At 38.6% G+C, this 284,638-nt stretch overlaps 20 protein-coding genes across 38 annotated transcripts in view; 13 read left to right on the top strand and 7 right to left on the bottom strand.

Annotated features, from left to right (window-relative positions):
• The window catches only part of gchfr (GTP cyclohydrolase I feedback regulator), a 3,544-nt gene extending 2,245 nt beyond the window's left edge, over window positions 1-1,299 (top strand). Inside the window, exons 2-3 of the mRNA XM_044143563.1 lie at window positions 73-167; window positions 725-1,299. Coding sequence (XP_043999498.1) covers window positions 73-167; window positions 725-854 — 225 coding nt within the window. The 3' untranslated portion in view covers window positions 855-1,299. The remainder of the gene's footprint in view (window positions 1-72; window positions 168-724) is intronic.
• Window positions 1,300-5,876: 4,577 nt separating this feature from the next.
• dnajc17 (DnaJ (Hsp40) homolog, subfamily C, member 17) lies at window positions 5,877-40,934 on the bottom strand. The gene is made up of 11 exons (XM_044143290.1): window positions 40,708-40,934; window positions 33,193-33,262; window positions 31,193-31,251; window positions 31,010-31,097; window positions 30,802-30,878; window positions 29,335-29,446; window positions 28,633-28,676; window positions 25,809-25,886; window positions 24,151-24,231; window positions 22,795-22,914; window positions 5,877-6,861 (listed from the first exon to the last, which is right to left on the bottom strand). The coding sequence occupies exons 1-11, from the start codon at window positions 40,786-40,788 to the stop codon at window positions 6,736-6,738; spliced, it is 936 nt and encodes a 311-aa protein (XP_043999225.1). The 5' UTR covers window positions 40,789-40,934; the 3' UTR covers window positions 5,877-6,735.
• LOC122846369 (cdc42 effector protein 3) lies at window positions 6,876-20,265 on the top strand. The gene is made up of 2 exons (XM_044143291.1): window positions 6,876-14,218; window positions 16,362-20,265. The coding sequence occupies exon 2, from the start codon at window positions 16,440-16,442 to the stop codon at window positions 17,037-17,039; it is 600 nt and encodes a 199-aa protein (XP_043999226.1). The 5' UTR covers window positions 6,876-14,218; window positions 16,362-16,439; the 3' UTR covers window positions 17,040-20,265.
• Window positions 40,935-44,499: 3,565 nt separating the features above from the next.
• On the top strand, window positions 44,500-53,529 carry inf2 (inverted formin 2). Its single transcript, XM_044142616.1, has 5 exons — window positions 44,500-44,700; window positions 50,719-51,129; window positions 52,539-52,654; window positions 52,751-52,910; window positions 53,492-53,529. Exons 2-5 carry the CDS (start codon window positions 50,733-50,735, stop codon window positions 53,527-53,529), a joined length of 711 nt encoding a protein of 236 aa, XP_043998551.1. The 5' UTR covers window positions 44,500-44,700; window positions 50,719-50,732.
• Window positions 53,335-64,407, top strand: LOC122845984 (inverted formin-2-like). The gene is made up of 17 exons (XM_044142615.1): window positions 53,335-53,525; window positions 54,198-54,339; window positions 55,268-55,400; window positions 55,599-56,147; window positions 57,734-57,879; window positions 57,977-58,038; window positions 58,133-58,235; window positions 58,332-58,417; window positions 59,265-59,365; window positions 59,453-59,523; window positions 59,608-59,715; window positions 59,810-59,880; window positions 60,913-61,033; window positions 61,134-61,298; window positions 61,552-61,654; window positions 62,454-62,606; window positions 63,378-64,407. The coding sequence occupies exons 2-17, from the start codon at window positions 54,250-54,252 to the stop codon at window positions 64,388-64,390; spliced, it is 3,075 nt and encodes a 1,024-aa protein (XP_043998550.1). The 5' UTR covers window positions 53,335-53,525; window positions 54,198-54,249; the 3' UTR covers window positions 64,391-64,407.
• Window positions 64,408-67,905: 3,498 nt separating this feature from the next.
• adss1 (adenylosuccinate synthase 1) lies at window positions 67,906-74,239 on the top strand. The gene is made up of 13 exons (XM_044142345.1): window positions 67,906-68,218; window positions 70,486-70,588; window positions 70,668-70,730; window positions 70,820-70,870; window positions 70,950-71,016; window positions 71,103-71,210; window positions 71,291-71,372; window positions 72,355-72,481; window positions 72,563-72,717; window positions 73,377-73,501; window positions 73,606-73,703; window positions 73,788-73,937; window positions 74,109-74,239. Exons 1-13 carry the CDS (start codon window positions 68,030-68,032, stop codon window positions 74,159-74,161), a joined length of 1,371 nt encoding a protein of 456 aa, XP_043998280.1. The 5' UTR covers window positions 67,906-68,029; the 3' UTR covers window positions 74,162-74,239.
• A 1,052-nt stretch (window positions 74,240-75,291) lies between these two features.
• Window positions 75,292-78,119, top strand: siva1 (SIVA1, apoptosis-inducing factor). The gene is made up of 4 exons (XM_044142346.1): window positions 75,292-75,494; window positions 75,683-75,865; window positions 76,916-77,069; window positions 77,903-78,119. Exons 1-4 carry the CDS (start codon window positions 75,374-75,376, stop codon window positions 77,949-77,951), a joined length of 507 nt encoding a protein of 168 aa, XP_043998281.1. The 5' UTR covers window positions 75,292-75,373; the 3' UTR covers window positions 77,952-78,119.
• Window positions 78,120-84,170: 6,051 nt separating this feature from the next.
• On the bottom strand, window positions 84,171-95,624 carry zbtb42 (zinc finger and BTB domain containing 42). Of its 3 annotated transcripts, none has more exons than XM_044143255.1 (3): window positions 95,558-95,624; window positions 92,084-92,203; window positions 84,171-90,116 (listed from the first exon to the last, which is right to left on the bottom strand). In XM_044143255.1, exon 3 carries the CDS (start codon window positions 90,100-90,102, stop codon window positions 88,522-88,524), a length of 1,581 nt encoding a protein of 526 aa, XP_043999190.1. In that variant the 5' UTR covers window positions 90,103-90,116; window positions 92,084-92,203; window positions 95,558-95,624; the 3' UTR covers window positions 84,171-88,521. The 3 variants fall into 3 exon arrangements, with proteins under 3 accessions (XP_043999190.1, XP_043999191.1, XP_043999189.1); XM_044143256.1 differs by lacking the exon at window positions 95,558-95,624 and adding an exon at window positions 93,189-93,206; XM_044143254.1 differs by lacking the exon at window positions 95,558-95,624 and adding an exon at window positions 91,421-91,499 and having other exon boundaries at window positions 92,084-92,273.
• A 1,955-nt stretch (window positions 95,625-97,579) lies between these two features.
• On the top strand, window positions 97,580-139,957 carry akt1 (v-akt murine thymoma viral oncogene homolog 1). Its single transcript, XM_044142982.1, has 14 exons — window positions 97,580-97,787; window positions 105,937-106,113; window positions 123,249-123,377; window positions 126,607-126,718; window positions 127,036-127,162; window positions 128,107-128,238; window positions 128,376-128,441; window positions 128,853-128,921; window positions 129,069-129,194; window positions 132,504-132,632; window positions 136,488-136,702; window positions 136,806-136,893; window positions 137,027-137,129; window positions 138,213-139,957. Exons 2-14 carry the CDS (start codon window positions 106,068-106,070, stop codon window positions 138,290-138,292), a joined length of 1,422 nt encoding a protein of 473 aa, XP_043998917.1. The 5' UTR covers window positions 97,580-97,787; window positions 105,937-106,067; the 3' UTR covers window positions 138,293-139,957.
• A 5,070-nt stretch (window positions 139,958-145,027) lies between these two features.
• Window positions 145,028-166,652, top strand: cep170ba (centrosomal protein 170Ba). 8 transcript variants are annotated; one of them, XM_044143261.1, is made up of 19 exons: window positions 145,028-145,272; window positions 146,853-146,990; window positions 148,503-148,592; window positions 150,359-150,437; window positions 151,086-151,144; window positions 151,345-151,501; window positions 154,294-154,422; window positions 156,276-156,758; window positions 156,837-157,690; window positions 157,868-158,026; window positions 159,088-159,226; window positions 159,318-160,928; window positions 161,655-161,901; window positions 162,485-162,590; window positions 163,242-163,358; window positions 163,444-163,532; window positions 164,533-164,626; window positions 164,747-164,798; window positions 164,880-166,652. In XM_044143261.1, exons 2-19 carry the CDS (start codon window positions 146,886-146,888, stop codon window positions 165,101-165,103), a joined length of 4,794 nt encoding a protein of 1,597 aa, XP_043999196.1. In that variant the 5' UTR covers window positions 145,028-145,272; window positions 146,853-146,885; the 3' UTR covers window positions 165,104-166,652. The 8 variants fall into 8 exon arrangements, with proteins under 8 accessions (XP_043999196.1, XP_043999195.1, XP_043999194.1 ...); XM_044143260.1 differs by having other exon boundaries at window positions 156,273-156,758; XM_044143259.1 differs by having other exon boundaries at window positions 145,029-145,272; window positions 163,239-163,358.
• Window positions 166,653-166,738: 86 nt separating this feature from the next.
• On the top strand, window positions 166,739-171,173 carry LOC122846224 (5'-3' exonuclease PLD4). Of its 3 annotated transcripts, XM_044143032.1 has the most exons (11): window positions 166,739-166,845; window positions 166,961-167,021; window positions 167,103-167,257; window positions 167,862-168,045; window positions 168,122-168,242; window positions 168,329-168,456; window positions 168,542-168,742; window positions 168,930-169,069; window positions 169,145-169,310; window positions 170,090-170,186; window positions 170,311-171,173. In XM_044143032.1, the coding sequence occupies exons 2-11, from the start codon at window positions 166,971-166,973 to the stop codon at window positions 170,514-170,516; spliced, it is 1,449 nt and encodes a 482-aa protein (XP_043998967.1). In that variant the 5' UTR covers window positions 166,739-166,845; window positions 166,961-166,970; the 3' UTR covers window positions 170,517-171,173. The 3 variants fall into 3 exon arrangements, with proteins under 3 accessions (XP_043998967.1, XP_043998968.1, XP_043998966.1); XM_044143033.1 differs by having other exon boundaries at window positions 166,789-167,021; window positions 167,106-167,257; XM_044143031.1 differs by having other exon boundaries at window positions 166,789-167,021.
• A 498-nt stretch (window positions 171,174-171,671) lies between these two features.
• Window positions 171,672-174,202, top strand: srp14 (signal recognition particle 14). The gene is made up of 5 exons (XM_044143037.1): window positions 171,672-171,811; window positions 172,976-173,048; window positions 173,144-173,256; window positions 173,338-173,370; window positions 173,476-174,202. The coding sequence occupies exons 1-5, from the start codon at window positions 171,788-171,790 to the stop codon at window positions 173,563-173,565; spliced, it is 333 nt and encodes a 110-aa protein (XP_043998972.1). The 5' UTR covers window positions 171,672-171,787; the 3' UTR covers window positions 173,566-174,202.
• An 80-nt stretch (window positions 174,203-174,282) lies between these two features.
• On the bottom strand, window positions 174,283-183,435 carry xgb (x globin). 2 transcript variants are annotated; one of them, XM_044143036.1, is made up of 6 exons: window positions 183,365-183,435; window positions 183,091-183,309; window positions 178,044-178,151; window positions 175,203-175,323; window positions 174,996-175,076; window positions 174,283-174,473 (listed from the first exon to the last, which is right to left on the bottom strand). In XM_044143036.1, the coding sequence occupies exons 2-6, from the start codon at window positions 183,267-183,269 to the stop codon at window positions 174,354-174,356; spliced, it is 609 nt and encodes a 202-aa protein (XP_043998971.1). In that variant the 5' UTR covers window positions 183,270-183,309; window positions 183,365-183,435; the 3' UTR covers window positions 174,283-174,353. The 2 variants fall into 2 exon arrangements, with proteins under 2 accessions (XP_043998971.1, XP_043998970.1); XM_044143035.1 differs by having other exon boundaries at window positions 183,091-183,427.
• An 870-nt stretch (window positions 183,436-184,305) lies between these two features.
• On the bottom strand, window positions 184,306-221,145 carry LOC122846328 (pleckstrin homology domain-containing family G member 3). 5 transcript variants are annotated; one of them, XM_044143216.1, is made up of 19 exons: window positions 220,951-221,145; window positions 215,111-215,172; window positions 202,147-202,685; window positions 197,307-197,407; window positions 195,929-195,998; window positions 195,800-195,846; window positions 195,571-195,721; window positions 195,244-195,375; window positions 194,762-194,944; window positions 194,590-194,682; window positions 193,927-194,013; window positions 193,814-193,844; window positions 193,480-193,581; window positions 193,341-193,373; window positions 192,555-192,565; window positions 190,807-191,160; window positions 189,477-189,587; window positions 186,845-188,222; window positions 184,306-185,564 (listed from the first exon to the last, which is right to left on the bottom strand). In XM_044143216.1, exons 1-19 carry the CDS (start codon window positions 220,965-220,967, stop codon window positions 184,978-184,980), a joined length of 4,089 nt encoding a protein of 1,362 aa, XP_043999151.1. In that variant the 5' UTR covers window positions 220,968-221,145; the 3' UTR covers window positions 184,306-184,977. The 5 variants fall into 5 exon arrangements, with proteins under 5 accessions (XP_043999151.1, XP_043999152.1, XP_043999149.1 ...); XM_044143217.1 differs by having other exon boundaries at window positions 220,997-221,144; XM_044143214.1 differs by lacking the exon at window positions 220,951-221,145 and adding an exon at window positions 218,690-218,833.
• Window positions 221,146-223,542: 2,397 nt separating this feature from the next.
• spint1a (serine peptidase inhibitor, Kunitz type 1 a) lies at window positions 223,543-233,033 on the bottom strand. 2 transcript variants are annotated; one of them, XM_044141860.1, is made up of 11 exons: window positions 232,942-233,033; window positions 232,237-232,853; window positions 230,583-230,746; window positions 230,301-230,442; window positions 227,374-227,541; window positions 226,207-226,239; window positions 225,866-225,997; window positions 225,683-225,733; window positions 225,349-225,519; window positions 225,077-225,136; window positions 223,543-224,583 (listed from the first exon to the last, which is right to left on the bottom strand). In XM_044141860.1, exons 2-11 carry the CDS (start codon window positions 232,634-232,636, stop codon window positions 224,456-224,458), a joined length of 1,449 nt encoding a protein of 482 aa, XP_043997795.1. In that variant the 5' UTR covers window positions 232,637-232,853; window positions 232,942-233,033; the 3' UTR covers window positions 223,543-224,455. The 2 variants fall into 2 exon arrangements, with proteins under 2 accessions (XP_043997795.1, XP_043997794.1); XM_044141859.1 differs by having other exon boundaries at window positions 232,237-233,004.
• Window positions 233,034-237,742: 4,709 nt separating this feature from the next.
• ppp1r14d (protein phosphatase 1 regulatory inhibitor subunit 14D) lies at window positions 237,743-246,941 on the top strand. Its single transcript, XM_044141864.1, has 4 exons — window positions 237,743-238,178; window positions 243,407-243,487; window positions 244,662-244,694; window positions 244,825-246,941. The coding sequence occupies exons 1-4, from the start codon at window positions 237,999-238,001 to the stop codon at window positions 244,891-244,893; spliced, it is 363 nt and encodes a 120-aa protein (XP_043997799.1). The 5' UTR covers window positions 237,743-237,998; the 3' UTR covers window positions 244,894-246,941.
• zfyve19 (zinc finger, FYVE domain containing 19) lies at window positions 245,649-252,291 on the bottom strand. Of its 2 annotated transcripts, none has more exons than XM_044141863.1 (11): window positions 252,075-252,268; window positions 251,411-251,532; window positions 251,277-251,330; window positions 251,023-251,189; window positions 250,075-250,217; window positions 249,872-249,980; window positions 248,944-249,156; window positions 248,717-248,793; window positions 248,420-248,521; window positions 248,171-248,328; window positions 245,649-247,519 (listed from the first exon to the last, which is right to left on the bottom strand). In XM_044141863.1, the coding sequence occupies exons 1-11, from the start codon at window positions 252,126-252,128 to the stop codon at window positions 247,480-247,482; spliced, it is 1,239 nt and encodes a 412-aa protein (XP_043997798.1). In that variant the 5' UTR covers window positions 252,129-252,268; the 3' UTR covers window positions 245,649-247,479. The 2 variants fall into 2 exon arrangements, with proteins under 2 accessions (XP_043997798.1, XP_043997797.1); XM_044141862.1 differs by lacking the exon at window positions 245,649-247,519 and adding an exon at window positions 247,819-247,943 and having other exon boundaries at window positions 252,075-252,291.
• Window positions 252,292-252,315: 24 nt separating this feature from the next.
• Window positions 252,316-255,654, top strand: bub1bb (BUB1 mitotic checkpoint serine/threonine kinase Bb). The gene is made up of 9 exons (XM_044141861.1): window positions 252,316-252,437; window positions 252,864-253,025; window positions 253,104-253,163; window positions 253,256-253,400; window positions 253,497-253,693; window positions 253,791-253,954; window positions 254,028-254,221; window positions 254,317-254,417; window positions 255,241-255,654. Exons 2-9 carry the CDS (start codon window positions 252,883-252,885, stop codon window positions 255,527-255,529), a joined length of 1,293 nt encoding a protein of 430 aa, XP_043997796.1. The 5' UTR covers window positions 252,316-252,437; window positions 252,864-252,882; the 3' UTR covers window positions 255,530-255,654.
• Window positions 255,655-258,316: 2,662 nt separating this feature from the next.
• LOC122846527 (serine/threonine-protein kinase PAK 6) lies at window positions 258,317-277,910 on the top strand. Its single transcript, XM_044143547.1, has 9 exons — window positions 258,317-258,787; window positions 267,726-267,973; window positions 270,673-271,335; window positions 272,036-272,569; window positions 273,371-273,504; window positions 275,363-275,489; window positions 275,582-275,707; window positions 275,780-275,914; window positions 276,428-277,910. Exons 2-9 carry the CDS (start codon window positions 267,770-267,772, stop codon window positions 276,593-276,595), a joined length of 2,091 nt encoding a protein of 696 aa, XP_043999482.1. The 5' UTR covers window positions 258,317-258,787; window positions 267,726-267,769; the 3' UTR covers window positions 276,596-277,910.
• A 50-nt stretch (window positions 277,911-277,960) lies between these two features.
• On the bottom strand, window positions 277,961-280,026 carry LOC122846528. The gene has a single exon (XM_044143548.1). It carries the CDS (start codon window positions 279,948-279,950, stop codon window positions 278,343-278,345), a length of 1,608 nt encoding a protein of 535 aa, XP_043999483.1. The 5' UTR covers window positions 279,951-280,026; the 3' UTR covers window positions 277,961-278,342.
• Window positions 280,027-284,638: the final 4,612 nt, after the last annotated feature.

Genomic DNA, 284,638 nt, shown 5'->3' with positions numbered 1-284,638 from the left:
TATAAATAATAGCCAGAGACATTCATTTAGAAAATCAGACTGTTGATGGATATCAAATTCATTGTTTTTCAGGAGTCTGGTCCAACGAATGTAGGAGACGAATTTTCTGATCCATCTGTCATGAGTTACCTGGGCGCGAGAAAAACAACCATGCTGGGAAACAATTTGTGAGTGACTGAAAATGGAAACACTTGTGGTGCTTTGTGATATGCTGCAGATAAATTCGGGGTTAAAACTATCCTGTGAAACTTTGTATATCTCCGCCATCATCTGACAAACTGAAAAGACCAATCTCTAAAGGCACTGTTCTAATGCTGACTTCCAAGACATGCAGAGCTGAGCTGGATTGGTGAAAATCTGTTCTCGCAGGGCCATATTTCTCAATTTTGACAGTTAAAAGTGGGTGTTTCTTTCTTTTTGGCTGTTAAAGTGCACATATTGACAGCAGAGCTGAGATCAAATCAACTGGCTGGAATAAAAAAAGTGTGGTTGAGGAAAGCTTCTGCTCCGAGAGTAAACCATTCAAGGTGATGGGTTACAGAACAGGGAAGTGTTGTCATTGGCAATCTGATTCAGATGCTTCTGGGAAATGAACCAAGGTGTGGAAGGAAGTGAAAGAGCACCAGAACACTTAGCAGCCATGTACTTTCCAAGCAGAGTTTACTGAAAGAGAGAAATCCCACATCTGTGGAAGGCAGAATTACTTTGTTTATGCTTATTTTAGTTCTGAGTACCATGTGGACGACCCACCTCGCCTGGTGCTGGACAAGCTGGAGAAGATTGGCTTCCGCCTGCTGTCGATGACGGGAGTGGGACAGACGCTGGTGTGGTGTCTCCACAAAGAGTCGGAGTGATTTATCACCTTATAACCTTTTTTACTTTATGTTATGACGCCTCTACTACCACACATTGGTAGTAGAGGCGATGAGAGAAAGCAACTTCAGAGATGAGGAAATCTTTTCTCTAAGGTTTCTGATTGAACAGGTTGCCGGGTTGACGCTATGGTGGAACCATATTCCAGAGATTTTATTGGACCATTTGTTAGTAATGTTGTGTACTGCAGGTGTGTTGAAGTTATTGGTCCATATGAGGTCAGAGAACCTTTCTGTCATGCAGGGAAAAAACTTAGGTTTGTTGTACGTGTGCTGAAAGATGTTTGTGCACTAAATTAGAATTTTGTTTATGAATAAATAATGTGGAGATCTGAAATGCTTTTAACAATAAATAAATAATAAATATATGCATTTTAACAATAAGCAATCCATTGTTATCTAACAATAAAAACATTTGTTGCTTCACCTTGTGTAGCAAAAGCATTTACTTTGTCACATCTTGGTACATCACAATCCCAAATTTCAATGTCATTCATTAGGATTTCATGTTATCTACTCATACAATGAAAAATGTCAACATAAAAACTATGGTTTGCTTATGTATTCAACCCCCTTTATCCTGATGCTTCTATATAAGGTCAGTAAGAAGTAGCATGGAGTCCACCCATGTAATTTAATCTCATAAATGCATAAATGTAGAGAGTAAACACACCTATTCTTCTTAAGTAACAGATTATAAGGAAGAACATTAATAAGAGAAGCAGCAAAACATCACCCAGATCAACATCTGGTGGTGGCAGTGTCATGCTGTAAGGAAACAACTAATCAGACCCAAAAGCTGTGTGTAGTGATGAACTTTGATGTGAATCTGCAAACATAAAGACAATTACAAAGTCAGTCTTCTATCATCTCAAGAGCATTTTCAGGGTTTAAAGACTAATGTATCAACAAGACCTTGAATAATTTATCCATACCTTTATCTTCACGTCTGCCTAAAAAGTCAACCATACACTGCGGTTGATCCAGAACGCTGCTGCACATGCTCTCACTGAAGCCAGGAAGACAGAGGCCTTATTCTGACCTCATGCAGCTCAGAGAATAGACTTTAAAATACTTTTGCTGATTTATAAATCAATAAATGGCTCAGCACAATAATACATTAAAGAGCGGCTGTCGTTGAATCAACTTTCCACATCACTCCGTTCTTCTGGTTCAAGTCTGTTCTGCACCATCAGAATCATATCCAAACATGGAGAAGCAGCATTTAGTTTTTGTGCTACTAATTTGGAGCAAACATCCAGAAAACTGCGTTGACGACTTGATTTGAGAAAGCTTTTCTCCAGCTGGGACAGAAACGCAGGCAGAGGTTCACCTTCAAGCAGGACGACAACAACGTCCAGATCAACGCAGATTGATTAGAATGACCCAATAAAAATCCAGACATAAACCCTCTTGTGGCAAAATCTGAAAATTATTCACTTAATCTTCTGCTGTATTTGAGCTTGAACTGCTTAGTAAATAATAGTAAAAAGTAAAATAATAACTGTCAAAAGTTTCAGATTTATCTTTTTAATTTGGAAAACCATGTGTATGATTTAATTTTCACATATATTATAAACCACCTTATCACATGGCCCTGTCACTCTGAATCATAATAAATAGATCACAGCTTGTGATTTTAACATGACAAAACTTAAACTTTAAAGGATATGGACATGCAGCATCTTGCAAGCCACCCATCATGCATTTGAAAAGCCAGCCAAAAAACATTGGGTGGTTTCATTTGAGCCCCGGGTCTGCCAGCGTGTGTTTGGGGCCAGCCCAGATCATTAATCTGCAGCCCAGATTTGTTGCCAGGCAAACTCTAACAAGACCTGCTGCCTAATAGCTTCCTTCTCCAAGTTGAAGATGAAGCAGAGAACTATCCTCCTCAGCTAGGATGCTATGAAGACATTAAATCTTTCCTGAGAAGAATGCTGGATCAAGGTCATTCTTCCCTGCTGGTTTGCATGCAGCAGCAGAAACCACTGTCGGCTTTGGGCAGTTTTGGTGGTGAATGTGTTTCCTGTGACGATATTTCTTCTGTTGTCATTCAGACAGAGGTGATGTGTTTCTGTTTTTTTTTTTTTATCACATTGCTGGGGCAGAGGAGAAGGATACACATAAACAAAATCATGTTGTGAGGGGATTTTGCGGGAGGAGAGGAGCAGATGTCTCCCACCCTTAACAGCTGGACGTTGTGTAACAGAGCTGTGGAGAAGCAGCGCAGGAGTGGCAGGGGGATGCATGACTGGATTGGTTGTTGCGAAGCTTCCATGTGGCTCCTAAATAACACAATGACAGGAGAAAGAGGAGTAGACACACCATTATGCCAGAGAGACGAGGAAAACAGACTGTTCTAGATGTATGTTCCCAAGCAAGAAGATTCTGTTACAAAACGCATGCTGACCACAACAAGGACTGACCGAATGTGTGTCGAAGAATGGTAGCGTGTCACTTAACAGAGCATAAATAAGCAAAACCTCTGCAGGATTTTGTATGTTGCATAAGATTATTGTGAAATATCTAGGAACAACAAATCAAAATTTGTCAGGGTCGATATCAAGGGGCAGAACACATATTTCAAAATGTGTTCTTTAATTTAACACGCTCTGCGAGCCGTTTCATGATCCAGCAAAAGCGGAGTTGGAGTGAAAGTGTGCGAATGGAAACCCAGAAGTGCAAAAACACAAATGTTATTGCAGAATTTTGGCTTTACATCCTGTAAAAACAGGAAATATGAAAAAGTAGGGGGTTGTCCTGTGTAGTACAAGGAGTACTGAGCCCGAGGTGAACATCAATCAACAATGCAAGTTTCCCAACAAAAACAGCTTTTAAATAATCCTAAAACAACAATTCAATGGTTATAGAAAGGACGTGCAGTCCTCTTGTTATGAGTCTAGTGAATGCACAAGAAAAGTGTTTTTGTAAAAGTCTAAACTGCAGTGATGGTCAGCAATTTACACATACTTGTCATAGGCATGAAAATGCCATCCCTAAATATAGATTTTTTTTATTTTTATACAGGCTTCTGTCATACCCCCAATGCAATCCCTCAAAAATACATGGACTTGACACCAATGGAAATCATAACTGCACATCTGGTTACCATTTCAGATGATAATGGTAACCAGATGTGCTGCCAGAATTATGACAGAAGCTAGTTGATGGGTGTAAAAAGCGTACAGCGTCTTTGCGTCTTACTAGGAAAAAAATATCCAAATATTAGTAGAGGTGTCTGTATATATTTGGACCTGTATGTACAGATTAGTTTAGAGAAAATCTATGACATATTCAAACTTAAAATTCATGAAGCTGAAGAATTAAACTATGATACATCCATTCATGTATCATCTATATGCCTCACTGAGTGACAGGCACTCACTACTTTTAAGGACAATTTAAAGAGACCTATTTAACAACTACGCATATCTTGGACAGTGGGAGGAAGCTGGAGCACCCAAAAGGAGCCCACACATGGCCAAGGATAACCTGCAAACAGTGCAGAAAGACTTCAGGCCAGGATTTGAACCTAGAACTTTAGTACAGTGTGATAATAAAAGAAGATGCAGGGTTCCTGGGCACACAGACATACCAAAATTAAAGCAAAAAAAGTAACATTTAACTATGATTGAAGGCACACAACTGTTTTGTAATGTTTTACAGAGATTAGCAGCCAATTGCCTAATAACGTAAGATTAATATGACACAAAATTGGAAAACTGAAACTTAACAATCCATCGAGTCTTACCTGTAAAGATATTTTTAATTCTGTATTTCATAATTTGTTTTTATTTCTGGAAGGTTGTCTCATATGTCTATTGGTCACCAACAGTAGTTGTTTTGTAACCTGTGAAAAATTGTTTTGATAATGAAAATGTCTAAAGTGAATCAGTAAAACATACTGAACCATGTTCAGCATGAACCATCCATTTGTGTGCAACTAAATAAATAAATAAAAGCAGCATACAAAATGTCTAAAGTATCAACCGCCAAAAGATTTTAATTAATGGCTTTGTTGATCACAAGGGCTCATTCAGAGAATATTTTCAAGAAACATTAAAAAATAAATGTTTTGCAGAGATCATGTGCAAATATTAAAGCAATTAAAGTAGAGCAAGTACTGGAGCTCAATAAACAGCATCATAAATAAATAAAAGCTAAGGCCTCCTCAGTGAGGCGAGGATATTTGGAAATGGAAAACCAAGAGGAACTACCATCCCAACCATCAGATGTAAAATGGAGAGCCTCCAGAGTGAGCTTGCTTTTCATCACAAAGAACCCACAAGAATTCCATAAAAGCGTACCTAGTGTTCCAATCACAGCCTGATTACTGGCTTTACATGGGGAAGAAATGATTTCCACACAGTCACATCACCCGGTCTGTGGTTTGGACTGCCCCCGACTTACCCTAAAGTAGCTGATAAAGTATGCAAGCTACAGGGAAGACAGATTTGTACGTCAAAACTTGTTTGGTACAAGTAAAAAAGTAATAACTTGTCACATTTGGCCACATAATGGTTGACTGATGAACATTACATCATGGAGCTATTTTCACAGCTTGTTTTGCTGCAGCTAGGCAAACCTGGCATTTTTAAAACCCAACAAGAACAGACTAAGCACGCACCATGATGTGCCATGAATTAATGCTTGTTAGTGTTGCACAGAAAAATAACCAAAACCAAAAGATTTCTCTCTGTATGATATGGATGGGATTTGAACAAAAACCAACATTTACTATAGTAATATTAGTAAATTTACATATTGTCAAATATTGTACGTATCTGCTAAAGTTGCAAAGGAAAAAATCTGAATGTTCAGATATAAAAGTGAAAGATTTTACTTCTTTCTATTCATTCTTAGGGCTATGATTTTTGCCACATAATCATTTGCAGAAAAACTTGATCTGTCAGTCTTCATGTTTTGAACTGAATTACAAGAATGAAAATAACTAAAATACACAAGAGCACTGGAAAATAATTTTTTAATTCATAAATTGTCATCATGGGAAAAGATGCCGACTTGACATTTGTCCAGTGGAAAGTCATAGAATCTCTCCACCAGGAAAGGAAGACCAATGGAATGTAATAACTAAAGAAGCTAGGTGATCACAGTTTTGTTTACAAGCATATTACTGGAAAATTGAGTGGAAGGAAAAAGTGGTGCTCAAGCTGCCAGCAGAACATTGCCACAGAGTTGTTGTGTCCTTACAGTAATGATGCAGTAATTCACCCAACATTTCTGGATTAAATATCCCTTCTTAATATAGAAATGAACAATAATGTAATGTTCCAAGCTTATGAGAAACAATTTATTTTTGTTTCCTTTAGGGGTTAACAGTCAGTTATAATCACCAACATTGATTTCAAGCACCATCTCATTGATGCTTGAAATGTATCATTGTTTTTAATGAATCACCCTCATATGAGTTTCCCTTTTTGAATTCTTGAAATAAACTTTTTAATTACATTTTACTTGAGATTCACCTATATGATGATAAAATTAATCCACAGGTCAAAGACCACCGACAGATCATGCATAAAACATATTAAAAATAAAGTATGATTACTGGCTAATCTCAGTTTTAAAGCAAGACGGAAAACTGAATTAATAGAAGTTTTATAATTTCAAACTAACAATTACAAAGTTCCTTTCCGATAAGCTTTGTGTTGGTAGCTGTGCAGAGTGTCACTACATACAGCAGGTCTAACTTCTCTACAATGCACCTAGTCATACGATATCATTACACAGGCGAAAACAAGACAAATGAAAATACTGCTTTATTTTATCAAAAGGGTTTATTTTCCACACTATTACAATAAAACAATAAAAGAAAAACACAAGAGGCTTTATGAAACTAAAGCTACGACTTTGCAGCCTCCTCATCATCTTCTCTCTGCATCTGCTCGATGAGCCTCTGACGTTCGGCGGCCTGCCTCATCCTCATCATCACTACCGTCTCATAGTCGCGCTCATTTGAAAGGGAACTCTACAGAAAACACAGATGACGTATTAGGAAAGCAGAGTTTATTCTAGATTAGTGGACAGAGTTAAAGAGACAGTTTGTGGTTTGGATCTCAAAGATTCAAATGTTTATTTTAAATATAAAAAGACACAAAGAAAGAAGCATTGTTAGGATTCAATGGCTGATTTTACAAATGGATGAACAATGGGTGAAGAGGAAAGAGACACTCATCGTAGTTACCATCATCATGACACTGAGATCAAGTATGAGAAAGTTGCCTAGAAATGGCAATTCTGCAGCTTGAAATCATCTTACCTAAACATCTGGGTTGGAAATAGCTGCCCTAACTTTTGTGAATGAATAAAACAATGGATCCACAGGCATTAAATGGATATGAATGGATAGGAACACAAAAATCATCAAATCCGTGCACTGGCAACAAATGCAAAACAGAAGTGTTTGGATTTTCACAAAGAAAAGAACAACTTTAATTCAGGGAGGAAGCCATGTATTAAGGCATTTATTTGATCCTGATGTGACACAGATTAAAATCACATTTTAAAAGGAAAGAGTGGCTATTTCTCTGCAGCATGAGCCATCCTTTAGAAGGATTATATAAAAAATATTTTTTGTGCCAAGAAAATGTCTCCTTACCAAGACAGTGAAATACAGGACAGAGTAGGCGTGTGGGTGCGTGCGTTCTTTTAAGGACATTTATGAGAACATGTCCTTAAAATAAAGAGAAGATGTAGGGTTTTGTCAATCTGGTCGCTGAGCTGAGACATCTGGAAAGCATCACGGGGACTCCACTATCCATGTGCAGAGAAAGGCATAGGGTAAAAGTGAGGAGGAAGAGAGCGGAGGGTCCGTGAAGGGAAGCTGCCCTCCACTCCACCCCTGGGCTGAGGAAAGCTGCTATTATCATTCCAATAATGTGAACTCAAGCCCTTGTCTGGCACGCAACTATGAAATATCACGCGAACACCATTAGGTAAATAAACAACTCCTGCATCTTCAAGCTAAATAAAACATAAACAAGTATAAAAGAGCCAACTTGTCAACATAATGCATTCCTCCTCTATCATGCTCTCTGCTGGAGACAGCACCAAACTGCGCCCTGAAAGACTGAAGGTCTATAACATTTTACCAACATACAGTCCAGTAGCGGTAAAGGAATTCTGATCACTAACAGGTGCTATATGGGAAATGTGATGCATCCTTTTCTCGAGATGACCGATGTTTCCTTGCCTGGGGAGTTAACTTGCTATTTAGATGCTCAGCCAGTGCATCACCCTGTAACTAAACACTGATACAGCATCCATGCGTGTGTGAATGAGTGTCTGGTGCCGTAATCCCGGAACCCAGCGTGACTTGGAAACCATTAAACACCACCCACAACCAGCATTTCTAACTCAGAGATGCATGTTATGACAAACACAATCACAGAGAGGACTGCAGACTTGACGGCAGAAATTTCTTAACAGTCTTAGAAAATCATGCCTAAACGGGCAATACTAGCGGAAGATTTTGTGGAAGGAAAAGTGTGGTAGAAAACAAGTGTGCAAGGAAGAGACTGTGGCTGGAGTCAGTGTTTTCACACAGACATATCAAGATTATGGCCTCCATGAACAACAATCTATCGGGACGTTTTAGACCACTAATTGTTCCCCTTTCCTCATAACCGTGGCACCTGTCCTCGTCAGTGGTACAACGAGGACAGAAGGTTCTACTGAACCATTATGTTACTTTGCTTGATTGGGCTGCAGACCAGACTGAAGTTATGGAGTGAGGTCCAAAGGAAGATGATAGACACCAGGGCTAATGAACCAGACAAGCTGAAGGATGCAACCTGAACTTGCAAAAAGTAAGTAGATTATATATATGCATCTTCAAACATTTGTATTTCATTAAAAAATTATATATATAGATATATATATAATACAGTGGCCCTTTTTATAAGTCTTATGTAATATTCAAATTTTCTGAGACACTATATTTTGTAGGTTTTCAACAGCAGTAAGCCATAAACATCAAAATGAACAAATGTAAACACTTGAAATATATCACTCTGTGTAAAAGAAAAAAAAACCTACACAATTATCACTTATCTATAAAATCATCTATTCATTCAAATTCTAAACTTGTGATATGTTCTTATACAAAGAAACAACCTGAAGATTAGTTATATGACACCAGCACAGCTGATTTTCCCTAATAACTCAACTCCTGCCTGACCCCAGAACAGTTATGGCATCCTGAACAGCATCAGCTCCATGAGTCAGCCAGTTTAACACACAGCAGGAAGTCGCTCACACAGCAGGTGGCCACCCCGTTCCCCTAGCATAACTTGTCAGATCCACTTACCATTACACCACTTCTTTTGGTACGTGTGAAGTACAGGCGACTGCGTGTGTATGTGATAAAAACAACAAGCTACAGCAGGAGTACGATGAGCGCTTCTTGTTAAAATACTTGTCATTCCATGCTGTGAGCACTGCAGCCTGACAGATTACAGGATAATGGATTACTCATCCATACCAGCAGTCATTGGAGAGCTTTATGTATGCATTCACTGAGCCAAGAAGCAACTGGACAGATATCCAGCCTTTATATTCTTGTCTGGGACAAAAATATAAAGTATCCATGCTTTATCTCTGTTTAATTGTCTTGGACAAGAATATAAAGACTCCAAAGCCTTTTCTGCGTTTCAGGCTAACATTTCAGTCTGTAATGCAGTGTGGTCAGGTTAATCACGGTACTATTTTTCTGGAGTGTGTGTGCGGTGGCATAGCGTGTGTTTCTGTGTGTCAAAACCTCTGGGTTATGTGATTTATGGGAGTCGAATTCTTGCACACTTAAATTTAGAAATCTTTTCAATGTTTGTGTGCCAAATGCTGGAGCAACACAAAAAGAGCCAAAGTGGCATGACTGCACAGACGAAACGTAAGCGTCGCACTCAGTAGTGAATTAATCATCACTCATTTTGAAACACAGAAGGTGTACATTATCCTGTCGGGGGGAAAACAACAGAAACACTTGCTCATATTTGTCTCTTGATTTTTGGGTCTTGCAAGCATTTGACTGTGACAGTCCAACATCTTTTATAGTTTTTTTGTTTTTTTTTTTACTCTGCAAGTAAAAACAGCGTAAAACAGGCTGGATTGTAGACCTTTGTTTATAGATTTCAGAAGGCATAAACAGATTACAAATTCAAAAGGTAAATCGTTCAGAGCTTCTAAACTTTGAGCAACGGTGCTTGTGCTCAGCATGTGGTTGTCAGTGGTCTATGTTTTAATCTGAACAGACTTTTGCTATATGGAGTCAGAGATTGCCTTTGGAATCTGTAGAAGTAGAAGAAATAAACAGTGAAATGAAAAATGGCTACACAGACCTTACCTCCTGGCATATCTCTATTTGATGGATGGGCTTTAAAAGAAATTATAAAAAAATGAAAAGAGGGGCCTCTGCGTCCCTTGATTTCAAACAATCTATTTGTGCAAAATTACGTCTCACATACTTTGGTTCCTGGAAAAGCTCTCTGATTGCAAGATATTCTTTAGTAAAACAAATGAGTTTGTGCAACTGTTAGACTTCAAATCTTTAACCTGAAGGCTGTCAAAAAGGCTGAAATTACAAAAATTCAAAATGTTTCATTGGATTGAAGATTTCTGCTTTTTGTTAACTTGATTCCGTCTTTTAAGAATTTGAATGAGTTGAAGCCAACATGCCATAATTTAAATGTGGTTTTGTATCCAGTAATGACTGCTGAAACATAATATATTATTACACCTGCTTTCCTGATTCTTCTTAAGTAGGAAAAAAAGTTGCAGCATATATGCAATTGACATTTTTATTTAGTCCCAAAGGAATAAAGGTTCTCAGAAAAAACTGCTACGGCGTCGCAAAAATCATAAGTCTCATTTCTGTTGCCAACCTCTGAGAAGTTCAATCTGATTCATCAGCGTACGTGTAAATAAAGCCAGGAAGTGGAATGGTTTTTGTGATCTAATTCTTATTAAAAGAAAACAGAATTCAAACTTTGGTCCTATCATAAAAAACATGACTTTAATGTTGTGGCTGTAGAAGTATTGTTTCAACTTGCCTTTTCATCTGAACCAGGATGACTAAGGCGTGCATCATTCAAGTGAATTCAAAAGTAAAACATCTCAAGATTACGATCTAAACAGAAACTGGGTCAAGCAGCAATGCATTAAATCAGTATAAATAAAATGTTTTGAATTACATGATTACTAAATGTAACTACTGCTACAAAATTTTTGGTAACTGTTTTCAGAAATTCTAGGGTGTTTTTCTGTATTCTCTATTTGTATTCTTTATTTTTGTCTCCCACTTTCATCTTTCTGCCCCACCCTTCTCATCTAACTGGATATTCATGCCTTTAGCCGGAGGATGACGGAGGATTTGTTGCCTTATTTCTTCTCCATGAAGAACTCAAAGGCTTGTCAGAAGTGATCCACTGAATCTGACTGCATTTTATTAGACATCATTCTGATTAAATGTCCGCACTGCAAAAAAACTGAATTTGATTGATTTTAATCAAATTGTGTCAAAATTCCAATCTATTTTGGAATAGATTTGTGTATCAGGTGTGTCTTGTATAGTACCATAAGTAGACGTTCATTGTGAGATAATTCTATTTAAACAAGGAGAACTGAACTGAAGGTGAAGGTGAAGATGTAGGTTCAGTGCTGGACTGTATCCCTCATTAAATGGTTAAATTAATTGCACATTGATTGACGCAAACAAAATAAGCAGAAAACCTGCTTTTACCATTTAGGATTTTTGCAATGATCAAAACACTGTGACACTGCAACATTTCTCTATAAACACCTTGAAAAGTCAGGCTTAAGCTGTTCCAAGAAGTGAAAAAAGACTAACTTTATATTCAGTTTAAAACTTAATCCCAATCTGAGCATTATATATTCTAGAAGAACCATCAGTGAAATATAGGCCGACTGATTTCAGTTAAGCTATGTGTGCCATCTTTGACATGATTTAACAATGTCTTAGTTAAAGGAAATCAGACAAAGCAAGCAGTAAATCCTGTTTAAGAGCAGCCCTTCTAGGAGCCTTAGCACAGAGGGAGCTGAAGAACACACAACAAAGGGCTCTGGGAGGATCCACCAAAGCCTCAGTTTGGGCTTCTAGCACCAGTCAAAGCAATATCTGGAAACACTTTTTCTTTTGCAGAAGGAAGAAAAAGCATGATTTCAGGCCCAGCATAGCTGCATCAAACCACACTGCCCACCATGGTCAGGCCTTAGAAAAGACGTTTATACTGAAATGAAGTTCAGGCTAAACCTAGCAGTCTGGAGGCTACATAGCATGAGAACACCATCAGCGGAATAAGCCCAGCCTCTGTCAGCCTGCAGGTCTTCTGAACTCACTTCCAAATACTGCGGATAATACAGACTCTTCAACCTGAGTGTCTGCTAGCATAAAAGCAGCTTTGTGGCTGTAGGTGGAGGACGGAAGTTTTTCTCATAAGGGAGATGCTGTAAAATGTTCTTTCAGACTTGGCTAGAGGTTCTAGTTTCACTTGCGTGAGTAATTGTGTCTGGTCTTGGAGACTGTCCTGGCACTGGAGCATGGAGCGGGAGAAGAGGAGAGGAAAAGCCGGCATGCCTATTGTTTATTGGATGAATTTAAAAGGAATGCTGAAAAAAAAAAAAAAGGATTTCTCCTTCATAACATGCATATTTAAAATCAAAGAACAAGACAAAAATATGTACAAAGCTCTCCTCCTTTATGTCTGAACGCAATATAAATATTTTGACAAAATTACAGTTGAAACCAGATGCTTACATAGACTGTATAAAAAGTCACCTATCCTTTTTATTCTCATTGTTTGCTATTGAATTCGACTAAAATTTTCCTGTTCAGGTCAGTTAGGATTACCAAAATGATTTATATCCATGAAATTCAAGAATAAAGAAAGATAATTTGAACTTGAATTACTTTCTACAGAAGTCTACAACGTAGAATTTACCTCCTACATTGTATGACTTGGGTCAAACAAACGTTTTGAGTTTTCTTCAAGCTTCTCACAATAGCTTGGTGGAATTTTGGCCCATGTTGCCTGACATGTTTGTCGGATTTGTAATTCGCCCTTTCAGCTGTTTTCACAGAGTTTTTATGCAACCAAGATTGGAAAGTTGTCATGGTCACTCCAAAACATAATTTTCTTTTTGTCCTTAAGTCGCTTTGTTACTATGTTGGTGATTATCCAAAAAACAAAACCATTTGTGCAGAAAATTGAGTTTCCTGGCTCATGTTTTGAGATGTTTCAATATTTCCAGATTATATTCTTTCGTACCATCATTGATTTTGTGCTATGAATCAGTCCCTCATGTATCAAAATACGCCAGAAGATGACCCTGCAACCCACATACTTCACAGTTTCATGCATCTCACATGAAAACTTCATGTTTTATTCCAGCTGAGATTTTTTTAACCACAAGTTTAACCACAACTACATTTACTATTAGCAATCAGTACAGCAGAGCAGAAAACGTTGTTTTGAGACGGTTTACAGTTCGTTACAGCCTCCCCATACGAGGGCAAAGGGAACATGTTGGAAGCGTGAGAATTGGAAACAGCCGGTTATTTCTGTTGTGAAACCCAGGGTGTCTGTTCAGACATGTCTGTTGTTTGATTATACAGAAAAGCCAAAAGCCTCCATTCAGGCAGAAGAGCCTGTGGAGTGGGGTTGACTGTGGGGCTTTACACAAGCCAACAGCAGACGGGAAATCAGGAAATCAGCAGAGAAAAGGGACAATAGCTTGGAGATTAGAGATCTGTTAACCCCCTCCTCTTTGTGGTCAATCTGTTTGCTCACCAATTACAACTTCCTTTAATAAGCATGCAATCAATGGAGGCTAAAACAATTTTTTTTTCTCACCCCTCTCTTTCAAGCATATTCTCTGGAACTAAACCATCCAGCATAGTTTCAATCTTTACTAATAACATGGAACATGGAAAAAATGAGCAGCTCCAATTTACCACCTACTTCCCCCACAGGTGAAGGGTGCAGCCAATCAAACAGCAAAACTCAACTGTAACACCTATGCCTGCTGGGCAGACTTGCTCTGCAGTTACAATGGTGTTCTGATGACTTGCAGACTTTCTGAAACAGGCTGACTTCACAAAAACCGACATAAAAAAATTTAAAAAAAAAACAAGCAAAGCCTCCACCTGGATGCCCTTGTACTCTGACCTCCTCTGGTTTATCATTTACGCAAGGAGGCCTTTCACAAGCAACACACCTGGAGGTTATTCTGCAGCACAATCCAAATTTTATGCTGACTGACAAAAAGATTCATTGCCCAACAACTAACAGCGCTCTCTCCAGCTGAAAACGGTAAGAACTGTTTCTTTGCAGTTAAAGTAATTAAATCCTAAATGAAATTTTCTTTAACCTTCTCCGGGAATAGGCTACAGCTTTGTGTCAGTGTTTCAAAGCTGGGAAATAAGCATTGCTCTCTGATGAATGACAAGTCTTATCTTGTCGACGAACAGCTTGTCAGAGGTGCAGTTAGAAGCAGCATAGATTCCTGGCTGAGGCGGGTGTGCATGTGTGGGCTCATGATATCCCGGATTTTATTTTTAAACCAATGAGACTGGTAAGTTTATATAGTCATCCATTTTTATATGTTTTATTGTTTTTAGCCATTCCACACCAGGTGGTTGGAGAGAAAATAATTATTTATGATAATCCTGGAGCTGAGGAAAGGACTTAGAAAGAGAAGCGATAGCTAAAAGGTCTCTCTTGTAAAAGATCTTGGATTTAAATGAGACAACCTGTATAAATAAAGGTCAAATAAATAAAACAACTGTGTTCTTTTGGTCAATCTGTTTTATTGAGCTGAACTTCTACTTAGCCATGAGGTGTTTCCTCGTAGCTGAATCATAACACTCCTCTTTGGTTGACCTGACATGTTTGGAAAGGAATGCTGTTGTGTCCGCACTCTTCAACCTCCTGCTGCTGCTAAAGTGCCGATAAAACGTTTTACAGCCCGACAAAGCATGTTTGTTGAAGTGGCTTACAAATTTACAGAGTTAGTGTTTCAAGTCACGAATGTAGAGCTAATGTGGGCAAAGCTGTAAAAATCCTTTATGGCGAGGAGATTATCTAATCGACATGCCAGAGTTGATGAACTGGGTTCTGGTTTTGGAAATAAAATGCTTAGAAGTCACGAAATGCAAAGGTTCTTCCTCTGTGAGATGCTATATAATTACCGTTTATACAAGATGTTGCCTAATACGAAGAATTTAAAACAGAGTCTTGGATTTGAAAGATGTCACGGTTGCTACAGATTTTGTTATACAAAGCAATTCTTTTCCAGACTCAGCATTTTAGATTTTCCCAGAAAATTATGGACATTTGAGAAAAAGGTATTAATTTAAAACTTGCTTAAATGGTCTAGTGGTACCATCTGCCCAAAACACTTTTCGTTTTTTTGCATAACGTGCGCAATAGCTCCACAGCCTGGGATGTATCTGAACTTAAATCACATCCATTTTTAAAATCTATAATTAAAAAAGCCTCCTGGACTAAATGCAGACTCTTTAAAATCTGATTTATCACTTCCAGTAATTTTATCCTTTTTTAAAAAATTTTCAAAAACAGAGGTTGTAGTGCTTTGTTTGGCACTTTACAGTCAGGTTCGAATCAGAGTCCACTCGGTACATGAGTGAAAAAGCAAAATGGTGATACCAATCAAGATAAAGCATGTGCACCAACATTCAATGTAAAAATCAATCTACCAATTGAAAAAATAGACTTTCATCATTTAGGATAATTAAAGAAAGAAAAACCAAATGTTCATTTCCCACACTGAATTTAATTTTATTTTTTCTATACTTTCTAGAATACATTATAAAAGCTAATTACTGACTTTTCCAGTCTGCACAGCAAACCTGAGATTTTGACAAAATAGTGACATTAAGGAATAACTGCATCTAATTTAACTTTACTTCACCATCTGAGGCAATTACAAAAAGTGTCTTCATTCATTCCACCACTTTGTTTTCCCACATCAAATTTATTTTGATTTCTGACAGTTAAAGAGAGGAAAAATACATCCTTCTTTAAAAACTGTTTGAAGGGATCCAAAACACTAAGTAATTACTCTTCTGGTGTTTGTAGTGTTTTGCTTTTCTTACTGGAATTCTTAAGTAGATTAATAGACTTCCTCTGGAGGCTATGTAGAAGACCACACCTGCACTTATGGGAAGAACATAGGATTTGGAAATAAATATTTATAAACAAAGGCTTCAAAGCATTGCTGGGTCATCCTTCTGCTGCCAAATAATGCTAAATCTCACTGCGCTACGATCGAGTCCAACAGGTGCAGTCTCTAAACAATGGCTGTCAATTCTCATTAAATCTGAGAACAGACCTCTGCACTTACATCTGGTGCTGAATATCAGAACAATCACAAGCTCAGACTTGCTTTAGACTATCATTTGCTAAATCCTAATTGTCTTTTTTGTTGTTGCAGATGGCACTATGTATTTAGGCTGCATCATTTCCTGAGGATTCACAGAGATCAAAGTCCAACTCCAGTAAATCCATCAGGATGCCACTTAAAACGTCGCTGTACAGAAATCCATCTTCCAGTCGCTGGTCCAGCAGGAACTCAAGGAGGAGAGAAGTGCTATCTGTCGAAATGATCAGTCTACCCCTTGGTGATTTCCGGCATGTCTCTCACATTGGGAGTGACGGCCAAGATGACAGTTTTGGAGATTTATCCTTCCTCAAAATGGGTCATGGCCTGCTCCGACAAAGTTCCAAGAGTGAACAGAACCTCTTCCTGAGCTGCAAGCCACCACCAAAGCCCCCACGTCTGAACCTGGATGGAACGGAGAGAATGCAGAGCCCCGAGTGGTCTGTGGACAAGAAGAGAAAGAAGTGCAACTCTTTGCCTCTTCTGGACAGTGAAGAAGATGATAAGTGCGAAAATGAGGAAGTGGATGAAATGAGGAATGACTTTGCTTCTAATCAGACTTGCCGGCCCGGAGGTGGCAGCATGGGTTCTGATAGAGATCGAGAGTTCACAGGGAGTAGTGAACACATTGATAAATTTAAGGATGAGGACAGTGGCTTTTCATTCAGTCTGGACCTGGGCCCTTCAATCCTGGAGGATGTTCTCCGGGTGATGGACAAACTGCACAACTGAAGAACCTTGAACAACTTGGCAAGACACTGGCTGTTGAAGAAATTTAACTTAATACTCTTCTTGGGACACAACTTTGCATAACCATGACGACATGATAAATTATCCAGTCTAGCAAAGACTGGATAATTTTGCTTATAATTCAATTTGCCGTCCTGGTCTTCACAAAGAGTCTGCAGAGAGCTGTGACCAAACAGGAGATCAATTTACGAGGACAGTAGCTCTTTATTCAGCCTGGATCTGGACAAACTCATTTGTGAACAATGTTCTCCAGATCATAGACAAACTGTGCAACTATGCAAAATACTGATGTCATTACTTCTTTGGAAGACTTGACACCGTTTTATTAACAAGGATACTTAATAAAGTAAAAACGTATATTTGCTGCTTCCTAAGATCTTTACATTCTCAAACAAACAAATGAACATCTTGTTACTCTAAGGAAGACATGATGTTGTACGTAGAACATTATGGTAACCAGCATTTGCCAACAATAGAATGGTAAAGATAAGGTATGAACTTTTTTTTTTTATGTCTGGGCATTTCTAACTTCATCTACATTTCCTCTTTACTATTATAACCTCCCAGCCCACACTCAAAGCAGCTGTTAGGATTTAAGGGTGTTGTGTTTAAGAAAAGAAAAGCTGAGGCTGAAATCCAAGGTCCTTGAGCTGTGATGTCTTGAGTCTTGGCGTGCTTGCCCGTCTATTGTGTGCATAGGGCAATTTTTCCTCCGCACGCATCCTGGCGGCCCCACTCGAAGGTAGAGCAAGGTACCCCCCATTTCTCATTCCCAGCAGTACAGTGAAAACAAACATTTCACTCTGCTTCCAATAAAAGCCAGCCAGTGGTGGCAGGTTGGGCAGCATACCAAGCTGGGCCACAGGTCCAAGACCTTATAAGAAGAAAGAAATGGCAGAGTCTGCTGTTTTGTTAGCTGCAAATGAGAGTGCGATGATCTGGCAGATGGCGCTCAAGAAAGAAAGTGGCGGTGAGTAACACTATACATCTACACATGCAGGGAGGTTGGAGAGGAAGGGGGAGACAAACTCTTCTTAAGCAGAAGTTCTGATGAGGACTTAAACACAACCTTCTGAGCAAATACATGCTGCGTCTCATGTATATGCATTGCATTTGTTCTCACGTCATCCAAGTAGGAATTTGTGCAGACAATTGAGGTCTACTAATGGGGGATTGGGAGGATGATATGCGGGACAAGCCCTGAAAATGTTAAATTCCTCTGCACCCTGAAAGGTCAAACTGGGAAATACAAAAACCACAAATGTCCGGCTTCAAGCAAAAGACTCAATGTTCTACGCATGTCCAAACAGAAACAGCGTTATTTCTGGATACATCTGCATTGTATGTCTGTTTTGGTGTCTGATGTTTTAAACTCGATACCTCTGTTTCTTGTATGTTATGACAAAAGTTCTTGTGAAAGCATTTTTTGCATTGTAAAATCTACCGGTTTGTACAAAAAAATGTACGACGTTCAAATCCCATCATTGGTGGTTTTGTGGATAAACTGAATGGGACCGTTTACACAACAATGGACCGACATGTACTTGGCTTCTCAGCAAAAGAAGCCAAAATGGACGGATTATGTTTTGCATCTCACTGATGTCCAACCTTTTTTTTTTTTCAGCAATCATTGTCTTGGGTACAAATAATTCAATGTGGAAATGGACAGCAATATATATTAAAACATGTCTCTGGCATTGCATTACAATTAATTTAAGAAAACCACTGCCTTGAATGATTTCCATTGCTCTGAAGAATGCCTAAATCAACACAATAAAGGTGGATTTTGCCAGGTGTTGCACCACTCAGTTAAAGCTGGAGCCTTGTTCGCAACAATGACTCATAATGATTATAGCTCAATTTCTTCACAAAGGGAAAAAAAAAAGTACTAGGTAGGGCAGCCGCAATGAGCCGAAATCGTAGACCAAATAAGAAGAGTTAAATCTTCGAATGTACATTTGTTTTCTGTTTATATAAAAAAGGTAAGCTCCATTTAATGATGATTAGTAGTCTGGGGGCACCTGGATGTACTGGAGGATTTTAGGGGCCTCAGATTAAAATAAACAGATGCTACAAACAATACCTGATTATGCTACATTTTGTGTTGGTCTATCACATAAAATTTCATTTAAATTAATTGAGGTTTGTGGTGTAAAGTGACAAAATGTGACTAAAGTTCACAAACATTACTAAATGTAGAAATGTCAAAGTGAAACTTATGAACTCATCTCACAGCTTTAATGATAACTGAATTTCATATAGTCTTGAAAAAAACAACCTAAAATTACGGTAAGACGTTTTGACTTAATTTTCCTGGCTACGAGAACTAAACAATAATACAATTATTAACCTTTTTATAATTCAAAACACTTTTTTGTTAAAGTTTTGTTCAGGATAAGATATGAAGCGTATCTTTTTCTTACACAATCATGGAAAGAGTTCAAGCTAAATCAGCATACCGATGGCTGGGCCACACGCTACGCATCTATTTCAGACAGAAGGGAAATTTTCTCAGAACACACTTTTCAGGTACTAGGAAACCAGCACACTGGGGAAAAAGTCCAGGAATAGCTCATCTGATGCATCTGGTTCTGTCGTGACAAACCTGAATTGACTCTGGGTCTAGATGGAAGAGGCAGGCATATAAAACTCTGATTTAAATGTGGTGTGATGTATTAACCTTAAATAATACGATATTCTAAATTGAACCATGAACACAGTGATTAATGATGAGATCATCTCTCAGGAGACTCAAGCATATGCCTTGGCAGACATCAGTGGAAGTAATGCAGTTACAGTCCATCAGTTATTAGACTGTAAGTTATATGGTTGGCCACATGTGTGAATCCTCTTTCTGAAGCTCCAAGCATGAGCCTGTCTTAGAAGAGATTTAATTTATAGGTACAGTGGTGTTTGGCTTGAATTTGTTTGATCTGATCACCAATATGTTGGAGACAATTTTGTAAAACATATTTTGGGGATTCTTACTGGCAAGCAGAGCCACGAAACTGCTCAAATTACACATTTCCACCACGTGCTTGTTGACTCTGGCAGTTCATATGATATTTTACCCTTTTATTCCAACTTACAAGGCAGAAAAATACAGAAAAAAAGTGAACCATAAACACGATTTTCTGACAGGAATTAATGGGATGAATCATGCCATGGCATCTCTTCTCTTTGGTGAATTTAAACAAGTTTTAACACTGTTATTAAAATAAAGGAAAGCTGTCTAGAGATTTACAAAATGTGTTGCCTGGTGAACTCAAAAAAATTAATTAATGAAAAACCAGCTTTTTTGGGGAGGAGTTGGACCTTTTTATGAGTTCAGGAAAAACAGAGCCAGTATTGGTGAGATTAATCTGTAAACCTCTTCTGTATCCAGGAGTTTATGGAAATCCATTGTAGAGTTATGACATTTCCTTCTTCAAGCCACTGATTAATATGTCTACATTTATATCCTTGTATAAGTATGATATATTGCATGAATTTCACTTCCTTTGTGCTTCACTTAGAAATTTCAGCAGGTCTAGCATATTATTTAAATTGATGCTTTGCAAATTAATTTATCCAAAGTGAAGCCAAAAAGATTGAACCTAAAATACATTCTTTTTTCCAAGTAATGCAGTGGGAATTAGGTTTTTTTTTTATTGTTAGACAAATATTAAGATTTTATTTAGTTTGTACGTGTTAAACATTATTAGAAAGGGATCATGATGGAGAGTATGACACAGCTCCCTTTTTTATTAGAAAAGCCCTTTTGACTCCAGATGCATTTATTGAGCCAAGAAGCAAAGAAACAAGAACTGGGGTGAAGTCATCTGTGTGTTTAAGCTCTCTTTAGTCCCACCGTGACCTGTCGAGCACTGTGTTTGGACTGATGAGGTTAAAGAAGAAAGACCTCACCCATTTTGACCCTATGTAGTTACAGATGGCCAAAGCTGGGGAACCAGGGACAGATCAGATGTTTACATCACAAATATTTCTTTTTTTTTTTCCCCAGAATCCACTCAATGTCCACTATCTCCAGACAAAATCTACAATAGCTACAGTGTATACTGTAACTGTCGGGCATCTCTTAACAGACAAGTATTGCATTGAGAGCCAAATGAAAAATTACCCAATCAAAATAACATTTTCATACTTGATTGCAGAGGAAAAAAATGTTTAAAAAAAAAAAGAACGAATAAAAGAATCAGCTTTGGATGTCAGTAAAGCAAACTGAGTTAGTATAATAGCATTTAAAAAGATTAGAATGACAAGTCCCAGTGTGCAGGCTGAGTCTCGGATTCTAAACCCCATGTAGGAGGTCTGACACCCCTCACTGGGCCGAGGGTTGAAATACAGTTCACCAGAAACCAGAGACACAGATAAGTGCACAAGTGCAGAGAAATAGTCCACAGAGAAGCTGAAGAACTTAGGAAATAAATTATGCAGACTGAGTCAATCTTAAAATGCTTTTAAAAAAATCTCAGTTGAATTAGGAAATGTCATTTCTGGAAGCTGTAATGCACACCCACACATAAGATGTGAACTCCTTTTCTCAAGAGCTTTTTGAGACAACCTTGCCAAACCAAAGGTGCAGTTAACAAAACATATCTGCGAGTGACATTCTGTGTTTTTTCTTTTTTTTGGTCTCAGTGGGTGATGTCTCCATCACTACCTCAACTCTTCTGATTGGTTTATCATCTCACCCCCTGGAAGATTAGGCATCTTTCATCGTACGCTTTGCTACATTTGGAAATATAAATAAATAAAACAAAGTTCCTTAAAAAGTTTCAAGTCCTGGACACGTGCCATATGTCACTTTGTAGCTTACTTTAAGCTCTTATTGAAAAACTTTTGAGATATCCAAAAGCTTAGCAGCAGGAAACACCAGTACCATCTGCCCATTTTTATAGTAATGGGTGACAGACTGAACCAATCTTGGAGTTAAAGTCAACTGTCCGTCCAGCTGAAACAGGGAGAGGCAAAGGAGGCAAAATGACCAGAGCAGAGAAGAGTTATCTTTGTTCCTTATATTTGTTTCTATTTGTTACTTAATAATAACTAACTACTGCTTTGAAATCATTATTATAGTTTATTATATCCCTTTCATGCTACAACAAGAAATTATTTAATAGATATTTGCCAGACTATTTTACAGTGATTTGAAAAAATATTCCAAAATATTACAAAAGGTCAATGTAAGAAGTTGCACATCTTTAAAGGACCCAAGTAAAAAGATTTAAAAAAGAACTAAACTTGAGGATAAAAACTAAGGATTAAAGTTCACAAACGCCAGTATGAATACACAAAAGCTTTTCTTAAAATAATCTCGACAGTCGGCTGACATGTTTGGCTGTCATTATTGCACAGTGCCTCCCCTTGGCTGTCGTGTGAAGTGAAACATTCCTGGACTCTCCCAGGTCAGTTGCATTAATGAGCACCCAACCAGTTTCTCTGAACCAGTGAGAGGCCACCGCCTCACCACTCCAAAACAAATAAACTGAGATCCACTTACCCGACCACACCGATTGTGGCCAAAAAGAACAAAAGTGCAAACTCTGGGGCAACATTTGAACCGTTGATACGGAGGGGGAAAAAAAATCTGAACATTTACATAACTCTTCCTAAAGAGAGGTTAATATTTTTGTTGGAGAAACAGCAACCGGCAATACTTTGTAACACAGGGGAGGCATGTCCTATGAGAGCAGAAGGAAATTTCAAAGAATACATTTCTGTGTTATAAGAGTACCTGTGAAGACACGAAATGGCCGGTTTGAGATGCTGCAGCAACAAACTCAGGTTGTCCTTCCAGCCATGTAATCTTCAAGGGGTTACCACTCAGCCCACTTTCATTTTTAACAGCCAGTTCCTAAAATTAGATATATAAATATCATTAGCATTAATTAAACTACTTGATCGCTACATTTTGCGTAAAGTTGTAATAATCTTTGTTAAATGTTGGTTAGAACTAAAGTTCCTAAACAGAAGAGATGCACAAATAAAAATATACTGCTGTAGTTAAAATTTCCTCTATAATGTGCCCCTTTCTTCAGATTTTCTCATGTTATAAACCATAAGCTTCAATGTCTTTCATAAGGTTTTTGGGATAAGATTACCACTAAGTAGGGTACAAGTGGAAGGAGAAGGAAAAGAATCCAGGATTTAAAAAAGATAAATAAATAAAAAAATCTAAAACGTTTGATGTGATTCAGCGGCAGATTTTTGGTATGGGCCGGACAGGGTGTTACCAAAAACACCATAAGAAAGGGGGAGGAGAATGAGCTCACATCCACCTATTGGTGGTAGCATCATGCTGTGGAGATGATTTACTGTATCAGGGGCAATACTGTACTTAGCTTCCCTACAGTTAATGAGTCAAGCTAAGTACAGGGCAATCTTGGAGGCATCTCAATGCTTTTGAATACCTGCAAAAGCATTGAGATTGGATTGAAATGAGGCTTCACTTCCCAACACAACAATCCTAAACATACAGCAAGAGCAAAAGTTCTACAGTTTAAATAAAGTGATTTTAATTTGCTAGAATTGCCCAGTTAAAGACCTAAAACCAATTAAGAATCTGAGTTAAGTCCAATTAAGTTTATTTGCTTAAAAAAAAAAAAAAAAAAAAAAAAAAAAAAGCAGGATCATGCAATTGTGCAGTTCTGTTTGCACAAAATCCCAATAAAAACACATTGAAGTTTGTGGTTCAAGGGGTATAAATACTTTCGCAAGGTTCTGTGGCCACGGAAATGCCACGATCACTGCCTAAATCTAGTAGACTGACAGAAATGCTGTGTTGAGAGGAAACAACAAACAAAGGAACACGAAAACTAAAAAGAGCCTGCGGAGCCAGTACAATGACTCAAGTGCTTCAGTTCGATGGTTCCAATCAGTGCAACAATTTCGAAAGCACAGGATCATTTTAGGTCAAAGACAACTTCTTGGGGTCCGGACGTCTGTCAAATGTTATTCCTAGTAATAATCTAATTCAAAACCCGTTCTAAGACTGTTCTAAGGCAAGTGATGAACTAAAGTGGATCAATTCAAAAGGTCTCCTAAGGAGATTCTAACCAGAACAGTAAATGTGAAGGCCTTGGATACTTACAGCTGCTCTCACAGACGAAAACTCCACAACAGCACTTCCTTTCTTCTTACTCGATATGATCACATTTAAAACATCCCCATACTAGATGATACAGCAAGAGGATGAAAGCATGAGGTGGAAGGGAAAGAAAGACGCAGAATATTTGAATTAGTATTTCCTTTCACAGTATAATCCGTAACCATGAAAACAAAAACATATGTAGAGTCAAGATTCAAAACAGTGCTGAATATCACACATTTGAGAAATACAAGTTAGAAATTTACTGAATTCAAGAATTTTTTTTGTTTTTTGGGGTCACCTGTATTCACAAGAAAAAAAGTATAAAACACAAAGTTTACACACCTAAGACAACGGCAAGTTTAGGTGATATAAAAAATAAATCCACCATACAGACTCCAGTACCACATGAAGAAAACTGTATCTTTTGGAACAACAGCTGGGAAAACAGTTCACTTTTGTTTCATCACACCATTACATATTTAGTCACCATTTTTCTTGAAGACGAAAAGGGGTAATACTGTACGTTGCTTGCCTGCAGTTAATGAGTGAAGTTATGTCTAAAGCTTTGGAAATTGAACTACACCAAAATTAAAGTGTAAGAAGTACTGAACAAATTTTGTTCCAATTAAAGACAATAAACCTGTCTTTATTTCTTTGATGGAAATAAAAACATGTTTTGAAACAATTGCTTTTTAAGACAGTATTAGAGAATAGAAAAGATTTCTTCTTGGTTAGTTTAGCTCTATCAACTTTTCGGAGGCCATTTGGCATTAACCTGTTCCCCGTTTAGCCTTTCATGGGAGCAAAGAGAAAGAGGGAAAATTCAGCTTTCTGGGAACTTGAAACTCTCGGAATGCAAATGCTCACTGAGGACACTCTAAATCCAGCCAACAGTGACAAAGGAGAGTCTCAAAAGGCTTCCATTTCACGAAATCTAAATATCTTAACATATTTTTTTGCCCCTTTAAACAAAGTTTTATTATTGGAGGCAGCCAAAGTACACAAGTCCACGCACGCCTGCATACATGCACACTCATAACCGTCCGCATTTTCCCACAGAGTGTTGGCTATTTCTGCTTATCCAAACCACTAACTGTCACTCACTCATGGTTGCCATTAAAAACATTACACATTTTCTTTGACTAAAAATGCGAACAGGACAACACTTTTTTAAGACCATACTGGATGCATTCATGAACAGAACAAATTCAGCTGTATTACTTTGGGCAACTTGACGTCACCCACACTAGCCCCATCCTAGTTTGAGGCCAACCTGCACCCCACCAAAAACCCTCATGACAAATTGTGGCAGAAGGTGGTGGTGGGTTGCATGAGAACAGCACATTTCCTAAAGCCTCCCTTGGTACAGTTTAATCACCTGGTACGAGGGGCACAAACAATGCCGTGCGTGGCTTTTAAAGGGCACTACAACATTGCCCTCAGCACTTTCACTGCTACAAAACTTAATAGGCCTTGTTTAAGGGGAAGTGTAAACAATCTAGAGCACTGATGTCATGCAGGCCTCAAATAAGGGTGGACTTTTGCGTGCAGGTTTGTTCAAAGTCAGCTCTTAAAACCCTAAGAGCATGAAAAAAAGAATTTCAATAAATTATTGCATTTATAGCTGATCAGCACAAGTGAAATTTCAGGACACCCACCTTATGAAGTAGCTTAAGCAGAATGTCTTGAGAATAACCTCCATTCAGCTCATCATCTTTCTTGCATTTCCATTTTAACTGCAAAAAAAAAAAAAAAAGAGGCCAATATTAGTCATAATCACTTTCAAGAAATAAAGAAGTGCATGATAATGGATAATCCTTAAAGTACAATTGATTAAACTCAGCTGCAGAGGAGGCGAACCGTGCCAGACAAGTTTGGCTCTGATGAGAAACAGAGAGCTGAAAAACATCAGGACAGGCTGAAGCTACGAGGAGAAAGAACTCGTTACGCTCTTGGAACATCAGCACTGAATCACCTGCAGGACCTGCAGTCAATTTCCATTCGGAACAGTTGGTGCTGCAGAAATGGAGAGAAACTTCTATCATGGGCATCAGAGACTGCATGGGGACTCACCTTCAAAACTGTAACTTAACAATCCTCTACAGGTTGATGCCTTAGCTTGTCGATCATTACTTTAATCTTTTGATACAGGTAGTCAAAGATAATCCACCAGCCCCCTTTGCTTTCATACCTCTAAATAAAATCCCAAACACTGAACTGCCTTCAGAAGTCGGAAAATCAAAAAAAGAGAGTCCAGCTTTGAGTAAAATAGTATTTGTATAAAACTTGGAATAATTTAGGTGGCACAAGAGATGCTCGTAGCAGCTCCGGAGGAGCAGCAGAGCTCTGGTGGAAGAATCTGTTGCCATGATAACTATTAGACATCGCCTTCATAGATTGGGGGCAGAGAGAGATGAAGAAGGCTATTGTTAAAAGACAGTCAAAAAAGTCAAATTTGCAGTGTGCCACAAGCACACATGTGGAAGAAGGTGCTCTAGACAGAATTTAACTTTTCTGGCCTTTGCAAAACTCTATGTGGCAGATCACTAACACATCACATCTCCTTGAATACATCATCTCCATATTGAGGGATGGTGCCAGAAGTATCATGCTGTGGGACCCTTTTCTTCAACAAGACATTGTGTCAGCCAGGTTTACTCTATAAAAAAAACATCTAGGAAAGCATTCGCTACAGGAGGGAAAAATTTTTAAACTCTGAAAAACCTGTAGCCAATTTCCATTTATACCTGCCGGTACACAAATGAGGGATCTCCTAAAGATATGTGCATCAAAAACTAGTGAGTCACCAGCTAGACCAAGTCTCACCAGAACACTGATTATTCACCATTCACTCCTACACAGTCTGATCCCCATGCGTGTCTTTTTACATATGGGAAATTTCTACTGCAAGAGAATCTTCTTGAAAATTCAATTCGGCATGAAAGAGACCACAGAAGGCAACATAATCTATTGGGATACTTTTTCCTCTTTTATTCTGCTCTCAGGTCCTGTCGCTAAATACCGAAATGAGTTCCCGTACTCCTAAAAAAAAAAAAAAAGTGATATTGTTCAATGTCTCATATTCACAGACAAACCACAGCAGAAAACTGGCCAGTTTTATGGCAACTGCTGAGAGCAGCATAATGAATGGCAAGCACAGGGGGTTGATTCAGTTCCAGCAATCTGCTCACTGTCAAAGAAACACATTTTCTGGGAATTTTCAATTCCATGTAGCATTTTTACAATAATTATCGCTGAAAATGTGCATTCCCTTTTCCAGCAGAACTTTCTCCTTACTTAATAATAACTGTCCTAACCATTAAAATTTAAATTAGATGGTCAGATATTTGAGTGATGTGATGTTTCCACCCCATAAAACTGCCGTTTTTGATCACAACTTAAATAAATTTACAAACAGTAAAGATATTAGTGGAAAAGATCCAAATAGCAAGTTAATGGAAAGGCCTGGTAAATAATAATGTTTTAAAGCCAATGATGAATGTCCTGGCCAAAAGTGAAGGTGAAGGTGAAGCTCCTTCAAGGGCAGCTGGATTAATAGAGTCTGACTGTATATACTGATTGACATTTGAAGACACCAGATTTTTGGGGTATCAGAAGAAGAGAACTGAATGTTAAGGCTGAACTACATAATAAATATTATAATATTGGTGACTGCCGTGATCAAGAGCTGATTGGTATGAAATAAAATGATTATTTATGATGAATAACTTGCACACCTTACCAACACTTTAGTTTTTTTTTTACTTTTTTATTCTGCATGAATAAAAATATTATAGACATATTTATTGCAGTCCATGAAGTCATATAGAAATATATTTCAAATATAGCTTTACAATATATTAGCAATACATTCTGCACACTACAGTTTTTATTGGTAAAAGTAAAAAAAAAAAAACTTTACTTTCCTTCCACTTCCTGTTATATGCTGAAAATCCCCAAATCCATGGAGTAAATGGGAAAAAGGTCCCAAAATGTGTAAAAGCTCAAGAACACTTTTGCAAGCAGTTTAAACTGAGAAAAGAACATTTTACATTTGCTGTGACTTTCTCTTGTTTGTGACTGTGGTTTGGGATCCTGTCAAAATAGCTTTTGTTTGTTTTTCTAGACGAATATACAAACATCTGGGGATATTGCCGCTGCTTTAGATGGCCTTCAATTACTAGAACCAGATTTAGGGTGTAAACACATTAGCTAACGTTCCTTGCATCCGTTAATGCACACAGAACCAGGCCATTTCCAGGAGGAAATATAATAAGCCTTCTTTTGGCATAAATATTGGTCCCCGGACAGAATCATGCCTAATCGGGAGGAAGTGGTGTGAGAGCAACATATGTGCTAAGTGATGAAGCAGCATTTGTGGTCTCTGAATAATAAATTACAAACAGCTAAAGGTTTGTATAAAATGTATACCAAGCCCCCCATTCTGATTTCCACAAACTGCCCTTAGATGTTGAGTGTTACCTTCAGTTTTGGGGTTACGTTGCTCTGGGAATATATCTCCCCTCCTGAGTGTGAGAAAAACCATTAGTGACAGTTGAGACAGTGAAGTAAAAAGACAAAGGAGCAACTGTTTAATTGAAATATGGTACTTAAGAGAGCAGTCAAGAGGTTTGTGCCAAAAGACAGCAACTTAGAAATGGCTCCCATGTGGTAAATTTTTTTGACTCTTGGAGACATGGCTCTGATCAGGGGAGGGCTGAGTGCGTGCAAACAGAGGGGACTCGAAATATGTACAGACGATGAAGGAGTAATTGCACACCCACAAAAGAGGGTCGGATTTATATCTCCAGAAGACTCTGCAGCTTTAAACAACGAAGGAAAAGGAACAAGGTCTGACAGACAGTTCTGTGTGTGTGTGCGCGCATTTGGCACTTTGCATTCCTATGATACTTTGCCAAGACGTGTGACTGCCAAATGAACTAAAATAGACCTCTTCTCAAATAAGTTCGGCTATTGTTATTGTTCGTTGCTTAAATAATATTTGGTGAACCACAGGCAGAACGGTGGCTGGTGTGGTCAGGCTAGATGATTGCTTGGAAACAAAAAACATCAACTAACTGATCAAACTGAATTTGGAACATCAGAACGTGAAAACACAGATACATTTATGATAACCTGGACAAGCACAGACGTTTGATGGTTAAATCTAAGAAGATATCAAACCTCTCTGAATGTAGCTTCCTGACTGTGCTTCTCTTTCTCTCTGGATCTGCTCCCTGATGAGCCTCTGCTCTTCTTCAAGTTGTCTGGATCCCTCCTCCCTCAAGCGGGCGATCTTTTAGGTTCAGACACAAATAATACGGTGTTAATCACAAAGCTGCATGGACATTTTGTAGACAGAATTTCTTTAAATTATGATCTTTTGCAATTTTAATGCTGAGTTAGTTTTCTGTCCTGGCTTGTGTTTTCATGAACTTAAAGAAAAATAGATTTTACACTTTAATGCCAATCCTCGTCATGAGAAAAACACCCCTTTCTCATTTATATCTTTCAGTTAGAATAAAGTTATGCAAAATTTTCTAGTGGTCTTAGTGATAAATATAACCAAAGATTATAAAAACTATTGTTTCAGATTGAACCTTTGATCTTTCCCCAAGGGGTTGGAAGAATCAACTAGAAACTGAATCAGGAACACGTATTTGACAAAAAACAAAATAAAGCACCTGCTTGTGTTTCAGACTTTCCTGGACACATTAGAATAAGTAATTTCCAGTAAGCATCTGTGGTCAATCCCATTTCTAAATTACAAAGTTTTCTTCTTCTGCAACCTCTCCCGAATGTCGAGCAGTTAACTCTCTCAAGGTTTCTATACAAACTTATTCAGAATTTGTGACAATCGAACCAGAGACTTCAGCATACCTGGTTTGTTAATCCGTACAAATCTAGATCCTACTAGTGTGTTTTGCATTTACATTCAGGCAATATACTTCACAGAACCAAATTTCACCTCATTCACAGCTGACAGTATTATGTCAAATAACTTGCCCAATACTACTCATTAACAAAAAACATTAAAACACTGCTTACAGTTTTAACAATGTAAAAGATATTATAAAAATTATGTATCATTTGTGTGTGTGCTTGTATTAATGAATATGGATATTGTACTTTATGTGATTTACATAGAAGTATCATAGTATACATAACAAAGTAGATGGTATTTTAATTTAATGAGTATGTTTTTGTATGCATGAGAAATCAAACATTTTCGTATCTGAAACTAAAGACTGTGGATCTTTAAAAGAAAAGGAAAATGGAATGTTGTTTAATACACCATGTACCTATATCTGCTTTAAACTTTCTCCCTGATCTGTCTGTTGTGTTTTTGCCTCCATCATGTCTTCACAGAACAGCAGGATTCATATTAACAATAAATTACACACAGATGTACTATATATACTAAATTAGGAGACTTCTGACTGCAGCTACTGATGTTGGATGTTGTCAAAATAAAGGGTGCTAAATAAAAATGGATGTCACAATGTTTTGATTTATATGAGAAACAATTTGAACCCCATGTATAACTTTTCTTCCATTTTCCAATTATGAACTTGATCGTGTTAGTCTTGATTGTGTGGTTTTAATGTGACAAAATATTCTTACTGTTCAACACACTTTAGATATTCTTACCTCTTCTTCAAGTGTTCTTGTGATTTGCACTTCCTCCTGGCTCTGAGCCTCTGCTCGCCGTTCTCTGGCCTCCAAGTCTAAAACAAATAGACTCATGTCCTTTATATATTCAAAATGAAGTTTCTGCCAGTTGTTTTAAAATTGTTTTACTTTGTTTCAATAACCCAGCAATACCTTTAATATAAACAGGTAAACAGCAGCTACGCACCAAGTTTAATTTTCTTCCTTTTATCATCTAATTTCTTGTTTCGCTCTTCAGCTTGTTTCTTGGCAGCACAAATCTTGTCGTAGGCAGCCTGAGAAGAGCATCAGTCACAGGTACAAACTGTCCGATGATGTGGGAGTGAATCAGGAGGAGTTTTACAGGTTAAAAATACATTGTTGGTCTCACCTTCGCTGCAGCGTCAGTGAGAACTTCAAGAGCCTGGGACAACTGATGGAAGAGCTCCGCTGTAAGAAAGGGACGATGGCAAATATGTGAGTTTTACAGTAAAAATAAAAATAAAATATTAGGCTAATAAGTGATAAAAATTTTGACATACAAGTCAATGTTTTACAACTAAGGAGAGAAAAGAAAACAGAATAAATCTACACACAATGCAAACTTAATTTATGGACAAAGCATTGAACATTTACATAAAGAAACCAGTGGTTTCCTCTTATAAAACCTGCTACCTCCAATGAGAAATGGCGAATTGTCTTCACCTCTCTCCATCCATCCTCAGTTTCCCTCCACTCCAGCTGTCACTTAACACAAACCCACATTTATAAATGTACACACTAGGAGACCACATTCCCTGGACTCATCCTACACCACTGACCATCCTGGCCAACCTTAATCATTTACTTATGGAAGGCCTAACAGGCTGATATTGTTACTCCCTGTGGGGAATGGCAATACACATAAACAGATGATAGTGTTAGCAAAGGCGGTCAGATTACCTCCATGGATATAACTGGCTCAAATGAAATCCAACCAGGGGCTGAGGGGATAGGAGGAATCTGCCATGCCTAAAAAGCAACTCAAGTGTCCCAACAAGGTTGGTTAAGAAAAATGAGAGATTTCTTGAGGGGTATCTTCAGTCAGTGAATACAGCTGCCCCCATAGGGGTGACAAGTTCCAAGTCAAGCTCTGCTTTTGTGCGTTAGAGGCCAAGTCTGTCTATTTGTGAGTTCAAATGTTGAGGCCCTCCAAACCACTTCTTTTCCATTTCTGGGAAACCGACCCCCTGCTTTTGTACTATTCCTCTCAACCTCCTAACCATACCAATTTCCAGTTTTTTTTTTCCTGTCACAATCAGAAATCATCTAAACCATCCAGGAACCACAGTAACCTCCCCTGAAAACATACCTCATTACCAGCGTTTTGTGCAAGTTGCTTCAACCCCCCCACTGACAAAAAGCTGCAGTGAAATTCTTTGCTTCTTGCTGCAGAGAGCAGACTGACTCATCAACTAGGAAAAGGACAGAAACAGAGGCAACTGTGATGCTGATGAGGTTTTTCCAAGGAGTTTAAATACATACCTGATAAATCATCTACCTTTCTTTTTAACCATAAAAAAAAAAAAAAATCACCTTTTAATATTCTGATTTATTAGAACTGTTCCTTTTTTGACGATAGAAAAATCACAGAACATACATTTTTAATTGACTTTCAAATATAATTTAATTACAACATATTGTAATTTTTTGTAGCCATTTCTAGGGTCCTGGTATAATGCTGACTTGATTTTTGACCATCTTTTGTGACACCGTTCTTCTAGCATCTCTTCTAGAGTTTGGGATCATCACCCTGTTGAAGGCCCAAGTTGCATCTAATGCTGCATTCCAGTTGTATTGGAAACTGAAAAGAATCAACTGCAACACCCTCCGAAGTCAGATTTCCCACTGGGAAACGGGAAGAAACTGTGTCTACCCACAGTTACAGGCTTGCATTTCAGAACCACCATGATTGAAACTTGGTACATTATTCTTTGGTCTAAAAGTTATTTTTGACTGCTCAGAACATTCTCAGGATTGGGGACAAAGATCTCGATATTGGCCTACTATGACCATAGCATTTTTCTTCAGATGATATTTAGCTTGTAAGGTGCTCACTAGTCAGGGAAACAATGATGATGCTGTTTCAGTATATCTTCCAGTTTATGTTAGGCTTCAGCCATGATGATTTATGAGATGTTCACAAATACAATAATCAATTTTCTTCCATCTAGGGTTAAAGATCAAAGCTATTGAACACAAAACAAGTTTTGTGGTAGCTACAATGTGTATTTGCAACACTTATATTCATTAAAAGTCAGATAATTCAGAATAATGATAGAAGTTTGTGCATGAAAATGCAGCAAAGGCAAAAACAGACTAAATGAAGCTATAAAAAAAGTTTTCCCTCACCTGCTTTGGGGTTGTCTGGGTTCTTGTCTGGATGACAGGTCAGTGCCTTCTGTCTGTAGGCTTTTTTGATCTGGTTAAAAGGAGAATACATTAATTTCTTATTAATTTCTTCATCCTTGTTGCTTTCAAAAAATGATTGCCACATTAGAAAGTTAGTTGATCTTACATTTACCTGCAACATTGGTATTTATAAAATTTTTGCTCCATTTGTTTTTGCTCATATACATAAAAAAAATCAATCATTCATAATTTATTAAAATCTGTGAAGGACAATGGTTTCCTTTCCTGTGATTAAAAGAAGCACAGTAAATTCCTCAGGATTTAGAAATTATTTAAAATCTATGCAAATATTAACATGTCAAACATGTAAATTTAACGAGAGATGATCACCAATACAACCAAGAAAATGCAATCAATACAGATTAACTAGACAAACTAACCAAGAAAACAAGAAAAAGAATATTACAAATAAACTAATACACAAAGTAAACACAAAAGAAAAGCACACAAAAATATGATAATTAAAACAGATCAAAAGGACTAGAATTACCAGACGTTTATCGAGTTCTCAGAAGAAGCAGCGAATGGGATTTTATGGGCTAATTCTGAATAATGCTAAATTATGGGTGGGAAAGAGGAGAATTCAAGGTTCTCAGGATGAACCAACTTCAAGCAAAAGTTGAAAGACAATGGAAAGTATGGAGCATTATAGCTTTAAGTTTGAATTTTACAACTTTCTTTCTAAATGAGTCATGGCTCTTCTTAGATGATGATGATGGTAAACTGGGTGACTGCTTATGTTTTCCCTTCACTTGTCCTGTTTGGAGAGTTTTCCATTAGACGTCTCCTCCATTGGTGAAACAAAAGAAAGCAGGAAAAGCTTCTGTGAATACCATAGGGGCTCCGACTTTCTGCACGCTACTCCAAAAACACAGGCTCAGATGTACACTGTGCATTGCATGCTAAAGATCTGCCTCATGCATTCCTTCTTACATGTGAGCACTGCCTAAATACACAAATCCTAATCAGACGTTCTGATGTCCCGCATGTTTTCACGTATTCCGACTCCCCGGCCCGCTCCGTCCCGACTTTCACATAAATCAATCTCGTGCCATTATGCTGCAGGCCATGAAAAAAAGTGGAAGCACCTTTCTTCATGTCTGGGAAACATTTACATTTGTCTTCTTGCATATGCAGTGTTTATGTAGGTTATTTAGCACAATTTGACCTTTACAGTGCAAACCGAGCTCCAATGTTGACCAAACAAAGCAGAATGTGGTAAGATGCGGCATTTTTAGCAACAACCTAAATGAGTCCCTGTGTTATACACATTAAGACAGATATGGATTGTAAAAAGCACAAGACCTTAAGTTTCAATGATATAAACGGGTCTCTCTTCTTTCTTTTCTTTACTTCAAAGCGTCCAGGGTGTTCAGGTACTAGGCATCGTAAAAGAATACTAAGTATTTTCTGTTTGGTACAAATAATCATCCTCAAGCTAAAACTGGCAGACCAGTGCTGCAGTTCTGGCTCCAGTCTTTGGCTTCAGCCCCTCTCCATCTGTCTCTCCTTGCTCTTTGCTTAATAATTCCAATTATAGCTCTTTCTAAAATTTTCCAAACATTTTAGGGAAGATATGAGCAAGTTAAACACTAAAGTCTGTGTTCTTACTGCATTCGCCGCACCCTACAAAAAATAAACAGTTTTTTCCATCAACAAAAGTAATGATTGAAGGCAATCTGTGGTCCTAAAATTTGTAAAGACTTTGAAATAAAGAATTAAAATGTATTCATAACTTGCTCTATTTTCCTTTAATCATTGTCAGAAGTCTGTCTTGCAAACACATTTATTGTCTTTTGAGGTTTTTCACATTTTGTAACGTGACAAAATCTCGTTTGGGATGTTTTGTGACAGACCAACATAAAGTAGGGCAGAACTCTAAAGTGGATGAAACACCACACAGTGGACCCCCACGTATTTGTGGTTCAGTATTTGCAGATTAACCCAGTTGTGGATTTTTCTGCGTAATGTAACTCAAAATTATTCATAGAAAACTTCCAGAATTTACAGATTTTCCTGTAAATCAAACTAAATTATTCAAGGCAAAAAGCAGTTTGAGAAGCTGAAATATCTGCAGGCCTTTGGCAGGCATTTGCAATGCGGCCCATCAAGAAGTGCCATTATTTTTTCTTATTGCTTATTTACTGGTGTGCAGGTTCACTGTCCAGCAGGGCTGTAACCCAAAAGATAAAGCTGGAGATACAATGGAATGGATAACTTGAAGCATACTCATTTGTTGGAAGGGTCCAAGCAAAGTACACACCTAAATTCAACTGGGAAGCATCTCACGCTTTGAGATGCTCTCCATCCAGTCTGACTGTTATTGAGGAATTATGCAGAGAGATTGGCAAAAATGCTCCATCTTATTAGAATACCATGCATTATTTTCCTTCCACTTTATAATTTTTGCTGTACATAGTGTTTGCATCTGCTTCACATTTTTTACACTGCAGTAACATTTAAGAAATATGTCCCTTGGTTTTGTTATCATGACACAATTGATGCTTAAATAAAAAAAAAAAATGTTTAATCCTTCATTTTTCCTGAGCTTATTTTCCCTAGTTCAGTTCAGCTGTTGTTTTATGAGCAAAGGAAAACTGCCCAGGAGAACCTCCTGTGTTCAAACAATAAATGTCTTTCTGAAATTTCTAGCTCATTTTATGGGCAGTTGACAACAAAGATCAAAGTCAGAAGTCAGCCCAATAATTAAATATGCCTTAATCAGGGTCACAATTGTTTGCTACATTCAGGACTTAGAAAGCCAAGTTGTTCAATTATAGTTCTGATAATTTTGCAATTTCAACATATTTCCAAATTATTGTCTGATTTTATTCATTTGCATTCTAAATACTTATCATATTTTGCCATTTTCTCCCCCCTCTCATTTCTTTTTCTCTAAAATATCATTTCATATTTCATCAACCCTCTGTAGCTCCCATTAGTGCCATAACCAGCAGGATTGAACTCAAGACTGAACCCCATTGGCTCAAAAACTTAGAACATAATCAGCTCAGACAGGATTTCATCTTTATGGACATCTTTTGGCAGACTTTGCTGATTGTAAAGGACAAAAAGAAATCCTGATAGCATGCAAACAAAACAAGAAAAATAAAAATAAGAAGAAACTCCATATTGATCATAAGTTTACATTCTACTACTTCTACCGCTCCTTGTAACATCCCAATGTTCTAGGTTTCAAATGTGAGAAACTAAAAGAAGGAAATGGCTGAATTATTTCTCACGCTTAAGTTTGTGGAAGGACAAGTCACAAGTTCAAGAGAACACAACAATCCTGCAGCAGCAAGCCAACAGTAGCCAAATGGTTTGAGTCCCCACCGCACTGATTCTTCCGTACATCTTGTCCTCATTACCCGTCTCCAAGGCCAAATGATTGCTGACAAACTGCTGCTGAGTGTCCTAGCCGCATCACAACCACAGCAGAACCTCTGAGGCTGATAAGCTGCCTCACTACCATGGGACTCTCCCTCTTAATTGCTATACTCCACTATTTAGAGGCAATTATTTGCTGGAGGAAGATAGCAGCCAGAAGAAGAACATAGCAGAGAAGAAAGAGTAAATGTGAAAGGAGTATTGCCAAACAGAGAGAGGATGAATGCAAACAGGTTTCTTGTATAAATGTTGATCATTTCACTTTCATGACATGAAGTAAATGTCCTAAACAGAACCAAAATTACCTTGTGTTAAGAAAAGTAATTCTGCATATTCGTGTGAAACATTTTAGAGAAAATTATGTGCTGCACATTCTTCAATATTGGTACTAGTTTTGAATCCAACATAAATAAAAATTCTCAGGTTTATTTGCTTTATTAAACTCGAAATGTGCATGAAAGTACATCTTTTACATTTCTGCAATACTTTTAGCTATGTAAAAGCCTCAGTTAGGCAGGACAAGTTCAATAAACCATTTGGAGGAAGTATGTGGAAGGACAAATATGTTGGAGTTTCCAAAAGATAATTACATGAAGTTCTGCAGCAGTCAAGAATATCAATCTTCTTTTTTGAGCATGAGAAAATTAAAAGCATTATCCTCAGTGATACTATTCTTCTCTTGTTTTTCCACCAGCTCATTGAGCTAGATGCTAATTTGTGCAGGGCTACAATTTATTCAACGTTGGCACCACAGTCCATAATTGTTTCAGTCTGTAATATTTAAGGTGTCAGGATAGTCGCAAAACAAAATTCTTGACAAGTTTTAGCCATTTTTTCAACACTGAATTCTTTATTAGTTTTAGAAACCCTGTAGAAAAGGAAAAGTAAATATGTTGAGAACTACTGCAGCAAGTGCAAGCAAAATAGTAAAACTTCAAGTAAAACTCTGATACTATGACTCCTTTTAGGATTCATATTTCAGAAAAACAGAGAGTTTTTCTGAAATATGTCCAAAAAAATAGTGAAAGCATTTCATACCGTTTTGCTAAATTAAATTATGGTAGCGATAGGGAGGATAACTCTTCTTTAGTTTCACTTGAGCATTTTAGGAGGATAGGCACATTTAAAAGTGTCCTTTTGAAATTGAGTATTAGTCGCAGATTATATTTCATAGCAATCATTATCCATTTACAAAACACAGATAATCTATAAAAGATCTACAGTCCGTTCCACATATTCATAAGCCTTGAAGATTCTGGCACATTAAAGCCACAAAATTCAATGTATTCTATTGGTATTTTATGTAGTAGAACACAAAATATTGGATAATTTTGTAATAAAAGGAAAGAATACAAACAGAGGCTGAAACATTGGAAGCAGCTTTGGATTTCTGTTCACAGTACTGTTCCACTTGGATATTTGATTCAATGCATAATCAGACTTTGCTTTTATTGATATGTACATTTTTCCTTAATCAAGCAGTAGATGTACACCCATGCCACCAGAACATAGCTGACGAAACATTTATAAAGAAAAAGAACGCTTAATTCTTTTTGCAAATGTCACCACTTCAGTGCAAAAGTACAAAAAAATAACTAATCACAGTCTGCACAATTCCAGTAAAATGTATTCTTCTAGATGTCTCAAACAGGTTTATTTTATTGCTATGAACACAGAATCTAATTGTTTTTTTTCACACAAATTTCTTCAAAACCTTCTAAAATATCTGAAAGTGTAGTGAGCATTAATATTCAGCCCTAGCAGTAAATACTTTGTAGAAGCATCTTTCTCTGCAAAGAAAGCTGAAAGTATGTCTTCACTAGCTTTATGCATTCAGAAACTATAAATTGATGCTCATTTTATTCCAGATTGTTAGAGAACATCCGAGGACATCAATTTTCTAGTTTTACCACACGTTCTCAATTGAATTTTAGTCTGGACTTTTACTGGGCCATTCTAATATATAAATGCGCTCTAATTGATCTGTTCCATTGTTTCAAATCTATTGCAGCTTCGTACCAGTTTGACCAGCTTTCTTGTCTCTCCCCACAGCATAATGCCATCATCACCATGTTTAACTGTGGGGAATGTGTGCTCATGGTGATGCACACCTTGCGTTTTCTACAACAGCACACTTTGCTGCCTTTTATACATACAAACACTAAAGGAAGATGTCCAATAATTGCAATCCAATGATTTAGTAAGATGCAAACTGTAAGAAAAACCTTGTACCTTATCTTTCATTGTGTCTGTCACCATAAAAATACAGCAATAAAGGAAAGTTGGCGACATCCAATTTTCATGATCAGAATTTCCAGTTCAGGCACGATTATTGTTTTATTTTCTACAACCTTCCAAAGGACAAAGAAAACACAAAATAATTTTTTATATCCTGGCTAAAAAGGTTTGGTCCAACACATAAAATCCTAATTAAATTCACTGAAATGTATGGCTACATCTTAGCATTGTGGAAAAGTTTTAAGGTTGGGATTACTTTTGCAACTTACTGTATCAGGAACAGCTTTGTACGAGAACAGCCTTGCTATAAGCTAGAATTGTGCACCTCAAAGGTCTATCAAAGAGTAAGTTATATGAGCATGTTTTTGCTTCATACTGCAATTCATTAGGTAAAAGGTTAATTAAAATTATAGAAGCGGAATAAACCACAAAAGCATCTGTGTGGTCCCACTTATTGACATGTCTTTACCTTGTAATCTGCGGTAGGTACAACTCTGGTGGTTTTTCCTCACCACTACCCAAAACCCCAAGCCTAGTTATTTACAGCTGTTAAATCAGATTTTTATAAGTTTCACTAGCTTTTTTAAATATCAAAGAACATCATAAATTTAGCTACAGTGATATAAGAAATGGATTAAAAAGTTTGGCTTTGTAGACATACACTCAATGCAATACTCCTGCATCAAAGCAATATTTTACAGTCTGTAAAACACAGCTTTTACGTAATGCCTGTTTATGTGACAACCCACATTGGGATGAGCTTCTTCCCTTTCTCCCTGATTAATGGCCTGCCTAAAGAGAGATGAAGCCACAGGCCAAACAACTGGGATAAATGTCTGATGACATCCGTCGTCACACATTTGATTAATTTTTGTACGAGTCCTCTGATTTTATTCAGTGCACGTACTCACAATCCCACTATCTCTCTGAACCATCAACAGACCGCAGAGTCACCGCTCTCAATTTTCAGCTCTGCCCAAGCCACAACCACGGACTTCCTCAAGGATAATCCTCTGGGAATGAGAACACTTTGAAATCCAATTAAGAAATTAAGTATTTCCCTTCTTTTGGCAGTAGTTTTAATTCCTCCTTGTTTAGGCCAGTGGATTTTGGAGAGATGTGGCAGTGGATGGAAAAAGTAGTATTAAGAACATTGTGGTCAACATCTCTGAGACTGTGATTAAAGTTTAAGTAAATCATGGAAAGAGGGAATCTTAATGACCTCAAATATATTCTTGAACTAATAATTTATATTATGAAGAAAAATGCAAGTTTATGATATGCAAGAGTGAGACTTTAAAAAAAATTATACTCTAATAAGCAAAACGATGTCTGTCAAATATCTGAGTCACCTTAATTGCATTAGATTATCTTATTATTTGTTTTGTTTTACTATTTTATTTTCTCATATTCTAAATTTGCGAACAATTTCAACACGTTGCATGCAGAAATTACCTGCCGCGACGTCTCCATCTAGTGGCCATTCTAGATTAGTACAGCTGCGACGTTAGGCATTTAGCTGGTTTGTATGTTTACTGGCTGTTTGTTTAATTTTTATTTTGTCGGGTCATTCTTGAGTTAAATCCCTCATGCTGTTTGCATGACATTTATCTTAATTGGTAAGATGCACTGCAACTGTGCTATTTTTACAGCGATAAACCAAATTAATACATTCAGTTAGGCACATAAACAGTCTTCCTGCCTGCTTCATAGGAATACGCTTTTATAGTTTGCCTTTAAGTTAAAAATAGCAAAACCACCTTTCACACATTTTTCATTATCTGCTAGTAGAATTGGTTTGTTTTTAAAGCTTTATCCTTTACGTACCTCTTTCGTTGTAGCTGAGCTCTCAATGCCGAGTAACCCATACAGGTCCATTTGTAAGATTTCCTTCGCCTTCCCAGACATTTTTAATTTGAAACAAACTAGAGCAACTATACAGAGCAAACAACACGATTTTAATAGCGTTTGAGCTGGTTTCGAAGTGGTAACGTTTGGCTAATTTAGCAGTTGTTTTAGTTTATCAGGCAGCATGAGTTTGACGTCGACGACCTTTTAACCTGGATGTACTTTGCATGCTGGGAAATGTAGTTTGTCCCTAAGCGAATTCGGGCTTGCTGGATTTTTTTTGGGGGGGGGGGGTTGAGTTGGGTTTTGTTTTAGTTTTTTAGAGTTTAACTCTTGACAGAAATGTTCGGGTTTTACTTTATCTTGTTTTATATTAAATTTCACTAAAATAAGCACAACAAATGACAATTTTCATGCTGCTTTGTATAAAACGGTGTAAAAGGAGAAATTCACTTGGTTACCACTGCATATAACTTTAATTTTTTTCTCATATTAACATTTTTTATTCATCTTTTAAACTTCCTTGAAATTATTGCTACTGAATTAAATAAGCTAATGGTATAATGTAAAAACAACTTGATTCTAAATTTCTCTGAGTATGAGGATGTACTTGTATGAGTGGTGTCTCAGAGAGTCCTTCTTTCTGTGTATTGTAACTTTTCTGTAACTTTAGTTATTTTCCTCTTCGTGATAGTGTTCTGGGTATATAAGTACCCAGAACACAATTTTCTAGAAACTGTTTTGACACTCACATGTGTAGCACTAATTAGCTACTTATGAATCCACATGTATCCTTCAATCTCATTTTTTATTTATCAAACTCACTTTGAGGGATGGATTTTAGTCTTCATATTGAACAAATTCTAAAACAAATTTAAAGAAGCAAAGAGAATCCTAGATTTTTCTGAGGTTTAAAATGAATTTTACTGCAGTCAAGATATTTATTACTATTTAATTGAAATTCACAAGAATATGAGAACAAAACATTAATAATTTTTAAATGATCAAGAATTTTGTTGTTAATCACCCCAAGGTCTATTTACTGATAATTTAATTGAGTAAAGCTAATACACAAACAAGCAGAGATAACCCAAAGTTGCCAATACAAATTTTATTTTACAAACTATTATCAAAAGTTTGTAGAAAAAACTTTTCTGCATAAGAAATTAAACATCATCATATTGTCTAAAAGAAAGTAAAACCAAACCTTTATCTAAAGCTTGGTGGTCTTTCAGGTGAAGTGCCTTTGTTGTGGGTCAGGTGTTTCCCCTCTTGGAACTAATTTCTCTCTTTGATCCAGCTTTATGAAATCTTCTACAGCTTCTCAGCACAGCAGTTATATCTGTTTGGAGGCAATGCAGAGAAAAGGTAGACTGCCAGTTCTGACTCTTCTTGAGTCTTCTTGAGTATTAGAACCCCAGTACCTCACTGAAAGTCAGTGAGGTTTTTTTTTTTTTTTGATAGGTTGATGAGTACCTCACTGACTTTCAGTGCTTTATATTATATAGCTTTTAAAGTTAGCTGAAAGATTTCTTTGTCCCCAAGTCCCTTGGTGGACTTTAAATTTTACAAAATTACTGCTTGAGACCAAACTTTTGTGCATATCAAGGTGAAATACTCAGTTCGGGCAAATTTTTTTTTTAAAAGTGGTAAAATTACTGCCAATTTGGACATTTATAACAACAAGGAGAAACACAACAAAGATATTGACTTTGAAGATTGCATATTGGATCACAGCGTGTCTCACAATCCAGTTCCACAAGCTGAATTAGCAGTCTATTCACAATGACTTCATAATATTTACTTTCTAGTCTTTGGTTAAACATAGGAATGTGCAGCGACTATTTTGCTGAGGCTGGAAACACAGCTGTACACCAATAATCTTGTTAGAAGTTCAGAACTTATTCTCCTTTTAATGTCTTGCTAATAGTCCCCAGGATAGAAGCTTCATTCTTCAATGTAACAAAGCAGCTTATTGTGATGATGCCTTTGTTTTGGATCTACAAAGCAGGGCGACAGCTCAGATCATTTCTGTCTTTTGTCTGGTGAAGTGAAATTCTTTCAAGTCACAAAGACAAGCACAATCTGATCCGCTAAAACGCAGAAACACACATTTCTTAACACTTTTGATTCCCACGGAATCGAAAGTGCAGGCATTGTTGACTTTTTGAATTGCAGGAAGGACTTCCCCCTCCTCTTGAGTTTTATAAAATCTGCATCAGCATCTACTTTCAAGAGTCTGATTTAATGAATCTGGGAACTCTTTTTTTCTGTTTCTCTTTTTCTGCTTTCATCCCGAGGTCAGGTTCAGCTCATGGGATGGTGCGTTTGTGCGGCGGAGAGAAAGGGGGCGAGAGAGGGGGTCCAACAACTGGCTCTATTCAGCATCACATGGAGAGCTTAAAGTTACACAATTATGCACACATAGGGAGAGGAAACTCTGCAAATCTGTTTTCAAAATAAAAGCACAAGCATCAGAGTTTCTGTGAAAGTAAAAACTTTCACCTGGTGAAACCAAAACCCAGATTATGTACAATTTTGATGATTTCAAAAGGATTGTAGCTCTTGCACAAAACACTATACTAAGAGGAAAAATCTGTCCCAGATAAGTAATCATCTTAATTACTGACCCTTGCTATTTTTCATTGCCATTCTTATTACATTTATGATTTTTTCTAAATTGCACTGTACACACAAGGTAAAAATCTGTTTTATATATTTAAATCATTATTCCATTATACTTTGGCGCAGATACCTTTGTTACGTTAGACCTAGGGTGTTTCTAAATACATGGTATTCTTTCTCAAACTTCCTCCACAATCCAAACCCATGCATGTTAAGTTAAACAAATTTTTTCCAGATTGTTTTTTGATCTAATTCTGAACAGCCATTCAGTCAAATAGCTTTGCACCAAGGAAAGGACTCAATGGGAAGTAATGATTCTTTTTTTCTCTCTCTTGAAGTAATGTCCTATTTCCCCGTGAGATATTTTATCACTAACTGAATAGAGTGATGGCACAGTCAACCTTAGAAAAAAATTTTAAAAGCATCTGTTAGCTGAATTTTAGAAAGTAGCATTTCTCAAACATTTTGGCTATGAAGATTTTCATTTTCAGAATGAATACAGCGATGACATGCCTCGACAAATCATTAAGGTCTGAAAACCTGGACTTTATGTAATTTGTATTCTTCATCTCTCCACTCTTGTTTCAGACACTGGAACCATTACTTCCAAATTAAATGCTAAATTTACTTTATCTAGAAAGTGGAGTTTGTAACTCTGACCTAAAGTGCAGTCCATTTTTGCTTTGCCCAGACGAGATTCTTCTGACACTATCTCTGGTTCATGAGTAGTTTAATACCAGGAGTGTGATAGTTCTAGTCAAATTCAATTTTTTACCACACCTTTTCCTTTCACTTAACTTTTCATTATTATGCTTAACTTGTATGGTGGCATATCCTCCTTTTGGAGACTGTTAGGACAACTGGACAGTTGTGATCAAAATGTAACATTTATTTATTTATTTATTTATTTATTTATTTATTTATTTATTTATTTATTTATTTATTTATTTATTTATTTATTTATTTATTTGTAATATTCTAATTTTAACTATGTTCTGACTCATTGAGATAATCCCGGAAATGCCTACTTTTTTCACATCGTACTTGCTTGAATGAAACCAGATTATTCTGAAAAGTCTAACCGGATGTTGTACTGCGGTATCACTGGTACTTTGACTTCTTTACAAGTGAGTAAAGGGGCCGTGGTGACTGGAGAGCGGCAGGCTGCGGTCTGCATTCCACGGGAAGGGGTCTGTCCTGCCAAGCAGAGCCCAAACCTTCAGGGGTCATCATCTCGTCTATTGTCTGGAAGAGGAAGAGAAACGCCTGCAACGCGCGCCGCTATGTAAAAGTCTAAGGAAGAAGCGATTTTTCCAAACTGAGAGAGGATTTATGGAATAAAACCAGGTATGGCATTGCATTCAATCTGTTATCCGTAATGTGATAACATTTAATTTTTCTTATCTTTCTCGTTTCCGTATTGCCATGTTATGTCTCGTGTTATGTGTAAATGTCTCAAACTGAAAATAAAGATGTGCTAATTCTAACAATGTGCCAGCGCTGAATGCAGACTGAGTCTGTGTGACAGGATGCAACAGTCCTGTCGATCCATCTTAGATGTAATAAGCGACCAAACTGTAGCGAGCTATGTTTACCTATAGGCAGGAGGAAGGGAGGAAGGTGATCAAATAAACAAGAATCCACGCAGAGGAATGTTGTTTTGAGGGTGTTTCTGAATCAAATGTGTAGTAACACATGGTTTAGGATGTCCCATCAGTTGCCAAAATATGCACTCTGAACAGGAAAAATATGTGGGGGGAAAAAAAAGAAAAAAAAAAGAAAAAAAAACACTACATGGTGTTTTATCTCAACATAGAATATGTGCCTGCAGACTAAAACTGGTCACTCCCTTTAAAAACACAGAGGGGAGGAGATGACTTAGAGAAGCCCCAGATGTTTTCTCTGGCATTTTTGAGCTCCACTTATTGTTCATATTCACTCCAAGGACTCCCTAGAAGTTTAGAGGACAGTTTTGATGTCAAATCTTCCTTCCTTAGTGCTGCATGTCCATGTAGATGAAACAAAATGGCTTGGTGAAAATACTGCAAACACCCCCTCTTATTTAGTTCAATCTAAATCTTTGACTTTTCTGAATTAGTTTAGCAGACAAACGAGGCAGAAATAACATGCAAGTGTAAAAAATATTCCCTCAGCATATGCTTTAGAGGAAATAAAGCCGTGGAGATGTTTCTGCACATTCACAAGTGTTGATGCCGCCACAGTGGCAGTGGGCTGCTGTGTGGGCGCTGGAAGCAGAGGATCTGTGAGGAGGCATGTCTTGTGTGCAGTGAATCAGCCTGCTATTAGCAGTACACGTGGGAGCTCTGGCAGACAAGGTCAACAAATTAAAGGTGCCAATATCTACCTGAAGAGAAAATGCAAATGCAGGGTTTGATTGCTGACAGTTTGGTGCATTACAGTTTCAGTCCAGTAAATTAGAATATCGTCAAAATGAACATTTGTTTCAGTAGTTCAGTTCAAATAAATTTATTATATACAGAGTGATATATTTTATGTGTCTATTTTGGTTTATTTAGATGTTTAAAATTCACAATTTAGTTTCTCAGAAAATGTAACATAAACCAGTTTAACATCTTATTTTATGACTTAGACAGTGATGTTGTAGAGGATTATTTGGCATCAATGCCCTTTCCTTGGTGCTTAGCCTCACAGGGAGGCTAAGCCACAAAAGATAATTGCTAATGAGATATCCATGTATAGTAAGTGAAAGTTGAGAGGAAGGATAATGCATGGTAAAAATTAAAAAGTGGACAAGTGAAAGGGGTAATATGCTGATGACTTGACATTTGTCCAACAGATGGTCGTTGCCACCTTACACCAGGTTAAGCAATAAAAGCTTATTGCTGAAGAAGCTGGGTTTTGATAGAATGTGGGGTCCATTTACATTAATGGAAAGTTAAGTGGAAGGAAAACGTTGCACAGGCAACTACCTTGATTTCCTTGTGAAGCAAAGTTAATTTAACCTTCCGGTGTGACTCACAAGGGATGGACTTTGGCTCCAATCAGTGCATTAAGAGCAACCACTCACAGATGTATGCCGAACATGTGCTACAACTATCACGTTTCTTGTTTTAAACCACCTCTAAATAAGAGACACCAGAAATCTTTTACCTCAACTATATCCACTCCTAAGGAGAGTAATATTAGGGACTAATAGAGCAGATAAAATTTAAATAACAACCACCATACTATAAGGATAACCAAAGACTTTGCTTTACTAAATACTGTCAACCGAAGTGACCAAAATGCCGGCAGCCAAGAAAGACAACATCTGACCTAATCCCCCCAGAGAAAATATGTAGCATTGCCAAGAGGAAGATTAGAGATTGGAAACATCTCAACAATGAAGACAAGCTGAAGGCTGCCATTAAAACAACCTCTGCCTCCTTAACACACCAGCTTTTAATTTATTGACCTACATTGGTCCACATCTCTGCTTCTAAAAATCCTTTTATTTCTCCTTTTTTTGTCTTTTCTTAAAAACAGAATTTTGAGTTTTTACAAGCTATGAGTTGTAACTATGTAAATTATCTGATGTTGACTTATGCAAACAATATAACACAAAGTGTTTTTTTTTTTTTTTTATTAAATCCCTGAAATAAAGGAAGTGTCAATGATCCTCAAATTCACTGACCTTCGTGTACAAATCTGAATCCTTGTGAAGAAAAGGCATGTCATACAAAAAGGGAATTTTTACTGTTAGGTTAACAGGTTTCTCAAGTGCCAAGTTTCCTGTCCTGGGAAAGTCCTTTCACTTCCCTTTGAAAAGTGTTGTGGAAAAAAAATAACTTTAACAAGAGTCTGGATGAGAAGAAAATAGGAAATTTATTAAAGCCTTGCAACGTAAGAACAAAAGTACAGAGTCAAAGGAGTCTATCAAGTCCGCTCTGACGTACAGTGAATTCTGGTTTCCTTTTATAGGTTCTGGTCAGTCAATCATATAACAGCAGGTTCTCACCTTCTCTGGGTATTACCCAATAAAGATAAGAGAGGCTTGATTGGATTGTAGGTGTGAATCCTTAATTGTTATGCACCAAAGATTCTGGGGAGCCCAACAGACATGGTCTTGCCATTTGTCTATTGTTAATGAAAGGGAGTTGTTATTTGATTCATAAAAGGCAGCCTCAGTTCTGGGTTGGGGAAGTAAAACTTAGATGGTCTCCAGGATCAAAGAAATGCCCTCCTGTTATATGACACTGTAGAAGTCTATAGGAGAGCAGCTTGACCAATCTCATGATAACATCATGCAGAGATCTAAAGCACAAGAGGGGTGAGGAGCACATTATACAATTTTCCATTACAAAAGTTCCCAAGCCAACCTTGAAAGTTCTGCTCAAAGTTCACACTCCAGCCTGCCTGACGTGTCTTAGTCATAACAGGACCAGAATCCATTTAGCACAACTCCCCAAACTGTTAAAATTCCCCTAAATTTCAGGCGACAACTTGGGACTTTTGCTCCTCAGCTCCTAATCATTAGGAAGGCGTGATGAACTGAAAGTGAAAGAAGAAACAAGATCACAGAGCATAACTGCTTTTAGCCTGAACAGTGCAGGGAGCATTCCATCCTTTTTTTGTGTGTGTCAGAGATGAACACAGCTCTTTGAAGGGTATTCAGAAGGCCCTTTGTGAACAGCCATTGTCTGCCTGCTTGCTGCCACGGTAACACTCTTCACAGTGGCAGCAGGACTAAAATGCTGCAGTCAGAATTGACAAATGTCTCACCAGAAAATGTGAGAAAATAATTCCGATTTTTACCTTAACACCATGCAGCGATTTAAAATCTGATGTCGCAATTTTTTTTTTTTTTCACAATTTCTTGCTTTTTTTCTTTCTGCCAAACACTTTCAGAAAAGCGACTCATCCAAAAAATTTGCAAGCTGCTTGTTTCTGTAGTTAAATAGCAGTAACGGCTCTCAGGGAAGACATTATTACTGCAGGGTAAAACAGAGAACTTCAGGATTGTTTTTGCATAACCTTTCATAGAGCGCTGTGTTTTGTTTTTTTGTTTGTTTTTTTTCTTGTTTATAACTTAGTGCCACATCTGTATATGTGATGCATGCCAAGTATGAAATCAGCAGCAGAGCACATTCAACAACCCAATATTAAAACAGACGCTCCTCCAAAGTCTGTGGTTTAAACATTTACATTGATATTTTTAGGGAAAGAGATTTCCTTTTTTAGCTTGAATTTTTCTGTGGGAATGCGCTTTTTCAGGAGCTCAGGCCGAAGTTTATGGCAGTTATTAAGAAGAAGGGGACTTTTGCTCTGTGGTTTTTGCCAGAAAAGGCCAGTTGTGCAGTACATGTGTCCATTTGTGCCTACACTAAATATGTTTTTTTTTTTGTAAACACATTCATTTTCAACGGGTGTGCCATATTCACATAAATTCACATTGCCTTGTTTGAGCTGAATGCCTTTGCAGAGTTTATTACTTTTTCATCTTGTGAATCTCTATGCCACTAAAAGGTCACCGAATTTCCAGCAGCCAATGCTAAAGATGAAACACAAATCCCAGTAAATAAAAATATAACTGAAAGTTAATTTTTTTTAGTTGTTTATAACAACTAAAATCATGCAGAAGATTTTTGCTTTGACAGTTGTCCAACAGATATTTCGTCACAAGGAAGGTAAACCACAAAAGACCATTGCTAAAGAAGCCGGCAGTTTAAATCATGCTGTATACGAGCATACTAATGGAAAGTTCAGTGGAAGAAAAAGGTGTGGTAAAAAAATGAGACAAGTGACGCCACATCTAACAATGTCAAAATTTACAAATGTTATGTCCGTGTACTCTACAATATGTGGGATCAATGCTTGGCATCATGGTACATAAATAATCAGCACATGGCACTACTGGGTGATAAAGGAAGCCCACATTGTTTTAATGGTAGGCCTCAACTTCTCTGAATTCATGGGTCTGTAGTATCACATCTTCATCTTTATTACCACACTCCTTTCACTTAACTTCCTGTTAATGTTTGGATAAAGAGCTCTGAACATTTACATTTTTTAGCAGAAACTGTTTGTAGCTAACCCTCCCGCAGTGAGGTATCTCAGTTAATGGTTAGTCAAGTTGTTTTTCTGCCACATGTTTTCTTTCTGCTCAACTTTTCATATATCATATGACCTTTTGTGGACTTTTATGTCTCTGGAAGGGCAATGACTGTCTGCAGGCCAACTGTCAAGTCTTCTCTTCTGCATTATCTTGGCAAAACATAACATAACAGGAATGTGTTTAAAAAAAATTAAGCAAAAATGAAATGTGGATGCTTAAAATTTAACACTCTGTGTGAATAAATATAGATATTATACGCGTTTTGAATTGCATAATAAAACAAAGCATTTTTATAATGTCAAAATTTATTGTGGACCAATTGTAAATTTACATTTTTAGAAATCTTCCTCATGCGCTCTTAGCATGGTCAGCAGTAACATCTTCAAAAAGCAGAGTTTATAAGCACTTCATTTAAGGCTGGCTTGTTTGTGGGGATTTCCTGCCTTTCCATAAAGCAGAAGTTTAGTTTACAGCAACGTTTTTCCTTCAGATGACTCATCCTTGAAGATGATGTTTGTGCTGTTGGGAATAACAAAGCAACCCTAGTTCACAGCTCTTCTCAACAATCCTGAAGGTGTTCTACAGGCAGTCATGGGTTTCAGGATGCTTTGGGTCTCCATTCATCATGACCTTCCTGTTCCTGTACGCTGCCATTTCCTTCTTACGTAACAGATAATAAAACTTTAGGAAAAACTTCAGTTTAATTTCACCCTTTGTTTGCTTTGCCTGGTGTTCCGTAGAATTTTTTTTTTTTTTAATCATACAAAAGAAGAATAACATGTACTCATCTCTTTTAAAATGAGGAAAGGTTTGATTTCTCTCTTTCTTTCTCCTTGAGTTTATAAACTATCCCTGTTTTCTCATAGATTATTTAAAGTGACAGACGTCTTGTTCCAACGGGACCAAATTGTTGCATGCCGCTGTCTTTTATGCATTAAAACACAAACTGTCTGAGTTGAGCTTACTGTGAGATTAAGCTGGAATGTTTGGCAGAGCTTCTGATGACTGCTGACATATCTGTTGCTCATCCACAAAGTGCAGACTTGCCGTTTCCCATTCTCTATTCCCTCCGATAAGGCTGTCTGTCAGTCTGCTTCCTCTAGTTTAGATAGATGTGACTGCACTGTATATATAGCAGGGATAGTTCTTGAATATCAGTCACTGGCAGGCCCTTTTAGCCATTTAAAATAATCTGTTATCACTTCTAAAGAATAGTTGAAAGGAAATGTGGATCTTCATCCTCTTTTACTGACAAAACCTTTAATGCTTTTCATTGCTCTGCCCTGCAGGTCTGTCAAGCACCATGTCAGGGATATCTGATGGGAAAAAGAAGTGGGCAGCGGTCAGGGATCGCCTGGGCTCCTCTCAGGACTCCGACACGCAGCAGGAGGCCAACTTGGAGAGCGCCGACCCCGAGCTGTGCATCAGACTGCTGCAGGTTCCCACCGTGGTAAACTACTCGGGCCTGAAGCGTCGCCTGGAAGGCAGCGACCAGACATGGATGGTGCAGTTTCTGGAGCTGAGCGGGCTGGATCTGCTCCTGGAGGCCCTGGACCGGCTATCGGGCCGCGGGTGCTCCCGCATCGCCGACGCCTTGCTGCAGCTCACGTGCGTCAGCTGCGTCCGAGCCGTGATGAACTCATCAGCAGGGATCCACTTCATCATAGAAAATGAGGGCTACATTAGGAAGCTCTCGCAAGGTGGGTTCAACAAGCTTTCTCGTTAACAAGTGCTCATATTTCAGATGCCTCCTTCAGTACATGCTCCACTTCATTGTTTTGAGTTCATTTAAGAAAAGAAAGCGAGGCACAGTTAATCACCCCTTTCCGATGTTATGTAATATTTGTTGTGTTGGTCATAACCCACAAGATGTAGGGATTCTCTGTGACTCATCATGCTGAGCTGAAGTTTCCTGTCATGCACTCACTTCCTTGCAAAAATGTTCAGACCCCTTGGAACTCTTCCTCTTTTTGTCACACTAAAACCATAAATTCAATGTGTTTTACAGAGATTTTCCATGGTGCACAGAAATATTTATTTAGGATTTCTGAATCTGTATTGACAAAATAGCTTAAAAGATTTGTGTGCATTTTTACTGAGCAACTTTAGACATCCTACTCTAGACATTCTATGAAATAGCTAAAGGTCAAAGAATGTCCTGTTTATCTCCATCCATCTTCCCTTTGACTTTAAGTTTGCTATCCTGGCTGATGAAAAGCATCTGCACAGCATCGTGCTGCCATCACCATGTTTCACCATGGTAACCGGCTGTTCAGAGTTCATATTATTTTGCATTTATTCTACAAAATTTTGTTTTTTTATGTGATCAGAGAAGATTCTTTCACACATCTGCCTCGGCCATCCACCTACACATGGCTTGAGCCAAACTCCACAAAGTACTTCTTCTGATTTTCTTTCAACAGTGGCAGATTTTGTCAGATTTTGGAGTAAATTATGAATAATTATTTTGTCTCCTGAGCGATGGATCTCCCCAGTTAGTTACCATCTTGGCTTGCAGTTGTTCCAGTCTCTTTACATTTTCAGATGATAAATTAAGCCGTTCATGATATGTTCAAAGCTTGTGGTATTGCTTTCTATTTTGTTCCTGCTTTAAATCCATGTTTAAGCTATCTTCAATGTTCCTTGGTCCCCAAGAGGCTGTAATATTCTCTACCAACCCTTTAAGGTCTTCACACAACAGCTGATTTTTTTTTTCCATTAAGAAATATTACACAAGTGGACCCACTTCTAATGAAATTACTTCTGGACGCACTTATAAAAAAGTGCATCAGATCAAAAATGGGTTAGTATTGATTTTTTATTTTGCAAAGGAACAACTGTTCCCTTCCAGTATACTGAAGTTGGAAGACACTATACAGAGCAATGTTTTAGGATATTCTCAGAGCACTGTACATATTGGATTTCTTTGTTTTTATCTAAAGTAAAATGCCACATGGGTTGCAAAGTTCAGTTTGAGTAATCTCAAAGACAGCAAGACAAAGCGTCCTGCTTGGACTTCAGACAATAATTAAAGTGAAGAGGCTGAAAAAAATGTATTTACCAAACCAAAAGTGTGAGAACTTAATGCGACAATACAAATATTATGCAGCCTTGGACACCTCGAACATCATGGTGAAAAAGCAGGTGTTTGAGCTCCTCGCCGCCCTCAGCATCTTCTCCGCAGAAGGTCACCGCCTGGCTCTGGATGCTCTGGATCATTACAAGGCAAGCAAAACAAATGCATCTGCCACATGCTCACCTGCGTTGGAGCTTGTCCAAATTAACAGGTTTCTCACTCATCTCTGATTCTCCCTCCCTCAGGGCTTGAAGACACAGCAGTATCGCTTCAGCGTCATCATGAACGAGCTGCAGGGCACAGATAACGTCCCATACATGGTCACACTCCTCAGTGTCATCAATGCGCTCATCTTCAGCACAGATGACCTGAGACAGAGAGATAAAATCAGAAAGGAGTTCATCGGTAAGTCATTCAGTTTACAAACAAGGTGATTGCAATATTTGTCCATGGATGCAGAAGGTCAGCAGCGTTAGCTTTGTAACACATTTCTTTGTCACTGGGTCTCCGCTAAGAATAGGTCCAATGGCCTAATTCTCACACAAAGCGTCTGGGAACTAAGTGTGTGCAACATTCTGTTTTCACAAGTTTAGCAGCACAGCTCGTGCCTGAGAAACTGCCATCAGTCTTGGATGGATCAAACTAATTTAAGAGTTTCATCATTTCTTTAAGACAAGGTGCCATCTGGAAATCTGAACCTTAAGAAACACACAGTTCTCCCCATAGAAGCAGCACCCAGAAATCAGTGTGGCAGACAAGGGTGCTGCAGCTAAACAAACATGTCAGCTCCCACTACATCAAAGCAATTAGCCACCTGATTGACCCCTCCTACTATTTGATTGCTCACCTGGGCTCTCCAGACAACATTGCCGAACTAGCAGCACCTAAGTGCTGAAGGATTGTTGAGATGATGTTAGAAAAAATCTAAGACGTGAATATTGTGATAGTTTGAGCTTTTTTTTTTATTATTGTTTCTGTTTTTGCAGGCCTCCAGTTACTTGACATTCTGCCTAAATTAAGGTAAGCCTGCTGTGGCTGAGGCTTGTCCTCTTCCTCTCTATCTCTCCATTAATAAAATTTATGCAGTTTCTTTTATCAGTGATTAACAGGCTGCATGTACTGCTTGGTCTGCCTTTAATGGTACTCAGAGAAATACTGGCATAATAATTTCCAGGATAAATATGGAGGTAAAAAAGGTTAGCTGCAGAGGCTTTTGCAGTCAAGAAGGCTGTTTAAACACTTTCACCTCTGCCTCATTAAAATGTTTTTAACTGATTCCCTGCAGAGGTATAGAAGATATGAAATTTTACTTTATTTTTTTTACAGGATAAGTCTTGAAAATAATTGTATGAAATTGTATGTGTTATCAGAATGTATTTACTGTCCTATTTTGTAAAAATTAGTCATCTGTCTGAAATATTTTTTTTATTTTTAAGTGAAAATCATAAATGTAAACCTTTTAGCTAATCACATAGGCTCATAATCCAACAAGACCCTTTTTATACAGTTCTCTGTTTGTGTTCATTTCTTTTAACATACCTGTCCATACTGTAGCATTTGGTAAAACGAAGAACATTAAAGTTGAACCATGGTTTTATTGAGATATTTAAAATTTTAGCTTTGAATTGGAGACAGAAATTTAGAGCTTGAATTAAACCGATTTCACTCTATAATCTAATACTTGGTTTTCAGAGATCAAGAGGACGAAGACTTGATTATTCAATGTGAAGCTTTCGAGGAGGCAATGGCTGAAGATGAGGAGGAGCTGCTGCGAGTGTACGGAGGCATTGATATGAGTAATCACCAAGAGGTGTTCACCGCACTCTTCAACAAGGTGAGTCCAACAAACAGTTGGCATTATCCAATTAAGTAGAAAGTGAATAAATGCAGGCTTCGGTTTCAGGGCAATGTAGACAAGGGGGCGATAAACCTCCGGCCACCTTTTTTCTTTTTTTTTTTAAACACCCACACATCAAAACAAATTTTTAACTGGACAGTACCAGGTATGAAGTTTGTATGGTTCAAAAATTCTTCTGTACCTCCATGTTTTGAACCAGTGGGTCCTTGTTTGTGTTTTTACCAGACAACTGTTGGTCTTTGACACATACAAGTAGCTGAGATGATGTATTAAAGTACCTCTTGTAAACACAATTATTAATCAAATATTGAACTCTTATTCTTGGAAACATTGCAGCTCGAAGGACAAACTTCATTGAGGTTTCTAATTAGTGCAGAACGGCAGACAGAAAACATGAAGATGTGAAAAGAAAAAACTGATTTGGGAACAAAATATCTATATTTTTTCCTTTTTTTTAAAAAAAACTTAAAGAAAAAAATTCTTTTCCTAGGAAATAATCTGTCATGATTACATCAAAATATTCATTATGGAGATGTCATATTTTCAAACAAAATATAACCTTTTGCAATGGGAACAAAAACACTTGGATTAATGGAACAAGAGCAATTGTGTCCTTTCCATATTTAGAGTAATAAAATGAAGGCATAGTTCACTTGAAAAAGAATAAAGCACATAATTTGACTGTAAATAACATAACGAGGCAGTTGCTGTTGCCTTGTTTTTAGAATGCTAATGCAAATATGGGGTGGGGGCACATACAAAAGAACTTAAACCAGCAAAAAAAAAACAACTTTCTGCATTCCTTTATCATTAAGAACCACAATGAAGTGGCTGCAAAGTCACAGGTTTCAGATTTTATCTGTGAGGATTTTTTTTTTCATGCCTAACTCGTATATGTGTGCAGGTGAGCAGCTCTCCAGCCTCCCTCCAGCTGCTCTCCATCCTACAGTCCGCTCTTTTGCTCGGGCCGAGCCGAACCGATATCTGGCTGGCTCTGGAGTCCATCACCAACAGAGCCATACTCCTCGCTCAGGACTGTGAGTCAGCACTCCAACAGCAACGCATTCACTAAAGACAACACTCAAGAGAGGCTAATAGCATGATTAACGTGCGAAGGCGAGCGTTTACCCAGGAAGACTGATTTAATCGCATCATTAAAGAGAGGCTGAAAGCTTTGATATTACGTGAGAAATGCTTTTAAGTGGTGTTCATTGCTGTGTGCGTTTGTGCTCCAGCCCAGATGGAGTCCTGTGAGAAGATCATGCAGCGGCTGATGTTCTTCAAGGGGAGGAGCTGCGAAGGCCATCATGAAGTTGACGGGCTTGTGCTGAAGGTGGACAAGGCTGTGCAGACCGGTCTGGATCAGGAGGATGGAGACAAACAGGACACCAACACAGCATCCACTCAGAAGCCTCTGTGTGCCTCTGCTCCCCCGCCCCCACCTCCTCCACCACCACCTCCACCTCCTCCACCACCGCTACCTGGAGGGCTGGGGGGACCTCCTCCACCGCCACCCCCTCCACTGCCTGGAATGCCTCCACCACCCCCACCACTACCATGTGGTCCGGGGATGCCTCCCCCTCCACCACCATTACCAGGAATGGGTGGTGCACCTCCTCCTCCTCCTCCTTTACCTGGGATGCCTCCTCCTCCACCACCTCCGCCGGGGATGATTGTACCTCAGAGTAGCCAGATCCTGGGCTCCAGTACCTCATCAAAGCCAGGCAGATGTCCCACTCTGAAGATGAAGAAGCTCAACTGGCAGAAACTTCGCTCTGTCGCAGGCAAGTCGTCATTGCATTCTCGTATATCTTAAGATCAACTTGGACTCTGGTGTTTAATGTCAGTGTGAACATTTTCAAAAATAAACTCCTTCTAAATGCAATGGAACTGCAAGACTTGTTTATTTTAGCCTGCTGTTTATATGGCATTTGCAAGCTTAGGGGCTTCCTTCAAAGGGCTTTCCTTTGATACTATCCAACAACCTAAGGGTTGCTGCTGACACCCCTGTTCGGCTAAAAGTATTTGCTAATTATTCGCTAAGTATTTGCTAAGTATTCGCTGTCTCTTTTACTTTAATGCCACTGCCGAAAGGCAAAAAAATGTTGCCTGGGTGGTTTGAGAAGCAGCACAACTTTAATTTTTGATGAGGCCTCTAAATTCCCCACATTTCAATCCTTTAAAGCAGGGGTCCCCGAAGTGGGTCCTCGAGGGCCGGCATCCTGCATGTTTTAGTTCTCTCCCTGGTTTAACGCACCCGGATCAAATGATGGCTCATTAGAAGGCCTAAGAAGAACATTGACATGCTGAAAAGGTTGTTGGTGCCACCAGGGAGAGAACTGAAACATGCAGGATGCCGGCCCTCGAGGACCCACTTTGGGGACCCCTGCTTTAAAGGATCTATGGAATGTGGTGGACGAACGGGTTGGATTCAACGAGACCCCACTTCCCAGTGCAATGGACTTCAGACCTCTGCTGCCACAGGACATCATCAGAGGTCTAACGGAGTCTCTGCCTCAACTGGTCAGGACTGTATTGACATCAGTAAAAGAGATTATACTCTACTATGCAGGGGGCATAAGGTGAGGGCTAATCAGTGTATCTTTGACTTGTTCCATCATGCCCAGAACTTCAGGGAAATCACCAAAACAATTTGAATTCCTTATTTTGTAAACTTCCAAACTCTTTGGTTCGGGAGTTTCTTCCCTCTGGCTTTTCCTCCCCAGGGAAAATGCATTTCACATGCATTTGTCTTTGTACTTTTATGATTGTTTTGCAGTGCAACATAATGGAAACACAAACTTTATTCCAGACTTCAATGTTTTCACAGATGAAAATTCTGATAGTTTCCAAAAAGGCGTCATAAGAAGTTTGTGTGACTAAAGTTATTGGAAATTCTATTGAAGATACAGACTTTTGTATCTGTTCTTTAGTCAAGTGTATTTGTATAGCACATTTCAGCAACAAGGTTGTTCAAAATGCTTTGTACCATTAAAAACATAATACTGTAACAAATTATGAAACAAGCAGTAAATATTACATTTTGTAAAAGAAACAGGTGGGTTATTAGACTTGATTTAAAGGCATTTCAGCATCTTTGTAGTTTTCTGAAAGTTTGTTCCAGATTTGTGGTACATAGAAACTGAATGCCACCCCACACTGATATCAGTGAAAGATTCGTCAAAATAATTTCTTCTTTAATCATTGTTTAATTTACAGAAGGCCTGCATTTCACCTTACAAATGCTGTAAAAATTGGTATTTTTGCTTACCAATTGGTATAATGTTGTATACCAATGTTTAAATACATCATTAATCCTAATGATCCTGAATCAGGCTCCCTTTCTTTTTTTTCCCCTCCATGAGTGCAGATGGTCAGTCCATGTGGGCGTCAGTTCAGAAAGAACCGCCTCCTCATGAGCCAGACTACGGCAGCATCGAGGAGCTCTTCTGTCTGCCAGTCATCGAGCCCAAAGACAAGGGAGCAGCTGCTCCTGTGAAGAAGGAGCCCAAAGAGGTGAACACTTCAGAAACATTATTTCAGACAAAACACGTGTGTTTGTCAGCATTGATTAAAAACACATTGATCTTTGTTTCTTCTATGCGTCCTATAGATAACATTCATTGATCCAAAGAAAAACTTGAATATGAACATATTCCTGAAGCAGTTTAAATGGTGAGATTTTACTCTCCATCGTCTTAAAAACCTATTATGCATCATGCTATATTTCTATAAGTGTCTTACTTGTTTGTTTGTTTTTTATGCTCAGCACAAATGAGGAATTTGTAGCCATGATCCAGAACGGAGACCGAAGCAGGTTTGATGTAGAGGTGCTAAAACAGCTTATGAAGCTCCTACCAGAGAAGCATGAGGTTTGCTGCAATCTTTACTCAAATAGTCTTGGCACACCTGTCTGCTAACTCATTACCTATTTTTGAAGTTTTATTGCTTATGTATTTTTGGCGTAGATTGAGAATTTGAAGTCCTTCCAAGGAGAAAAAGACAAGCTGGCGAATGTTGATCGCTTTTACACCTCTCTACTTAATATACCATGGTAAATTTCAGCTTTATTTCTAGCTTTATTGCATATTCTTAGTTTGCCTCAGCCCTATTTCAAACGTTCTATAAGATGCTATATGTGCACATCTTAATGTCGTTGAAAGGTTTTAATTCAGCAATTGTTTAAAAAAGTGAATCTGGCAGTATATCTTGCATGTACAAATATTTCAAGTGGTTTTTTTTTTTTTTTTTTTTATGCTTGTGGCTCAAAGCTAATGGAAACTCAAACCCAAAAAATAAATAAACAATAATTTTTGTAATATTTTTTTCCTTCTTTGTCGCCAATATGGAACTACTTTTTACACTGCTCTTTAAGTGTTTTTTTTTTTTTTTTTTTTTTTTTTTTTTTTGTAGGAGATTATCATATAAATAGCAATAAGACTTGCTGCATAGCTGTGGCCTTGCTTCCTTTGAAATTATGGGAAAGGCAAAAATACTTTCTCTTTTATAATATTTTAATTTATCTACAATTTTGCCCTAGTCAAAAATAAAATCTCCTTCTGTGTTGGTGGGTGAAATTTTAATCATTCTTGAATTGCAGTACAGGGCTGCAAAACAATAAGTTCAGAGATGGCAAATGGCCCCCAGAAAACTCTTTGCACACCCCGGCTGTACACCATATCTCATAATTTTTTTTTTTTTTTTTTTTTTTTATTGTACTTATGTCATCAAATTGTCAGAGACAAAATTTATTGTTTTCATCAACTGCAAGATAGAATTAATATACTGCTGTACAGGAGTTTCACTGTTTAAATTCAGCTTCTGAAATAGATGAATGTTTTGGTCATTTCAATGATTGTGATTCACCTCTACTTTAAAAATGTTTCTATCCATGTCCTCAGTTATCAGCTCAGAATTGAATGCATGTTGCTGTGTGAGGAGACGGCATCACTGCTGGAGATGCTCAGGCCTAAAGTGAAGCTTGTGGAGGAGGCCTGCCAGTGTAGGTACACTGGCGGTGCACGTCAGTTGAAATGGACCTTAAATGCTTCAACTGTATCACTTTTTTTTTCCTTTTTTTTTTTCTCAGCTCTCCAGATGAGCACATTGCTACCCAGTTTCTGCAGGCTCATCCTCGATGTTGGAAATTTTCTCAACTATGTAACAACCCACTACACTCTTATGCATTTACTTGAGGTGATATTTAGTCATGTAGTGCATTTTTAATTGCCAATCTACTTTCAGGGAAGTCACACGGGAAATGCTGAGGGGTTTAAGATCAGCTCTCTGCTCAAGTTAACGGAGACGAAGGCCAATAAGAGCCGTATCACGCTGCTTCATCACATCCTGGAGGTATACAGACAGGCTAACAGCTGTCCAGACTTATTTCCCTCTCAATCAGTCATGAACATGTTTAATTACTCACTTTGTGTCTTGTTTTCCAAAGGAAGCAGAGGCGAACCACCAGGAGCTACTGGCTCTGCCAGATGACATAGAGATATGTCAGAAAGCAGCAGGGTACAGAGATATTTGCTCATTATCATGACGTTTTCTTTTGGTACTTGTAGTTATATTCATTTTGATTATGAATAAAAATTGGGAACAAAATAGTTGAGACCACAGCTGAGGACTGCAGATGACTGATCCTGGGCAGCAGTGTATAATACAGTGGTTACAGAAGACACATTGTGACACAGTTGAAGTCCTCAGCTTGACTTTTAATTCTTGAAATTAAATTTTGAGGCCATTTATCTTGTGTGGAGGAAGAAGATGAGATCAGGGGCTTAAACATCATAAAGCTCAGTGGAGAAATGTAAGCCTTTTTTACATACATAAAACTGCTGTCTGGAAACTCAGTACCTTTGGATGTTGATTGGGGAAAGGTTCCATGTTTGTTATGCACTGTTTCTGCTGTAGTTGCCAATCCAGGGCACTATATGGTGCTGTGACTTTATTTTTTGTTTGCCATTGAAATTCTTCTTACCCTTACAAGTCAATCCAGTATTTAAGATGCAAAGTGGCTCAGACAATGAGCAGAATTTGTTTAAGCTAAAGCTAACTATTGTGGCTTAACATGTAGAGGGATAATTTGGTGAGAGTGATTACTGATTATCACCATTTGTAGATTTAAAGATGTTTAATAGTGACAGCGCCCACAGAATAAGTGCTCACTCAATCTTTTTTTTCTGTCTTGAAATTGATTGGTCACACATCAATTTGATAAATGTTTTTTTGAAATTCCTAATTGTTTAACTATGACAGTGATCTGTCATAATTAAGAAGTAGTCTATCAGACATTGCAAACCTAAATGGCTCATCTATATATAGTACTTACTTCCTGTTTTAGAAGTGTGTGTTTTTTTTGTTTGTTTAAAAACTGGTTTATCTGCCTTGGGATAAAAATTGGAAACACAACGTAGAATGTATTTTTTAACTTCAATATTTATAGCTTTTTGTGGCTCTATTGTACAGACGTTTTTATGTCGATTTACTCTTGATTCTCAGGTCTGTTAGAGATATGTAACAAAGGGATTTCTGGCTTCTTCCTAGGGCCAATTTGGAGTCCATGCAGTCAGAAACTGGTGCTTTGCTCAAACAGCTCAATGACTCTGCCAAGAAAGTGTCAAACTCTGTGGATGAGGTGAAAGAGCAATACGCAAAAATCCTTGAGGTAAGAGGTCACTCTGAAGGAAAAACTGGTTGCGTCTCTTATGTTTTCTTTCCCTGCAGTTGGATCACATCCTAAGAGGTGGCCTTGCTTTTTGCTGCAGGAAAACCTAAAGGCGTGCCAAAGTTTAAATGAAAGATTCACAGAGCTCGAGAAGAAGAAGAATGACCTGGCTATCTACCTGTGTGAAGATGCGAGTCAGCTGTCGCTCGAGGAGCTCTTCGGAACCATCAGAACTTTCAGAGAACTTTTTATCAAGGCACTAAAGGTGAGGGGAAAATAATTCAATGCTAATTATCTCAAATAATATCAGATTTACTTTAAAACTGCTTTTTTTGTGTGTGGAGTCTGTATGGCACTCCACAGCTGAGGCTGACTTGCATGTGTGGGAGTTCAGTTAGGAATATATGTATCAGTTGAATGAAGGCTTTATTGATTCCGTCTAAATGATTCAAAGACAAATTACGGTGTTTATTTGGTGCTCGTCAGTGATGGTGACACTCTTTGTTTCATGGTGAAAGGAGAACAAAATGAGGAAAGAACAAGCTGCCAAGGCTGAGAAGAGAAAGAAGCAGCTGGCAGAAGAAGAATCCAAGAGACGGAAGGGAGAGAATGGAAAAATAAGTAAGTTTTGCTCTGCAAATCTTAAGTTCTGACTTCAAAAATATTGATTTTTTTTTTTTTTTTTTTTTTTTTTTTTTTTTTTTATCAAGTTGGAGAACATTTCCAAGGCAAAATAATAGTTTTCAGCCACCTACTTCAGCTTTTATGATTTTGTTACTTTTAGTTTGACGAACAAACACAAATGAAAATCACTGTTTCTCATCAGTTTACACATCCCTGTGTAGTAACTGACAGGTCAGCTTTGCAGCATTGGGCCTTTTAATTCACCATTTAGTTGCTGCACATCATAACTTTTTGGCTAAATTGAGCTCCTGGCCATTTTATGACATTAATTTAGTTTTCCTGACAAGAAGGTTGACTGCTCTTTATTCAAAGGCAAGCTGAGTTCTCAACAAAAAGAATTTCTTCAACAAACTTGCTTTTGATTGATTGGAATGAGAAAATTGCCTAAACCTTTCCCATTTTCCCCTTTGCATTTATCAAAGAGGTAATGAGCACCATGAGCCCACTTACTGTGCAACCCAAATCCTTGGTGAATGTAGTTTTGAGTTTCTGCCATGGTGCTTTGAAATCTTCCCAGAAATTCAACATAAAGGGCATACAGTAAATATTTCCTCAGCGAGTGGTTCCTTATACATCTGATGTCCAAATAACTACAAGAATGCATGTTTATGTTCTATGCAACACCAGTGCTACAAAGTAAATCTGTCCTACGGGCAGTAATCCTATATTTCTCTCCAGAAGTTGTACCCAATTGTTTCTAATATTTTCATTGTTTTAATGACTTTATTTGTTGCAGTAAAGAAAGGCATTATGCCACAAAACGATGGCTGCATCATCGACCACCTCTTGGCAGACATCAGGAAAGGTTTCAGCCTGAGAAAGACCCGGCCAAGGTGCGATTCGGAAAGCCTCTCCTCTAGTGAAATGCGTAGAGATACCTGCCCACCTGGTAAGGACAAGAGATGGTGGTCTCCATCCTCAGCTCCTTGCTCCATCCCTGAATGCATTAACCGCAAACCACCAACCTGTCTTCTAAAATTATATGCGCTTCTCTGCCCTGCTCTCTCCTGCATTTAGCTAAGCTAGTGTTGTTGCAACTGCTTTGCGAAGCTACTATAGAGTTTCTTTGCTTGATGAGCTCTTTGTCATGCCTGCTGTGTTTTTTCTTATTGTGATTCACCAGTGAAGGACAGTAATTCAGCTAATATGTTCTGCTCAGGAGTTTACATGCTCTCGTTGACATAGCTGTCTTTTCTTTCTGGCTTTTGAGGAAATTTTTGAACCAATCTTTATTTGAAATGGTTATACAGCAAACCGCTTCAAAAAATTTACAAGAAAAGGTATGCTGTGTCTAAAAGTAACATTCATGTTAAAAAACCAAATAAGCTCTGTCAATTCTGATGATTGATCATTAATATGCTTAAAGGTGATTAGGAATGGTTATGAAAATATTAGTAAAGCCCCAAACATAGATTTTATCTGTCTTTATAATTTTGCCTCTGTTATTATATTTTGGCTTTTCTCTAATCCTGACATTATACGGTCTTCCTTTAAAAATTATCGGTGGGGTAGTTTTTAGTAATTCCTTCCCTGAAAGATTTTTTTTTTTTTCAAATCTGTCATCAAAAGTTAAAAACCTATTGAAACTCGCGCTTCATGGATGCAAACTTCTGACCAGCACTGTGTATCTCCATCAGTACAACCTGCATCTCTCCTTCAGGTTCAAGTGTGAAGTCTGCAGACGAAGGAGCCGCCCCCTCCACTCCCTCCAAACCTCACTCAGAGGATCACCAGCGCCTCGAAGGCGAAGTGAACGGCTTAATCAGCCCGTCAGAAGACGCTGCACAAGCTCCACCGCTGAGTGCAGCCCAAGATGGGACAGCAGTGCCTCCCAATCCAACCCCTGGACAGCCATCCACGATGATGCATACTCCTCTGGAAAGGCCGGCATCGCTACAGGACGATAAAGGCCAAGAGAAACCCACTGCCTCTGTGCTGGACACAGCACCACCACCTGAGGCTGAGGTTCAACCAGGTCTGCATACAAACAGCTTTTCTTTAGATTCAACAGAGACTAGCGTCCTCAGTCCATCATCCCTGTCGGATTCAGACCTGCTTGAGGTCGTGCTGGACAGCGCATTGAGCCTGGTGCATGAAGTCTCAGATGAGTCGGGCATTAGCAAAAGCCTCGATAACCAAGAAGGTTCATCTGTCACAGACACTAATGGGAAATGTGGTGAACTTCCCAAAGGAGATCACAAAACAAGCCATTTACCAAAAGCTAGGGGACAAGATGAAGGTGAAGACAAGGATTATGTAACTGTGAGGACATGCGGGGAGGATGAAGTTTGGAGTAAGAAACTCTCGGAACCTGAAACGAGTGTAGTTGCACTCGATGAGGGCATCAGCGGGTGCGACATCCCAGATGGGCAGGAACCAGAAGATGTGCCGTCGGTCTCTGAGGAAGTGTCCACCTCTGTTGCACCTGAACCAAAGAAACAGCTGAAGCTCTTTAAGCGAAGCAAAAAAAGAAGTAGTCAAGGTAACCTATTCATTCATTACAATAAAGATCACACTTTGAAAGCTAGCTTCTCAATGTTTCTTAAAAGGGAGGGCATCCTTTCTGTTGCTTTTTACAGTTTACTTTTTATGTTGTATCTCTTGGTGAATTTATATGAGCAGTTTTGCATGAACTCATCCGTTTTTGCGGAACAGTACAAATGCAAATATTAAATACTGAATGAATTTAACTCTCTGGTCAGTTTGTTTTGAATCTTCTGTTTTCCGTTTGACTCTCTGAAACACAAGGTAACAGTGGGAAAAGTGGGAAACGACACACTAAACATAAATCAGGCTGTGTGTTGCAGTGAGGTAGGTCAACTCGACCCGGTCCCAGACTGTAATCAGGATTATTCTAACGAACTCAATCATCGTCAGAGCTCTGTGCCAGTAACGCGTCATCTGTCGGTCTAACTGGAATCAGGATATTTTTCATCTGTCTGTCGTCTGACCCTTCTTAATGCTTGCTCTCTCTTAACACTCTTCAGACTCAGTGTTTGGTCATGCTGAAATCTTTCCTTGAGCTGATTCTAATGCCAATCAAAGCTGGTGGAAGTAAAAACCTGCCGCCGCACTACCATGCGCAGCAATTAATCCAGTTCTGATCTCGGTCGGTCTTGCAGTGTGAAAGTCGCTGTGGTGTCATTGTTGACTTTCCCCATGAAATCTCACTTGTGTCCTTATGTCCATATTTACCTGTCCATTCTCTGGAACTACAAGTGGGACTGTCTACCAACAGTCTCCATACGCTCTCTGTAAACTTGGCTCTGTCCTTTTAACTCAATGAAAACTAATGTAAATGCATTCAAATGTTTCATCACTTAAACATTTAAATGTGTATTTTTTATTTAGATGCATTTTAATCTGTACATTTATATATTAAAGTATTTCTGGAAAAATGTATCTCCCCTGTATTCATTTCAATATTTGTTTCCCTACAGGTGATTCCAGAAAAAGGAAATCGAGAGGAAAAAGAAAATATTAATTTCATGCTGGAAAAGATTTTTAATGATCTAAAATGAGAATATTTACTGCAAGAACTCTGAAGATGTTGAAGTTGTCATCAGTCGTCTACAGAATCTCCCCTTGACCAAGAAGTAAAACATCCAGGTCTGATTTTTCACAGCATGGGTGTTAAAGTGTCACTTTATGTAAATTAGAGTTTGTTGTTTATATGAATGCAGAGCAGTTCTAAGATATATAAATATGAATGTGCTTTATATGTTTGTATATTTTGTAATCATTAGTGAAATTTGTTTTGCTATGAATTGTGGTTACCCTGCAGCACCCATTGAGAAGATATTGTTGGTGCAAGATGTCTAATTTATCAAAACAAAAAAAAAATCAGCCTTTGTCTCAATTTCTTTATATATTCTAGCAATCTCTAAAATAAATAAATGTAACTTTTAATGTTGAGTATATTTTAATAAAATTTACTGTATTGTTTTTTTTCTCGAAGTGTTTTCCCCCAGCCCTTTCTGTTTTGTTTTTTGCTGGGTGCTTCATAACAATAAAAATTTGCCATGATCTACATTGCTGGCCACATTTATTGACAGTTGATGAAAACGGGTAAAACTTCTCCAAAAAAGTTCATCTTATAACATGATCTCACGTCAAACAACTTTACAGTTTTGTACGTTCTTTCTTTTTGAACATCTATCTGTTGACATGCACTCTTCAATGCAAAGAGCACCAGCAATGGAAATAGTGCTGGTGCCTATTTCCATTGCTCACAGGGCCACAGCAATGCATTAGCACACTTAGTCCAAAGAGCAATATGCATACCAATTAACATGACAGTTATGTTTTAGGAGCAAGCGGGATTCCCTGGAGAGAATTCCTACATGAAGAGAAAACCTCAAAATTCCAATCAGAAAGACACCATCCTGGGATTCACTCCCAGGAATCAATATTTCATTGTGCAGTCCCAAAACAAAACAAAGAATTCAAAGTTATTAAACACAATATAATCATGGAAAATGAAAGATATATGTTGCACAGACTGTCCAATATACAGCTCGAGTGTCTCAATGAGTGAATCAGGAGGTCACAAAAAAACTATAAGACCATCTAAAGCACTGCAGGGCTTATTGCTTCAGTTAAGGCCATTGTTCTGGGCAATATTATATCCATAGCAAATTTTCAAGGTCAGAACTGGTTCTGAATTAAGAACACAAAGGCTTGTCTAACATATTACAAAAAAATATATATATATCCCCCAAAACTTTTGAAAAACTTATCAGTTGAAAAGATGAAAGGTTGACTTTTTGGAAGGTGTCCTGTGAAATCTGGTGGAAAAACTGACAGCATTACAGAAAAAAAGAACATCATGCAGAGGATCAAGTATGATAGTGGTGGTGGGCTGATATGATACTGTTGTGATCCATGACCATGCCTTGATTTATGGAACCACTAATTCTCCATGGAAAAATATCTGCGCATCACTTCATAACCTTTATCATAACTTTGATAATTAATCAATGTCACTCTTTTTTGCTACATATCTTGTTTATACAGAACAAACATGACAACAGGTCAAGATTAAATAGAAAATTTTACAGCCGAGTATAATGTACAGATGACTTGTACCAATGATTTAGGCTTAATTAATTTTAACCATGGCTGATTTCCTGTTTGAGTTGTGATGTTTTTATTTTGAAGCCACCGCTTCCCGTTTAGCTGTTAGCGCAAATGCAGCTTATCGGCAATCAAAAGACAGGATAGATTGTAAGGGAGCTTATTAAATATATTTTTATTATGAGCAGCTTCCTTGATAGAGGCACAAGGTATTTTTGTTATAACCTAAATAAGTATATGCTTCAAATTTTGTGGTACTCAAACTTTGCATTTTAATTACAAAAGTAAAGTTATTTTACTTTTTATTTTATTTTATTTTATTTTATTTTTACTTTTTTAAGTTGAGATTTAATGCTATTAAGTTTACAAATCATCAGTAAAGTATCATTCTTCATTCAGGGAGGAATTATTAGGCCTGACTTGATTACAAAACCTTTGCTTCTCTGTCAGCAATTTAATACTTGACAATGAGTCAGTGGTATTTTAATACTGGATGATAAAAAGACTAAAACAGACAGATAAAATTACATCACTGACGAAACCCATTGGTTTCTGATCGGCGTGCGTGACCACTGACTGAGCAGATGACACCAGGCTTAACTAAACCTGACTGTTAACCTGGTATGGCGCAGGCTAGCTGCGATAAATCGCCGTGGTAACTTATGTGTTGCTGCTTTTGTAAAACCGAGTCCAGACACAGCCAGGATATTCTTATCCGCTATCCTGAAACAGCACTCGGGTTTCCACTTTTGCCACACTTTGAATGTTTCAGCTCATAAACAAGGTATAAGAGGAATCAATTTGCGAATTAAAAATAGTAGGCTACTTTTATGAATATTTAGTTTTCAAAATGTAAAACCAACATAAAAATGTCTGATATTAAGTTTATTTTAGCAAAATACCACTGATGTAATTATTCAAATTTATAGCGACTAAAAACATATATATTTTTTGTCCTTATCAATACACTCAAATATATATTTTTTCTGCATTTTCAGTGTGAAAATATATTACAGCGTAAGCATATTTGCCTGTCATGCTGGTAAATGTATGAATATTCCATCATGCTTCCCTCTGTGTCAAAGCTTTTGAGCAGAGGTGGAAACCACTTGGAGAGCAACGTATCTCTGTGCGTCTGCTTCTGACATCACCCCTTCTGAAGTTACAGATATGGCAATGCCTCTCCTGGAGACAGCTTAGTCTTCTTGAGACTGAAAGACTAAAGCAGCCGTCGTTATGTCGCTCAACTGGTCGTCAAAGGAGCAGAAAACCCAGAACCAGCCGTCAGCGGCTGGACAGAAGCGAGCCCGCAACGACGCGGGGAACCAGGTGACGGTGGTTCTCGGTGCGCAGTGGGGGGACGAAGGAAAAGGGAAAGTTGTCGACCTTTTGGCCACCGAAGCTGACATTATATGCCGATGCCAGGTAAATATCAGAATTTGGGATTTCTTATAGGCTGTAGTTGTTTCAGTGACGTGCCATTTTTTGAAAGAGGGTTTGCAGATCTTAGAATAAAAGCGGGCACTGACTTTCAGACTGAAAAACACTTGAAAATCAGTTGTGCTTTCTGCACACACAATTGTGTTTCAGCAAGTTTTTATTATTGGTCATTAACTGATTTAACAATAATTTGTGGCAAGTGTGCCAAATGTCATTAAATGCAACAAAAAGTCTCATGTCAAATAGTTAGGAAAAGTAACCTCGGACAGGTTTGTTGTCCAAGTACATTGACACACAACACTCTAGAGGTCAACCTTACACTCAGCCCTTTCAGCACTTGGGGTGTTGTGCTTTCTCCACTGTCAGGAACTGGTACCCTGTGTTCTGAAGGCTTTAGAGCCCCACCCTCTGGGCTGGAGAGGTCACATTCTCTGGCTGGTTTGATATGTGAGAAGGCCAGTCTAGTGGGGGGAAAGAGCAGAGCACCAAGCCTGTTAAATTGGGTTATGGAAAAGCTTGGTCGTTACAAAATGTCACCATGTTTCCCAAATATGAGACTTGTCATTGCTACTAAGTATTCTGATGTAACAATTTAGTATTATGTATTGACGCCCAATGAATCTTTTCACATTTCTTCATGTCACAAACACCAACATCAATGAGGATATTTTATGAGTATTTACCTGATAGACCAACAAAAGATGGTTTATAATTACTTACTATTCTATTACATTCATAATTCCATAATTACTGTGGACAACATCCATCCATCCATTTTCTGTTCACCCTTGTCCCCAATGGGATCGGGAGGGTTGCTGGTGCCTATCTCCAGCTACGTTCTGGGCGAGAGGCGGGGTTCACCCTGGACAGGTCGTCAGTCTGTCGTAGGGCAACACAGAGACATACAAGACGCACAACCATTCACACACACACACTCACACCTAGGCAGAATTTAGAGAGACCAATTAACCTGACAGTCATATTTTTGGACTGTGGGAGGAAGCCGCAGAACCCGGAGAGAACCCACGCATGTACAGGGAAAACATGCAAACTCCATGCAGAAAGACCCCGGGCCAGGAATCGAACCCAGGACCATCCTGCTGCAAGGCAAAAGCTCTACCAACTGCGCCACTGTGTAGCCCTACTGTGGACAACAATTATCTAAATTTCTTCACAGATTCTCAGATGAATTTAGGTCTGGACTTTGATTGAGCCATTCCAATATAAGTGTTTTGATCTAAGCCATTTCGTGGAAGCTTTGCTTGTATCTCTGATGTCCTTATTCAGTTTAAAGCCAAAATGCTGCCCCAGTCTCAAATATTTTGTAACATTTTCTAGGAATGCCCTGTATAAAGCTTCATCCATTCTAACTATGATTAGCGTCCCTGTCCCTTGATCCTGTCACCATCATGTTTCACAGTAGAGATTTTGTGCTGAGAATAATGTCCAGTTTTAGTTTGTTTTGCATGTATTTCTTAAGTTCAATTTCCACACAATCTAACCAGAGGACTTTCTTCCCCATGTTTGTCTTCAGTAGGGACAATGGAAAACTGCAGAGATGACTTCTTATGGCTATAATTAGATATCCCAAAAGGAGTGTACAATTATGATGGAAGAAAATGGTTAAATATATTCCTCCACCAGAGCAATTAATCTTGGCAGCTAATCCAGAGATAGCATGGCTCTCTTGGCTGCTCATTGGATTAATTTTCTCTTTTCCCAGCAAATAGTTAAGGTGAATATTCTTGGTAGATTTTCAGTTGTGCCACACTCGTACATAGATACCAACAGCTTTCATGTGAACAGTACTCTGAGAAATTTCCAAACTTTCATACATTGCATTATATTCCAATTAAGTTTTAAACTTTCCCACAACTTTACCTCTGACCTGTCTGGTAGGTTCCTTCATCTTCATGATGCTTCTTCGCTTCTCTCTGTTCTCATAGAACAGCTGGATTCATACTGAGATTAAATCACACACTGATGTGCTTATTAGTAATTAGGTGCAAGGGAATTGTTTGGACTAGATTTAATTTTAGGGACAGCACAGGCTGATTACAAACATTTACATTTTTGTCTGTAAAGACTTCCACTGTACACTTTACAGTCATTCACTACATTGTGTTGACCTATCAGATAACACCCCAACAAAATAGAGTGAAGTTTTTGGTTATAGCATGACAAAATGTGGAAGAATTCATGAAGTTTGAATATATTTGCAAGGTGCAATACATTTACCACTACTGTTACAGGGAGGCAACAATGCAGGACACACGGTGGTAGTGGACGGCAAAGAGTATGATTTCCACCTTCTCCCCAGTGGAATCATAAATACCAAAGGCATTTCACTCATCGGTAACAAGGCTTTACTCATGTCTTTTCAGGAACCGCACCCTTCTCAGCTTTACTGAGTCATTTCCTTTGATTCCTTTAGGTAATGGAGTGGTCATACATCTACCTGGACTGTTTGAAGAGGGAGATAAAAATGAGAAGAAAGGTATTTTGTTGAAAAATACTTAAAAAAAAAAAAAGTCTGAAGTATGGTTTTGTGTTCTCATGTAGATGTGATTTTTAATCCATGACCAGGTCTGAAAGGCTGGGAGAAGAGACTGATAGTTTCAGATAGAGCTCACCTTGGTAGGCACATTTCCTTCTGATAACTATCTGTAGCAATAATTGTGTGTTTAACAGAATTAAATCTTATCTTTCCCCTCAGTCTTTGACTTCCACCAAGTTGTTGATGGCTTACAGGAGACAGAACGACAAGCACAGGAAGGAAAGAAGTAAGGAATACAAGGAAGATCAGAATTGGATATGTTACTAATCTGTTCTAATCTTCATTAATTCTGTGTCTTATTTTTTATGACAGCATTGGAACAACAAAGAAGGGCATTGGTCCAGCATATTCCAGCAAAGCTTCTCGTATTGGGCTGCGTGTATGTGACCTGTTGGGCGACTTCAATGACTTCTCCACCAGGTAACAACAAAGGAAAAATAGTCCAACATGTCAAAGTCTTTTATGTACATGGATTATAATACTTTGAAAATTCTTTTCAGATTTAAGAATCTTGTGCATCATTATCAGTCCATGTATCCCTCCTTGACAGTTGATGCTGATGACCAACTAAAAAAACTAAAGGTTGGTTTGGGATTTTGTTAGCCGTGCAAAAGTATTCATAATCTTTCATAGCCTTTGAGCTTTTTCACAGTTTACTATGTTTTATGTGGCAACGGGGATATGCAAATTCATCCCTTTTACCAGTTATTCAATGTATTTCACTAGGTCTTTATGAGACAGACAAATACAAAACAATACATCATTGCATACTCAGTTCCTTTATTCTGTTCCTCCAAATAAAAATGCAGCACAAACATAGATCCTTTTCCCTTCATTTGAGGATTATGGCTCACTTTGTATTGGTTAATTACATTAGACTCCTCACAAATACATTGATTTATATAGTTTTAATATGAAAAAAATGGAAATAATTCCAAGAGGTCATGACATGAAATAAGGATAGCCACTAATGAGTTTATGCATTTACACAATAATATGCACAGGGGTTTTTTTTGCCTAAAATATATGTCTCTCATTCCCTACCCCACCCTCCATCATAGGATCAGATATTTAGATCAGAAATTAGGACAATATTTCACAAACATGGTAAAAGTAGCTTTTTCTAACATTGAATAAGTTAATATTTTATATGTGGGCACTTGGAAAACATTAATCCAAAAGGTGTTTGGTTGTGCGAGTTTAAAACATCTTCAGGAGGAGCATGATTTTTTTGTTCGTTTTGTTTTGTTTATTGGATCTAAATTTTTATCTTCCACTGTACCAACATGCCTAAATACAATTACTTGTTTCTGGTTTTTGGTGTTTTTCCCAAGATTACTATTGGACTCCATCTGGCCACCTAATCAGATGGAATTAGGTGGCCTAAAGGATTAATTAGTACTAATACTGCAAAACACCAAGATTATCTCAGTCGATATCTGGAATTTACAGTTTTTTTAAAGGAAGCAAATGAACAGTACTGTGCAACTTTCAAACCTTCCAGCTTTGAAAATTGCTATAAAAGTCTTTTGTTTCAACTATGAAAGTGTTTTGCTTCACAAAGGATTTTGCAGAGCGATTGCGCCCAATGGTCAGAGACGGAGTCTATTACATGTATGAAGCTCTTCATGGAGCTCCAAAGAAGATTCTAGTTGAAGGGGCCAATGCTGCTCTTCTTGATATTGACTTCGGTAAAATTTCATTCCAAAGTAATCTTGAACACATAAAATAGCATGTTTTTAGTGAAGACCAGTGATGCTGCATTTTTTTAGGCACATATCCTTTTGTGACTTCATCAAACTGCACCGTGGGAGGGGTGTGCACTGGACTCGGCATCCCGCCACTCAATATTGGCGATGTGTTTGGTGTATCCAAGGCCTACACCACCAGAGTGGGAATTGGAGCCTTTCCCACAGAACAACTAAATGTAAGACCTTGATGTTTCATCAATAATTTGCTGTCTGGGAAAATTTAGTTGCATGAAAGATTATGATGTTTGGAATCCTTTAAAAAAAAAGCGGGAAATACTTCTTTTGCTTAGGACCAAATTGCTTTCTTCAAATGCAACATCATCTTCGTGTTATCACCAAAAGGGAGAATTACCTTCAGTTTTCTAACTGCTACCTAATTCCAATGTAACTGGACATACAAATAAGCAAAACAAATTATAATCTTGTTTCAAAGCAGCTGATAGATTGTTTCCTTTTGCATCATTTCCATTCTTAATCTGAAGAGCATTTTGGTTGGTAAATGGTGGTTAAAGCTGCTTTACTCTTAGCTCCATACAGTAAGACAAAATAATTGCACCATCAGTCTTTCATTTAAATTTCTTACAGAAATGGTGTGATAGAAAATGTAAGAGTATGAAACTATCTTTTGAAAACCTTCGTATATGGCCCAGCATTGGGATTTTCAGTCTGACATACAGTCTGTAATTGTGTAAACAGTTTATTTTGGCTGGTGCAGCTGTCAGATTTCTCACACCACATATTCTTATGGATAAATATAGGACCAGATTCTTGGTTAAAGATATGCTTACTGTAAGAGTCAGAATTATGTTAGTCTATTATTTTTTGTTCTCTGCAGGCAGTTGGAGAGTTACTCCAGACAAGAGGTCATGAAGTTGGCGTGACCACAGGAAGGAAGCGGCGCTGCGGCTGGTTGGATCTTGTCATTCTCAGATATGCTCATATGATTAATGGCTTTACTGCGTGAGTCCCACAAAAATACATTTGCACTCTTACACCATCCTAGTCACTGTTTCAAGAGCTAAAGCTGCCTCGAATTAAGCTTGTTGTGTCCTTGTATCCAACAGCATTGCTTTGACAAAACTTGATATTCTGGATGTGCTTGATGAAATTAAAGTTGGAGTTGCCTATAAACTTAGTGGGAAGAGAATCCCTCATTTCCCAGGTAATAAATAGAAAAGACTTATTACATTGCCTTTTCCAGTACTTCATCTAAAGATTGAGAATGCCTGCTCTGTTTTAATTACAGCCAACATGGACATTTTGCACAAAGTGGAGGTAGAATATGAGACCTTCCCAGGTTGGAAGACAGACACATCTGCAGCCAGAAAGTGGAATGATCTCCCAACCAAGGCACAGAACTACATTCGTTTCATTGAGAACCACATTGGAGTCCCTAGTATGTCTGACACGAAAATCATAAATCTTCAAACTTCAGTTTCCACTGAAAGTTCAAAGATTAACATTAATTAATGTTGTCTAGTAGGAGACATAATTAACAAATTCATTCAGCTTTTGGTGATGACTTTCATTGCTCCTTTTGATCATCTCTTTCTCTATCTCATTCCAGTCAAGTGGGTTGGTGTTGGAAAGTCCAGAGAGTGCATGATCCAGATGTTCTAAACCAAAATACAACTCATGGAAGAAAGGACTGGCACAAAGGGGCATGTTTTAGCCACAAAGAAATGTTCTCTTTGAAAACAATAAAAAAAAACATGTGTATACAACAAATGAGATGTGTCGATCAGATGTTTTCTGAGGCAATCAAACATACCCGGTTTTGAAGGTGCTACAATGAGCAGCAATATAAAACTTACAAGAATATTCTCAAAGCTATCAACAAAGTTTCTATCTGAACTAATGTATATGTATATAAGATTTCCAAAGCTTGATAGACTAAATTATAATCTAATTAAATTATAATCTTACCCTACGTTGAACTTCCCTTCAACTTTTTTTTCTGATGTGCCTGATGATAAAAGTGTTTGGTCACTAACAAAACTTTGACATCTTTGTAGATTTGTATTAATATTGAAAGTAAATTACAAACAGGTGGACAATATTTACTAATAATATGATTTCTGACTGCTTGATTGGCTGCATTAGATTTTAGGGGTATCTGAGTATAGCTGGATTAATACAAATGCTGCATTTTTCATAACTCTATTGGTAAAATATTTTCAAAACTACAAATGATTTTCCTCTTACTTAAGCCACAACTTAAGCCTACTTTTGTTGGTCTTCTACATACAATTAAAAGAAAATGTTCAAGTTTAAGTGCCTTAAATATATTTCAGTTACTATTTGGTAGAATTAAAATACAAATGCCAAATTTGTATTTGACACCAATTATTTATTTCAGAAATGTTTAAGCTAATTGTGGGTTGTTGGCTTTACTTTAGTAAAGTTCCTCATCTCGACTTTGACCCCCTAATGTTAAAACAATATTATGTTCAAAATTTAAGTTGTGCTCTTGTTTCCAAATATGTCCAGTGTTAAGCTCCTTTAATAGAATAAAATAATCTTTTGTAGGCTGTTTTGATTCGTTTTCTCAAAAGAACTGAAAGCTAATTCTGAAAGCTAAAAAATCCCAGTGTAATCACTTACTACATTTTCGACGGTCCCGGAATGCAACATCATGTCCTTTTTTGGTTTTAAACGTTGATCACGTGGTACAAGAGCAGCAATCTGAGATTGGAGTTTTGTTGTCACGTGACGATAACGTGCTGTTTGTGATTGGCTGCTTTCTGACCCCTGCCATTTTTCCCGCAATAAACAAGTGTGGGGGTGTTAGCGTAGCTATACACAGGGAACTTTGCACATTTAGCAGCTAAAATGCCCAAACGAACTTGTCCTTTTCCTGAATCCTTCTCTTCCCAGTACAAAATACACATCGGGCAGCGGGAGATAAACAGTTACGGAGTGTTTGGAAATAAATATAGGCAAGAAATATACGGTAAGTAATGGTTGTGGACGACTTATTGCTGTTGCTCCCTGTTAGCCACGGTGTAAGCTTCGTTGCGCACATTTGCTTGTGGTTCTCTGCATTTGCAGCTGCTGTTTTCACGCTTGTTTTTGTTAAACAGCTGATTGAGTCTCTTGTGTGATTATTTTACTCTCCCCCTCCCTTTCGGCCTCTTTTAGAAAAGACAAAGAACCTGCTTTTCAATGGTGCAAAAGCTGTAGTGGGGAAAATATGGACTGGAGAGGAGAAGTGCCCAGATTCACAGTTTAAAGAACAACACGCTGCATGCAGTCAGACACTCCTGAGAGGACAGACACTTATTGGCCAGGATGGGAAACTCACAAGAACAAATGCTGTACAAGGTAAGTAGTCTCACGGTCAAAATTATGCACAGCAAAGAGATTTTAAATATTAACTTTAAACAAGCATTGTGAAGAACAACATCTCATCTGCAATACACGTGATGCATGACTAGATCATAGGCCAGAGAAACTTTCCTGATAACCGTTATAATGCTGTCTGCACAATAGTTAGGTTTCCTGTTATACCAAAACAAGCCGGAAACAGAGAGGATGCAACCGGAAGAATGGTTTAGGTTTTGTAACTTTTTGAAGCGGAGTATAATACATGACTCCCACCATCGTTTTATATATGCACTTTTTACATGCATAAAGATTCTGCATTTACACTTTTGTTTGTTGTCTGTATTTTGTTGTATAATTTGTTTTTATTAACTACTGTCGACAGAGAGCTGTTTTGGTTCGTAACTGTGCCCAAGCATTCAATTTTTGACTCCAAGCTTGAAGTACTTCCTCATATTAGACATTAGCCTACAACAATTTGGACAAAGCAGATTCTACAGTCTCCATACTTATTTTAAATCAGTAACTCAAAGCCAGTAAAAGTTTTGATCCAAACACTACTGACTTTTAAAGGAACTTTGTGTTCCGATCCATAAATGCTTCACGGTTGCAGGAAGGTGAACTCTTCTTACATGCAGTGGTTTGAAGGAACATGCTAATGGTAAATGTAATTAATGCCATACCTGTTGTTGTTTCTACATTCCTCTGCGCTGGTGTGACTGGTAGGTACCAGATCCTTCATAAAGCCAGGATCTACAACTGCTTTTAGATTTAGGGTTTAACTTTGATTCAAACCACTATTTCACCTGAAGTCCAAGATGGAATTATTTTTTTCTTGATTTCTGTTGGTTTTAAGTAATTGCATAGTTGTTTAAATATATATTACACCAATAATATATCTACAAAACACGGATTGGGTGAGCTTACCTGTTTTCTTTTTCTGGCAGAAACATTGTTAAACAGTTAATGCTTTGTGCCAGCAGATGTCAGGCTTGGCCTGTGCTTGCAAGTCTTTAATGTCTGAGCCTAAATGGGTGTATTTCTATGTAGGTGTGCCGGCGGCTCCCACAGGCTGCTGTGTTTGTCATAAAAATCAGGGTCCCAGGACGCTGTGTTCCCAGTGTGACAAACTGGCTTGTGCTTCTTGTGCCAGACAGTGTTCCAGCTGCTGCAGCCTGTGCTGCTCCGTCTGCACCATCATAGAGTAAGTTTAACGTCTCCCCTGTCTGAACTTACACGTTGTCTTGCAAAAGTTTTAATGCTCCTATAATTATCCGGACATTACAACTACAGACTTTTCTGGTCTTTAATGGGATTGTAACAGTGACCTTTCCTGTAGAGCTCCAACAGTCCAGCTGTTTTTATCTTTGTATAAAACTATTAATCAGCAATAGTTTTTTTTATATATATATATTTGTTTGTTAATGGTAGAAACTAGCACAGTGAGCTTTAATCTTTGTAAGTATACCAGAAACATTTTACACTGAGTTTCAAAAAAGGTTTAATAAAACTCTTACTAGATGGCATTTCTGTAAGTAGGCACTGAGTGACGCAGATAAATGTTACATATTATACATCATTAAATTTCCTGCCAGAAGGGGTAGACAAATCCCTTCTAGCCCAAGGCAGTTTTTAAATGTTTTCATTTTACTTTGGTCCTTGAATTAAAATTTTTCTATCTTTGCTATTTAACTTAATTGATTCCCTCAATTATTTTAGCTTTAATTTGAGATCTGAAATAAGCAATGTTGCATTAATAAATATATTTTGAGCTTCATGCTTGATTTGCATTAAAGGGATAAAACACCAGAAGCTAACTGTATTTTCTTAAACTGTTGCTGATAAATCTTCACAAATCATAAAGTCTTCAGATAATTTCAATAAATTGTACTTTAAATGATTTCCATTTCTCCAGTTTTTTTACCCTTGTGTTAGTGAACCAAACTAACTGAAGTGAGAAAGTTAGATGTTTAATTCTGTTGGACTAATTAAGAACTATCATCTGATATTTAACATTTTAAACTCTCTTCATTCCAGTTACAGTGGACCATACGATGAAGTGCTATGCTGCAGCTGTTCGACATAAGCAGAACCAACAGGAAGGATTGGATTGTGTACTTGATCATGTAAAGTTGCCCCCATGAGATATTACAAAGATTTCAGTGTAAACTTGTTTTTATAATTGAAATGTATTCTTGTATATATGTGTTTCATTCTGTAATTAACTGAAATTAAACTTGAATGTTTTAATTAAGTCTATTTTACTTTGACCTTTGTAAAGTTTATGTTTTGACTTGGTATTGCATTAAATAGCATATGTTCTAATTTTTCAATATGGAAATTGATGTCTCAAAGTTTTTGTCTACAAATAGGAGATATGTTTAAAAAAAACAAAAATGTCACTAGTTGAAGAAGAATGATCTGTTTCATTTTTAAAATTCCAAATTTATGCATAACAAAGTCTACCCGCAACAAAAGTATTGATATATTGAAATCTGTTGTTCAAATTTGAGTTTGAGTGAAGACTTATTTATTTGGTAGTTTACATAGAAACGTAATCTGAAAGCAGCAACTTGGACCCCTAGCAAACAACACCCTGCAGAGGATTTTAAAACGACCCGGCCTGTTATTTACCACACAGGGTAAAAGCCATCTGTAACCCATCAATGTAATTTGAAACGCTAAGACTCTACCAGCCTTTACGTTACATTTAGCAGTTTCTGCTCCAGTTCTGACCAGCATTACTCTGATGCTAACAGTGCTCTGTCCTTCTGGTTCTCAGAGAAACAGAAGGACAGAGAAATGATCAACCCACGCGACCCACATTTGGAGGCCTTGAATCGGGTTCAATTCCCGGACCCAACCGACGTTTGCCGCATGTCTTCCCACCTCTCCTTCCCCCTTTCCTGTCAGCCTACTGTCATAAAAGGGACACTAGAGCCCACAAAAGATCCCCTGGAGGGGGGAAAAGTAGTCATAATGCATTCATCTTCATAATCGGATCAATGAGTGTGCCAACACAATGTTTTCACGTACAGGGGGGCTTTTTGTTTTAGAATATTCCATCTCATCGCATTAAACACAATAAATAAACTGTTTATAAGGGGGTTATTTATTTCCTGCTATTTGGAACTAAAATATGTTGGGGGGGAATATAGACATTTGAGTCTGAAGGTTACTCATCAGCAGGTGGCAGCACACTTCATGAAATACTTGTTTGAGAGCTGAGTTGTTAAAGAGACTTGGCATCTTCGCATTTTCTCTTTGTGTGCGAACACTTTAGTCTCCACAGTCTGAAGACAAACTCCTTCAACCTTTCAACCAAAGTGTTTTATTTTGGCTCGACGACGATAATGAAATTCCTGCCCAGCTTTTCTGGAATGACCTTGAGATTTATTTGCTGAAACAAGACAAACGAGAGACAGAAACAGAACCAGAGCTTTGAAGCGGTTTGGCTTCGGTTATCCCTACCGGACCCGACCTTGGGTTGGTGTAGTCATCACTTTGTGTTGGCTGCTGTTCATCACTGGCGACGGCTGCCTTTCAGGGTCAAATATTGTACGCTGTAAATAATTGTTCTCAGCAGCACTTTACAGCAATCAGTCACACGCCGTCGTGATGCCGGTGTTCTGTTTATCTGTGCTACGGCTTGGTTCGAGTGAGCTTCGCGGAGCTTATTGCAAATGTGTTTGTGAGCCGTCGAGTCACATCGCTTGCTCAGCGGCCCAGTTGTGGCCCGGGTCTTTGGGGAGCTGTTGCAGTTGGTGTCCGAGGGCACTGCTTGACTTCTGGCTGAGTGAGCAGACAGCTGCTGGGGAGCCAGGCGTCAACTTGTCTGCACATTTCTTGATAAGACTTTAAGAAATTCAGTTGGATATGAAAGACTTGATGTAGATATGTGGCTTTTAAAGCTGCAGTGTTTCTGCTGTATATTGGACATAAAGAAGCTCAATGCATAAAAACTAGACTTGTTTTTAGGCAACGGAAGTGGCTGAAATTGGTTTTATGATTATTAAACTTTTTTTGTTTTTGTTTTTTTGGAGTAACCCTGAATGTATTTATATACATTCACACATTATAAAAGTTGATAATCTATGTTCTGTTGAAAAATTGCCTGTCTTTATTTGAGCACATTTAGTTTTTGGAGGGAGCAGTCAGGGTTTCATAGCCTTGCGTGCCCCAAATATTTGCCTCGCTTACAGCTACTATGAAATTAAGGCTTTTCTTTTTGTAATTCATAATGTATAAAGTAGATCAAAGTGCCTAGGAACTGAATAATCCACCTGAGAAACGTGACACATCCCAAAGACACATTTATCTTAGGCACTGTAAAAAAAGGGAAAGAGAACAATCAAATAAGGCAGATCAAAGTTGATTTTTACAACTCTTGGGTGGTTTCAATAAAATAGCATATTTCATAAGCATTTATTGAGAATTAATCGAAGATATAAAACCGTTGAAACTGTGATGAACAAGAGTGGAAAAAGGATGCTGTAGAAGTTCAAAATGGAGTTATGTACAGAGATTTTATCAAATGCAGAGGGCACGGCATCTTCTCTCTATCACTGTACTTTTCATACCTTTGGAGCTCTATCTTTAAACATGTGATTATGATTATTCATGTTTTGCATTCTTTTCAATTATTTTCTTTGACTTGACTGCTTTGCATATGATGCTTAGCCTCCCTCAATCCATCTCGCTGTTTTCAACTCTGTAATGATGACTTTATGTACCTGCATAAACCGGAGTACAGCTGTTAGGGTTTCAAGCACATCCTCATCCTTGACACCAAAAGGTTGCGTTGAGCAGGCTTGCTGAGAAAGAACCCCTCATCTGTATGGTGCATGTATGGTGGCAAGAAGCAAGGGGGGCCCCACATAATCCCCCATTGAGGACCAGACAGCACCAACTGGACCGGGCCACGTGGCTTTGTCTTTCACCCTTTCTTTTGGAGGACCAGCTGTGGTCTGAGCGTGGCGAGTGTCAAACCCAGTGATGCTGCTGCTATAAATATGAGTCATTGAATGGATGGAGCGTGAGTTAGTGACAGCTGTATGCTGGACCAAGGACACGCTATCTTGGCACCATTGAAGGGAGACGGTCCAAATAAGGTCAACACAGTACGAGAGATTGCTACATACTTTTATTACGATTTTAGTATATTTAATATGATCTTATTGTATTTACAACCAGATGTAAGCAAAGAAGTGGAAAGTTTTGTCAAACTTCTGTGGTTTATTTGAAGTTAAAGGGCAGATATTACATTTTAGAATCATAAAACCTAAAAATGTTTAAAGTGTGAAAAATCCATTTCAATCTACTTTTCTACAGTTAAGTTGTACCCTATATCAATAGTTCTATTTTGTATGTACCATCTGTCAATGCAAAACATTTAATGATTTCTGTTGATCATGTGAAATAAATAATCAGTCTTGTGAAACATGTTTGAGCCAAATGGAGAAGTGTTCTGACTGCAGTTGCAGTTAGCTTATATATTCGTATTTTCACTTCCATTTCATCCATAGCATGTAGCATTAGCTCGAAGGGACTTTTTTGGTCAAAACAAGTGATTGTTGTGGGGAAATTAAACGTGCTCTGTTGTAAAGTGCCTGTAATTCATCACAGTGGCAAATGACCACAAACAAAAGCAAAATTGTTATTCATAACCCTAAAATTCCTTCATATAGATGCAATTTCTGGTCTGGTTCTGACCAGCATTGTTGCTCTGATGTGTACAGCCATAAGTCTCCACTGAAGATTCCTCACTGAATAAAAATCTATATAAATATAATTTAAAAAAAATTCTATTTCAAGCCATCCTTTATTATTGTTACTTTGGTCTTCAGTGGACATTACATTATGCATTGATTTGGTGGCTGAAATGTAACACCACTACTAATGGATGACTGCCCTTTTTTTCTCATACTGAAATTAATATAACTATCGTGATCTATAGCTATGAATACCACTGAAACAGAAAAGTTGCAAAAATCATGATTATATGTCCTTTGAAATATTGTCTCAGATTTCCTGAAAGTCAAAAGAATGGCTCCTCCAAACATTAAGTGGATGATAACAATATGCATGTGTAAGCCAGGGGGGCAAACTAACAATGCGTATGTGTGTGTGTGTGTACTGTCTGTACACAAGTGTGCGTGCGGACATGTTTGTGTGCCCTTTTCAAAGTGTGACCACCTGTCCTTTGTTAAGAAATAAATAAATAAACACTGGCCCCACCAGCTGTCCCTGGCAGTCCGTCCCTGCAGAGGTCAAGGGCTCCCACCGCTGGCCTTGTTGAGGTGGTGGACACTTACAACTTTCCTCTCAACTTCTCTCAAGTACCTCTAAACACAAACACACACACCCACACATTGGAGCACACAAAAAGAATCAGGCTTTGAGCCTTGGAGAGGAATGTTTTATTACTCCGTCGAGTTGCACTGCACATATCCCAGCTCGTCACCCTGCAGCTAAGCCCCATCACGTGGCCCCTGCTTTCCATGTGAATGTGTTGGTTCATAAGAAATGCACACAGGCAGGAAGTTTAAGCCCCGGATCCCTGAAGGCAGATGTGAGATGTTTGGTGCCGGTGAGCGCTCTGAGGCCTGTTGCTACTGTGGCTGCTTACAGTAACACTGAGAAGGGCCCTTATTTACAGTGCCATAAGCTGGCTAAGGCTGTTGGGGTGGCTATGAATGATCTTGGGAGGACATTGTTTTCTTTATGTTGGAGCTGGCTGGCTAGCGCCGCCGTGTCGTCTGTTTGTGTATAAAGTACGTGCTGGGGAGCTGGGCCAGACAATAGCCCGGCTGAGCTACTACCCACGCACACAATAGAGCAGTGGGATGAGGCCGTGGTTTTTTGGGGGCTGTGGGGGTGGGCAGTTCTGGGCGAGCTGGATGCGGCCCTTGTCTATATGGCGTTCCCAGAGTGTGGGTGAGATGGGATTTGGGGGAGGGTGGTGGGAACCCGAGCACATCCCGATTGGGATCACGTCGCAAAGCAGCTGGATTTCTTTCATGGTGCAGCAGGGAAATAATTAAAAGTCCTTCGTATTGAAAATGTTCAGTGAATTGGCATGAATCTCCTTAATTAGACACCCATTTGGTACGAGTGTGTTTACACACAAATAATGTGTGTAATCAAGTCGAGTTTTGGTAAAAACTAAATAGCAGTCAAGTGGGTTTGTTATGGAGGTTTTATCTCTTCTTCAGTATATTGGAAACAGGTCAGAAACAATAGGAGCTCATCTTGAAACTACTCTGTCCTTGAGGTCAGTTTACGCTTTCAGACAGATAGGGCCTGTAAGACCTGAAGTATTGTCACACTGTTTTCTCTGTACACACTGCAGTGCTCCATACACACAGAAACCACTAGTGTGTCAGACAAGGACTTCTCATTGACATGCAGTGACACCCACCTTTATTCGCACCCATAGTGAAAATGTGTAAAAAGCCTTAAAATAAATCAATCTTTTACTGCAGTGGTATAATCTTGAATTGTTATTTCTTTTAATCCAGTGTAGTACATTTATTCAGTGGGCAAAAGGTTCAGTGTCAAGATTTTCTTTTTTTTATGAAACCTTCACTGGGATAGAAATATGACAGCAGAAAGTCACATCTGTTTTAGAAAAAAAAAAAGTCTTTCATGCTTCCTAGAGAACTGCAGCCAAGTGTTGAGTTTTTAAGTGATACTAGAAAGAAGACTCTTCACTCCTACCATCACAAACATAATCTCCTCTGGTAATTTACCTGGAATTGTTCGCTAGAGGAGACTAAGAGATTTTTAGCAAAAAACAACAACAACAAAAAAACGGTTCAGGTGTGAAAAAAAATATGAACGTGTGAAAAAACTCCTAATTCACATGGTTAAATATGGAGGATATGTGAAGCTGTGGGCCTGTTTCTCTTCCAAAGTCTATGTGAACTTTGTAAAATAAACTGCATTATGAATCATTGAAATAGTAAGACATTTTAAATTAATATCAGGTGAACTGCCAGAAAATTAAAAATGAGTTGTCTTTAGGTCTTTCAATGGAATATCTATCTAAAAGTCTCCAGATTAATATAACAACTAAGAAACAATCTAAAAAGATCATAAGAGAGGAGTCTGAATTGTGATAAGAGAAACAAAAATTCCCTATCTGCGTAAGCTCTGACACACATATTTCTTGTGAAATATTATGGTAGAAAATCTGCTTTGTTGTTGTTTTTTTAATCAAAGTTAGCTGATAATCAGCTGGTGTGAAACTGCTTAAAAAGGGAACGAGGAGGTGGGGAAACAAAATGATTGCCACACAGACAGATAAAGTTGTTCCATTTAATTCTATGTAGAATCTCAATAAAAGACCTAAATCAAGATTGTCACATTTTCACAGCACACTCACACAGTCACACTCCAAAAACAAAAGCCCAAACAGAGAAAAATGCACAATTAAAGATCAAAGTAAAATTGTCTCAGTATCTAAGCAATGCCAATTCTGCACAAAGATTGTCCTCTAAATCTCTACACCGCTAACACTGAAGCAACTGCTCGCTAGAAAATATACTTTCATTTTAAAAATTATATTAGATTCTAATGGCACTTCTAAAAAGTCTATTGAAAATGTATGTGTTTGACATGTAGAAGTGTTTTGTTTGTTTTTTTTTTGCTCAAATGAGCCAAATCAAAACCAAGAATAAAATGTCATACAGGAAGCATATGAAATAAATATTTTTCATGATTATTCACAGTTGTAACCTGCAGAGGACACAATTCCAGTGATTTGCTTTCGACTTGAAAGACATACAGCATGAGGGGCAAACATATCCCTGTTTCAAGAAGAAGAAGAAAAAAAATCTGCGTTTCACATTCAACAGTGACATAAAAATAAAAATACAAATGAAACAGATTCATTTCCAGTAGTATTGGCTTAAAAAATTAAACACAAATGTGACTTCAATTTAACACAACCACAACTACTTTATTCACAAAATTTCAACCCCCTTGGTTTAATCTCTCACAATAAATCACTAATGAATGCTTTTTAGTTTTGCCCAAACATTTTATCTAAAAAAAAAAAAAAAGAAACAAAAATACTTAAATATCTTAATATCAGCAGGGCATTGTTTCTGTAAGGCAAAAACAAAAGATAGAAATTAAAAGATTTTCTCCAGATGCAGCACCGATTTGTGTGTCTACAAGGCACATTTGGCGATCATCCTGGAGGTATAAATAAAAACAGCAAACAAAATCAAGAATTTTTTTCTCATTTTTTACATGTTAGTTATTCTACCGCTGTATATTAGAGGATCAGAAAGGTTCCTTTAAAAAAGGAAAGAAAATCTACATTCCTTTGTGCTCCATTTCAAATGAACTTTACCAGCACTTATCAGAAGTGATGTGTGTGAAAAGGAGTGTTTTTATTTCATTCAAGCATCACTGCTGGGTTTGAATCGGGGGGAAAAAAACAACAGACTCTTGCAATTCCAAGCAAAATCCTCCTCCTTACTCATTGTAAGAAAAAAATGCCAATAGCTGTTTCTGAATTCATTTGATTTTCTCTAAAGACCAGAAAAAAAAATTAATCAGGGAACAATGGACATTTTTCCACCACATGCTTTGAAGCCTTCAAACAATGCACCTGTTTACTGTCTGCCTTTGCTAAATACATTTCTCACATTCCACCGGTTCCATTCAACCCAGAAAAAGTGCAAAAAGAGGCCTGAAGTGCCTTTTCTCCCCATAGCTTTGGAGAGCACAGAGATACACAATGATCCCTTGAGAACTACCTGGAATTGGAAAAGAGGTGAAGGGGGCGGATGGAGGGGGGACAATGCCTGTATTGTCTGGTTTCTATAGGTAGCCAGTAGCGTATCGGTGCGGCAGTGCTTGTGAACAACTGTTTCACCTGTCAGAGCAGAAGTCGGAGCACTACTAAATGATTTGTAGCTAGAAGGTGGAGCTCAATAGACCCCTGGACGTAGGGAACGAAACAAACTCTGAAAAAGATGTGTCAACTCACACACTTTCTGATATGGGGGGAAAAACAAACCCATTTGATAAATATAATATATATTTACATTAAATACACAAATAGTAAGAAATAGCAGCCTAGGCAATAGTGTTGAAATTATATGCATGCTAAAAAGAAGTGCTTCTCTGTGTTCCATGTGAGACATATGGAAAACTCTGGAGAGATTTTCCAAAACATTATATATTAAAATACGATTACAGTAAGTTGATTTGCACAGAGAAAAAAGAAAAACAAAACAAACCGACAGACCCAACACCAGTTAATGTGTACCAAAATCGCTAGGCAAAAAAACAAAAACAAACACCTAAAAGTAAACCCTGAACCAAGTCCAACTAATAAATAAGTTCTGATCAAGTCTTTTCAGGACAGATTAGATGAATATTTTGAACTTTTAGTGCTACTTCCAAGTTAAGAATCCATAACAGCACCTATGCATAAACAAACAGAACCATTTCCTGCCCATAAAGAGATGAAGGCTTCATCAGTAGTAACTTAGATACATACAGAGGTGCAAAACAAGGAGAAAATTCAGTAGGAGCAGCTAAATGGCAAATGTTTAATGCTTTCTAATTTTGATTCCGCACCATCAGTGTACCTTTTGTATCATACCAAAAAAATAACAAGGTCTTTTACCAGCCAAATAACTGACCCAATAGAGTCAATAAAACAAACCAGATTTATTTTAGAACATATTGCCTTCTTTCAGTGACTGGCAATGCTTTTGGATAAGTTTTTTAAGACACTTGCTATTACTTGGCATTTGAAGATAATCCACGTTTTTTGAAGGCTTCAACAGTTTAAAAAATAAAAGCATAGCAACATGTGCTAATTTAGGAAGTACACTAGATTAAACATTAGGAATTTCATTAGGAATTTCATTAGGCAACAGTGTTACAGTCGTTAGTTTAATACCTTTCTAGAGATGCACTGAGCTGAAAATCAGGCAATTTCCCTTGATCAGATCTGATCAGATCGGATAGTTGCATACTGTAGAAAATCAGTTTTCCCCCATATTTATTAAATGGATATAAACATTTTTGGTCTGTCCCATTTTTGCATACAAAAACAAGACAGACTAACTGATTTGTGATTATTTTTGTGCAGATGATTTAACTCGTAGAATTAATTAAAAAAAGCGAAATTCTTCCATAAAATATCTTAGATGGATACATTATATTTAGTCTCTGATTATGACAATTTAAAGGACTACAGATGCACCGATCCATTTGGGCCAGACCCAGATATCACAAATGATATCTGGCCTGGATCTGCTCAAATTTGTAATAAACATGTCAAACATTGAAAACAAATCTTTTTTTTTTTTTTTTTTTTTTTTTGCAATTCATCAAATGCATTAAAACTAAAAAACATTACAGGCAGTTTGTGGTTTGTGATATCCTTGTATAAGAAAAACAGACTAGACGAGCCGTTTTTGGGTAGGTTATACAAATAATCCTGCTGTTGTCTGCTGCCTATAGAGAAACTTCTCCAATTAAATATTTTTGTTGAATGGATTATATTTAGTGTCTAAATATAATTTAAATTTCTAGCGACAAACCAATCAGTCGCTAGCTGAAAGAGGCCAGTTTCCCCAGTCTTTTCTTACTGGTGGTCAGTAGGTCAAATAATGAGCTTTTTTTTCCCCCCTGCTTAATAAATGCAACTAAAAGTGTTCTATGTTTGTAAATGCTTAGACAGCATTTGCTTTGGTGCACTTTGTTCAGTTTAATTCAGAGAAAAATACAGATGTTAAGACTATATGCTTTGATCAAAAAAATTTGGATATTTGTATAATCCTCTATGTTTTTGTTAGACTACTTGTACTTCAGCGTATTATAGTTCTGAATGATACAAAATAGCTGACAAGAATCAGTATTGACAGACCTTGTGGGAAAACTGAAAACAGTATTGATCAAGAGACACGTGATCGGTGCATCTCTGCTACTTTTCATCTCTGTTCCGTCAATAAAGAAGCAAATTTAAGGCCAATCCACCAAGATGTGCTCAAAACTAAAGGAGCTGGAAATTTAAGCCATCAAAAAGGCAAAAGAATACATATGATGGCCTGCATGCTTCGTTTCATACAACAAAAAAAACTTCATTTCCAAAACTAAACAGTAAAAAGTCAAACTTCCAGTAGTTAAACGTCATTCATTTGTGTTTCTGCTTCATGATAGCATAAGGGCTACAAAAAGCCCCAAAATAAATAAGAAAATAATGTAGGCGCTTAAAAGAAAATCATATATTGCTACTCACGGACGGTTCTGATCTCCCATGTGCACAAACAAAACCCATTCTCTTTCTCTCTTGACGATTGTGTGTAAGCATTACGCATTGCCTAAAGGATTTGAACCTTTCAGCAAATATACTCAACAGATTGACAATAAACAACACAGAAAATATCAAGTGCATCATCTGATTTGTTGAACTCTCTCTGACACAGATCCAGTAATCTCAGCAGCCTCTGACATAGTCCAGCACAAGAAACAGCTCCAGTTTGAAAGTTGCTACATCTTTATAAACTCAAGATATGTCTTTATAAAACTGTCAACTTGTGTATAAGAACAGCAAAAATGGTTCAGTAGTAGTAGTCAGTGTATGAAAGGACATTCTGTCTGACATGGCACTGGTGAGAGGTGTTTTATCCAATGGCAAGAGTTTTGACAAGGCCACAGTGAAACTTCCTGATGTGGCGGTAAAGGTCCCCAGACTGGGTGAAGCGCCGCTCACACCATTTACAGGCGTGAGGCTTCTCACGCGTATGAACCACTGCGTGCCGACTCAGGTTGTGGGAGTACTGGAAGCTCTTGCCACACTGGCCGCAGGTGAAAGGCTTCTCTCCAGAGTGGGTGCGCTCATGGCGTTTCAGGGTGTACATGCACGAGAAGGTCTTGTTGCACTGCATGCACGTGGGGACGGAACCGTCCGGGGACAGCTTGGAGCGGGCGCCGTCCTTCTCACGGAAGTGCGAACTGAGGTGCAGCTGCAGCACGTGGGGGCTGAGGAAGACTTTGCTGCAGAGGGGACACACACACACCTGTTGCCCCGGAGGTAGAAGCACCCCGCTGGAGGTGGAGATGTCGGAGGAGGCCAGGTCGTCCTCTTCCTCTTCTTCGCTGTTCCCCAGGAGCCCGCCCCTCCTGTCCGGCTCGCTGCCTGGGGCGCCCTCCCGCCTCCCGCATGCCTCCCCCTCCTCGTCCATCAGGTCCTCCTCCTTTGAGAGCAGGGCGGCTGTAGCACCGTTGTTGCCTGGGAAGAGGGCAGCGAACCCTGTCACCACTGAGCTCCTGGCACTATTCCCAAAGCGCTGGCTCTCAGGGCTCATCGGCTCACTGTCCTCCTGCTCTGACAGCAAGTCGTGTTCGTCTTTAACAAGTGGCTCAGTGCCCTGCTGCTGGCTGTCGAGGGCCAGCTGTCCCGAGACGTAGGAGGGGTGTAAGAGATCTCTGCTAGACAGAGGCTTGAAAGACAAATCCAGCGCACAGTCCATGTCATCTGAAGCGCAGGACCTCTGGGACAGCAATATGGTGGAGCTACTGACATCAGCTTTTGTTTTTCCAGCTGTTTGGACGCAGGTCTCGGCCTCCGCTGACATATAATTGACACCTACAAGGTCCGGGGACCTGCCAGAGTGACCGTTCGCCTTCTGCCTGCTCTGCATGGACCTATCAGAATCAGTGACAGCCAGCCTGACTTCACAGTTGTCTGTGTCAAAGTCTTCTGCTGGGGGGGCCCTATGGAGCCCCTGAATATGTCGCTGAATGAGTTGCTTACAGTGCAGCTCACCATCTGAGGAGTTCTCCCTGTCTACGCAGCCAAGTCCCAGGCCCTCCCCTAACTTCTCATCCAGGGAGGAAAGTTCCTTATCTTTAAGTTTGCCTTTGCAGACTTTCACTATATCATACATGTGGAGGTAGCTGGCTGCGGCCAGAACATCCTCCACGGGGAGCGCACTAAACTCCAGCTTCCCCTCATACATAAATTCAAGGAGGAGACTGAAAGCCGGAGCCGTCACAATGTCACTGTTGAGATACACAACGTCCCTTTTGTACAGCTGGTCCCTGTAGAAGAGGTGGAAGTACATGCTGCAGGAGGCCAGCACAGCTCTGTGCGCTTTGAACCGAGCCTCCCCGACGAGAACAGTGCAGTCACAGAGGAAGCCTTGGTGACGCTGCTGACTCAGGCATTGCAGCAACTGGCGGCTATGGTCTGGGAACTCCATTCTTCCTTCATAACCTGATAGAAAAACAGGAAAAACAGGATAGTGGATAAACCAAGCAAGGAGCACATAGAGGGCACAACGCAGAGCTTTAGAGGTAAACACGTAGTGATCTAAAGCACAGAGAATATGAGCAGCGATATGAACTAAATAGCACAATAACAGTGATTTTATAATACAACTAAAGTCACACATCCAATGGTAGATTCTCATATGGGTGATATGGCTCGTCACTAAACTAGTGATGGCACAAGACCTTGAAAAACTTTTAAAAATTTTTTTTAATTTGGTGAAGTTAGGGCAATCTTTACTCAAGACAGATGTAATAACTGCTATATAAAAATTTGTCAAACCTGGACACAAACATTCTACATTTATAATATTCTTTGAAATTAAACATTGAAAAATATATTCATTTGTTTGTCGATTGGAGAAAAACAAAATTAAAAAGAGGCACTTGCCCAGGGCATCATTAAAGCATGAATGGCCACTGCTTACAGCTTAAGATCTGAACACAGTTGGACAAAGATGCAAACGATTCTGGAGCAGAATCAAACTCAATACATGTAATAAAGAGATACATAAAACTAAATTCTAATGAGACATGAATAAGATGTAAGTGAAAGTGCTGTAGTAATTAGGATTTTGCTCTTGATATGTAGGGCATGGATTTATGCAGCACTAACCCAAACCCTACCAAGCCCAGGCAACGCAGAAAAAGACAGAGTTCTGGTGTTGAAAAGGCCATACTATTAAGGTAACATTGTTCTGTGTAGAAATAACTGTGGCTGTTATTTAAAATAAATTAAATGGTAAAACAAATCAGATTATGTAAAATATAAAGTTGTTGCATTTTTTTTGTGAATATCTAAACTGTCTTTTGAGGAATCTGTTCTCACAGTGTAGGTCACACACCCCATATTATATCTGTCCTTGTTTTTTAATTTTCATAATGGTTATGACGCCCTCTGACACAGCTACATCCTGGGCGAAGGGCCATACTGTCTATATCTAATCCTACAAATGCATATAAATCTAAAAATCTATTTACTTTTCTAAGATTTTAAATTGTCTTTATAGAACAAAAATTTTACATTTTGAGGCATATTTTGTGTGCTCTCAGGGGGGCCCAAACAGCTGCTTGGTCCGCTCATAACTTGGACCGGTTTTGAATTTAAAATTCAACATCATTAACTTAGTACAACTTTAAAGTTAATTATATATTTTTTCAAGTTTTGCTCTCACCCTCCCTTGATTCACGAAGTGAACGGACCCCCTCTAAATGATTCCCAAGTGAGTATCCCTGCGCTTCCACTCTTACCGGGGCTTCTTCGTAAGTGAAAAAAGCTGTTTACGGGACAACCAAGTGGGAATGCGAGTGGAAGAGCTCGTCCGGGAGGCTGAGGTGAAAAAATAAGAGCGGTGCAGAGTGAGTAAACTGCTGCTCTGCCTGCTAATTACACTGCAAGCTGTGGAGTCAGCTGCTCTGACATCACCGCAAAGGAAACGCTACCTCCAGCTGTGCTCCTCTTTATGCCATATGTTAACGCTGGGTAACGCAGTAAAAAAAAAAGCCTAAGAACTTAGGTTAAAAAATATATATGAATGTATTTAAAGCTGCTGCTACATTACACAGTATTTTAAACTTTTTACTATCGCAAAACAGCGTTTTAATGAACACTCAAACACGCGCTGAACTGGACGCACTTGTTTAAAGAGAATAAAAAGTATTTATAGAAAAACAGCCCGACGATAAGGTCTTATGATGCAAAATTCTTATTTATACGCGACTTTGTTTTACGAAGAAGAAAAAGGAGGAGAAAACTGAGCTCCGTGTCCGTACTGGGAGCCTTTTAAACAGCGGAGGAACTCACAAGCAGAAAGCCTACTGCGCTGAACGAAGCGGAGAGGGGGACACTCTTTTTTTTTAACTTTCGTTTTCTCCGTTTTAAAAAGCACGAAAACAACACACCCTCTTACTTACATGTATTACTGCTCCTATCGTCGTCTTTTTCCTCCCCTTCTACAAGCTCCGGGGTGCTCTCATGATGTACGGCCAGATGTTGGCTTCTTCTTGTCGTTTCTTGAGGCTCCAGTCCCGACCCTGGAAAGGCAGGCAGGCTGCGCTCAGCGCTGCTGTGTGTGTGTCAAAGCAGGTTGATAATGGCATAAGTCTCGCGATAGCACTCCGCCACAATAAGTTCTGTACTACTCCGCGAATTCACACAGCGGCAGCAAGTAGCAGAGTACTACACTGGAAGAGGGGAGGGGGCAGAGTACATTTGCTGTCTGCTTTAAACACCTGTCCCACGAACAGGGCTGGCTTTCAGCGTCATAAATCTCTTCTGTGTGGCGAACCTGGAGCAACTGCAGATAATTGTTTAAAACTAACATATCCTACAAAATTATTATGCGTTGCCAAATAACCATAACTCTAGAGATTTTTCACAGAAAATTGTACGTTTTTCAAATGTTTCACTCTTATTTTGCTTTCAGCCCCTTTTACTCTGATATTTTTGGGGCTTTGACACCCCAAAGGTCTTCTACAAGGCTGCCTTGTTGGACCCTTCTCCTGAATTAATTTGCCAAATGTCTGCACTAGCTTTCATGTATTTATTCAGTAAAAAGATTTTTTAGATGTGCAATAAAATGTTCATAAAACATCCTTAAAGTCCGAATTGTGTTCAGGATTCAAAAATTATATTAACTAAATTGCTAAAATTGTTAACATTTTAAACAAAGTCAATTTTAACATTTAGGGCTGCTGGGATGTATCTTAATTAATTTTTCAAACATTTTCAGGTTCCACACATTGTTATTCATCTACATTGTCTCTTAGTTTATAAACCTCTAAAATTGATTGAGGCTTCAGTTTTGTATTTGCTCAGGGAATTCCATCTTGCTAGCTCTTTCATTTTCTCAGAAATATCCAGTACCTTCAAAATGCATAGTTTAAATTTGATTAGTTTAGCAAGCTTCTCAAAAAGGTTGCATGTGGTTTTACATCTGCTTTTGGATGAAAGAAGCTATTTTCTGCCTCAGAGAAGTGATCTCTGTGGTATCTGAACCGATCAAAGAAGCATAAATACCTTATTGTATCATAGTAGGTCAGTGGCCTGTTGTGAACTCCTGGAAGTTGAATCCACTGATGCAGTTTTATGTCGAAAAAAAAATAAAATCCCTGGCTCCAAACCAAAAAATAGTGCTTTTGTTTCTTCCGACAAGACCAGGTTCTGAACCAGATTTATGATACAAAAGACCGCTTTAATAAAATTTTTTGAAAAGCAATGAGTAAAACCATCTTGAGTTTCCTCTGTAATCATTAAGGCAATAGGCGGTGACAATGTGAAGAAACAGGGGCTCGAAGTTGCAGCTGCTCATCTCGTGGCCCCTCTGTCTCCCTTCCTCCCTCCTCTGGCCCTTCTTGTGCTCCCCCAACTGCTTCAGTCACCTTTGCCCCATGTTCCAGCTGTCGTGCGCTTTGAAAGGGCCATTTGCAGCTCCTCGCAGCCTCCTGACACAGAAGGGAATGAGCAATGTGACGGGAGACGGCAGCCACTGGTTGGAAGGGGCCACCAGATAGATTCTTATCCCCTTAGTACTTTATTCCATTTTTAGTGTGGCTGTTACCAGCAGACTATAAGAACGAGACTAAACTTAACAAAAGATGTAAAACTAACAGAATCGTGATGAATTAAAAGTGAGGGTATGCAAAAACACAATTTATCATTCAGCACCAAAGCACAGAGACACAGTCACATCCTTCCAGGGGCAATGATGTGGATAAGAATAGGAGCCTTGGCCCCGTGTTTCTCATACCCTGGCAAACGTAGGCACCCAACAGAGGAGGGGTGTGTGTGTTCACAGGGCAAGACAAAGCAGTGGTTGTGCCTGGGGACCGTGGCCTCAGCAGAAAGAGGCTCGGCACGGTGAAGGTTCTCACACACTGGAAAAAAAAAAAAAAACCGACAGAGACAGAGAGAACGAGAGTGGGGGAAGCAGGGGACAGCAAGAACACTTCCTGGAGGTTCATTCTTCCTCCCTGCAATCATCAATGGCATTCTCCCCCTGACCCTCTCCTCTCCCAGACAAACAAAAGACCCAACATTCCAGTGTAGCCTGACTGGCCAACCAGCCAGCCAGCCACATCTTTCTCCCCGCTGCACCAATGTCTCACGGTGGCAGTGGGTTGAACTGTGGGTGTCAGTCTGAGAAGGTTTATGCTTCAGAAAAAAAAAATTGTCTCGCTTAATATCACTTTTTAAAATATACTTTTAGAAAATCAGAACCTGAGTAGAGCTATACCAGATGCTCACTGCAGATTTTCTGCACAAAATCTCTACATGCAGTGCCTATATATATATATATATATGTATATATATATATATATATATATATATATATATATATATATATATATATATATATATATATATATATATATACATATATATATATATATGAAAGGCACTGCATGTAGAGAGGCATGCCTCTCTCTCTCTCTTTCTCTCTCTCTATATATATAGAGAGAGACGCCATCTCTCTATAGCTATATGTATATATACATGTTGTTGCCAACATGTATATATACATATAGCTTTCCCTTAACAGTGGTTTTCTTCTTGCCCCTTTCCAATTTTCTAAATAATAGTGGTGTCCATTTATTTTTAAGGGCCATTTTATTAATAAAGAAAGTCAGTGCAATTGAATGCCTTCGTATGTTAACTAATTTGCAAAGATAACCTACTGTCTAATATGACCTCAGTCTAAATGCAGCTGAAATGTGAAGGTCTCAGGGATTTGATAGAGATTATCAGTGAAGAGATAAATTCAGGAAGACCAAGCAACAGCTCAGACGCATCAGGGATAAAGCTGGAGAAAAATTTTAAAGAAGAGTTAGGTTACAAAAGATATACCGAGCTTTCAATATTTCCAAATGTTTTTTTTTTTTTTTTTTTTTGACAAGATAAAGACTTGCGAAATATTTGACTACATGTGTAATGAATCTGGTCACTTTTTGAAATGACTCTCAAACATAATAAACGTTTTCATAACATTCTCATTTTCTTAAACTGTGACTGCAATCAAATATTTTAAGTACTAGGAAGTGGGAGCGCCATCAAAAAACAAAACAAATGTAAAATGTATGGGATTCCCTCTGTGTGCTCTGTTTGTATTATGACAGCAACAGCCAGGCAAAGCTGACTCATAACAGTGAGGAACACATCACAGAGTAAGTGACAAAATAAGAGGAAATGACAGTAGAATAGACTCGGAGATAGAGGGCACACAGACAATAAATGTTTCATCACAGAAGGAAGTCTAGTGGCAGTTGCTGGAATCCTGTCATCCACTAGTTACTTACTGCACTGTTGTGTTCTATTGTACTTCTACTACAACATTATTTAAACTTAACTATGTATCTTTAGAAGGCAGAAGAAGAAATAGGGATCCTCACCCAGGAAGTCATTGTGTAAGGATGATTTACATTTACGCAGTCTGAATCTCGTTTGCAGCACTTCAGCTTTTCACACAGTTGGAAATATGTGGGAACTAAGAAGGCCAACTGACACTGTTCTGAAAGTAAGCTTCATTGCTGGAGAATATCATCTGTTGCCAACATGTGTTAGCTCTAGGCTGCAGGCACTTCTGTTTAGCACCTAGAGTCTTTTAAGAATCATTGTTCTATAAATCCAATAAATACACATCTTCATTACTTTCACATTTGTTTTATTCTCTAAATGACAGTTCTTGTAATAAAGTTTATTAGGAATGAAATGTTCCATTTTGAATTGTTTCCCGTTTTTAATCCTTCCAAAAACAATTTCAAAGCAAAGTAGTTAGCACTTTGAAGCACAATTACAATGCTTTGTAAAAAGTATTGGTATCCCTTCAGTTTAGGGTAACTAACTAGAACCACAAAATTCAGTGTTTGAGTGAGATTTTATTTTTTTTAATAGTCAGAAACAAAACCGGACCAGCAAAAGTTATCACATAATTCTAAAAAAGAATAATTTTTAATGAAAATTATATTTTGTGAGTAAAATAGTAATTTGTTGAATAATTTCTAGTTATTCTAAATCATTTGTAAAATGTCTCTGTACATCCAGATATTGATATCTTTGTCCATCTTCCTTGCAATAAAGCTCAAGGTCAGACACGCTGGACTGAGAGCATCTGTGAACATCAGTTACACATCAAGTTTTTCCACTTATACTCACATAACAGGTCTGAATGCTGGCTGGGCCATTCTAGTATACATACATATTTTGATGTAATCTATTTTATTGTAGCCCTGACTGTAAGGCTACCCTGCTGAAAGGTGAACTTTCACCCAATTCTCAAGTCTTTAGCAAAACAGGCTCCCCCCGCCTGTACTTAGCATCATCATCAGCTTCATTGTAGCTGCTGAAGTAAAGCACCCCCTCAGCATGATGCTGCTACTACTATGTTTTACTGTGTTCAGTATGACACACTGACATACTTTAATTTTCTAAACCATTCCTATGCCTTTACACTGCCAGAAGACAAATTGTGCATTGTTAATTGTCCACTGTCCAGTATTTTTCTTGCTAGGTTTATTTGTGGACTCGCCTGTCAGAAAAATTTATTTCTTCCGTATTTGCTATATATCCTTAAGTGACTTATGAGAAATTTAAACATTATTCTAATGGCTTTCCCTTAACAGTGGTTTTCTTCTTGTCCCTTTCCATGAAAGTTAGAATGCACAACTAATAGATGTCCTGTTGAGCATCTAGGCCATGTTTTCACTGGCATGATTTGGTTGAAGATTGTACCAGTTGCTTTTTCTGATTAAATTCTTTCTCAAAATCATTCTTAAGGCCAAGTTAGTCTCCACAAATATGTTTTCTTTCTAAAGAGCACAACAATTAAAATACCAAAAAGTAACAAGTAACAGGCCCTGGAGCAGTTTTTCTTGATTTAGGCCTCACATTTTATTCTGTAGTTTCATGAGACATCAAATCACAGTATGCTTATTCAGATGAACAATTTGAAATTGTGGACAGTTGCTGAATAATCTCACCATTACATGCAAATATACAGTGCTGTTTGACAAAAGTATACAATCAGAATCACAATCAGCATCAGTGTCACATTAATCTGAACCTTTTATTGATGCTTTAAAACAATTATTTTTCGTTCTATGAAGGAAGGATTAGACAACATATAACTTGAGTAATTTTCAAAAATAAAAACTGGGTGTTTCTGTTTGACCTTATTGTGTATTTACTTTAATTTTGTATGTTTGTGTATATTTCCAGGATATTTATATTCTAGTCTTCTATCCTGCTTCTAGAACTGAATCAGTTAAATAAATTAACCTTTTAAAGATAAATTGCTGTTTTGAGATGCACCTGTATTACTGGGAAGTACCTAGCTGCTTAGATAAAACAGAGGGTTCATCGAGGCCAATGCACATGTTTTTTTCAATGACACTCCTCCAGTGAACGCGACTGATATGAGGTGGGCGGTAGGACCCGGGAGACGGCGCGCTGCCACAGAGGCAGAGCAGACAGCGCGTTTGGGAGGTGTAGTGGAAGAAAGGCAAAGAGAAACGGAGTAAATGAGAGCACTTCTGTCCACATTGTTGAAGGACTTACCAACTTAAAACACCGCCGAAGCACCAAACTATAATGAGACGGGCACACTGTTGAGCTGCTGTCCAGGTAAATGTCCGTCTTTTCCTTCGCATGGTTGTTTACAAGAGGCCGAGAGCTAAAACAGGGTAGGTCCCCATTGTACTTAACATGAGATGCGGTTATTCTCACCCAAGCTGCCCCGCTAGGCCCCTTTCTATCGCTAAAAGCAAACCTGGAGTTAGCCACTTTTGTGGCTTCTCTTTACCGATGGAGCTACTCCACAAGAAAAGTCGGCTTATAAATACAACTTAAATAATTATTATGCAGCATTTAAGCCACTTTTCGAGATGTAAATCACTCAGTTTATGACAATGACCTCAGCGAACACGCCAGAGTATCTGCTTTTGCCTGAAACTGTCCACCTCTGCTGGAAAAGTTGTTTTTGCTGGAGCTTCATAGCCCCGGGAGGCGAATGAAAACAAATGAGCTCAACAAGAGGAGGGCAGCTCATTCATTGTTTAATAAAAACGACCTCTGTATTTGTTTATCTACTCGATTGCCAAACGTTTAATCTTTGTTGTTCTAAATTATCACAGTAACAGATAACAGTAGCCCACCTTTGTTATGACTCAAAATGGGGCCTTTTAATTCCTTTGGTCCACAATTTAGAACTTCGGGGAGGTCTTAAGGAAGAAAAGTGGCCACAACAGGGTTATTTTGTAGTTTTCCACTCCAGTAATCAGTGCAATGAGATAATGCATGTTTTTCATGCCTTCACTGTCATTATCAACACCACCTACAGCAATGACAGTTGTTCGTCCCTGCTCTAAATCACTGAGTTTATTTGTGCGAGCGTGTTGAAAAGCATGTTGATGGAAGTTTAAAGTTACTATGCAGTGATTTCTATTTTTAAAACCAGCAAGTTTATGCTAACAATAAAAACAGAGATGGGTTATAAAGCAATGACTTCCACTGTTTTTATTTATTTTTGAATGTGCAGTAGGGGGAAGATTAAACACAAACTCTGCTATGTGTGTATTTGGGATAACATCACAATGGGCACAAGAGTGGAGAAGGCTGACCAATTCATACTCCATTTTATATCTCTAAACAAGCCATTTATTCACATTGCTGAAAACTTTCCATTACACTTAATATTTTGAATTATATCTCTCATGGATAGCTTTAATAACCTACTAGTGGTTAATATTGAGTCATATAGCTTGAATTTCTTTTAAATTAAAGAAAATCTACAAAGTCTAAAGGTTTTTTTTTTTTTTTAAAGCCAATTCCTGCAAAGGATGAGGCAATTTGAATACTATACATGTTTTTGAAACATTGAAGTTTTTAGACATATAACACACAGTTACTGTCAGACCAAAACCTTGCATCTAAAAATAAAAAAGTGCAGCTTGCTGTTCACCATGAGTAAAGTATAGAAGCTTGCTTTAAGTAGTTGCTTGTCAAAGTGGGTATGAAACTTGAAGGGTACGACTTGGTCAGGACAAAAAGTCCCAAGGTAGAAGACATCATTTCGAAACCACATAAAGTTGAGTACAAAATTAGCAGAACTGCAAAGGTGGTGAAAATGGTGATGTGAATGAAATGATCCGCACCCATAGTGACTACGGTAATATATCGACAGTGTGGCAAATGAGTTACTTTTGACAAATTTTTATATTAATTCTCATGCGTTCTAGTAGTATTTGAGAAGGGATTCAGCTTAATGATAGTTTGACTCCCCAAAGCTGTGATGCAGTGGATGGGAAAGCAGACTTGCATGCATTTATGCATTTATTATTTTTTTTTAAAGATATTTGTTTTCTGTGGATTTTTGCCACTTCCCAAACGAGTTAAAGCTATTCTCCAGGTGTATCACTTTGAATGGGTATGGGTTTTTCCAGTAACGTGGTACTTCCTGCAGTCTGAAATCTTGACTGCTTTAGCTCACCTGAAGAACTACTTTCTGAAGGTTAAATAATGGGATTTTATTTCCTTTTTCTTACTCCTTCCTTCTGTTGTTGACTGGAAGAATGGCAATGGTTTGGGCTGTACTCCAGGTGCATGCATGCTGCAATCAAGTGTTATAATTGGGGCCTGTTTGGTGGTCATTTTTAGTGGTTAGTAGCATATAGTGTTTTATTGCAACTTGATTACAGTATCAATTAAATGTCTTTAGATAATCTGTCCCTTGTAGTCTGTTGTGACTCACTTCACTCACCACTTTAATTTGTTTTATTACTCAACATTCCTGAGACCCCTGTAGTGTGATATACACCTTCACTGATGACTGAAACGTTTTGCAGCAATTGTTCAGAATACAATTAAACAATTTTTTTTAAAAACAAGTTATCTTGAAAAGATGCACATAAAGGGAAAATAAGAAAATAAATGTGGATGTGCACAAAAGAAGTGTGATTAGTTGCCAAATTCTTTTTATGATTTCACTAGAGAGTTGATGTCTTCTAGAGTAAAGGTATTCTTGATTAAATGAGCTATAACAAAACAAATACAAAAAAATCTAGCTTGTTGTTGTTGTTGTTGTATAGATTGATTGAATTTTTTGCAGTAGTTTGACAAGTGTTTTTAAAAACAAGTCTATACATCTGATTTAGGTTTAAGGTTGGATTTGTCCTAAACGTTTTCTACACTGTCATCTCCGTGTGTCTCCGTTTCCCAGAGTCGTAGAACAACACTGTCCCCAGGCATGCTGTACCCTTCATGCCTTCAAGTGACAGAATGTTTGTACCAGTCATGAGACTACGTCGGACCGTTTGTGTGTACGCAACGGGGGCCTGGCATGTGATCCGGCGAAGACGCAACAAGCTGGCGTAATGAAGGAGCCGGTGACTTGCTTGGCTCACTCAATGTTCTGTTTTTGAAAATACCAGTCACCTCCCACCCAATACCCCCTCGCAGTTGTGTTGACGTAAATGGTTACATGTGGAATCTGAGGAGTGTTGTTTGAAATTTTGATGCTTTAAGCAGACAAAATTGGGATGCAGACCTGCTTGGGACATGTGAGGTTTTATTAACTCTGCTTGTGTTCTCTTTGCCATTTGATTTGAGTGTGTTGCTTTGAAATGGGCTTCAGTTTGTCTGAACTGGTTAAAAGTAAATGCATTAACATGAGTCACAAAGGTTTTGCTTCTCATGTCATTGCAACACATCTACTTTTCTTTCATGGTTGCTCAGCTACAGTCGCTGCAATATTCTTATTATCAATGGACTATTTTCAGGGAACCTGAAAGAGGAACTTGGGATTATATAGTTGTTCATCTAATACCAGTTCCACTGTGGCATTTGAAAGCAAACAAGTGTTGCCTCAGGGGCTAGTTTCACTAATAGGTGAGATTATTTGATCTTCTCAATTCTTTGCGATCATTTTGGATAATTGTTCAACTTTCTGTAGCAGGAAGTCTGTCGCTGACTCATCTTGTTTACCTAGAAAACGGAGGAGAAACGGTTTCTATTGATCTGCGATGACGGAAGTGGTGTGGTGATGTTGGCCTGATTTTCTGCTTCCTGCCTGAAATGTTTGGGACCGTCCTGTCTGGCTCGCTGACAGGCTCGGTGTGTGGCATCTTCTGAAGCATGACACTGATTTGCATTGAATGGGGTGTCTCTTCCACCCTCCCTCTCTCACCACCTCCAGCCTCTTTCTACCCTCCTGAAGCTGGAGCCAGAAAGATGAATGATTGAAAACCGCCCCTGACATGAGTACATCCACGCAGGCAGGCGGTGGCCCAGAGGCCTATGGACCATGTGACCCGCTGTCGGGGTACTGGGTTCATTTAGTGGCTGCTGGCTGCAGCACTGGCAGCAGCCCAGCTTTTTCCATGCAGGCTGCAGTAGCAACAGGTCGCTGCTATTAAAACAGCAGCGCTCTGTTGTGGCTCCAGAGCCAGTCCTTGTGCATGTGTTGCTTCTTAAACTGTGATTCTGTGCGTGATTAAGTTTGTTTATGCGATATATCCCAGTGTGTGTATACTGTAATGTGTTCATGCCTGTGTCATGGAGTGCAGTCTTGAAGCTGAAAGGATCAGACGGTTTGAACAAACTCCAGTTTTAAGTTTCACTTGGTGTCTGTATTCCTTAAGTCTGTGCAAAAATTAATTCTGCTTATGATGGTTTAATCTCAATTCTGCTCACTTGTAGAAGTGAGAACAGCATCACAGCAGAAACATGTTGATCACACACTTAGTGACAGATGTAGTTAGGCTCTAGGCTGTACTGATATGACTTGTTGTCTGTCAATAGACACATTCACTTCCTGTTGTTTGGCCTCGCCAGTAAACTGAATGAGGCCAGTGAAACGCAGCTCTTTCTCTCTCTCTGCTTTGATGGCTTTTCTCTGATGCAGCTGCAGAAAAATTGATTTTAGTCAATGGTCAGGAATTGCCTGGTGTTCTGTGTGACATTTGTGTACGCAAGCATGCCAATAGATCATTGTTTTCCTTCTGCCCTGCATTCAAAGCAGCCTTTATATTCTGTAAAGTTGGCTTGAATGGATCAAAGTGTCAAGTGTTTTTGTAGTGATGGCCTGCAGGGTTTTACTGTGAGCTGTTGATGGATGACTGATAAGTGTTTTGGATTTTAGCCAGATTATCAGATGACTGTATGCCTTTTAACCATACATACTGTGCCTTGCAAATGTATCCACATCCCTTGAAGATTGAGATTTTAATCAAAATATGGAAAAGCTCAGAGTATTTAATCCTATTGAGTGAAACAAATTGGCAAGTAAGTGTGAAGCTAAAGCAAAAGAGATGAATGGTTTTGTAAAAAAAACTGAAAAGTGTGATGTGCATATGTATTCAGCCCCTTTTAAATAGATACTTTTAAACAAACTCCAATATAGTTTGATTAGTAAATTGAGTGATGTGTAAATTGATGTCAGTAGAAATATAGCTGTCTGTGAAGGCCACAGACGTTTGTTGGAGAACGTTGGCAAACAGCATCATGGAGAATCTTAACAATTATTATGATCAAAATATGTTAAGCAATTTTACTTAATAGCCATTTTTGTCTAATCTTCTTTGTGGTGCATTATGAGTCAAAATAACTTAAAAAATGCTAAGAATGTGTCAGGACTTTAAAAGGTAGGGAGTGCTACACATCTGGACATTCACTTTTATTAAAAATATTTTTCATTGATTAATATGAAGTCATTATCATTTACTGTTAAATAGTTATAAACAAATTTATAGTGTTTTTTTAGGAACCTACTTGAATATTTATAATAAATTGAGGTAAAAGCAGTTTTTTTTTTCTTCTGATGCATTACAAACTCCAAAATCAGTTAAATATAAAAAAAAATATTTTGGTAACCAACAATTAATTATTCCAAATATTAGGAACAAATTATTGTTCAAATAGAAGTGAACTATTTTTACTTTTTACGAGTATGCTCTTAAAAATCTTCCAAGACATTGAAAAGAACGAGATCACGGATACAAGCGGCCGAAATGGGTTTTCTCAGTAGGGTGTCTGGGCTCTCCCTTAGAGATAGCGAGAGAAGCTCGGTCATCCGGGAGGGACTCGGAGTAGAGTCGCTGCTCCTTCACATTGAGAGGAGCCAGTTGAGGTGACTCGGTTTCTGGTCAGGATGCCCGAGCCACCTCAAATGGTGGCTCAGGATCCTATTAAGTAGTCCTATTATAATGGGACTATTTCTATTACACAAAATCTGTATACTAGATCTATTACACAAAATCTCAAAGTAGATTTATGTTGACAATATTTGAAAAAGTTCCAGGCTTTCTGGATTCTTTTGCAAAGCTCCATGAACTGTCATATTTCTGGATTTCAGAATAAACAATGTGTCTTCACTCAAGAAGACATTTTGCGAATGTGATGTTTGTTTGTTTGTTTTGTTCTTCATTGATTAGATTCTTGTGATTGATAAATATTTTGAAGTTAACATTATGAACAAATTTTAGCATGTTGTATAGGTGAGTAGCAAGGCTAGTACAAGAACAGCTGTTTGTTGTAGATCTTAACCTTTTCTGTGATTGCCTTAAATCTGCCAATGTTTCCATATTTACCATGTTCACAAAGTCATTAAGAGAGAACCTTCCAGACTTGATGAACCATAGAAATGTCTAGACATAGAAAACAATTTCCTTTTAATTTGCTTCTTGCATCTCCATGCTTCTTCTTACTTAAATTTTTAATACTTACTCAAGAGTATTACCTTACTAAGATTACCTTTGATTCATCTTCCTTTAGTAACAACTTGCATACTGAACAGTGTTGTTACCACAACCTGGTAGTATTTTTAAATGGCGCAATTAGTGACTAAATAAAGGTCCAATTTTTGAATATTGAACCAGGTTTTTCTCGATTACTTTAGGTTATGAGATCTCGAGCTGATCAAAAAAGTCCAGGTTCTATAAAAAATAGTTACAGTAACACTTAAGTGTCAAATCACAAGCTCCAGATCTGATTACAACTACAGACTAATTTTATTTACTTGTTAACATCGCTCATAATATGTTAAACTTGACTGAAATTGTATTTTCCTCACCTCTTCTGCAATATGCCTCTTAAAAATCTTGCATAAACATCACTACAAACATTATTAATAATGTTGTTACAGAAATGTTGACTATGACACACTAACCCAACTGACTGAAACTTTAGGTTATAAACACTTGAGGTGTCTGAGTGGTTACCCGCGCTCCTCCACAGCTTGATGAGCAGCCAGACTTTTTAGTTTTGTTTTCAAGTGCCACCACTTTGACACAATAGATCTGATGTGTGTGAATAGAGAGAAACGATTCACATAAAAATATTGACTCCACTTCAGTAAGCCCAGATGTGTTTTCACCTTTAACCACACAAAGCTGGCATATGGCTGTGCTGTGCTTGCGTTTTAGATGCTCAGGCACTGCAGCAGTGCTTTGCATTGTGTGCATTTAACTTGCTTGTTGACAACTGAAACAGTCTCATCCATTTGAGTCTCTACAGGAACTTATTTTAATTTTCAATTTCAAACTTTTGAAAAGTTAAAGGATACATCCAGATTTCCGATATAGGTCTGAAATTTGGTAAGCTAAGTCGTTTGTTTGTTTTAAAAAAAATTTTAATTGCTTTTTTCATCCTTTTGAGAAGATCGCTGGTGGCTCAGAGGAATTCGGGTGCCATTTCATTTTGAACTAAATGTGCTACAATATGTCTTTAGGTTTATTGAGGATACAAACAAGAGCACTCTCAGGTCAGTTTGAAAGTAAGAAAAGGTCATTTACTATAGTTCTTTTTTCATATATATAATTCAAGTACTTCTTAAATGACGTCCTGGTATGTGCAGAAACTATAATTCACATGGATTCCTGCTGTCCACTGTACAAGTAATTAAACTTCAGACAATTAAATTTAGCAGTTTTTGTTAGTCATTCCATTTACTAAATTATGCAGCTGATAAACTGCTTCTGTTTATTTTGCAAATATTGCACTGTCCAAATGCACATAATACATGTTAGGAAGTCTCAACCACTTGAGTTTAGCAAAGCATTTATGCCATTTATTTACTGGCTGATGTTGATTTATCAAATTTTCTTTTAAGTTTTCCACCTCACTGGAAACCCCCTCAACTATGAATGTGTCTGTACTGCTTTGATCATATCGAAAGGATTTTAAACACAAGTAAAAAAAAATTTTGTTGCATGTTTTCTTTAACCCCTTTGGGTTAAAATTGCATCCCTGGATTAATATTTGAGGAAAGTTGTTATTGCAGCAGCTGGAAAATGTGAATGCGTTGCTATGCTAAAAGCTGAAGAATAAATTTTGATACAAAAGCAAAACAAGCCTGACAGCCTATTAAAGTGTGTAGCTTGTGTGAGAATGATTTGATGTCATCTTTTTTTTTTTTTTTTTTTTTTTTTTCCTTCTTCAGAGCAGCTCTGGTCATGCGTGGAGGGGAAAACTCCTGGTCTATCAGGAATGGTTATGCAGGTTGTGAACAGTGTGGAATTTTCCAATACGGCAGACTTCATGAATGCCAAAACACACTGCCACGTCATTTGAACCTTGAAATGTTGCAGGTTCCTCTTATTAAAACTACACCACTGTTGCTGCAGCATGTCCTCCTTTGGCTGGGCCATAAAGCACAAGGATCCTCTCAGTTACACTGCTTCCAGTCTGCTTTGTTGACCTGAGGGTTAAAATTTAGACAGATGGAAAAAGATCTTTCACCTCAACTTGGGGCTAATTTTTACATTTCCTCGAATAATAGGTTACCACCATTGAGAAGGCGGCCTTAAACCCCAGGACCCCATCTGCAGGCTCCTGCATTGGGCTGAGTGAAGGAAACAAAGTTGTGTCTCTCCTGGTGGGAAACCTGGATCCTCCATCTTGTCCACCAACATGACCAATGTGGTGATCGTCAAGGAGGGCTGGCTGCATAAAAGAGGTAAAAACACTGATCATGTGTTTTGGCTGCACATATCATTCAATATAAATATGCTACTTGAAGATAGTACTTGATAGGATTTTAAGGGCTGGGCAATTTGGCAAATAATTATATCATAATTTTTCTTTTCTACTTAAATCACAGGTTTTAAGTAGAACTGGGATTTTTACGTAATCACAGTCCAACTGTGATTAAGTGGAAATCATAGTCATAGTAGATTTCTACTTAATCTACTGTTCATCACAATCTCCTTGGGTTCATTTTTGAAGAGTTTTATGAGTTTGGACAATTTTACCAGCTTGTGTCATACAGAATTTGTTTTATAACATTGCCATACTAAAAGCTTACATTCTGTACATTTTGTCTCAAACTGATTTTCCAAAGTCAAAGGGATACATATCTTAATTTAAAAGGTAAACCATTATCACATCTCGACAGGGTACAGGGTGATGTTACTACATTGCAGTGATTTAATGTTCACAAACTTTGAAGTAGCATTTTATTTTTTGATCACTCTCACCAACACAGACAGAATGTCTTGTGCATTACGTTATATCTATCTGGAACAAATAACTTTCTGCAGTCCAACACATTGTCCACCCAACAATCAGACCATTCTGATTTTTACAAGGAAAGACGATACTGAAAAGCTGTTACATCAGTTTCAAAATATGCTATTTAAACTGTAGCATGCTGTATTTAATGCATAAGGTCCTTATTGTGAAATTTTGCTATCTCAACACTATTAATAACTTTTCTCTGACCCGAAAGTGTCCAGTCTTCTTGCTACGCACCATATTTGAAGTACTAGTGGGGGAAGGTGATTCAATAGTGTTGTTCTTTGTACATATTTGCATGTGTTGTAGGGGTGAATTGTTTTTAACAAGCAAAAAGTTGTTGAATTTCCCATTTGAAGAAGATTTTACTTGATCAGTAAAGATCTCTGTTTAACAAAAAAGCTTTATTAAACAGTGCAATTTATTATTATTTATTGAAATTTATTGAAATGCTAAGAATTAGCAATGTCTTAGATGGCGATGGTGGTAATATGGTAATTTTATTTTTAAATGTCAATACTTTAAACTAGTAACTGCTTCATCTCTGCAACCATAAAGCTAGTTTATGAAGCCAAAGGAGAAAGGAATCTGAGCAAGAACATAGAACTATGTTACACAGAATGTACATAGAAAAACAGCAAAACACTCCCATGTCCCTAATTTTTTTTCTCTGAAAAAAGCTTCTCAAAACGCTGCTTGAATGATCAAATTAAGCATTTTTCACAACAGCATGAAGTTGAAAGGTCTAAAAGATGCATTGGAGGGACTTTGGTCTACTCTGCACCACCTTCCTGTTATCTGCTTTAGGTTTCGCTCTTTCTCACCCTTTGCAGTAGAATAAACCATATGTCATGCAGAAGTTTCCTCTTAAATGGCTTCCTATATCTACATTCTTCCTCTTTATTTTAAAGACCTTACTTCTACAGAATGCTTACTATGGTATTTATTGATCAAAAGAAGATTTCTAAGTTTGTGGTTGGTTATTCTTTAGCAACAATGAAGCCAAAAAGTCATCCTATTACAGTAACCAGTGGAGATCTCTTTGCATCTGTATTTAATTTTAACACTGTGCCTTACTATTTACATTTGACGGTAGTGATCGTCTTGCTTTCAAACAACCCCCAACTGTTCAAACATGTAGGTTAACCAAGCTACCACAGAACTCAAACTATGTAAAGAACCTAAAATATGTTCATTGCGCAAAAATATTTTCAAACTCCCTGTTGATGCATGTTTGCGTTCAGCTTTAAATTTAGACTTTAAGCATTCGTTTGAATTGGTCTATTTTCACACTAGTAGTTGAGAATATAACACTGCTTTTTTCCCCTAAATGAGCAAGCAGTTCAATTTAAAAAATCTAAGCTGTTAATCTGTAAATTTTGGTTGCAGAGTCCCCTGAGGGGCTCTGTTGAGTCCCCCCCCCCCACCAACAGTGTTGTGTGGTGTTTGGCATGGTTCTGTGTCAGGCGTGATTCCCGTTGTTTGGACGAAAAGGCATTCCTCACATACCTGCAGGCTTTGAGCAGCTTTATGTGTGCATACTAACTCTGCCTTTCGACTGCGGCTTCCTCCCAGAGCTTGCTCCATCACCACCCAGGGCAAAATTAGGATAAGAAACTTTTCCAAAACCACTCAAACCTCCTGGGCTCTGAGCCAGAGAAGAAGTTTTACTGGAAAAGGGGAAACTGTAACTTAATGGATAAGGTAATAGGAGCAGGTCACTCACAAAGAGCAGTTTGCTGCTGGGATGTTGCTATAACTTCAGGACTGAATTCAGTCTCAGGATGATGCGGCTTTTGCTCTCCTCCCATGTAACGATTAGGTTGTCTTATTTCATTACTGGGAATGTTGGTTTACTAATTTGGTTGCTTGTAAAATTATTACTCAATAATTTTATTTATTTTTCTTAATTGCATTAACAGCAGCTAAGGAATTGAGGACTAGCTGACACAAAAGCCTTCCTTATAGTAGCAACTGCAGAGTTTTGGTAAAAATCTTAATACAAAGCACATTTTTGCAGTGCATCAGAAGTATCTCTTCTGCTGCATAACGGGTAAATATTTTAATATTTAGTTTTATTATTTTGGCCAATGGTTCATCGCCAAAATAATATGGGCTCCTGGGGTCATGAAAGCCTTATTTTTTATCATTGTCATTTTTTCTTTTAAGTTTGTTTGCTATGAGAGAGAATTCCTGTGATGCAATGACTTAAATTTAAATTGTGAACTATTTTGTACTTTTGATTGTAGTCACTTGGGGATTGAGTCAGACTTTAAAATTCCTGGTGTTGCATTGTTTTGTTACAAAATGTATTAAAGAAGAGTCCAATTGATTTTTTTTTCATGGTTCAAATGCAGTCTGGAAGATGGAAGTGTGTCATTATTTTCTAGGTCTGGAAAAGTACAGAAAAATAAATGTGAAGAAATACTTGTATTTAGAGACTTCATTCCCTGTCCCTTTGTCCAAACGTTGTCCTTCCTCCCTTACTTTGATCTTTTCTTCCTTCCTTCTCTCCTGCCTTGTCTCTCTGTATTTCTCCCTCTTGTACTAGCAAGGAGAAATATCTACTTTAATTTCATGGTGAAAATTTGATTTCATATTTGAAAATGAATATAGGAATGAGAATTCTGAAAAGTTGAGTCTGAGTTGTTTAAACGTTAAAAGAATTGCAGAAACCTTATTTTTGTCTAAGGCTGTAATCTGAACAGACAGTGAATTAAACCTTAAATAGTGTCATTTTACAGAGGTCTTTAGCTGTGGGTAGTCATGTTACTTTTTTGCTCCTCTCATTGTCTTGTCTGAGTCACGAAACTGGCACATGTCCATTTTTCCACACCTTCGCTGGTGCTGATAAGAATGGAACATTCTTATTGAGAGCCGGTGTAAAATGTAACTTCAAGATTAGTCAAATAATAACTGGGATGAGAAAGGCGAGTTTGTATGACAAGTATCCACACACATTAACACACAACTCCTGCAGTGACACCCCTTTACTTATGACACACGCTAAACAAACAACCCGTCAGGAATAATGAGTTGGCATGCTGTCGCAGCCCGACAGCTGTGGCCTGTGAAATGTCTCCCCGAGCCTCCGTGTTTTGATTGGAGGACGTCCGGCCGCTTCCCTGACAGGAAGGCTTTTAGTGTCGCATCACTGTCATACACTCGTTGCCCCAGAGCCACTGCACAGAAGGTGAACCTGCAGCAGCCCCGCTTTGCTGTCCGTCACCTCAGCCAGGCGTCCCGCACCTTCGCCTGAGCTTTTATTGTGTGGCAGTGCCACCCAAGTGACTCAAATCTCTGCGTGGGCATGATAATGAACGGCTCATACAACCGCACCATGCTCATTACTCCCATGTGTGCACCGAAAACATCAATTTAGCATCTCAGAAAAGATAAACCTTCATATTTCCATCATTGTTTTATCTGTGTTCCATGAAACCCAGTCATGCAGTTTTCTACTTGTGTAACTTTACAAAGACCAAACTCATCCTGAGTTTCCTCCTCATCCTGCCCCAGTAAAAGTTACTGTCTCTTTGTGGTGATTGGATTTCACAGTGGGTCAGTCCCAGGCACAAAGCACAGCCGCTCTAGCATGTTAACTAAACAAAGCCATGCCATTCACTCTTACTCTGATTCCTTTCTGGTTAGTCATCTTGAACATGCACGTGCAAACTGTTTCAAGACTCCCAAAAGAAACTGGAGAAAGTATTTTGCTTCATACTTTGCAGAGCTAGGGTGTCTGTGTAACTCCACATTCTCAGCCTTGAAACGTTGTGAACATTTGTTGTAGATTGGCTGCCTTCAGGGATTCAATTCTGAAGTGCACACCTTCATACTTTCTTTTCAGGCTTTGTGTCAAAGAAATGTGCTCAAATTGTTGACGCCACTTGATGTGCCACCAGTGTGGAATGGTCAGTTTTACAATGCAGCTGTGAAACTGGCAGAAGGGGTTACTTGAGTCTGCAACTTGGATCGAAGTTGTCCGTAAGTCGCAAAACAAAGAGATCAGACTTGTGCTGCAAAGACTCTTTGAGCCTCAGGAACAATCTTTATCTAATGAAATCGAGGTTAAGTGTGCCACTAGGACTAGATTGAGTGAATGATTCATGTTGTCATCTCTGTGATGGCATTCAAAGATTACTGGCTCGATTTTTATTTATTTATTTTTTTGTAGTGTTTCTTGACAGTACTAGCCAGAAAAAGGAGTTAATGGCAACTTAAGTTTTTAGTCTTGAATGCTACCATCTAGTATGTTGATGGATTACTTAACCAAGTAAGTAATCCATAGATTGCAGCTCTCTCAAACTCACACACTTTGGATCTCTGTTTTGCTCCTAAACGTTTGATATTTATTGTAACATTTAAATTACTGCACAGATTTCTCTCATACTGAACTGTTCTAGAAGAGCTTGGCTAATTTCCCAACAAACTAAACTTCATTTACATCAGACATCTTATTTTCACACTGATAAGCTAGTGTCATCACAAAGACACTTAAGATTCTTTAAAATAAAGGCAATTCATGTTGGGGTTTATTAACAAACTCTGATCTTCCAGGTTACAGCCAGTTTATTAACAATTTTCATAGTGCCCCCCCTAACCCCCCCATACTTGTTTAGCGTCTTTTGGTTTCATTTTAAAACAGTATTGAGACTTAAAAATCAAATTCATTTTTAAATGAATCTGATTTGAAGAAGAAAAAAACTGATCATATCTACTGTTATGAGACTTGAAAACATAACTTCTAAATGCAGATTTAGTTAAAGCTTTCTTTAGTAATTTTACACATGCTGAAACAAAAGAGACCAAAAGCTTCACAACATTCTTTAATACACTATATAATAATCAAAGAGATTAATAGTAGTTTATTGCATCATAAGACAGAAACCTGTAAAAGGATTTGAAGTGGTGTTAACAAATTGTTACTTTTCTTTTACATGATGGGATATTTTTATATTGTTATGATACTTTTAATTTACAATATATTTTTATAAGTGTTAAAAGCTTGTGATTTTGTATTGGGGCAAATAATAATTTTTTCCCTACTAGAGCTACATATTCCATGTGAGGTTGTAAATTTTGGATAGAGAATTGACTTGGACTTGGTGGGGAAAAAAGTACCTGTGAATGTCTCTGAGAGGGTACAGTCTGTGTGAAGCATGTTTATTTAGAGAACACCGCCAACAGGACATCACCCAGCAAACTTGCGTATGGGCCACATTGCAAGTACAGGCTTGCACAAACACTGTAACTTTGTAGTTGGTATCGCAACCAATTGTTAGATGTCCGCTTTTATGTGCTTTACAGTGTGCACCCGATACACACTTTGAATGTGTCTACGGAATGTGTCTGCTGCTGCAGATCCTGAGCAGCATGTTTTTTTTTCTCTCTTTGGAAGAAAAAAAAGAACAACATCCTTCCAAAGTTTCCTTCAAAGCCAGAGCATCATCAGACATCAAAGCAGCAGATTGTGGGTTCCTTAGTTTCCAGCAAAGCACTGTGGCCAAAAGCTCAGTGAAGCTCGACAGAACAGCGCTTGCTTGTCCTCGCCTCTTCCCTGGCCCTTGTTTGTTTGACTCATTTGCTCCTTGACAAGTATAAAGAGCCGGCCCCCTCGTTAGGCTAACGAAGGCCACAACAACTCTTGGATTTGGGTAACACGCTCAGCTGGCTTAGACTCGTGAGGGGAGGGAGGTGCAGAGAACACACCAGTAGAGGTGGTATGGAAAAGATAAAGGGGTGAAAAAGAGAGGCAGAAGTTAAGCAGCGTCCTTGTGATGTTCCCACAACATTGCTCAGTGACCCAGTCGGCATGAGGAGAGCTGATGGAGGATGTGTGCGACGTGCCACACAGACCCTCTCATGGTCTGGCTTGGAGCTCATCAGCTAATTGGTCCCTTTTGCTGGTCATGAGGTTGAAGGACACCCATGATGTGCTCCTCCAAGCAAAACCTTGTTGGTGGTCCAGGAGAGTGCATGGGACGCAGAGGGAGGATAATGTAGGGAGGCGGTACTCTAAAACATCAGACACAATACATCGAACAATGTTTTTTTTACATTTTTTTTGTCATCTTCTGCATATTTCTATCCGATGCATGTGGTGAACAGACCTGCAAGATTCCAGCCTACAGTTTTTCACAGAAGTCATGGTTCACTTTTTTTATAATGCCTCCTAAAGGCAAACAGAGTTTCTTCTACTATTAAATGCTCTTCAAAGGAGCATGCCCAAGTGATTAACCATATCTCATGGTTCTGTCATGCTGTTTCAAAACTGCAGGTCTTTGACTTGCTGCCAGATTTATTGCTGGGCTCAGTCTGGCTCCTACATATCCTCTCACTATGGCTGTCAGCAACCACACATTGCCGCACTGCACAGACACACAACCATTTGTATCTCACCACTGGAGAACATTTCCACTGAATTTAGTGAAATGGTTCTTTTATATGGTGATATTTCTTTTTTTAAATATATATATGTAAAAAAAAAATCTATCCTATATCATTTATTCATCTATAAATTGCAATTAATAAACTCCATATAATAACCAATGGTATTAAAAACCCAGCACAATCAATGCATACTGTATTGTACATGTGCAGCAAAAAAGCTCCATACAGGGTTTGTATGTAAACGTACGTTTGTACGTAGGTTTTTAATGCAGAACTCCCTTTTTAAGTTTTCTTTGAAGGACTTGAATATTAACATGACTATCTGCTTTCCTGAGAGAATGAAGAAGCAGTATCCTAGCTAAATTTAACTTAACTGAGATACTTTCAACATTTCTGAATCCAGAGAGAAGTTCAAAAGTCAGAAAGATGGAAAAAACAAAAACAAAAAAACAAAAACTTGTTGGTATATGTTCTGCCTTCTTGTTATCTTCTGGAAGTCTTACTGACTATTGATCTCTTGCAACTTCAATGGACGACATGTCTCAATGTTTTAGAACAGTTTATTTTTGAATAGCTTTTAATAACATGTCTCTGCTTCTCTAACTACATTTGTTTAACCCCTCACTGAAGATTTTGAGTCTTCTCCTTTCAGCTACATAATGTCCTAAAAGTATTATTGTCGTGACAACCAGATTTTAACCTGGTGCTAATTTTGTTGGTTAATAACAGAAAAAATCCCATTAAAATACACTAAGGTTTGTTGGCCATAAAGTGAAAAATGCGGAAGCCGTCAGGAGGCATAAATAAGTTTGCGAGGTTGTGATAGCCTGTGATAGGAGGGATGTTATGTGTAACTTGTTAAAAATCTTTACAAACAGTTCAAGCCAGAGAACATGCAAGTACTAGAAGATGCACTAACTGATCAGACAGAGGTTTCCCCACCAGGAACTCGGCGCTCTGGCAGGCCAGGTTTCTGGCCTTCAGCGCAGACCCCCTACTCCAGGAAATGGGAAAATGGGAAGCAGTCTTCCTGCTAAATGTGGTGGAGAGAAGTAAATTACTGGGGTGCAGCTGTCGGCAGGAAAGAGTGCTGGCATGGTGGTGGAACTAAGAGACTGTGGGAGGTGTCACCTCCACCAATTTGCCTCCTCTCATGACAGTCCTGCTGTGTGCTTACTTTTCTGTGTAGAACCCGCCTGCTGGCTCCAACTGTGGTTCTCAGTAGTGCTCCATCTTTTTCTTTCTTTTTTCTAATCACCATCCATCTCCCTCCCCCCATTTTTGTTTCTCTACTGTCTCCATCACCATCTGATCTCATGTTCTTTACAGTTATTGGTCCTTAATATTTCCTGGTTCCCAAATCCCTTGCCCACCCCACTGAGCAAATCCCCCTACTCTCCTCCATTTGTAGCCCACCACCCTGCTACTAGTATAATGCCACCTCTAACAGATCAGATCAATAGTGCAAGTTTCTAAAAAGCAGCTAAATGTTTTCAGTCTTTGAGATCAGTCATATCACTGGCGCTGCTCTCCATCTTAGCATGGTAATTTTAAAGGCATTGTTTCAAAACAAGAGGACAGAAATGTAAAACTCCTTATGAACGCGGTTAATATTAACTGTAAAATACATTGTTGCTTTGCAATTGCTGCTTGTTCTAGAAAACTGTGACCAAATTTTTTTGGTCACCGTTTTTTTTTTTTTGTACATCTTCCAAAGGACCAGCAACACTGCTTAATTTCTCAAATAGCTTCTAATGGTCAATGGAGATTGCGGTTATTAGTGCCGTGGAAAAGAGGGAGGAAAACTTAAATATTTCTTGAGGTGAAGGATTTACTTCCCTATTGGCCACAGCTAGCTCTGACAAGATCTGAGTTTAAATCCATTGTGGTTAAAGTTAGAAAAGAGTGAATTATAATTTTGAAAAAGTCAACTATTTCAAAATGCGTAGAGCTGTACCTTTTCAAAAGGCTTTTCATCCAACAGGTTCCTGTTGGATGAAAAGCTACTATGTCCCTACCAGAGCTAATTTTTCTTGTCTAAGTTTCTACCCTGGTATTTGGTCTTCCATTGATGTTTTCTTATCTTTTTAAGTATTGGGTCTTACATCAGTCCTTGAGACTTTATTGCCACTAATTTGCTCTAAGTAATCTGTGTTTATTTGTTTGCTGTGCAGTAACCCAGTTAACTAATCCATGGGTTGCTTGTTTACCCAGGGAGAAGGGGCAAATCTCAGTCCCTGTGTGGCAGGGGGGAACTTCCCACAGTGTCTCTATGGTAATCAGCAGGTGTCACTCACCATGGAGAAGAAGTGAGTGCTTTCTTATGAGCGTGAGAAAGAGGGGCAGCCTCCATCGCATCCCCAACCCCCTTGCTTTTTTTTTTTTTATCTTGGGGTAGCAGCAGCCCTAGTGACAGTGAGAGGGTTAGATTTCAAAATAGGATGGTCCTTCAGCTCAACATGATAATGATGCTTCCAAAGTCCAGGCTTTGGACTCCCACTTCCTGCCACAGCTTGTGATAAAAGAAAAATTAATGTCAGAAAAAACACAACATAAAAGTGTTCAAACTCCTGGACAGGTTACAATGGCCTATTGGTGTCTGTTTCACAGTGAACAGTGCAAATGGGTAGAGAGCTCTTTAGACAGCATGAAGTTTAGCAGCATGCCTTCCGATTCAACCAATTCATGGTGGAAGTCAAGATTGTGGTTGCTGGGGCTCATTGGTGACCCCTACATCAGGGAGCCCTCTCTCCTCCGGAGCCCACAGCTCATTAAGATGCAGGGCACAGGGCGGCGGGCCGCAGCTGCAGCCTACAGGCAGAACCCGGCAGAAAAGGGCCGAAGGGATGGCGGGGGCGGCTGAGGAAAAACCAACAAAAGGCAAAGCCCATCCTCCCCCTCCTCCCTCGCTTTGGAGTTCTAATTCCCTAATCCTCAACCTCCGCCTCACCCCCTCCTTCCACCCCTCTCATCCGATTCCCACCACTCAAACACACATGCACAGTTCATGGAGTTACCACTGGCTCCCTTCCTCACATCCCCAAGCTATGAATGGCCAGACGGGGGACAAAACCCAACAGCAGCCTACTCAGGAAGTCCAACCACTGGGTTTGGGCAGTGAGAGGCACATTTTGTCTGAGCCTCTCTCCCCCCCCCTCGCTGTGAGAGATCCCTTACCCTCTCATAACACGATTGTGGGTATGGTTTATCCAGTCATCTTTAATGATTCTTTGCAACTTCACAAAGAGGTTTGTATGCATCAGACCTGTTGGTTTGTACACATTTTTGCTGCTTGATGAAGGCTACATGATGAGTTTTTATTAAATGCTAACAAGCCAAGGCAGCTGGGACATTAGCATTCCTGTTGTTGTCACATGGAGATGGTAGAGCAGGACGTTCTTTAGAGCTATTAACCTCTTTTACTCCCTCGTTTTTTTTTTTTTTTCTTTTCTGTGTGAAGACTTCCCCATCTCTCCCTTTATTTACCAGTTATTCTATAAAACTTCTCTCTCTAGCTTTTATGTTCTAGGCCTCTTTAACAGACTTAACTTACAAAAGGTTTGGGCACCTAAAAGTGCTGTATGTTTTGCTTTCTTGCAAGTCTGTGATGTTTGGGTAAGCATGTCCCAATTACAAGTATGAAGACACAAAGGTTTTAAAATACTTGGGTCTCAAAACCACAACAATTTTTCAGCATTCCCATAGTGTGAAGTCAGTTTCACATGTTGCCAGAGAAAATGTTACCAGAAAATGTTGCGTGTATGTGAAAATGTTGCCAGAAATTTCTCTGGCTTTATGGAGCATGGGGTTAACATCCATACTGTGTATATGGGTGGCACGGTTTACTCCTGCGCCATTACCTTGCCCAACTGTAACCGTTTCTAAACACATTTTCTTTCTTTTAAGTATGGGTGGAAGCTGTCTTATGCTACTTGACTGGCAGGGCACAACAATTCACACGGTTTTCTGACAGTTAAATGGTTTTAAACCGTAGGAATTGGATGATCAGAAGTTTTAGCATGCCAGAACTGTTTGTCAAGTAGCCAACTGAGTGATAGTTCAAGTAATTAGCCAGCTAGTAATAGCAGCTTGTTCTGTACTGTATTAGTAAAAAGACTGGATCAAATTTCTTTACTCATTTATGTAAGAGGCTTTAAAGTGATGTCAGTCCAAAATTTGCTTGTTTAAAGAAACAATACTTTAATGCGTCTAGAAAGGCTTTTCACAGGGTTTAGCACTTTGATTAAAGGAATTTCTGGCCATTGTGAGGGCAGACATGGATGTTGAATGAAAAGATCTGACTTGCACTTAAAAAAGAAGTTTGAGGCCAGGACCAGTTAAGTTTTTCCAGACTGTACTGTCATTTATGTCCTTATGAATCTTGCTTTATACTGATACACAGTCAGTTTGGAACTGAACTGGCCAGTTTCCAAACGTTTCCCACAGTCAGAAGCATCAGTCCAAAATGCCTTGGTATGCTGAGGTATTAAGAGTTTCTTTCACTGGAACTAGAGGCCAACCCCAACTTCTGAAAGATAGCTATACACCATAATCTGTTCTGCACCCAAGTTTACACCTGACACAATGCAGTCAGAAAAGAGCCTTTCTGCCAAACCCAGACTCATTAGTTAATGTCTTGAGAGAAAATGTTTCTGCTGCTGTAGAGTCCATTGGCAGGTTTATTTTACCTCGTTGCAGCCAAAACTTTGCATTGCATTTGGTAATGTAATGCTTTGTCTGCAACTGATTGGCTATGGAAACCCATTCAAAGACGCTCTCCACACTCTGGTCTGGGGATAACCTGAAGGCCATATGAGGTTTATAACTGTGCAGAAAGTGACCCGTTTGAATCGTGTATCTCAACATGTGCGATTTTAATTGGCCTACTTTGTGGTTGAGTTTCTGACGCTCCCAGCGGCTTTCTTTTTTTTTTTTTTTTTTTTTTTACACAGTTAAATGTGTTTGTGCGGTAAGTCATAACTGAACTTTCTGAGGCCAGGTAGCCTTCATGGTACCGCCCTTGAATTCACTGAGCTCCTGAGGGCAAGCCATTTTTTCAGAAATTCTTGTAGAAGCAGACTGCATGTCAATCTGACTGGTTTTATATAGTCATGGACATGGAATTGATTGGGACACCTGAATTACATAATTTGGAGGGGTTTTGCTAAGTTTTTATAGTGTGAGAAACTCCTACCAGCCCAATGCTAGCTGGGACAATTTTATAAAAGAAAAAAAATCTCAGTCTAGTTGGCATAGAAATAAGGCTCCTGTGATTTTTATAAATGTGGACAAACAAAATAAGAATCAACCTTTTACAGCTGTGGCCAAACCGGTTTCTCCCCCCATAGTACACCTTGTTGTGCGTATGTTTTGTGTTTAGGGGATAAAGGGCGTGGCAGTCGCATGCGAGTGCTGTCCACACATACAGGGCCGTGCAGCAGTTGGCAAATAAAGATGAATTCTGTTGTGTTTGGCAGCGGTTCTCTGTTCATTATTTTCCACTTTGCCCAGCGCGCATCCCAGCCCTCAGCAGCTGCTTGTCATGTAAAGACACTCTATCAGGCCCTGACAGCTCCTCCCATGCACACACACGCAGTCACAATGCACATGGCTCATACACACACTCTTCCACTTGCAGGCCTACATATGTAGGGAACATATGTAGCGATCTGTCTCACTAGCACTCCATTCAGCACAGCTCCTTGCACAGAACTTTTTCATCCACTTCGGTTCTCCCATCGCTCATCTTGTGTCAAATCACTCTTATTATACTTCTGTCCTTCCCATAATTTAGTTGCGTTGAGCCACATGGCTACTGTCTGACTTCTGTAGAAGTGCTTTGATTCTGTGACACAGATAACAAGAAGGATTTCCTATAATAGGTGTTTGTGTCTCGATCAGACATTTGATGAACGTTTTTCTTATCTAGGCTGTGGTCTTTGTGTCTGTGGGCCATTTCCCTGTTTGGAGAACATTTTCACATCAAGCAGGGTTTGGTTTACTGGTACAGAGTGATGGTGATAAAGTGAGTCAGAAGTAGAATGAACTCCTGTGTTTTTATTTAGAACTTTTGTAAAGCTGTTTGTTTTGCCTCTCACTGAGTCAGCTGGAGTCTGCTCTGCTGAGCATTGATTACACCAAAAATTATACTTAATTTGTTTAACTTGCATTCTCCTGTATTGAGCATATTTTGTTTTTTTTTCCACACAATGTATTTTATTATAGTTTTATTTGAACCAGCACGCCATAAAACAGAAACAAACATAGGGTGAACTTTATTTTTATTCACCTCTTTTATTCTGATACTCTTAATAAAATCTAGTGCATGCACCTAAATCACTAAACTAGTCAAAGGTTAATCTACCTCTGTGTAATTTAATCTCAATTTCAATACAGCTGTTCTCTAATTACTTTAGAGTTTTATTAAAGAACATCAGCTTACTAAGGTTGCAGGAGGGTGAGGCTATTTAAAAAATATTCCAACCTTTGAACATCTTAGAAAGTACTTTTTAATTCAACTGAAAATAGAGCTGTAAACGTATCACGACATTGTGATCCACCTATGCTAATAAATTGGCCATTAATTAGAGAAGCAGCCAAGAGTCCCATGTTAATCTGCAGTTCAGGTGGGAGAGTCTTTGTATAGAAGAGCTTTTAATCTGGCTTTCATGGTAATGTTGATGGGGAAACAGTCAACATTGTTTCTATTACTAATAAAATACTAAAAGAAAACCAAAATCCATCCTCTCTGAAGTTTACCAGAAGTGATGTAGGTTCTGTGTTGATGGGAAGATAAGTGAAGATAAATACTGTGCTGTCCTGGAAGAAAACCTATTAGATGTTGCAAAACGCTTTAGACTGGGGTGGAAGTTCAATTTCCAGTAGGACAATAACCCAAACAGACAGAGCTTCAATGCTTATGTCAAATATTCACAATTTCAGACCTAAATCCAGGTGAGAAATTTTGTGAAGTAGCCCTTCAGTTTTCAGGTTTTTTTCAAAGAACCAATGTCTTGTCTGTAAACCAAGTACAAAGCCGAAAGAAAAGTTAATTAGAAAACTTGAAGTATATACTTTGGGGTTAATTTCGATGCAAGGCCCAAATTACAGATAATTTATAGAAATAAAATTCTATTATTCTGTTATTTAATAACTATAGTTGGTGATATTGCATATGATTTACAATAAAGTACTGCCAATTGTGGTTGTAATGAGTGTAAAAATCTTTAAGTGGAATAGTTAATGAATACTTTTGCAATATGCTTTGTTACATAAATAGAATAGTGTATTTTTGTTTGTTTTTGGGGGTTAACTTGGGTTAATCTTGATCAGTGAGGGTGAGTAAACACCCTCAGTGATCAAGATTACTGATCAACACCCTCAATAATGCCTGCTCTCTTGCAGGATTTTTTTTTGCATCAGTGTGAGAGTCGGTAACCGCAGTCTCTCCCCAACTTTGTTTACGTGAACTGTTAAAGATGCAAAAAGCCCAGCTGTCTGTTTCACTTTCTCATCATGTTAGCGCTTAAAAAAGGTGTGTGGAAAGTACATATGAATAAAAGTAGAAGGGGAAATGACTGTAAATGGGAAGCTTCTAAGGGTCATCTTTGTTGTTTTTTTTCTCAGCAGACTGTGGTGTTGTGTGTGTGTGTCGCACTGCAATGCTGTGGAGACATAGTCTCAGACAGCCGGATATAGCTACTTCCACTGTTTGTCATGTGACCAGGTTTTGTGGTCACACACAAGGAAGTTACCGTGTCCTCCTGTCTCAAAGTAGTGTGTGCAAGGTGAAAATGTGCTGGGCAGATGTGGAGTTTCCCATATTTCTCAATAGTATAGTAAACATTTCTGGTACTGCAAGTCTCTTAGTTGCTTTTTCTCTAATCTCTGGGCGCATTTAGAGCTCAAGTGTCAAGTTCCTTCATAAACTTGTTTGCTTCATGCTGTGTTTTCCCCAAGTGACCACATGAACCCGTCTCTTCTGACATCACAGTTCAGCATAGCGACAATTCTTGGAAGACTCAAGTGACTGAGAATGCAGGACTGGCTTTGTCATCCCCCTGACATCAAGGCCACCTCAGTGTCTCCAAAATCCAATGCTCGCTGAGCCTTGAGCTCCTGCTGCGTCATATAGTACCACCCATGCTGCTTCTCCAGTGGGTGCTATGCGTCAGCAGAGCTGGCAGAAAATGCTCTCAACCTTCCAAAGTGTGTGTTGATGTAATCTACTACACAGAAGCCTTTTTTCTCCCTGTGAGCCACTCTATAAACAAATCTATTTGCACACAAGCACATTGGGCTATGGTGAAACACCTGACTCTACCCGTCACAACAGACTTTGTACATAAGAATATTTCTTAGTCTGGAAGTGATTTTTGCCCTGTTCTTGCCCTAAAACCAAACCTTACACAGCTAAAACTACTTTTTTTGTTGTTTTCTATGCCCACCAGACAAGCATGTACGTAGAGTCCGCGTCTCGTCAGAGGTGTCAGGTAGAGTGCTCATTATCCTGCCTCTGCATTGTGCACATACTGTCCTCAGTGGTTGCTGGCATGGAGGATATCAAGGGAATATGGGTCAGCCAAAACCTGTCGGGAGAGCAAGTCACCAGCTGGGGCCCAGCTGAGGCAAAGAAGGCTCGGTACAAAGGGTTCAGCATTGTTTCTGGCCATCAATTTCGTTATTGTTGAACAGGTTCTTAATTTGAACTCCCAACTTTACTCTTAAATTGCACTTCTTATGTGCTCTGGGTTGTGTGTTTATAAATGATATAGGCAAGTGATCTTAACGGACCGTGTGTTGATTCTTTGAGATTTAGTATATATTTATGAATGACTGATCTAGATGCTGAAGAATCACATGTCTTTGCTGTTCATCAACTTTATTATATACCATGTTAACATATTTGCAGTGTATTTTTTTAAAATGAAAATTGACAAATGGTGGGCAGGAAAAGTATCATTTATGACTGGACATAACATTAGAGGAAAACATTCAGTATCCAAAAAAAATAATCTTCAAATGATCTTCTTAAACCATAGAAGATCTTAAGAATACAAAAATACAATTTAATCCCATAAACTTTGGATATGGTCTGTGAGCTTCTGACTGGCTGGTCACTTTTTCACTCTGAAAGTCACGCCACTCCACACATTTATTGAAACAAACATAACTACAGACAATGGACAGCAAAAACATACTGGACTCACTGTGACAATCTGCCAAAATGTTAGAAATCTTGTTTTCCAAGACCTTGCCAAACTTGAATGTATTGTTACCAGTATTACTTTTCAAATGTTTATTTATTTATTTATTTATTTATTTATTTTTCTGTGGTGGATGTGGCCTTTATCAGGAATCACAGAACATTTGATGAAATAGAAACAGGGAAGACTTGCAACAAAGGTCACAAAATCATGAATCAAACCAAAGATGGCTGCATAGCAGATGCAAACCCTGTTAGTGGGACACCTGCACGACCACTACTCCACACCATGCCCCATAATTACTTACTAGTAAAATGTTGGGTTTTTTGCCCGTGCAACTTTACTTTCTTGTCTTGATAAGATTGTATTCATCTTGACAAAAAATGTTACAAATAAAGGAGAAACAATAAGTTTACATGATATAAATTATTTTGGACTGTTTGGCGAGTTTTATACCACGGTCCACCAGCTTCTGTTTGCTGTTTGACTGATCTGTTTCCAGTTGTATCAATCAGAAGTTTTTGAGTTAGGGAAACAGAAGCTCATATTGACAGATCTTCTACATTTCTGTACGTGCACACACTAAGAAACCCCACACTTCTGTGTTAGAGGAAATGGGGCAATTAAGGACAGCTTGGTGCTGCTTGGCAGGGGGTTAATATGCGGCTCCGTAATTAAAAATAAATTACGGTTTTCCAGTATAAATATTCAAGTTCCACGCCACCGTGTGCCACTGCCTTGTTATGGTATGTTAGCTTTTTTTTCCCCTTCCGTCTGTACAACATCTGGCATAACATTTCCTGAAGCATCACCAGAATAAATTGAATTTGGTCTTTCTTCAGAGATTCATTTGCGTGAATCATGTTGAATAAGTGAGTAGGATGGACCTGTGTGGCTGCAGGTTATGGCAGCCACACAGCCACAGAAGCAGAGGTTTTTCAGAAACCCAATATCTTCTATTTGTGTTTCCCCATATCAGGAGAATACATCAAGACCTGGAGGCCAAGGTATTTTCTCCTTAAGAGTGACGGTACATTCATCGGTTACAAAGAACGGCCACAAGATGTTGACCAGCTGGAAACCCCCTTAAATAACTTCTCTGTTGCACGTGAGTATCTGCTTCAGAGAAAACACCTCTTTTTTTTTTTTTTTTTCTAAGCACCTTTAGTTTTTTTGCTTGAATATTTTTTGTGGTAAATGTTTCATCTGTTCATTTCACATGTTGTTTTAATAATATAAGGTATGATAGAGTTTTATCCAAGTACATTGAAAGCTGTCACTCTAAATATTCTCTGCAGACAGTCAGGAACACTCCATCACTTACAGTTGGGTACTAAAAACTTGAGACAAGTTAGTCTATGTTTTTGTGTGTGTGTGTGTGTGTGTGTGTGCGTGTGTGGGCGTGTGTGTGTGTGTGTTTTAAGAGTTGCCTAACACTTTAACAGCTGTGAGCTATTTGTTGGAAAACACTCTGGTACTCCACATCTGAAAATAATTGCACACCAAAAAATTATGTTGTACCTTTTTTCTGATTTATTCTTCCCTGGATGTGTCAATGCTACCATTGGTGCAATTCCCTAAAATGCCTTTCAAAGTGTAGATTTCTTTCTATTACGCTTTCTTTTAGTCTCAATCATTTCACTAGTTAATTGGTTACTTGATGGGAATTCCTTAAGTTTGATGCAGAAAGAGTAGGACGTCCTCTATTTACAACTCTCTCTTCATCTGTTTTCCCCCTGATGAATAAGCTCCAAAACATTATTTTAGGGTTCTTTGTGTTTAAAAAAGTTAATAAAGTTGGTCATTCTTTGAAATTACTATGTGAAGAATGGTTCTTGTCTCCACCTCAAGCAGAGGAAGGAAGGCATGATTTTTTTATTTTATTTTATGTATTTTTTTTGTTTTTTTTTGCTCAGATATATATGGTAGAGCCCCAGCTCTTGCTAATCAAAAGGAATTGAAAATCTCCCTGAGAGGAGACTCCATAGAAAACCTGGAATTTGTAAGATTGATTAAGACATGGGAAAGTTTTGGGTAGAAAATATTTGGGCGATAAAAGGGTTCCCTCAGTGACCTGATCTCATATCATGAATGGGTGGAATAAAATCCAGTAGGCTGACGAACTCTTTCATCCATGAGGCAGCTTGAAACAGAACCTCTCCCTCACTACATTAATAAATGTCAATTGATTGACATTTATTGATACCTAAAAAGATATCTTGCCAGAATCCTTTTAGGATTTTCAAGACACAGTTGCACATGGAGGAGACTCCAGATCATACCTTGAAATGTCTGGAGGTTCTTTATGTCATTTCTACCTTTCTACCTGTGGGATTCTCTGAAACTGTGTAGCTGGGGAGAAGGATGTATGCACTTCATTCAAGGGCCTGTTGCCTCCTTGAATCAATTTGGGAGACAATAAACGTCTATATATTTGGTTTCTCAAATGGCTTAACAAAGCCAGACCTTCAGCATCTTTGTTCATGCAAAATGTAAATGGAACCTGTCCGATAAAACTCACATTTTCTGCACAGTTTTCTGGGCTAAATCTGGTCAGTCAGAAATTTCTAAAACAAGATCTGCATGGACAGCCAGTTATTGCAGGGAATAGATCCAGTGACTAAAATGTAGCATGACCTAAGTCCTCAAGAGTATTCATAATCTAAGTATAGTGACATGTTAAACATGCAGAAAATCAATTTATTTTTTGTTGTGCATGTCAGGTGTTTGGATCATATTTTATCATCGTGTGCCCCTTACTTCAGTTAGTCAGAATTGTTTCTGAAGATGCTGCAGCATCATCTCTGTAGCATCATTGCGTTGTAATCAAACCTAGCCCCAGAATCCACATGGTTATGTCTGGTGTTTGACTTTAATGCATCAGGTGCTGTCCTCCTCCTCTCTGAGCTTCTTCCACAATCCCTCTACTTTCATATTGTGAAAGAAAACTAAATAGAAGTGCCCAGGGCAACACAGTTCTCTCCATCTTCCTATCACAGAAAGTCTCAGCGATATGCTGCTCAGTTGACTGAACACAACAATTAGACAGCACACTGTTTGTTTAACTTGTTTCCTCCCCGACACTCTTGAGTTATCGTGGCTATTAACTGCCTGATTTCAAGTATTTGTCTGGGCTACGCTCTAAGGCTCTTGTATCCATCCACGGAGGCTTTGTTTTTTTAGTTTTTCCTTGTCACCAGTGCGACCCCATCATAGAGGACACATGGTGTGTTGCTGCTGAGGGGGCGGCTGCAGCTGGATCACACATTCACCCTGATGGAGCCATGTTGGATCTCAGTGGTGGTCCACTTGGAGTCCTCCATCTATCAGACAGGGGCCATATTTGTGTCACACCCAGACATATTTGCTGACATGTTTCATTTGGGAACAGATGTTAATGTGAAGAAGGTGCAGATGGAAATCTCTGCTTTTGTACTTCCAGTTTGTGGGGTATTGTGAGTAATTGTTTTTAGAAACTGCTTACATAACAATTGTTTGCTCCAAAACTGGGGAAAAATATATATGTGAAGAAAGAGATGAGTGTATTGGGACAGCTGATATATATATTTTTTTATCAGCAAATGTTGTGATTCAAGACTTTCCACTGTTAGACTAAAATAAAAAGTTTGACAAGAGTTACTGAATGATGTAAAGATTTCTGTGTAGTGGGATAGTTTATATAAGAATCATTAAATGTATTAAAAGTACTAAAATTTGTATTTATTCACATGATTACTACACGATGTGAAATTGTGTGAAACTTGATGTCCATCCTTCCTTTCTTCCATTTATCCATTGTGTCCATTCATTCATCTATCTTCTATCATTTGTTCCTCCTTCTATCCTTCCATCCACCCATTTGTTGTGTCCATCCATAGTCTGTTGTCCATCCATCCATCTATCTTCCTTTTTTTGTCCTTCTTTCTGGCCTTTCATTCATCATCCATTGTGTCCTTCCTTCTTTTCTTGAAACATTTGTTGTAAATGTATGATGAACTGTTGTTTTTTAAATATGAATGTGAGGACAATAAACTGAAAACTCAGAAAGGTGAGTCTGGAAAATTGGCATTTTTACTGGGAAAAATTTGTAGTAACTGTAGATGTTGGCACATGGGTTGTTCACAACAAAAAGATACCAAATGTCACATTTTAAAGGAGCTTTCAAATCTTTTCCTCCAAAGTGCACCTGTTCTTTTCCAAATTGGCCAACGGTGTCTGTTAGGATGGCGATAAAGATAAATGGCTGTAACTGTGGGTCTGTCTCTCCCCTCTGCTCCTCTACAACACTGGCCCTTCTCTTCATCTCCCTCCCTGCTCTCTCCCTGGCTATTGGTCAGAGTGCCAGCTGATGAAGACGGAACGACCCAAGCCCAACACATTTATCATCCGCTGCCTGCAGTGGACCACTGTCATCGAGCGTACCTTCCACGTGGAGACCCCCGAGGAAAGGCAAGCTACAAGCGCGCGCACACACACACGGCACACCCGCCTCTCTTTGCAACTGGAGTTGTAAAACACAAACTGTTTAAATGGAAAGCATTTGTTTCCAGCACACAGCTGCACAGATTAAGATGTAGAGACTGCTCAAATATGTACATTTACAATGACTCATTGCCGCGTACTTATTCAAAGTTCCCTGTGATTGGCTGAACTGACACATGAAATTGCTTTCCTGTTGATAAGAACAGAATTGCATGATTGGGCTGCAGTCTTGCTCAATGGAAAATGAGCTGATTTAATCTCTTTGACTCCTCTGTCTAATTCAGGGAAGAATGGACCAAAGCCATCCAGGCAGTGGCTGAAGGCCTTCATAAACAAGAAGAGGAGAGGATGGACTCTTCTCCAGAGCCCATGGACATGGAGGTCTACCTGACCAAACCCAGACACAAAGTGGTACTGTATCTCACCCATGCACAGTGTTACACAGTGCCTTGCAAAACCATTCATATCTCTTTTTCACATTTTATTACATAGTAAACACAAACTCATTTTATGCTAATACAAGGTAGTGCAAAATCTTTTAACAAACAGAAAAATGTGGCATGCATTTAATGTTGTCGTGCTTTACTCTATAATACCTCTAAATAAAATGTAGTGCCATAATTAGTCCGTAGAACTTAACTAACAATGCAGGCTTTAGAGATTTGTTAGAGAACATTGATAAACAAGCAGTATTATGTCGTACTAGACCTTGGATATCTAACACCGCAGATTACCTTAAGCTTTACATCCAACACCAGAATCTAATAAAAAATAATCAAAGAGGTCAAGATGCAAAAAAGTTTGAAACATGAATATTTTTGTTGCTTTTGTCCCTAAATGTACTTCTAAAACAGAAGTCAGCCCTGTGGTAATTCTAAGTCTCTCCCCCGCCCCCCCCCCCGCCCCCCCCCACACACACACACACACACACTTCATCCCTCATTTGCTCATGGTGCCCTTCTTCTGACCTGCTCTTCCCTTGATACTCTCACACAACTCCAGCTTTGCTTCCCCATTCCAACCTTCTGGTCGAAGGCATCAGCCAGGGGTGGCTTGGCACCCAACCCCCCTTTCCCCTTCAAGGCCACGGGATTGGATGTCGTCCCCCACCTCCCCACACACAGATGCATACACACCCATTCACAACATTCTCCTCGGGGTCAGAGGTTAACCAAGTCCCAACCACATTTAGGCCAAACCATTAGTGGAGTGGAAATTGCTTAGTGGGTAAAATGGTGCCTAAAATGCTTTAGTGCTGTTGTCAATCGGATTGTGTGTCCAAGCTGGTTAGAGCTTGAGTTTGCTAATTCTCCTGTTCGTAACCAGATACCACTTTGTCTTTTCTGGCCTTCCAGACTATGCATGACTTTGAATACCTCAAACTCCTGGGAAAAGGCACTTTTGGCAAAGTTATTCTGGTAAAGGAGAAGGCCACAGGACGCTACTATGCCATGAAGATCCTAAAGAAGGAGGTGATCGTAGCAAAAGTGAGTGGTTGCCAATTTGCAAGTAACGGGTGAAAAACACTTAGGTTTTGGAGTTCAGTGGCGCAGTGACTGATACCTAAATAGTTAGCTATTGTAAGACTTAGACAAACACTCTTTGTGCTTTTCTTTTTTTGCAGGATGAAGTGGCACACACACTCACAGAAAACAGGGTCCTCCAGAATTCAAAGCATCCGTTCCTGACTGTAAAGAAGCCCCTCTGAACCTTTCTTTAACCCAAAAAAGGCCTTTTTTTACTCAAGCAACCATTTATTCAGAATGGCAACAATCTAAACAGAAAAAAACAAGCAGTTTTTATAGTAACACTGTCTGTTTTGGGCTTTTTAAAAAATCTGTGGGTTTTGGTTTGGAAATATTGTGAAAATAGTAAACTATATTTTGTTATCGACTCTGAACATGCTGTACTATGTGGATTCTATATTTTTTTTTCCAGCATGGTCCTCTTTAGATGTTTGATTTTTTTATTTATGTATTTTTTAGTTTTTGAGAATATTGCTGCAGATGCAGCTATTGCGATTGCATGTTGGTTGTTTAAAGGGCAGCTTCCTCTTGACTAAGCTGATAAGTTCTGCTCTAATCATGCTCTTCTTTTGCAGGGACTGAAATACTCCTTCCAGACTCATGACCGCCTGTGTTTTGTAATGGAGTACGCAAATGGTGGTGAGGTAAGTGACATAACCCGCCCAAACCTTTGTTGTTGCATCAGAGTTTTTCTTACTACTTGGTCACTGATAATTTTTATTTTTTTCTTGCCTTGAGTGCTGGACTGATAAACTTTGTTCTCATTTGAACACCTCTGTCTCCCCCTTCAGCTTTTCTTCCATCTGTCAAGAGACCGGGTATTTTCAGAAGAACGGGCTCGGTTCTATGGTGCAGAGATAGTGTCAGCCCTGGATTACCTTCATGCTGAGAGAAACGTGGTTTATAGAGATCTCAAGGTATCAAGGAAATATGTGGACTTTTCCACTTTTTCTTCCTTTTGTTATTCTATTTTGTAATAGACGAGCACAAAGTAGAGCATAAATGTGGCGGACATTTAAAAACGTGTTTTTTAAAAGTATTCGCAAATAAGAATCCAAATTCTGGCATGCATATGTGTATATACTCCTTTTTAATTTGATACCCCTAAGTGCAATCCAGTTCAATCAGTTGCATTCAGAAGAAAATTAATTTGCAATACCTGTATGTAATTTAATGTCAGCATAGAGGTTTCTGTTTTTTAGTGAACATTAGTAAACAAAACTAAATATGATTAGAGGCTTGCTATGGGATTAGAGTCTCCACAAATTTATCTTCCAGAATTCTGTTCCAGCTATTATTCCAAAAGAGAGACTATATGTCACTTCTGTTAACCTACCAAGACATGCCCCAGTTGGTCACCTGGTCTTAATGGCAACTTCAGATCCAAAGAGCCACATCTTGAGAAGGAGAATTTTTTTTGACAGGTAAACTTAGTCTTTCTCACAAATCTGGCTTTTTAAAAAGTTTGGTGAGAAGAAGGGGCACTGCTGAATCCAAAAAAATCCAGTAGTCTCATTTAAAATAAACCATAAACTATGTAGAGGCACAGCAAGTACTCTGAAAAAGGTGCTCTGTTTGGATGAGACTGGATTTCACATTTTTTACCTACACATATAATACTACATGGTAGAAAATGAACTCTATACATACACAACATCCATACAGTGAAACAGAGTGGTTTTCTCTTTTCTCTCTCTTTCTGTCCAAACTGTCCTTTAGTCCAACACATTGCCTCAACTAGCTCTTGTTTTCAGAGACTTCATAATTAATTTATTTTATTTTATTTTTTTCAATCTATTTTGGATATTTAAAATATCTTCCAGTTCCAGTGTTAAATGTTTATTAGAGAATTTAAAGTTTATTGGTCTTTGAGAGTGTGTTTTTGAATCTTTGTCGTTACAATTACCAATACATCATCTAAAAATGAACTCAAAATGACACTATTATCTCTATCACAATAACTTATGGAACAATTTGTGAAGTATTCCTGCAAAGTATTAACCAAGCTGACTATATGGGCACAGCGCTTTTCAGAGATTTTTATTTGTAGAAAAATTTTAAAAGCATTACCTTTTCTTCAACTTCACTTTATGCTTTATTTTGTGTTAGTTATGTAAGAGCCTAATAAAAGACATTGAAGTGTGTGGTTATAACATAGCAAAATATTGAAGGGGTTTGAATACTTTTGGGAGGTTTGTGCTCATCCAGAGCTGTGGCAGTGGACAGGCCTTATTGATCTGCATCCCCCACATCAGCCTCTAGACATCGCTGCAGCTGGAGAAGAGTCTGGTCCGACCGTTACTGCAGTGAGACAGAAATAACCAGAGCTGCCTCTAATAGCGCACATGCAGAGCCCATTATGTGGTATTTGTCCACTTTGCAATTTATATTGTTTTGTAAATTGACACTGCAGTTGAGCAGGTTTTTTTTTTTTTTTTTTGGCCAAAAGGAAACGACTAACCATCCATCATTACAGCTGTAGTTGCGCCGTATTGATGGGCATGTTTGGATTCAGGAATGCAATCAGTGCTGCAGTGGGCATCTCAAGCCGTACTTCTTCCAGCTGATAAAACTATACCAGCCAGGTCAGCACAGCGCAGCTCTCCCTCCTTCCTTCCCTCCCTTGGGTTTACGAGGCAGGCTCCCAGCCTGCGAGGGTTCTCCAGAAAATGCCAGGGTAGCAGGATTGGAGGATGTGCTGACTCTGGCCGGCCGCTGCTGGCCACGTGTGAGCTACAGCTGCTGGGCGACTTTAACAGGAAGAGAAAGAGGGGGGAGTTAAACCCCGAGTCATGACACCAAATAATCAACATTCATATAGGTTGTAGCTCTGATTATCTTTACATGCTGTCATAAAACAAAGTTCAATGTTTAAGTATTAATACCTCTGTACGTTTTTGTGTGTTGTTACATTGCAGCTGTAAACTTTTTTTCTATTGGGATGATTTTGTGATAGAGACAAACAAAGTACTTTGAAGTTGTGAAGTTAATGTAAAATGATGTACAAGTTTTCAAATATATATATTTTAGCACTTTGTTTTAGCATCCAGTGATTAACATTTTCTCAATTATATTATTCAAATATTTTTTTTTAAATATAGCCCATTTACTCTTCCCCCTGAATGAAATCCAGTGCAACCACTTGCTTTCAAAAGTCTCTTATTTAGTAGGAGTCCAATAAAATGTTAAAAAAGGGATTCTACAGAGCTTTTTTTGCAAAAAATTGAAAAAAAGATTACTTTTTTATGTGGAGGAAACATTGTAGAACATTGTGGTGGCAGCATCATGCTGCTGTTTTTTATCAGCTTGGAGAGAGAAACTCGGAGAGTCAGAACTGCAGAGGGGTGGTTTGGATAAAAACATGCTAATATTTCAGAAATGCATTGAATACTTTTGCATGACACAACACTGGTTGAGCAGCAGGAGTGTTTGTTTTTCTACAGAAATTATTTGATCCAAAACTTCCCCTCACTCACACGTGACAATGTTTTTCAATTTGATTTGCAAAACTGAGGAAATAAAAATGACATCCTCTTTTTTTTATTTTTTTCACGTCAAACAGGGAAGAAAGATGGAGCAAGCTGGTGACTGGCTAATTTTCTTTCACCCAAATATTCTTATGATTAATTATACCTTGTTTTATTAAACATCCAATGCCAGAGTGAAATAAGGAGAAAATGTGTTGACTGTTACCTGTGGGAAATATGAAGAGCAATTCCTCTTTGCATACATTAAACCCTTTGAGGTGAATTTATTCATTATCAAGCAACTAGGAAAACTGAAATAAAAAGTATATAATTGGTTTTATATGCTAATAGGTTTGAAGTGTCAAAGGTCTCAAAATTCAGTGAACACACGTTCTAAATTTAAAAACATGAAAATGAGTAAAATAAACAAATTCATTTGTTATTTAAATGTTTCAATAATTTTTTTACGCAGTACATTTTTAAATGATTTATTATACTGTGAAAACATAATATTTTAACAGGTTTTTTATTCTTACTCTAGAATGTTTAGTGATTTATTTTGTTTGAAGGGGACTTGACTAGATGACTATGGTTCAAGTTAACCCTAACCAGCAGTAGCACAGGAAATGTATATAAAAAGAAACAGAAAAAAAATAAATAAATAAATAAAAAATTTAACACACAGGACTCCAACATGTCCTCCATTTCAATAAAAAAATGGTGACTTTTATATGTGTTTATGTGTTTTTGTTTCTACAGCTGGAAAACCTCATGCTGGATAAAGACGGACACATAAAGATCACAGATTTTGGTCTCTGTAAGGAGGGGATCAAAGACGGAGCCACTATGAAAACATTCTGCGGGACGCCAGAGTACCTCGCACCTGAGGTAAACATGACAGTGCAACACTTTACCTGGAATCGGGATTTAAAGTCTCTTAATATCTTTCTGAAGCCAATTGCAGATCTATGAATAGAAATCAAATAATTTTTATACACTTCATTTTCACCATCAGGTTTTTCTCCTGGAGGGAATCCAAAGTTCTGATCTTAGACCTCTGTTATTTTCTCCCTACCTGCTTCCACTTGGCTAAATGTTGTTGAAACACAATATTTCTTTTCATCTGCAGGCAAACGGCTGTCGAATATATTGCGCATTAAAGTGCATGGGCACATGCTGTGTCCAGCCTCTCATCCAAAGTTGGATGACACCAATTGTCTTAGATTTTAATGAGACGTCGACCTTTTTTATTGTTCACAGTGAAGAAAAATGCTTGATAACAAATTTAAGTGTTAAAATACAGATCCCGATTAAAAACTGATTAGATTAGGACATGATTAGATCTGGCTGGATCTAATCATGTCTTGATTTTTTTGCGCCTGTAAGGCGATTGGCAAAATCAAGCCAACTTTTATCAAGAAGAACCCTAGATACACAGATCCATGTTTTTATAACCTACTATTATGACCTCCTGTTTGTGGTCAGTCAAATGTTTCTGCTGCTCACCAGGTACAAATTTTTGCTTTTTTTCCTTTTAGCATTTTATCTTGGTCAATGTTGTTGTTTTTTTTAAAGTGCTTTATAAAGTATTACAGTGTGAATCCTAATGATGAATGCTGCCCATAAACACAGGGTTTTATAGAGTCCACCAGTCCGCTAACAAAAATACTCCATTTATTTGTGGATCTCATTGTACGATATGGAAGCATTTGAAGAAAAGAGCAGCTGCCCCAAAATGCCTCTCTAATCTCCAGCTGAAGTTGAGTTAATGAGTGTGCAGTGTGCCCAGGGCAGGGCAGCCTGCTCTCATATTTGCCGTGTCTTGAGGTGTGTGGCTTCTCGCTGTTGCGTGCAGGTATGACAAGTGTTGCAGGTGTAACCTGATATGCTGTATTGTACATGTGTTCAAAGTGTGTTCTCCTCACCTGTTGTCATAAAAATGCTTTCCGGAATAAGGGTGTCCATGTTGACACAGTTGTCGTACCGTTGTTTTTGGACTGCGATTGGAATTTTGTGTTTGAAGGAGAAGGTGTTTTCGCCGGCTGGATTTCAGGAAATGTGAACTTCGTCAGGGAAAGCGAGGAAGAGAGAGACCACATGGGTTCCAGCTGTTATGTGGCACCCGGAGAGGCACTGTTTAGGATGGTTCACCTGCACTAAGCACACAATCCCACAAAGCTTCACTCCTCCTCAGGAATATATAAATGTCCTGCAAAAATACTAAAACTCCTTGAAGTTTCTCACATTTTGTCAAACTACTGTTGTGTATTATATTGGGACCTTTTCCCTGAAGCCAGTAAATAAAACCAATTTTCCTCAGAAGTCATCCAGTAAATTCCTCTTCTACAATTTAATTTCAGTATAAATACATCTGTTTTGTGAAGGCCTCAGTCACTGAGCAGATCTGCTCTGTGGGCCAGAAGAAAATCCATTTTGACAGAAAGCTAAAACAAGTCCTGTTTGTAGTTTTTCATAAGGAATTTATCAATCACCTCAAATTTCTGGAAGATTCTTCTGTGAGCAGAACTTGTTTGCATATAGTCAGAATAGTTTTTAAAGAATTCGTTTTTCAACCTCAGTGATATGCTGCTGATAAAATGCATCAAAGTTTGTGAATGCACAATTACAGCATACGTAGCGAGATTAGAAGTAGGAATACTTTTACAAGGCACACTGCCTCATGAACCTTTTCTAAGAAAAAGACAGCAACTTTTTATCTGTTGCAATTATTTCTGGCTTTCTATCCTCATCCGAAGTTTCTCCCAGCCCACTCCAATGACAGCTCCAAACTCACTAGTGGAGCGCTGGTAGACATCAGGGGGCATCGCCATGGTAACAGGGTCGCTGCTGAGCGTCTCAATGGAGTACGGGCCAGGCAGTGTTACAGGTTTTTCTGCAATAAACAATGACCTTGTTGTGTGTGCTGCACAGGAATGCTGTAATGTCTGGGAATATTCCACCCAGAGCTGCAGAGAAAGAGAGGGAGAGATAGGGAGGATAGACTCGGCCTGCAACAGCCTGACCAGTTCTCCAGAGTAAAACGCCGGACAAATTCACTTAGTCACTTTTATTAAACACTTACAGAAAGAAAACTATTATTGGCTGAGGGAATTGGCTGTTAGGGAATGGCCACAAAGAAAAATGTGGACATGTTTAATCTAGCCCCCAACACCAGTCTGTATTCGGCATCTTGAAAGATTAATGGCTGTCAGTGTAGAACAGTGTGATCTGAAAAACAGCAGTAAGGAGACTGTAGCTCCCAAGAATCAGCAGCAAGTGTGTTTTTTTTGTTGTTGTTGTTGTTGTTGTTTTTTTTTTTTTTTAAATCCTCCTCCTTCTTCTCTCTTCCGCTGCCTCTGCTCCTTTGGGGCAGTGTAACAGCATTAGCTTAGGGGCCGGGGCCCAAATAGGCAGGCAAGCAAGCAGGCAGTCCTGGTTACGTATATGAGGGATGAGCTTGGCTCCTGCGCTCCTGGCAGCTTCACAGCTGTGGCGCTCTTCTACATATATGGGGCAGCTGCGGGCCCAGCTGTCGCACGGTGTGAATCACACGACAGCAGCGCTGGAAATAGAGACGGCCCAGTAATCTTAGCCCCACTCCGGCTTCACGTTACCCCCCTCCACTGCCCTCCCGGCCCTTCCCGTCGATCCTCTGCACTCACCGCAGGACCAGATTGAGGGCCCACACAAGACATGCAAGCTGCATGCATGCTCACTCACCAGCAGTCTGGTTCCTTTTACGGACACTTCAGTCCATCTGCAGGACCACCCCTCTCTGGGCCGGTGCACTTTTTGTGTCCTTGTCTAATTCGTTTAATCCACCCTTATCTTTTTACCCAAGTTTCTAATATTAGGTCTGAAATTTGTAGCATCATGCTGCTGAGGGTGTAGGAGAACACACTGTTCTCCTTGTCTTGATTTAACCTTCAACATCCGCCTGGTGAGGTAGAATCCAGTACATGTCCCCAGACACCCTGGAATCTCTCCTCTCTGCAGAGCATTAGTCATGCAACAGGTTACACTGTTCACCAAGCACAACACCAGAGGAGTTGTGCTAATTAGGAAATGTCACAAAAAGTCATCTTATGAAAAGATTATGATTAAATATTTCCCTATCTGTGACTCCAGCTGTGTTAATTGAACAGTTTGCTATCATTTGTTCATGTGAAAGACTTATTTTTTCCTGCTGCTTGTTGATCTGTATGTGTTTGTGTATATGTGGAAGGGTTAGAGGTGATTAAATATGCAAGGCTCCAGGGGAAACTCTATACTTGCTCCTAATGTGAGATGTGAGTCAGTGTTGGCTTGAGCAGCCTGAAAACTTCTGACCAGAGGGGGGAGAAGGTGATGTCGGTGGGGGTTGGTTGGGATTTCCAGACACAGACGTCTTGGTTGAATCAGAAACTGTCATTGCAGAAGTATTTCATCTACTTTTGTGTGCATACATTTTCACCATTTTTCTTTTTTTCCAGTTGCGTTTAGCATTGCAGATTGTGTTATGCATATTCTCTTTTTTTTTTTTATCTGATGATTAACATTACTGTCAAAAAATTGCCTTTCAATGCATTTATCTGCATTTAAAGCAATATAAAGGTGTATTATGCTTTACATTTTATTCTTTAAAATACATTTTAGGTCCATAATGTCTTTAGATGTCTAAAAATCTGAAAAAGTAAGAAGTACAACGCTTCTGATTTAGATCGGTTCTCAACAACTGTATTTTAAATCCTCCCCCTCTCCAAGGTCCTGGAAGACAATGACTACGGCCGCGCTGTGGACTGGTGGGGTCTGGGTGTGGTGATGTATGAGATGATGTGCGGCCGGCTGCCGTTTTACAACCAGGATCACGAGAGGCTGTTTGAGCTCATCCTCATGGAAGACATCCGTTTTCCTCGGACTCTCGGCCCTGAGGCGCGCTCACTGCTCTCCGGTCTCCTTAAGAAGGACCCAATGCAAAGGTCAGTGTGTCCGCTCAGTAAGGTCTCATTTCTAGCTTTTATTTATCTTTACAGTCGCTTGCTTTAAAATGTGACATTAAAGTCCTTGTTTTGGGGTTTCCAGGTTAGGTGGAGGGCCTGATGATGCCAAGGAAATCATGCAGCACAAATTCTTTGCTGGGATAAATTGGCAAGATGTCTATGAAAAGAAGGTGGGGTTGTGAAATATTTATTTTGCCTGTGATTTATGTAAAGCAGAATTGCCTAGAAACGACACTGTCGGAGTGACAACTGTTTCTACGGCGATAAATGGCTGTTGATGTAAGCATGTCTCCTCTCTAACAGCTTGTCCCGCCGTTTAAGCCCCAAGTTACCTCAGAGACGGACACAAGATATTTTGACGAAGAGTTCACAGGACAAATCATCACCATTACGCCACCCGGACAAGGTAGCATCACTTTCAGATGTGAATGACCGTGCTAACAACTTACAAACAGCTCCACTCAATATGTCCAATATGTCACAAAGTCTATCCACATTTTTTTTATCTTTCCACATAATTATCTGCTGTATTTAAAGGGACTTGAGTTACCTTTTTCTAAATATGACTGGAAGTTTACCCGGCTTCATTAGGGACAGTGTGCCCTCTTCAGGACATGCAACATTATTAAAATAGGCCTCGGAAAACATTAAAGCAAGCAGGGAGCTGAGCACTTTGAATGGAAATGATCATTTGGGGCAAATTTTACAAAAGTAAAAACAAAATCTAAATATTAATAAAAAGATAAGTGGATGGATGAATAGATAAGGTTAATAAGTGTTATCTATCAATTTTTAATGCAGATTTTTTGCAGTTTTCATGCTTTCTAAACTTTTCTGATTTTTGTCATGTTAGAAGTCCAAATTACAATTTTTAATCTGTTTTTTGAGATATAAAAAAAAAATCAAGACAATGTAGAACTGAAAGGATACTATTTGTGATCAGGAGTGTCGTACAAACACAAGTGTGTATTCCAGTTATATTTAAGTCTTTGCAAGGTTTCATAACTTTGAGTGGGCCACCGTGTTTTTTTTTTTGGGTGTTTTTTTTATCTTTTTGAGTTCCTGATAGAAGGAACACATGCATTTTGGATATTGTTTAATAATAAACTTTTTTTCTTATACTTCATAAGATCTTTATCTCAGACCCATCTGCTTTGTTCCTAAGTGTTTATGATTCTGTTTGTTCACCAATATTCTCTAACAAACATCTGGAGCCTTACCAGAACAGCTGGATTAATAACGAATAAATTACACCAAAGTGGATTCTGTTTACTAATTAGGGGGCTTCTGAAGGTAATTGTTGTACTGGATTTTATTTAGGAAATCAGAATAAAGGGTGCACAACTAAGTGTTGATCCATTACATAAAATCCCATTAATATAGTAAAATTTTAAAGTTGAAAAATGTGTTACGTTGTCAAACAAATTGTATCTTTAACGAGAACTAACAGATTGGGGGGGTTTTGTTTTTGGTTTTTTTTAATCCCCAGATGACAGCATGGAATCTTTCGACAGCGACCAACGACCCCACTTCCCACAGTTCTCCTACTCCGCCAGTGGGACAGCCTAATATGCAAATCTCAAACATTCCTTCGGTCCCACGTTCATTCCCTCTCTCCATCCGACTGCACTCTCAAAAGGCCCCAGCCTGCTCAGCCTCGTCCTCGCCCAGCATTGTCTGCACAAGCCCCCCGTCGGATGTCTCAGTCTGTGAGCCGTTGTTGTTGTTGTTTTACAGGATGGAGGAAGTGCGAGACAAAAACAAAGATAAACGTGCTTGTTCTTGGTGGCCTTTGAAGACTGACCATGGAGATAACACTACCCTGCATTTCCTGGTTGTTATGCTGTATACAGAGCAGGCATCCGTACTCCATAATGAACGGGGAAATGTAGCTATGCACAAATTGGGCTACTCCCATAGCTCAATGGTTTTTTTTTCTTTTTTTAAGGGGTTGTTTATATCCAATAAAACATCAACCATTTCAAATAGGTTTTAGGCATGCTGTGGACCAAAAACACCATGTAAAACAGAGAGTGTGTTGTTTGTTGAGTGGGTGATTTATTCATGTTTTTCTAGTCTTTTCTGACTTTTTTGGCCTCATAAAGTGAATGTACCGTATCAAATAAAGTTAATCTTCCTTCATACTGATGTGTTGTAACACGTCTAATTCTCCTAAGACTGAAAAGTCCTTTTCGCTTTAAGCTACCCTTGATGCAAAACTGAAACCGATCTGTCATATTACCATTCCACATAATGATATGTCTGAGGAATCAGCAGTGCAATCTAGTCTAACATGATGCGAGCGTGAGTGATCATTCAGTTTCTTTTAAAAATTGCTTGCACATCAGTCAGATCCACCGTTTCCTGTTCAGGCTAATAAAAAGAATCTCCACTCCTGAAGTCGGTGCTTACACTTCCTGGTGCCTTTTCATGTGGATGCTCCTTCTGCTCCAAGCTCTTCTTTTCTCCTTTGGGTTTTTCTTCTGTATACAGTACACTATTGGGTGTTACATTCCACCTGGTGCATATGCTGCAGCCTCAGTGAGGTCATTCAACATAATACACTTTAGGACAACTTTGCAAGCAAACTAGGCTTCAGTTTCATTTGCTTTTTTAGGGGACTTCCACCCCTCTCACTAGCTTCCGAGTTATTTATGAGACCAATGTGGATGAAAAGGAGTTTCACTGTGCCAATGATATGCACTTTGTTGGCCAAAAATGATTGTATTAGGACCCCCTCTATATATGGCTGGTAAAGACTAAATTAGCTTCCTTTTGTAAGATTAATTTGTGTGTTGTGGATACGATTGAAACAAGAAGTTGGTTTGAATCATTTCTTGTGCTGAGGCTAAAACCGACGGTCTTCTTTCAGAAGTTTCCGGAAGCTCTTCAGTATTTTTAGAATGACAGATAATCATTGTCAAAAGTGCATATTTTCATTGAATGTAACGGTTGTTTTATATTGTTTTTTCTTCAGTCGTTTGGAAACCTTTGTTCACTCTTTGAGTCTGTTTGTTACTTATTCCTATGCACACTCCCATCTTGGCTGTCACCTTCTGAAAATAGGGGGGGGAAAAAAAATCATTTTATATTTTTTACTTCAACTTTTTTTGTACCTGCCCCTCTTGTATTCCTGTGACCGAGGACACCAGCTTTAGTAAACAAATAATATAAACTTTGTACACTGTTTTTACATGTTTTCTTCTCAATTGATGAAATAAAAGGTCTTATCAAGTGATTGACTCATTTCTCTTAAGATTACATTCAAAGAAATCCAGAAGGCAAAACATACAAACATGTTAATGAAATCGTGGGCTATTGGAAAACAAACATCTTTTTAGTGCTTGTTTTCATTATTAGAGGTTATTTGTATTTGTGACTAATGTTTTTCCAAAACGTTTTCTATTTGTTTCCTTTATTTTTTTAATTGATATCCATATAAAATTATATTTAAAAAAAAATATTGAGGGAAAAAGGAAATTAAATGTTTTGTAACTATTCTAGACATTATGGACGATGCTATGGCCAGTCATTATCTCTGATAGCAGCCAGTCTGGAAATAAGTCTATAGAAGCCTCTGACTGAAGACTGTTGCAGTATGACGGTCTCATGAATGCTCTGGTGTGCTGTTTGGTCTTATTTCTGGGCACCACAGGTGATATTTCACAGTAACATCCCGAATACCATTAATTGTTGCCAAGGACTTCTAGTCCACCTCATTTGCTTTTCCCGCTCCTCTTTAATCAAAATTCTATGTCCTTTGCAATCATATGTTCATTTACACCCTCCATAAAGAGTGCAAGCTGCAGGAGACTGATGACAAAGAAGTTTGCTGTTTAATGCTCTTCATCAAAGCAAATTAACGGAAGATCGAGAAGAAGGAAAAAGGTACAAGCATGATAACCACGGGCTTGAGCTGACCGTGAGGCAAATTCTCTTCAATAATTTGGAGATTCAGAAAGTGAAGCTGGAGTGTGTTTATTCAGGACATGGGCTTCATCTATCATGTCTAAATTAGACTTCAGAAGTATCTTACCTGGGTGAAGTGGACTGTTGTTCAGCGGATCAACATTTTCTTTGGAAGTAAGGTTTGCATTTCACTTAAAATGCAAGATACCAGAGGTTGGATTGTGACTTTGTCACAGTAGTGATGATTTGAGGAGCCATGTAAAACTACGATGGTGTTGGTCCTCTGTGTTTTATCAAACCTAAAACATCTCCATCTATCTGGAAATCTTAGAATATTTCATGCTTACATCTTCTGACAAGTTTCATGAAGATGGCACTTGTCCACACTTTCAAAAGTGTCAGTACTTGTTTGAACAACCTTAGTATCTATGTACGGTACTTGAATGTCCAGCAATGCTGATCTATAACGTATTTAGAGAATTGTCAAGAGGAAGATGAGACACCAAGATAGCAACCTGTTTTTCCTGAATGTCTCACAGTGCTGAACAGGTGAACTAATTCACCATAAAGAGTGAATTAGTGCACCAAAAGTGAACTAAGTATTGACTGCAGGTATTGTGAAGAACACTTACATCCTTTTTTGCAGAAAGACATTTTTGCATTTTAAATATAAGTGTTATTAAAATTTTCTGAGGTAGTGAATTTTGTTTGTATTAACTGCAGGCCATAATTATATAAATTACAACAGATAAATGCATCAGATATGAAATCTATGTAAAAAGAGTTCCAGTTTTTGATTTGAGTAACTAAAATTATAATCTCATTTACTAAAACACTTTACAAGGCTAAGTTGCAGCTGGATCAGGAGGATGAACGCTGCCATTTAATTGTAAAAAATAACTTACTCTGGAATTTAGCGTGTCTAAAACTTCCCATGAACGTGAATTATGACCAAGAGCGAGAAAAGTGTTCTAACACACAGCATCTTTATGTGTGTATGGCAGCTCGTGTCCAAGTCCAGGGTTTTGCAGCTGGTCCGAGACAAGGAGAGATGCTCCGTTCCCCTGGGGGCGCCTTGGGCAGATGGTAAAGTCTCTGGAGCAGATGTTGACAGCCAGAGCTCACAGTCTGCTGTTTTGGCCAGCTGCAATGCACAGCAACATTACAAGCTGAGGCAAAAGGTTTGGACCCAGTATGGCACTCACCTCGTCTGGCTTTTTCGGCTGGACTGGTCCTGAACGCAGCACAAAACTGAGATGTTGCTTTGGCACAGACCTCACCTGAACTGTGATGTCATTTATATCACCCACAGTGTGGAAGCTGGGACTCCTCCTGTATTTTTACATAACATTCAGACATTGAGTCTCCGAAATCTGGGTGTTGTTCCTAACAGCTCAGTGTCACTTTACAGACATTCCTGGCAGCCGTTTTGAAATTACTGTTTCCCCAATTTCAAGAAGGTTTCTAAGCTCAGACTGCTGCTAGTTGAATTGGGGATGACTCCCTGAACAGTTGCATACTACCAGTTATTACACATCATCCTTACGACTTTAGATTGTGCATAATTAAAACTTTTAACTGGTACAAAAAACTCCAGTTTTGATGTGAAAGTATTCATGCCCTTTTTTTCACAATTGTCAATCAAACCTGCCCAGTTAGACGGAAAACAGGGGTAAATTTGACCTTTCTTCATTTTTGGACCTTTAAGATTTTTGATTGTAAAAGAAATAGAAATCCAGCCATCACTATCTTTCCATTTCTCTATGAGGCATCACTTTACTTTGGTCGTATAAAAATTTTCAATACGTTTCATTAAAATGTGTGGTTACAACACGACAAATTACAAAATAAATTCAAGTGGTATAATATTTAGAGAAAATGCCGAATATCTTTAAGTAACTCAGATCTTAGGCTTCCTCCCAGACACTTTTATCACAAGGTCAAAAGTTACTCTTGTCACTCCAATAATAGTGATCAATTCTTCCAGGCTATTGCACCTTAGGGATTTCTTCTTAACCATTTAACTGCCATGAGGACGCCGGTGTCCCCATTGACCCATTGACCTGCATGTGACAGTATTTGGGGTGACAGTTAAAGAGTTAAGACTGTCAGCTGCATAGCTTGTGCTGCTGAAGTTCCTCTTTGGTAGACAAACCTTGAGTTAGACCTTTTACTTTGACGTCGCCTGCTATCAATTTGTCTAAAAATGCCAATTTTGTCTAATATGCTGACTTTATTCTCCCTTTTAAAATAATTGCAACAATTGTATGTGTTTTTAATCGTTTTCTTTTGTTGTTTTGAAGTGAAGCACTTCAGGATTCTTATCTGTGAAAAGTGCTACATCAATAAACTGTACAGTGTACTTACTTGTTTCATATTAACCACTAGGAAGTTGCAAAAAGGCAGAATATTTTGTAGATTTAAAAACAAAGAAAAAGCCCTAGATACTATGGCACTGCTGCTATTTAACTCAGTGTTAATGTACCGAAGCCTGCTTTTGCTAATTGACTGTTGTGCACTTAAATTCCTGATGTTGCAACAGTGAATGTGCATGATCAGCTGCAGGCCAGGAGCTGGTTCAGTGTCTTTCATAAACACCTCAGCAGGATGGCTGCAGCTTCACAAGGCTTGGCAGTGCACAAGCTCAAAATTCATTGTGAACAAAATATGTGCTTTGAAGAAAATATGTTATCCTTAAACAGAAGGCATTAGTTCATAGTGAAACTAATCAGTTTGTAAAACAATGGGTTTTGCTATGTGGGCGTGAGGAGTTATCTGCTCAAGATAAAGCATTAAAAGACCGGTCTGATTCACTTAGTATACGACCCCTTTTTTATGCCAAAGCCAAGATTGATTTGAACATTGAACCAAGCTGAACAGGAGTCACTGGGGTTTACTTTAATGCTGGACAAACCAATTTATACTTATTTGGCAAATCCCACAAAATGAAGAAACACATTCTTATGTATATTGGTTAAAGGTATCAGTGAAGAATTGTGATGAGCAACAGTTACAATCCAACAAAAATAGCAGGTCGCCCATTCGTGATTCTTTATTCTTTGGGACTACAGCTCCATCTAGCGGCCTCAAGACTGTCGAGGGAAATCAGCCTGTTAACCTTGATCTACTCAAAATAAAGTTTCAATTTGGTCTCAGATAAACCAATTTATCTCAGACAAAAAAAAGAAAAAAAAAAAAAAAAGAAAAGAAGAAGATTAAGCTTGTGGCTTTAAATACATGTACTCTGAGTTAATTTTAGAGCGTGATTAAATGACTAAATTTCCAGTTCAATCAAAGTATTCTTTGATTCTGCAAATTCATTTGCAGCCCTGTAAAAGAAATGACAACTTACACGATATCTTAGGCTGTTGTTAATCATATTGAACATTTTCCCATACTTTAAATTAGAATTCAGGTATAAACACAAAAAGTGCTCTTGGCAGGTCCATAGATCGTTTATTGTAGAGATACCTCACTAAGTGGGATTTCGGAGTTTCTTCTTCTGATTACCACCCAAGGGTATTTCTATTTATTTATTTATTTGTTTGTTTGTTTTTCTTTTTTGATGGTGGGGTGAGGCATCTGTCATTCTAATCTGAGATAAGTAAGCGATTCTATAAATGTATCAGTTTCTGTAAAGATTTAAATGACCAATTAATAGTTTGTGATATTTTCAAATGTTTTCCAATAAATAAAGTCACTGAAATTTGTTTTGGCATAGGTGATTCCACATGTTGCCATTATTTTTCCCAAATAGGCATTTTGAATTATGTGTTAGTAGTGATACGTTAAAATTTTTACACTGTCAACAATGGCACCGATTTTGGCCATTTGTTGTAGTAGTCATATTCGACATTTAATCCCCTAACTTTAAATGTCCAAATCTGTGACTGTAAAAGTGGAAATGATAAATTTGAATTCCAATCTTATGACTTCAAATGCCATTATTAGATCAAGACAAAAGTTTAAATTTCAGAATTATGACTTGAAATGACTTTGAATTTCATTACTATGACTAAAATTCAAAACTTAATCTCAAATACTATTATTTTAAAATTTTCAGTTGTAACTTTAAATCCCATTATAACTTAAAACTTAGGCCGTATCATGAAACTTTGTAATCAGAACTCATAATTAATTTGAATCTAATTATTTTGATACTGAATGCCATGTAATGCTGAAAGTCAAATCTTGAATTTCAAGTGTGAGACTGAATCTCATCTTCATAAGTTTCAAAACATTTGCAATTTGATTCTTTCGAATGGTGGAAATATTCTCCCTTAAATTGGTATCACACTGAAGTGGAAAAGTTTGGCACCTTAGCAAGGCGTACCACAGGGGGCGTGGCTATTCGTTTTGCTGCGCTCGGAATTCCGTCAAAGTAAGACCTCTGTCTTTTCTCTCTTCTCAGATTAAACCAGTTTGATGGGACGTTGTCGTCACCATGTCGGGACTAGACGCTGGAGGCGTTTGGAGGAGAGTTTAGCTCGTTGTCATTCCCAAAAGGAGGAAGAGGGTGTGTTGGACGTTACCTGGCCCGAGTCACCTGTTGGTTTCTCATGTCGGTCGTCGAGTTTCATTGACGTTACGACATTAGAACACTGGCTTCACTAAGGCGTAAAACAGAAAAGGCGTTTAAGGTGAGTCTGTACTCCTGTTGGAAACAAATCATTGGAGAGAAAGCTTGTTGCGGTATAAAGAAGTTGACAAGCGTTAGCTAAACAATACCGTCAGCGAACACTAGCTAGGGACATTTCAGACAGCAGGGTGTCTCTTACGAGAAAATACACAAGTTGAGAATATAAATATTTACGAGTAATTTTGTCAATAATATTTAGCTTAGTAATGTTACAGGAAGTAAAGTCTCCACTGAAAGTTTTAAGTTGTTAGCTAACGTTCATAGATTGAGATTCAATTGACATGTTTACTAGCGTGTTGCAAGTTAAAATGTATTTATATCTCAGTTGATTAGATCAAATCCCATTCTGAAATGTGTTGACTTTAAAATGTTGTCAGTTTCTTAAATAATGTCTTTAAAAATGTCTGCCACTAAGTGACTTGTGGCCTTTATTGGATTGATTACTTAAGATAAGACGTGGGTTAATTCTGTGCTGATACTCCCTTATGTTAAATAGAAGAGGTGAAGTTATACAAAAACTAATTTAAAAAATAGATAATATGTTGTGTTTATCAACATAAATATTACATTATCACAAATGGAAACACCAGCTGGCAAGAAATGGTTGGTTAAGACAGCTTAGATTAATTTGACATTAATCTCAGCCAAACCTGTCTTTTTTTGCAAACATGTTCTTTATGATAACATGTTTGCAAAAACATGTTATCATAAAGAACAATCCATTATTCATTGCTATATGGAGAAACAATCACATATTATAAAACGTAAATGCAATAATACTCTTTGAATTATACCAATACCATGTTTGTAGATTTAAAACAGTAGATGGGTTTAGTATTTTTAAAGAATAGATTTTGGCTAATTGATGTTTTATTTACTTTTAAACCTGTTTTAAAAAAACTGATTCCAAGTCCCCAAAATCATTCAAATAATTATTTACCTATTTTATTTTTTAAATATTGAACTTTCAACAATCAAACTCAGAAAGACACTGGAATTTTCAAATTTTCTGCTCAAAACTAAAATGGTTCATGGTTAGTAAATGCATCAACTGACAGCATGTTTTATTAAGTTTTTTTTCCAAGTTTAATAAAAGTAAACTAAGGACTTTTTGACAGGTTTCATCCTTAATTCCTTTACTTGTTGTTTGATTCCAAAACGATTGCTGCAGATTTGCTGAGTGTAACATGTCTTTTACAAGAATATTAGATATATTATGTATTAGTTATTTTAGTTCGCTACGTAGACTTATACAAATACAGAATAAATACCAGCTAAATCTGGTAGTGGTTGACAAATATTATGGTTATTGTGCAGAATATTGTCCATTTTTTGCTATTCTGCTCTTTATTAAGACAAGTATACCAGGCTAGTATAAGCTACTTCATTAGTCAGGCTATCTGCTCAAGTAGTCAGCCTGCAGCTGGGAAGTTAACAGCTTGTAGCCAACTTTTCAGAACAGTTACCTTAACATGAGTGAAAGGTGATTGGTAAATTATCCAAACAGATTAAGTACTTTCAATGTATTTAGGATAAACCTGAATATAAAATTGATGGATATGTTGTATGTTTTGTTTCCAGGATGCCAAAAAAATCCTGACACGTGGCCCCAACATGAGCGTCACATCATGGTTCCTGGTCAGCAGCTCAGGTACGCGCCACCGGCTGCCCCGGGAAATGATCTTTGTTGGCAGAGAAGAATGTGAGCTGATGTTGCAGGTGAGTCAAAATGCTGCTGTGAAGTAAAGTTCAGATGACAAACGGTGTTCAGTATGTAAACGAAGGTTAAGAAATGTTCTGAGCCCTTCTTAATAATGTCTGACTATAAGCTCCACTAGGCTCCCATTTGAAATGCAGCTATGTCATTTCTCTGTGTTGTTTTTTTTTTTTCCACATTTCCTTGTGGTCTTTGCATGATAATTTCCTTCTCAATCTGTATTTAGGGCAGTAAAAGAGGAATGCACTCTCTAAGGCAGCTTGTACAGTTATTTGGTGTGTTGAGCACAGAAATGCCCTGCTAAACCACAGAAGTTTCTTAGATTAAAACGTTATGCTGATCCACGTTTAGTCAGTGGTGCTAGCAGAAACGCCCCCACAGTTTCTTACAGCCTTCACCAATGCATGCCTTTTCTATTTCTCACTTGAATCTGACCTGGGGCAGCCAGTTTGTGGCCCAAATAGTTTAAAATCTTTTTGTGGCTTTTCTGAAAGATGAGATTTCTGTTTTGCATGACGAACAAAAATTCCACTTATGTGAAGTTGTTTTAAATAGCATTATTTAGGGCCTGGCTGTTTGATTTCTATCTGTATGGGCATTCCTTTCTAACAAAAATCCTGACGTTTACTTTGTTTCCACTTCAGTGATGTTTTTAATACTTGTCAAAGTTCAGACTTTCTCATTCTGATAATGGGAGCAAAGTGAAACTTTGAGCCATTGAGTTAAGACTGTGTTATTCTTGTTATCCCTCAAATAAACTAATCAAAAGTGCAAAGCAGCTGATAAACCCATCACTGTGAGCAGGGCAGTGTTTACAAGCCACCTAAAAACTTTAAGGCACTATCAGAAGCATCTGAATAGTTGTTCTCTGTGAGTCCAACATTTTTCACAATAAAACTGCCAACGGTCCCTTTGAGGACAGTGCAAATTTGGCAAATTAATTTGATAATCAGTCACAGTTTCTCCTTTTTCTTTGACAGAGAGGCCCAGGATGCTAATGAGCAGAAAAAACTGAGTCAGATCAGTAATGTGCTCAGTCTGTGTAAAATAAAGGGAGGCAGGTCTTTGCTCTGTTGTTATCTGTAAAAATAGTTTAATACATGAGGAGGACCTACTTTAGATTTACTTTAGTTTTGCCACAAATTCTCAGTTAGCTTGTCTTTACATGATCCATGCTAACACTTGAATATACTTTGATCTACACCATTCCATTGTATCTCAGGCTCTAGGTGTTCACCTGTTTCTTTGCATCCTAGTTGACTTTAGCTGGTGCTCTGTCAAAAATTTGGTCTTGAACAGGATTTTTTTTTATCTGTCCCTGAGTCCATACAGGAACCTAATTTAATAACATTTTTATTTATTAAATTAATGCACTGCTGACTGTCAGTAGGTGTACCATTCAGTGTTGCTTTTAATCTCTTTTTCTTTTGAAGTTCCTAAATAATTAATTCAGCTACACATGGTGTTTGGGCCACTATTTAAGTTGTACTTTCTTTCTTACTTTTCTCTTGCAGTCTCGCAGCGTGGACAAACAGCATGCTGTGATCAACTATGACCAAAACCGAGACGAGCACATGGTGAAGGACCTTGGCAGCTTGAATGGGGTGAGTTACTCCATCCTGAGCACCACAGACGCTACAGACGGCTGTTAGAAAAGTGAAAACCAGCAAATTGGCATGTCCTGGAGCCAGGGCTTCATTGTATTTTACTCTGTGTCCTTCTCCCGTTACCGCTGTGCTGCCACTACACTGCACCATTATCCCACTCAAATCCAGAGTTGGTCATTGGGAGAAACTGGTCATTGTTGTCACGGAGTGTTTCTTGTGAGCTCAGTAACTGCAGACGAGATGAATTAGAGTAGAACAGTGTGGAGACCTGTAACTGAAATCCACTAACCTACATTTAGTCACGGAACAAAATCTGCTCTTTGTGGGCCGTGTTTTACTTGTTCCTCCAGATTTTGGGATCTGATCAGAAACACTAGAATCCTTTTCTTCCATGCTTACTTGAAAGAGAAAGAAAACCAATAGAGATCAATCAGTTGTTATTTTCATCTCACCAGTATGGAAGTATAGAGAGGGTTGCTGTTGCGTAATGTAATCCCATCTCCTAGTGGATTAATTGTAGTGAGAAAAAAACACTTTCAGGACTAGATTGCATGGAACAAGCAGGCAGTTCATCTGAGTTGTCACATATTCATTGTAAAAATTACCGGTATGTGTGTATATGATATATATATTTTCATAAGTCTTTAACTTTTTCACACCCACTTGCTACTTTTTTTATTTGGATTTTATGCAGCTGACCAACACAAAGTTGTTTGGTTTTTAACATGTTTTCCGAATAAAAATTATAGGTGTGGTGTTGCCTTTGTGTCAGTCCTTTATACTGTAGCTTAAGCGCCTCATTGAGCAAGTGGAGCAACTGCTTTACCAGTCTTAAAAATTATAATTTTTTTTATTCTGATCACCACCCTTTGATGGACAATACTAAGTCTGTTAATGACTATCTGACTTTTTAAGATACTACATCAAAACAAGTAAGCTAACTATTGCTCAGTTTTACTCCCACCCTCCTTCACCATCTGAACTGGTCCAGTCCAGTTTCACGCCATGCACCACAGTCTGATTTGGAAATGCCCAGTCAGACAGCTATGGGATGAATAAGTAAACAAATCTGAGCCTGAATTGGTTTTTAAGTGTTGTAACAACATAGCTGCATTTATGCAGCAGAAAATGTGCATGTACTTGCTCCACTCAGGTCAGGGCTGGACCTACAATACTGTAGCAACATGAGAACACGTGTAGGTGTTATGTAGTCTGTGTGTGTTGCAACAAAGCTTGTAAAGAGTATCCAGTGACTGTTTTCTGATTAATACCAACAATAAACCTTTAAATAAGCTTACTAAATCAACATAAATCCAAGATAACAAACTGACAAAAAGGCAAAACATTTTTTATCAAAAGCATCTAATGAACAACTTTTCATTTCACCCTATCTGCCTATCATTGTCTCAGTATGATGCTTCCATTATGTTTTATTGTGAGGATAAAACATAATGTGTTAGTGATGGGTTAGTTTTCTTCCACACTCAATGGTTCTGCTTGTAGCCCACATAAGTGGATTCTATTTAAATGACTTTCTGGTGGAACTTGTTTGCTTTGGTTTTTATATTGTGGGTATCTGAGTTAAGGGAGCTGGATACATACACTAAACATTTATCAGATTTGCATTTGTGTAAAAGATTCGAAATTAGTTTTTCTTCCAATAAAATTGTCTTAAAGTTTAAGGTTTTAAGAGCCTGAACTGTGAAAAAGTTTATAAATATTTTTGTGAGTCACTATAAAATGTATTGATTTTTGTTTTGCAGACATTTGTGAATGACTTGAGGATCCCGGATCAGACTTACATCACCCTGAAGCTGTCCGACGTTATTCGATTTGGTTATGATATCCTTTTTCATTTATTTCATTCATAGGTGGTTCACATTCTGCTGCTGTTGGGTTAATCCTGACTGAGTGTGCCTTATAATTGTTATAGGCTTTCCTCTGTTGTTACTATAAGCAAATATGTTTAATGATTTTTTTTCTTTCTTCTTATGGATTAATTCTCTGGAGTGAGGATTAATGCAATACATTCAAAACGTTTTGAGTATGGCCAAAAGTTGAAGCACCCTATGACACTCAGAAAACTCACTAGTGGGTAAATTTAGTTAAGATAATGAAAGAGAAGATGGATTTAAATATGCTTGTCAATGCAGTTCAGAACACAGTATGTGTTCTCAGTGAGCAAACTAGAATGAACTAGTCAGATACTTTAATTCAGTCAAGGTATTTTCATCCTATTAATGAGCTAATCTACAGCTATCCATTGTGATCAATATGTTCATATTGTCTTTTTTATTTTTAATTTAGCAAAAGTTCCAACTGTTTTTCCTACAAATCACTGGCTAGCTGCCATTGGGCAGAATCTTCTGCTCTTGGGATATCAGGCTAAATTTAGGCAACAAGTTTTGAGTTTGTTGGTTGAATCTGCTTCTCTAGATTATAAACTGTTGCACTGGTAAAAAAAATTGAGTACTTTAACTTGCTCTGCACATGTCCATGTGTATATCTTGGAGAAGAGTCAACACAAAGTCCCAGAGGAAGCTCTGAAAGTAAGAAATACTGACATCCTGTCTCTTCTCTGTCTTTGAGTGGTTTACTGAAAATGCTCAATGTATTCACTTGGTTCTATGTGTTTAAATTAAGCTACCTCCTTGGATATCCTTCCTTACATAGAAGAGCAGTTCACATCTGTGCTGATTGTTAGCCAGTGTTTTCTCATATCCTGCCTGCCTGTTGTCTGCTTTTGCAGCACGAGAAGTACACCAGCCAACTGCAGCTCAGCATAAAATCTCTGGAAGCCAAGTCAAAGGAAAAACAGCAACTTGAGAGCTCGGAGAAGAACAAAGATGCTGTTTCTAATGTCAAACTGCAGGAAAAGTCTGAGCGCAAGGCCCAGTCACTCACAGGTAAACAATAACAGCAGATATATGCTTGTGGGAAAGCAGTATGGTAAAACCAAACCCATGTGCTATTGAGTAGAACAGTTCTACATTAAGTGGATTTGAATGTCCTGTTCTATCACAAGGAAAGAGGAAGTCTTAGTGAGCCTCCATGTGCCGGTCAGCTTTGGTTAGAGATCCCCTGATAGAGCAGTGGAGGCTTTTTTTATTAAGAGCTTCCCTGGTGTGAGATTAGGACGGCATGTTAAGAGAGAGGCTGAAGCGACAATCCTGTGGTGTCTGGAAAGGAATCGATCATGACATCCCCAGCCTGACGGGATGAGTGAGTTTGGAGTTGAGGACAAGCGTCCTTATCTCTCTCAGACATGCCTGGCTGCTAACTAGAGTTGGGGTGCCAGCAGAGATGACTGGTTCTTGTTGTTGTGGAAGATCTGGAGGTGAAAACCTGTATTTGAACTCTCTCACATTCTGCTCTTAGATTTGCTTGTTTAATCCTGTTTTACAGTGTTGACATCAGGGAAACAGTGAGACAACTGTCTGCTCAGTGGAAGCACTTTGTGAATGAGATTCATTCACACTGACTCAACTATTGCAGCTGTGGTTTATTTAGCTGTACGCCCTTTGAATGTGGTGGGAAAAACTTCCACTTGTGCTCAAAATAGATTTATTTTTTTTCTACTGGAGCTTCATGCTCTTCTAGAAACAAGTAATTTCAAACTCAGAACTTTTTCACCATTAAGTTTGTTGGTTCACATACAGTTACTGACTGCAGTCAGCTGTTTATTTTGCTGTTGTGAGCCAGCTCTCAAAAGACAGATAACCAAACTAACCTTCGCCTGTCTTTCTGTGTGTACTGACACATTAAGATAAGGATGCTGTTTCAAAGCTCGCCTGAGAAGCTAAAGCTAAAGTTGCAACAGCAACTTAGCTTCTACTTTTGTTGATAGGCAGTGTGTTTGTGTGGGAGCATGTGTAGAAAGGCCTCTATAGCATGAAACCTTCTTTTCATATCTCTGTTGACTTTTATGCAAATTCATTCTCTTCAGATGAAGCTACCCTACACTTTTTTCCTACTGTGGAATGAATGTGTTAATCTGGCTTTCTCTGCTACTGAAAGAACTATTGTATTTTTTCTTCAGGGTGTTGGTACTCCTTTTTTGCTTGCAGGATGTGGAGGGGATCCAAACCTCGAGCTGCTTCAGGGCAGGATGCTCCAGCTGTACAGTGTTTGTGGTTCAGTCAGGCCTACTTTACCCCAAAATGGTTTGGGGCAGTTTAGTACTTAAGAGAAAGAGCATGAGATATCCTGAGTGTATTCCAATGCAATAAACTTTAATTTTAGAAAACCATCTATTTAGGAGTAGCTGAGTTTGCGCTTTGAAAAATTATGTTATTTGTATGTTGTTGTTCTTTTCAGGTCTAGATAGCACAGAGAACACAGAGTATTGAAAATGTATTTTCAGACTTTATTCTGTCTTAAAGCATGAAACCATCCTTCTGACAATCCATCCATCTTTCTGCACATCCATCCATTTATTTGTCTGGCCATCTGTTTGTCCACCTGTCCATGCCTCCCTCTATCAATTTATCCATCTGTCCAAATTTTTGTCCATCTTCCCTTCTGCCCATCCCTTCCTTTTTCCATCCATCATTTTGTGTCTTTGTTCCTGTATCCATCTATCCAATCAATTCTTCTGTCCATCAATATTTTATTCAGTCATTAATCAGTCCAGCCATCCATTCCATCACTTGTCTATTTGTTGATCCATCTAACCTTTTAAGTACATTTATCTTTCCTTTGTCCCTTAGTTCGCTATGATTTTTGTACCTTCCTTATTGAAAGTAGAAGAAAGTAGAAATAGTTTTATAAAGAATACATAGGAAAGTTTTGGATTAATATATTTTAAAGAGATTTGAAAAGGACAGAGAACTCTGAAAACTTGAGTCTGAAAAAGTATGGAATTTTGACATAAAAAGCATCTCATGTTTATGTTTAAAGATATGCTTTACATATTTATTTTCTTCTTTAATAAATAATTATCTTTAACAATCTCATCATAACTCAGGAGAGGGCACTTTGCTGTGCTTGTGCATGTTTTCTTGAGCTAAAACAAAAGAACTGAGTAAGAGGAAAGGAATTGGTAACATGCCCTTGTTCTTCTTTTGTCACTGTGTTTACATCTTACTGCATGTATCCAAGGCAACAGTGGTAAAGTGTTTCTAATGCCTGTGTTTGTGGAGCCATATTAAACCTCTAAACAGCCTGTTTGGTCCTATGTATCACGCCAAAAACGCAGCTCTTAGATTATCTGATTAATCCATTATGGGCATGCTGGAATGTGAGTGGAAGTGTGCCAGGTTACATGGCAACACCAAAGCAGGAAAACTCTTCTTTGTACTGCAGTAATAAGAGTTTAAACTGCATGTATTAGAGTGTCTGTGTCTACAAGGTGGCTTGATTTATTATGTTTTTATGTTCTGTATTATTTCTTTCTTTTCATGGAAGATTAGGATTAACTACGCTGTCATCTCATGAGATGGATTAGATTAGGTGGTCTGCATGATACCACTGGTACAGCAGTTTAACCCCTTTAAGTCATGGGAATGTGTAACAAAACTAAGTGCTGCAAGAAGTGTAGTGCTGCAAATTCTTATAGTTTCTCAATACAGATTTTAGTTTCTCTCATAATAAAAAAAATAATGAACAAATTTCTGTTGTTCTCTAGTGTTGGTATATATGCCTGAGTACATACGGGGGCATATGTACTGAGTCTGAGTATAAATGATTTGTCTTCCAGCTTCTACAGATTCTCCGATTTCTAAACCCACTCCTCTATATGGCCAACCTTCCTGGTGGGGGGAAGATGAGGAACAAGCCAACACAAAGCAGAACAGAGGTGGAAAAATGCCAGAAGATGAGGCTTCAGGTCAGAGAATGCATTCTATGTTCGTACAGTGAACATAGAACTTATCTTTATAGTAGATATCTGAAGGTTTCGGGTCAAAAATAAAATGCTGCTTTATACTAAATATAGCACTTGGAATTGTGGTCCAAAACTTAAGGTTAGTTTAATAGCACTATCTTCTACAAGGTTTTGATACATTTTATCCAGATATGGATGTTTCATGGTACATAATGGCTTCTGATTTACCATGCTGATTTCACATTTAGAACATGACCAGTCTCAGCAGTTCCTTCAATGCTGCTGTTGTCATGCAAGACCAAGAATTAACCAGTTTATTCCTGGCCTTTTTTTTTTTTACCAATTTTTGTCAGAAATATCCATTGTTTCTGCAATTATGAATGACTGCTTACATATGATTCTGTCCAACTGTTTGTGTATTTAATATTTATTTCCCCTATTTGGTGAAATCTATCTAGGAAAGTTTAACTTTGTAGGTAATGGCAGTTTTTTTATTTTTAACATTGTGTTGGACAAAAACCTTGTACTTCCAAAAATTAACTTTTCAGGGGGTGCTTTAATGTCCATTAATTGTTTGGTCATAGTGATGACTTTTTTTCTACGCATTGAGCAGATATTTATCAATCTATGGTGAGATGTGATTTAATAAAGTTAATTCTCACAAGAAAATTAAAATAAAAAAAAAAACCCAAAAAACTTAAGATTTAGAGACAATTAAATTGTAAAAGATAAATTTGTAATTGAAAATAGTTTTTAAAAGAATTGTGCTGCTGTTTTTTTACATCTCGATAACCTTTATATTTTAACAGTTCAATTAACTAAGTTTATTTATTTTAATATCCACTGTATATACTGTGTTCTCACAGCTATAAGTTGGTGCCATGTGATGATCAGTGCTTGTCACTGAGAGGTGAATGCTTTTAAGCCTTGGGCATGTTGCTGGCTGACAGTTAGGTGTTTGCCATGGCGATGGGCACTGACTGCCTGCTCGCCTCGTGATGGATTATGACCCTCTAAGCTGGTGAAGGGGGGAAGGGTCATTGTTCCCCTCGTGTTGCCCAGAGTGAAGCGGATTAGTACTGCTCAGCTAACCTGCTGTGGACTCTGAGCTTCTGAAGTGATATTTGGCAGTGTCTAACCAGGAACTAAGACCAGCTGTTTTCTCATATTAACAGCTGGATCATTTGGTATTGGTTTATTGATTAACAATTACAAGGTAATTTAAATGTTTGGTTTAGGTAGGACTGGACAATAAATTAATAGCAATACAAATTGAGATAGACATGTAATCAATATCAAAAGATAATGCATCTGATAGAATGTTCAATAATTTCACTGAACTCTGACTCGGAATCATATGGCATTCTGGGAGATGTAGGCAAAGGAAAGGCTCTAGCTATTCAAACTCTCACAGCCAGCTAAGTAAGGTTGGTGGCATCAACTCAGTCACTCTTTGGTTACCTAGCAATAACCTGGTGAGTAACTTGCGCAGCAGCAGTTTAAGGTTTTGCCACAGTGCCTCACAATTGCTTTAAAATAAAAACAGCATGGAGTGAAAACTGGATAAAACAGAAAAAGTCATACTGACAGTGTGGCAGTACTTATGATATTTAAAACAAAAAACGAATCAATAATTATTAATATCGACTGATATGAAACACTTATGTTGTGTTATGTTTTTCAGCCATGCATATATTTAGGTTGAATTGTTTTTTTAGGAATGGATCCACACTCATTCCAAATAAAAAGGTTAAATTTAACTTTTACTTCTATTTTCTTTAAGGTGTTTTCCTTGCAGTTTGTCCAAATAACAGACAGATTTATCACTTTGTCTTTTTATCCTTTTTTTGCAGCAGAGCCTTCAAGACATGAGGTGAACCATTCTCAGTCAGACACTCAGGCCAAGGCCATGTTCTCCTTCCGTCGAGAGCCCAGCTACTTTGAGATCCCAACAAAGGAATTCCTGGAGAAACCTGCAAAAGGCCCAGACTCACAGGTTCACGAGGTGCCAACAAAGGATACCTCAGATCCCACACAGTTTGTCCCCTCCACGCCCACACCTCCGGTCGTCCAGAGCCACGCCTCTTTCACCATTGAGTTTGATGAATGCAGTCCAGGTAAACTGAAGATCAAAGACCATGTAACCAAGTTTGCCCTTCGCCAGCAGCGTAAGCAAACCTCCCCCGAAGCACCTTCCACTCCTACAGAGGTGATGTCAGCAAAGAGCAAAGTAGCTGATTGGCTGGTCCAAAGCAATGCAAGCATGATGAGGAGAAAGTCAAAGGGTGAAAATATGTACACCACAAATAGTCACTCATCAGATCTGAAAATAAGGGATGGTAAGTCCTCTATAAACTTCTGTTAAATTTGATATTGAATGATAATTGTCTTGCTTAAGCATTTCTGTCTGTCCTCAGCAAACTGCTACGAGAACGGATCTCCTGGTGAATCTGAGCCAGTCAACGCAAATGAGTCCCTACAATCCGAATCCCAATATGTGTTGCACAGTTCCCCTAAAACCTCAATTACTTCTCCAGGATTAGAGGAACCTCTGTCTTCCTCTCCACCAGAATCCCAGTCTCTTTCCATTCATAGCAAAGTAGAAGCAAAACAAGCCTTCGTCATCGAGTTCTTTGATGATAACTCAAGAAAGAAGCGCTCTCAATCTTTCACACATACTGCCGGCCCACCTGAGCCCTCAAACCTCCGGATCCAGCAGGAGCAAAAGAGCTCAAGCCCAAATACAGAGAGAAATGCCTCATCTTCATCCTTCACCACTCCACCAACCCAGCGTTTCACTATTCCACTGAAAGGGTCCGATTCTTCAGGGTTTCAAAGAGCTGGCTCTCTACGACGGGAAAAGACAGAAGAAAGGTTCAGCACCAGTTTTTCCTCTCGCTCTTCTTCTTCTGTTTCTGTAAGACCCTTTAGCAGCGTCGGTCGGAGGTCCAAGCTTGCGAAGGAGTTTAATGCTGAATTACTCAAGCAGAAAGAAAAATTTTCTTCTCCTAAAGCAGCTCAAGGAGTTGTTTCACAGTCTGAACAGAGCCAAGTGAGCCCCTCTCCATCTGAAGGACATCTCCACCCACAGGCATCCTCCTCTATTCACCCACCTGCTCCCTTAAGAACCGCTGTCATGCCTGCTCAAAATGTGGAAGGCAGAAGCCCCAGAAATGAGGAGGACGACAGTCTGAGTGATGCGGGAACTTACACTATTGAAGCAGATGTTCAAGATAAGGAGCTGGAAGAGGCACGCAGCAAGATCGGCCAGGCAAGTTTCTCCATCGTACTTATTTTCCATGGTACAGAAAAGTTCTTCATGGCTAAAGTTCACCACATGTCGCTTGAACTGAAGTACCCTCTCCTTATTGTTCACAAGCATCTTCTTATGTGATCATGAAATGTTTGCAGCTTCATCTTCATCCTTGCAATGCTTTGTTCCTGACAGGTGTTTGGTGTTGTTGAGAACCCAGAGCAAATGAGCCAGGCTGAAGCAGAAGCATCCTCTGCATTTAGGCCTGTTACTGATCAGGGCAGGGAGGAGTATAGGCAGAGTAGCTGTGGTGAGGGTATTCCAGCTCCAAAGCAGGGACATAGTCTGGTAAAGGTAACTTCATCTGCTTTGGCTTTGATCGGGGTTGAAAAAATGTTGACTCATTAAATCTAATCAATATTTTGAATAGAGATGCACTGGAACAGATTTTATAAAGCTCTGATATGCTGATTTGTGGTTGGGAACTACAAAAAGGTCAAATGAATTTTCCCTGATAGAAACTTCAACTGTCTTTGAAGTAAAATAACCATAATTAAAAGAAACCAAATTTCTCAAAGTTACTTGGATATGTCTCTGTGCTTTACTACAAATATATCTACAAATGCAGTGAAATCCTCCAGGTTATGAAAGACATGTAAATTTTTAAACAACCTGTCTGAAGAGAATTACAGCATTTACAAGACACATTATAGGTCCTATTACATACATTACTAATGTATTATCTCCCTTGATACTAAGTCCTTACTCTTTAGTTTTGTGTCAAATACATTTGAACTACTTAAAATGATAAAACAACATCTTTGTTTTAAACAATGTTGAGCTTCTTAATATTTTCTGAACTTTTCCTAAAGTGCAGCCTCTGTAAATATTGCATGACAATCATGTAGGCTGATGGTTTCCTGATAGAAGAATATTTGTTTAAACACCTTTCTGGTACTGAAAATGGCTAATATTAAGTTTTCAGCTCTGTCACAGCTTATGTGATGAATAATGTTGTTGGGCGAACTTCCAAGCGGTTAGATATGGCTCTTTTCTTGATTTAAAGAAATAGGTCAGATTTTAGATCCTTAAGAGAAAGTGTAAAATGGTTTAATTTCAGTCACCAGCTGATTTCTCAGTGCATCTCTATGTCCGAGAAATTAATTTACAATGAGGTCTTGATTTAGCTTCTTGATCCATACTCTCTTATAGGTGTTTCTCTTCTGTTTCCTTTTATTGTCTTTGCTTGAGGCTCTGGGTACTTTTCTGTTTTGGTTTTTCTGATTTTAACCAAATTTTAACTCTTTTTGTAGCTGTTGTGATACATATCTAACACATTAATTCTGGTGTGTTTTATTGTATCTGTGGATATTGTAATATTTAAATATGTTGAATAAGTTGTGTGTTTTACACAGGTTCAGCCAGCAGGTGCCATGGTACAAGGGGCTCCTAAGTGGATGTCTTGCTGGGCCAGCTTGGCAGACAGCTACACAGAATCTGGACCTTCGTCTGGCCTCTTTGACATGTTGACCCAGATGGAACCATCAGGAGGGGGTAAGCCACCTGAAGAGAAATGAGTTATTTGAAATGATAATGAGGCACACTGATGAATATGAACGATATTTAATATTTGTGTTCGCTACAGCCCGGGGTACAATCAGTCAGAAGAGCACAGTCAGTCAACATCAGGACCATTCGGATGCAGATAGTCCAAAGTCTAGACGCATCCTTCCACCTGTACCCCACGGGGACAAGAGTGACATTCCGACTCCCAGCATCCATGTTCATTACAACCCTAGCACAACATTCAATTTAGAGGAAACTACCTCAACAACCCCAACGCCTGATGACAGTGTTCATAGGTTAAGTGTACAGGATGACGTGGAGCCTGACAGCCTTAGTGATGCCAGCAAATCAGATGATGGATCCATTGTAGAGCAGAGTAGGAGGGAGTTGTTTGATGCAGAAGACAAGCAAAATGAAGACAGACTTAGGGTTCCTTTTAAGTCCACATCTTTTTATATTGGGTCAGAGGAAGAGTCCAGATCACAGCAAGTAGGCTTTAAAATTAGCACTCCTAAGGCTGAGAGGAAGTCTGTTTCGAGAGTCATCTCATCAGCCACTCTAACTAAGCAGAAAGGCATTCAGAACTCTAACATGAAGCACATTGCTTCTGCTCCCACATTGGACCAGAGGACAGAGAGTCCAGAAGGTAAAGAAGCTGCAGCTCCACCTTTCATCAGACAGGAGAGCTTCACCAAGGAGAGGTCCAGTAATCCCAGACTGCCAAACATTTCTAGTCTGCCAGTTCAGAGAGAGCCAGGTGCCGGGTTATTCCAGGGGAGCAGCAGTCAGGACACTCGTACTTACCTCAAACAGACGGAGGATGTTCTGGCTGTTCTGGAGGCCAAACTCCAAACAGGACCACCAGTGACAACTCCGTCCCCCGTAATGGACTCTCTGTCGGGAGACTCTGATGTGGATACTTCCAGCACTGTCAGCCAGCACAGCAATAAAATCAAAACACACACATTTATTAAAAAAGCATCAGCTGGTAACCTTCATAGAGACAAGATTACTCATCCTAATCAAGAGACAAATAATCAAACTGAAAAGCAACACTCTTATGGTTCAAATAGTGGAAACAAGCCAGAACTCATCAGGAGCCATGTTGGACTGAGACGTAGTGTGGGCAAACGCGGCTCAACAGACCTGAGCGATGACCCTTCCAGCTTACCTTACTCCGATCAGGAAAGCAGCAACAACCAAACCCACTACAAATACACGGTGCCTCTTCAGAAGGAGGAAGGCAAGTCCTCCAAAGTGTCTCAGGTGTTAAGCCGTGCCAACAGCTTGTCGGCCCCAAGACCCACCAGGGCCTCCATGCTCCGACGAGCTCGCCTGGGAGAGTCCTCTGACAACGAAGGTACAGAAACTGAGAGAGTAGCACAAGAGTCCTCCACAAAGCAACCTCAGGAAGCCAAGAAACTCTCTAGACTGGATATGCTGGCCATGCCTCGAAGGCGTGCGGGTTCATTCAATGCACCCAGTGACTCAGAAACTTCTTCCGCCCCCCAGTGGACAAGCAGGAACACAAACTTTTCCACCCGCAGCACAGATCAGAGCGGCAGCTCCAGTCAACGGATCTCTACTCCCGGACCAAAACCTACAGAAAGGCCACAGAAGCCAGCACTCAACAAAACCCTGGTTACTCGCACACGCTCGAGCAGCGCCAAATATACCAGCAGCACAGCAAGTAAGTAGACAACAGTCATATATGGTTCTGTTTGACAGAATTAAGAGATAAAGGTAAATAGGAGAATTTTGTCTCTATTCGATGCAGAGTAAATTTATCGTTTATCTATATTCATATGTAAATTAAATGTTATATCTATATAACCTGAGCTAAATATTACTAACTGATCTGCATTTGGATGAAAAATATTACATAAAAATGTGCAGCAACCTTATATAGTCATTTATTATTTATGCTAGTGAAAAGGCATTTATGATGGGAACTGTTTTGGGCATTTTACTAACATCTAAAACACTAACTGCAAAGTATTCATGAAGCATTTATTTCTTATCTGCTCTGGGTTATTGTGTAGTGTTACTTAAAATTAATGCATACAGTTGTTCAAGCATTTCTGCCATGTTGCCATTCTTGTTCTGAACTGTATTAAATGAAAGGTTTCTTGGGATATGTAAGAGTTTTCACTAATGGGTTTTCAGCAACTGTGGAAGTTTTATGTTATACACAATTTGAGCACCTTAGAAAGTCACTGAATTAGTAGGTGTGGGGATGAAGACTTCCGCAGCATCTTTTCTGTCTCTTGCTCTGGGAAATATTTTGGTGACTCGTCTCTGAAAGACATGGTGGTGTGATTTCCAAAGGTATTCCTTCATTGCACTCTCGTTTCTCTCCCTTTCCCCACTTCTCTGTCCTTGTTTGGGATAACTCTAACCAACTCACAACGGCAAGGCTCTAGGAGGCGACACAAGGGCTCTGACTATACCTCTACCTCAGATGAAGAGTATGAATCAAACTGGAGCAATCTTAAACACAAACGCTCCCAACCTTCCTCAGCTTCTCATGGTCCACGCAGTCAGCCTCGACCCCAACCAGTGATTGCCCAGCACCCGAAACTCCGCAGCAGAAACTCTGAGGAGGAGAGCCATGAAGGAGAAGCTTTCCATAATTGGACCAATCACAGTGCTGAAATTGCTCGGTAGGAAATATTGCAAACCCAAAACTTGCCACTTTAAACCAAACAGAAATGCTTTTTAAATTCTTTAAAACTACACTTGTTCTTGATAAAGCTGGAGAAAAATACAGAAATTCACACATTGACCGATATATTTTTTTTCCCAAAATGTAATGAAACTGTAGGCATATTTTGTAAATCTGTAGCTGACCAATAATATAGAGACTGACGTGAATGTACCTGGACATTGAACTATACTCTGGTTTGAAGTGAAACACCTACATTTACATGAACTATTTGGCCTTGGCAGGAGAGCAGTTTGCATTTTACCTTTACAGTAAAATAAATATCTGCATACTTTTATTATGGAGCTAAAGACATGTAACAACAACAGATCATCCTACACTTTCACAAAATGGGTTGAGAACATTAAACAAAACTGTATAATTGCTTTGGCTGCTGTGCAGATAACAGCTTCATCTCAGACATTTTATCTTTTCCACTGACTATAAGGTCAACTTGACTTAAAAAAACACTATGAACTTCTCCCCACTTATTTCATGACATGACTACTTTGATTTTTTTTTTCTGTCTTTCTAAATGTAAGGTTGAGTCAAGACTTGGCCAAAGACTTGGCTATTTTAGCCAGAGAGATCCATGATGTAGCAGGTGATGGTGAAGCACAAACACCTGAAGTGGAGAGCAATAAACAGGTGCATCACATGTGCAGCACACTGACTTTAACATTTTTTGCATTATAAACAGCACTAGGTATTGTCCAGTTTTTAATATGATGCAGTGAAAAATGTATGTTATGATTTAATCTGTAGTTTACAAATGTGAAGATTCAAACATTGCTTTCACAACTCTTTGAAGTCTTTCCCTAACTTTACATATCTATAAATAAATTTTTTTTAAGTGTGGATATTTTTTTACCTCTTTTTATTTGTTTATTTTTTTTCCATTTTTCCTGACTTTCATACACATATGAGGCAATTTTAAAGCAAGGGGGAGAAAATAAATGAATATGGTGTAATAAAATCTCATAGTTATGCAACGATCGAGTTGAGCAGCCAGTACCAATATCTAATTTTCTTTGAGATCTGACCAGCATATTCCATTTTTTTTTTAATGATCAGAATCATGTATAACATTTTTGTTTAGGTTGTTTTCAGCACCAATGAACATGCCATTTAGTGATCAATTTATAGACAAAGAAAAGTTGGAAAAGTGGATTAATCGGTACATCCGTTACATCTGGTGTAGTTGTATAGCTGAACTTCTTCTCAATGGGCCTTGGGTTTAGTCTATTGATTTGTCTTACCAGTGAGACTTGCTTACAAACTTTTATTGCTCTCCAGAAGGTCCCTCATGTCTCAGAGCCTGAGGTAAGCCACCAACAAAGTTCTGCACCGAACAGAGACTCTGACTGGGAATCAGGCGACCAGAACTCCAGACGGTCTGCTCAAAACAGAAAAGAGGTTTGACATAATGATGAGCTGCCTTTCATCTTGGGGTTTTTTAAGCCTTTTGATCTGTAGTGACTGTATCTTTCCTTCTCTGTAGGTCAATGTGGACAGCTTGACGTTGAATCCTGTGTATCAAGTCACAGCAGCCATTAGAGAAAACACAGAGCAACTCGCTGAGAAGATCAAGTAAGATCTGAAGAAAAGACTCCCTGCATGCTTAATCTGACTTGAACTTAGTGTTTACATTGAATATAGAATCTTGTGTAATTAAAATGAGGTACTTGGCCTACTTGGCACTTGGATAAGAGAGAAATGAATGAAACCATCTTTCTGTTACATAGCAAATTTGCAAACTGCTTACTTGTTGGACATGAAAGCCTTTTTAATTTTAGATCTTCAAGGGTGTATATAAGTAATTCTTTTTTGCATGGTAGAACAATATGCAACTATCAATTCATAATACGATGCAGTTAAATACTCGCGTTTATCTGCTCTTCTATTTCTCTCTTAGCTGCATGTTTTTTCAGCCATCAGCAAATTTCTGGGACTAATCCTGCTTTTAAACATGAATCTTTTAATTGTGTTGAAGTCATAGCTTATACACAATCTTAATGGTAGCTACTTTTATTCTTGTTTGATGTGGTTGGGATTATCATCATTTGGGTACTTTCAGTTGTTACTCAAGTTTCTACCATTTATCTGTTGCTCTGTGGTGAAGTATGAGAATTTAAAAGGGTTCTGTCTTCATTATTTTTTTCCCTAATTTTTTTGCACCACACAAACACTACTAGCAGTGAAACATACCCTTAGCATGATGCTACCACCACAGTTTTATGCCTGTTGACACAATTATCTTAGGTTTGAAAACTTCTACTTGGTGCCCACAAGTACTATTTTTGGGTCAAATGGCTCAACATTTGTTTCTTCTAACCATAAGATTTTTCTCTGGACAGGATTTAGCAGCAGCAGATTTCTTCCAAAGTTGAAGGTGTTGAGTTTGGAGCAGAGGCTGCCAGTGAATATTTTCCATAACATGTCATAATTTAAATGGAATATATACCACACTATAGTTTATTTCTGAGCCTTTAACACAATACAGATTTTGCCAATACTATTTTGGTCACATGAATTCAGAATAACCCTGAACAGCAGCTTTTTGACCGTTGCTTTTTATCATCATATTTAGGGTTCTGTTCCAGGACAGATTGGAAATCTCTGAGGACATTGAGGCTCGAATTAATTCTGACACTGACATTACTGTTGGCAGAATTTCCAACAAGGTTAGTATTGTTGTTATTATTATTATTATTATTATTATTGTTATTTTTCATTTCCAGTCTTGCTCATTTTTGTTGGTTCAAAGTGTTCGCTTGAGCGTAGTAAGATGTCTTCTTTTTCAGGAAATGGCATCTATTTTGAAAGAACTTAGGAGGGTTCAGGTCCAACTTGAGGGTGAGTGTCTAAATCTCTTTTCTTAAATCTTAGACATTTTAGTACAAAGAATTAAATTTTATTCTTTTTTTCTTATTTCAGTTATCAACGCAGTCGTGGACCCTAGTGGAACAACTGAAGCCACTAAGACACCCCCCGCAACTGATGCTGCTTCCCCTGAAGTTCAGCCATCCAGAACTTCATCCTCACGGGACTGGAGGACGGTCCACTCTGTCGCCAAACGCGGCGGAGGGCCGAGGCCCAGTGAGAGCGTCAGGAGGGCTGCTGTGACCCCAGATGACCTGCGACAGGGATATTTAGTCTGAAGTCTGCCAACTACAGAAACACACGTTGACCAACTTCTGCTGTGTCTGGTCAGAAGCAGCTGTGTGCAAGTGAAACCTGACAGAGAGGAAGTGAGAGTGGATTTATAAAGTTGTGGTGAGCTCACAGTGTTTTGAAGTGTAGCTTTTAGGAGGATCCACATGAGGTGGTGATTTAAGGAAGTACCTTGACATTTCAGTAAATCTCACCTCGTATTGTTATACTTGATTCCGTGTTGCAGATTGTTCTCTCTATTTGCCAATAAAGTAACTTAATATACATGTGATTTTAAAAACATGTAACTATGTAACTTAATTGAAAATCAGCCTGAGTATAATCATCTCAGGGAAATCTATGCATTTATGTTTAGCCGCAAATCATATTTTTTTAAATAAAACGTTCCGATATTACTGCATTGGTGTTGTCAGAAGCTGCATAACATTTCATTTTTTAATGTTTTTTTTTTCCCAGTGTTTTTGTTTTTGTGCCACATTCCTTTTCTTAGACTACATTTGTTTAGGATTACAAAAGCTATTTATAAGTTGTGTTATGACACTGCAGGAATTTTGGAGAGACTTCGCAGCCTCCTGTGCCAGACTGTTGAATGTTGTTTTACACAGCTGCTTAAAGACAACTAGGTGTGTTTTTTCTTTGGTCATCTTCCCTTTATTCGGGAGCTTACAGCTATTTCTTGCAACCAAGGGTGGAAATCCATCAGGAATGTACAATCTGAATGGGAGGAGGAGCCAACTCCTCTACAGTTAAACCACATCGCTGAACAAAGCAAGTAGTAATTATAGAAACAGCCTGTTTTTTAAACATTCCTGCTTTAAGAAAAAAGGCGCCTTTGAAACTCGTGATTTTTTTTTCTCTCAAAAACTGATTTGGCCAAAGATTATCAATTACTGTAATTTCTTGTTTGTCTAAATCAAATCTTCTGTCTGACTGTGGTAAGAGGATAATTATCCCACCCCTATCTGTTTAGTTCACCATTGAGCAATTTTAGCATTCATGTTGAAAAATTTCTACATAACTGTAAGCCATGATTAGGCTGAGTGTTTAGATGTCTGAACATATCTGTATGTCCCACAAATTACCTCTCAATCTTGCCATTTTGCACCAATGTAGAATGTTTTCCCTCCTATTTATTATTTTACACATTTTAAGAAAAATTTATGTTTTCCTCAATGCACTATGTGTTGCTGACTGTAACTGGGAAGAAACTAAAATGCTGTACAGCTGTGTGGGCTCATATTTCATGCAGACACTAGAAGAGTTGTTTACAAATTCAAACAAAAAAAAAAACATTTACTGTTGGGTTTTTGTTTCTAAATCTGCTGCTGCTTCTTCTTTATGGAGAAGAGTTCATGTCTTGTTTTCGTGCCCCCTGCCCTCAAGTGTTTCTGAGAAAATGAATCTTGTGTCAAATTGAGTTTCCTTTCCCCATCCTAGGTGATTTGGTTGTAATTTACTGGTACCTTTTGATGTTATTCTTTGTATAAGTTATTTAATGATTTTTTGTTATTTCGAATAAATTTAATCACCAAACCATTCAGGTATTTGTGTATTTATTTTTTTTTTTATTTTTTTTCCTGAGCCAAATAAACGTATGAAAAGCTGAAATGAAAGTGAAAACAGGAACTGTGCTCTGTTATATTAAACAGCAGAGATATTTAGTTCAGCTTTAGCTGCAAGCTGAAGAGGAAGAAAGAAGTGAGAAAAAACAAGCTGGGTCTGTTAACCAGTGAGTTTGTACTTCAGCGTTACCGTAGACAAAACTTTTAGGTTAAACGCCGACTTTCAAGCTAGAAAAACCCAGTACTGTTTTTTTGTTTGTTTTGTTTTTTTTAAAAACCCAGCGACTCAAAGATGACCTCAACGTACAGCAGCCTTCATGACAACTACGTTTCAAACAAAGGCGTATGTTGGCTCACAGGATATATTTTTCTCTGTGAAATCATTGTTTTCTTTCCTTAACAATCTTTCTGCTAATCTTGTCAGAAGAGGACCAGCTGTGTGACATTGGCTGTGATTTTGGGCTGTCTGACTGTGGTCGGTGTTATTCTTGCCATCGCTGTGTTGGAGAGACCAACACCTAAAAACCATGACACTCTTCCTGAGGACACTGGTGGGCTCAACCTCACTGACCAGTGCAGGTAATAATCCTATACTATTTGAACAGATTTTTATGAATGTATTCCACTTCATGTGGAATAAAAAGTGGAGCATAATTGTGAAATGGAAGAAAAGTTTTAAGTCTGAAAAGTGTGGCATATATTTATATTAAGCCTTCCTGAGTCAATATTTTGTGGAACCAAGTTTCAAGATCTAGACACTAGAAAAGCTTTCCATTTTTCTTTCCACATTGATCAAATTGGCTGGGTCATCCTGACAAATGAATTTGTTTCAATTCAAACCAATCCATGGTAGCTAATGTTGAAGGACTCTAACCAACTTCCCTGTCTCTGGTGAAGAAAAATATTTCCACAGCATGATTTGGTATTTGTAAAGCACCTTAGGCCTTAAGAAAGCTGGCAACATGACAACATTTTATGAGTAGTGAGAAGGACTTTCAGTGAGCTTAGAAGCGTCTTAAACAAATATGGCCACATCATTCAGCTATTTAAGGCAGCATTTTTTACATTCTAATTATGCAGTGCTTTGTGTCTGTCTGTGACAAAGAAAATGCTCAACTGTTACAAATATTTTATATGGGATAATAATTATTTTTATTAATATGTAGTCTGCTTTACCCTGCAGCATGACCCTTGTGGAAAGTATTCCTCTATATCTAAAATATAAAAGCAATGCAACTTTTGGGATCCCTCTGGAGCAAGCCTGGAGAGACCTTATCTCCCAAGCATCACACAGCGTGAATGTAGTCTCATTCTACTGGACATTAACAGGGGAGGACATCAACGTCAACTCCTCCACTGATATTCTTGTGAGTTCCTCACTCAGAAATTGCTCACATATGTCAAAAATGTCTGAGTCTTTGTTGAATGTTTTGTGGAAAACAGGGAAAGGACATCCTACAAGCTCTTGGGGAACTTCCCTCCAGGAACATATCTGTCCGTGTGGTGAGCAGTGTTCCCACAGTCAAAACAAACTCCACAGATCTAAAGATCCTAAAACAGAAAGGTTTGATAGTTACTCTTTTCTTTTAACTTCTCACAGTAACTGCTGATTATATTTTGGCAAACTGTTTTGTTGACCTTTGTCTTCAGGGGTTCAGGTGAGAAGAGTAGAGTTTGGACGCCTGACGACAGGCGTCCTCCACACAAAGTTCTGGATTGTTGACATGAAGCATGTGTTCATTGGAAGTGCCAACATGGACTGGAGGGCTCTGACCCAGGTAAAACTACACATGCCAATAATTCTTAAGTTTACATTCTTCCTATTGAAATTGCTCTCAAAATAAATTCCCACTCTGACTGCAGGTAAAGGAACTGGGAGTGGTGGTCTATAATTGTTCCAGGCTCGCGATGGACCTTCATAAGATCTTCCAGTCCTATTGGGTAATGGGGAAACCCAACAGTTCCCTGCCACAACCTTGGCCTGCAAATTATTCCACTAACATCAACAAACAGCACCCTCTGCTGGTAAAAGAGGGTAACATCTCCAGCAGCCTTTACATTGCTGTGAGTGGCTTTTCTTTCTTTTTTTAGATTTTTCGAGTTGTGAATTTTAAATTACAATGGGTTGTAGAACACCCTGGTTCAGTTTGTATGGTGGCTCTGAGGTGCAAACCGCTACAACATTAACGAAAGCACTACAGCAGAGGGTTGGGTGAATCTGATGTTATTTTGATTTTGTGTGCTATCCCAGGGTTCTCCTCCATCCTTTTGTCCTCCATCAAGGACTCAGGACCTGGAGGCGATACTGTCCTCCATCTCAGAGGCTGACAGATTTGTTGATGTTGCTGTCATGGAGTATTTCCCCACCACTCGATTTGAAAAGCCTCACAAGTAATTCCAAAATCTTGTTTTAACATTTAAAATGTTCTGGTTTTGTTTGAGTTTCTCACTCTGGTGTCCTTCCAGATACTGGCCGTTCATTGATGATGCCATTAAAATGGCTGTGTTTGAAAGGAAAGTGAAGATCAGGATGTTAATCAGCTGTGGGCGTGATTCTGATCCAGCCATGCTGCCCTTTCTTCAGTCTTTGGCTTCAATGGATTACCCTCTCCATCACATCAACATCCAAATAGTGAGACAGTGTATCTGTTTTATACATGTGTGATTGTGCTGTAGAATTGTACTTTCTCCTAATACATTTCTTTAGCTGTTACTTTCCCCCCTTACGCTTCAGATAATCAAAGATATTTTAACACCGGTGTTTTTCAAATTATTGCAGTGAGAGGCATTGTCAACCCACAACAGCATATAACGTTCTGCAGGCCTCACTTGCTGCAGTTAAATTCTTAGATAATGATTCAGCAATGAAAAAGAAACTGTGCAAAATGGCATCTTTGCAAGAATTTCAAAGCCAAAACCAAAGCTATCAAAAAACAATACAATTTCCAACATTTAACAAAAGCTGTTTTCTGATACACCTGGTGTAAAACTAAAAGCATTTCAAACACAAGACACCATACCAATATGGTGGTGGTAGTGTTTTTTTTTTTTTTTTTTTTTTGGGGGGGGGGGGGGGAGGGGGGTTTGGAAAGGCCTAGTAAAAACAAAAGATTTTAATAAAATCAACATGCTGTGGCCTGGGCTTGAACATGTTGTTCTTGCTGAAAGGTTCTCCAATGTGGCTGAATTAAAGTAATTCTGCAAGAGGGAGATAGAGAGAAAAATGTCTTTGGCAATGCCAGTTATTAGGTTTATGGGGCAATTACTTTTTCACATGGGGCAGTTTGGTTTGGGTATAATCATTGTTTAAAATGGCATTTTGTATTTTCTAGGGAGCAGATACTTTTTCACATGCTGGAAAGTTTTCCTAAAAGCCCTCTGTTTTTATTGTTGTTGTTTTGGTTGTTTCAGAAACTGTACATTGTCCCCGTGGGAAATCAGTCTGATATTCCATACACCAGAGTCAATCATAACAAATACATGGTGACTGATAAAGTTGCATACATAGGTGAGTTAATATTAATGTCAGCCAAGGAGTTTAAAGTAATAAGTGTGTGTGTGTGGGGTGGGGGGTGGGTAGGGGGTATAAATTGTATTAATAATTGACCGGATAACACTGTTTTCCAATACAGGCACCTCCAACTGGGTGGGTGACTACTTTCTGACCACAGCTGGAGTGAGTCTGGTCATTTCCCAGAACACTCCTCACTCTGCATTCAACAATCAGACCCTGTACCACCAGCTGAAGGACGTGTTCAACAGAGACTGGCACTCAGAATTCGCAGTCCACCTCGGGGATCTGGGACACAACCCAGACTGTGCTCTATCCCCAAGATGACTGATGTTTTTATCAAACAACGACAAATAATTTATTTTGCTTTTATTGCAACATGTCCATCATAACTGTTGCTTTGCATTGTTTTATTTTCAGTATGAGTATTTTATATAATGTTACTAAGTTTCACTGATGCTTTATTTAGAGGTTAAGTAGTTCCTTATTGACTTCTATGTATCTTCACCTGCATTCCTTCTTTACTTCTCAATATATGGAAATAATATATCACTTTTAGTCCAGTTCAGCTGCTAGATTCTAAGTGACTAGTTAGCTGTTGTGTAATAAGCAGAGATGGAGCTTTATCATAGCCTTTAGATCTCATTACTGTGTGATTGCCATTAACATTTGCAAAAAATCTAACAATAATGCCAGAATTTAAGCCTGAACTAAAGTAGATTTGAGAAGACAACTTCATAGATGCAGCTACAACTATGAGAATGTTGTCTTTGTAGCTTTTGCTTAGCACAACATAAGATTTTGCATTAGTTTTCCTTGTTCCCGACTTTGTTGGGAGTATTTAAACAGGCCATAAACCTGAATGTTAGTCTGATTGTATGACAATAATAAGTAAAAATACCACGGAATTATTAGAATTATGGTATTAGCACATTTAAAAAAAAAAAATAATGTAAAATGGTGTAATTTATACATTCAAAATAATTTTCTTTAATACAAAATACAAGGGATCTCAGATTCTTGTTGCTTTTTCTTCTCACATATTCCGGTCATGGACATTTCCAGAGTCCTAAAGTACTTAAACCCAACACTGACGTGTTTTGGGTGCAGGCAGGCAATGAACAAAGTTTAAAAAAGAGTCAGCAGCCAAGGTCCAGCATCCCTAAGATAGCAACAAAAAATTCCTTTTTTAGGTCTTAATACTAAAGTTTGACAATAAAAATACATTTTGTGTTCTAATTTTTATAACTTTAAAAATATACTTTGTATTAGTTTCTTGACAAATAAACATTTGATATTATTTTTGTATTCTTTCAACTGAAACTTTATCATTTTAAATATGGAAGTCAATGTAAGTACTGTACATTCAAGATGGTCGTTTTTTCAACAAAATGAAGGTGTGTGAACTAACATGAGCGATGAACTGTAGAGGACAGCATTTGGTCAGGGTTATTTTATTGTCCTCCATGACAGTAGGTGGCAGTGTTGTGATGTAGTGGGACATTGAAGAAATGGCGCAGGGCGGAGCTTCAGCTTGTAGTACGTGTGCCTCCTCACAGTGAGAGAGCTAGCTTTACAGCAGAGAAAAAGCCGCAATTATGGTGTTACTCGAGAATGATTCGGTAAGAATATAAAAGACACTATCTGAAATGTGTTACACTGTTCGTATGAATTCACTGCTGTACTTAAAAACTGTCTTTAGCTGTTTTTTGGCTCACGATTTCGTAGCTAGTGATGTTAGCCAGCCAGCTAACGATTGAGTGAACTGCTTGAGACTTGAAATAACGTAAAATATTTGCATTTTAAAAGCTTTTTATACTCGATGTGGCCTAACAGTAATGTTTAAGCTGTATTCCTTAATTTATCTATAATATAACTCAGACGTGTATTCGACGTCTCCACGTATGTCTCAAGAAATGCCCTGACCTATTTTTTTCCTAAATATAAATATCTTTTCACTTTCTCAATTTAGATGTATCGAATGAAAACGAAGGGAGTTTATATCACTTCTAATGTGGTTGAGACGCTAAAAAGACCGACTAATATTGTCCTTTATTAAACTTCCACAAAACAAATGGTTTAACAAACCACAAACTTAGTTTCATATATACTGCTATTAGTCTAAAAAATCTAGTCCAGGTTTGAAGAGTTTAAATACTGTTGAGTTTAAACCAGAACACATTTAAGATGAAAATTAGGTGGCATCTCCTTTTAGCCATTTTCCCAGTCGGAAGCATTTATCGGAGGGCAACTTCAGCTTCGTGTCTTTCTTTAAAACAAATTGGTTTGGGCATTTGTCCAGTGACTAAGGTATAATTGATAGATTAAAAAACGATCCAAAATTAATATCCAGTATGTTGCAAGTGTCATCATGAATCAGGAATTAAATCATCATGAAATACTCAGATCTCAATTATAATAGAACAAAATTATTTTTTTTAATTCTTAACCCTAAATTGCACCATGTTGTCATTGATTTGGCTGGACCTGTTGATTTGTGGTGTCATGTTCCAGTCAAAAGTATTCTGGATGAACCATGTCTGTGTCAGTAGATAATATTCATTTGAGTTTCTTAACTGAATCTCCTTAAAGTATATTTTGAGTAGACTATAGAAAGTCACCTTAAAAAAACAAACACACCATGGATGACGACTCCTTCTCAATCCTGAAAGTCGGTTATTTATTCACCAAGCTTACAACGAACAACATGACCAATTTTATTCTTCTCACCTGACTTTATAAAGTGTACAGATTACAGGAAAAACCTCAAACTGTTTTCTCATTAGTTTCTCACAGAGCTCACTCGGCTCTTCCAGAAGTGTCGGACATCAGGAAGTGTTGCCATCACGCTAAAGAAGTGTAAGTTATTCTGTTACCTAAATCCCAAACATATATGTTTAATTTGCAACGTTTAACCTCTCAGAACCAGATTTGATTTTTCTTTATTGTTTTAGATGATGGTAGAACTAAACCAGTTCCCAAAAAAGGGCATCCGGAGTCATTCGAACCTTCTGATAACAAGTGTCTCATCAGAGCATCTGATGGCAAGAAGAAAATTAGCACAGTGGTGAGCTCCTTTTTTGAACTCATTTTTCAGTTGGCTTTTCTGTATGATCCATTGGTGAACCATATCTTCCTCTAATTTTAGGTCAGCACCAAAGAAGTAATCAAGTTTCAGATGGTACGTTAAGCTCATCTTGTGTTTTTTTGATAACAGACCCAGTCCTTTGTTTTAACAGTATATCTTTAATTATTCACCCATCTGCATCTGTATCGTCCTCTCCAGGCATACTCCAATCTTCTAAGAGCTCACATAGATGGTCTCAAGAAGAAAGATAAGAAAAGCAAGAGCAAGAAAACCAAAGCCACACAATGAGCGATGGACTCTTAATGGAAACAGTGGATATCTGAGCTATTCATTACAGGTTGAGGGGAAGGAAGAGGGAAGCTCCTTGTGATGACGTGATCTCCAGCTCCACTGAGCTCTCCTCCTGCTCACCTCAAACCTCCGAATCAGAATCCTGCTCCTGGTGACTATGTACATAAGATGCCGTTGTTTACATAGTGATGCTTTATCCCCTGGCTTTTCAGTGCCATCCGGTGATTAAGAACAAGACCTGAGGATTTTCATTTTCTTGTACAACATGGAGCATGTCACCATTTATTGAATCCTGCTTCCCCTGGGGCCAACCCCCACAGACACCAATTCTTAGCAGGCTTTGATTTTTGCTTGTTAATCCTTATTTATGTTGCGCAGGGTTGGCTTTTTAATTTAGAAAAAAAAAAATTGTTTTTTTTTTTTTGAGGATTTGAAAGTCATCCGGAAATAGTTGAATCAATTTGTGATTGGTCAGCGTAATTTATGTTAAGGTTTCATTTTTAGTAAAACGCATAACAAGTGCTCTCCTTTCTATTTACATGGCCAGACTATGCTGTACCAATCAAAAAGGGTTTGTATTGTCCCTGGCATCAGAATTTACGTTGATGAATAAAGTTTTTTTTTGTTAAAAATGTGAATGATTTCAGTTCTTTCTGTTAAAATGGCAGATGATGACTGAACATGGGCAGTGTAGAAAAAAAAAAGACAGCTAAAAAAAGTGTCTACATATAGATATTTATGTGCCGTGTTGGTGAAGTCAGTCTATTGTTTAGAGACGGATCATTTCATAGAGCTGTGTTCTTCTTGTCCGGTCTGTCCTTTGGGGATGCTGCCAGGTTGCGCTGCCGGGCGCTCTCATCCTGATATCCCTGCCTCATCAGGCTCGCTACATACTGGAACATCGTCTGAAAATGTAAAACACATTTTAAGCATGTCATAAAAAAGTACTTAAATTGAAAAATTATTTTTTTCAAAAAATTTTAGGTGAACTAATGATTTCAGTAAATCATCTCTCATCCAAAAAGCTTTTTTTAGTTCGGAAAGCCTGGTTGGAAATATCAGGCTTATAAGTTGTAGTGGAACAATCAGACTGCTGCCCTGTCTGTCACCTACAGTCAACAATGAGTTTCAAAACGTTACTAAAATACTTCACAGGTTAGTGTGAACATAAACAAAAAATAGCTTTAATCAGTTGTAAGCAACTATGTTTTATATTTTCAAAGAATTTTTAACAACAGAGAGGAAAAAAAAGCAACGTAATCAAGCCACTTGTTTTCAGTGGCATACAATAACCCCAAAAACCACCTGATGTAAAGTCTATACCATTAATTTAATTATTTAGACTTACCCTACTGATCAGTTAGTTATTTTGAAATTCCGAGACCTAATTGTTTATGTCATTCATTCAATACATTTTTTCAATTTACCTTCCAGGCCTCCTCCAACTCGGCGGTCCACCTCTCCTTTAGGATAGGCTGTACAGCACAGATAAACTCTGCGCCCACGTACTGAAAAACACCATCCATGTTAGAGACTGATTTGTCTGAAGATGTCATTTTACTGATAATTTTGTTATTTTTCTCTCTCTTTTTTTGTCACTTCTTTTGGTTGCTGTGTTTGTCGGAGGGTCTTACATTGTAGTATTTAGGTGGGGCGTTGTAGTGATAATGGCTTTTTCCCAGCTCCACAGCCAGAGCTTCCAGTCTCTCTGGCTGATCCAGTCTGGCCACACTCTTCTCAATGAAGGACATCACCCTAAGAGATTGAGAGGGTTGAGAGATCGGGTTCAGTTTCATTCATGAACATCCAGTTATTACCAATAGAATAAACAGATCAGTGTGGGAGAGATTAGCAATCTTACAAATACATAAAACAGGAACTTGTAAAGTATTTGTGCTCATATTACTTGCACAATATATTTTTTTTTATATAGTTTCGTTTTTACATCTCCCATCAATCCGGAATTCTTCCCCCTCCTCTCTCTTATCTCCCAATTTTCCAGCAGAAAGCTTCCTGCTGGGATGTGAAATGCCTCTACTCTGTGCATGGATTGTTGAAATGCCACACTACCCTCTGCAACTTCAGGTCCTTAGATTTTAATTGGCTATTTTTGCCTCAGCTCAGCCTCGCTGTGTTGGAGCGATGAGAACCATTCAGATTATGAAACCACTTGAGGTGTTCTGCACTTTCCTAGCTGCTCGTCTCTTTAATATGCACAACGTGGTTTTGTTACCTCCAGTTTTACTTTTACAAAAAGAAAAATGAATGAGTAGAAGAATAAAGCTTGAGATGTTCATTTTTATAGTGTTCAAAAAGCTGACTGTGGCTTCGAATTAATCAAACCAACTTCCCTGTCCTTGCTGAAGAAAATAATCCCCACAGCATGATATTAACCTGGTTCAGGTAACAGTGTTAATTTGTTCTAGAGAAAATGTTTTTCATGTCAGTTTTTGGTCTAATCTGAACCGATCCCCTTCTCCTTCATGGTTGCCATGTCCCCTGCATGACAAACAAAACTGGCTTCCTTCAGCTTCCTTTAAACAATCAATTTCATCTTTGTACTTTTCCATTATGACCAGATTTTTGAACAGATGATTGCACATCAGCTGTGGATCTCTGCAACTCCTCCAGAGTTACCTCGGTCATCTTGATTGCATCAGGCCTCACAGATCGACAGTGTTCCTTCATCTTCATTAACCTCAGGCATTTACAGAACAACTGGATTTATTCTGGAACAAAATTACACACTTGTGTCTGTTTAGACTCCTGACTCCTGAAGGCAGTTGTTTTTAGAGACAGAAGAATAAAAGCCGGCGCGTACACAGATGCATGCCACACTTTTCAAATTTTAAAACCACAAGGTGCTGCATAGACGCTTAGGGCCTTCTCACGTTAACAAACTAAACACAGTCATTTTGCTCCAAAACAATTAAGTCCACATGGACGAGCTTCAGTCTCACATACATGAGCACTGTTTACTTTTTTTGTTTTGGCTCATCTGGCTGCCATAAATTCCCTCAGAGGGATTTTGTACCCTGGTGACCACCATTCCTCAGAGTGCTTGAATATTTGCCTTGGGAGGGGAAAACGTATTAGAGATCCAGGTTATGCAAAGTAGCGCCTTCATATTTAAACTGAATGAGTGGTAGAAACCAAATGAAATGAAGCTGTCAATTGTCTTTGTCAACACATTTAAAGATGTCTGAATGAGCCTCTGAGGTTGTGTTGTGCCTTCTTATTTATATAAAGGGTGTACACTAAGAAACAAAGCCTCAAATACACACCTTCTCATAGTTAGTAGGAGGATTTTTGTGAAGCAAGAGAAGGCAGCACATTTGTCTTTGGAGGCAGATGAAGCACATCAGCTTTCCACTCCATTGCAAATTAACGATTTTTTTTTAATATAACTACTTTAGATGTAGAGGTGAACTTCATCCCCCAGGGTGTGTGTTTTTAAAATTTATGTGACAGTCCTAATATCAGACCTAAACATAGACATTAATTACATGTAATAATCCGCAAACCACTTTCCTGCTGTCCGAGAAGACAAAATGCTGACGCAGAACAAGTTTGAGTCATCAGTAAACAACTGCAAAACGTTTCGACTGATTCTGATTCACAATTTCTTATTTCTGCAGTTTGATCCCAGACATCAGTGATATGTAGGTTACCTCCTAATTTCTGCTTCTTTCAAATTATTATGTACCTTAGCAGCAAATGACAGTTTTCCCATTAAAGGCTGAGAAAAGATAAAAGTACAATTCAAAACAGTACAATAAATACAGCCCCTAAATTCAAGTCTGCTGGACATAAAGATGGAAAGAATGGATTAGATTTTAATATTTACCAACAACCAGAGATGTAGATTAAGGTAACCCAGACTGAACCACAGGCTTAACACTATGAAACAGATGCAACAGCATGTTCCCCAACTCTGGCTGATTTACAAAACTTTGCTTGTTACAGCTACAAGTCTCAATGTGTTTATTTTCATTTTATGTGACAACAACCCAAAATAGTGCATAACTATGAAGTGGAAAGCAAATGAATTAGTATTCATTTAAAAGACATCTTCCGAAGTCACTCATTTTGCAAAACAGAGTCTGTCTGGGTGTGGTTTAATCTCTGTATGAATCCAGCTAGTCCTTTATGGATTTAGTGATTTCATAGAGGAGATTAGAGAATAAATAAACAGCATCATGAAAACTCATTTGAGTGAAACTCTGAAAAACAGAATAATTTGCTATATTCTGCTCTAAAATTGTGCCTTTATGCTGGAATTAAAACTGAGAAAATATTTTATAAAATTCACTTCATGATTTTAGTCCTTTTTTAAGACATATAATAGTTTAACATTTAACTGCAAGGTGACAAAATTAGTATCTAGCTATCGGGGTGTGAATACATTTGCAGAGTCCAGTTTGGGCGTGTTCAGACGTGTTCAGACGTGTTGAGGCGTGTTGGCCGTAACTCACCGCAGACCATGTGCTCTGAGCTCCCGGTTTGTCCTCAGCCTCTCCAGGTCCTGCACATCTCGGAACAGGAAGAAGACGTCTTTGCACTCGGGATGCGTCTCAAACAACCTGTTACCAAGACAACAAGAGCAGCAGAAGCAGCCATCCGTAAGCCTCTGAGATCCACTCGTGAGACAGCCTGTCACACCCCTGGCCAAACCGAAACAAATGTCCCCCTCGGGTGTTCTCCCCCCCCCATCATGAAGATTAAAACCCTTCAGGATTAGTCACAGTGTGATCCTGTATTCACAATGCAGAGGGTAAACGCACATTTGTTCTCACCATCATTTTGATAAGTGGCTTCACTGTTCAGCCATTTTTCTTCCTCTGGTACTTTGAAAAGATCTGATTTAGCTTTTTTCTGTTCACTGATCTTGGACTGACTATTTATATCACAACAGCTTTGCACTCCGATTTTAACAACCAGCAGCTGCAATCAGCAGTAAGATTGCAAGTTTGTCAGCCAGATGATTCCTTAATTTGCTGCCTATTGATTATCAACTGTAGCCGTCTCTGGCTGTGGATCCTGAGATTTAGTTCAGCTGGAAGGTTATCGAGTTAAGGATAATGTTCACCATAAGATACTTAAGACTTTCCTTCCAGATTAAAAAATAAGCAGTGACACACATTAAAATTATGATAAATTATATTAAATTGCTCACTACTTGTGTGGTGAAAAACCAAACAATTTTCTATAAATTGGTTAGACATTCAGCAAGACATGTACCAGGACATTGGTGATGACATATTAATACATTTATAACACTGATAATGGCCTTTATAAATATATTACAAATGTAGATTACTAAAACAATCTTGATGCATTTAATTTTTTTTTTGCAGCTAATTCTGGATTAGCTGCAAAAAATTATATATATATATATATATATATATATATATATATATATATATATATATATATATATATATATATATATATATATATATATACATACACACACATGCTTTCATTAGCAATGGTCAAGTAGTGAATTAAAAAATGAAAAACAAAATACTGTTATAGATTTGGATTAGATTTTAATATTGAGTTTCTCCCTCATTTGATTTTATCCTAACATAAAATCTATTAGACATGACCATTGCTGATGAAAAATTGTACGTCCTTCATTAATCACCTTCCTTAGCAGCCTATAAATGAGACATTTTATTAGCAAATAGTTTTACGAAAAGCTTTAGCCTGACAGTCTGCATTTACAAGAATAAAATAAAATCCCAATTAAGATGAATGTAATACTGTCAAAGCATGAATTGTAATTTAAAAATGCTAATGATTTGAACCAAATGATTAAAGTTAAAACAATTTCCAAAATGCCGACATGCAGAGAAATGTCCTCTCCTCTTGTCCTTTAGTTTAGCATGCAGCCTCTATACATTTAGACAGGATAAATGCTTGTTTTCTTCAGGCTGTTATCTCCATGTGCTTCATCCGACCTGCATTAAACCAACGTTCCGGCTCGCTCTAATCTTGTTTTTTCCTCTTTAGCTGTTTATCATGATTTACATTTGGCCTTCCAGTGTGTAAATCTCATTTTCTTCAGCCTGTGCCTTACAGTTCGGTCATGACCACAAATTCCCATTACTGCCTGTTTGAGTTTCACTCCTTTTGCTTCTATTTAAACTTCAAGTCTCTCTTTCATTACTTTGACATCTGTCACAACATCTCCATTTTGTTTGGCCTTGGTTCATATTTCTAGACACAGTTGACTGGTAATAACCAGCACTGGGGTGCTGAGTTACTGTCTTGAAAGGAATTTATGATCCTTCCAAACAATCAGCTTAAAGCACTCATGTTTTCTGTCACTTGGCTGCAAAAGTCTGTTTAGAGTGACAATGTTTAGATAAGTGAAAATTCTGATGTGTAAATATATTTGCTGCACAGAGGATGATTTTCTTCTGCAGTATTTAGCCATAAAGATCAATATCGGCTCCTTTGGTCAGCGTTATTTTCAAGGTCTGCTTTGGTCAACTGAATATTTTGTGATAGAAAATGCAACAGATAAACATCATCCAGGACAGGCACACCTAGCAATAAAATTAAAAAAACGGTGAAAAGTTTGTTTTTAAAGTGGAAAATTTCACACAAAAGTTATTTATGGAGTAAGACATAAGTTTTTGGTAATCTGATGCATTTATTTATGGAGAGTTTTGAACTTTTTTACAAAAGAAATCTGAAAAATCAGAATGGTGCATGCTAGGTTTCCATCCCATGTAGTTTTGCATGACCAGAAAACCCTCTTCTACATGTTTGGTCTGTGCCAAACAAAAATTCCTACTAAACGATAGATCACCCCACCAATAGCCATCCTGTCAAACTCTCCGATTTGGGCTGAGGATCCATGCAGCTCCTCCAGAAACGTTTTGGCTGCTTCGCTGATAACTGCTCTCCTTGTCCGACCTGTCAGTTTAAATGGACTTCAGTCTCTTGACAGCTCTGTAGTTGACATACTTCTTCTGTTTTCCCATGGTGGTATTAGATGTTGAAAACTTCTGATATTTTTGTAGCCATTTTAGAAGAGCTGTATTTAAAATGCATTTACCAGTTGGGTGACCTATGAAAGCAATTGTTTTTATTTAAGGCCTCAGAATAAAGAGGGCTGAATGTGGAAAAGCTGAAGGAGTGGGAATACTTCTTTAAGGAACAGTCTCCTTTGATTCATAGAAATATGATTTATTGACATTGATTACCACAGTCTGACTTAGGAGAATCTAGATAAACTGAGGCAGATGCTTTCTTTATTTTTTTAAAACCAAATTAATGTAGAATTTCTTAGGCAAAGTTATAAATAAATGTTGGCATCTAAGCATTGAAATATTTGAAGGTGACAGTTTCAGTCTTTGTTCATTTTTACCCCAGTCCTTCACTCAGTGGTGCTGCAATGTTCTTTTTTACATTTTCTGTCCCTGACCTTATTCCTGATATTAAAAGGTGGGGAAACTGATGGCTTTCCTTCTCAGCGCAGCAGCAGCATGTAGAGCTCTTGTTATTTTCCACTATTGTTTGCTCCTCTCGTGGACAGGAGTGCGCACGCTCTCACAACATTCGCAGACAATGCTGCTCCCGCGAATAGCTCAAGTGGGATTTTAATTGGCTTTGCACAGAGGTTGCATTCGGCCCAATTATGCATTATTCACAACCAGTTTTGATCTGCTCTTCACTCGATTTGAATATATGTAAGAGAGGAACATTCTTTGGCAGGTAGAAAGATACTGAGAGTTATTTTGATCTCTGTTTGCAGCTGAGATCCGGTGTGGTGACCCTGGTTTGGCTCTGAGCTTTATCTATCTGAAAACTGAAAATCTGAAGGTCTTTTTACACCACGGGTTCACAGTTTTTCACTTTCACATTTTTGATTTGTATTATTTTTCTCTACAAACTCTCGGAGAGATGAAAATGTTTTCGTGGATACTGGTTATCTTCATAAATTGTATAAATTTGTTTTCCTGATGGCTAGTGCCCTAATTAGCTGATACTACTGCACACCAGAAGCTCTGTCATGTCAGGTAATGATGTTAGGATGTGAGAGATAAGAGAGGAAAACAAGTAGGAGGTTTCTGCTTCCAGCTCTCAGTGGAAAGCTGTGGGTCAGAGTATTAAGGAGGAGGAATGTACAGTTTGTGGCTTGTTTTATTCGAGGCTCCCATCAGAAAGCATTCCCAAAGATCCTAAGTAGACCTGAGAGGCCATGAAGTCAGCAACGAGTAGAGATGCCTTAGAAAAGGCATTTTAACACCTGAAATTAGAGCCAGTTAGATACTGGTGATATGGCTTCCTGCCCAGAGCGGCCTTCCAGGTGAGGGCAACCTGTTCAACCAAACATATCTACAAAGAAAGTGGCAGCCTAAATTACTTTTTGGAATTTCTGCCATGTATACCCCTTTAGACTAAGGGGGATACAAATCTCCATGTGGTCTAGGTGGATAGGTAGTTGCTCAGGCTAAAAGAATAACTCCCTCTTATATATACTATTAATTTGTTTCAAATAAATATACTATTGGAATATATTGGCTACTCTATATAAGAACAGACAACTACTCTTATATATATACTATTTATTTGTTCCAATAATCAGACACTAACAGGCTAGATTTTTTTAGATGCTTTCTATGTTTTAAATATATATATATATGCCAAATTAACATATGATTTCTTAAGCAACGTTTTAAGTAATGTAAACAATGAAATCTATGAAGGTGACAGTTTCAGTCTTTTTTTCACTCAGGTAATGTTGAGAAGATAAAATAAATAACTTTCCTTTTACATCTTATGTATCTAAAAAAAGAAAAAGAATGTTATTAGTGCATCCCTACTAAAATAGAGTATGGATGCACTAATAAGAAAACTTGGGCTGTTGTCCCATACCTGTTTTTATTATTTATGATTCTGTTATGGTCATCAATAACTCCCATTTCTGTCAGACTAGCAGCCAATATACTTGTTAGATTTCTGTCATAGTTTAATTAGCAGTGTATTTCAAAAGTAAAATATGACATTATAGTATAAGGTTTGTTTATGCCAAAGTCTGGGTAAAGAAGGCTGGCCCTCAAACTCCAGTCCTCAAGGTCTGGTGTCCTGCAACTTTTAGATGAGCCTCTGCTGCACCACAGCTGAACAGAATAATTGAGTCATTAGCAAGACTCTGGAGAACTGATCTACACAAGGAGGAGGTAATTAAGCCATTTCATTCCAGTGTTTTGTACCTGTGGTGCATCTAAAAACTGCAGGACTCCGGCCTTTGATGACTGGAATTTGACACCACAGTGATGTTGAAAAGCACAGCATGACCATGAAGAAAAAGTTTATTTTCTCCTTTTTCTGTTGTGACCATACCAGTAGAATTAAATAGGTAATTTTATAAAATCATTGATACTTTTTTGTTTGTTTGTTTTAAAACGTAAACGCTTCCACAGCAAATTTGATCTTTAGTTTTATCATTTTAAACCTAAAAACCCAACAAATAAGACCCGAGATAGTGTGAAGACATCTTACCTCACAAACATAATAATCCCAACTTTGGCAATATCGTCTCGAATAACTTTCCAGGAATCCTTGATCATCTGAACCTGCTCCTCGCTGAGATGCGCAGCAGCTGCGGCGGCTGCAGCCTCATCTCTGTCCCTCTGTGAAAACTCCGTCTTTGTTGCCAGACCTGAAATCGCGCACCCCATTCTTCATCTAAAACAACGGAGATGATGGCGACTTTTTTTATTATTATTATTGTTCACTGTCAGTCCCAGATGATGGACATAGAACCGAAAGGTTAAACTGTTCAGTGAGGCATCTGGTTTTTGAGTGCGTGTCTTGAACTGTCTCCCCTCTTTTAGAAAAAAAACACACAAAAAAAACAAACATCACTCATCAAGTCAGAAATTACAGTTGGGGAGGCAGGTTCTGGTTGTTGCTTTCACAATAAGATAAACACCTCGCTAATCAACGCATAATTCAGAAAGCGCTTTTATTTTGCAGAATGGTGCTTCGTATTTCCGGTTTTAGTTAAGAGTATTTACTGCTACATTTACACTGATTTTCAAACCAAGTAGGACTTAATTCTGGGTGAACTGAACTGAGCCGCAAATATGGCCTCAGTATAAAACCATATCAGAAGATTATCAGACAAACCGTTAAGGAATCGGATGTTCTTTGATTCACCCAAGGATTGCAAATGTGGAAATACAGGCTTAAGTAAATAAACACACTTTTATTTACATAACTTAGCAATTTATGTTCTTAAAAATTAGCACCAGAACACTTTTCTTTCATTCCTCAGACGTCTCATCACTCAAGATCTTCTTAACCCAGTCAACCTCTGCCACCTCTCCCAGAAATTTCCATACCTCCAAGGGTTTGTCATCAGGACCACCTGCCTTTCCTCTGTTCATCTTCTTCATAGCTTGCCCCACTTCATTGTTAATCTTAGCTACTTTATGATCCACGACAGTCACCTCTTCTGCTCTACATTCTCCTCATTCATCAACTCTTCAAAGAACTCTTCCATCCCACACTTGGCACTTGTCAGTACATTTCCCTTAATCGCCTTGATCTGCTGCACAACCTTTCCATCTCCATCTAACCTGGACAGGTCACTCTCAGTCCTTATCGTCCATATATATATATATAAATAGGTTCTTGAATTGCTAACACAATTCTGTGGGCCAGCCCTATGCAGAAGATTCCATCTTTCATTGACAAAGAAAAATTACGTTGCAGCTTTAGCATTTCTGTTTTTATTGAAAATATGGGCAGCTGTACATAACCAAAAACAAGTTTCTGAGTATCTGGAATTTACACATGGCCAAAACTATCCCAATATACAGACCTATAAATAACTTTCATGAAAATAAACAAGTTGCTGATAAAAAAATAAAGCTCCAGTGATGTGCACAACTGTTTTACAAGCAGCTCAGGAAAATGTAGAAGCATATTTTGCTGTCCCTGTGCACCAAAACACAGTAAAGGCTAAAATCTAACTGTCTTTGGTGTCTGAAGTAAGACTTTACTGGCAATCGAGCGCTCTTAGCCGTCGCTCTCAGAAACTCTGCACTGATAGTTTGCAGAGTTAATATTAATGACTATAGCAGCCAACAGTAGGTAACATATAACTTTTTTTTTTTGATACAGGAGACTATATATGTATTTATATGTTCACACAAAACTGTAACGTGCAAACAAATACAGTTAAAATGTGCATCTTACTGTTTTAAAGACGGCATTCCCATACCATCCCTTTTATGTTACACTGGTGCTAAAATTATTGCACCTTGTCCCCTATATAAAAAACCTCATGCACAGAGTTTGTGAGGGAGAAATATGCAGAACAAACATTGAAAGCATCATCTAACTCCCAGGTTTATGTTGAATACACACAGTGCACGTTGTTTAGCTTGTACTTAAGCTCTGGAACTTCTCCCGTAAACTCCTCACGAGGTGGCTTTCTGAGGACTTCCCAGAACTCAGTGACTTTGTGCTGTTACGAACTTCCTGGAAGAGCCCATCTTCGTCTTGGATTCTGCGGCACGGCGAACGAGTCCGCGAACGTTCTTGAAGGTTCTGAACCTCATGCAGAGGGACAGAGCCCAGCATGTGGTCTAAGGAGCTCCACCTGCACAGCAGGGAACCCTTCTTTTGCTGAGGCCAGTCCTCTACCTGGAGACATTTCTTACAGCAGTCTGTCGGAGCTGCGTGGAGATCTGACGAGCTTCTGTACTTATGAGAGGCGCGGCTCTCCTTTACCCCATCTGGTTCTCTGCAGACACAGTGTGCTCTTAGAAAGTGTGAGGTGTCCGTGTATTTTGAACGCAGCTCCTGGACGTGAGGCCAGTGGAAGGTCTCAGACTGAGGGCTGTGTGGGGCTGTGCCCTGGGAGCTTGCGGGAGAAGATAATGCCTGGTCCGAATTTGGAGAACAGACTTCAGGAATGACTTCCTGTTCGCAAACATTCATGGGCAACCTTAAGTTAGGCTTACCTACATGAAAACAGAGACAAAAATACAAGAAGTTTGCATCAATTTTCTGTTTAAGAAATAACTAAAGGCAGATTAATGCAGAACTATGAGAATCATTCATAACACTTTTTAACATGTCACAAAAGTCACTCTTTCGGGCTCCACAGTGGCACAGTTGGTAGAGCTGTTGCCTTGCAGCAAGAAAGTCCTGGGTTCGATTCCCAGCCCGGGGTCTTTCTGCATGGAGTTTGCATGTTCTCCCTGTGCATGGTGGGTTCTCTCCGGGTTCTGCAGCTTCCTCCCACAGTCCAAAAACATGACTGTCAGGTTAATTGGTTTCTCTAAATTCTCCCTAGGTGTGAGTGTGTGTGTGAATGGTTGTTTGTCCTGTCTGTTTTCTGTGTTGCCCTGCGACAGACTGGCAACCTGTCCAGGGTGACCCTGCCTCTCGCCCGGAACGTAGCTGGGGGGATAGGAATCAGCAACCCTCCTGACCCCATTAGGGACAAAGGGTGAATAGAAAATGGATGGATGGAAGTCACTCTTTCCCATTTAACCTCAATGCCTCAGTTTGTTGGAGCATATCGGTAATTAAGCATCACGAGGCTCCCATAAGAAGTGTCATTTTCAGTTTGTGATATATAGGAGACACAGCAAGCTGATCAGATCAGACCAAAATTGCTCTATTTGGCCTACATGATAAATGTAACACAGTTACCTACATGGTGGAAAAACTAACATCCTGAGGAGACAATCCCTATGACAAAACATGGCAGATGAAGTTTCATGCTGTGAGAATGCTTTTTTCTGCAGGAAAAAAAAGGTGATAGAAAAGTGGATGTAGCAAAAGCACAAGCAAAACGTTCACCTTTCCCAAGAAAAACCATGGTAAACATTTGTTTAGAGCTACAATAGAATGGCTTGGATAACAGCAGATTTATGTGGGAATGGTCCAGTCAAAGTCCAGACTCAAATTCTATTGGGAATTTGTGGCAGACCTTTAAAATGAATGTTAGATTATCTTGATCCAGACTGACCTGAAATTATTTTGCAAAGAAAAAATAATTTCTTTATTTCTCACATCAGTCTGCGATGATGTGAGAAGTGGTTCTGCTAAATTTAAATGCACGACACACTTTTCAGGTGTTTGCAAAAAAAAATACAGTTTTACTTTTTCATCTGTTATACATAAAGCTGTGATAAATATGTGATGACATTTGAAGTTTGTGGTTGTAATGTGAAAGAATGCGAGGAAGTTCAAGATGTACTCTAAAAGTGTTGATCGATGATGTTCTGTTTACCATTTTTTCTCAGCTTCTCCTGGTGGACAGCAGCTGCACTGCGGAGAGCTTCCTGGTGTGCAGCCTGTCTGCTCCTCTGCCACCCTGCGGGCCGGTTGTTTTTAATGCGCTGGCTGTACTGACGAGCCAGCTGGAACACCTTGTTTCTCATCTTCCCCATGTCGTGCAGGATCTGGTCTCCGTCTATGGTGGTTTGGAAGCTAATGCTCTTGGGTAAATGGCTGGGGTGGAAGTTGTCGTTCTCTTGAAATGCCGGGGACGAACACGGTTCAGAGAGCTGAGCAGAACCCTGCTCCGCTGTGGAGGAGCTGGCCGTAGGTGAAGATACGGAGCAAGTGTCTGCAGCAGAGCACATTTCAGGCTCTTCTTCTATCACTGGTGGTTGATTACTGTTTTTGACCTCCATAGTATCCAAGCTGATCTCAACTCTTTGGCTGTCAACTTTCTCTTCTGCCTCCCGCTTCACTTCCTGAATCTTCTCCTCAGTTTCCATAACTTCCCAAACCTTCAGCATTTCAGACGAAGGCCTGAACTCTTCCTCTGCAGTAAACGCTTCAATGGTGCTATTGGACCGAATCTTGACCTCAACTGAGCTTCGAGGTTCACTCATCCTACCCTTTTCTAACCCAGGAAGGTCGAACACGGACCAAGAAGTGGGTCTGTTTCTACAGAGGCCTTTCCTGTAGGCTGGACCGGCCTTCTCCTTTGGAACGTCATTCAGCTGTCGACTCAGCTGTCTCACCAGACCGGCGGGGATGAAGGACAGACTTTCCCTGCGCTTGAGGCTGAAGTTAGCGTCTTGGTGCTCAGCATGCTCATAGTATTGCCTGATTTTATGGATGAGAAGTTGATCCTTTTTGGAGAGAGTGGACCTGCGCTCTCCTTCACTCAGTTCAGGCTCAGGACCCAACAGGTCGGCCTTTGAGGAGGTCTGTGGTTCTGGTGAAGAGCTATCTGACATTTTCTCCATCTGTTTCTCCACGTCCATATGGGCTGAGAGGCTTTGAAAAGGGTCTTTGTCTAAACTCAAGTTCTCAGAAACCAGACTGCTCCGTCGTGACAAACTGCTGATGAGTTGCTCAGCGGTCAATTCGTCCAACACAGAGGAAGGCAAACTGCTTTTATTATCTGAAAGCACCTCCTCTTCCTCCTCAGAGAGGTCACCGTTCAATAGTACGCTCATCTCCTCCACCTGAAGACCAGAAGAGTCGCTCTCTCCCTCTTCTTCTCCTGCTGTTTCCCTGGAAGTATCCAAGGATTCTGGGGTCTCAGTGTGTTGCTCAGAGGAGAATATGGTAGAATCGTGGCAATGGGAGTTCTCCACCTCCAGCTGGTTGATTGGTTCTGCTTGTGGGACCCGGTCTAGATGACAAAGCTCCTGTGCATAAAAAGATAACCATATTATCTAATGGAAAAATGCACATTTTAATGACAAGCAGTCTTCATTCCTCATTAGCTTAATAGTTCATTTTAAAATCAGCTTAATTCATAACATCCACATCTTTGCTGCATTTATTTTATAGTATTAGGCTTCCTGTTCTTTATCCAGTGACGTTTTTGTCATAATATAATCACGGACTCCAATGCAGGGATTTCATGTGACAGACCAACACAAAGAAAAACATGACTGATGCTTTTTCTAACAAATACAAATATCTGAACATTGTGTCATGCATTTGCTTTCAGTCCCCTTTACTGAACCCTCTAAATAAAATTAAGCACAATCAAATGTCCTCTGAAGGTCCAGTGGAAAGGCATCCTAAAAATATTTGCAGCTGCAACTGCAGTAAAAGGGAATTTTATGAACCACTGCCTCAGCATGGCTGTCTGTATATCCACACTACTTGTCGAAAAAATGTTTGAAACTTTTTGTTATGTTCCTTCTACTTCACTGATGCACTACTTTGTTTTGGTCTATAACAGAAAATCTCACTAAAATACATTTGTGGTGGTAAAGAAACAAAACATTAACATTTTCAAGATGCATGAATACTTTTATAAGACACTGATTGTCTGGGGGTAAGATTTGCAATTAAAAACTTGATTTGGTGAAGCAGTCTGCTTCCTTTGGTTCTTCTTGGACAGTTTAAATTATCCTTGACTAGTTAGGCTGAGCCTCGTCCGGTTTTCATCCTGCTGATGTTACCCTAGACTGCTGCTCTAACGCTGTGTCCAGGTGTTGCCTGCTCATCTGGAGTGCCTGCAAATTGCAAATTGCAAAAAATAAATAAAAAAGGAAAGCGCAGCTTGGAGCTGTTTGCCATAGATAAGGTTCACTCGGCTCACATGCAGAAGCTGCAGAAGTGGGGGGGACGCTTCCCATGTGGTGCTTTAATTTCCAGCACAATAAATCTACAGCATGTAGAGATGATTCAACTGTGCTCATGGCAAAGGGCATCTATTCGGTAATAATTACATTTTCACATCTAATGTATTGAATCAACTAGCATTTCTGCAAAGAAATAACAATGAAAATAGAGAAAGAGTTTGAAAACGGGCTCCAGCAACAATTTGGGGAGGTGGGTGGGGGTTTAATAGAGTGAATATGTATCACATGTGGCCTCAGATATGTGTGTGGAAGTGATGTTAAAAGGATGCCGGCATAAATATGATATTGGGCTTTTATGAGCACCTGAGCACTGAGAGTTTGTTTCACATTGTCTGTGTTTTCCTCCCCTGTGCAGGTTTCAGCCTCTTCCATCAGTGCAGCTTTTAGTTCATCAGTGTCTTCATTCTGATTGTCCTGAAAGGGAACAAAGCACGGCATTATGACAAAAGTCTTTTTAGTCAACGTCAGCAAGTTTGCGAGCTTTATAACGCCATCTAAGATCTCAAGGAGTGAGATCTTAGATTAGTTAGGTTAGGCTTAATCATCTTGGGTTGAACCGATGTATACAAAGAGAAATGCTCCAATAAGTTCAAAATTATTTTCTTGTTACAATTAATTTGTAGTCAAGATGCAATTTTATGATCTGAAAAATATTTCAGTGGCCAATTTGGGTAATGAATCTCCTCTGTGTTTGGCTACTGACTAATTTTTTAATCCAGAAAGATTTTTTAAAATTTGTCAAAAGCCATATTGAGATTTAACTTTACATGATGACTGTTAACTGTTTCAAACACTGAATGTGAATATTTTATTTAATGTAATTATTTATTGTTTGAAAAAGTAAATGGAAAAAGAAGTCTAATTGATGGAAAACACATCTTAAATCCTGAGAAACACAGAAATGTTCAGAAATATCTCGATTGTTAAAGCTTGCTGGATTAAAATGTATAGACCTCCTTTTTTTGTAGATTGCTTTTGATAGAATATGAGACTGATTTCTAAATATTAATAGGACATAAATTATATAAAATCTGAAACAAGAGGAAAGTCTCTCATTCAGATAATGTTTATTCATTCCTATTCAGAATCAAGACAACTAAGAATTAATCCCAACAAAAAAAAAAAATTCAGAGGGAAAATATTCATCAATGTGATTTTCAAAGAGAACGCTCCCCACTATTCTAATTATGTTTAATCAGATGGATACATTAACCTTTGAAGTCAAACAACATTTAGCAGAGCATATTAGGATATTCGTTGTTATGCAAATGCAAACATGGTCTTAACAACATAAGTCATGCACCCATAAATAGTTATTAAACACAGCAACGTCTCAGATGAGATACACATGCAGTACAAATTTGAAAAGGAAATTAAATGCAAACTGGGATGATTTTAACTCTGGAAGAACAAAAGCAAAAACATGCATGACGTTTTTCTGAATACCCCTTATCTACACTGAAGCATTCAGAATGGACAATGTGAGTATTGAGTCAATTGGGATTATAAAGAAAGAAAAAAAGAGGGATGGAGAACGAGAGCCAGTGTGGGAGACAGAGTGGTGCGTTAGTTTTGGTGAGCTGTTTGGGACGGAACGGAAAGCGGGAAACCCGTGGGTGGCAGAAACCCTCACCGTTGTGAAGTGAGTAGAAAGCAAAGCCCTGGCTCTATAGTGCCAGCAGGAGATGGCTGCCAGCACCGAGCTGGCAAAGTCGGCTACCTGGTCGTCTTCCATCAGCACATCGTCCTTGCAACTCTCCCCTTCCTCCTCCTCCTCTATTGCCTTCTCCTGCTCCAGCCCCACCTCTCTTTCTCTGGGTGAAGAGCCACTGTCATCTGCATTTAGCTGCTCCAGAGAGTTGCTCAGATCCTCCACACACGGCCTCTCACCCCGGGGCTCGCCTAGACAGGAGGTCAGTGTGCTGACACTAGCAGCTGGCTGCAGGGAGCTCCTATCCCCCACCAGTGTGCCTTCACTGTCTGCATGCTGTAGCGTGAAGTCATAGACATGTGGTTTGTTATTGCAAGGTTTGTGATAAAGCCATCTTATGACTGCAAGGCTGTAAATAGCAAGACGTGTTGTCTATCAGCAGCGGGCGTGATGCTGTGTGATTTCTGCAGGCTAAGAAAAGAAAGTGGGCTCTGGAAGGCTTGGGGTTTTCCTTTGCAGTTAAGAACATTTTTCAATCACAAAACTATCCCTGCTAAAATTCCATATTTGTGATGTAAAAAAACAATATCAGAAGATTATAAGTATCTTACAGATTTAACACGACAAGCTCAACTGACAACACACAAAACTGAAGAAAATATGATTTTAAAAAGCAGCAATAAACTTGTTGCTTAAATATGCACAGTTTTGTTTCATGCACCCTTTTGATGCAGTTCAAAATTGTTATTGGATAAACATCAATTACAATGAATCTGATTAACCTAAAATGAAATTCTGTTGTCCTGGTGGGATTTTTCCATACATATGCATCCGTTAGAGATGAAAACAGTCTGTGGGTAGGTTGCAGATGGGTTATATCTCATCTGACAAAAGTATTAGGTAAAACAAAAAACAAACCACAGGATCTTCACATTATGGATGATCTCAATAAATTGTTGAAAATAAAATGTTTCACTGCAAGCGAAACATTCTCCTGCAAGATTTCAAAAGATTTTAGTGAGATCTGGATGTTTTCTGTGGTCCAGGTAGAAGACAATTAATATTTGCGTAAAATTTACAGTGTTGTTGTTGGGATCTCCAGCCTTACTGGGGCATTTCAGTTTCACCTTTTCATCTAATTTAGAGAAACAAATTGTTGATCACCGTCTTCACTCTGCATTGGTGTACATCAATTGCTGTGGATGTTTTCATATCTTTCTTCTAACTGCTACAAAGTAAATAAGATGCTTTGTAGCAGACTTGCCTTTAAGAGTGTGAATATATCTAATCTCGCTCTCGGACAGTTAATTTTTTATTTTATTTTTGTCAATTTATCTGTCTTTGCTATAGATAGAACCCTCAGGAAGACTGAATTTAAAGTGCTTCAGCTTGGTGCTACTTCGATGTTGTGCATACTTCTGCAGCAAGATTAGTGCATCCTTTTAATGTTTTTAAATACTTTTTTACCTCTTAACAGATGTTTCAGTTAAATAGATAAATGTGAGATTTAAAGTAGAAAAAGTTTTGAAATGAAACTTTTTCTAGTTTTATTTCAAATTATTTCTCATTTGTTCATACTTTTTTTTAAAACTTGGATTTTAACAGGACATGACACTTTTTGTATCAACTGTAGGAGTTAAGGTTAAGTAACATGAGCAAAGTGCATTGTTACTTATTGCAATAGTTTTTACAGGCTTAATAAAGATCCAGTTTGGATTACCTTAACTTACCTTCAAAACAGCTGCAGAGTGAACAAAGATTGAGGCGAAGGCACCGAGAGAGAAAACAAACAAGAATGTCAATAAGAGGTCAGATATCATGTTCAGTAACATCCTGAATTTCAAATGCATTTAGGGGTAAAGAGACAATCTCTGCTTCCACATCCAGGCAGCTGTTAGTCTGCCTCAGACACAAGGGAGATCCTGATTAGGTAAATACCAATAAGTAGCATCTTGTTCTCCAAGGCTTTAACTGGACATGATGCAATTTGTCAGGAAGTGATGGACCACTCCCTTACTCAGATGAGAAGGTTTGACATGAAAGTGGTTTGTTCATTACATCGTCTGGGGAAATCGAGCGGGAGAGAGAGAGAGAGAGAGAGAGAAACCGGGTAACAGGAATACAGATGTTTTCTGCTCTAATGACCAATCAATGAAACAGGAAGACACAGATCTGACGGGCGGGGCCCAGATTGAGTACCAAACAGAGCATTGGAGTGACAAAAGGCCTCGACCGAAGCAGCATATAATTAACTTCCTTATGGGTGAGGTGGAGTGGGAGTGAGTGTGCGTGTCCATTGAACTGTTGTCCAGGTGTCTTTGAAGGAAAATAAAGCAGAAGTTCAATGGAGACGTGAACAGCAGCTATTATCCGACACAATAACCTTGTTGGCAGAGAGCTGATGTGTATCGGGACTGCAGCCACAAGGCAGTTCAAACTATAGCAGTGTTTGTGAATCTGCCAAAATTCTAGTGAACATTTACAGAAATGAAATAAAAACAGAAAAATGAACCCACCGTTGGTGCTCTTTATGATTTCTTTAACTGGTTCTGAAAGAATAAATAAATTAGCAAATTCAAAAAAAAGTTTCCATATTATCATTGCACAGTTATTTGTCTGTGTGATGTACTAAATAGATAGCGGACATAAATATACCAGATCTTCTCCTCCCATTCCGTACTCTGAGATGGAAGTTGTCACTCTGGAAGCACTCTGCTTTCATCATCCTCTCCGGACTACGCTGACACTTCCCAGAATCTGAGAAACGGAAGGAGACGTCATTACACTCATAGCTGTAATTACAAAAAGCAATTTTCTCCACATGGATGAGCTGGTTATAAGCCAAGACATCTTGGAAATTAATAAGCATTCTATATTCTTCACAGAACATGAACAGCCACTCTCTTCTTATTAGCTGCATCTGTGGTTGATGTGGCAACGGTTAAACGGTCCCTGACTTAAGTAGAGATGCTCCACTAGTAACACTTACAGTTGTAGTTGTCCACAGTGGCGTCTTTTGCCTTCAAAGACAGAAGGGACAAGTTAAAGACTCTTCTGATATTGCTGGGAAACAAAAAGGTTGTGTGGAAGGACGACGTTTACCTTCTGTGGCAAGATGGTGTTGTGATTCTCAAGAATGAGCCTCTTAATGTGATGAGCCCACAGACGTTTCTCTTCCACAGACTTTGCCTGAAGACACAGAGGGGAATCCCACATTAGAAAATAATTACCTTATAATTACCACATTTCATATTCATCCAGTCATGAAAATTGTTATGCAATTTCATACTTTTCAAGACAGCGTATGAACTCAATATTGTGGTGTTATGTTTTACTTTAGGATTGGCCTGTATTTAGGTCCATTCATCTTGCTGATCATGAATGGAGAAAGAAAAGCCACGCAGAAGAAAAGCCACCCCACAGCATGATGCTGCCACTGTGAAGTGGAAAAACTGCTTTTATTTTTTTAATCCCCCTTCTAGGGGCACAGCAGTAGTTATTTTTCATGAACTTTTGTGTTGATTTATTTCAAGTCCCATTAGAAAAAACAAAGCAACAACTACGTTTTGTAGATTTATCCTGACAAAATGTGAAAAGTTTCAGGGGGTATGAATACTTCTTCGAGGCTACAATTCCAGATGAGCAGAATGTATTACTCAAAAAATTTCACAAATCATTAAAAATTATAAATATTGCATACCGACATTATAAAAAACAACATTTCACAGTTTATAAAGAAATTGACTAAATATTTACTGCAGTTACCTGAACTGTATGAGGTTGCTTAGGACGCTTGAAATGGATCACACTGAAGAGGAGGGGATCCTTGGCGCTGTCGAGGAGCATCAGGGTGGAACACTGTGACAACAAATTAGATTCGTTTGTTTTGTACCAATTCTATTCAGGTGTTTCCTCACTTATCACATTAAAATCGTACCGAGATGTGGATCTTGTAGACGTAGTGTTCCCCTCTTTTCTTGGTAATGAGGAGCATCTTTTCGAACAAGAAGAGCGTCCGGGTGTTCTTCGCCCTCAGAACAGGAAAGGTGCCCTCTAGCACCAGCTCTCCGCAGGTGGTCAGGTCGGCACCCTTCCAGTTGATCAGCAGAGATTGTATCTCCTAATGTGATGAAGCAAAACTTTACATAAAGAAAATCTTAGCCAAGAAAGAATTAATATGCAATTTTCATGTCTGCCACACGTAAAACTAAAGCATCACTTGTGCAAAAAAACAAACAAACCCCCCCCCCTCCCCCCCAACTATTTAAAATAAATTAACAAATAAACACACTTAGACCACAACCCACTTCATCCATTATTATTATTATTATTATTATTATTATTATAGTCACAGTTCTGAGTACAGGCGCTCTTAGTGAGTGCCAGCTGGAGCCTCTGAGCTTTACTGGATTTTCTAACCTGCACTCTGACGGCGTGCTCATGTTTCCTCTTCATGTCGTTAATGTACCAGGCCACTCTGGTCATGGTGTCGATAGCCTCTTTAATAATCCCATAGCCCTCTTCGTCTGGGTCATAGTGCTTGGCAATTTCCTTTAAGGGAAGTCAAAGATACTATAGCCTCAGAGAATGTCTTAAACAATTACTGTTGTGATCTTCATTTGGCTCTTTTAGCTTTTTGTTTGAGAAAATGGGTATTTCACACTTGCATAAGATGGTTTGAAAGAAAATTGCTCTAATCCTAACACACAAATTTAAAATAAAAGAATTAGTGAGGAAGCCTTTTACCTGCAAAAGTAAGTGATACTTCAGGATTCTCTGAACTGGCTTCAGAAGGTAAGAACCCAAAGGGAGAGAGCGTTTCAGAGCGGCCTGTCGATCCCTGAAGAACTTTGCTAAAGTTTTATTCCTCATGCATTCAGTCAATGTTGCTACTGAGCTGCAGACACCAAGGAATAGCACTCGTAATCTCATTGGAGAATGAAAAAAAACTTTTTCAAAAACTGAGGATACTTACTTGGGATAATTGTTGCAATATTTGGTGTAGATTTCAAAATATTCACTCTGAAGGAAACACAAATCAGGCATAAATGCATTTCTTTGAGGAATTTAATATAGTTTTTAGTTTTGAGAAGGTTTTCCTCACCTTATTAACAAAGCAGTGAGCAATAGCCACAGGGTCGTTCTCACACATGTCCAAACATTGCAGCAGTTCACTGAAATAAATCAATTAAAAATATAAAGCTTAGAACTCAAGCAGGAACACCAGAACAGTAATATTTTATATCAATATTTTAGCTTTAAATGTAAGACACTGTTCCACAATTACAGTCGTAAAATGAATAAAAACAATAAAAAACTAAGTAAAAACAAAGTTTGGATGAGGAAAAGTATAAGAATAAAACCCCTCTTAAATATTCCCTCTGTTCCTGACTCTGCTCTTCAGGTCCAAAGACATTTGCTGCCACTTCATAATATGAATAAGTCATCATGGTTGGTTATTCCCCATCAAATCTTTCTTGTTTAAGAAACTCAGAGCACTAACATGTCACAATGTGTTGCAACCATTTACCCAGAAATACCCAGCAAAATGTGTATTGGTGAATGCAATTATACAATACAATTAGGAAAATAACCAGCAGGTGGCAGTATATGCTTTTCAGAAAGCAGCAGATGCACTTGTTTGCGCTGGCATCTCCAATAAGAAGTGTGCTGGTGCTGACATTTGTTATGTAAACAGTGTTATTTGTTCATGCAGACAGATACTTTAGGGATTAGTGCAACAAAGACACCATTCTTGGATGAAACACGTTTACATTTTCATAAAAGCCAAGTGTTAAAAAACACTAAAACTGTACTGATGACTCCTGGAGAACAACTTGTACCCTACACAGTATTGAACATAGCACTGCACACACAGAACCCTGACTTCCCTTTGGTTAGCCTCCTACACACAAACTCTGTTGAAATACTAAAGCAAATACAGAGCCTGTATTCACCTGCTGAGTATTTCTTCATAGAAACGGATGAAACTAAATTTAATCTTCCTTGTTTGAAGTCCCTGACAGCCTTAAAAGAAAGATTCATCCCTTCAAGGAAAGAAGAGTGTTAATGTGTTTTGGCAACAGAACTTATTAAGCAACACAGACACAAAATGATGAAACTCAAGGCCAGCTGCAACAAGACTTTCAGTGGTTTCACCTGTTATCACAGTCTTTCCTGAGGTGAAAGTGAATCAGATTGCTTCTCAACAACAAGCTATGAGTTTAAATTAAAACAAACAAACAAACAAACAAACATCCTCTGATGAATAATTTATTTGTAGGAATATAACAACAATGATTGTTCAAAGTCTCCTATTCTCTATCATGAGTCAAAACAATATTTACTTAAGAATAATATATGGCCATTCATATTTTTAATAGTTTTCCCATTTTTCTATATACTTTTCCACATCAAAACAAATTCTTATTTTTATTCTTAATATTATTCATTTGTTAGTATTGGGGAGGATGATTTATTACCTGTTGAACTCATAGATGTCTTCTATATTTCCGAATAAGGCCATCACTTGCTCGTGCCCAATGGGGAGATTACTCAAATCGATAATGTGTGCCAAATAGTCCTGAGGAAAATGGAAAGAATGAGTAATGATTTAAACCCAGTGGTGAAATATTTCACACATGCGTTTCAGATTCCTACCAGCAGAGGCAGCAGGTAGCTACTGACACTGATGTTTTTCTACATGCAGATCAGGTCCAAGGTTGTATGGGGCTCTAAGTAGATTTTAGGTCACAGCAACACCTTGTTTTACAGTACACATGTTGTGCATTTAAGACAGCATATCTAGAGAGTCAATAAGGAATTAACTAAATTGACTGACAATCACACAAGTCAGTTTTCACTGTATATTAACAGACAGAGGTTATGGGATTCAGATATTGAAGGTGGAAGCTGTAAATAAATTGACATCGGTTTATTTTTCTGACTTACCTTCTCACTACTGCAGACATGTCCACTTTACAGTTAACATTTAAATCATGATTACAAAAATATCAAGTAAAATATTCTGTCCACTTTTCCCTTCTTTTGAATAAATTTAGATGTTACAATCTTTTAGATTAGTTTTAAAAAATTAAATATTTATATCAATCAGGTATTTTGAAAGTAATGGCTCTTAATAAAGATTATAAACATGAACGAAACAATTTCAAAAGGTTCTCTGTCAATTCGCCATTTTTCCAGTAAGCACTTCCATTTTGTACTCGGAAACAAACTAAAATTTTCATAAATTATGAAAACCAATAGCATTACAAATAATCAAGTGGCAGGTATAGTGTAATTAGCTTTCTGTGACCTTTGTATTCTACTCTTTGTTCAGGACACTAGACTTTTAAACAAAACAAAGTGACTGTAAACAACTTCCTGGTTCCTGCTGCATGACATTCACTTCACTTCCTTACAGTAAGAATGTGCTTTGATGACAGAAACATGCTGTAAAACATTGATTGTCAAAGAAGCTCTGAAACATAATCCAGACCTGTACAAACTGATAAATTTTACGCACAAAACTTCATTTTATGTTACAAATAATCATTTATAAAATGAGAGAGCCACAATTTGATAGTTTTTAGTTGTTTATATTACTTCATTTACTTTAATCCTTTTGGTAAAAAAAAAAAAATTAAGAATATTTGATGTTTAACTAACACGGGAAGTCGCCATGAAAAACTAGGATTTTTATTTGTAAAAGTTGCTATAAAATGCACTTATTTACTAACTTTATCTACAATGGTATGAAATGATGAAGGCACAAAATGAGCAACATCTGTTCTGAGGTACAGCGTTCTGACAAGGCCTAAATCGGGGTCTCAGTCTGCTTCTGCTTTGGGCCAGCTCTGTCAACATGAAGCTCATCTTATCTAGCTGTTCCAGCTTATTTTGGAGATAAAGACCATAATTTCACTGAGATTAAATAAAATATAGTAGTGTTTAGGTTTCCCTAAAGAGACATTATTTGAGCTTAAAATATTAATTTCTATTGATCTAAACCATTATATTGTAATTGGAAAGTGAAGCTCTGATCCAGTCTCAAGTCTTTTTCTACCTTTAAAAGATTTTCCACCATGATTTTTTTGTACTTTGCTCCTTTTTAAATCCCCTCAACTCTGACCAGCTTCTCTGCTCATGCTGGCGTAAACCATCCTCACAGCATGGTGCTGCCACCACCATGTTTTACCAAGTGATGTAATCATAGTAATGTGTTATGTTAGTTGTTGTTTTTTTTGCCACAAAGTGTTTTGCAAGTATGTTGAATTTTGTTCTTATATGGTCAGCTCACCTTACTCTACAAGTTTGTTTAGTCCCTAATGTTACCTAACAAACCTCTGAGACTCCTGAAGATTTATTCAGTGCACTAGAGAAGAGAAATTAAGCAACAAGAACACAGAATTTCAGCACAGTCTACTTTCCTTAAATGAATCCCATCTCCCTCCGGACCTCCGGAGTTTATTAAAAGTAGATAAAAATGCCCTGGACATAGCATGCCAACATCTGTGAGTGCCCCCACCTCATCGTATTTGGTAAATGGCACACTCACGTGGCATGCAAACATCACCAAAAAAGGTAAAGAAGTGGGCTAAAAAGGAGCCTAAACAAATATGCAACAGCTAAATAAAGAATGCACAAGTAAACACTTTGAACACACAAGCAGCCTCCTGGATAGAGAGCTGCAAAACACATCGACAGCTTACAGGTAATTAATTACTGAATGAGCTGTGGCAAAAGGTCTCTAATATATATATATGAAAAAGGTAAATCCACCACAAATGTGACCTTTGACATACCATGAGATTTAACGTTTTGTATCGTCTGGTGCTACAAGCTGTTCTTTATTATAGGACAGGGAGTGCTGTAACACTGATATGGGTAATATAAATCATTTTTTAAGAGTTTAAGTGAAAAAAAAGAGCAGTCAAGTATTTCCACACACACCAGCAACCAAAATGATTGCACTGGGTGTGTTCTGGCCAGTTGTTGGGGACGTATTCCAGCATGTGGAATCAGCTGGGGTCAACCAGCTGCCTTTCAAATCTGGATCCCACGGATGCAGCTGAGACTGAGCCTGATAAGGTGGATCTCACAGACATATCAGTATGTTAAACAGCTGCTCATGACTTCAGTGTCAGTATTAAGTTGAAGCTTTGATTTGGCTTCCTATAAGAAAAAATAAAGACACACACACAAAACCAAACTGAGAGGAAGCATTTTTCACATGTTTCTGTCAGATCTAAGGCTCGGTGTGAAATTAGCTGCATGGAATCAAAATGATTGAAGCCAGGCTGTAATCATAAAAGGACAGAGGCTTCATTTGTGCCCAGTCGTGTTCCCACACTAGCCTATGGAAATCCCAACTGCACTCGTTTCATCTGTGTTATTTCTTCAGCTGGTGGATAGATGGGGGTGTTTGTGTTGGCCGGGGCAGCCGGAGAGTTCAGGCGAGGCAGGAGCTTGCAGCGGGGGCCTGTATGACCAAGACCAGGCCAAGCTGCTGCTGCTGCTGTCAGCTAAAATAGTTACAAATCCTAGAAGTGTCTGTCAGGAGCAAGCCATTACTCAAACTTGATCTAGGGCAGCGCATGCTCTCAGAGCAAATGTTAGACGCCAGCACTGTCTGAGACAAGGTGAGGAGGGGTGCTGGCTCTTTTACTGCCATTCAGTCTCAGAAATGCCTCACATGTTAAAGCCATTACCGTCTTCAGACTTTGTAATGATCCTGAAAAGAAAAAGTAAAGACCGATGGAAAAGGAATTTTCTTTTCTGGAAACAATTGCCAGTGACTACAAAAGTAGAAAATGTGATAATTGAGTTGTAAGATCATCACTGCCCCATTTTTTTTTTTACTCTTCTCATTTTTCAAAGGAGATTTTTACAATCTCCAAGCACATAAACCCAGTCGCTGGTAATGTCTGCACTAGAAACCCCCAATTTCAGTCGAAATATGAGCGCTCGATCTATAAACTTAGGCTGCACAGGCTGTAAATTTTCACTGCACTGTAAATACACAGTGTTTATGCAACAAAGCCAGGCCAGATCATGAACTGCTCGTCAGCTTTCATCTTGATAAACAAGAAAACCTGTAAGCAAAGAGAAACCAACAACCAGATGTCTGGCATGCATTTTTGTCCACTGGCTGATCCATTTAGAAAGAAGGAAAATCATACTGGGGCTTTGAATGAAGAAGCAAAATCCAACAGAGTGTTCCAAAACACTTTTAATTCACAAACAGCTGCCTGGAACACAGGAGGCATTATTCCCCTTCCAAGAGACTGAGTCAAAGCTCTCTGCACCGGTGTCTGACTTTTCAAATTCAATATATTACTTCTAATGAGCACTGCAGACATTATGTCACAGCCAAGTGCCAATGTGGGTCAAATACACAAAATACATATTATTGGCAACAATATAAAATGATGGCTCAACATGAATACAATCTCCCGTTAAAGTTCTCACATCACTTTATTGGAATTATATTTAACAGACTATAATTATCAAAGCAAATTCATTCATAGTTTTCAACATAAAGAGACTTCATCCCTCTATAAAATCTAGTGCAGCCTTCATTGGTCACTTTGTTACAGTAAATTAGACATCACCTTCACCTCAGTATAAAACAAGTTATTCTATGAAGGCCTCAGAGGTTTGTTGGAGGACATTAATGACCAAACAGCATCATGAAGGCTAAAAAACACACCAGGCATATCTAGAATAAAGCAGAGCTTAACAATCTATATCTCAAACTTTTAGAATATTATGAAGCACTGTACAATTTATCATCTGAAAACAATAAGTGTTACACACCTAATGAGAAATAGCCAATAAGTTAAAGTGACAGGAAGAAGAAGGAGCAAGGAAATAAACATGACATGTAGAACATGTATCCAGAGCTCAGGTGGGAAAATCTGCTGAAAGGACAACTGATGGTCATGCACAAATCTGGCCTTTATGAGAAAGGAAGGAAGAAAAGCCACTGCAAAAATAAAGTCTGAAGTCCTGTAGGGAACACGACAAATGGAAAAGCTGTGGTCGGATAAAACCAAAATTTAACTGAGGTTACATCTTAAACTCTATCTGTGGAAGGAAACTAACACGGGAAGTCGCCATGAACACACCATTCCCGCTGGTGGTAGTAACAATACGCTGTGGGATGCTTATTTTTAAGCAACTAAGTTGGTTAGAATTGATGGCAAGATCGGTGGACCTTAAAAAAAAAGGTCAATCCTGGAAGAAAATGTGCTAGAACCTACAAAAGCAAGACCTCGCATAAAATAGTATAACACATATTAAGTTTGAGTATAAACTTACCTCCACTATGCTGCTGAGGTCTGTGACGTACATGCGTTCAGTCTCAATAATCTCCATGACAACGCGGTCCACATAGGTAAGCTTTGGGTTGGGCGCCATAGTGTCTGTGACAACAGGCGAAGCGGTCATATGAAGGAATTTACCCCTCGCCAGTCTGCTGGCAGAGGCGTTGTTGTTCCGCTGGTTGTTGATCACACAGGCCTCCAGATGCCGCCGCCAGCCGCCACCAGAACTTTTGAGGTGAGGACTCTGACTTCCGGCCTGCCCGTTGGTGCCTTGTGTCGGGCTCAGTTCCAGGTCTATGTATTCCTCGCTTGATAAGGGAGTTGTGACAGAGGACGGAAGTGCTGCCGTACTTCCAAAAAGGCTTTGACTATCAGCGGACGAACTAGAGGACAAGGTGGACACCAGGCTCACGGGACGTTTGCCCTCTCCATCCAGTGGCTCCACGCATATCTGGCTGTAGTAGTCTGGGCCAAAATCTATGTTATCCTTGACATGGTCGCTGGTGGAGAGGGACGATGACAACTGAGAAGATTCTGGGAACAACGCAAAATGTAGGTGTCAATATTTGAGAAAGGTAAAAAAAAAAACAAAAAAAAAAACACTGGAAGTAGAGAAATATGCAAGATTTGAATACATTTACAGCATTTTCCGTAATGCTGTTCCTAGTTAAGAGATCTAAAACCAGATCTATGATATCAGCGTTTTCTTTAGGCAGCTACATTATTTTACTCCTTTAACATTTTGTACTCCAATAGTTTTTGGTCGTTTGTTAAATGACATTTTTAGGTGTGACAGAAGGAGGTTAACCTGCGTACTGGAGTGCAAAATACCAAAGGACTAAAACATATGCCTTGAGAATGTTTAGTCAAATTGGTGAAGGAGCAAATCGACTCTTAGCTAACTTCAGGCTGATTAGGTTATTGTGTTTTATCTATCTGAATTTTCATCCAACATCTGTTGTACTCTTACCCTGGATGTGGAAATGTTGGCAGTCATTTGAAAATCTGAGTTAAGATACACATCTACATTTTCTAAGTTACTAATAGAGGTGTCAATGTTTACGTTTACAGATGCAAACTGTCCTACTACTTTTGTCTTTGTTTTAAATATACAGTGACTGCTTCCACTGTGGGCAGTAGTGAGCGCTAATATCAGGAAGGTTAAAGAATTATTTAATAACATTTGTTTAAAAATCAGAGTATTGATTGATATTGGCCCACAAATATCTGATCACTGCATCTTTAATGCTAATGTTCTGGAGCCTCAATAAAATGTTGCATTGCTCAAGCTGCATTCAGATACCCACGATAATAAAAAAATATCAAATAAATGCCAGTTGTTTACATTGAAAACACTGATATTTCAGACTCTGTAAAATATAACCAAGACCTCTGCGTTTCTACTCCCAGGCTGAAACAAAGAGCTATGTTTTACAGTAAAAGAGCTGCCACACATCATTACTGACATGACCTAATTGCAACACTGTACAGTCGATGGAAAACTCAGTCATTTCCTCTTGTTCTCCAGACTACTGAAGGTTGAAGCTTGGATAAACAGAGCACGGGAAGTTGATGGGAGTTTTTTTTTTTTTTTTAAAAAGGGGGTAAGGAGACAGAGTGTTGTTTATATGTTTTTATAGAACTATGTCTGAATTTAAGAGAAATTTAATCCATATTGTGTTTCACGGCCTTCCTGTCCAGATGGGGACTTTTCCTTAGAAGCATTTCCTAAATATGTGAAATAATACCAGTGTGAGAATGGAGCATTGAGCAGCCACTGAGCAGAGAGCTGCACTTTCTTAAAGGCCAAAAAGGCCAATACCATTCTACCAAGCTAAAGCTTTGTCTGTTAATTAAGGTTCAATCTAATAAATAAAAATCTATGTAGCACAAACCATCATTAAGCTAATCAATGAATTGCAGGTAATGCCTTGCAGATGTTTTTTTTTCTGGAGTTCACCCCTGTGCATAAAACTTTAAATATTTTCTTTGTACTTAGCTTGAAAGACAGAAAAGTGGCTTTATCAATGCTTGACAGCAGTTTAATGTGTTGCTGGATGAAGAACCTTACATGAGAACACCAACTTTCTTTTTCTTTATGCAGATTCACACACTCCCACCCCTTGGCGTCCCTAATCTTTTCCATGAGTGAGTCAGTATTGAGCTCATGTTGTTCACAGTGGAGTGCTTGATCCGCAGTCCACACCAAAGCTTCCCAGCAGCAGAGTTCCCATGAACAACCTCTCTGGGAGAAACGGCTGAGTTGGCAAGCAGAAGTCGACCACTAGAGAAGGCCGTTTACGCTCTGTGACAAATCACATGACTCGTGGTGTAAAGGGAGTGTACAGACATGAATTAAAACAAAGCATCTGCTTCTATTGATGCATTTGGTTTGAAGTCTGCCATGTGAATACTGCTTCCTCTCTCCATGGCTTCCTCTCTAATAAAGATGCAAACACTGCCAGCAGTAAGAGTAAAAAGCAGTAAGAGGAATAGAACATCCTAAGCGAAAGACAGTCTAAAGCCTGTATTTAAACACTCCTGTATCATTGAAAAGAATAACTGCATCACTTTTGCATGACCAGAGTTACAATGCATGTCAAGCATTGTGGTAAAGGTGCAAACACACTCACGACATATCTAAAACCAAAGCACACTCTTGAATTAAGGACAAGGTTGACCTCTGCTGCGGTTTTGATTGACCACTTCAGATACAGGCTCCACAGGCAGGAATTATCTACAGCTGATACCACACAGACCGCACGTTTTGTGGTGGACCAAGTGCTGCCCATGTGAAAACAAGCTGCGCAAAGGAATGCAAATGACCTGGTTATCTTAGAAGAGCTGAATGCCTGGTTCTGTGCAAAGCAGTGAAAGATGTTTCCAGCCTGCTTGTTGTTTTGAAAAAAAAGATTAGGTCATTTGCAACGCCCTCTCCATCGTCTGTGACTTCCTCTTTTTTGGAATTTTTCTTTACACTATTAAACAATAAACAATAGAGGGGATGGACTATCTCCACACTGAAAAGTATCTGACTTTACTTGCTTGGTACAATTCACATGTGTAGACATTTATTGCGAATTTATTACTCTGAGGGATCTGCACACAGAGTCGCAAAGAGCATTCCTGTTACTGTCCCACCTTGCTGGAAGATGTGAAAAGCAGGATACAGTGTGGATTCAACCAAAGCCCTGACATACTCACAAAATTACAACCATGTTGTATTTTTGCACAGCTCTTTATTTTGCTGATACTAATCTGAAAGACAACAACATATCTAACTGTGATTCTGAGCTCCAGTATCTTTGCTTTCTTTTGTTAGTTTGATTGTTTTTGGAGCCTATGTCATGGCAGTATAACACGAGACAAATAATCTGTGAAAAAAAAATCTAGCTCCCTGCTTTTTCCCAGTGCTACTATTTCTGATTTAAGAAATGCATTGGTCAAAAACCACCAATCAGAGCTAGGAGAAAGGTCTTAGTGCTGTCAATCAAACATGTATAAGTCCTGCTAAATGCTCTAATGGCGGCGAAATAACTTATCATTCCAGATAAACAATTTATCTGCCGTCATCGGTGGATAAACTATTTTGAGAATGGGGGAAGAAAGCAATGGGGCAACAACATAGTGGCAGTTTCTACTAACAAGTAAAAAAAATAAAAAATATTATTTTTTTATATGAGTTACATACTTTTAGGTATTTATGTGTAAATGTGTACAAAAATATCTACTTAAATATTTAAATGTACATATAGCGCATGTGTTATAACCAATGTAAGATAGGTTGTATAGTGGAGGACAAAAGGATGGTAGGACATATGACACTCACAACAGGACTGAATGGAGACAGAAGAGTCATGCTGCGAACCTCATATAGACAACAATCCAAGAGAGACAGATCAGGGAGAAAAGGGGCAGTATTAAAGAAATTTGTAATTCTTTTACAAAAAATTTTTATCTTTACTACAGCTAGAAGAAAGATGGGGGAGAGTGGATGGTAACTACCTAGTCATACCACTGTATATATGTTAGCCAAGGCAAGGCAGTTAGACAACATTCTACTGTAATGATCAACTTTTTTCAAACCTTAATAAGACCTTAAGCCATCAGTGATGAAAAACGAGCTATTTTTAGAAGGATGATAGTTAAAATTCTTGAAAAAAACCCTCCAACCTCTAATTGTAATTCTTGAAATTCCTCTTTGTTCACTGCCAGAGTATGTTTAAAATTTACAGATAAAGGTATGTGAAGAATGAAGCACACACACACACACACACACACACGCGTACCTCCTCCACCCCCACAAACAACTATTTTGGACTTCTAGATCTCCATAGCAACATACTTGAATTCAATTTCTCTGCAGCTATAGAACTACTAATCAATCATATCATTTTAAAATATTACTTATAACCTGAAATGCTTCTTTTTTACTCCTGTCATCTACTGATGCTGAGATGAGCTTCAGCAGGACAAAGCAGGTACAGAATGGGTCTTTTTTCCATAACTAAGACTAAAAGGCTGAGTGACTAATCAGTCTAGACCTAGTAATGTTAGGTCTCCACTTATTTTCCTTCCAGACTGATCTTACCTTTCAGTTAACAGCACAGACAGTTCATAAATTTGTCTGACTCTAACATCAAAGTCATATGCATACCAAGCAAAGCCTTATAGGGCAGACTGAGAGATGAATAGAAACATTGAAAGAAACAATCCAACACCCGGTCATTGCGGGTTTTTTCTTCCCCAAAATGGTTGTTGTCACATGAACAGGATGAATGATCCCTATCTGAAGCTGTCAATGAATGAAAGACAAAGAATACTTTTATTTGAGAAATTCTTCAGCTTGACTAAAAGCTGACTTTGCCTTCCTTGTTAATGACAGACACTCAGAAAAAAAACAATAATATGTTTTTGCAACAGGCCCCAGTGACTCGATCTGGGATACATCAACGTGTCTCCAGTGACTTGTCTGCAGCTGAAGTTTAACACATCCCTTGACAACGCGATAAGCCACAGCTTGCAGCGCTGACGTTAACTGGTAGTTGCACAACACTGAGATGATATGACTTGCTTTTTCTGATCGGATCATGCAAACCAGCCTCTATGCAGATGATCATGCAAAATACATGCATAAGGCAAACAAAATTTTGCTTACTCTGGCATTGAAATTTGCCATAGACTTTTGCCTTACATGATGGGATGCTTTAAAAGCAACTTTTTTCCGGTGAAACGTGTTTTTGACAGGGAGTAACTATCAAAACATGAACAAAATTTATCATAAAGCCTGCTTAATTTCATAGCACAAGTCCTAGAAAACTGAAAAATTCAATCAACAAACTATGATAATCTTTAAGATGCATTAATAATACAGTACTGTAAAAAAGTATTTGCCCATTCACAGATCTCTTCAGTTCTTTTTGTCATTTTTCAGATCAAAAAATTTTTACGTCAGAGGAAAACAATAAGACTGAAGAGAAAAGCAATTTTCTCACAATGACCGTCTAAATTAAGAAAAAAGCGCTAGCTGAACTGACCTGGTCCAATATGAAAAAGTAATTGCACCCTAAATCTAATAACTGTTTGTACAACCTTTGCGGCAACAACTGGTGCCAAGAGAAAATTTGTTCCTGTGTTCAAAAACAATTAAGAATTGATTTAATTCTGACAGATTTGAGGGGTTTCTAGTGTGAATGGCATGTCTGAGGCATCCAGTAGCATCTCAATCAAATTTAAGTTTGGACCTTGACTAGGACACTCAAAAACCTTAATTTTGTTGTTTTAAAGTCATTCAGTGGTGGGCTTGCTAGAGTACATCAGATCATTTCCCTACTGCGTAACTCAAATGCGCTTTAACTTAAGGCCACAAATTTATGGGCTGATCCTTTAGAATCTTTTGCTAAAGACCAGATATTATTGTTTTATTATCATGGGAAGTCATCCTGACCCTGAAGCTAAGCTTGGTCAGCCTCAGGGTTATTTTTGTTGGAATCCTTTTCTTTTTATCGAACCGTTTTCTTTTTCTTGAAATGCTTTGGCAAGTTTACTCCATTATAAAAGTATCACTTTTGTGTTATCAGTCTGAAGAATAACTTCCCAAAAATTTCTTGGGTCATCTAGATGTAAAATGAGAGGAACCTTGCTGTCCATTCAGGTCAGCAGGGGTTTAGGTCCTAAAACCTTCTTATGAATGCAACTTTTTATCCATTTCTAACTGTTGAATCATGAACAATTACATCGACTGAAGTAAGGTCTGCATGTTTCCTCTTGGATGATTTGTAATGCTTGCTTGGAGTAATTTTGGTAGGCCAACCTCTCCTAGGAAAGTTCACCACTGATTGTTTTTTGCATTTGTAAAAATTCATGTTTTTGTCTTTGCTGGGGTCCAAAAGCCTTAAAATGTCCATGTAATCATTTCTTTAGTAACATTCTTTTGTCAATTACAGTTTTCTCAACTATTCTTAACTTCCTTCACCTTGGGACATAAAATATTGCTTTTTTAGATTGCGTAGTCTACTTCATCTTGCCAGACATGGTGGGCAAAAGTACTGTCACATATTTCAATACATTATACATACATGTACATAAGGCTAGTTTTTTCCCTTTAAAATAAAATGATCATCTTCAACAATAAAATTTGTCATTGGTGGCAAAAGTCAACATGAAGCTCATCTTATCTAGCTGTTACAGTGTGACAAAAAAAAAAGAATTAACCCTATGTTAAAAGCAACTTAGAGACATTTTACAGTTTTCAATATAACAATGTTTTCATACCTTATTTTGAAAGTGTTTCCCCAGTGAAGTGAGCAAAGTGAAAGACCATGTTACAAAGGTTTCAAAATCACTCTTCTCAAATTCAATTCTAATTCCCCAAACTTGAGTTACTCAGTTTTATATGACAGGATGAAAAGCGTGTCATCTCGCCATTGAAGGAAGCATTCTCCCATAGAGGCGCACCTTCATGACTAGTTCATCTGAACTTAGCTGGAAGTCAAGCTGTTGCCTGTGTTAACAACTGGTTGCCTTAAATATTCTCTATGCTGAGCTACACCGTGCTTTGTTTTCTAAGCAAATAAGATGCAGAAACAGGAACAACGCAGTCTGCATCTATGTTCAACATGCAAATGCTTATCTGAAAGCTAATAGTTTTGGAAAATAAAAGCCTTATTCCAAGAAAACCCACGTATTACATAACAGATATCAGCCTACAACAGATCTGTCATAAAATCTATCCTTCTCCTTCATTTTTATTTTAAGAACTCAAAAAAAGAGCATTATTTTTTATGTAAGAAAGACAACACTGCGTGGATCCCAGTGGAAGAACATGTTCCTGCAAGTGAAACAGTCAACCTTTGCTCATCCCTTTCTGCTTGATTCATAATGACTCATGTATCAAAAGACGATGAATCTGAACCTTTGAAGGGTGAATCACAACTAAAGACACCTTGTCATATTTCCCAGAGACATCTGCTGCTAAAAGACCAGTGATAGTCATCTTAGATTATGATTTTTATTCACAAGTTTCCTGGTACTTCCAGGCAGTAAGATAAAACAATTCTTTCCACAGGGCTACATTTCTGAAAAGATGAGTTATGTATTTAGATAAAGAGGAAAATTGGCCATATTTACGGTATACCTTATTTAATTTATGCAAGTGCATCTCAAATTCAAATATGACCAAAAGGTGAGTTTATTTCATTAATTAAATTCTAAAAGGGAATCTCTTACTATACACATTTCTAACACAGAGAATAATAGCTTTCAAGTGCTTATTTTTGTTAATAATTATAGTTCATGAAGATCAAAATCCAGTTTCACAAAAAAATTACATGATTACATGAGCCCAACAATAATAATAATAAAATAATAATAATAAATTAAAACAAATATGTTATGTTATGAATTGGTGATCTGGCAGCTGCTCACCAGATTTTGGAACTCTGCTCACGATAAGTCACAAAAAATCATTGCTAAAAAAGTTGTCTGCTCATGCATTGTGATTTTCAAGCATAAAATAATATATAATATAAAACTGAGTGGAAGGAAAATTGTGACAGGGAATAAACACAAAAGCAAAGTCAGGAATTAAAGAGCCACTCCACACAGATGTAGCTGCTCATCCCGAGAAAGAGACTGTGGGCTAAAGTTTTCTTTTCAAATTAAAGTACATTTTTCATTCTGTTCTTCAAAATCAAAGTCCCAGAGTCTGAAGAAGTGGAGGTAGTCTGATTCCAAGGTCAGGAGTAAAGTGTCCACAGTCAGTGGTGATTTGGGAAGCCAAGACATCTTCTGGTGTTGGTTCACTTTGTTTGAATAATTTAAACATCTTCACAGCAATCTACCAGGAAAAAATAGATTGTACTAAAAGCTTCACATTTTCCAGGTGGATTTTACATGTTCCTGTAATGTCAAAAGTGCAAATATTTTTTCTTTAATGACCATGGCTACTGTGCAAGATTGGCCAGATTAATTTTTCAACAATACTCAGACTTAATGAGATGCACCAGACAGAAAACAACAACTAATTATATAAGCAAGTGTGTTAGGATTTCTTTAAGCGGAGTGAGTGACCTACTTGTCCTCTAGGGAATAAAGAGGAAAAAGTTTTGGTCTATGTCTTAATAAAGCTTTTCCACTCCTCAAGATCCATTCACCACTTCCTTTTCAGAGACCCGTTCATAACCTCTGGAAATCTGTTCCTCCCCCAGAGACGGATGCAGGACACAGAGCTGGTCTGAGGTCCTTCAGGAACAACTCCTCCCTACATGGCACTGATGAATAGCCTCCTGTCAGCGAGGTGTGAGGTGTAGGCATAAATGGTGCCTACGCATATTAAGCCTTCAGCCATGCTGTTGGACCATTATCCAACAGCATAGTTCTAAACCCTGGTGATCAGAAACTGAATTCAAAGGCCTGGATTGGTTTGTTATTCCTCAACGGAGAGGAAAGAATTCAGCTAACTTCAAGAGTTTTTGTCTTTAGGCTGTCTTTCATATGCACCAGATGGTTGATGTACAGCTGTGTTTGGCCTTACTGTGGGCTTTTAATGCTCTGTTAATAATTAGCCGACTGGTCTGTAAATAAACCATTCGAGGACAACAGACGGTGAATGCACACACAGATACAAACTGAGCCTGCATTCCTTGCCAACAGTCAAGGTCGAAATGTTCTGGGAACTTTCAGGGAAATTTTGCAGCTCAGAAGTGAAAGTAAATGTGTCTCTGTGAATTTTTGCCATTTATTGAATGTAGTTTTTCTTTATTTTTTTCTGGAAAAGCTATTAGAAAAGGGATTTTCTAAGGAAAAGGACTTCTCATTGTTCCAGTGGGCCGAAACTCCTAAAAAAGGTCAAATCTTATCCTATAAAACTCCTCCGTTCTTAACCTCTGCCTCTTAAAGGATCCAGCCGTGCCAGCTGACCTCAGAGCATAGGCATGTGATGATCCACTTTACAGACTCCTCCATCAACAATACCCCCCTGCCTTCATCCCCTCCAAAATCTCTTCAGGCACTCGCTTGCTGCACGTCAGGCAGGGTCTGGTGAGAAGTCCCCTTTCCTTTGGACAATACACACTTCTGAGGTCTGAAGTCCACTGTAAACATTACCACCAATTTGTCAGTCTGCCCCCAATCAGCTGAACCATTAGTAGCTCTCTGCTGAGTCCGGGTAGTTCATTTACTTAACACATCACACCGTTTTATCAAATGTAGCGTTACACTGGGTGGGAAAGTGTTTTTTTCTTGTGGTTTTCTGCTCTTTGTAAAATTTATAGTCCATAACAGTCAGACTAACATCACTGTATCTTGCTCTAAAGCCTTTTAGGAAACAGAAAAGTCCAAAATGACTACATTATTATACAACAGCTTTCTCTTTTCTATAGTGTCTCACAAATAGGGTTGCTTACAAGTGAAATGACTGCGCTGCAGAGGAAGTTCTTGGATAGGCTTCAGGGAGGCCTTTTAACACCAGGAACCAAAGTAGAAATAGTCTGCAACTAATGTGGGTAATCAGCTGGAAGACCTCTGTAAAAGGAAAGTTATCTTCGAAGGCTGTAAAATAATAAAGTGCATTGTAATCAGGTCTTTTGTTGGTAGTTTAAAGATCTAGGTCAGACAATAACATAAAATAAAGGGAACGTGATGGGTTATAAATTTAAGTTACGATAGCCATGTGGCCATAAAAAGGAATTAGAATGCATTCAGTTTTTCTTATGTTAATGAATAAAGTTCAATAACTCTGACTTATAAAAGACCAATGTGCGTAATTGTGAGACATAAGCAAGATGATACATCTCAAAACTTGTGTTGTATATCTTACATTTCTAAATTGCCCCTTTTACTCTGATAATTCTAAATAAACTCAGTGAAAGCATCTGCCTCATTTGTCTAATCATTAAACTCACTGTGTGTAATTTAATACAGATGTTCTGTTTCAGGTCTTAAAAGGTTGCTGGAGGAAATAAGTGAACAAACTGCATCATGAATACCAAAGAATGCACAAAACAGGTCAGGAATGATTAGATTGTTAAACTATATTCAACAATTTTTGTTAGATAGACCCATCATTTAAAAATAAAAGCAGAATGGCACAACTGGAATCCTACCAAGAAAAACATCCCCAGGAGAGACCAAAACAGATTGTTGATAGATTAATCATGTATCGCAGACATTTGGTCATTGTGAAGAAGCAGCAAAAACCAAGGCTTTGTTGTCAGACTTATTAATAGGAAAATAAACAGAGTTAAATACATGATGGTCCTTGAAGAAACAGGTGGAGGTAATAAGATGGAAAATGAAATTATTCAATTGGTTTGTATACTTTTACTGATTTTAATCTTCCTTAACAAGATTTGCTGAATTATCACATGAGCTGCATGTGATCAACGCTACAGTCAATTAGACAGATGAAGAAGAGTTCCAGTTCACGAAGCCCCCTTAACAAGCTCACTCAAGAGACGCAGCCATCCCTGCCAAGATCCATCTGTGTCCACAATCCTATGTCCACTGGTCTGGAAAAGCTGCTGTGAATGGAGATGATCAATCAGTCCCCCACCCCAGAATCCTTGTAAAGCTGTATGTTCTGCACACGCACTACATTCCTGTTTGGGGTTAAGTAGGTCAGAGAGGAGACTTATCTTCGAGATTGCTTTTTCATGCACCCTCAGGTCGGTTATTGCTTGGTAGAGCCATCATCATTCAACCAACAACCTTGTTTTATTTGTGGGATCTGCAGCTTGATGGTAATCATACTCAGACAAAGTGCTTTCTCATGAAATCATTGCTGTTAACTACATCCAATCATCACCTCATCTAGAAAATACATTACTAAGAGTTTCCCCCCTTAACAATTCCCGATCCATCATTGAACAGGGACCAATTGGTCATATTTTAATATCAGCAGCCTCAAGTGAGCACTAGAAAAGAAATGCATTTGGTGAAGCACAATCTTATGAGGAAATTGAGACAAAATTTGCATGAGGGTGGCACACGTCTTCTCTCGCCAAAATCCTCCTCTTGCTACAGCTGAACCAGAGACAGGAGTGGGGAGAACAAAAAGCCACCATTGACGCACAGATATTCTTCAGCCAAAGTGGAAGTCCAGAGCCAAATGTGTGCAGAAGAGGAGGGGGAGATTGTGGGTTGAAGGACGGAGCAGGCAAACAGATACAGAGAGGTCCTGTGTCAAGACAGAGGCTCGGCGATTGAGATTATAAACTCTAAAATAATACAGAATCTGAGTGGCCCCCACCATACAAGGTCAGCACCACTGGTTAGACAAACCAGCCTGACTGTCAGGGATCCTGACAAGTTCTGGGTCCATGCACTCATGTTCTGGGGGCTACAGTTGTGTGAGAGGAGGTTGGCTGAGCTCCACACAGCCACACAAAGAGCCTCTCTGCCAGTCCGGAGTGTAGGAGGGGAGTTCATTGCTTTCAGTCTGCCTCTAAAAGTCTCCACATTTCCTTTGTTTTTCTGTTGCCATCATTTTTTCCCCTCTATGCGCTGCAGAAGGCCTTTTAAATTAGCACACTGTCTTAAGGGAACCAGACACTGTAAAGCAGCCATCTGTCAAAAGTCTTTATCATAAAAATGGTTGATTTATGGAACGCATACCCCTCTTAACGTTCTCACATTTTGTCAGACTGCAACCTAAAGCTTTAATAACGTTACATTTTATCTGCCATTCATGTGAAAACACAAAATAGTGCAAAAAATGAGGAAGAAGGAAAATGATGGGAGTTTTTAAAAGGCTTCACAAAAAAGAACCAACCCCTCCCCTTAATGTGTATTTGCTTTTTTTTATTCTGATACACCCAAATGAAATCAATTGGGAAACTAATTAGGAAAGTACACCTGTTTTGAGATTTTCCAATGTTTTATTGGCTCCAGAGGTCTTTGGTAGTGGTTAGACAGAAAAATGAGTTGTGAGTAAGAGAGAAGATATTTGTGGTGCTTTTAAACACTGTGGCAACATGTACAGTAAATGAGGTTAAACACAAATGTTTAAGATTTAATGCGGTATAACTCATGAAAGTTTTTTTCATCCATCATGATCATCACTTTGTTTTCTGTATGAGACAGCTCTGTTGGATTTTGAGGTCTGGGTTAGTAAAATAAGTCTCACTTTCCCAGTAAGAATGTCAGTTTTTTCAACTACAAGTCTGCTGTAGCACCATTCTAAGGGATCTCTCGGGATGATTATACTTGGAAAGCTTTGTATTTATTGAGGCGTGACAAAGAACTATTAACTACAACTGTAACACTATTATTAGTAGATGTGCAAAGCTGGTAGAGACATACCCAAAATTACTTACAGCTGTAACCACAGTAAAAGGTGGTTTTGTCACATAAACTCCCAATAAAGTACATTGATGTCTGTGGTTATAACATGACAAAATGTACTACTGTGGTAAGGCACTGTACGTGTGTCATAACAGAGAATACTCCTCTGATCTTACCTTCCCCCATTTGGCCCTGGTGGTGAGTGGAATGGGAGCCCTCGGGCATGGCACACAGGCCTCTGAGTTGACAATAGAAAACACAAATATTCAGACATGATCCAGACACTTCCAGCCAAGATGTACAGAGCAACAATGTTTATCATTGTCACCCTTCTGGGCTATAAACAGCATCCTTATTTTGTCAAAGGTTTCTTCTTCTCTCCAGACTGCACACAGTGAACTGTGATCTTATACAACAGGGGAATTCTTCCCATTCCACTGCTCGCTACTCAGACATGAGACATGCATAGTGTAGCCCTGCGGTAGAGGTAAGTAAAGGAAATGCTGATTCGAGCTGAATCTAATCAGTGTGAAAAGATCAAGACAGAGTTCTTTGGCAAAGAAATATAATATCATTTAGTGATTACAGATCAAATGGAAGCATGTTACTTACTGTTAAAGACTAAACTGATTAACATTATCCCTTCAGCTTGCTTGATTAAATTTATACTAAATCAAAACCTGTCCCAGTCATCTCGCAGGATTACGGGTTCACATCAAGGATTCTCTGATGCCTTAAGCCAGACTGAAGCTTTCTCAGGCCTGAGCTCTATGCCTCTGGACTCAATGTGCTGCCACTTTCACACAACTTCCCTTTTCAGCAAATTAACACATTGCATGAGAATTGTCCCTTTGCGGATCCGGGTGAGCCCCAGGGCCTTTTTTGATGCCACATTCTTTGGCCAGATAGATCTGAGGAGAGCAGGAATTCTTCAGGGATTAGGATGGGCATTGTTCCCGCTACATCTGCTGGCCACTGTGCCGAGCTGACAGCAAGGCCAGCTGAGGCCAGCCGGGCCAGGCGAAACCCGCTGCCAAGAGGTTCACCAATTAAGATGTGCAGGAATGCGGGGATATAAGTCACGGAGCTGGATGTGGACATTAGGATCACTGCTTCAGACAAAGGCCCCTCCAGCTGCAACTCGGACTAATGTAGAGCTTGTAAAATCTACCACTGAAACTATTATTATTTGTTACACAAAAGATCCAAATAAAACCTGTAGTGTGTTATGCACATTGCACACACTGTGAGACAATACCACATTTTTCTACATATGTTTTAGTTTACTTATCTATAATTGCCAGAACTGTACAATATTTTGACTCAAAATAATTTGAATTTTGCTTTACATTCATTAATGTTTCTTTGAAATGTCACCCCAACATTTGTCCCCTGATTCAAATGTCTTTTGTGGCTTTTTAGTGTTTAAGAGGGGTTTGAGGTTTTATCATACCATGTTGTAATTTAAAAATAATTGAAAATTTAAAGCAAATGTATGAAACACATTTATTTAAAACAGCTTCCCACATCTAGTTTTAAAACAGTGCTAGTTTCCAAACCTTGACTGTCCTTGTTTTTGTTTTTTTCACTCCACTGGCATTTCTTTTTTGCCAGTGGAGTGGTTTCCAAAGAGCCAGATTTGTCTTGAAAGCATGTAAAAATGTTACACTCTCCTTTCAGGCAGCTAAGCATCAGTGCACAGCAACACTTTAGGGAGAGGTAGCACTGCATTGCACTATGTTCCAACATCCTAAAAAAAATACTCGAAAGCACATTTTTTCTAACCTCTCATTAAAGAGGACTATAAAACATAGAACAAGTATGATGTACATTTTTAAAGTTTTTAGGTTGTATATTTTTAAAACCTCAGTATGGCTTTCTTCACATGTAAAGCTTTAGAGTCTAAAGCTTTTGACTAGGCTCAATTGCTTTTTAACAACTAGGTTAGTTTGTGAAAAATGGAGGCGAACCACTGAAAATTTGGCTTTCAACTTATCTCGGCGAACACTGAGCTAATAAAATCCTTAATAATCCCTCCCACATCAACCCCTTAGCTCTCCCGGCCTAATTTTCAGACCAAAACTATGCTAATCTGTCTTTGGTCAAGGACTGACTAGACTGGGAATAATGGGCTCAAACCTAGAAACACACAGACGTCTGGGTGTCCAAATGCTCTTCCAGTCTTATCAAAGGCTCTATGGAGTGATTATAATCAGGGACATTGTAAACTTTTAAATTGCCTTACAAGGAAACAAGTACAACTTTCAGAAAAAAGTTTAAATCTTTGGATACTACTTGGCCATTTTTAATGCTTGGTTTTCCAAAGGAGGGCGAAGGACCAAAATATTCAATCCTAAAGAAAACACTAGATACAGCCATACATTCATGCCAGGCTCACCACCTGTGTCTGTACTAAATACAATTTCACACAAATGGAGAGCATTTGGTTCCCACAGCTGACGACTGCATTACCACAGCATGAACCTCCCCACATGGGAATTTTCAACTTGCCCCCTAATTAGATACAGATGCCACAAAACCAGTCTGATGGTAATGAACAACAGGATGGGCAAAGGATCGTTTCTTCAGATGAGATGATAAACTTTCTTGTTCTTCTGCTCCATTTAGGTGTTGAGGACCGAATTGCACCTTTTATCCAAAATAAACAAATGATTGAGGGAGATGGATGTAAGCTCATATATGTCACTCAAGGAAATCCAGCAGAAACAGAGTTGTCATTTTGCAATGACAACTCTTTTTTGCAAAATAACTCAAGATCAATCAAATGTGATGGTCAAGTCTAAACATCAGTTTTCAAGTTTTACCCGAACACTAAATATGATACATTGTAAATTTTAACTATACTAATGAAAATAAATCCAGAATTTCCCTCTCAATTGAAGTTATGATGCATCTTACTCTGTCTGTGACCTTAAAGCATGTTGATTAGGAGTCTCTGCTGATTAGATTTAAATTCCAATTTACAAAGAAATTTGTATAACGAATCCTCTATTGTTTTTACAACTCAAAAGTAAAAACTAATCAAAAGCAAAAAGAGCCTAAATATCTCTCCTGCTCTTCTCTGTCACAGCATGAGATCTACCATATGGGACATTGGAAGGATGACATAAGTACTCTGGAGCGTCTTGAGGCAGTCACCCGCTCTGGCTTGAATTTCTCTTAAAAACACTGTTGGTCAGGACAGATATTTGGGTCAATGACGAATAAAAACCTAACCTGGACTTGGGGCTTTTCAGAGTCAAAGAGTGATGGAGTTTTTTTAATAAATCAAAACTTGTGGGGTGTTTATCTTGCTTGACCTCTTTGTTACCCCATTTAAAAGCTTCTCTGTGAGTGCCCTCTTTTCCCACATTACTCCTGCAGTTTGTTCTTTGACATGCAGGCTTTAAGAGACCAACAGCTTTTCATTCTCTAGAGAAAACAATACGCCCTGAAGGCCACTCTTCAACTCAAATAAATCCACAGACTAGACAAAAGACCCTAGTCCAACCTTCACACAGACACACAGCCCATAACAAACCTCTTATTTTCATCCACTGCATTTGTAAATACGCCAGGAGGATGTGATTCAGCCAAATGAACAGCCAGGGGGCATGCAGCCCATATGGCACACCTACATTTCAACTCCCCAAATAACTTTTAATGGGAGAATAATGGTTTCCCACTGCTGTGAACAAGGAAAAATAGCACTTTCCTCTTCTCTTAGAAAAATATCCAATAAAAAACACAAATACCTGGCATGTGAGGTTAGAAAATGCCATCTGTGTGAGCATGTCACAACTGAAGATTTCAAACTCCTTAAAATTATGAGCGGTAGAGATCCAGAAGGCAAGAGGTCCTCCATTAATGCCCTGCACAGTTTGGACAGGGGAGAGGGCAGGACTGCTGGGTAAAATTAGACATGTCTTCAAATAGAACTGGAGTGTACCAGTTTAAAGGTACATCACGCCACATTTGAAGGCACTAAGCTATTATGTGACTGTCTAAAACAAAGCTAGACCTTCAAGGTTTCAGGGATGTAAAATGACACATAGATCCTCCATGCTTTATTTCAGAGAAACATTGGAAGGTTGTGTTTAAAGCTGCTTTCTAGACTTTTCTGTTAAATCAATGAAACTCACTTCAGATTGCCATTATTAGTTTATTTGTTTTGATGTTTTGTTGTAAATCATTATTCCACCAGGATAAAAATCTACTTACATGCCTCTGGTTACATCAAATTAGGCATAAAGCCACTCAGACTTCCCTTGAATGTCATTTGTGTAATTTTTTTTTGTTTATTCCTCTTTATTCATCCGTTTTTAAACAACTTCCTCCTACAAAAAGGTTCTTACTTATTGTGTTTGGTTGTTGCAAAATGTTTGAGCCATGGTAAAGTCTTTGCATTTAGTGTACACACTAAATAGACTTCAGACAATTCTGGTTACAAAATAAAAACACAAATGATGGAAGCTGTTTGTAACAAAAATTAAAGCCATCTGGAACAAAACAAACACTTTGAAATGTATAAAATCTTTCTAAAATTGATCTTCCATCCTATTGTTTACATATTTCAACTGATCAGCTCGAATCGTGTGCCTTTTGTGATGTCATCAACCCAAAGGCACACAAAACAGAATTAGTAGCTTTCTTCTGTCTTCTTTTTTAATTCTCTAAAACCTTAACTTTCAGTGAAATCCTGCAATGCAATATCCAGCTGTTAAAAACACACATCCCTGAATAATTTCTTTAAATTATGTGTAAAGGCTGCAGAGTATCCCTAGCTGCAGATAGTTCAAGAGGTCTGCTGCAAGTGTGCCTCAGTACCAAACAAGTTCAGGACAAAGAAAGAGGATCTGTTGCAAGGTTTTAAAATTATAAGGTCTCCATAGAAGTAACCGCCCTCACATTCTGTAACTCTGTTGATTTTATCACAGCTAGCTCTTCCAGCGCTGTGGAAGAAGTAACCAAAGGCCAACTCTGAGATCCAAGACACACTTGTGCAGCTTCCTGTCTGGACCACCTATTCAAATGCTCTGCTCAGGCAACATTTGTAAGAAATGATGTTGAGACGTTATTGTGTGAGAGGTCAAATGGGGTCAAAGAAGCACAAGATGGAGCTTTTCAGCAGTAATTGATTGATTTTTGTCCCCATTCTTCTTCAGCTGCTGGTTGGGGAGAACTTCTGACCTAAAAGTGAGCTTAATATTTGACTGTCTCAGTGGGGTGCTCATTAGAAATAACAATACGGTTTGCAAAGGGAAGAGTGTGTGCACCATGGGGGAGGAGTGGGATGCAGGAGAGCAGGAAATAGCACTGGGATTCAGATTTGTCTAACTTCTGTAATAAAGAGGATAAAATACACCCTGCAGCATCAGTCCATAGTCCATTCAAGTGAGAGTGTTTTGTCAGAAAGACAAACAGAACTTATCTGACTGAAACTCCAGGGCACTGCTTCTGTACAGCTTGAAAGCTATAAAATTATATGAAGCAGAAAGTACGATTTCAAGTAAAGTAGTCACAAAAGAGGGATTCATCATCATCATCATCATCATAATGGCGAATTCAATAGTCTAAACGGAATTTACAACTGCAAACTAATTCAAATGGATGCATTCCGATCATTTGTAATACTGATTTTGTAATATTAAAAAATCAGTATTGCTGACTTCCAGCATGATGGTTTTAAAACATGCTCACGCGAGTTTAAACAAACGAGTAAAAAAAAACTAAACAAAAAAAACTAAGAGAATGAAACGGAAATGTTCAAATAACACCGTAGAGATACAGCAGCTAAACCTAAACAAAATGCATAATTTCAGCTTGTTTAACAAACAATAACGTTAATTCAGATGAGACTGGGAAAAGTTTGTCAGTATAGATTACGTACCGAATATCCCAACTTCTTATCTTCCAGCGACTTAAAACTCCTTGTTAAAGTTTTGTCTCTCTGCTAGCTCACTACACGAAATAATCAACTTAATTCAATAGTTTCTTCTTTTTACGTGATACATGCCTCTCAGAGACAAACATCCCAGAGAAAATCCGACTGTAAAACACACCAGTGCTGCATCTTTGAAGAACTGCGAAGGAACTGCCTTTGCTGCTGCTGCTTTCACTGCCTCCCGGAAATATTCAAACAGCGCTTTACGACAGCGAAAAACATGGCACTGAGTCAGAGTGACTCCAGCTGCAAAAGATAACGTTTGCTCTTCCGAGCACGTCTGCCGTCAAAATGTCCTAATTTTGCAATTAGATGTTGTTATTATAGTTTGGTGCATATTTTTGGTAATTCTCATCGGAAACCAGTAGGGAAAAAACAACAGGAGCCAAAAAATAAATAAATAGGCACAGCATTTTTATTGTAATCTGAAAGAATAATAAAAAAATAAGATAATGTTTTAATTTACACATTTAAAATATTAATCTATAATTACAGAGAAAGAGAAATGAAAATCTATTGATTATTTAACTCTATTAATTCTATTCAAAAACTATTTACTGTGAGGGAACACATAATCTGTGTATAGCAATCTGTTGCTTTTAGCTAACATTATTAAAACCAGATAGCATGATCACTTAAAGTCCAAAGCTCAAACCTGAAGCCTAAACACATTTAAATTGGGTTTAATGTCGTTATCAAAGACAAAGTTCTGACACCCATGTAAATGGAATACAGTGGCACAAATGACACAATTAGTTATCAGAACTTGTTCTTGGTGGCATAAAAAACTGAAACTGACTGAATAGTTTTATAACTCGGATGGAATTGGAATGTATATGCTCAATATTGAATGTCTATACAATTGGACTGAATTTCTGGATATCTATTGGATCAAACTTTTTTGTAAAGTGCTGCACTTTGATCCACAACCAAGTTTGTTTTGTTGTTTCTACATGGTATCAGTATCATCATTTTGTTAATTTTTATACGAGTTTGCACAATACATGCTGGATAATAAAAGCATCCCTAAAACACATCAAAACATGACTATCCAAATTATATTTATGGACCCCTCTTTTTTAAATGGGGGTGCTAAAGGGATAGCTGCAGTTTTGAAGGTACCTTATTTAAATCCTTTATGTCTTTTGCTTGCAATGATTCTAGTAAAAAAAAAAAAATGCCATGACATTGAAAAAAATATTACTGGTGAAACAGTGTTCATTCGTAAGATTTTACACTGAAACACGTTGAAGTTGAACAGAGCTGTGTCGCCATCTTCTGGTGAGTCAGGTGAAGAAATGTCTGAACTGATATATTTTTTTTAAATTTAGTTTTGCCTGCGTGCTGTTAGAAAAGAAACAAATATAACAGAATGGATCACACTCTGCAATTACTATAATAATCATTATGATCAGTATCAATAGTAGTAGATGCAGTAGTAGTGTTATTATTGAATTTCCAATATAGCCTATGTATTGAAATTTATACAAAGTGCACTCTTATATCCATATCCCATAATTACTTATTACTGTGTTGAAATTTTTGTTATTCTTGTATAATATAATATAATGAATAGTCTCTTGCTCATGCATATGTTAATGTTTCTATTTCTGATCAATGTGTACTGTAATGTGCCTACTTTAAGTAAATAATAGTTTCAGTCCAACTACTACTTGAAAACATTTTCCATTAAAAGCAACAGCTTGTTATTCCATGGTATGGCTTAAAGGAAGCATAAAAGGGATAGTTCAAATTTTAAAACTGAGGTTCTGCAAAAGACTTGATACATGCTATGAGCAGCAGATGAATTGGTGTCTTCATTTAGTATAAATCCAGATAAGTTTCAGAAGAAGTCCACAGTGAACGTGACCAGTTTATGTGAACACTTTTTAAAAAATCAACCTTTAATTTGTTGGAAGATTTGAATAAGCGACTTTTTTAACAGAAGTAGGACAATAAAAAGAAAATAGAGGGAGAAAATGCTACACCATCAATGATCTGATCAGCTGAAATGTAATAAAAACATATTATGAAAAGCAGTTTCAGTCAGAGTAACTGCCTAACAAAAGCTACACTTGTGAAATGACTCCTATGTTTTTGTTTTACTGAAATGATATTGATCTATAACCAATTTCTTTGAAATGGAAAAAAGCTCTGTAAAAACGTTGGAAGAGAATACCAACATTTATTGGAATTGTTAAGGGGATTTTACTTCAAACGTTTTGTGAAGACGTTCCAATTGTGGAAATAACCTGAGTAGTTACACAGGTTTTTTGGTCTTTAATAAATGTGAATGATCATCTTTTTGTAGATTCCTACATAAAATGGTTTTTCATAACATTTTTTTCACAAAATTTGGGTCCCCAAACATCATTGATAAACTCTTGAGGTGTCAGTGGTCTTCTATCACTATCCTTAATTACCCAGATGAGAACAGTGATTAAGCTGTTAAGAAAATGTCCATTTAATAAAGAAAACGATTTAAAGGTTCATAAGACAGGATTGTTGTTCTATGAAAACTTAGCTTAACCAGTTAAGTTTTTGAAACCGTTTTAGGAAGGCATAAGTAAGATTAAGTCCAGGCCTTAATAAATAAAAGATAAAAAGCAAAAATGACAACTGTGTAAGATGCATATTTCTAAAAATAATTTCAAAAATAACAAATTTGGTTTAAACGTTTTTATTTAAGACACAGATCATGACATAAGTAAAGCTAAAGCAGTCTATATCAAATTATATCTCCAAATGTATCAGATAATTAAAATATTTAATAGTGAAGTTAAACATGAATCTTATGAAAAAAACTGAAGCGTAAAAGAAAAATTGATAAAAGTTCTTCTAAGAAAATATTTTTTTAAACCCAAGATTATGTACAACAGTTTGCATGTGGGTGAAATTCAATGGAATGTAACAACAATGTGTAAAATAAGGTTAAAGTAAGAAACCTGCAAGAAACAAAACATGTTCATGTCAAAAGTGTACATATAAACGAGATCTCCTGGGTTTGGTTGAAAGGAGTTTTGCTTTCAAATGTACAATAAACAGTAAAAGTTGTTAAATTAGAACTGATACAAAATGAAAGGAGGAAAACATCAAATATTGCATTCTAATGGGAGGGTTTCTTCTGATGCTCTGCCATGATGTTCTGATCCAGGGGTGCCCAAAGTGGGTCCTCGAGGGCCGGCATCCTGCATGTTTAAGTTCTCTCCATGGTTTAACGCACCTGGATCCAATGATGGCTCGATAGAAGGCCTAAGAAGAACACTGACAATGCTGAAAAGGTTGTTACTACCACCAGGGAGAGAACTGAAATATACAGGCCCCCGAGGACCCACTTTGGGCACCCCTGTATCCTTCCCACTTAACCTCATCTTACAGATTCCTGTGTCAATTTATTCCAGTAGCATGCAGCACTTAAAGCAACACTTCACATTTCTTCAAAGACTTTCTGCTTTTTGAATTCATCCTCTTCAAAACATATCTACATACAGACTTAATTAGAAGAAAAAACAAGTCTTCCTGCACTTCCAAACACAGAGTCTTTGTGATAAAGCATTTAGAAGAGAGTAAGATGGTTTCACAGAGGTTTGCTGCTAGTAGACACCAGGGAGTGGCTGGGCTGTCTGTTCTTCAGCCAGCAGTACCCCAGGATGGCAAGGACAATGGCGATTGCTATACCCAGGACAATAGCAATGGCAATAATACCTGTCCAATAATGACAAACATTTTGGTTAAAACAGATAAACTTATGGATACTCAATGCAACTTGAACTGGAAAATTGAGCTGAATAAACTTTGACCTTTGACAGAAAAACTGAAATACATTTTCATAGTTAAGTCACAGAGAAGACAAATTACAGGTAAAAAAATAAAAATTTTAAACTGGCGTCGTGACTATTCTGAAATAATTTCAAACCAAATGGGATTTTACATATATGGACTGAAACTATACAGACAAACTGAACTAAAGTCATTGCAAGTCATTTGTGTTATTGTACTTGTTTTACTCAAAATATGTCAAAAAATTGCTAAGCTTCCTGCATTTAGTCTCCCTTGTAGAGGGGGTATATAAAACATAATATATACTAAAGACTTTGTGGTTCAACACATTAATTATATTTTATGCAAATCATTCCAGTAATGTGTCCTCTATAGGTTAACTTAGTTTAACACTATTAAGGGGTGGGGGGTTGTTTACTTGTATTGGAGTCGGTCTCTTGTTTCTCAGCTTTGTTCTGTTTGTCAAACATATCTTCTTCTGTAATAAAAGAAAAACATATGCATTACACATTCTAAAAATAGACAAGGCAATGTCAAAACTTGAATATATTCCATATTTGTTGATTAATAAGAGCACATGATAACAAATCAGAGGTCTAAAGAGGCAGAAATAACATAGTTTTGCATCTACAGTAATTCTTTGAGTCATGTATAAATGGCCAATCCAACTTCAAATAAAAACAAACTCACCTGTCACACCATTACATTCTTGCATACATTGTTGCTGAGATTCAAATCTGTTCTCGTTTCCGTCACAGCCTCCGTAATTGAAGCGGGTGCAACTCTGCGACCGGGGATCATAGTACCACTTTGTAAAGCTATCCCTGCAAGTTCCTGTTTCTGGCTCATCCGTACAGTGCACTGTAATTAATAAAAATTAAAAAGTACAAAAATGATAAGGTCTATGATTTCAAAACAGAGGACTAAAGCCTGTATCTGTGATATATAAAGAGTATATTCAGGAAGAAGGAAGGGAAGTGAATTAGAAGGCAGAAATCAAAAGGAAATGGAAAATTCAAACCACCTCTTTTTCCAGCCAACTTAAGGTCCAACAGAGTACGAAAGTTGCTTTGAACTGATAAACAAACAGGACATAATTAATGTTAACATTAATTCTAATATGGCATCTAAAACATGTTGTAATCAAACCATTTAATTAAATTAGTCAAATGAGAACTAGGTCTGGTTTGCATGGAAAAGCTCATACAGTCATAGCAGTTCTTCTCGTCTGATCCATCCGTGCATTGTGCCGTTTCATCGCACTTCAGTCCTCTATCCACACAGCAACCATTATCACACTTGAATTGATCAGCGGTACATGGAGCTCCACACTTTTCTCCTGTGGCACAGACACAACAGATAATAATCAGCTGGGCCATATTATAATTCTGCAAATAGAAGCATGCACTGATACAAGTGAAAGCAAAAAACTAAGGCATTCATTGACCACACAGACAATAAAAACTCTGTGAATATTAAAATGTCTAATTGTGCATTTACGTTTCTTCTTTATCAAAATACCTGCTAAAATAAAGTGCTAGTTTTTACCTGCAATATGCAGACCTCGCCCAGATGGACCACCTTTATCAAAAAGAAAGAAAACCAAGGAAAAATTATTGCTTGCTGCAAACAATAACTCTGCTTAGCAAACATTGAGAGAGTCATTCTTGATCAGGTATTTAGAGAAATATAGGGTATGCAATGTCTGTCTGCATGAAATAAGAGGTTGTTTTGGTTAGTCTAAAAGGTCAATCAAAATGCATTTTAAGAGACCATAAAGCTGGAGTATATAACTTCTATTAAAAATATAGTATTTTACATATTTGTTGAAACAGGCCGCTGATGATAGCAGATAATGGTTTTCCTCCAATGACATGCTGTTTTTCCGCCATTAGCACATTTAGCTGTGAGTACACTTTGTTGATTGACAATGCTAAGACCTTCCTCCTGGCTCTGATTGGTTATTTTCGGCCGAGATGACATCGGAGTGGTGAATTTCTTCAGACAGCAGCAATAGCTCAAGGAGGAGGTGGTGGAAATCTAACTTTTCACAGTCTCCTAACATACTGTCATATGGTGACAGTTTTAACAAATATTTTTTTTTTTTATATTTATTTGTAAAAGTTACCTACTGAACCTTTAAAGAACAACAGTCCTTACAATTTAAAGTTCAGATCTGGTAAGTTCAAGTCTCTAAAATATGCTATTTGCACTGAGATTATAATAATTTAATGACTTGTGAAGGCTATGGGTTACCCTAGTTTGCATCAAAGTAAAAAAAAAAAAAAAAAAAAAAAAAAGTAAAAACTATATGAAAAAAGAAAGAAACTATGCATCATAACATTCCATAATATTTTAGACAATTCAATCAACTTCTGACATCCAATTTCATATTCAGATTATGAGAAGATTAACTGTTTCTTGGATCAGTCTTCAATCAAGAAGTGGGTTGGTTCAAGCATTATTTAATATTTACTTGTAACTGGTTACCCTTTTTAACTCACAAAACTGTTTAATATTTTATTTCTATATTTATGGTCATCCATGCAACCAACAAGGAAAAACCTACAGTATTTGCAACTAAGAAACCTATTACTTAGTTACTACATTACCAAGTAATCAGCTTTATAATAGGGAAAAAGCTGATTTAAAATTTTAAAAAAGTCAGTTAAAAAAACAAAAAAAATAAATAAACAAAAAAAAAATAAAAACTACCTGTGCCATGACAGGCTTTCTTGCATTCGTCCTCCTTAATGTAGTTGTTCTTATTCTCCAGGCAACCCCCAAAGATGAACTCCTCACACTTCTCAGAGGCAGCGTTGTAATGCCAGCGTTTGAATGAACCACGGCACGGACCAACTTTCTTTGGAACCATGCAGTGGTCTGGAAGGACAACATATAAAGACTTAGGATAAAGACTAAAACACACACACATTGTTGACAAACTGCATGAAACCCCCAATCATCTAATTTTACTCACAAAAATCAAGAACTTTGTAAACAGGTACATGTCAATTTGAATATTATAAAAATAAAAACAAAAACAGATTTCTTTGTAATTTATATCATAAAATCAAACCTCTGAAAAAGGTTAACATTCAGTAACATATTTCTGTAAATTATGTAATAAGAACACAAAATTCCATCTTTAAGAAAATGTTAAAATTAGTTTTAATATAGAATTTATGCAACAGTCAATTTAATAATTTATATAATCATGGAGAGAACTATTGTCTTGAGAGTTGCCCAGCAGACAGCCACACCGTCCAAAAGGAGGCTGAATCACAATGTTAAAGAAGATGGCCCAGCATTCCAATGGAATGTAGTGTGGATGGAAAATACATTGTAAAAAGTGTGCATATGCAACAGGGATAAGTGCCATTTCAAAGATTTTGAGGAAATTCACAAGGCATACGCTGTCAATTTCCTTTCCAGCAGAACCAGAAAATGAGGACCTCACTCTGATTTTGACAAGTGAAATATTGAATGGATGAAAGCCATTATTGTCACTGAACTGAAGCAGCTCAGTAAAAACTAGGAGGCAACTCCAAATGGTGGTAAAAAGGTTAAAATAATAATAAAATAAACATACAAATTTTCAAGAGAACAAAGAGCTGCTACACTTATGCATGCCACCATCGTGTACACACACATTTAGACAAACTTGAGATTATGTATATATTAGTGCTGTCAGTCAATTAAAAATGCATTCAGATTAATCACACTCTAGCTCTATGATTAATCACAATGCCTAACATTGTAAGATTGAAAAATAAATATAAAACTCAGTCATGGTTCTTGCAGGTATGGTGCCCTGAGAAAGCTCCTTTCTCTGTTGCACTCCAACTACCTAAAATGCATTTTTATTTGTAGCAGAAAGCTTTTAGTTCTCTGGTGACCCACCCCTTTCAGATGTCGTTCTGGGTGACTGTCTAATAACCCATATCAAAAATGCCACTTTATGCACATTTTAAAAAAATGTTTAAGAAAATGTTTTATTGTCTAAACCCCGTCTGAAGATTCAAAGTTTTTATATTCAGAAAGGTTTATAAGACGTCTTTTAGTTTTAAATGTCAATTTAGAATATCCCTCTCCATTCATTTTCTATGGAACATGGGCGTTGAGGTGACTGTGTGTGTTTTCTGTGTGTATCAAATCGGCAGAATAATTGCACTTTTAGAGGCTATTCTAATTTGTAAAGATTTGCCTGAGTTTATTTTTTTGTCCCTTAATGTCACATTGTCAGGGAGATGAAAATGAAAACGGCAAGAGGTTAGGCTAATGTGATTAACCCACATTTTTCTAGAACAAGGCACCAGACATGGGGCTCATTTCCTTCAAAGTTTCTACCAAGTTCCCGTTTTAATATTATGTAACCGCTAGACATGCACTAAAGCAAAAAAAAAAAAAAATAATAATAATGAAGTGGTGTGTTCTGAAAACAAAAGAATGTTGAGAAAAGCCGATTTGGGTAATCTCACTGAAGTTAATGATACACTCTCTGCATCAGCATTCATTTAAAGAGCAGCTTTTGTAACACATTTCAGAGAAATGTCACCACAAAAAATGATTTAAACAATCAAGATTTTCCACTAAGCTACTGAAAAACTATTAATAGGTAACTGAGCTTCAGTGTGGGTGGGACATTTCTAGTACTTATAAAGTCAATAGAATTTTGAGAGTTAAGACTCCTGTTCACTTTTATTCAATTCACACAGCAACAATGATAAAAGTCTTGTTGTGCAACAACCTGAAACCAGATAGGCAAGTTTTCTTGAGTTGGGGGTGGAGAGATGGTATCAGGGGAGCAGTAGAAAAAAACCAAAAAACAAACACTGACTGTAATACTGCGTTCTATTTTCTCAACAGAACCCATTTCAAAGTAAGTAATCTGGATTATTCAGTTATTCCAGGCTAAAGGTGGCATGCTTTCCTGTACAATGTCAGTTTACTGTGTAATTATCTAAACAGTCACGTTCTTATCTCTACTTCCTTATTGTGTGTGAGCATGTCTCAACACATTTGCTTCCAACTAACATATGAGCCTTCAGCCCACAGAAGCATGCAAAGAACCAGAAAAACGGAAAAATCAAGCTGATGGGAAATTATCTATCTATCTTGGCACAAACAATAAAAGCTATGGCTAAAAAAATTTGAAAAATCCAAGTGGAAAAGTTTGAGAAATCAGAGTTGTTTAGAAGTGCCACAGCGATTTCAACGGAAAAAGCGAGGTAAGACAAGAGGAATGCCTGAACAGACACTAACACCAACCGAAACTCTGGAGGTTAGTTCCTTATATATATTCTAAATTGTGTCCTGCTCTCAAGTCGTCAGTGAGGTCTTATTAGTAACTACATCTCCTAAGCACTTGTTCCCATTTATCACTATTCTAAAAGCAAACTTTTTCATCATTTCCTCTTTTTTTTTTAAGCACATGCGTGCCATAGAGCTCTTTCTCTGGATTGTATAAATAAAAATATTTAAATGTCATCCATAATTTAAATGGGTAATACTTTCTAAAAATGTATCTATTAAACAGTTCCATTTCATACGTTGGTACAGAACAAGCAAACTACAGAGTTACAAAATTGTCAAAGGAGAAAAAAAAACAATGATCCATTTTATTGAGAGGAGACACTCACGCTCTGACTCCTCAGGGGTCAGGACCAGGACGTTGATCGTAGTGCTGTCTGACTGACCAGCAGTGTCCGTGACTGTCAGTTTAAACGTGTACTTTCCAGAAGTTAGATTGGACACAGTGATCTGATCAGGAAAACTTGTATCCTGCAAAAATAAGGAGGACAATACTGAGTTACTCAATTACGGCCTCAGCAGTGTTGTTAAAATGAGGTACAGGGGACAGTTTGCAAAACTGAAAATTAAGTTGGCAATAACAGGTCGGAAATTAAAGTTGCTTTTCTTACCTCAATGATCGCATATGGGTAAACGGTAACCATGGTCCATTTGAAGGTTAAAGTCTGCACATTTTCATCTCTGCTCTGGAAGCCACTGAGTGTCACACTCTCCTTAGGCTGGGCCACTATGTCATGACCTGCAATGGCCACTGGCGGAGAGTCCTTTTTTTCTTCTTGGATATAAAATACATAATTGAAGATGACATCAGTTGGATCACCGGAAAGCAATTATGAATAAGCAGAGGGAAAAAAAGACCATGACATTCTCAGCAACTTCTCACTTCCAGAAGTGTGTGAACATAAAAAACTGAGACATTCTGATCTAAATCTGTTGTCCTCATAAACAGAGCTGGTAGGGAAAGGAGCTATTCCAGTTTGGAGAGTGGACATTTTTTGCATTTTCTTCAGACTTATTTTGACTTGGACAAAAAAAATAGTTCTTCAAGTCTTTTGAAAGCAATATTTCCAATATTTCCTATCCTGATTTTTCTCAAAATTTATACTGAAGTGGAACAATGTAGAATTTGGATGAGTGACAGAAAAATGCATTTTTATCCATTGCAATCTCAATGGATAAAATCTCAATCTGGATATAAAAAAGCATTTTTTTCTTTTCCCAATGAAAAAATGTATTTCACTGAGACTAATGAAATACAGTACACACAGAAAACATACAATCTATGTCACTGCACATCCATAAATACAAGGAAAGCTTGCTCGGGACTCATCTGTCAGATAAGTTATGCAAATTTGGGCAGTAACATCACAGGATGAAGCACTGACCCTTATAAGCAACTTTAGCAGACCAAGATGTCAGAGTGAAAAAAAAAATAGGACAACCAAACTTTTATTCTTCTTTTTAAAACAACAACCGTAATTCAAATATCTGTCATGCTATAACAAACTCAAAAAAATAAAAGAAAACATGTGTCCACTTTTTGCTTGTAAAATGCATGCTTCACCCTGTGACATCTGGATAATTTGATTTTCAACATTCACACAAAAAAGTATTTTTATTTTCGTTTCTTTCTTTCTTTTTTTCCAAATATTTTCATTTGGAATCAAAACAAAATCGACCCATTCTGAAGGATTTTGTTTTCAAATGAAAAATTCCTAATCTTGGCTGGATGGAAGAATCATTTAGAGGAGTCAAAATGGATGAGAAGACATTTAAACTAGATTTTTATATTCAACATAATAATAAAAGACAACTGAAACGCACAAACATTCGGAATATTCCACACCTCCTCTTGCCTTGTGTGATGTACTTCGCCCCCTGACGTCACTCATGTTCACAATGCAGTAAATTTGTTACTTCTATTCAATTAAAAATAACTCAATAATTAAATTTGTTTTTGCCATAGCTCTGGGCCAATGGCTGAGGGCAAGAGGCTCTCCTGTAATACTTGCTCCTGTTTAGGACAGCACCTACACAAGATGGTTGCTTAATCAGCTGCCTGGATAAGAACACCAAAACCATCTGATAACTTATTCAGCTTTCTTTGCAGGTGATGTTTTAAAATTACAGTTATACATGAAAATGTAATTATGTTTTTACTCATTTAACAATCGAACAATTGGTTTATTATTGCAAAAGACAATCATCAAAGCATGTCCCAGTGCTAAAGTATTTCGGTAGTATTTGACGGAGGTTTACACTTACCTGTAGTACCATCGTGTCTGATGAGTTCCTTGGAGAGAGACTTCAGGACGTAACTGAAATATCCTGACTTCTTGACAAAGCGGCAGGCGTTTATCTTGTTGTATAAGCAGTCAAACAAATAGCAGATTTTAATGGTGTCCTCGCCTTGTTTCTCCATCAGAGCGACGTTGCACCTCGGGTCCTTACAGCAGGACACTACGCAGTCCATGTAACTCCCCACTTTCGGCGACGAGAGAAACGTGGCCCCTTCATTCACCGATTCATTGGCATTGAGCATAAAGTTCTCTTTACCTCTATCGAATTTGGACATGCAGGTCTCGGCAGTGCTCTGGCCAGCGGTGAGGTGTAAAAAGCCAACTAAGAAGAGCGCTGCGAAGTGGCATCCAAAAAGTAAATTCATTCTAATTGTCTCCTCGAAGTTCCCAGTCAGTTAAAAGCAGAAGTTGTGTGAAAGAAATCTTAAGTCAAATTGAGAAGAAAAAGTGTCAGTCTTATTTAAAAAGGTGGGTTCTTTCCGCACAAGGAGTGAAACACAAGCTTTCCGTCCTCCAAACGTAGTCCTCACGAAAGTGACTGAAGAATTACTTCCTGGTAGTCAAATCCAGGTACCCTTAGCGCTTCCACAGAATAATAAAAAAGGAACACACATGAAACTCTGATGTCGACTCAAACCGGAGCATTGACAACATTTCTCAGATGACTCACCTGAGAAACAACAGGAAGTGAAATTCCACTCCCGATGCCACTCCCTTCTGACTGAAGCTACGACAACGAAAAGGTGAGTGTGTAAACAAAACAGCGACTGACCAACACCAGTGCTTTTCCAGTTTCACCCCCACTATTTGGTAAACAAGGCAGTCAGGGGAAAATAGAACTAGTGAAATATTGATACAAGAGTTATTAAAGTTGGGTAAACGAAATGTAATTAGTGAAACCAGACACTTAAAAGCTATTATTTGTTTTTTCTATTTGAAATATGACTTTTAACATATCGCCATTTTTACATTTTTTTGTCTTTTTCTTATGTTGTGTTGTCTGACAAAAACTCCACAGTGGCACATCATGCAGTTTAGTCCAGAGTCCAGACCCAAATTACATCTGGACTACTCCTTTCATATCTTGGCCCAGTTATGATTACCAAGGTTGTTTTTATTTGGTAAACCCCAGCAATGGTAGATTATTTTTAGTATTTTATTCAAATTCATACTGAAATGACTTCATTTTCAAACAATGTGGAAATGGCCAGATGAATATGCCTTTGTTGCGTTAAATCACATTTGAGTTTAATGGAGCCACACCTGTTTATGTATTTAAGGTAACGCCTTAAACCCTGCTTTCTTGTATGACATCATGAAAAAATGAAAACAAATCAGACAAGGAACTGTAAACCTCGCCAAATCTGGTTCATCCTTCGGTATAATTTCAAAATGTCCAACAGTATTAATTAATCAATTAATTAATCAGTTTCAACAATTATATGCAATTGTAAACATCACTGCTCCTACTGCACAGGAAGGACATAGGTTGTTTGACCCAGAGACAAACAATGAATAAAGTCCTGGACTGAAAGGCCATTCAGAAAGAAAGAAGCTGTTTCTCCATAAGCAACACAAAAAGCCATACTACAGTTTGTAAATAAACTCTGAGATGAAGACCTTAAGTTTTGGAGATATTAAGGTCTCCAAAAATTAACACATCATTTTCAGTGTTAAGGAACTGAAAATGATGTGTTTAGTGTAACGACTACCGCAATATTTTGAGCAAAAAGAGGGAAGCAGCAGCCTCTGTACAGCCAAAAAGGTCAGCTCTTTATGAATCATTCAAAAATACAAAGAAGCCTAGCTGGTTTTTGTATATTCCAGACAGAGTAGCTCTTTAAAGTGTATCACCTTGCACTTTGTTAAAGGCAGGCTGCATGTCACAAAAGCCTATTGTTTTTCCGTCAACCTAGGTTGCACCTCTATAAAACTGACCATATGTAGCAGACCTTAAATGTGTCATCTATTTTAGTTAAAGTTTTCACCATATGGTATCTGAAATTTACTTTAGAAATGCTGCCATCCCCATCATTCACAGTGATACAAGCATCCCCATTTTTTTCTCTATGTAACTGTGGTCAGTATGACCAAGCAGTTCCACTTCAGTTTCATCAGACAACAGGACATGTCTCTCTTGAAATACAGACTTCTTCCTCACTGAGGGGCCTTTCGGACTGTGTTGGTACAGGTTATGTTTCACTGTGATGTCACTGAATTACCAGCACAATTCTCTTCATATTATCTTGGATGATTTCTTTTGACTTTCTCTTTGTGTCAAACAAAAAAGCAATGTGTTTAATGTGTAGCCTTACAACTTATATCGACAGGTGTGCCTCCAATTAACTGAAATGTGTCAGCTAACCTATCAGAAATTTGTGAAGGAAACCTAAATAGTTTGACCCATAAACTTTTGGGTTATGGGTGAACCAGAATTACTGTTTAAAAGACAAACATCCTGGATACTGACCAAATGCATGTACTTTAAAAATTTTAGAATTGCCTCACAAACTCACTTTTTATGACTTTTATTACTTTAGAAATACCTGTTCAGTCGCTTGTTAACAAAATAGTATTCAGCTCATCACAAGACAGTAAAATGCAGCTAGAGGTATTGAAGACAACTTGTTGAAGTTTAAACACTATTCATCTCTGAGATGTATGTCCACATACATGTATGTCTGATGTATGTGGTTATTCACCATATCACAGAGCTTTAATAAATTGGCTGAGTGTGTTTTACAATGTTAAACCCCTTTATGATCCATTTAATCTGATTGGACATTTCAGGTTCTCCGTCCTTTATCCAGCAGGTGGCAGTGTTATTCCATCAACAGCTAAAGACATTTTTAAGGGTGAACAACTTGTTTATTTGGAAAACCTGCTTTTTTAGCTAATTCTGTTTGAAATTCAATGCAGTGTTTGTTGTATAATTTATATTCCCATTACTCTTAACCCTGCTTTGATAAGTGTAGTGATACTAAGCTTGTTTATGAGATTAGTCACCGGTCTCTGGTTTGAGATGAGTCATGTAGCCACATGTAAGTAGTGGCAGAGGATCTGCTGCTTACCTCTGTAACATTTGCAACCATAAAGGCTGGCCTCCTTTATGATGAAATATAGATTTCCTGTTTCAAAGACTTGCTCTAATTCCTAGTTATAGCTAAACTAAGTCAGAGCAAACTCAAATGTGGTATGCATGGACTTAACTGGGCTTTGACGGTGAAAGTCTACCCACTTTAGCCACACAGTGAGGCAGCTTGTTAACTTTAACTGCTTGTTGATTTTTTTCTCATCGTAATGAGCCACCAAGCCAGGTCAGAGGTGAGAAAGTCTAACATGGGTCTCTTCTGGTGTTTTATTATAACCAGCCTCCCCATGCAGAATCAAGAAAACCAGTATGGGATGAATGAATGTGTTTGCTTGGAAAGGTGAGTCACTAGAAGCACTTAATAATTCAGTATTTGTAACAGACGGTGCATCAGAGAGTGAACACCAGCAGCTATGAATGATGGATACTCAAAAAAAGCCCAAATACCCATTATTCATGTTGCGATGTGATCTCAGGACACTCTGGTGTCTCTTATCTGCCTTATCTCTTGTGCACTGACTCTTTGCAGGTAGATGTTTGACCCTGCAGTTGTGTGCTCTTTTGGCTTTACAATGTTAATTTCAGGAACTGGGTTTGACATTTGGCTCTAATTTGGCACCCATGAGTACCTAACTCTTCCCCATGCATTATGTAAGAGCGGGTAACTGAGGATGCCAATTTGACTTCAAGCCTTATTAAACGTACACCTGATAATGGCTGTTATATACAGGACAAAGAAACCTCCATCGTAGAGGACCCCTGGTTCACCTGTCAGGGGCAGACCTGACTTAAATTAGGGAAAGGAAATGTAGATGAAATACTGTCAGTTTTTATATGCGCAGCTAAAAATAACTGTTTTCAGCCTGGATTTAAACATTGTCAAAGTCTAGGCATGCCTCACTTCATCAGGAAGACCGTTCCAGATTTTAGGAACATAATATTGAAGCACAGCCTTGCAGTGTTTGACTCTGGCTACCTAAAGTTTGGAGATGTATTTTGCTCTAGACCATAAAGACAATTATACACAAGCAAAGTTGTTTTAAAGTATATTCAGAAAGTCAGTGAAGAGACCTGAGGACTGGACTAATATGGTTATATTTCCTGGTTCAGTCAGAACTCTTGCAGCAGCATTCCAGATATTCTGCAGCTCTTTTACAGTAAGGAAACACATCATGGCATTAACTAAAGAAATGGAATAATGAAAAAGGTTACTGACATTTTTCAATCTGGAAAAAGGTATGAAGACATTTCTAAGGATTTGGAACTCCAGTAAGCTTTTTTGAGAGCCTTTGTCCACAAATGGGAAGATAATTTTCTCAGGAGTGGCTGGGCCACCAAAATTACCAACAGCTCCTTCAAGAAGACTCAATAAACCTCTAAACAGCTAAAGTACTGCAGGTCTTATTTGCTTCAGTGACAGTGTCCATGCAAATGGGCAAAAACAACTTCAACTGAAAACAACTGAAACAGAGTTTCAGGGCAAAAACCATTGCTGACCAAAAGAGGACTCAAACCCCTATTTCCCAATTCCCAAAGTCACACCTTGATTATCCCAAAGACTTTTGGGGAAATATTTTGTGAGCTGGTTAGACGAAAAATGATCATTCCTTCGGAAATTTAAAAGTGAACAGCATTTTTACAGAAGAACATCATGCCAGCTGACAGCCATGGTGGTGGTAGTGTGATGGTCTGGGACTGCTTAGCTTCTTCAGGACCTGGAAGACTTGCTATTGTTGATGAAACAATGAATTCTGGTTTGTGGCATAAAATCCTAAGGGTAAATGACCAGCCATTACTTTGTGATGTTAAGCTAAGGGTTCTGGAAAATGAACAAATCCATGTCTGAATCAAAGTTTCAAAAAACCTTTGACATGGCGAAGTCTAAGTAGTGACTTGAATCTAACTGTGATATCTGAAACATTTTAGGGTTACAAAGAAGCAAAACATGAAGAAATATCTGAGGGAAATACTTAATACTTACATAAGACTTTATGCTGATGAACCTTCTACTTTTCATTCTCAAGGCAATAATTACTTTAGATACTTCAGGAAGGGATGTACTGGAATGTGATGTTTGTTTTATGTGCAATTACTTGTGAAATCGAGAAAAAAATAATTATTATTGTACTTTTTGTTTCATATGAATACATATATATTCAGCAAAACTGATCATCCCTAGATGATTGCCCTTTCAACCTTTCTTCCTTTTTTTATTGCTGCAATTGACCTATGCTCTTCTACCTGCCATAAGGAAAAAAAAGAAGAGAACAAAAAGCAATTACACACCCTGCAAAGTGCACCCTCACACCCACATACACACACACATATGGAGAGTCATATCTCATTACCATTCTCCTGATAGTGCAGCCAGTGGGTGTTGCAATAGGAGGAGGTGGAGGGAAAGAGAGCAAGAGAGCGAGCTTCAGAGAGAATGAGCGAGAGGGAGGACGAGGACAGGCAGGGAACCAGAACCGGCATTAAAGAGATAGAAGAAAAGAGGAGCAGCGTGTGGGAAGAGCAGCCCATCAGAAAAAGAGCTTTCAACATATAGAGGAGGGGAGCCAGTTTGTGTAGAGTGCGTCACAGCCTGTGGCTCTGTCTGTGTGATCCACGGTTCTCTGGAGGCCGTGGCAGCCATGGCGACAGAGCCAGGCACCCAGTCCAGGGTGATGTTTCAGGCGCCGGACAAGACAGAAGACCCGGCACACCGTAAGCTGGGTAAGCTGACAGTGAAGTACAACCGCAAGGACCTGCAGAGAAGGCTGGATATTGAGGAGTGGATCGACGGGCAGCTGCACCTGCTGTTTGACTGTGAGGTAGGAGGAGAGGACTGTCTCACTCTGGTGCTGTCAGCTGCTCTGCATGCATGAAAGGAAGGTTCAGGAAAAGGGAGCCATATAAAAGCTCGTAGGCTCCTGCCGTGGGTTATCCATCATGTGTGGATCATGAAATGGGTGGGAGGAAAGAAGCTGCAGTTTCTGGTTCAGCAGCACTCATTTGTCATCAGCCTGACTGCAGCGTCAGCTGTATCCATGCTCTCAGGTTCTTTTATTTTAGTGATAAGATGCCTGAGAGGAATCAGATTTAAGAACATGTAGTTGTCTACATGAACTATATGAAGGAGGCTATTTATTCAGACATCACATTGATCAAACATTTGACTTTGTTGCAAATCGTGAAGTTCTACACTTTAGATTTCTGCAGCTCTCAGACAAACATTCATATTTACCCTGTGATAAATTACTCTAATATGTTATTGATGGGGAAGGCAGCTGTTGGTCTTTGAATTAAGACACACAAGGCCATTCCTAAAGAAACTGACTACAGAATTCTGCACATGGGGTGATGGAATGGAAAGTTTAGTGGAAGGAAGAGTGTGGCAGCAACAGGGACAACCAGGAGAGCCTCTAGAGAATTGGAAACAAAGCCAATTCAAAGTTTTGGGGGAGACTTAAAGGTGTGTGAGCTGCAGCCGGAGTCAGGGCCTGAAGAGGTACCAAACACAGACGCATCCAGAACATGGGCCGTAACTGTTGCACACCTTTCTTTTGACCTACATCTAAGATCCACATTTCTTATCTAAGATCAAAGTAAATGTTGCTTTTAATTTGGAAAGCGAGGTTTCAGAGCTTGGAGAAAAAAGCAGAGAGGCACAGAAAAAAATTATATTCAGTAATTATTTGAGTAGCCATGTTATTCGCTTGCTGTTGGCCCACCATGTTTTATCAACTTCAAGTTGTGTTCATATTTGGTCAGCAAGTTTGCTTCACTCAAACCTCAGAACTTATGAGGTAACGTAAGGAGGAAGATGAAAAACAACAACACAGATAATACGAAAGCTGATATTAAGTCCCACACATCAGCATCGGCAACAGGATGATTGATTCCATCACAGAGAAGCCCTGCTCAAGTATTGAGAACATGCATTGCATACGACATGGAGATAATTTTCAATAGGGGGACATTTCTGCATTTAAAACCTTTTATTTATTGGTCTGGTGTACTGGGGATTAGGAAAAAACATCAATCAACTTGCAGTTGATTTTCATAATGCAATCCCGTTCTGTGGGATACCATCCAATTATGTCAGAGGCTCCATATTGACTTGCTTGGCATTCTGTGAGGGGAAACCATAGCAACAGATGTCTCTTCGCCCACATGAGGCTGCTTGGCAAGGTTGGAATTAGAGGTGTCCGTTAAGGATTGCGAGCTTCTGGGAAACAGTGTCTCTCAGATGACAAGATCTCCTGCTTTTAACCCAGAGATGGTGGAAACAAATTGTTTCTCCTTTTATTTTCAAACCAATCAAGCAAAGAGTTAGTTGCAGCCTCCTCCCATGAGCAAAGGACAGTACTATTGCTGCAAAGGGAGATAGTGTCTTTCATAAAGTTGCAAAATTATCAAAATGTTAGAAGCAGCTCGTAAACTTAGATAGAGAAGGTATGTTGCAGGAGTGTAAAGGATAAATGGAGATAAGCTAATGAGTCATGGCAACAAAAATACAAGTGTCCACCTCGGCAAGTGGAAAATGCTTGTCTTCAGTATATTTTTCTTAAGAGCAATGCTTTGCTCAATGACAAATTAACACTTAACTTTCCAATGTTCTGCATGAGTCACTTGTGCAGAACTGGTTGAGGCTTGTCTGTGTGCATCAGGTAATGTAATGAATTTTGCATGGGCCTTGGGGGAAGGTTACTCTGTTGGTTCTCAGAGTCTTCCACGTGGAAGCATTTACCATCAGTCCCCTGTGTCATAACCTAAATTATTTATCTGCATTTCTAATTCATACAAGGGCTGCCCGAGTCAGGAGTGTACCCCTTAGTTTCACACTTCACACCTTCTGAAAAGTAGGAAAATGCATTTCAAAACGTTTGAACAGTGCTTTTATACTTAACATTAGAAATCAAATCTGTAATGTTAAAAAAAATGCACTAATAAAATGTAGTGCAATTAGGAAGCAATAACACACCTGGAACATATTTTGTCACAATTAATCACACAACTTAGTTTTTTTAGGGGATTGTATGTGATAAAAGATATGGAAAATTATAAAGTAGGAGGAAACTGATGCAAAACCTTTTATGAATAAGCATGTTATCTGTAGTTTGCATTTTCATACAGCATCTGTAAACATCACTAGTCAGGTCTTCTCACAGATTCTGTTCGGATTCGGCTCTAGACTTTGAGTAAGCTTTCTAACTAATGCACATGCTTTAGTCCAAACCATTCTGCTTTAGCTCTGGCTGTATGTTTAAAGATGTTTTCCTGCTTGAAGCTGAACTTCAGACCGAGTTTATATTCACTCACTGCCTCTAACAGGTTTTCTTCCAGGATTTGCTGATATTTAGTTCCCTCCATCCTGCAATCAACTGTTAAGCTCTTCTGTCTTTGCAAAAGAAAGACAGATTTCTGATATACACAACTAACAGATGTCCTATGAAGAAACTATCTCACCTAAGCCATTACCTCTGTAATCTCTGCTACTTCTCCAGATATACCCTTTGCTTCCTGACTGCATCTCTGATAAACACTCTACTTTCCCGGCATGTGTAGGCAGATGGCCTTCATTTGGTAGTTATGTTTTATTATATATTATATATTTTACTGGATTTCAATGATGAATTGAACACTACTCTGAGATGTTCAAAGATTGGGTGGACCCTACTTACTGTTTATGTGACGTCTGAAGGCAATTTGTTTTACTGATTTATATTTTGGCTTATCAGGTGACAATTGAACACACACCTCATTTACAAAGACTTTTGATCACCATGTCACATTTTCATTCCTCTCCTTGGCAAAATCCCAATGAAATACCTTGAAGTCTGCAGGATGTGATTTAGAGACCAATGTGGAACAATCCAAAATAATTTAATTAAGCTGCATTCCCTCAAGAAATCTGGGCTGCTATTGTTTTCAAGCAGAAGGATGTGGAATTGTATAATATTAAAACCTCTTTTAACTAATCTCTCTCTCTTTTAGGGTAATTAATGAATGTTTAGACATCTTCACAGCTGGTCCTGCTAACAGGAAAAGGGAAAGATCTGATAACCAAAACACACACCAGCATTATCTCATAACAGACAAATTTTCCAGGGCTCAGTTTCCTTTACAAAAGCATAAACACAGGAAAACGTTTAAGTAAGGGTTCACTGATTACTTCATGTTTATGTTTTGTTGGGATGCCCAGTGGATTTTGTTACCTAAAACGACTAATTTGCAAATTCTTATTTCTGAATCCTGTCCTCCAAGACAAGTTTTAACATACACAAATTCTAAGTTCAGTCTTTTAACTTCAGAAAATGCTGCAGAGATATCTGTATCTGAAGGTCTTATTAATATTCAACATTCCATAGACTAAAGCAGTAACTCTCGACAAGCTGGAAACCGACTGGATATGACATAAAATCTTGTAAGTTAGAGGAAGGTTAGTGATAACTTGTGAAAAGCATCGCCCTTTAATGTTTAGTGATGCTCTGCATGGATGGCTGTCTGAAGCAGTGAAACATCAGGGTGGAGGTGGTGAAAAGAAACAAAGTAATTTAACATTAGTTTTCACAGTCTTTTCTCTTTAGCTTTTAGATTTATTCTTACATTCATATTTTATTTATTTTGCATAAAAAGTAATTTAAGTAAATGATAATGTAATTAATCTCAGCTTGCGGCCTTCACAGCACAGCAAGATAAAGCATGGAGCAAAGGTTCGGCTGTAGATTTATCCTGCGGAGTTCAGCAAAATAACAGAGGGTTCCAACTTGCAACACATATCAATTAGAGGGGCCATGGGGACTCTGCAGAGGCCCCATCTATTTCACCCCTCAGCACTTTCACATTGATTACCTTCCTTCCTCATGAGCTGTGCAAGCCCAGTCGTTTTCAGTCAAAAAAATCCCCCATCTGGAAAATATTCCCTCGAAAAACAAGGCCATACTTGTCAAATGTGAGTGCTTACTTCAGATATCATAACTCCATGAACTCTGCTGATTGCACTCCTCGTTCTCTCTGAGAGTGGATCGTGGACTTATTACAAGCTGGCTATATGTATTGATTGCTTTGCTGTATTTGCCTTAGATGAGAAAAGAATTTGCTATCAACACTAAGTTGCCATTATAGTTCATAACTTAAAATGCTCTTAGTTATAGTTAAAATGTGACAAAACACATTTTGAAATGGAGTTATAGTTGCTCATTCTGTATTGCAAAATACCTCAATCTCAGACAGATTGTATGGAGAGTGTCTCTAAACATCAGTTTCCAAGTCTTGCCTCAAATTCTTAATAGGAATCAGTTCTGGACTTTAACAGTCATTCTAGCATGGTGTGCTTTTATCAAAATGTTTGTGAGTTCGGGAGTTTGTGATTCGTAATGTGAAAATATATTTTAAAAAAAACCTTTGTCAGCTACTGCACAACAAACCAATTGAGAATTAATATGGTGCAGAGCATGTGTGTGAATAATCCTTCAGTAATGGTTGAACTACATGGTAAAAGGTAACCCATCCATAAAATCTGCTCTTGGTACGTGTAAACATTGGCCTACTAGAGTCCCTTCTGCCTCAGTGCTCATGAGCACTGCTCATTAATCACTTTGTGAGAAACAGGCCTTATTAATTTTGCTTGTACTGTTTGAATAGCTCTATTTTACCTGGGACACTCAATAACAAAAGTGATACTAAGCTTAAATGGGCGTGTGCTATTGGCTCATGAATGATTTAACTATGTGGTGTAGACATTTTAACCACTACCTGTAAAAGGATGACATGGTGCTTTTATAGTTCATTCATTCCTCCTCCAGTTCAGGGCTGTGGGTGGAGGGTGGAGCTGACCTGCACCATCACCCTGTTGGGTCAGTTCAGACCAATTAAGTGAGTTGGCATAATTAAGGACTTTGTGGGGAAAATGTTAAAAAATCCACACAATAAAGCTCCCACCAAAGTTTTGATATTCCATGCCTGTTTTGCAGTGTAAAACGCTGTACTCAGAAATTGAAATATAGGTGCCATTGTGACAGAAAAATACTCTGAATAACTTTCATTTCCATCCTAGGAGGAAGAGATTCCAGAGTTAGAAATCGACATAGATGAACTCCTAGAACTGCCCGACGAAGGACAAAGAACTCGACTTGAGGTATGTTCAATAAATGTTTAAATACTTCTCCGTCCATGTGTTAAGTTAATAACAGAGTTTGTAAATTGGGTTGGGATAGGATTTGAGATTTTTCTTCAAACTGTTCAATAAAAACACCTTATGTCTCCTCTTTCTTCCTTTTTTGTTCCCCAGAGATGCCAAGTCTGCAAAAGCAAATCACCTGATTGATTTTTAGCAGGATCTCTAAGTGCTTATGTGGTCTGCATTACACAAATAAGTGTTTTGTGGGGTCATAAAATAAACAGAAGCAGCTCCAAGGCAGAGCTTTTTTTCTTTTCTTAATTGTGTCTCGTCTTGGCAGCTTTGGCAACAGTAAAGTGGGTCTGGTTCCCTTGCTCTACCACAGCAGAATTCCTGCACAAGAGCCAGTGAATGCACCGTTTCCCCTGTTGAATAATGGACTTTGTTGAGTAAAGTCTAGTCCAAAAGCTGAGATGAATTTGAAGATATTCGCTCAGAGTTGATTTGTAAAAAACTATTTCTGATTGTTATATAATAATTAATTTTTACTCCCTTTCGCAACATTTGCAATGAAAAAGCAATAAAGATATTTTAATCATTTTTAATAGTGCTGGTTAAATGTTCTCAGCTTTTTCCACTGTATAATTCAGTTTTGCTAATTTGACTCCTATGAAGATGTAATTTTGTCAGTAAATTTTAAATGCAACATAAAAACAGAGATGCCTATAAAAGGAATTTATAGGGTTTAGATCAGGGGTCTCAAACTCCAGGCCTCGAGGGCCGCAGTCCTGCAACTTTTAGATGTGCCTCTGCTGCACCACACCTGAATAGAATAATTAAGGCTCTGGAGAACTGGTCTACACAAGGTGGCGGTAATTAAGCCATTTCATTCCAGTGTTTTGTACCTGTGGCACATCTAAAAACTGCAGGACTGCGGCCCTCGAGGCCTGGAGTTTAAGACCCCTGGTTTAGATAAAAAAATGTCCTAAGCAAATCATCTTCTACAATCTTTCATTCCTGTCTGTATAAAATTTTGTATCGACTCCCCAGCCAAGATACAGCCTGGTTAGTTGAGCATGTTTAACTGGATGTCCATTACACTTGTGGCTCCACTTTTGATGGTGGCCCTGCTTGATAGACAAACATTTTTGCTTTCTTGGACTAATATTTTATTTCTGTATTTCTTCTTCAGGAATTATTGCAGGAATGTGGAAAGCCAAAAGAGGTAAGGTCACAAAAAAGCTTAATTTCTACATCCCAAGACAGCCAATTTTAATAATTTACTCATTATGACATTCATACTGTCTATTTAAAACGTAGAGAATGAAAATCTGCTCTCTGAAACTTCCCCACAGGAGTTTATCAACGGGCTGCTCTACAGGATAAAAGGCCTACGTAAAATGTCAGGCCCCTTGAAGAAGTAACTGTAGGTCAAATTAAGAACCAAGACGACGTGGAGCCTCTTCTTCCCCACAGGTTAAGAGTTTGTATGCCTGGAAGTGCAAATATCACATCGGGGACTTTTCCTGACTTCTTCCCCCCTTCCTGAGTCAGAATGAATTTTTTCTGCTCAATTTATGGACTCTAAAATTTAAGCACCCTTCAAAATATCAATAATGTTAAAGTGATAAACATGGCACAACTATTACCCAGATGGACTCTTTTTTTGTGTAAGAGTAAAAGAGTGTACATTTTCAGTTTCGTATTTATGTACATAAGCATTTTGTTTAGGTAACAGTGTTGTTGCAATAAAGTGGAAGCTTTTCAAAACAAGGCTGTTTGTGCAAATAATCAGATTTAGAACAAAGTGATGAACCAGTTTGTTTTATTCGACATTAATTATGCATCTGCAGGTTCAGTTTGAATAAATTAGAGTACTTTTGAAAGGTTTATTTGGGTTTGCAATTCAATTAAAAAGGGAACACAAATGTTTCACATACTCATTACAGTGGCATATTTCAAGTTATGCTTCTGTTAATTTTGATGATTAAGACCTAAAGCTAATGACAACAAAAACATTGTTTCTGCATCAGAGACTGCCTTAAAAGGAATCACTCAGCGGTTCTGCCAAGATGTCAAGAAGGCCCAGGCTGATTTAAAAGCAGCTTTTAGCTTATTTCTAATGTTGCATTTGATGTCTCTTACCTTCCTCTTGACAATACCCTAAAGATTTTCTATGTGGTTTGGGGTCAGCAGAGTTTGCAGGCGAGAACAATGATGCCTTGGTCATGAAACAAGTCCTGACTGTGAATAGTTCACTGGACCTCACGCAACCTTTTTACTCTGCCTCAGCACCTTTTTTTTTTTTTTTACCAGTTTCCTTCCACTGCACTTTCTATCCACAGGCTTAAATATAGTACCCTGTAATCATCCAGAAAAGAACAATTTGCTGTAAGCCATAATCATCTAAATGAAGAGAAGAGAATGCTTGAAGAATAACATGAGGTTCACATTTTAATTTGAATTACCTTCTACAAAAAAACAACAACTAATTATTGGAAAAGCAGTTGCATTACTTGGACAAAAATTTACAGCGCTATTAAAAACCACTCTGCTATCACAGCCACTTTTCATTATGCCCTGCAGCACTTTGTCTGGACACAGCTGAAAGGATAACCGTCAGCGTTCTGTTTTCTGACATGAATTTTTCAACAGAGTGATGGAAACAATGGAGGCGTCAACATGTCAGGTCTAGGAGTAAACACACTGAAATCAGCCACAGGATGTTCCATTAAGTGTGCACCCATTATACCCATCCATTTCCTGTGTGGTGGTGGTGCATGACATGGTCAGAAAAGGCAAACATGGCCACCATTAATGGAGGGAGCACCCAGAGGAGAGTGTGAAGGCTTCCTATAAGTTAACAGCACTCTGGTCCTCTCACTGTCATACGCAGGGTCTTTTTGTTGAGGGCTCCATTACGGTTATTTGTATTACTCTGACTCATTCATTCTTTCACTGACAAAGAATCCATACATACAGCACAAAGAGGACCTGCCAGACGATTTTCTTAATAATGACACGTTTTTGTTTTTTTTTTTTTAAAAGAGCTTTGGTGTTAAAAATAATCAAAACAATTGCTTCATTTAGAATGAAATGACAAGAGAGTCAGCGCTAATGTCAGAACCACAGCCAGACATAGACAAGAACAGCACAAAGGGAACAAAGGCCTCAGTGATTCTTTCACACGAACTCGTCTGTGACTTTTCGGTATCTAGCTGACAACAGTCTGAGAGCGAGTACACATTGTCTTGGGTGAGTCCATGATCCGTCTGCTTGATAGAAGTGCTGCAAAAAGTTAAAAATACTCAAACAGTAATGAGTGCAAAGTATACTTAGGAAGAGGCTCTGTTGTCATGAAAAACTAAGACAGCTTCAAACAAACTTGTGAGGCTTCTTATTCACTTTGACACTTCTAAGTTGTGTTTTATTTAGCATCTTCAACTAATACCTTTTTTTTTTTTTAGCAAATTCTAAGATAAGTTTCAGATATTACACATCTTGCTTGTCTAATTTTAGTCTAACTGCTGCTAAAAATCTTGGACAGTATTTTTAAATGTCTTTTAAGTTCCTTACTGCATTTTGCCTTGCAAGTTGAATCAACCCTCCAACTATTTTGGATTTTGTCACACCACAACCCCAAATCTCAATGTCTTTTATAGGGATTTAATATAAATGACAAACGCAAACACTCTACAGATTTTTTTACACAAATGAACTGGAAACCATGCGGTATGTATTCAGCTCCTTTTACAACAATACCCCTAAATAAACTCCAGCTCAACCAGCTGATGTCAAAAGTCTTCGAAAACTAAATGTATACCTCAAGTGGGTGAATCAATTATCAAGACAACTGTGAGCATCCACGTGATAAAAAGAAGTAGCTATGCAGAAAAAAGGTGCTCTTCTCAGATGAGACCAAATGGAACTACTTGGTAAATATTTTAAACATTATTTGTGTTGAAAAATAAAACTCTTAACACACTTAATATTGTGGTGGCAGTAACTTACTATATGGGGGTGGGAGAAGGAAGTGAAGTAGAAGGCAATCTGAGAAAAAAGAAAACCTGTTAAGACTCTAGGATGAGATGGAGATTCAACCTCAAGTGGAACAATAAATACATGCTACTTTGTGGTGGTGTATCACTATGAATCCCAATAAAATACAATTAAGTTTGTGGTTGTGCCATGAAAAACTGTAAAGCCCCCAGAGGATGTTTATTAATCCTTAAGCTAGGCACCGTAAGTTAATGTGCTATGATGAGCTCTGGTTTATAGTAGTGTTTTCAGTTCCTATAAAGCTATTTTAGATTACTGCAATCCTCCCTGTGAGGCTAAAGAGCAAGTCCTACAGCCATGAAAGATCAGAGTTTAATAAGATGAACATCTTTAGTATCATGTCTTCCTCTTCTTCTTCGGAGCAGTGTAGCTACTGGTGTGATGCTCCTTCCTGTCATATTTATCATGGCCTTCCCTGAGGAGATGATAGAGAGCGGATTGATAATTCATCACAGTAAATACTTTATATGCATGGTGCTTAATAGTATGGTAGCAAGCTGCGCGGGACTTATGTGGGTCATGGTTTTGCATTCCAATCATTTTTCTTGGGGCAGACTGAAAATTTTTCCAAGCACAACCCCATTTTGAGTCATTAACAGGAATCTGTAGTGTTTTTATGATGATTAATGCATCGTATGTTACCGAAAGCAGCGGCTGCAGAACAGGTCTCCGTCACAGGTGTGGCAACGCAGGGTGGCGTTTTGATTACAGATGCAGCACCAGGGAAGTTCTTCGTCATCACTGTCTGACGGCTGATGAGCAGCAGCAGCAGGAGAAGTCCGGCTCGTCGGGGAAGGAGTCTTTAAACACATCAGAAGGAGAGTGGCTTGAATTTTAAGCCCCCAAAGGAATGAAAACAGTGAATTTGCTTGTGAGGTCTTATTTTAGTACTGGTTTTTTAGAGGTTTTCTTTTTTTCTCTGTTCCTGGGTCCGCTGTGCTCTATAGGTATGTTGTAGCCACTGACTTCATCAAGTGCAGCTTCTTCTGAAAGCTGGAGCCAAAGTTAAGAGGATGATTAAAACTTCAAAACATGTCTGGATTTGAAATCACAAATTATTAAAATGGCCAAATAGCATCCTCTTGTGGCCATAAAGCCCATTATAAGTACTTCACTAAAGCTTCTAAGGGTATAGCAGCAAATTTATTATTAAGCGTCCATCTATAATATCAACATTAAATGACTAACCTGTTTCAGGACTCTCCTCACAGCTTCTTCCTCAGTCTCTTCTTCACTGTCAGGTTGTCTGAAATCCTCTGCTGTAACTAAATATGGAGCAAAAAAAGATTGATTTGTCTGACATGAGCAAACAAACACTTCTGCAAAACAAGACATCGCACAGTCTTGTTTTGCTGTTTGAAATCCATAAACCAATGGACGAAAGATAAGATTGTAATGCTCTTGGCTCCTAGGACCTTTATCTGGATCCTGCCCTTTTAACTGTGCCAGCCTCTTGGCCATGTGAAGGACCTCGTCTTGGGAAAATTTCTCCCTCTTGAGTTCCTTCATGGCTTCTTCAAGCAGACGGTCTTTCTCTGCTTCCTGCTGCCTCACTGCTCCTTGGTTGTCATCCAGGTTCTCGTCTGAAGCAGCATTTTCACCTTTGTTGAGATCGTTCATATCTACACCTTCAGAAGTGAAAAGTAAAACAATGTTTGTAACTAATAAGCAATGAATGTAACTTCAGCCTCTGCCAAATGCTGATATAGTCATTTTATTACTTATAGTGTCAGTCAAAAGTGTACCTATGCTTGTATGCATGTATTTGATGGTTTGTTAATGCTGCGTTTTGAACAGTATTTTTTTTTTCATAGTAATTTTATGCAACATTAAACTCAGGTGAATTTTAAAGAGAAAATTTGGCTGAAAATGTAGCTTTTTAAAAAACTATACATAAAGGCTAATGCAGTAAATATTTATGTACATGAACTGATATTTGAGGGAATGTTTTGACACAAGTTGCAGCTTCTGGCATAATTCTGGCTGGATATTTGACAAATGCTAGTGACAATAGTAATAGAGCTCATTTAGACTCTGAGCTGTCCTGGCAATGACCTGATCTCAAAGCACAATTCATACATTTTTATTACAGGTGAGGTTGGGGCGATTCCAGAAGCTTAATGTTTGATTATTTTATCCATGTCAAAACAAATTTTGATTGATGTTTGGGATCATTTTCCTCTTTGAACACCTAATGGCCAAGTTTCTACCATTTAGTTGTTTAAGGTTCAAGATTCTTCTTCCTCATTATTCTGTTCTTCAATGATGTCCCCTTAATGATGAGTACATATCAACATTTGACTTGATCTACATCTACAATTTATGAGACAAATATTAACTTACTATCTTCTGGACTTGACTGTTGCTCATCAATGGCAACTTCTTCTGCCATCTGAGTTATCAAATCATTGGCTTTTTCAGTTTGAGTCCTGGTGTCAGGAGGCTGGTGTACCTATATGTGTGAACACATAAAACTTACAAAATATTTTCCTTTTTCACTGAGCCCTACACTTGAGTCTTCCACAGGATTGGGAAGGGGAACTCACTGGTCGAGGAGCTTGAGATGGAGGTGGCTGACCTCGCAGAGCTGCCAGACGATCCTCCATATCCTCTGAAGAAGGCACTGGCTGGCTGGGAGCTTTCAGAGCAGCAAGACGTGACTCAATCTCCTTTTCAGAAGGGATAGACTCTAAAGAGGTTAAAAAGTTATTAAAGACTTTTTAAAAAGAAGAAAACATATTAATGCTAGGCATGGACTGATATTGGATCTCAAAATAGACCAAAGTTTTAAAATGTACATGTTTTTTGATGGACACTGCTGGACAGCTGGTTAAAAGAAGGCTCCCATACTTTTACCTCACGTACAAGAAAGACAAATTTTGCTAGAAATATTCATGTAAATTTACTGAGTTTTCCTTACACTGTTTGTTTATGCCTCAATTAAACATCGAAGTAATAGTAAATAATTGCTATGGGTAACATTATTATTACTGCAATAAGTTTGGTTAATTTAATCAGCACTAGAAAGAAATGATTGTTTTTCAGTTTCAAATAAAGTTGTTGTTCTCTGTTCCATTTGTATCAACTGAGCTTGGTAAAAGAGCTTTTTGTCCACTCAGAACTATATATTGGAACAAGTGGCAGAATGACTGGAAAATGAGAGTTAATTTCATTAAGTGATTTTAAATCAAAACTAAATCCTTGAGACTAATTCCATGACAGAGAAATGTTTTATAATTTAGATTAATTGTAATTTCTGTAAAATTTGAATGTGCTTCTACTATATTTTGTCTGTGTTTGGTTGTGAAACTTATGTAGCTGTGTTTGGTACTTGCTTCTGCCTATTTTGACCAGTTTTCCATTGGGATCTTCCTGGTTAAATAAAAATAATACCATCCTATTTTGACATAATTTATCATATCAACCAATAGCTAACTACTTAAATCATCAGCTTTGATATAGATGATAAATGCTAAAAGAACTCAATGCATTACTTGGTTTGGTATCTTCTTTTAGCTTTTGAAGCCTCTCAGCAATAGCGTAGTCTTCTTTACTAAGCCCTTTGGTTGGTAGATGGACCGATTTGCCATTTCTGCTCCCACCATGCACACCAGGCTGTGTGGACTGCGGTTTCTGTTTGGCCTCCAGTGCTGCAACCCGTCTGCAAAAAGCATGAATTTTAAACGTTAGGACATTCCTGTTGTTAACAAGATTCTATTGTTTTTTTCAAACATCTAGTGATACAAACTTTTTGTAGTTTTCTGGAGGGGACCATCTTCCAGCATTGTTCGAAGATTCCCCTCTAACAAGAAAAAAAGTTAAATATTAGCTGACGAAAAAATTGGTGTAGTTTGTTTTCTGTGTGTAGGGGAGGTGGTTTACCTTGTGAGATTACCATGACACTGCTTGCAGACCTTCTGCTGGGTGTTGCCACAGCGAGGCACCACAGCACTGAAACTCAAACAGCTGGAGCAGAAGGAGCGTCCGCAGTTCTTACAGCCCAGCTGAAGGGAATGTTTAGTGGAAAATACACCTTGTATGTTACCTAAGCAAACTTTAATAAGCATGGGTGGGATTGCATTAGCTCTTCTGGGTCCCAGGATCTTTTATGAGTTTTTTAATCATTTATTTTTATTCTATTTTATTTATTGATAAACTTAGAGTTAAATTTAAAACTCTAAAATGTCTTTCAAACATTAAAATTAGGATTTTAATGTCTTAAAGGTATTTTCAATTTGCCTTTAAAACGAAGCAAATTTCTTTATTAATTTTTACTCCCTTTCATTACGTTTCTAGTATTGAAACATTTTCACCATTTCTGGCTTCAATATTTTCCCATTAGTTGAACATTTTTTTTCATGCACTCTAAATTTATCAAACTTTCCTATGTATTACAAAGGCTGTCGATAATAATAGCATACTTATAAAAAAAATATTGAGAAACATAGTATTTGTATCGCCATTTTTAAGCGAGATTTTATGTCTAAATAACCCACGGAGAGCAAGGTAATGAAGGTCCCCCAAAGGTTGAAAAGCTGCATCTTACCTCCTTCTTGAAGAGACTAAACTTTGATGCACAGCCATAACAGCGACTGTCCATTGCGTCTCCTCTTGAATAATGCCTTCCCAAGCGATTGAGGGCGTACAGAAATACACCTATAGTTGGCAAAAATTTGGAAAATTAGCTATATGTTTTGGGATGGTTAACGTTGTCATTATCAAAACAGGAAGCAGACGGGAAACGGTAATATTACGTCACGCAGTTTCCTGTTTGGGATTCGTCCAATCAGCTTTGTCCGCGGACTGCGGTCGTTGTTCAAAACAGAAGAGCTTGTTAGTGTAACGGCGTCACAGCGCTAAACATTAGCTGAAGATATCTTGCCAAAAGAGGTTAAAACGGATCGAAAAGGTATTAAAAACAAGGCCATCATCTATTGCAAGTTCCGTTTAACTCTATGGTTATCTGGCAGAATTAACTAATAATGTGAATGTTGACAAAAGTTGTTGAGCTAGAGCCAAGGTGAGCTTCTCATGTCATTGCGACTTGTTAGCTTAGCATCGTAGAAGTCGCACTGTATGTTAATTTCTTTCGCTAAGTATAACTTGCACGGTACAACTCTTTGTAATATGGCATTTTAACAACAACAAAAAAAAAACAGCTAACTTTTTCTACAATCCTTATGAAGGGAAAACCGTTGCGGAATCGCTTATATAATTGCCATGGCAAAGATTAATTGCGTAGGTCACTTTGCAGAATGACCCTCTCCTTTATGTTCAGAGGCTAAATAACGATCAAAATGGACACTTTGTTATTTAATTATTATATCGGATATAGGATCTAGACATTGTCAACAATGGCAGAAGGAGGAGATGTGGATTGGGAGCTCAGCAAGGAAAACATTCAGCCGCTGAGGCGTGGCAGAGATATATCGTTGTTACATCAAGCCCTTAGCCAACGAGAAGAAGGACCCACTTCTGCAATCAACCAGCAGAAACAGTAGGGATCATCTCTAACTTTAGATTTGATGTGGAAAAAGATCAAACTCTGGTCTCATGATTTGTTCTGTTTCTTCAGAATCTTTGAGTCTGAACTTCGAATGTATGAAGGAGAGGATCCACTAAGTGTATGGGATAGGTAAGTAAATTGTACAGCATGAACAACAGGTTTTAGCAGATATTGCCTTTTTATCTCAAAACCTGTGTTGACATCATTGTGTGGTTTAACAGGTATATTAAGTGGACAGAACAAACCTTTCCTCAGGGGGGCAAAGAAAGCAACCTTGCAACATTGTTGGAGCGGGCTGTGACCAGATTTACAGATGAAAAGATGTATCACAATGACCCTCGCTATGTTGATCTCTGGATCAAATTTGTATGTACTCTTTTAACTTTGGATTCATTTAGGCATTCTGATAAACAAGCTTTGTGGTGGTAACATTTGCCAAATGTTTGTGTTGTATGTCACCAGGCAGAGACCTGCTCAGAGCCCCTCGATATCTACAGGTATATGCAAGCCCAAGGAATTGGAGTGACACAGGCGGCGCTCTACATCGCTTGGTCCGAGGAGTACGAGAATCAGGGAAGTTATCGAAAAGCAGATCTTGTCTATCAAGAGGCATTCAAGAGGTTTGCTGAGCCACATGACAAGCTTCTTCAGTTTCACAAGTAAAGATCTGTTTAATTATGATTACACCTCTCAGTTTAACTTTCTCCTCTTTGAACCGTTCTATAAGAATTACAACATTTGAATGGTCATTCTCAGGGCCCTGCAGGCTCGTGTGTCCCGGCAGGCGTTATTAAAATTGGAAAATGACAGCAGTGACGAGGAGCCAAAACAACCTGAAAGAGTTTCACTAGCCGACCTCAAACATAGAGGGAAGAAGAAGGCCATTGCTCCTGTCAACAGGACTGGGTCAGCAATAAGAAGTAAGTTAATTTTTCAGCTGATGTTACCACTATTGTTATTGCATTCCTTATTCTTGATGCGTTCCCCCGGCAGGTATTAGCGGAGGCCTGCCTTCATGTGGTGCCCCGGTCCTTGGCAACGTCTCAAACAGTAAGATGGAGATTTTCGATGAGAACAAAGCTGAAAATCCGGGTCCATCAGAACCTTTGCTGGAATCCTGGATGGCTCCTCCCACATCAAGGGCAAAAGAAAACATGCAGAAGCCAGAGAAATGGTGTGATGTAAAGGTATGAGAAAACATGTCTTTTTTCCTCATGCAAATTTCCACATTGATGTCTACTGAAGAAAATCTTTATTTTTCTCTTGCTTATAAATGTCATAGATGCCCCAGAAAACAAAATTTGGACATGCAGTCATGCCTCCACCAGCTCCGAAACCCACCTTCCAACCGTTTGTTGAGGAGTCTGACCAGCCTCCAACAATGTGAGTTCCTCCAGGAATCATATTTGGAATAAGAACAGACTATAAATCAACATGAGAAATAATATTGGTAATTGGAAATGATTTGCATTTAAAATAGGAAAGAAAAAAAGTGGAATACATGAGTGTGGAGGTCTAGAAGTTCCTTGTCTTTTATTTCACACAAATAAGGATATAAATAGTTTGAAAGACAAAATCATGGATGGGTTTTGGTAAATTGGAATATTGTCAAAAAGTATATTATTTCAGTGATTTGCTACATTTAATTCAAAAAATTGCATTACTTAAAACTCTACCACCAGATTTCTGATTGAGAAATTTTGTGTTTTGATGGGAAAACTGTTCATTAGTTGACAGTCATCAAGAAGATAGTCACTGACATCTGCTACAAAAGGTCATGGCTGCATATTTACAGAACGTCTAAGCATATACATGGAAACCTAAGTGGAAGGAAAAGTGGGGTAAAATTTCATTAGACACAGCAGTTGGAATCGATGCTTCGAAAGCCACCACACAGATTTATCTTGGACATCGGCTACCACTGTTCCAAGCTACTGTTGAACTCCATAAACCTTCTTTTAGATTAAAGTAAATTTTTCATTTCATTTGGATATCATCCCAGAATCTACATAAAATGTTGCTGAAGCGTTTCGCTCCTAAATCTTTAATGTAAATTACAAGAATGTGATGACCAAAATTTTAGTTCTTTAATTATTTAGTCATGCTAAACATTTTTAATAGTTAATTCCTTGTTTAAGAATTTTTGACTTTTGTTTCTTTTCTAGATCACTGTAAGATAAATATTAATGTCTTTCCTCTCCTTCAGGACGCCGTGTAAGATAAACCCAACGGTGAACTCTGTTCTTTCAGCGCGGAAGCCGAGTAAAGAAGAAACTCCCCTGAAAAGACTGCAAGAGTATCAGCAGCAGCATAAGGAGGCAGAAGCAGGAAAACTGCAGGAGCGGAGCATGTACTGTAAAGAGCTGCTGCTCAGCGGAGTCACCGAATTCTGCTTCGAGGAACTGCGAGCTGAACACTTCTTCAAAAAGATGGCGCAAAAGTCCCAGGAAGCCAGAGGAGATGGTTGTCAAGCTGTTTCCGATCCTGCAAAGTGACACTTGCACCTTAAAAAAATTGCCAAAATTTTGGCAGAATTTCACTATCATGTTGTAGTTGCTCATGTATAGTTTGTTTTCCTGTTGGTAATATTGTTTTTGTATTAAAGAGGCTTTTTAAAATACTTCCAATTTCAAAGCATCTTACTTAATTTATCTTCTTTGAGTGACTTGAAGGTGCTCAACATTAGGGCTGGGGGATATGAGGAAAATCTAATATTCTGATATTTTTTTGCTATATCACGATACATGATATATATCACGATATTCTTAAATGAGCTCCAATGTTATTTTGGCTATAGATGATGTCACCCTCGCACGTTCCCGCCCCCATTTTCCTGCTAGACTTAAATGTAAGCTCATATAAAAAGGGATTCAGTATTTTTGCTATGAACTGTCTACACTATGACTAGATGACAAGGTGAGAAATAAATTTCAACTAAGAAAAACAATAGCGAGGGAGAGGGAAGTAGGTCAAATATGCTTGACTTTAACAAACTTAACAAATAGATGTGCTGTGGAATAAGGTGTGTTTTGGACAGAACATCAGTAAAGCATATGTCTAAATTAGCTACTCAACCACCGCTGTGTTAACATGGCTAATAGCAGTGGTGGCTAATTTACTACAGTGATCACTTATTAATAAAAGCCAAGTACGCATCAAGCCTAAAAACCCAAAACTGTAGCGAACTGAATGTTCTGTTCTATGTGGGGCTAATGTTTGAGTGTTTTTGGTGCAGAATCCTGATACATAAAGTTACGTTGTTGTCGGTTGCTATGACAACGAGTCTGAGTGTATCGTAAAGCAGATACGAGCGAGAAAAAAAAAGAATGAGTAGTTTTGAGTTATTTTTCTCATTGCACAGCACTAAATGACTTATACCTACGTCTCCAAGTTTCACTTTAACGGACTAGTTCTACCTCGGCAGCACGGCTATGAACGGCTTGTAGCTAAAAGAATAGTCTCATTAAGTGGTGAAATAAATTTGTGGTAGCCTACAACCTTTTGTGGCAAAAGTTTTATAACATGTAAATTACCTAATTTTGTTCGATGTCCTCCATATAAAATCCAAACCACTGCCAAATTATTGATCCAACGCTGTTTCTCTTCTTTTCTCTGTCATATCTATTTTTAAATATTCACACACATACAGATGTTGCTGGAAAGTTATTTTTAATAAAAAGAAAGAAAAAGGATATTTTTTATACATATATATTAAACAAACGTGTGTCATGCATCTATGTTCAGACTCTCCTAGTCTTCCATACATTTTTTCTCATTTCTCTTAATAAAGATTCTCAGGTTTATTCAGTTTAAATACAAAAGCATCATGTTCTAGTCTCAATTAGGCTTATGTCTGGACTTCAGCTCCTTCATTGTAGCACATAAAATAAGACTAGGTCTAAACAATTTCATTGTAGCTCTGTACAATCTTTTAAAATCTTATTTTGATTTGTCTGTCACTTTGCTGCTGATGCACTTGAATTTCCCCAATAAAGGAATTTTCTATGTATTTTTTCTATTATTTTACCTGTTTAAAAGGTGAACCTCCACCACAGCTTTTTACACATTCTCCTCCAATATTACTACACATTCAACACTGTTGAAGAAAAGCATCCCTAGCTAATTAGGCTGCTACCACCATATTGCACCATAGATGTTGATGGTGATGTACAGTGTTAGTTTCCACCTCTAAGAGTTTTAAATGCCAGCCAAAAGTTCAATTTTGATCAGTACACCTTCTTCTATATGTTTGCTGTGTCCCTTAAGGTTTGTGGAAAACTGCAAATGAGATCTAATGTAGCTTTGCTTTCAACAATGGCTTCCTTATGTGCAATTTTGTTGGACCCAGCAAAATACATTGATATTTGTAGTTTTAACATTGCTTAACACCAAACTATTCCAAGGCTGTTAAATTATTTTGTAAGGTACGTCTCTGTGGCAACATAGTTGACACATTAGGGGTAAAAGAGACAGAGAGATGGAGACTCTTGTACCCCCCAGAGGCAAATCTGTCATTGTTATGCAGATTGCTGCACTGTAGGCTTTCTCAGTTGACTTTTCCATTCCTAAGGAGAACCATCGTTATTTTAGTTCCTTTTCAGGGCCCCTTAATATCAAAATGCCACGCACTACATGTATGACCCAAATCCGATTCAGTCTTGAAGGCAGTTTCTGCATGGCTTGACCCTAATACATTTTCCTGCTTTGAGGCTTGTTCTTGGTCCTGTATAAATTATTCAGGAATTAATAATGGAGAAAAAGCGAGCAAGAGAGGATGTTTTACTTCAGAGATGTTTTATATAGGACTTTGGCAGTCTGTTGTGTTTTTATCCACTTGGGAACATTGGACATACAAGAAGCTGTAAGTTATTTTAATGATGGAAGGAGGTTTGGCCAATCACATGCATCTGAAACATTTGACTCCGATGCCATCTGCCGTCCCTGACCCTGCCATCCTAGGGATAATGCATTGAAATCAACAGCAGCTTACTGGGTGAAATCATCACCCTCTTGTTCTCATGTCACTCATGTTACGTGTGAGGGGGACAGAGGGACGGAGACGGAAGGGTGGGGGAGGAGGACGAAAGGTATCCCAGGTGATGAGGTGTAGAAGAGCTCTCCTTTCCTCACTGTTACCGGAAACCAAAAATACACACACACACACACACAAACAGAGCTATCAGTTCTTTTGCAGACCAATGAGGGAGTGGGAGGAGGGAAAGAAGGAGGGAAGTGATAAAGAGAGAGGGAGGTGGGAGGGTGTGTGTAGGAAGCCAGCAAGCTTGAGAGGGAGAGGAAAAGAAGAAAAGGAGGAGGAGGAAGGATGGATGGAAGGAGCTTCATGATGGGGCCGTGATATTCTCTCCTAACGGACGCTGCCTTTTTCTCTACCATGGCTTTGTCCCAGCTTTGTGCAGCGTCCCCGGGAGGAACCGCCGGCGCACGGGGCTGCACTCAGCCAGGGAGCCGGAGATGAATCAGCCCCAACAAAGAGCCTTTGAGATGGCAACGTGTGCTTCTGCCTGGAGGGAGGAACGCATCAGGCTTTCCCAGGCAAGCAGCAGCCTGCAGCGGGCTCTGGCTTGAGAGCCAGTCCTTCCTCGTCGCTGTGTGTGTGAGTGAGGGAGAAAGAAGGATGGATCTGCTGTGTGTGTGCATATGAGTGTGAATGTAAGGGAGCAAGTGCATAATCGTGCTTCCTGATTCCAGTCCTTCTTGGAGGAGTGGAGCTCTCTTCTTCACTGGACAGCAAGGTAAGAAGAAATTAGTGATTTCCCTTTTTGTTCTCCTCTGACAATTTATCCCCTCCAGAGAGCTGGTTACTCTGTCTCCCCACAGCAAGGAGAGAGGGGGGTAAAGGTGGTAAGAGAGAGTTGGGGGAGGGAGAAAAAGAGAAATGAGGGTTAACGTCATAGAGAAGAAGCGAGCTTGTGTATGGTGGCATTGCTGAAGCATCAGCTGTGGTAGAGGGAGAAGGAGACGGAGGTGGAGAGGCTGTGAGCAGAATGTATCGCAGCCAGGTGCAGATGGACATGGAGGGAAATAAAGGAGGACAACTGAGGAGGTTGTTTGATGCATCCAGTGATGGATCTAAAAGAGGAGCCTTCACCTTCTGCTCACCCCTCCTCCTCAAAACCCCAACATCCTTTTTCTCCTTCTCCCTCTGCTCTCAGCCTCTAACTCAAGGAATTAGGAATTAGGATGTAGCACAGTGGGATGGATTTCTGAGCATACCTGAACTTTACGGCTAAAGCTTCTCCAAAAAAAAATGTCACTCTCTGAAACCTGGAGCAAAAAGGAAGCGAACGTGTTACATGTGTTCAGAACATTTAGAAAACCTGTTGTACAAGAGCTTGCATAAACGTGGGAGGCAATGTTTGAACTGTGCTTTGTTCGAATGCAAACTGAAGAAACTAGAGCAGTTTTCAGTGCTGCAGAAAGTAGCAGAGTCTCTCTATCAGTGTCTGTATTAGATGCTAAGTGTTGAGCAGAAATCAATCTAAGGCTAAGATGTTTTAAGGAAGAGTATGGATTTTAGTTTCAGTCCAGAGCTCCAAGACCCACACGGGCCACTCACTCTTCCTGACAGTCACAGCCTCAAGTTACTCTTGGACTTTCAAAAAAGTTTACACAGATGCTGGAACTTTTCAGATTTTGTCTCATCCCAATCACAAACTTCAGTGTATTGCAATTTTACATGATAGAATTGAAAAATAGTGACATGGAAACTATTCATTCTTTTAAAAATCTTTTTACAAATGCAAGGTTTGCAATTTTATTCACCATCCCCGAGTCAGTATTTAATATTGTCAAAATTTTCTGCAAGCTCGCCACAAAATATGACATTGTTATATGTAGGCATCAAGCAAAATTGACGCATAAACAGGAAATCTTTTCACTGTTTCCTTTTTACGCTTCCATAAAAATCTGATTTGTACCATGCACAACTAAAATCCATCCTGTCATCAGATTACTGGGGATCTCTGCAGCTTCTCCAGAGCTAGTATGGGCCTCTTGGCTGCTTCTCTGATTAATGCTCTCCCTACCCAATTTAAGAAGTTGGCCATGTTATGGTTTCTTCACTTTCACAGGATCATGGTTCAGTAAGATGTTCCAAGCTTGAGATATTGTTTTGTATTCTTACTGTGCTTAAAACTTCTATATGCCCTCTTTCCCACAGATCTGCCTGTTGTGTTTCGGTCTTCTTGATGCTCTTTGTTCACTAATGTTCTCTTAGGAACTCCAGAGGTCTTCAAAGAACAGACTGAAATTAAATTACAAAGAGCTGGACTATAGGTATTAGTTAGGTGTATTTTACTTGAACTGGATTTAGGGTCAACGGGATAAAAATGTAAAAAAAAAAAAAATGCAGGAAAGAATGTAGTATTTTTATTCCACTTCATTATTACGCTTCACTTTGTGCTGGTTTAGCCCATAAAATCCCATTACAATGAAAGTTGTTGTCGTAATGTGACGTAATAGTTCAAGGCAAATAGCTCCTATTCAAAGCCATACATATGCTGTAACGGTTTATAATCCTGCTGTCATCTTTGCATGCACAAACCCGGAAACATAAGGCAGGATTTTCTTTGTGACACAGAGATCAAATTGAGCGACTGGATTTTGCCATCTCTGGTGATGATGAAACTTGAAGTAAAAGCTATGCAGTTGTGTCTCAGGTGTCTCATTGATATGCAAGAAGGAGAAGGGAAAAGGGTAGAGGAGGAGACAAAGAAGGCCTGTTGCATGCCTGCACACAACTTTGCATCTGCCTCTGAGGGTGGTGTGAGCCTTCCAACATCCTCTGATTTTCTTGGCAAGGTTGCATCACACTTCTCTTTTTGCTTTATTTTTCATGTGGCCTACAGTAAAAAAGCAAACTGCTGCACTTGAAGCGGGACACTAACATGACAGGAAGGAATAGGAAGTGGACGTGCAGCGCTTAAGATGTTTTTCAAAAATGTTTCTGTCAGTTTCTTGACAGGGAGCACAAGCAGCCTAACATCACCACCAGTGATGACACAACTGGGATAAAAAAAGAATGCCGTTAGCCCAAATTAGTCCTGCATGATTTAACTTTCCTCTTTGCATTAAATTAGCACCCTTGATGTTCAACAGAGGAGGGCAGCAGCCTTGGTGCAGATTGATGCCATTAAGCTTAAAAACTGCTCCCAGCTTCATCACTTGGAGAGATTTGCTGAAGCCATAGCTGAAAAAAAACAAAAACAACATAAATCAAAGCTTTCAAAATCTCCTGCACGTACAGTAAAGCTTGCACCAAGTCCCAGTGCATCAATAAATTAGACCCCGGAGAGAAGAGTGGAGCTCTTGCTATTGGCCCGGAGTGATCATACATCTCTATCAACACAGCGTCAACCGTTCAAAACACGAGTAAGAGCCAAGAGCATCTTCAGTCAAAGAGTGTGGGTCTGTGCTGTGGTGTATATGTTATTACTTTACATGGAGAACTTATTTAGCGGTGTTTTTTTTTTTTTGTAATTTGTCAGCATCCAAAGAAGATCTTACAAACACCTTGTGACACTTTAAGTGTTGCTGAGAAGGGAGCTGCTGCTTTCACGCCCCATTTATGACCACAATGTTCGTTGCAGAGAGGAGCAAACATGTTTTCTTGTCCATATCCTCATCTAGGGGAATCAGTCCCATTATGTCAGATGACAGAATGATGTATGCACTCTGTGTGGATGCCTCTGTATTGTCCTGAAATCCCTACTTCTTCCCCCCTTGTGGCCTGTTTACTGCAGAGGAGCTGATAAAAATGGTTATATCCTCAGAAGGAGGATATACACTGATACAAAAAGAACATTTCAAACAACTGGCTTTTTTTTTATACCACTCCTCTTACTCTTGTCAATAGTAACAGAAAAACTGTGTGAGTTGGATAGAAATGTTGGAGTCTACAACATTTTTCCAATCCTCAGGCTGTCATTTGTTAATTCAAAGCTGGTGAAGATTACAAAATTACAGTGTGTTTAGAGGTAAAGGTAATCATGAAAAGGGGTTCTTTGACGTGTTTTATGCAATATCTGCACATAAATTACCCAGGAGTAGTATTTGCCCTTTTTCCTTTAAATTCCATAAACACGATTTGCTCTGTTTAGAAAAATGAGAATTAGTCAAGAAGAGGTGAGCCTCTGGCTGGCATAAGTGAACAGAAGATTAGTATGGACATGTTGTGGAGACATTAAATATTAAGCCAAATTTGTTCTTAGGAAAAATAAACATGCATATGTAGATATATTTACTCAAAACCTGATCAGGGCTCATCTGACACACATTTCTGAATGTGTTGTGGCATGGAGCCTGACCATCTCCATGCCACGGAACATGGAGTCTGGGTATCTTGAGGTGTTGGAGAAACCCAGGTAACTTTAACATCGTTCCTCTCTTCTGCAACTCATCTGGGTTTCAGGTCAGGTTAGATTTTTAGTCATTCAGCCAAAGGGATAAGATGGTTTCTAAATCAGGTCTGAGTAGAATTTGCAGTATAGACAGTTCTCAAGTCTTGCTAGTGCCTTTTTCTGACATTCTTCTTCCTCCCACTCAACTGTCCATTCACTAATGTTCAGATGCAGAGCTTCATGAACAACCAGTGCCCTTAACAGAGAGCTTTTATGATGGATCCTCCTTCTGATGGATGTCAATGGGTGTTTGCTGGACAACAAACATCAAAATTCAGTGCCTAAATAAAATGCCTAAACCTGCTTTCCCCTGAACCATGGAAGTTAGAGAATGCTTGCTATTCTCCAGCATTTCACATATTCCTCGCACTTTGTCGTGCATGACATGCAGCATCAGCCCACTAACATGAAATATAAATGGCGACATCATGTTATTTTATGTTGCTGAATGGAGTGTATTTCATCACAAGCAGTCTGTCGTCCTTCAACAGTCATCCCGTTTCTCTCTAGAGGAGACTTCAAAGAGAAATGAGACGTAAATCATAAAACAGTCCCATTGCTTTGTCCGGTCACGTCCTGCATTCTGTACTTTTTTATGTCCTCACATGAATCTGTGTGCATTAGAAAACTCAAGAAAGAGATGACAATTGAAGACCTCTCCGCTACCTCTGCAACCCTCTCCTTTAGAGGCAGGCTTATTACACTCAAAGGGTAAAACGGTCATCGTAATGAAGCTGATAGAAGAGTCCTCCACACTGCATCACACAGTCCAAAAACAGCAGTTAAGGACTTTTCCTGTAAAATACTGTAGCTGCAACCCTCTGTGAGTCTCTATAGCAGCTGGATTATTCTTATAGATGAATTTAGAGAAACAAAAAAGAGGATTACCTCATCTCCCACCGTCACCCACCTCACCTCACTATTTGACATGAATCCTGCACAAAATAAACACGTGTCTGTGGGGGGCGGAGGGATGATCAGTACTAAAATTAGATCACTGAAAAACCAAACCAAAAATACCAAGCCCGCAAGCACAGTCACCTGCACATTCTCTGCATTTCTCTACATGCATGCCAGCATGAAGGAAAAAAAGCAGAAATCAGGGCAAATAGGGAGTGGGGGGCAGGAGGGAGGGGAATCATTCAACTGAGCTGGGAGCACTAACGTCGAGCAAATCCAATATCTCTCTTATCTCTCAATCCCCTCCCACTCAAGCACAACTCCTGCTCGGGGTGATTTGAACATGAGAGGAAAGCAAGTGTGTCCCTTGCTCTTTTGTTGTGATGTAAGCAGGAAAGCATATGGATTGCACGGCTGAATTTCTGCATGGCCTGAAAGGCCGAGCTGCTGTACTGGATGAAGAAGCTCCATCCAGTCTCGGGTAAGGTTGAGACCGCATCCTCCTCTGAGCTCTGAGATTGGGATGGGATTAAGTAATGACACTCCGGAGAGGAAAATTGTCTGACTGCACGTTTTTCCCCCAAAATTTCAATAGGTTATGGTTTTTTAAACACATTTTGTTTCGTTAAGTTTTGTTCTTTTCAAGTAGAGTTGGAATCAAATGTTTGAATAAAAAGACATAACCCTTTTCATTCTGTCTTTCCTCTCGTAGGTCAGGTTTTTTTTACTACCTTCAAATTCAGACTGTTGCATACAGTTCCTTACTTTTGACTTTAAAACTGTATTAAATGGGTCATATCTTTAACCATTATTCAACATACTTTTGACAATAGTTGCTTGAATTTTGGCCCATTCCTCCTGACAGAACTGCTGTACCTGAGTCAGATTTGTAAATAGTCTCACTAGCGCACACTTTTCCAGGTCTGCCAAAAAATTATCTGTGGAACTGAAATTATAAATTTGTAATGGTGGCTTCAAAACATTTGCTTTGTTTCATTAAACCTTTTTGAACCTAATTTGGCAATATGCTTTGGCGCTCAGTTAATTTAAAAACATCCATTTGGGCCAAGCTTAAACTTTCTGTCTGATTTATAGAGATCTTGTCTCTTTTGTTTTCTCATTCTGTTATTTCCACATGATGGCAGCTATTTCTCATGGAGCAAAACACCCCACAACTTCACAGTTGGGATGGTATTTTCAGGGATGCAAGCAATGATGTAAGATGGTAATTTCCTCAGACCACAAGACATTTCTCTATTTCTCATTTTTAGTTTCAAAGTTTTGAATCCAAAAACAATCCTAACATAGCAACATTTTTGGAATGACCTCATCCTCACTGCCTCTTCACATCCCTGACAGCAACCAGCTGACTATTGCCTCTGCACTTTGATTGCTCCAAGACAAGCCACTGAGGCATAGGGTCAAATCCCAGCAGTTTTAGAGGAGATGTGACCAGAAAACCAGATCGTGCTCTGTGTACATTGGCCCCTGCGCATACACATTACCCTGGAAATCAATAGGAAACTGTTATCAAGACCATCGTGGGCTCAGCAGAGTCTGAGAGGTCATAATAAGGCTAGCTGCATGTGATTAAACCTTGTAAATCAATAAGTGCATCAACTTTTGGAGTGATTTTGCCCTGTTGGCAATAAATGCGTGTATGTGTGAGTCTGTTCCCTAGGTTGTTAGGTTTCTACTCACTTTTCAGAGATTAGACTCTTTGATTGTGCCAGTTTGAACTGATGATTACTTGGTGAGGGACCATAAAGCCCCCATCCCCCATTTGCTTCTGTGTCATCATTTTTGCTGGCAAGGAAAGACTTTGCGCTGCATTTTACTCTCAAGTAAATCATGATTGATCGGCTTTTAGGGCAATTCATGAATTTAAACTGTAAATATCAGTTAGGTCAGTGCCAAAACCTGAAGAGCTATCTGCAGTGCTCATCAGATGTTTATAGCCACCCGCCATTCGTAGTGGATACGAATAACGGGTGGATTCGTATCGTATCCACTTGGAGATTCCAAACGATAAGGTTTTATGGTCAAAAAGCCAAACAGTGAACTGTTTGGTCACAATCATTAAATTATGTTTGTCATGTTCATCACATATATACAGATGATGAATCTACGTAAATTTTAAGTAGATGACTTGATGGCTTTTTGGAGATTAGATGAAGTAATTTTCAGTTTTTCAGCTTGTTATTGTAAAAAGGGCCACAACTGTTTGTGGCTGCAGAATACTTTCAGGTCTGCCTGTAATTTCAGTCCCAACTGTTCTCTCCCTACACCATAATGTCCCTGTCAGATAGGATTAGGGTCTTTCCCAGCGCCACGGTATATACACAAGGAGAGAGTGATACATTTATGCAACACTTAGCATATTAGTCAAGTGATTGAATTATCCTTGGAGAGGGACACATACTTCCAAGAACCCCCTTCCTGCACTGTGCTCATGTGACCGGTGAGCCTGACCTCATTGCGACACGACAGGCCAAGTGGCGCGGGTTAGTCACCGGCACATCTCCTAACAGGCAGCGTTAATATCGTTTAGAGCCATGCTGGTCTCAGGGATGGAGGTGAAGGGAGGAAAGGCTGGCGAGCGTGATTGCCTGCTGGGTCACAGAGGGTTGCAAAACTCATTTTCTCAGCTCCCACCACTTCACAGTGCATGGTGGGAGATTATCAGATAAGCTCAGGGCACCTTGAAGGCCTCTGTTTTTGCCTCATTGTTGCTGGTTAAATTCTATGTGGACATAGGATACGTACGTTTCTGTTTCCAGGTCATATTGACACAAGGTCATTGTGCTGGAATGTTTCTGTTATGCAGGAGGGATAGTTATTGTTCTGGTTGACTTCTAAATATTTCATAGTTTGATATAATGGTGATTTCAAACAGAAATTATTTTCTGTGAGGTTCAAGCAATCTTAAAGAAAGGCTTCTGACCTCTGAGCAACAGTTCTTTTCATTTTTCCATTGTCCAGGTCAGATCATTGTCTCTGGTGCAGGAGGGGCTTGAGGAATGCAACAGTTGTATCCCATGACATGAATACATCTGTTTGAGTTGGCTGTTGAAGCACTGATGTCAGCTGAGATGCACATCTCATGGGTCTCCCTCAAACTCTAGAAATTTGAGTTCTGCTTCAAAATCCTCTCAAAGGTTCAGTTGTCCATGTTGTTTTTCCCTCCATGAGTATAATTGGAGACAGCACTGAGATGGTGGATTTTTATTTTTTATTTTTTGCAATAGCCTTTAGTGACTAATTCTAATTTATTGAGATGCACCTGTCAGTGACTAGTAAATACCATATACATAAAATCTCTTATTGTAGTGATCTTATTCATCTGTGTGGTTTGTTTTTTCTTCACACTGAAGCTCACAACTTTATTGTCTTGACAGTATTTCTAGCCCCTTTAAGTTTATAACTAAAGTATTCAGAGAAATCATAAACTGAACTCAAGAGAAAATGTTTCATAAGTATTGCTATTCTGTTAAAGAAGGGATTTTTCCAGCTAAGACTCTGCGAAGGACATCTGCCTACATTGCTGGCTGGGACGTCCTCTACAATATGATCTGCATAAGACATCATTAATATTTACATAGGACTAAAGCATGAGTAATAATCTCCCTGTACAGGGAAGCTTGCAAAGCTTAGGGAATGTGTTGTAATGTAATTCAATTAGTTCCCTCCATTTAAAAATAAAATAAAGCTGAACACACAGCAAAACTGAGTTAGCTGCTCAGCATGCTCATCCACAGATTAACTGGCTACCTCGCCGTAATCAAGGGCAACACGAGCTACTAATTAGGGGAGGATATGAAAGGCTTAAAGAGGAGTATAAAGATATCCTTATATAGTGTGTTTCTATTTGTATAAGCATGTGTGTGTGAATGAGTGTGAGCTTGTGTGTTGCCTCCTTAATGCATCGAAAGCCTGTGGGCACCGGCCAGCCCGGCCGTGTGTTCGTCTGTAAAAGGGCAAAGAGAATGAATAAGCCCTAACTGACCAGATATCCTTCATTAAACATGTGCTCACAAATCCATCCACTCTCCCTGGAGCTGTTTTCACTCTAAGAAGCTTGTGACAGCCTTTAAGGCAATGGGAATATAGGACATTCATATGTCTCAGATGCAAGACGTTGACAGAACAGAGGAGCAGAGGAGCCATTTGAATTACTGACACGTGGTGGAGATTTTCTTTGAATACACCTGAGCAGAAAACTGAGAATAAATGAGAGTGGAAACATGTTTTGAACCATACAGGTTGGAGAGATTTGCTTATATTCAAAGGACAAGATTACAGTTATTTGACTGTGTGCTGCCTGCACACAGCTGAGTAGTTTCTTCACTACTTATTGCTTATTTCTCTTCAGAGACATACTGAAGCAGGCAGGCTGCCTCTCTTTTGGACCCGAGGATGTTCCGTAAGAAGAAAAAGAAGAGGCCTGAGATATCAGCGCCGAAAAACTTTGAGCACCGTGTTCACACCTCATTTGATGCAAAGCGGGGCTGCTTTGTGGGTCTACCAACGCAGTGGCAAAGCCTGATAGAAAACCTGCGGAGGCCCAGACCTATGGTGGACCCCTCTCGGATCACAGAGGTGGAGCTGAGGCCAAAAAAGGTATGCCACACGTTCATTTTCAGGAAAGTACATTTTTATCTACTTTTCACTGTTTTATCCACAGAAATGTTGTTCATTAAAGAGTTCTGTTCCTAGCTGCATCACTGCAGGAGAGTATTTTCTGCGCTGCAGAGGTATTCTGCTGTCTCAGACAAGCCCATAATACTCTGATGACAACGTGGAATGACTGCTCCCCTTCCCTTGTTTTTGCTTCCTTATCTATCACAAGGCTGCGCTAATGACCCTGCTGCGTACACTGGCTGCACAATGTTGAAATCCTCATGGGGGAACACAAGATTTATTACCACATGCAGGCAATTAATAACAGGATAAGGTGCTTTCCCACAAACGTCATCAAATAAAGAAGGAATAAAAAGTGCAGGTACTGCAAAATGCCTGTGAGTGATCCAGTCTGCAAATCTCAGGATTTCTGTGCTTCATAAAGTGTTTGGGTTGATAGTTTTATGGGCCTCCTAAAAAGTAAAAAGCACTGTGATGTGGTGGCGATTAGTGCTGTGCAACATGAGAACCACTGGGTCAGCATTTGGGTCGGACTTGTAGTTTTTTTTTTACCTTCCTCACCGATATCAGTGCAAGACCCCTTCGACTGAGGAATCCTGTAAACAACACAAACCACAAATTAAAGTACGCTAGTTTTATCTGAGTTCACCACAAAGCAGTACCTAAGGGGAAGGTAACGAATCATAATCTCTTACATATTTTTTGCACAATGTTTCAGAAACTATTCTCTATTGTTCTCTAACACACCTCTGACAGAACAGCTGAATTTATACTGATATTCAACTATGCACAGGTGGAATTTTTTTACTAATTAGGTAACTCATGAAGTCAGCTGGTTGCAGTAGATTTAATTTAGGGATAGAACAGTAGAGGGAGGTGGATACTGAACCTATGCACACCACACTTTTCAGATTTTCATTGGTATAAGGAGATACACCCATGTTCATAAAATTAGAATTTATGCTCTGATGAGGCTTTTTCACAGATTAAAAATATCTTTTGAAAGTAGCATCTGTTACGAAAACACTACATATGTGATTCTCTAATTGTAAAACGCATGTCTTTATTAGATTTAAGTGGAAAATCATCATAAATAACAGCACAAAAGCTTGAAAACTACTGTTTGTGTGTACTGAAACTAGTTGATGTGTTTTATTTAGTGAATTAAAATACTGAAATTACCTTTTGATAATATTCTTATTTATTCAACATTACTGTAGGTAAATATATTTTATTCCCCTTCAACATCCCAATTATGTGCTACTTTATTCTGATCTAGAACAAACACATTGAGGTTTGGGTTAATAATGCAACAAAATGTGACAATTCTTTGCAAGGCACTGTGATAAAGAAAATATTGCATAATATTGTTTACGTTTTTTCCCCCCCATGTTTTAGTAGTAAATATAAATGAAAAATTATAATAGCTCACCAAGGCAATTATCCCCAGCCTATGATAGAGACTCTACAAAAGGTGAGATGAGGACTAACCTCGGCCCCATCTGTGTGAATGTACAGTAATAGCTTTTAGCCAGAGAAACGGGAGAGGTTGCTGACTGACTGTAGACTAAACATGACTCTACTATGAGACTGACTAACAAGCCACCATGCACACTGTACACATGTTTCTGGCAAACCAGCTGAGGTTTGCCTGATGATTTTATGTTGAGGCAAGTTTGGCCCCTTTGCAAGCCTAGCAACAATTCACACCTCTTTAAGAAGAATTAGAGCAGGAATCTCTCATTTATCAAAACACAGTGTAATGCACAATAACTCTAGTTTGACTTTATTGAATGTACTGAACCTAGTGTACCCTTACACCTTAACCTCTTACACCCTAAGCGAGCTGAGGTCACATGGCAGCTGGACCCACTGGTGGGTCCGTCGGGTTCTAGAGGTTAAAGTGGCTCACATTTTGTAACATGGCCAGAAGCTTCCATGTATTTTAGGGGAACACTATTATAGCTGTGTATACCTGTGGAGTGAGGATGAAAATGATGTATGTTTCCTATATTTTCTTCACAACGCTGATACCCCTGAATAAAATTCAGTGCTGTCGGTTTTAGAAATCTCCTAATCAGTAAATATTTCTCAATGTATTTAAATCACAGGATAAATCCAGCTCTTGTGGAGAAGTTTAAAGGTAGGGGACGGTAAAACAATATCAAATGATATGAACACCTCTCTGGTAAATCCATGATGTGAAAATGAAAAGTGCATGGCTCAGGGTGCTGATTTTAAGTGTACGACCTGATTTTTACTTATACAAAATATTAAAAACTGTGAATAATTTTTCTTACACTTCATAATTATTCACTACTTTTTACTGGTTTCTTCACAAAATCCATTTTTGTTTATATGTATCAGTAGGACAATATGCGAAAACGTAAAATAGGTATGAATGCGTTATCTATATACAAGAGGAGCTGCTGTAAAATCTGTTTCTCTGCTTGTTATACTTGTCAGCAGACTGTCAGAATAAACCACCAGGGAAAGGAACTAAAGTCACTGCCTTTGAAAAATGACAGAGATGTCCTTTACACATTCCCACGTCTAAATTTAACTTGCCTCAGAGCAATTATTATGCCACTTTTATCATCCCTTTTGCTCTGAAATCTCTCGGTAATGTAATTATGTCACACAGATTGCGATGAAGATAACTACATTTTCTCTTCCAGACCATTGTGCGCGGGAGCATGGTGGGTCACGGAGAATACATCTCTGCCATGATCAACGACATGAGCCGCCTGTCTGTGACCAGCTCCAACTCTTTGCGGAAAAGCAGCCCCTCAGCCAGGAAGAGGGCCCAGTCTCTGGGAAGGCTGGGAGAGGTAAACGAAGGGGATGGTTACCAGTATGAGGGTCTCACCCAGGACGACGAGGACGACATGGATGAGAGTCAGGATCACTGGAGAGACAAGGGCAGGAGCATTCACAGTGAAACCAACACCCCTTACCTGGGGATGAAGAAGAGCATCACTCTGCAGCCCAATGGAATCTTGCCAAAAGCCAAGTCGACCTATGAGGTCGGTGTCTGCTCAGTGGAGGGGCCCTCGCAGCCTCCTCCACTTCAGAACATCCCAGCTCCAAGTCATGGACCGTATCTGAGTGGAGAGCTGGGAAGTCCACAGGAAAGACTGATATGGAAAAGAGATTTCCAGCTTCCCAGAGGAATGCCACCAAATCAGAGACCAGTAGCATGTTTTTACAGCCCTGCTGTGGCTCTCCAACAGCTTCACGGAGATCAAGGGAACATCGGACTGGAGCTCCGACCCAATCCACCCATGTACATGCACGCACAGAACAGCCCAGGGAGGCCATTCTCCTCCTATGACCTAAAAGTAAGGACATCTTTGCAAAAAACAATAAATTATTCATGGATCACATAATTTATGCATATTTTTGATGCTGAGTATATATCAGAATATTATGCATGTGGCCTGAATGTATTAAGATGTTTTTCTTTAATTAAATAAGAGCCAATTTAATGGTTAATTTGTAACCATTACAATCATTTGCATTTAACCAGCAAGCTTATTCAGCCTGTATATCAAATAATAACCACAAACATATTTTTTATAGATGTTTTCATTGGTTACTTTTAAAAAACAGCAAAAGAAAAAATGTTTTTCTTCTTTTCTAAATGACTCATAAAGTCAGGAAGCTTCACAAATTTTGAAACTCTACCACTTTTTTTATACATTGGCATTTTCATACAGAAGATGAAGAGGTTGAGATCCATGTCAAGAACACCTGTGACTTAGCCCCTTTTACTAAATATGATTGTGACTTTGGGTATTTTACTGAGTCCAGTGTTAAGAAATTAAATGTGGGCTTAAGTGCTTGTGAGGTTGTAAATGCTGCCGTGTTCTCCTTGAGACTCTTAAAGCCATATCGTAGCATCTTAACATGATTAATATCGGTGAAGCGGATGCAGAGTGAAAATGGCGGACCTGATTTACATCCAGGTTTAAAGTGGACAGTGATTCCCCGGCAGGCAGCCAACACCCTTTCAGCTGCCTCTCTTCTCTTGTCATGCAGGCAGAGTCATCGGTGAGATACCACTCCGGTTTCCTGCCGACCGGCACCAGCAGTCCTCTTGTGGGAGGCATTAGACCTCAGCGTATGGTGCGCTCCTCGGCAAGCTACACACTAGGCTTGTCTCCTAATATGGGGCTGCGGCCTGGTGTACCAGACCCCTTCCTCAGGCACTCTGGATGCCCGAACCCCCCTTACCCCCGGCAGGACAGCCCATCTCAACCTCGACCTTCACCCACAGGCTCATTAGCCACCAGTCCTCAAGGAACCTGCTCCCCTGCTTTCAGACCACCTCAGCATCCTGCACCTCGACCGCCCCCTGACCCTCCCAAGGTGACGCATGAACAGTTCAAAGCAGCCCTGCAGATGGTGGTGGATAAGGGCGACCCACGGACTTATCTGGAGAACTTTGTGAAGATCGGGGAGGGCTCCACGGGTGTGGTGTGTATTGCTACAGAAAAGCACACAGGCAGACAAGTTGCTGTGAAGATGATGGACCTGCGGCGGCAGCAGAGGAGGGAGCTGCTCTTTAATGAGGTACAGAGATCAAGATAGATCTCACAAGATCTACATGTGCAGGTATTGATACCTTAAACCTTTTCACATTTTGTCATGTTACAAACCAAATTTCAACAATTCCAACAGCTCAACCAGCTCTATTTAGACTCTAAGGGTTCAAATTTAGTAGAAACATACTCAAAAAGACTGTACATGGCAGTGAAAGGTACTTCTAGAAAAACAGGAGCTAGACAACATAAAATGCATGAATCATTGTTGTTCAGCTTCATATTTAAGACCTGTTTTGTGTTGGTCTATCACACAAAATTATGATAAAATATTCTGAGGTTTGCATTGCAACATGACAAACTGTGACAAAGTTCAAAGTACTAAGACGCATAGCACTGTATTTTATACTCACAGGAAATCACAATGGGGCTTTCGTTACAATTTTCTCTAAAGCATCATCATTTTTGTAATGTTTAAAAATTATTTTGATCAATGGTTCTTTTGACTTACCACTGCCCAAAGTTGTTCTCTGAACATTTACTTGTTACTTCACTTATGTTTAGTTAAGTCTGTAGATTTACTCAAATAAGGGAAGTCAGCAAGTGGAGAACAACAACAACAATAACAACAACAACAGCAAAACATTTGTCATTTGAGAGATAGGGAAATCAGACCGGGCAAAGAGCCTGCAGGATTTTTGATGTTGACCACTTTCATTGACCTATTTCATTCAATAACCCCAAAGCATTTACTGGACTAATTCAGAATTGCTGGAGACTTAGGTCTTTATTATGTAACTTTATGACAATTGTACATATATTTTTGCTGCAGGTGGTGATCATGAGGGACTATCAGCACAAGAATGTGGTGGAGATGTTCAAGTCTGCCCTCGTGGAGGAGGAGCTGTGGGTCATCATGGAGTACCTGCAAGGAGGAGCCCTGACCAACATCGTGTCTGAAACCAGGTACAAAAAAATATCAGCATAACTTTGGGTTCCGCTTTACAACCCATAGTCAGTGACATGAACAGCCACACGGGGGTGGTGTAGTATCAACTGGAGAGTGATCAGTGTTCATCCAAACAGCATTTAGTCTGCTCTCCGCTCCCTTTAGAGAGAGAAAAAGATGGTAAAGTATTTTTAATTTTAAAGACTATTTTCAGTCTGTTCTAGGTAGACATTTGAGACATCTGTTACTCCTTTTATATTATAAAGCCCACACACCAGGAAATTAAATTGTGAAAGTTTGCGTGTTTTGAGCAGTAGTCTTTCTTTCTCTTATTTCAGGCGATGAACCCTTGATTTGTTCAGTTTAATAAGGACATGCGTTGTTTTTTTTTTTGTCTCAGGTCATATAACATAAAATCTGACACCAGATTGAGTAGATGTATTGGCAAAGCAATTAAAAAGAAGAGTGTATTTTTTATTCAATTGCGGCACATACATACAGTAGAATGAAATATAATACTTTGCTGTTGTTAGATAAGAAGCTGGTATCTTCTGGATTCCTGACTTCCTCATATCTTGCTACATGAAGAGGCTTTGTGGTTTCCTGTCTCCTGCAGAGCTTTGCAAAAGTATTCACACTGTAAACAATTACACTCCAATCACAACCAAAAACATCAATGTATTTTATATTTTATTGGGACATTGTGGTGCATGATTCTGTTGTGAAAGCCAAATGACAGTTTTTAACTTTTCTGTTTTACAAAAAAGAATCAGAAAAGTGTGATGTGTATTTGTAACTAAAGCTTTAACTCTTTTAGAGTATGTCCTTGTACAATACCTCAGGTTCAGTTAGATTTGATGGAGGGGATATTTCAGTATCAGTTTTTTTGTCTTGCCACACATTTTGATTTGATTTTAGGCCTTGACTTAGACTTAAGATGTATTCTCTTCTGTATACTTGAAGCCTTGTCCTACTTGAAGTTGAATTAGCTTCCCATCAACTCTCACCATCCTCCCCGTCCATTAGGAAGACAAGAGCCTCTCAGGATGATGCTGCCACCACCATATTTCTCTGGTGTATCAAGGGTGATGTCCACTATTAGTGTTTCACCTCCTATGGAGGTGAAACCTGGTCCTTTATGGCTGATTATTGTTCATTTTTCTCTGCATGTCAGTTCAGGTGAATAGCCATGCTCAGGAAACTCTTCTCATCTTCAGACAATTGTGCAGAACTTTGAACAATTTAAAGCTTGGGAAATTGTTTAATAATCTAACCCTGCTTTAATCTTTCCCACAACTTTATCCCCGACAAGCCTGATGTGTCTCTTAGTCTTCATGATTCTGTTTGTTCCCTAGTGCTCTCTAACAAACTGCTGAGGCCTTCGCAGAACAGCTGCATTAGAATTGGCTGTGCCCCATTCATTCTGGGCTATCATAGTAAAGAGGACTAAAATAAAATTATAAATACTTTAGAGCCTTTTGTTTCCATAAAAAAAAAATATTAAAACTCATGTTTTATTCCTGTTTGACTTTATGCTACATGTGTTGGTCCATCAACCAAAATTCCAGCAAAATTTTTGGATCAAACCTGCAAAACTTCCAGGTGCACAATTACTATTGCAGACTCTGGAAGTGTTTATGTTGCCCTTGTGAAATATCCAAGCCAGACTATATCTGATGAGGAAGAAGCATGTTCATTCGTCATTCTGCTTGTGTGGGAGTTGTTTTTCTGAACCTTGCACCTTTTATTGTTGCTTTTAATGCACAGTGATTCATACATTTTCAGCTCTCTCGGGCTGTTGTAGCCGGTAATGGGAACGTGTGAAATGCCCATGTAAAGTCAGACTTGATGTGTGCAAAACTTGTTGTCCTGCAGACTGAGTGAGGAGCAGATTGCCACAGTGTGTGAAGCTGTTCTGCAAGCCCTGGCCTATCTCCATTCACAGGGCGTCATTCACAGAGACATCAAGAGTGACTCGATCCTACTCACATTAGATGGACGGGTATGACGCATACTCATCCCCACCTCCTGCCTGTCCCCTTCCTTTTGATTTCTCAGTTTTGTAAATGTGTAATTTTGTTGGGCTCTCCCCAGGTGAAGCTGTCAGACTTTGGTTTCTGTGCCCAGATCAGTAAGGACATCCCTAAGAGGAAGTCTCTAGTAGGGACGCCTTATTGGATGGCTCCTGAGGTCATATCCAAATCACCATATGGCACAGAGGTGAGGAGAAACCCACTGACGATGAACCTGTGCTGTCAGAGCTTTTACGCTATACGCTTTTGTGTCCACCAGGTTGATGTGTGGTCGATGGGCATCATGGTAGTGGAGATGGTCGACGGAGAGCCCCCATACTTCAGTGAAACGCCCGTAGCAGCAATGAAGAGGCTTAGAGACGAGCCGGCTCCAACCGTTCGAAATGTCAGCCAGGTATTAGAAGAGATAAACACTTACATGGAGGTTGCTGTTTACTTAAAAATGTATACTTCATGTACACAGGTGCAGTTGATACATTTCATATCAGTCCTACTTTATTCATGCTTTACTTCATTTCTTTTAAATGAATCTTGATGAGCACAGTATTTGGTGGACAATGATCAGCACATATTCTTTAATGAGCCATGGTGATGGCAGCATTGTGCTGTAGGACGCTTTTCCTCAGCAAGGACAGGGGAAAACATATTTTAGAGTTGATCGAATAATAAAATAGACTAAATTTAAAGCGTTGTTGGAAGAAATCTTGCTAGATCTGAGACCTGAGACCTGGATCAAGGTTCCCCATTTAGTAGGACAACAATCTTTAACATGCATCTGGAGGTAAAACTCCAGTCTCCCAGGGCCAATGTGCTGCATATTTTACATGTCATATCTCCAACAACAAATGCCATTGTATTCTGGTAGAGTCACTTTCTTTATCATTCTTTATCTTTATATCTAATCCAGATCTCTCCAGTTCTCAAAGACTTCTTGGACCGCATGCTGACCCGTGACCCTCTGGAGCGGGCTAGCGCTACCGACTTGCTGGAGCACCCCTTCCTGCTACAGAGCGGTTCACCTCAGTGCCTGGTCCCACTGGTGGAACAGTATCGGAAACGCATGTCTCGCTGCTGACCCATTTCAGCTCAAAGTCCCCAAATGGGCCAACCTCAGCCTGCCCTGTACTGTACGACTCCAGAAGAGGACTAGCGCCACGACCCAGCTCTTCTTACGGGGCCGACGTTCCCCCAGAAGCAGATCCAGGGAGCATTCTGCTGCCGCCGTCATGGTGGCTACATAGTTTGTCAAATGCGGCATGGTCTCGGGCATGTGAGAAGCACTGCAGGAGTGATCTAAAGGCAGCATGCAAGACATCACCTCTCAACTAAATTGGCTACCTGCAACTTTCAGTGTGTATCAACACGATATGCAGCCTGATGCACTGACAGCAGAAATCTGTCTTTCACACAGGTTCCAAATAAGTGGTACTCTAAAAACCCTTCGTGGTGTTTTTAGTGGGCATTAATGCAAGCTGTGCAAACTCATTAGACTCAAACCACATTAGCTCATTGTGGCAGGATAAAGGTACCTCTACACATCCATTCTGTTGAGAAAATTGAACAACAATACACTCTTTGCATGGCCAAATGGAGGCACACCTGGCCTGATGTGAATGCTTGAATACATACTGGGGATGAGAAAGACAATTCTCCTGTATTAGCATAATAAATGGGTAAATAAAAGCCCAGCTGCTACTATTGGACTACTGGGGGAAAAAAGCCAGCGCCACGCTCCTCTTTTACTCCACTTTTACATATTTATTTATTTCTAAAAAAAAGAAAAAAAAAAAAAAAGGTGTTGTTTGTTGTTTGTATGATGTGAAATTGCAAATGTGGTTACATAATTAATTAATAAATATGGACTCAAAACATACTCAGACACATTAACAATGTAAATAGAAATCCTGTATATTAGGGTCCTTACCGCTGATAAGTTTGAATCTTACTTTTATTTCATAAAATGTGAGCATAGTGTAAGTATGCGTGAAGGAGCAGGTGTGTGTTACACAACGTCATTGTTGATACAACCCTCTTTGTACTGTGACAGATGTGACGAAAAAAGAAAAACCACAAGATGTGTGCAGTGATCCTGAATACGATGTGTGTGTGCAGGTGGGTGGGTGTGTGTCTGGGTGCACGTGCGCATGGGTGTGTGAATATAAGGGACTGTTTTTGCATTTGTTTGCCTAGACAAAGCACACAGGCCTGGCATGTAGTGCTGCAGGACACCCTCCTGCCCAGAAAACACTTTGCACATAGTCTTTGTAATCCCACACGGATACACTAGTTTCATGTATTTCTACTCCTGTGTGGCAAAGAGAGCAATGCATTTTAATTTTGTATAAATCAATAAATGATGCGTACTGAACCATAAATGCAACTCGATTTACTATTTTGTATACGAGAAGAAAAATACAAGTGAATGGGACAAAAGTACAAGAGTTTACAGTTTTATTAGGCATTCAGCATGTTTTCACAGTCACAAAATCTTCTAAAGCAAAATAAATTTTTTTGAAAACACAAAAGCAATTTTTTAATGCATTTAGGTCCATGTGATAAGAATCCAAAAAGAAAAAAAATCACAGCATAAAATCTATAAATAATTAACTTTTAATATATTGTAGCATAACATGTGTTGGAAATAAGTAATCAGCATTAAACATCTTTATACTCCAATAGAAATCTTGCAAAAACAACTGGGAACAAAAAAGTACATGTTTTTCTTAAGAAGAAACATAAGCTATCAAAGAATTGAGAAATTTAAAGGGCAATAAAAAAACAGCACAACCAGGCTTTTCTGTTTGTTGGTAATTGTCCTTTATCTAATCGAGGGTAGACTGAGAGGAGTAGCTTTCAAACTCACACTTCACAGCACTGATGCTGTCGACGCTCGGCTGGCTGTTGACCTGCTGGTGTGTGTGCGACAGAGGGTAGGTTTCGGAGCGGGACATCCGACCTCTTCCGTTCGAGGAGCCAGACGAACAGTCGATCACCATCCTCATAAACTCTGGAGCGGTGAAGCGACGCAGCAGTCTGGTCCCCAGGCCCATGAACCCCGGGGCGCGGCCCGGGATCCTCTCCGTCTCCATTTCCTCTCTTGGGAAAAGGAGTTTGCTATGTCTGGAAACTGAGCCGAGGCTTCCCCTCTTCTGTTGCCCTCTTCGGCTGAACGGGGCCATGTCTCTAGCTTCCTCGGTTTGTGACTTGACTTTCTCCTGGAGTGCCTTCCCAGACTGAGTCTTGCTTTTTAAAAGAGGTTTAGGAAATGAAGTGATTTGGCTGCCATCATTTGTCAGGGCCCCGGGTTTCCCTTGATATTCTGTCTTGTCTATTAAGCATCGGTCATCCTGTAGTGAGGCTCTCTTTAATTTGCTGGCTGACAGCCTCATGTCATGCATATCACCCTGATAGGACTGCTTTCTGCTGCTCAGAAGGTCCAGGTTAAATGACTTTGCCTTTCCCCAGAGTGGAAAACTCTCCTGTTTTTGCTCTGGAAACCGAATGTCTTGACTGACGTCTTTCTGCCTCGGCTCACCAACAGGGTTCATTTTTGACCCCTTCAGCTCTCTAAGCTGGCAGTTTTGCAGCTGTTTGGCTGTAAAGAGAATGCTGTGATCCTCCTCAGCCTGGCTTTTCTCTATCTGAGAAGGCAGAGCCCAGCTGTTTTGATGATTGTCCTCTTGAGATTGACTCCTGGGACACCTGAAACGGTTCCATGCTCCGCCGCTTTCTCCTATTTTTGTCTGTCTCTGAAACACATCTGGCAGTTGCTCTTCATCCGCTGCTTGCTTGGAAAACTTCTCAAGAACATGCCTGGGGAGCCTATTGGGCAGCCGATGTTCTACTTCAACGGCCGTCACCACATCAACAAGTGGATTGTCTTTGCAAGCACTCTTTCTGCAAGGAAAATTTAAAATCTGGACGCATTGGTTGTGCCCAAAAAAGTTGGCAATCTCTTTAGCTGAGTGACCAGCACTGTTGGTCCGGTCTAGCCTCAGTCCCAGTCTTTTGAAAGCTCTCACCAGGAACTCCAGGACCTGGCTGTGCCCAGAAAAGGCAGCGTACATGAGGGCACTGTTTCCCCAGGCATCAGAGACATCCGGGTCAGCATTGAACTGCACCAGAAGTTTGACAACGTCCAAGTGGCCCATCTCGCAGGCGTGGCTCAGAGCTGTGCGGCCGTCCTCATCCTGACAGTTGACATTTGCCCCTTTCTCCAGCAGCAGCCGTGTGAACTTGGTTCTGGTCCCGGGGTCTTGCAGACACACAGCGTACATGAGTGGCGTGCGACTGTTCTCGGTCTTAGAGTTAATTATGCGCCCATCCAAGGCGTCCAGGATGAAACGTGCGAGGTGGACTTTACCGCTGTGCATTGCATCCAGGAAGGTTTTGGTGCCAGAGCCCTGGCGTAGATCTTTTGGCCTCATCATCTTTCACGCGCTGGAGATGAGTCGACAAATGAAGAAGAGGAAAGTGTGGCGACTTGTCCAACACCTCTCTGTGATGACAGCGTGCATTCACCACAGAGTAAGAGTCAGAGTGGAGCTGCCAGTGTTTTTATACCTCCCTCTCCACATGCCCTCCCAACGTTTCCTTGGCAACAAACGTCTAAGGACCATTATGCAGTGGCAGCATCCATTCAGCCTGAGCACTCTCTGCCTGGAGAGAAATATATGCTATTTGAACAGAATAATTACTCAAGGAGAAAAACATGCCCAGTGTTTTTCATGTCAAGTTTGTAAAATAATAGTATATCTTTTTTATTTTTGTTTGAAGCAAATAACCTTCCAAAACCCTGGTACTTGTGTTCATCTAAAAAAGACAAGAAACTAAATTTCAAAGATTAAAAGTGATAAGAAAGAAGAAGCAACCTTGTGTTTGTGTCCATAGTTTACTTCAGCTGCAAATCAAATTATGCTCTTCTCTTGCTCGTTTTTCAAGGTTCCATAATGGCAACATTGCCTGAAGGATGTTTTTCTTTCCATTCATTTTGTCATGGTACAGAGATGCAGCAATGAAGCAACAATAAAAAAGGCAATAAAAACTTTTCAGGCAAGCAAGAATCGAAAATGGGGATAAAAAGACTCTTTATCTTCAATGTAAAAAGCTGGTCAAGAAGATCTGCAGTGAAAGTTATAAGGCATTGACTCGTGATTAAGAAAAATAAAAATGCCCACACTTCTTCAAATTGAAAAATAAATGATTGTATTTCCTTCCATTTCACAGTTGTGTTCCACTTTGTGTTGACATGTCATGTATTCGTTAAAGTTTGTAGTTGTCTTGTGGTAAAATGTGAATAATCTTCCAGCAGAATGAAGACCTTGGAAAGGCACTGTACTAGTTTTGCTAATCATCTTAATCCTTCACCTCTGCACACAAGCACATAAAACAATAACCTGTTAAAGTGAACTCATCGTCCCTGAGGTGATCTTGCGTTAATGAGCATGCGCCACAACATCACTGTCAGAAAAAGCTCACAAATGATGTGCATTTATTTTTTCAACTGTCTCACTTCATGCACTAAAGACTTTCCAGTTAGTAAAATATTGTTTAAAGTATTTTTTCTTTTGTTGATTTCTTAAAGTTTGGTCAGTCGCAGATTATCACCTTCACCCAAGAGTTAAAATGTTGAAGACTTTGGTTGCTCTGGAAATCACATCTGACAAATGTGTCAATATATTAGCAGACAGGCAAATTTATCTTCCAGTGAGATGGTGATGATGACATAACCTTCTATCACAGGGTATCTCATTGGGACATGCTGCTCATTTCCCCACATTATTCTGATGTCACCATTAATACCCTCCAAGGCTTTTCCAGGAGAATTACAAATGAAAAGTTGCAGCATCACAAAATTACAAACAGGAGTCATGCTGTAAAACTTAGCATACATTTAATAATTCTCAGAGCTTGACAAAGCAAAACAAAGACTTCTTATAGGCATTTACACTCAGCATTTGGCAGCTTTTTTAAAGGCAGAAATAGAAGTAATCTGCTCTGACTGCAGGCATCTTCAGGCAGGCTTCAAGCTGTGCTTGAGTTATTGTGCAAGCTGGAAGACTTTTGGCTCCTTCCTATTATCTGTGTGTGAAGTGCCATTTTCTGTTAGGGTCTGGTAGTTCCAGTAAAAGAACTTCATGATCTGTAGACAGTTGTTAAAAATCATCTTCAGGGTTCAGTGTCCCTGTTAAATCAAATGTGATTGTGTGCAGTCTCCAAGAAAAGTGTGGATTTGGAACGGAAATGTACATATTTGTACATATGAACGTAATTTATGCATTTCTTTTACTTTTAATGTAACTTTAAAAGCAGAATTTGTTGGAGGTTTTTTTTAGAGTGTGCCTGCAACACAGACGTGAGAAATGCAGATGGAGTGAGAGAAAAGTCGAAATTGCTGCAAACATAATTATATATTTAAAGAAAGTTATGGTGGCTTTCTAACCCCATCCAATTAGCTTTTAATGTTTCCCTGGTGACCAGTAGGTTATGTGAGCAAACTTTGTGCCACCAAAATATTTTAAATATAATTACAGGGTTTACAGGGTGACTGGGCTCTGCCTTAGATATATGGTGTAGAGCTGTTCCTCCAGGTAAAGGTCTAAGCTTGAGGGCATCTGAGAAGGAAGCCTCCTGGGGGCTTGTCTTTGGAGGTTTTCTTTGTATGTTAAACTGGGAAATGGCCCAAAGGGGAACGCTGAACTTGTCTGAGTTATATAACGCTTCCACCCAGGGAAGCCCTTGGGATCTCCAAGAATAAGCCGCTGAAGGAAGGTAAAGAATAGAAGGATGCTATTAAAAAATATTATTAGCTAAATTACACCAATATAATGGTATTCAGCTTCTTTCATCTATTAGCTCTCACCTTGAGGGTGTTACAAGCAAGTCATTCTCTCCTCCATACATAACGTTTTACCACTTCATGTGTTAAATAATAATAATAAAAAAGACTGAAAAGAATGAAATGTGAATGAAATATTCAAAATGGTAATGAGTCTGTGCTATGAGACTTCATAATTGGACAAATGCATGCAATAAAACAGAGATATCGTGGTAAATACCTGATCTCCCATTCACTGCCAGCCCAGCCAGTGCCGAAGCCACTCTGAATCTATGATTAGAAATTAAAGCCTGAGTCAATTAAGGTGTTATCCTCAACTCCAAATGTCCTGATTAGCCATTAGGGAAACTGCTGTCTCATAACTGCACAAGCAACAATAAGTTAATCACAAAATATGTCGAAATGGAAACTCTAAATTTGTTGATGCAACTTTGAAAGTAACATTTGGGATTAAATTAGTGTGGGGCACAAGGAAGGGAACTGAGTTCACTTGAAAACAAAGTCAATAACAACCAAGTTTAGTTGCTGAAAATGTTTTCTTACCAATGACTCAACATGCCCACAGTCTCCAGGGCCATCCTTATCTTCTGCATGCTAATTGAGCCCAACTTATAATGATGTTGGCAAGACTATCACCTGGGTTGGACAGTCACAAACAGGATGCAACATTTCTGTTTCCATTCCCTGAACCAATTTGCTACGAGGATATTTTTTTCAGCTAGATGTAGTGACATTCTCAGAATATGTTATCATTGAACACTTCAAATTCAAAACAAAATGCAGACAGACTTTTGTGTCCTCAGGAAACTCTGTTGTTTGATCAGTCGAGGATAAAACCTCCCGCAGGGACAAACGCACCGAAATTATGAATTCTCATTCAACCAGGACAAAATTGTGCCTGTGTGTCCGCCCAGTACCTCTAATGCCCCTTTGATTTGATACAAGGACTCAGCAGTCTTGGGAGAATTGAAATTTCACACGCTTCCTGTTCCTGGAAAGAAGCAGCAGCTGGCCTGCTGTCACTGTGTAACCATGGTGCGAGCATCACCTCTAAAGTTGACATGAGGCCACTGTTGTTTCACATCACAAACACATTTGTCACATTTTATAAAAACAAAAGCTCCAACATAAATTTCAAATCTGAATAAAAGCTCTTTGAATGTAATTACAGGTTACATGGAATGATAAATAATGAGGGGGATTTGTTTGACTTTTTTTATTTGTGTGACAAGATGAAAAACAACCAAGCAGACAAGGACGGAGGAGGACAATTATAGAGACGTAACAGGGCTGCAAGTGAAGGAAGTGACAGGGAGCAATCGGTAAGGCCACTGATATGTTATTGGCTATGAGGCCGACCCCGGACTGTCTTTGCAGCCTGTGCTCTCAGCAATTATTGCCTTGAATCGTGCTTGCCTGGCTGCCTCAACCAGATGGTAAACAGCAGGCTGTTCTCTCAGCCTTTCAGCTTAGAGGTCTTTAATATCATCCCCCGAGCAGACATGGTGGACAACTGTAAATTAACACTAACAGAGCATTTTCTGTTACAGAAAGGGGTGCTGAAACAGAAAATATGGGGAAAAGGATATATGGTCTGGGGGTTGTTTTAAAGAAGTTAAAATTTTAAAGGGATGATGAGCTTGCATCTTGAAAATCAAGTGTACGGTAGTTTTATTTGTATTATTTGCTCAGAAAACGTTAACTATTACTTCCTTATCAATGGGACATTCTAAAAGTGACTTTTTATGTGCTTGTGCATACACAGATGGACAGACACATATGCATACCTATCACTCTCTGACTCAGACTTGTGAAAAAGACCTTCAGCATTGAAGCTGTTATGATGAACTGTTTGGGTCCATGTAAATACTGTCCATATTGACAATATTTAAAATGAAAGTTCCTATCTTATCGTTTAAAACTTAATAAGACGTCCCTGCCTTAAGTGCATGTCTCAGATCTTGAGTTAGACTCCTACTTCCAACCAGAGATATGTGTGCTTTGCAATACTCTTTTCTGAGACTTAAAGCAACTTTTATCTAAAGAGAAATGACAAACACTTTTACAAAGTGATCGCGTATCCATGAGCATGGTTTGCTAGAGGCATGTCTAACATGAAATTGTATGTCATCTTATGTCAATACAGGTTTCTCATCAAGTCACAATAAATGTTACATGAAGGTGCTTTATAAGACAAACAATAAGATCAAAACAATATAAAAAAAAAAGTTCTATAAAAATATTGAAACTCATCATGACCTATTAGATACTAGCTACAAT

The sequence above is a fragment of the Gambusia affinis genome, linkage group LG16 (assembly GCF_019740435.1).
Source record: "Gambusia affinis linkage group LG16, SWU_Gaff_1.0, whole genome shotgun sequence".
Taxonomy (NCBI): Eukaryota; Metazoa; Chordata; class Actinopteri; order Cyprinodontiformes; family Poeciliidae; genus Gambusia; species Gambusia affinis.
This window is presented reverse-complemented; position numbering and strand designations above follow the sequence as displayed.

Bases quoted from the DNA above. Each gene is read 5' to 3' on its own strand.
- LOC122846369 (XM_044143291.1), top strand. From the start codon at position 16,440: ATGCCACTTAAAACGTCGCTGTACAGAAATCCATCTTCCAGTCGCTGG.
- dnajc17 (XM_044143290.1), bottom strand. From the start codon at position 40,788: ATGTCTGGGAAGGCGAAGGAAATCTTACAAATGGACCTGTATGGGTTA. The intron at 22,915-24,150 runs GTAAGTATCCAA...ATCTAATTTTAG, and splicing joins TTTCGTCTGTGAGAGCAGCT to GAACTGGCTGTTAAAAATGA. The intron at 6,862-22,794 runs GTACTCTTATAA...TGTTTTCTGTAG, and splicing joins GCCATTTCGTGTCTTCACAG to AGTTCCCTTTCAAATGAGCG.
- inf2 (XM_044142616.1), top strand. From the start codon at position 50,733: ATGTCAGGGATATCTGATGGGAAAAAGAAGTGGGCAGCGGTCAGGGAT. The intron at 52,655-52,750 runs GCAAGCAAAACA...TCCCTCCCTCAG, and splicing joins ATGCTCTGGATCATTACAAG to GGCTTGAAGACACAGCAGTA. The intron at 52,911-53,491 runs GTAAGTCATTCA...CTGTTTTTGCAG, and splicing joins AATCAGAAAGGAGTTCATCG to GCCTCCAGTTACTTGACATT.
- LOC122845984 (XM_044142615.1), top strand. From the start codon at position 54,250: ATGGCTGAAGATGAGGAGGAGCTGCTGCGAGTGTACGGAGGCATTGAT. The intron at 61,034-61,133 runs GTAAGAGGTCAC...TTTTTGCTGCAG, and splicing joins AATACGCAAAAATCCTTGAG to GAAAACCTAAAGGCGTGCCA. The intron at 61,299-61,551 runs GTGAGGGGAAAA...TCATGGTGAAAG, and splicing joins TTTTTATCAAGGCACTAAAG to GAGAACAAAATGAGGAAAGA.
- adss1 (XM_044142345.1), top strand. From the start codon at position 68,030: ATGTCGCTCAACTGGTCGTCAAAGGAGCAGAAAACCCAGAACCAGCCG. The intron at 73,502-73,605 runs GTGAGTCCCACA...TGTATCCAACAG, and splicing joins ATGATTAATGGCTTTACTGC to CATTGCTTTGACAAAACTTG. The intron at 73,704-73,787 runs GTAATAAATAGA...TTTTAATTACAG, and splicing joins GAGAATCCCTCATTTCCCAG to CCAACATGGACATTTTGCAC.
- siva1 (XM_044142346.1), top strand. From the start codon at position 75,374: ATGCCCAAACGAACTTGTCCTTTTCCTGAATCCTTCTCTTCCCAGTAC. The intron at 75,866-76,915 runs GTAAGTAGTCTC...ATTTCTATGTAG, and splicing joins AAGAACAAATGCTGTACAAG to GTGTGCCGGCGGCTCCCACA. The intron at 77,070-77,902 runs GTAAGTTTAACG...TCTTCATTCCAG, and splicing joins TCCGTCTGCACCATCATAGA to TTACAGTGGACCATACGATG.
- zbtb42 (XM_044143255.1), bottom strand. From the start codon at position 90,102: ATGGAGTTCCCAGACCATAGCCGCCAGTTGCTGCAATGCCTGAGTCAG.
- akt1 (XM_044142982.1), top strand. From the start codon at position 106,068: ATGACCAATGTGGTGATCGTCAAGGAGGGCTGGCTGCATAAAAGAG. The intron at 106,114-123,248 runs GTAAAAACACTG...TCCCCATATCAG, and splicing joins GGGCTGGCTGCATAAAAGAG to GAGAATACATCAAGACCTGG. The intron at 128,922-129,068 runs GTAAGTGACATA...CTCCCCCTTCAG, and splicing joins AGTACGCAAATGGTGGTGAG to CTTTTCTTCCATCTGTCAAG.
- cep170ba (XM_044143257.1), top strand. From the start codon at position 146,886: ATGAGCGTCACATCATGGTTCCTGGTCAGCAGCTCAGGTACGCGCCAC. The intron at 148,593-150,358 runs GTGAGTTACTCC...TTTGTTTTGCAG, and splicing joins ACCTTGGCAGCTTGAATGGG to ACATTTGTGAATGACTTGAG. The intron at 160,929-161,654 runs GTAAGTAGACAA...CACAACGGCAAG, and splicing joins ATATACCAGCAGCACAGCAA to GCTCTAGGAGGCGACACAAG.
- LOC122846224 (XM_044143032.1), top strand. From the start codon at position 166,971: ATGACCTCAACGTACAGCAGCCTTCATGACAACTACGTTTCAAACAAA. The intron at 168,743-168,929 runs GTGAGTGGCTTT...GTGCTATCCCAG, and splicing joins CCAGCAGCCTTTACATTGCT to GGTTCTCCTCCATCCTTTTG. The intron at 170,187-170,310 runs GTGAGTTAATAT...TTTCCAATACAG, and splicing joins TGATAAAGTTGCATACATAG to GCACCTCCAACTGGGTGGGT.
- srp14 (XM_044143037.1), top strand. From the start codon at position 171,788: ATGGTGTTACTCGAGAATGATTCG. The intron at 171,812-172,975 runs GTAAGAATATAA...TTTTCTCATTAG, and splicing joins TGTTACTCGAGAATGATTCG to TTTCTCACAGAGCTCACTCG. The intron at 173,371-173,475 runs GTACGTTAAGCT...CGTCCTCTCCAG, and splicing joins AAGTAATCAAGTTTCAGATG to GCATACTCCAATCTTCTAAG.
- xgb (XM_044143036.1), bottom strand. From the start codon at position 183,269: ATGGGGTGCGCGATTTCAGGTCTGGCAACAAAGACGGAGTTTTCACAG. The intron at 178,152-183,090 runs GTAAGATGTCTT...TCTTGGTAACAG, and splicing joins GGGATTATTATGTTTGTGAG to GTTGTTTGAGACGCATCCCG. The intron at 175,077-175,202 runs GTAAGACCCTCC...GGTGTTTTTCAG, and splicing joins CCCCACCTAAATACTACAAT to TACGTGGGCGCAGAGTTTAT.
- LOC122846328 (XM_044143214.1), bottom strand. From the start codon at position 218,799: ATGGAGGACCTCTTGCCTTCTGGATCTCTACCGCTCATAATTTTAAGG. The intron at 195,847-195,928 runs GTGAGGAAAACC...TGTTTCCTTCAG, and splicing joins CTCACTGCTTTGTTAATAAG to AGTGAATATTTTGAAATCTA. The intron at 189,588-190,806 runs GTGAGGGTTTCT...GTTCCCTTTCAG, and splicing joins TTTCTACTCACTTCACAACG to GACAATCAGAATGAAGACAC.
- spint1a (XM_044141860.1), bottom strand. From the start codon at position 232,636: ATGAATTTACTTTTTGGATGCCACTTCGCAGCGCTCTTCTTAGTTGGC. The intron at 230,747-232,236 runs GTAAGTGTAAAC...TTTATATCCAAG, and splicing joins CAGACACGATGGTACTACAG to AAGAAAAAAAGGACTCTCCG. The intron at 224,584-225,076 runs GTAAACAACCCC...ATTATTGGACAG, and splicing joins AGAGACCGACTCCAATACAA to GTATTATTGCCATTGCTATT.
- ppp1r14d (XM_044141864.1), top strand. From the start codon at position 237,999: ATGGCGACAGAGCCAGGCACCCAGTCCAGGGTGATGTTTCAGGCGCCG. The intron at 238,179-243,406 runs GTAGGAGGAGAG...TTTCCATCCTAG, and splicing joins ACCTGCTGTTTGACTGTGAG to GAGGAAGAGATTCCAGAGTT. The intron at 244,695-244,824 runs GTAAGGTCACAA...ACTTCCCCACAG, and splicing joins AATGTGGAAAGCCAAAAGAG to GAGTTTATCAACGGGCTGCT.
- zfyve19 (XM_044141862.1), bottom strand. From the start codon at position 252,128: ATGGACAGTCGCTGTTATGGCTGTGCATCAAAGTTTAGTCTCTTCAAG. The intron at 251,533-252,074 runs GTAAGATGCAGC...CATTCCCTTCAG, and splicing joins TTAGTCTCTTCAAGAAGGAG to CTGGGCTGTAAGAACTGCGG. The intron at 248,329-248,419 runs GTACTAAAATAA...ATGTGTTTAAAG, and splicing joins AGAAAACCTCTAAAAAACCA to ACTCCTTCCCCGACGAGCCG.
- bub1bb (XM_044141861.1), top strand. From the start codon at position 252,883: ATGGCAGAAGGAGGAGATGTGGATTGGGAGCTCAGCAAGGAAAACATT. The intron at 253,694-253,790 runs GTAAAGATCTGT...GGTCATTCTCAG, and splicing joins AAGCTTCTTCAGTTTCACAA to GGCCCTGCAGGCTCGTGTGT. The intron at 253,955-254,027 runs GTAAGTTAATTT...TTCCCCCGGCAG, and splicing joins GACTGGGTCAGCAATAAGAA to GTATTAGCGGAGGCCTGCCT.
- LOC122846527 (XM_044143547.1), top strand. From the start codon at position 267,770: ATGTTCCGTAAGAAGAAAAAGAAGAGGCCTGAGATATCAGCGCCGAAA. The intron at 275,490-275,581 runs GTATGACGCATA...GGCTCTCCCCAG, and splicing joins TACTCACATTAGATGGACGG to GTGAAGCTGTCAGACTTTGG. The intron at 275,708-275,779 runs GTGAGGAGAAAC...TGTGTCCACCAG, and splicing joins AATCACCATATGGCACAGAG to GTTGATGTGTGGTCGATGGG.
- LOC122846528 (XM_044143548.1), bottom strand. From the start codon at position 279,950: ATGATGAGGCCAAAAGATCTACGCCAGGGCTCTGGCACCAAAACCTTC.